The 288358-nt window shown below is 45.5% G+C and overlaps 1 protein-coding gene across 2 annotated transcripts; it reads left to right on the top strand.

The window, feature by feature from the left end:
* The first annotated feature begins 56784 nt into the window (after positions 1–56784).
* On the top strand, positions 56785–264931 carry USP34 (ubiquitin specific peptidase 34). Of its 2 annotated transcripts, XM_040429733.1 has the most exons (80): positions 56785–57146; positions 76943–77030; positions 79371–79803; positions 87838–87888; positions 92169–92318; positions 99512–99579; positions 104636–104828; positions 105638–105699; positions 110948–111029; positions 111769–111861; positions 111983–112108; positions 121808–121937; positions 123123–123253; positions 125872–126151; positions 126251–126488; positions 127478–127692; positions 128439–128554; positions 128635–128762; positions 132974–133063; positions 133501–133596; positions 136140–136222; positions 136924–137078; positions 137310–137423; positions 139114–139213; positions 139344–139503; positions 142348–142474; positions 142550–142697; positions 158500–158600; positions 159245–159454; positions 159689–159814; positions 159982–160104; positions 160698–160781; positions 161541–161627; positions 168664–168864; positions 170957–171039; positions 175368–175408; positions 176950–177074; positions 177962–178114; positions 179446–179550; positions 180533–180588; positions 180951–181071; positions 181433–181616; positions 188253–188416; positions 188807–188872; positions 194882–195028; positions 195124–195180; positions 196927–197004; positions 207343–207437; positions 209552–209724; positions 212153–212306; positions 218829–218907; positions 219424–219477; positions 220943–221038; positions 221241–221305; positions 221392–221467; positions 223928–223975; positions 226975–227040; positions 227123–227203; positions 228104–228189; positions 229383–229551; positions 229854–229928; positions 230033–230184; positions 232016–232064; positions 232252–232356; positions 234071–234115; positions 243020–243124; positions 243228–243375; positions 244874–245508; positions 250195–250352; positions 251307–251385; positions 253224–253350; positions 253443–253550; positions 253872–253976; positions 255846–255970; positions 256685–256808; positions 257998–258077; positions 259520–259660; positions 259779–259922; positions 262061–262220; positions 263656–264269. In XM_040429733.1, the coding sequence occupies exons 1-80, from the start codon at positions 57104–57106 to the stop codon at positions 264267–264269; spliced, it is 10533 nt and encodes a 3510-aa protein (XP_040285667.1). In that variant the 5' UTR covers positions 56785–57103. The 2 variants fall into 2 exon arrangements, with proteins under 2 accessions (XP_040285667.1, XP_040285665.1); XM_040429731.1 differs by having other exon boundaries at positions 125872–126488; positions 263656–264931.
* Positions 264932–288358: the final 23427 nt, after the last annotated feature.

Below are 288358 nucleotides of genomic sequence, written 5' to 3'. Positions count from 1 at the left end.
GAAACCTTATGTTCAACCTATTGTACCCTCGCCTTTGCCCTCCTCCTCCGATTATGGTTGATGAAATCTTGAATTTCAGGTCTCTAGGATTGGGATTCTCGGTCTTGTCCGCGGTCCCTCCCAGTACCTCGTTCTCATTGGGAGGGTTATGGTCCTGAGGAGAGGATGTGGGTCCCAGTGACGGACATTAAGGCCACTCGTCTCATCAGGGCTTTCCATAGGTCCCATCCTGAGAAGGTGGGCCCTGAGTGTCCGGAGTCCACTCGTAGAGGGAGGGGTATCTGACACAACTAGACAGCTGAGAAGCTCTGACAGGAGCTTTCCAGATCCTCCTCCTTGAGTTTCTTTGTTTTGGTTAAGTTCCTCATCTCGTTAGTCTATCTCAGCTGTCATGCAGTTGGACTGATTGCTTCCCTTTTAAGTTCCTCCCCATGATGCATTAGGTTGCGGCTTATACAACTTCCTGGAGTGTGTGTGCATGCTGTTTCTATTCCTCAGTCCTCTGCAAGATAAGTGCTGTTCCTTTATTTGTGATTTTCTGTCTGCTGGATTTTCAGGTGACCCTGACTCCCTTCCGTTTCTTGTGTAGGGAGCCGGTGGTCGTGTCCCCTCACTATTGTAGGGTCTTCAGGTATTAGATAGCCGAGGTACGTGGATATGCGCCCATCCACCTTTGGGGTGTTCGCATAGGCTGAGCAATTAGGGAGAGTGGCAGGTCTCATGTAGGGGTCTCCCTTTTGTTTCTTAGTTGTGGATCCAGTGAGTCATTAATTGTATTGCATTGTCTTGTTTCCTGTACACCATCCGTGACAATACCTGACTGGTGCAGAAGTGACCGTGATGACAGACAACAACCCGTTGGCACAACTGGAAAATGCCAAGCTCGGTGCACTCGAGCAAAGATGGTTGGCCCGCCTTTCTAAGTACCAATACCGCATCAAGTTCCGGTCCGGTAGGGAGAATGGCAATGCCAATGCACTCTCGAGTTCCAGTAGGACAGTCGACTCAGAGAGGCGATGAGGAGTTAGAGGACACTGAAACTCCTGACCTTGGTTGCTTACCTCTGTTCCCGGATGTGGCACATTCAAGTGGGGTGGCGTCTGGAATGACCCTGGTGCTGGGGAAAACGTTGGCTGATTGGGAGAGAGTCCAGAATGGCTGCCGGGATTTGTGGAAAGTGAAAGAATGGGTTCGGAGCAAGATCTGGCCTTGGCCAGAAGAACGAGCCCATCTGACCCCAGAGGGTCAGAAGTTGTTGAGGCAGTGGGACAAGCTGAGGGCCTCCTGTGCCGGACCATATACTTACAGTCAGAGCTGCAGTACCGGCAACAGATTGTCATTCCCATGTTGTTGGGACCGGAGGCCGCCAGGGAAGCTCATGAAAAGGGAGCTCATTTCGGGAGCGACAAAACATTCAAGTGGCTCCAACGGCTGGTATACTGTCCAGATCTGGCCAACATGGTGGCCGCGGCAAGTCTTAAGTGTCGATCCTGTGGCTGAGTAAGAGTACTGAACAGCGGGCTTCTGTACAAACCATCCGCACCTCAGCGTCCCTAGAAACTTCTGATGATCGATTATGTACAGATTGGATACTCTACCTCGGGACACATCGTACTGTCCAGTCATGACAGATCACTTCACCAAGTATGCGGTTGCTTGTGCCCACCAGGGACCAACCGCAGAGTCGGCTGACTAAGCTGTCTGTAAACACTTTATACAGGTGTTCGGGGTGTCCACGGAGGATACATTCTGACCAGGGAGCATGCTTTCAGGGTTACTCTAATGCAGCGGTTCCCAACCGCCGGGCCCTGGAACATAGTTTGCCGGCCGCAGAGGAGAGAGGAGTGCAGACGCCAGGTGCATGCGAGGCCGACGCGCACGATCAGGCCAGAGTCAATGGAGAAGGAAGGAGGGAATCCCCCCCTTCCATGATGCGGGCCGCCGCAGAGCCATAATACAATGAGCGGGCTCTGAGGCGCCGCACCACTGCCACCAATGAATGTGTGTCTAATATTAAAGTAGGAGGAGGAACGGGGGAGGGTTTACCGCTGCGCCATCTCAGCTAGTGTACTCGGTGAACGGCAGCAGTGCAGCCTCCTCCTCCTCCTGATTCTTGTGTTCTCCAGTCCCCAGGACATTAGTTCTCTGAAAAGCAGCCGACACAGGTACCCGTCCCACACACTGCAAGATTATTAGCATGCCTCAAAATAAAGGCAGGAAAAAAAACATGTATCAGGCAGCCAGCAAGATTTGGGGTTAATTGTGACTCATTAACCGCAATGTATGCCAGTAGCCATAATTTGAGACATGGGGGTCACCTTTATTAATGAGGTAGATGGTGCTATTACATTAGTACCCCCCATGTACCTCACAGTAAAAGTAAGTGGCCCCCAAGCACCTCATCAAATAATGGGGCCACATTGGGTTAACATTAATGTTAGGTAACACATTATGAGGTTACTTACTATTAATGTGAGACACATGCAGGTGCAAATTGATAAAACAATGTGCCTCATATTAACAGCAAGTTACTCCAGCATGTACCTGATGCCATTAACCCCATTGTTATATGGTGTTATATATTTTAATATGCACCTTGTGTTTTGTTATGCGCATGAATCAGTCAGTGCCGACCAGCACCCCCATAAGCCCCGCCCACCCCTAAGCCCCGCCCCAGAACCACCCCACCCTGTCCCTGGGAAAATTGTCTTGCATGAAACTGGTCCTTGATGCAAAAAGTACAGTACCACCGGATACTCTCCACATATGCTCATGTTTGGAAGAGCCGGACGGGAGATTGAAGACCTCCACATGCCCAACCCGATGGAGCCCCCACCGAGAAGTACCATCGCATGGGTGCAGGAGCACTGCCGCCGGCTGAGAGCGGTCCACAAGGTTGTGAGGGAGCGCCTGGAACAGGTGGTACCCCCTAACCCAAGACCAGTGCAGAAAGATGGATATGCCCCGGTTGATCGGGTGATGGTCAAAGCCAAACGGCCGTCTGGGAAGTTGGATGGACTGTGGGAGGCAGTTCCATACACGGTGAAGAGAAGGGTAGACCCCGCTATTCCGGTCTATGAGGTAGAGCCAGTACCCTCACAAAACTTGCACCGTAATATGTTGAGACGTTGCAATTTTGATGAGCCGGTGTGCGTGGAGGGGGTGCCTCTTCACGCTCAGAGTATGGAGGAAAGTCTCTCAGATGAGGAAGAGGAGGAATGGTGGGTTGTCCCTGCCCAGGTGTCCACAGAGGTTCCGGCCGTGGCAGGTTTGTGACCCAGGTGCAATGCTGAGCAGTCAACAGCTCCTCCCTTGTCAACTATGCCTGACGTCCCCAGTATTTCTGAGCCCCTCAATCTGAGAAGGTCAGCGAGGTCCAATGCAGGTGTGCCTACACAGTGCTATGCACAGGATGAGTTCATATGGGGAGAGTTGCTGAGGACGAAAACCTCTAGTGGGGTGGCATGTGAGATTGTGGAACAGCTCTTCCTGTAGAATGTTTCTGCATAATTGTATTGGAACTGTCATTTGGCATTTTGGGCACTAGAGGTTGCTGTTTCCCCACACAGCTAAAGTGACTGCTGGATTTGAATATGCAAAGGAGCTGATGACTTATGCTTATTACTCATGCAGGCTGTTTTCTGAGAAGAACAGGAAGGAGAGAGAGTCAGACATTTTGGGAGGATGGTGTGTGTGAGATAAGCCGGTCTCATCACGGTGTTGGAGTGTCCTGCAGTGATCAGGGTGATAGTAGAGAGGGACTGTCACCAGCAGAGCTGATTGGAGCTTTGAAAGAAAAGGACATCTACTCAGCAAGGCCGCAGGTGTGCTTACAGGCCTGGAACTATCCTGATGGGAGATATCCTCTGTTACTAGATGGTATCAGGTCAGTGAACCTGGGTTTTGTTGTGTTCATCGCACTGTTTTAGTGGTACCTGAAGAATCTGAGACTGAGCTTGTACCTACCATTAGTTAGATAGGTAGGATCTGTATTCGGCAGGCTGCCCGGGATTGTTTGCGGCACAGTATCGACTTTTCAGGCTCTGCTGTGCACGCCACCGAGTTAGGGTCAGCTAGCCGAACTAGGACAGGACTCAAGGGTGGGGAAATATTACCTTGTGAATTCCTACATCGTATATTGGTTGTCAATGTTTAGTAAAGTTTTATTGGTTACTAAAAGCTGAGTTTGTGTCGCTTTTCTCGTCTGTGACTTCACTGTATCCTGGGGAGCTCACCCCAGTACACGGCTTACTGGTGGATTACAGTACCCTGAAAGATTATTAAAATTAGGGTTATTCACTTTAGAAAAAAGATGACTGAGAGGAGATCTAATAACTATGTATAAATATATCAGGGGGGCAGTACAGAGATCTCTCCCATCATTGATTTATACCTAAGACTGTGACCATGACAAGTGAAAATCCTCTACGTTTAGAGGAAAGAAGGTGTCTTCATCAACATTAAAGGGGATTCTTTAATGTAAGAGCAGTGAGACTATGGAACTCTTTGCCAGAGGAGGTGGTGCGTTTGATAGAGGCAGACTACGTGCCTGCTATGGCACCTAAAGGGGTTATCTAGGATTTAGATATTGATGGCCTTTCCTCAGGATAGATCATAAATATCAGATTAGCAGCGGTCAAATCCCAGTGCCCTGCCGATCTGCTGTTTTCAGTGAGCACTGTGGCCTCCTTGCTGTTTATGAAGCACAGTGCTGTCCATTTGATTGCGGCTGTGCTTGGTATTCCATCTCAACGCTATTCACTTGAAAGGGACTGAGCTGCACCTAGGTCATGCACCCTGGCCTCTTTAAATAGTTGACTGGCAGTGGCACTAGGAGTCAGACCCCAACGATCAGATATTTATGACTCATCCTGAGGCCAGGCCAGAAAATCATGTCTGTTGGCAGATTTCTTTCACTATTAGTTTATGCTCAATACCTGAAACTATGCCCTTTACTGCCAAACAAACCTATTTCACTACTCACTTCTCACTGTCCAATAATCCTAAACGCCTCTCTGACACTTTCCACTCTCTCATCAGTCCTAAAGTGCCGGAAGACACAACATTGACAACATCCAGCAGGAAATAATCTCTTAATAGTCCCCGCCTAGCACCATCAATCTCCTTCCGGCCCATACCTCCCTATGATTACATAATTTGACCCTTTAACAGAGGAAGAGGTCTCCAGGCTTCTCTATTTCTCTTGCCCTACTACCTGCCTCAGTGACCCTATTCCTTTACACTTTCTTCATTACCCCTCCCCAGCCGTCACCACTCAACTGATCAAAATATTCAACGTCTCACTCTCTTCTGGTATCTTTCCCTCTTCTTTTAAACATGGAATCATAACCTCATTACAAAAAAGGCCATCTCTTGACCTGTCCTGCTATGCCAACTAAACTCCTGGAAGGTCTGGTCTAATCTGCTTCTCAATGCTAACTTTATCCTTGACCCACTCCAATGATCTCTCATGGCTAAATCTAATGGTAACTATTCTCTACTGATTCTCCTGGATATCTCTGCAGCATTTGACACAGTAGACCACCAACTCCTACTCAGTATGCTCCACTCTATCGGCCTCAGGGACACCGCTCTCTCCTGGTTTTCTTTCTACCTCTCTGACCGCTCTTTCAGTGTTTCATTTGCTGCCTCTACTACTTTTCCCCTTCCCCTTGCTGTTGGGTTTCCTCAGGCTTCAGGGTCCTCTTATGTTCTCTCTATACACTGCCCAAACTGGACCAACCATGAGCAGATTTGGCTGTCAATAATAGCTTTACGCTGATGATACCCAGTTATATTCCTCATCCCCTGACATAATACCTGTACTACTACAGAATACCAGCAATTGTCTGTCCTATGTCTCTAACATTTCGGAACCTAAATACTTCCTTTACTTCATGCCACATATCCAGTCCCTTGCACGATCCTACCATCTGCACCTCAAAAACATCTATAGAATCAGCCATTTTCTCACTATTGAGACAGTCAAAATATTGGCCTGATTCATTCTCATACGGACTACTGTGTCACGGTGGGGAGTGGGGGAAACCCCCCACCGTGAGGTGTAAAAGGGGATCAGCCTGGCCAAAAAGGAGTAATAAGGGAGCAGGTCACCTCCTACAACATCCCTAATCCTCTCCCTGACTCCTCACCGTATGAGTGGACCCCGATGGTAGGACGACCCATACTCAATATACCTAGAGACCCTAAGTCGCCCTGGTAATCCCTCACCAAGGAGCAGGGAAGAGACGACCTGTTCATCCCAGTAATGGAGGAACAGGAGTCTCTATCTGAGGCCAGGCTGCAAGGAGAGGGGAACACATACAGCATAAGGAGATGGCAGGTAAGCAAAACCAATAACACACTTACCTGCCACAGACACACTGACTGGAACCTGTGCACAAGTGCTGCTGTCCACACCAACGTTAAAGGACACAGCACACACCACAAACCACACAGGAACCCAGGACATCCATAGCTGCAATAACATGAGACAGGGGAATGTCTAGTAAACATGCTGGACACCAAACACCACCAGACATGTAACACCAAACTAGACATACAAACACCCTGAACATAACCCACTCCATACAAATAGGGACAGGAAGGGAAGGAGACACCGGGATAACATTGATGACCACAAGGGTGGCCCTCACTGGACAGATCGAACACCCTGGACTGGAGCAGAGCTCCAGCACCAACAACAGCTGAAGTACCACTAACTCCAGCCAGGAAACCACAGAGGATGAAAGCCAAGTGACCACACCCAGTCAGGGAGTTAAATCTTACAGCACCAGACAGAGGGAGGTTACAACTTAAAGGGGAAGTGCACACACAAGCATACCAAACACGTAACCACCGGGAACAGCATGCGTGGCAACCATGTCACCGCAATCACCTAAAAGGCCGAGACACTGCCACCTCATGCTCTCACAACAACACGTTGCCGCGGGCAACCACAAGTGTGGCAACAGTGTCACAGCGTACACCATAGGCCGTGACATACTGCAACTCACTACTGATTGGCCTCCCCCAAACTCTCCAATCTATCCTGAATGTAAATGCCATGCTAATCTTTCTATCAAACCATTTCACTGATGCCTCTGCCCTGTGGCAGTCGTTGCACTGGTTGTCCATTCTATATAGAATACAATTTGAACTGTTCATTCTCAGCCAAAAAGCTCTCCAAAGTGCTGCACCGCCCTATATCTCCTTGCTCATCTCTATCTACCATCCTATCTGTGCTACCTTTGCTCTGCCAATTATCCCAGACTGACATCTTCCATAATCCGAACTTCCCACTCCCATCTATAACTATTTACTTGTGCATCACAAGTTCTCTGGAATGCACTGCCCTAGACAATAAGATGGATTCCCAACATCCACAGTTTCAAGTATGCCCTAAAAACACATCTCTTTAGGCAGTCCTATTACATTCCCTTATGTAACTCTTTTCTGTACTCCTCATCCAAACATAGATGTGCTTCCTTGATCAGCGGCAGGAGCTCAGCTGTTACTGACAGCTGGTCTCCTGTTGTATCCGCCAGCATGTTCAAAAACACAGATGCTGCCGGAATAACCCCCAGGCTGGGTCTCAGACGCATTGTCAGTGTAAAACTGACAGTTCAGTGCAGTACAATACAGCATGTAGTGTACTGCATGGAAACAGGGATCAGACCCTGGAAATTGGAAGTCCCATAGTGGGACAAAAATATAAAGTAAAAAAATTTGTTCATCAAGCCATTCACAATTCCAAAAAATAAAAATAGACATATTAGGTATCGCCACATCCGTAACGACTGGCTCTATAAAATTACCACATTATCTACCCTGTTAGGTAGAAAAGACTGCTAGAAACAGTCTCCTTGTTTCACAAAAAACGTAATGTCAAGTGATCAAAAAGTACTATGTACCCCAAATTGGTACCAAGGAAGATGATTGCCAGAAAATTTTAAAAAAATATGGCTTTCATAAAAGGGCAACACAAACAAGATTTTTTCTTTTAAAAAATGCTTTTATTGTGTAAAACTTAACAAAAATAAAAAAGTAGACCTATTTGGTATTGCCATGTCGGTAACAACTTGCTTTTTAAAACATCAAATGATCTGCCCCATCAGGTGAACGCCATTGAAAAAAACCAAAAACCAGAACAGCCATATTATGTTCACTTCACTGCAAAAGTTTTTTTTGCGGACCGTATGCAAAACCATTCATTTCAATGGGTCCGCAAAAAAACGTAATGGACGTAATGTACTCCGTGAGCATTCCGTTTCCGTATGACCCTATTTCCATTCCACAACATTTTGAGTCTTGTCCTATTCTTGTCCGCAAATCACGTTCCGTGGCTCCATTCAAGTCAATGGTTCCAGAACAAAAACAGAATGCATACGGAACGCCTCCGTATGTCATCCGTTTTTTGGGGATACATGATTTTCTAATTATAGGCCAAACCCACTTTTGCCATGTGCTTTGTGTTTAGCAACATTGCCTTGGCACATGATCAGGCCTAAAAAGCCCCTGCTAAAAGAGCTGACTGACTACTAAAGAAGATGGATGTTAAGAGACTTCTCACCGTCATCCAGGAACAACCTGAAATATGGGACACCAGGAGTGATAGCTACCATGACTGGGTAGCAAAGGAGCGGGCCTGGGATGAGGTGGCACAAACGATGCTGCCACTACAATGGGAGAAAGCGAACCCCAAGAAGCGGACAGATTTAGGTAAGACCTCCCATGCCGAATATTTTAGTGTGTAAATAATTAAAACTTGTGTATAGTACAAACTCGCTAAGTTGCCCCTAGCAAACAATCCAAATGCAAACTTATTATTGGTCAGCTCATTTTGATCTTGAACGGTTTTAAATCGGATTGTTTGCTATGGTCAAGTAAGCCTGTTCTGGTGTAGACCATTTGAATTTAGTAGCACATATGTTTTAGTTAATGTCTTTTTACAGATTGTGCATTTATATATCTATAGTGGAATAATGGCCTACACATGTTGGTATTGATTAGCCAATTGTGTCAATGCCTCCACAATGGGTGTGTCCCTTTTATAGAAGATACTTCTGGTGTCCCCAGCACCCGTGTCACTCCTAATCCGGTGATGAAGGGTATTGTATGTTCCTGTTGTGGCTAAAACAACTTCCAGAGAGGGGAATGTACAGACATTATCAAACCACATGGCTGAAAATCAGCCTTTCATCAAGGCTGCTTGTCACTGAATTGCTGCGATAATGTCTGTACACCCCACTCTCTGGAAATTCTTTCAGCCACAACAGGGATATACAATGCCCTTCATCGCCAGATTAGGAGTGACACAGGTGCTGGGGACACCAGAAGCAGTGATGGCCAGTTCGCAGTGTTCGCCAGCGAACACATGCGGGCTGCCATCCTTACTCACAAGTCCAGCGATGCACAGGTAAGCCCTTACCTGTGCCTGTGCCGCGAGCTGGTCTGAAACAAATGCAGTCACCGGAAGCAGGCAGTTCCGAGAACAGCCGCCGGGGGCCCTCATCGGGCTGTTCTCGGAACTGCCTGCTCCCAGTGACCGCATTTGCAGGCTAGCTAGCATTGCAGGCTGGCGTGAAGGCCGAAATATTTTAGTTTTTCCGGGCACGGTTGTATGTCTTACATCAAGCCAGCGAGATTACAACCCGCGTCCCTCGACAAAATGGAGCCTGTCGTGAAGGCCCTCATGGAGGCTACCTGCAACAGCAGGAGGCCAATAAGCAACAGCAGGAAACAACCCAGCATATTCAACTATGTAAAGAACAAAGTATTTCAGAAGAATATTTAATTAACTCAGATCTAGGATGTGTTATTTTTGTGTTCCCTTTATTTTTTTGAGCAGTGTATATTTAGACAGTTAGAAGATACACGGCACATGCAGATTTAGAGGCTTCATTATATTTGTTATATGGACATGAATTCCACAGTGTGAGAATTGTCTAGATGTTCCTCAACATATACATTCATGTATCAAAGTTTGTCCCTCTAAGACAAGGCCTCCAGATGTCAGAGGTGTGTAGTATCAGGCATGTACGAGTTAACCCTTAATGGTATGATGCTTATAGCTTATACAACAGTGCCACCTAGATATGAGCAGTTAATACTACACCAGTAGCAAAAGTGAATTTTGGGTAGTATTATGACGTCACGTTCCTTATCAATGCACATGCCCATCCAACAATGATTGGAAAGTTCTAAACTAGGAAGGTGTGTTCATCTGATAAGTTTTGGGTTAAGAAACCAGATGCCAAAAAGAAAAAAAGAAAAAAAGACAGAAACAAAAAACAAAGAAAGAAAGAAAGGGAGATCTCTTGAGAAAGATTTGGATTATCGGAAAAACTCTTGAGAGCTGACTGCCCTAAGACTCTGCACATCACTTGACCCTTGGGTAATGTATATTTTTATTTATATGTAGTATTGATCTCAATTAATTGGCTTGATACTTAGCCAGATACCCGCTCATTTGCGGACGTGTAACGTTAGTTATGATGCATATAACTGAATAAAGGGGATAATATTGGAGAAACTCTCTGTCGGGAATCTTTATATTCCCTAGTTTGATATCAAGCCAATAATTTATTAGTTTTGTTGCAATACTACCCCATATCTGAGATTGGTCATCATTTTAGGCAGAGCAAGGGATCGTATCTGTCATTTTCTTGATTGAGTTTTTGCGCATAATACATTGATTTTATATCTCTCACAATTTTAAAGCCGTATTGCATAATATTCTTGTGTTGGTTGAGTACTGTTTTGTTGGCACCATATAGTGGCGAATTCTGGGTACTGTATATCATTGTATATTATAGAATTTTACGTTGATTAATTTTTGATTGTATTTTAAACTATTGTATAATAAACCATTTATATTTTTGCATAGATGCTTGTACCCTGTTTTGCTGATTGCACAAAACAATCAAGTTCTCGATTGAACTCTTTTTGAGATGTTTATGTCCATCTCGCGGATCAATATCATTTGCATCATTTTTCTTTTGATCTGTAATTTAAATAAAAAAAAAAATAAAATAAAAAATATATATATATATATATATATATAAAGCATTTGCTTTATATACCCGACAGGTCTATTGGACATAGCCAAAGAAGCGTGGGAACAACAACCCACACCACACAAAAGTGTTATTGAATACATCACCCAGATGCAAGGACGTGTTGAGGGAAGTGTTGGATTTAAATATATATGTATATATGCCCTTACATATATGCATGTATATTGGCCCTTTTGCATGGGCCGCTCCAGGTGGTATGGGTGTATACATGGAGATGTATGTATGCCCCCTTGTCAGCATACATCTCTATGTATAATATATCCATAGGCAGGTGGGCTTTTTACTGCCCATTTATGCCCCAGAATTATATTGTGTATATGTACATGCAGGTAGATGTGCCCCAAACATCTATATGGATGTATATACCTTATATGTGTCCCCTTATAGTTAGTATATATTTCCTGTATGGCCGTGTATATATTCCCTCTCATGTAGATATATATATATACAGTACAGACCAAAAGTTTGGACACACCTTCTCATTCAAAGAGTTTTCTTTATTTTCATGACTATGAAGGCATCAAAACTATGAATTAACACATGTGGAATTATATACATAACAATCAAGTGTGAAACAACTGAAAATATGTCATATTCTAGGTTCTTCAAAGTAGCCACCTTTTGCTTTGATTACTGCTTTGCACACTCTTGGCATTCTCTTGATGAGCTTCAAGAGGTAGTCCCCTGAAATGGTTTTCCAACAGTCTTGAAGGAGTTCCCAGAGATGCTTAGCACTTGTTGGCCCTTTTACCTTCACTCTGCGGTCCAGCTCACCCCAAACCATCTCGATTAGGTTCAGGTCCGGTGACTGTGGAGGCCAGGTCATCTGGCGCAGCACCCCATCACTCTCCTTCATGGTCAAATAGCCCTTACTTTCAAAGTTTTCCCAATTTTTCGGCTGACTGACTGACCTTCATTTCTTAAAGTAATGATGGCCACTCGTTTTTCTTTACTTAGCTGCTTTTTTCTTGCTATAATACAAATTCTAACAGTCTATTCAGTAGGACTATCAGCTGTGTATCCACCTGACTTCTCCTCAACGCAACTGATGGTCCCAACCCCATTTATAAGGCAAGAAATCCCACTTATTAAACCTGACAGGGCACACCTGTGAAGTGAAAACCATTTCAGGGGACTACCTCTTGAAGCTCATCAAGAGAATGCCAAGAGTGTACAAAGCAGTAATCAAAGCAAAAGGTGGCTACTTTGAAGAACCTAGAATATGACATATTTTCAGTTGTTTCACACTTGTTTGTTATGTATATAATTCCACATGTGTTAATTCATAGTTTTGATGCCTTCAGTGTAAATCTACACTTTTCATAGTCATGAAAATAAAGAAAACTCTTTGAATGAGAAGGTGTGTCCAAACTTTTGGTCTGTACTGTATATACAAACCGGATTCCAAAAAAGTTGGGACACTATACAAATCGTGAATAAAAACTGAATGCAATGATGTGGAGGTGCCAACTTCTAATATTTTATTCAGAATAGAACATAAATCACGGAACAAAAGTTTAAACTGAGAAAATGTACTATTTTAAGGGAAAAATATGTTGAATCAGAATTTCATGGTGTCAACAAATCCCCAAAAAGTTGGGACAAGGCCATTTTCACCACTGTGTGGCATCTCCCCTTCTTCTTACAACACTCAACAGACGTCTGGGGACCAAGGAGACCAGTTTCTCAAGTTTAGAAATAGGAATGCTCTTCCATTCTTGTCTAATACAGGCCTCTAACTGTTCAATCGTCTTGGGCCTTCTTTGTTGCACCTTCCTCTTTATGATGCGCCAAATGTTCTCTATAGGTGAAAGATCTGGACTGCAGACTGGCCATTTCAGTACCCGGATCCTTCTCCTACGCAGCCATGATGTTGTGATTGATGCAGAATGTGGTCTGGCATTATCTTGTTGAAAAATGCAGGGTCTTCCCTGAAAGAGATGACGTCTGGATGGGAGCATATGTTGTTCTAGAACCTGAATATATTTTTCTGCATTGATGGTGCCTTTCCAGACATGCAAGCTGCCCATGCCACACACACTCATGCAACCCCATACCATCAGAGATGCAGGCTTCTGAGCTGAGCGTTGATAACAACTTTGGTTGTCCTTGTCCTCTTTGGTCCGGATGACATGGCGTCCCAGATTTCCAAAAAGAACTTCGAATCGTGACTCGTCTGACCACAGAACAGTCTTCCATTTTGCCACACTCCATTTTAAATGATCCCCGGCCCAGTGAAAACGCCTGAGCTTGTGGATCTTGCTTAGAAATGGCTTCTTCTTTGCACTGTAGAGTTTCAGCTGGCAACGGCGGATGGCACGGTGGATTGTGTTCACTGACAATGGTTTCTGGAAGTATTCCTGAGCCCATTCTGTGATTTCCTTTACAGTAGCATTCCTGTTTGTGGTGCAGTGTCGTTTAAGGGCCCGGAGATCACGGGCATCCAGTATGGTTTTACGGCCTTGACCCTTACGCACAGAGATTGTTCCAGATTCTCAGAATCTTCGGATGATGTTATGCACAGTTGCTGATGATAGATGCAAAGTCTTTGCAATTTTTCGCTGGGTAACACCTTTCTGATATTGTTCCACTATCTTTCTGCGCAACATTGTGGGAATTGGTGATCCTCTACCCATCTTGGCTTCTGAGAGACACTGCCACTCTGAGAAGCTCTTTTTATACCCAATCATGTTGCCAATTGACCTAATTAGTGTTAATTGGCCTTCCAGCTCTTCGTTATGCTCAAATTTTCTTTTTCCAGCCTCTTATTGCTACTTGTCCCAACTTTTTGGGGATTTGTTGACACCGTGAAAATTGGAATCAACGTATTTTTCCTTTAAAATGATACATTTACTCGGATTAAACGTTTGATCTGTCATCTACGTTCTATTACAAATAAAATATTGACATTTGCCTTCTCCACATCATTGCATTCAGTTTTTATTCACAATTTGTTTAGTGTCCCAACTTTTTTGGAATCCGGTTTGTATATGGGGATGTGTGTAAACAGTGCATACATCTATATATGTGTATCTCCCCCAGGTATATATATATATATAAAAAAAAAAAAAAAAGAATAATCACACCGCAGCATATCCGTCTGGTGAAAAAGTGGTGGGATCCTTTATTCACCCAAGTAGCGACGTTTCGGTCCGCTTACTGGGACCATTTTCAAGCTTGAAAATGGTCCCAGTAAGCGGACCGAAACGTCGCTACTTGGGTGAATAAAGGATCCCACCACTTTTTCACCAGACGGATGTGCTGCGGTGTGATTATACTTTTGTCTATTTGACACTTTTGGACCTAGTGTCGACACCGCTGGCACCCAGCGTTTTCTACCAGGTGTGCTGCCCTGAATCTTCATCGCTATATATATATATATATATATATATATGGGCCTATAACTGCCCATGTATGCCCCAGGTTTATAATGAGTATATATGTGTATATAGATGCGCCCCAAGTATCTATATACATATATATACTTAAATGCCCCCCATAGGGACAGCGTTTTAGCCAGTTCCTGCAGTGGGGTGGATATTTCTCCAGGTCTAAGGGATTAAGGCCTTTTGTTGAGTTTATCAGCCTAGTTACTATGCTCTGCCCCACCTTGTGTTTGTGACATGGCTGGGCGTGTGGTGCTGCTAGCCTCAGGGGGCCAACTGGCTGTTCTGAGTGCAGGCATATGTCACAGTCACAATATGATGTCACATCCCTGAGGAGGGGGGAGGTGGGCTGTTTTTGAGGCTGATATATGAGCCCGAAGCCAGGAACAAGGGTCTTTTGGAATCTGGACTACAATCAGAGACACATGGGAACAGCTCCCTGAAGGAAGAGAGGCCACATGCCCTTGGAGATGGCTGAGTAACCCTTTCCCTCCAGACCCCTAATACTCCTGCCCTGATTTACCCCTGTTCCACCGACCATCCCCTTATCCCGGCTGCTGAACTCTTGCAGCATTAATCCCTGATGAGCTCCTGTACCCTGGCAGACCTCTGCAGCAGTCCTGGTCCTTGCTGCAGTCTGCTGCCCTAAAAACACCTGTCATACCAGGTGTTAACCCTTTTCTGGGTTACCCCTTCCCCTGCAGCTCATTTACCCTTACCCCCTGAACCCTTGGTAACCCTTACCTTCCCCTGCCCTGAGTCCCCCTTTACTCCTAATATCCTCTGTGTTCCCCCAGGATTGTAGATATCCTCTGTTACCCTGGTATTACCCCTGTGCTTCTACCCCTGATACCCCTTCACGGCTGCCCTGCTTACCCCAGCAGCAGCAGTGTCCGTAATAACCCCTTGTTATTCCCCGTAGGGATAGTATGACAGGATTGGGTGGGCTGCTGGTAAAGTGTATGTATGTGTATTATTGTAATTGTAGTTAGATTCTGGGGAGGACTTGGGACTGTGTTAGTGTAGTTAGAACCGTATTAGTGTGTTGTTATAGTGTGTACTTATATTGCTGTGTGCTGCTATAAATATATATATCTATTCCCTTGATATAGATATATATAGTTATAAGCAAATATTTTATACTGTGACGTATAGTGTGTTAATAAATACCTTTTATTTAAGCACAGCGTGTAGTCTTTTGTAGTATAAGGCGCCGCAGCAATAGCCGCAGGTAGTTCAGTGGAGTGTATAGGTAACAGAGGTAGTTAGCTAGTTAACATAGCTAAATAGGTTAACCTAGTTAGGTTATTTATATTATGATTTAGGCATAAATAGACAGAGTCATCACTAGATGACTCACGCCTATTTATGAATATTCATTATTGAGATTTGCATAAATATCAATAATTAATATCCCCTTTAACAGGACGGATGGAGACAGTGTTGCCTCTGGTCAGGGAGCATATGGAGGCAGCGCAGCGAGCCCAGAGTAGGGTCTATAATCAGCAGGCCCTGCTCCGGAACTTTAACCAGGGTGATCGGGTTCTGGTTCTGGTACCAACCATAAACAGTAAGTTCCTAGCTAGGTGGCAGGGGCCCTACGAGGTACTCGAGAAAGTGGGAGAGGTAAATTACAAGGTACTCCGGGGCGGCGAAAGCCAGAGCAGGTGTGCCATGTGAATTTACTAAAACCATGGCAAGATAGGGAGTCCTCTACTAAAGACAGCCCGTGGCCAGGTTTTGTAGGAGAAAAGGTTCAGGCTCCTCGGTCTGATGCAAGAGAAGCAGTTGCCACAGTAAAAATTGCTGACAGCCTCTCCTCTAAACAGGTTCAGAAAACCAGGGAGTTCATTAGTCGGAACATGGATGTGTTCTCGGACCTCCCTAGATGCACTTCCATAATCCGGCATGACATTGTCACTGAGCCCCAGGAAAAAGTCTGGTTAAAACCATACCGGGTACGCGAGGCTCGGCGACAAGCCATCGCGGAGGAAGTGCAGCTAATGCTGCAAATAGACGTCATTGAGGAGTCCAAAAGTGAATGGACCAGTCCGATAGTTTTAATACCCAAGCCAGATGGGACGTTACGGTTCTGTAACGAATTTCGCAAACTAAACAAAATCTCCAAGTTCGATGCGTATCCCATGCCCTGGGTAGATGAGCTTATCGAGAGGTTAGGACAAGTCAAATATTTTTCTGTTTTGGACCTCACGAAGGGCTACTGGCAGGTGCCCTTAACGGAGGCTGCCAAAGAGAAAACTACCTTGGTCACCCCTGAGGGGCTGTATGAGTATAAAGTGTTACCCTTTGGTCTGCATGGTGCCCCCGCCACGTTCCAATGACTCATGGACATTGTACTTCGTCCACATCGTCGGTACGTATAGGCTTACCTGGACGATATGGTCTTCCACAGTACCGACTGGAAAAGTCATCTACCCAAAGTGCAGGCTGTAGTGGACTCCCTAAGGAAGGCTGGACTGACTGCTAACCCAAAGAAATGCGTGATTGGGTTAGAGGAGACTAAGTACCTGGGGTGTGTCATTGGACGTGGAGTTATCAAACCCCAAGTGAATAAAATAGAGGCGATTTGGAATTGGCCCCAACCTGTCACCACTAGGCAAGTAAAGTCGTTCCTGGGAATGGTGGGTTCGTTTCCCATTTTTGCCACTTTAGTAGCTCCGTTGACAGGGCTCTTGAAGGTACGGAAGTCTGTGATGGTCCGCTGGAATGACCAGGCGCAAGAGGCTTTTTCCGCGTTGAGGTCGGTCCTGTGCAGGTCACCGGTTTTGGTGATGCCCGATTTAAAGAGGGAGTTTGTGGTACAAACCGATGCCTCTGAAGTAGGCCTCGGAACTGTACTCTCTCAGGAAATCAATGGGGAGGAACATCCTGTTGTTTCCTGAGCCGCAAACTCACCCCAGCTGAGACTAGGTACAGTATAGTGGAGAGAGAGTGCCTGGCCATCAAATGGGCACTCGAGTCTCTCCGCTATTATCTGTTGTGGAGAAAGTTCCGTCTGGTGACCGACCACTCCCCTCTCAAGTGGATGAGCCAGGCCAAAGAGAGGAATGCTCGGGTCACCAGATGGTTCTTGTCATTACAGAACTTCAAGTTTTCAGTGGAACACGGGGCAGGCCGCTTACAGGGAAATGCGGATGCCCTGTCCCGGGTACACTGTCTGGCAAATGTTCACCCCCTCAGGGTTGAACAAAGGGGGAGGTATGTAGGAAGGCATAAGGGTCCATCGTTGACGGAAGGTATGTGTCACTGAGGTTCCTGGCCTCGGTGAAGTAAGAGCCGGTATTTTCAGGTGTCAGCGGCAGCTAATGCTGATTGACATTTTACTATTTTAGTATGGCTGTATAGCTGATCCGGGACTGCTCTTACTGGGAGTAGCCAAAGTGATGGGTGGGTGATTACTCCCCACGTTCCAGGCCGGGTCATGACTGGCCTATAAAAAACCAAGCCAGCAGTGTCAGCTGTGAGTGGATTACTCCTCTCTGACAGTGGAGCTCTGTCAGTCTCTGTGTTGGGACTTGGGAGTTTGGGCCTGGATTAAGGCCTGCTACCTTGTTGGTGTGAAAGCTGGTAGATTCGGCTTTGTCCAAGGACTTCTTCTTGGCCGCATGGTGTGAACGAACACCAGAATCACAAGGTGACTGTTTTCCTTGAAGCAGACTTTTCATTTTGTCATTTACTTAATGTGTGAATAAACACTGAACTGTTTAATTCAAAGACTTTGTTGTTGCCTCTATACTGTATCCGCTAACCTGCCTACCAGAGCGAATCCCCACTCTATCTATATATATATATATATATATATATATATAGGTAGAAGGGTGTGGGCAGCACAGCTGTCTGGACGGTACGGTCGGTATATAATCCAAAAAGCAGGCAGCACTCCAAGGTAAAGGTGAAAAAATATGCAAGACTTTATTTACCCATGTGACAAGGCAACATTTCAGCTCAGTATGAGCCCTTCTCAATATGTATATAGTCGTCAGTCAATGTTAACTTATCCTCTCTTTACCAATAGTTGTTGATAGGGTTCTTATGATTCATGTACTTTTTATACAGTGGTGTTTTGTCTGACTCTTGGTTTGTTAGAAGGTAAATTCTTACTTCCTTCCCTACTAGCCAGATATAGCCAAGTACATTCTGTTTAAAGTTTTATTTACTTGTACTAATATGACTATTTCATAACTATGCCAGCCTTTGCAATGTGTGTAACTTTTGGCATAATGATAGCTAAATTTTCTTCTTCAAAAAATAAAATATGAACAATATTTAATGTTTTTATTTTTAACCACATACAGTATAACCATAGAGTAATAATTGGTTCAACTATACTAATCTGTATTAATAAAAGACAGTTTTGAATAGTCAATTTATTACATGGGTTTAATTATAATAAGCTCTCTCCTAGAACCATTGACAGCCTTGAAGAGCCAGGAGACCAGCCCCACTCATCTTCTGAAAGAGAAGCTGCCCCACATGGAGGATCCACTGTCACGGCCAGTGGTTTGTTTTGTGACACTTTCCTTCACTTGGTTGCCCGTGGCAATGTGTGGTGTTCTGTGCATGTGGTGGCAGTGTCTCAGCCCTATGGCTGATTCCCAGGACATGATTGCCACGCATGCCGTTACCCGCGGCAACATGTGAAGTGTGTTTGTTTATGTGTGTATTCCCCTTTAAGAGTCCGTCTTCCCTTGCCTGGTGTTGGAAGGGTTAAATCCCTTCTGTGTGTGTGAACACAGGGTGTGTCTATGTGGGTGTGGCTACTTGGGCCTATAAAGCCTCAGTGAATATCACTTGTCTGAGGGGTACTTCAGCCATGGTTAGCTGGAGCAGCCTCCTGTGTATTCCATCTGCCAGTGGGGGCCACCCTTGTGGTCATAGGTTTATGTATGGTGTTTAGAAGATGTTTGTTTGGTCTTTATTTATTGCAGAATATGGTTTCCTGGGTTCCCGTGTGATGTCTGTGTGTGCGGTGTCCTTTGTGTTGTTTGTGGACAGCAGCACTTGCACGTGGGTTCCAGGTTGTGTGTCTGTGGCAGGTAAGTGTGGTTCTAGTTGCACTTACCTGCCATTGCCATATGTCTGTTTATGTTCCCCTTTCTTTATAGCTTGGCCATTTTAGACTCCTGTTACTCCGTGTCCAGGAGGAACGGGCTGTCTACCCAGCTCCTAGTACAGGGATCGTCGGAGGGTCAGAAGGGATCCAAGGTTCCTGAGCATGAGCCCTCCTACCTTCAAGGGCGGCTCATGCAGCTAGGAGTCAGGGTCAGATTAGGGAAGCTCTAGGAGGTGACCTGCTCCCTAATTCTGTGTTACTGGCCAAGTAGCGACCTTACACCTCCTGATACCGCACGGCTGAGGGTTTTCCCCATCCTCAGCCGTGACATCCACACAGCCACTGTTGCCTGATGTTGGGGCAACAAGACAGGAGCCAGAGGAAACACAACCTTTTGGAGAAGAAGAGTCGGGCATGGAGGCAGCTGGGGGCCAACTAAGTAGCCCACAACCCCAAAGACGAGAGGCACGTCGGAGAAGGGGGACTAAAGACACTCCTGTCTCTGGCTCAGATCCTCGAGCAAAGCTAGATGCTGAAATTTTGCAATATCTGAGCCAGAGGAGGAGTGAAAGTGCAGAGGAGAGGATTTTGTGGGGCCTAGCTCCACTTATTCAAAATTGGCCAGTGCAAAAATTGCACCTGTATGTCAGCGCTATGGCCACTGTTGCTGCAATCATGGACTCTCCCCTGGACCAAATGGAATTACATAGGTTCCTAGACCACATGAACCACCTTGCAGTGGCCATGACAATGGATCCCCAGCCAGGCCCAAGTTTTCCACAACCACATCCCCGCCCAGCCCCTTCTTCACAGCCCCTGTATTCACAGGACCGTGAGCAAATGTTGACACATCAGTATTCCCGGCCACAGCCAGAATACCACCCACAAGGTCCTGTGGGTGGGCAACCAGGCACGGTGCTTGGCCCTCTCACCAGGGAATTGTTTGAGTTTTAATTGTTCAGTTCTGACTTTTATTATTTTATTTAAGTACTGAAAATGAAGCCATATAACTTATGGTTTGAATGTATTTTATTGATGTTCACATTTATCAAGTACACATAAGTTTCATTACAAGTTCATTCTTCGAACACAGTTATAGATGAAAACACTTTTTCACAAATTAGGTTAACAACATTTCATTAGAAGTTAGCCCATGTATTGAAAGCAAAGTGGATTTTTCAATCAGATTTGTATGTTAACTAATTCAAATATCAGGCCCATACACTTATGGTACCTTGGACAGTGCCTTCAAGTGTCAGTTCATAGCCAGTCTTTCCAGGATGGCCAACCGGCAGCACCACATCTGCTAACTACTCTATAAACAGGCCCTGGTGGAGAATAATAGCTGTAGGCTCTCAGGCCATGATGGGCTTTGTCTTTTGTCAACAGATTGAGGGGCGCAGTTTACGCATCCCTTGAGTATTGGCTAGCACAAATGAACTAAATTTAGCTACATTTACACATAACACACATCACAATACATGTTAATGTGGTTGATATTACAACCAAAAAGAGGTATTTGAGGATTACAGTAGGGCTAAATATGTAAGCGTAAACATTATGTATACTTGTACACATTTTAAAGTGCACTGGCAATCAAGATCACTTTTGCAAACATATTTTGTCCTGCTATCAATCCCAGCCCGCATGCCCACGTCAAGGGTCCTCTTTGTATTGTGAGTCCCTACACTATCTTTGAAAAATAAAATAAAAGCTGTCTACAAATAAAAATTAAAACAAAACTAGACAGAGTCCAGATGTAATTATTGTCTGCCCTGAACTGCATCCATCTGCAACGGTAATGCACCCTCAGGGCTAGAGAAGTACTTGGCATAGAGATCTCGAACTACAAGTCCTGCAGTTCCAGGCCGGCCATGATGAGTCAGGTCAAATCCTCCAGATGAGGAACAATATGTTCCTGATTCCTCCAAACTAGCATCTAAGGAAGCATCATTATCAATATACCACAAAAAGGAGTAGATTAAATTCCCATGAATTTAAAATGTAATATTTTTTCAAAAAACACAAATCAAAAAACAAAACATATTCATACCAAATACATAATAGTGGTCAACATATGTAGAGACATCCAATTGACAGTGCCACCTAACCTAAATTAATGAACGTTATTATATATGGCCAATAGAAAGATACTTAGTAAGGAGTGTGGTCTGTGTACACTAGATTAAATGCATAGGGAATATCCATCTGCTCTAAAAAGTATCAGTGAGCATAGACCCAAATACACTCTCAAATACCAAGACCATGAAGTTATAGAGTTACTAAAATAACTAATCTGGTAAAAAAAAAGGGTAATCATACCAGGGTGATAGCAGGGTACGTGGTCGCTGACTCCTCGACGCGCGTTTCACCGTCTGGCTACCTTAAAAGGGGTGGTTTTTTACGGGGCCGAATACCTGGTTTTTAAAGAGTGGTGTGTCCTATGGAGGGCCTATCTATGGGTCATGTGATGCGGCCTGTGATTAGTGGCTCCTTGCGGCGCATGACAAGCTGATACAGCTACGTCATGTCCGCTTCCGCCCTTCCCCTGAATCGCACGCCGGCGAGGACTGACGTCTCCGGCGCACGATCTCCATGGAGACCGAGGGAAGCATCCGGGCTGCCTGACCGTCATGCGCACTTGGCCACAATCACTGCGCAATATCAATACAGCAAAACGGTTTTGGGTAAGAGGACTAAAAGAAAGAGGAAGGAGACCTGGGCTATGAAAAAACAATGTGTCCGTTAGACAATCATCCTAACTGTTCCAGTGCAAGAAAAGTGCCTATCTGCCTATACATATCAATATTTAAAATATCAAATATAGCTATTAGCAGCAATAAACAATCTAAAGTGCATTATAAATATGAGATAAAGTGCTAAAGTGCCTAAATACTTCAATTTATATAACCATGAAAAAACATATAAATAAATAAACAATATCTCAATCACAGATCATCATAATATTACAATATATTATTATAAAGTGCTAATATCGTGCTAATAAAATATTAAATTATGAATACGGTAATTAATCCATACCCCCTGAGCAAAGGGTACCTCAAAATTGTGACTTTGGGGTTTCATAAGCTGTAAGCTATAATCATCCAAATTATAACAAATAAAGGCTTGACATATCTCGCTTTGCATGTAATGAGTCTATCACATATGTTAGTTTCACCTTTTAAGTTGCATTACTGAAATAAATGAACTTTGCACAATTTTCTAATTTTTCGAGTTTCACCTGTAAGTGACAAGTCGGTTTTTCTTACCTATCCTGGACAGGAAAGATATTGACACCCCCCTCAAATATGACCTGATCTTATGGGGGACATAATTGAGCCCAAAAAAGTTGCCCAGGGCCAGCTGGAATCATAACTCCTAAGTATTTCAGCACCACAGGTGGCCACTTAAAGGGAGTACTTGATTTCAAGGAAGCCAGAATATTTGGTGGCAGGTTAATGCCTAATGCCTCTGATTTATCCAGGTTGATCTTGAAGTTGGATATGAATCCGAATTCTTCAAAGATGGTAATAATATATGGGAAGGCTGAAGACGGATTAGATAAAATTAAGAGGAGATCATCTTCAAAAGCAGTTGTTTTATGAGTATGGGATCCTATGATGAGGCCCTTCACGTTCATGGACTGTCTAAAGCGAAGTAAGAGGGGTCCATAGATAGAATAGAAAGAGAGAGAGAGAAACAGGGCATCGCTGTCTAGTGCCGTATCTGAAAATGGTCTGAAATTAATCGTTAATTTGGATTTTAGCTGAGGGAGAAGTGTATAAGGTAGCAGTGGCAGATATGAAAGGGTCTGGAAAATTGAATTGATAGCGTTGCACACATATAATTCCAGCAGACCCTGTCAAATGCCTTCTCAGAATCAGTACTGTAGGAAGGAACAAGGGGTCGTCATTGATGGTCGGTACGTGTCACCGAGGTTCCTGGCCTCGGTGAGGTAAGAGACGGTTTTTGCAGATTGCAGTCTGACACTTCAGCTGTTTTAGTATTGGCTGCAAAGCTAACCTGGGACGGCTCTTATTGGGAGTAGTCAAAGTGATGTGTGGGTGGCTACTCCCCACGTTCCAGGCCGGGTCTTGGTTTGAGATATAAAACACAGCAGCACTGTCAGGTGGTGTGGATGACTCCTCTCTGACAGTGGAGCGCTGACAGTCTCTGTGTTGGCTGGCCTGAAGGCCAAAAAGTTTTAGTTTTTCTGGGCACGGGTGTATGTCTTATATCAAGCTGGCAAGGTTACGACCCGTGTCCCCTGACAAAATGGAGGTGGTCAGGAAAGCCCTCGTGGAAGCTAACTTCCAGCAGCGGGAGGCTAACAAGCAGCAGCAGGAAACCAACTAGCTGCTATTATAGCATGTGATGGTGTTACAAGCGGCAGGAGCATCCCAGAATGTCCACGATGTCTGGAAATCTGTCCGCGCGGAGATCCCTCAGATGACCCCCTCGGTTGACGTCGAGACCTATCTGGCGGTATTTGAAAAGGTGGCCGTGAGGGAGAAGTTACTCCGAGACCAATGGGCTGAGGTCGTCGCTCTGTTCCTGGTGTCTGGACCCCAGCAGGTGTTTTTCGACTATCCGACCGTAAAAGGTGAGATTCTGGCAAGACTGGGGGTGAATGTATTGGTCTGGGCCCAACGGGTGCGTCACTGGGAATTTAACCTGGCTTAACCCGCCAGACCGCAGTATTATGATGAAACCCGCTCAGGATATACTCCCTACAGACCCAGCTCCGATGGTCTGTTGGAGGTGTCAAGAGCCTGGTCACATAAGGGTCGACTGTCCCCATCGGGGGATACCCATGGACACTAACAATGGCTACCGCCCCTCAATGTATGCCAGGAGGTTGTGTGCAACAGGTACCCCAGAGACAATAGTCACCTGTGCCAGGTGCAAGTGGGAGAGGCCCTGGCGGTGGTGCTGCTGGACTCAGGGAGCATGGTGTCCCTGGTAAGAGCTGCCCTGGTGCGGCCCGCTGAGTATAATGGCCAAAAAGTCGGCGTTGTGTGCATCCAGGGAGACTTAAAGGATTATCCCACCACCCTGGTGTCTCTATCCACGGTGGCCGGCAGGTGGACTCATAAGGTTACCCACAAAGTTACATTATGAACTAAGAGAGTCACTAATACCCATGAGACTGGGATAACCCTAGCAGAGTGGCCCGGCTCAGGGGGGAGACCAGAACCCTGGGAAACTGAGACCGAAGGGCCAGCGGTAGGGGTGACCCCCACTTCGGTGGAAGAGGGGGAGACAACCCCGCTAAGTGTGATGGTGGGAGTCGTAGAGCACTTGTCGCCGGGTCCGGAGTTGGCAGACCTCGACGTCTCCGGAGACAGTTTTGGTACAGCACAGCACCAGGACCCGACTCTATCTCGAGCCTGGGAAAATGTGGTAGAAGTTGAGGGTGAGCCGCAACAACCGGGGGCCGAGTCTATGTTTCCCTGTTTTGTGGTTCAACAGGAGATGCAGTACCGGGTAAATCAACTACGGGGTGAGCATATTGAACAGTTGGTGGTGCCCAAGGCGTATTGCAAGCTTGTGTTGGAGTTTGCCCACCAACATGTTTTTGGGGGACACCTGGGCCAGCAGAAAATGCAGGAGTGTGTTCAGAGAGGTGGAAGAGTATTGAAAGTCTTGCCCAACCTGCCAGATAACCAGCCCCCAGCTATATTTCCGTAGTCCCCTGGTCCCTCTCCCGATTATTGAGGTTCCATTCCAGTGGATCGCTATGGATCTCGAAGTCCGCTAGAGGGCATCAACACATCTTGGTAGTCCTGGACTATGCCACTTGGTACCCGGAAGCGGTGCCGCTGCGACATACCTCCACCAAACTCATAGCCAAAGAGTTAATTGAGATGTTTTTTCTGAATGGGCCTACCTAAAGAGATCTTGACCGACCAGGGGAACCCTTTTATGTCAAAAGTCATGAGGGAACTCAGTAAACTGCTACAGATCAAACAGTTGCGAACGTCCGTCTATCACCTGCAAATGGACGGCCTGGTAGAAAGATATAATCAAACCTTGAAAAACATGTTAAAGCGGGTGGTTTCTAAAGATGGGATGGATTGGGATCTTCTACTGCCCTATCTTATGTTCGCAGTGCGAGAGGTGCCCCTCTACTGGGTTCTCACTCTTCGAACTGCTGTATGGCCGACATCCGTGTGGTTTGTTGGACATGGCCAAAGAGGCATAGGAACAACAACCCACACCACATAAAAGTGTGATTGAGTATGTCACTCAGATGCAAGAACGGATGGAAACGGTGCTGCCGCTGGTTAAGGAACATATGGAGGCAGCCCAGCGAGCCCAGAGTAGGGTCTATAATCGCCAGGCTCGGGTTCGGAATTTTAACCCGGGAAATCGGGTTTTGGTTCTGGTGCCGACGGTGGACAGTAAGTTCCTGGCTAGGTGGCAGGGTCCCTATGAAGTGCTCGAAAAAGTTGGGGAAGTGACCTACAGGGTACACCAGCCAGGGCGGAGAAAGCCGGAGCAGGTGTACCTTGTAAACTTTCTTAAAGAAGACCTTTCACCAGAATAAAGTATCTAAACTGACTATAGAGCGGCGCCCAGGGATCCCCCTGCACTTACTGTTATCCCCGGGCGCCGCTCCGTTCTCCGGTTATAGCCTCCGGTATGTTCATAGTTAGGCTCCACCCAGGGGAACCTGCCGCGGTCTCCTTCTCCTATGCTGTAGCGCTGGCCAATCGCAGCGCTCAGCTCATAGCCTGGCTATGAGCTGAGCGCTGCGATTGGCCAGCGCTACAGCATAGGAGAAAGAGACGCCGGCAGGTTCCCCTGGGTGGAGCCTAACTATGAACATACCGGAGGCTATAACCGGAGAACGGAGCGGCGCCCGGGGATAACAGTAAGTGCAGGGGGATCCCCGGGCGCCGCTCTACACATCTGTATAGTCAGTTTAGATACTTTATTCTGGTGAAAGGTCCTCTTTAAACCTTGGAAAGACAGGGAGACCAGTACGAACAACAGCCCCCAGCTGAGTTTTCTGGGGCTAGAGTTTCCAGTCCCAAAATCTGATATGAGGGAAGCAGTTGCCACAGTAAAGATTGCTGTGAACCTTTCCTCTAAACAGACTCAGAAGGCCAGGGAGTTCGTCAGCAGAAACACGGATGTGTTTTCGGACCGTCTATCATCCGACATGACATTGTCACTGAGCATCAGGCCAGAATCCGGTTGAAACCATACCGGGTACCTGAGTCGCGGCGACAAGCCATCTCAGAAGAAGTGCAGCAGATGTTACAGCTAGGTGTCGTCGAGGAGTCAAAAAGTGAATGGGCCAGGGGGGCGTGGCCTGAGCATGGAGCCGTGAACACGTATTTCTCAGAGCTCCCGGACCATGGGCCCTTTTATCTGCTATCAAAGGCAACGATCCAATTTCAGCAGTCCCGAAGAGGATGGTGAGACGTTCGGGCCGCCGCGGGTCCACATACATGGCCTCGGAACCTCACATTGCGAGGTACTTCTACATGCCGTCTCCCGAGCCAGAATCCTCCAAAATGGTGCAGATGGAGGAAGAAATAGCAGAGCCACCCGCTCCTCTAAGTCGCGCTCCGGTTTCCAACTTACCGGCTCTTGCACAGTCGGTCTCCCTGTCGCAGCTGACTCCGGCTGCTGGTCTGGCTGCAGTGGCCTCCGCAACCATAGGCCACACTCACCTTCCAGGCAAGAAGGAGCAAGTTCAGTCGGCCCTCCGGTCCAAGATAGCGCCCGAGGGAGCGCAAGAGACGACTTCTCCCGCCTCTCAGGACTATATTCAAGACCTTACCAGGCCGGCGCCTCTGCATATGGCCCATCTGCCTCTTACATCAGCCTCCAGAGATCCACACTCGCAACTCCTTGAGACCACACCTGGGTCCATGGAAACAGATGGGACCCGACACTTACCCCGGTGAGTGAAATGCCCTGTGGCGCCGCATCTGGGCCTCATACCAGCATCTTGTCGGCCTCGCCACACCTCTGCTGCCGGCCTGAGAAGTTGGCCCCACAGTCTGGTGGTATCCAGCATCCGCTAGTGGCTCAGCCATGTATACTTCAGCCGCAGGCCCAAGGCTACTTACCCGCCGTGAATAGAGACGATCGGCCCTCCCAAAACCTGCAAGTAGATCTCCCCTCTACCCCGGCTATTTTTCATTCTTTAGCTGTTTCTGATTCCTCAGAGACTCCATCCTCTGCCTCCTCTTCTCAGGATAGACGTTCCAAGTGTCCGAAACTAAGAGATTTATGGTCACTACTCGGTATGCTTCCTACTAAGACGGATCTGGAGGCAATCATACAAAGGGTCGAAGCTAAGCATGATCAGGCTATTGCAGAGGTCAAGGCTGACCTAACAGATATTTCTACTAAACTGGCTTCACAAGCTCAAGTTTCAACTGAGTTGGATGCCCGACTCACCAATGTGGAAACAATCATTGCCTCGCAACAGGCCTTAAACAGACATCTACTTTTACAGCTGGACGACCAAGAAAACAGGGGCCGACGTAATAATATCAAGCTACGTGAGATCCCTGAGGAGGTCTCCGCCACAGATTTACGCAAAGCTTTGTCCACTATATTCAACTCTCTTCTCTCTCGACCTGCGGAGTCTGAAATAGAACTGGATAGAGTACACAGGGTCTTAGGCCCTAGGCGTCCAGAGAACTTAGCTCCACGCAACGTTCTATGTAGAGTTCATTTCTTCAGAGAAAAAGATGAACTTTTACAAAGAGCCTGGAGACAGGGCCCTACTGGATCACAGATTCAAATCCTACCTGATGTGTCTAGGAGAACCTTGCTTATGAGGCGTTCTCTCAAACCTCTCCTGCAAGTTATTACTAATGCTGGGGCCACTTATTGCTGGGGCCACCCGTTCCACTTGATCGTCCGTAAGAATGGAACGACATTTGCCCTACACTGCCCGGACTAGGCGGGAGAGCTTGGACAGTTTTTGGACATCCCACCCATCTCACTGCTGGACTGGTTTGACGTTCCAGTCTTCTCAACTCCAGCAACTAGGCCCCCACCATGGCAGAGAAGTGGACCTCAACGAGACCACTCCCAAGACCCACAACCTTCAGGACAGGGGACTCTCTCAAAAATAGTTCCGGGTCCTATGGGATGAGAAGGGCCCCTGCTATTCGACCTGCAATACCTAGTATAGATCTAGATGGAGTGTAGATGCAGAGAACAGTGTGTGGTACCGACAGGCTCAACGTTTTTTACCGTTGGTGGCTTTTAAATCCTAGTTTCCTGCTGTTCTCTGTATCTCCTATCTCCAATCTCCTTTCGTTGTTTGAATATGTCCGAGCCGGGGAAAGGGACGCATCTTAGATAGATCTCCTTCACCCCTACTAGGACCGTGAGTCTTGGTTCGCTCAAATGGGGCTTGCCAAGAGTCGCATAGTGGATACCATCTTCCACAGTTTTGTTTAGTTTTGTCTTAGTTTATTCATTTTAAAAATATATATTTTTATTGTTTTATCTGATCCGGATTAGCCGGTTTGGGTAATTGACCTTATTTGTCTTCCTTTGATTTAAATTGTGTGTACTGTCCACCTACCCTCTTGTTTCTCTTTCCTTCCCCCCCTGTTGTCCTTCTATCCCCCTCTTGCTCTTTTACAGGCACTGACCATGTCCGATATTAAATTCACTGCAAAAAATGCACCAAAATGATACTCAACTGACAATACTAGCTAATTCCTCAGGCCGATGTTAAAAGCCAAGAACCTTGCCAATATCTTCCAGTCAGGAACATATCGGAGCCCCTCATGCACCACGTCACGGTGTCTCAGCACGCATGGGGTCCTACCACTAACCTGGCCGTGGTGTGTGAACAGGGTCTGAACAGTGCAATTAACTCACAGCCAGGCTCTCACATGCCTCCATAGTGGTATCACAAATGCATTGTAAGGTAAAATAAAGCTGTGAGCCGCACTCACAACAGACCATGTGACACAGAAGCTACCAGGTGCAAAAGAATGTTACCAACAAAATAAAGTGGCACATTCCATACACATAAGGACAAAAACTCACTGAAAAAAGTGGCCTAAACGGGTGAAAATGCTCCAAACCCAGCCACTGTAGCGTGTCTATAACCAGGTGAGCAATTCCTCCGCATGCGGTCCGCAGACAATGGAAATCCCCAGAAAAAAATGTGTACAATGGAGGATGCCGGCGCGGACCGCATGCACCACAAGAACATCTTACACAAAATGATACATTGTGCAGATAAAAATATATACATACACAATTTATTGCAAAAAATGCACCAAAATGATACGCAACTGACAATACTAGCTAATTCCTCAGGCCAATGTTAAAAGCCAAGAACCTTGCCAATATCTTCCAGTCAGGAACATATCGGAGCCCCTCATGCACTATGTCCGATACTACTTTGCGTTAATCAACCCCCAACGGACTGAATACACCTGAGAAACGCTCCTCCATTCTCCGGCTCCTGTGGTGTAAAAAGGTACAAGGTGCCTTCATTCAAGAGACTCATTTTCGCAAGGATGTGATGCCGATGTTTAGATCCCCCAGATACCCTGATGCTTACAATAGCTGTTACAACGTATCAAACTCGAGAGGTGTGAGTATCCTCATTGCTAGATCCACCCCCTGGGAATTGCTGGACACTAGCTCAGTTGACACTGGCAGGTTTATGTTTGTCAAAGGTCATATAGGAGGTCAGGTGTATACCTTGGCTAATATATACTTGCCCAATACTAAACAACTAAGGGCCTTAACTGGAATCCTATCTAAACTGGATAGTTTTGCAGAGGGCACACTTTTGGTCGGAGGAGATTTAAATGTCGCTTTGGACCCACTTGTAGATGTTTCCAAGGGAACTTCTCATCTAGCCTACTCCTATCTCCATCGCATTAAAAATCTCCTTCATACTCATCAGCTAGTAGATGTGTGGCGAGCAGTCAACCCAGACACTAGGGATTTCACTTACTACTCTGTGGCCAGGGATGTTTACTCCAGATTAGATTATTTTTTGCTGAGACACTCGGCAGTTCCTCTCATCGCCTTTTCCTCAATTGATCCTATAACATTCTCGGATCACGCCATGCTCCATGTCTCTTTGAAATCCCCTCTTCCGTCTCCCAGATCTTGGCAGTGGCGCCTGAACGAGTCGCTGTTACAGGATATGGAAGTATCTTAAGAGATCAGCTTGGCTCTATCTTGCTATTTCGAGGAAAATCAAGTTAACAATGCCTCTCCTTTTACGGTGTGGGCTGCACACAAATGTGTGATACGGGGGGAGTTCATCAAACATGGAGCTCGGCGCAAGAAAGAAAGGGCACTGGAAATTTCTCAGATTCTGAAGGAAATTGCTGACATAGAGCAGGTTCATAAACGTTCTCATGCGCTGACCGTTCGTTCAGCTCTTTTAATGGCCAGGGGTAAACTTAAAGACAAACTAGATACCCGCACGAAAACCATCCTTTCAAGGGGTCGAACACATTTCTTTGAATATGGTAATAAATGTGGTAGATTGTTGGCCAGATCATTACGTGAACAAAGAGTGAGGAATTATGTCCCCCAAATCGCTCCCCCACTAGGCCATGTTCTGAATAATCCTGATTCCATAACAGAGGCTTTCGCCCACTTCTACCAGAACCTATACAATCTCCCAGAGTCTAACCAAAATAGCTTATCCCTAGATTTATCTATGCGTACATACCTGACCAGATCGGGTCTACCCAAACTTCCGAGAGAGACCCTTGAGGGCTTAGGCGGACCGATCACTACTGAAGAACTTGGAGAGGCATTAAAGTCAATGCCGCCCAGTAAAGCGCTGGGCCCAGATGGCCTGCCAGCTTCATATTATAAGAGATATCTCCCCCTTCTCCAAACTCCTCTCACCAATTCCTTGAATAGAATCGATTCTGAAAACCCCCTCCCCAAAGATATGTCACATGCACACATTACTGTAATCCACAAGGAGGGTAAGTACCCGGCTGCCTGCGCTAGTTACCGCCCCATCTCATTACTTAATGTTGATCTTAAGTTATTTGCGAAGGTACTGGCCACACATTTAGCCCCTTTCCTGCCCGATCTTGTACACACTGATCAGGTGGGTTTCATTCCTTCGAGGGACGCGAGAGACAATACCACTAAAGTATTGAACTTGATTCATCATGCTAAGATACAACGCTCTTCCCTTTGTCTCCTATCCACCGATGCCGAAAAGGCGTTTGACAGAGTGGGATGGCCTTGGTTATTTGCAGTGCTGAATCATGTGGGCATTGAGGGTCCGTTGTTGTCATGGATCTGCTCTCTTTATTCCTCGCCCTCGGTGGCCACAAAGGTTAATGGTGTGCTCTCGCCCCCCTTTGATATCAGGAATGGAACCCGCCAAGGGTGCCATCTCTCATCCTTGATTTTCGTTCTTACCCTAGAACCCCTACTTAGGACGATCAGGAAAAACTCTGACATCTCGGTGTCACTACCAGAGCTTTGGGACGTTCTCACAGCTCTGTTTCTCCACCCCTGTGATGATGTCACTACTAGAGCTGGGAGGAGTTCTCACTACTCTGTTTACTTTTGGTTTCTTTCACCACAGCTGTCCTTCATGTGTTTGATTTTCCTCTCTTTATATCACCCCTCCTCCTATGATAGGATGTGGATTATAGTTCTCACTTCAGTTGTAGCTCTGGCTTTAGTTTCTTCACTTGTAGCTATCAGTTCACTGGACCTGTGTTCTGCTGCAGCTAGCACTCCGGATATTGCCAGCCTGTCCTTGGATCCATCTTCTCTGCGGCTGCAACACCGTCAGCTAAGTGTGCAGACATTGTTGTGTTCCTGTTTATTTTCTGACTGGATCTGAGGTGGCCACGGTTCCCTCCATATACTGAGTAGGGCACTGGTGGCCGTGCCCCTTCCACTATTGTAGGGGTTACAGTGGTCATTAGTCTTAGGCACGTGGGCATGCCTCTTTCCGCCATTTGGATCCGGGCATGTGCTTTAGCAGAATAGGGAGAGCGTTGAGGGTCGGACAGGGGTCACCCGTTATCCTCCCTAGTTCTGGGTCCAGTCAGTAGCTCTGTACTGTGTATTACTATTGTTGCCCACATACAGCCGTGACATTATAATCCACCAAAACCGTCCTTTTTTGACATGGATCCGCTTTCTGGCCTGGTTGACCGCATGCAGGGTCTTTCTTTGGAAGTAGCGGATCTCCGTCAAACTATGACTCAGCTTCAAGCATTGGGCCCTGCTCCGGCTCATGGAGTCTGTTGCGAGCCAAAGGTCTCACTTCCGGAGACGTTCTCCGGGGGCAGTGAGAATTTTGTTCGTTTCAGAGAGGCATGCAAACTCCATTTTTGCTTGTGTCCTCACTCTTCTGGTAATCAAGAGCAGAGGGTGAGGATTGTCATCTCCCTGCTCAGGGGTAATGCTCAGACTTGGGCTTTTTCGCTGCCATCAGGGGATCCCTCCCTTCGATCCGTGGAGGGATTTTTTGTGGCCCTGGGGCAGATTTATGATGACCCGGATCGTGTTGCTCTGGCCGAATCTAACCTACGTGTTTTATGCCAGAACAAACGGTCTGCGGAGCTTTATTGTTCTGAATTTCGGAGATGGGCAGCTGATTCGGGTTGGAATGATGCTGCACTCCGGAGTCAGTTCTGTCATGGTCTCTCGGAGAGATTAAAAGATGCGTTTGCTTTCCATGAGAGACCAACGTCCTTAGAGTCTGCCATGTCATTGGCGGTACGCCTTGACAGGCGTCTAAGAGAAAGAAACGAGACCTCTCTGTCCAGCCATTGTCAGTCTAGGGGAAGTGGTGCGGACTCATTCAGTGTGCAGGGGCCTCATCCTGTCTCGCTCCCCTCTGAGGAGGAACCCATGCAGCTAGCTCGACTTGCCCCTGATAAAAGAGGATTTAGTCCTCAGAGTATGGTCTGTTTTTGTTGTGGGGGCATAGGTCATTTGGCAAATGTTTGTCCATCTAGGAGATTCTTGAACCGTACTAAGAGCGATAATAAGAGAAAAATCTCAAAAGGTAAATCATCAAGTTCTGCTTCATCTGCTACTTTGGGCAAAGTTGATGTAGGATTTGATGCTTTTCCTCTGACCTGCAGTTCCCGTTTTCTCCTGTCTGCCAGGGTGGCGCTAGAGAGCAAAGTCATTTCTTGTGAGATTTTTGTCGATAGTGGAGCGGCCGTCAATCTTATTGACACTCAATTTGTAGCCATGCATGGTTTTCAGGTTTGCACATTAGATAAAGATATACCTGTTTTTGCTATTGACTCTGCTCCACTCTCACAGAGATCTCTGAAAGGCATTGTTCACAATATCCGGCTAGCTGTAGGTGACACTCATGTGGAGGATATATCTTGTTTTGTCCTTAACGGATTGCCGTCTCCTCTAGTTTTGGGGTTACCCTGGCTCACTAGACATAACCCCACTATTGATTGGCAAGGAAGGCAAATAAATGAGTGGAGTGACTTTTGTAGAGAGAATTGTCTCACAGCGACTTTTGCAGAGGTGTCTACTAAAACGGTGCCATCATTTCTCTCTGATTTCTCGGACGTGTTTTCCGAGAGCGGTGTTCAGGAGCTACCTCCTCACCGGGAGTTTGACTGTCCCATTAACCTCATTCCCGGCGCCAAGCTGCCAAAAGCACGCCTCTACAATCTCTCACAACCGGAAAGAATCGCTATGCGAACTTACATCTCCGAGAGTCTCGAAAAGGGGCATATTCGTCCCTCAAAGTCACCTGTGGCCGCGGGTTTTTTTTTGTTAAAAAGAAAGATGGCTCTCTGAGACCTTGCCTAGATTTTAGGGAGCTGAACCGTATCACGATTCGCGATCCCTATCCCCTTCCTCTGATCCCGGACCTCTTCAATCAAATTGTTGGGGCCAAGGTGTTTTCCAAATTGGATTTGAGAGGCGCGTACAACCTGGTCAGGGTCAGAGAGGGGGATGAATGGAAAACGGCCTTTAATACCCCTGACGGGCATTTCGAGAATCTCGTTATGCCTTTCGGCCTGATGAATGCTCCGGCCGTCTTTCAGCATTTTGTTAATAGTATTTTCTATCATTTAATGGGGAAATTTGTATTGGTGTATCTTGATGATATTTTGATTTTTTCCCCTGATGTTCAGACCCATCAGGATCATCTTTTTCAGGTTCTGCAGATTCTGCGGGAAAATAAATTGTACGCCAAGCTGGAGAAATGTCTTTTTATGGTATCGGAGATTCAATTTCTGGGTTTTCTCCTCTCTGCTTCTGGTTTTCGCATGGATCCCGAGAAGGTCCGTGCTGTACTTGAGTGGGAGCTTCCTGAGAATCAGAAGGCATTGATGCGCTTTCTGGGTTTTGCGAACTATTACAGAAAGTTCATTTTGAATTATTCCTCTGTTGTCAAACCCCTCACTGACATGACAAAAAAGGGGGCGGATTTTTCCTCTTGGTCGGAGGAGGCGCTTGCAGCCTTTTCTAAGATTAAAGAGAATTTTGCGTCTGCTCCCGTCTTGGTGCATCCCGATGTTTCCTTACCTTTTATTGTTGAGGTGGATGCTTCCGAGGTGGGTGTGGGTGCGGTTTTGTCCCAGGGCCCTTCCCCTGCCAAGTGGCGACCCTGTGCCTTTTTCTCTAAAAAACTCTCCCCGGCAGAGAGAAACTATGATGTGGGCGATAGGGAGTTGTTGGCCATCAAGTTGGCTTTCGAGGAATGGCGCCATTGGTTGGAGGGGGCCAGGCACCCTATCACCGTTTTTACCGACCATAAGAATCTGGCATACTTGGAGTCGGCCAGGCGTATGAATCCGAGACAGGCCAGATGGTCTCTGTTCTTCTCCAGATTCAATTTTGTTGTTACATTCCGACCTGGGATAAAAAATGTGAAGGCTGATGCTCTCTCTCGCTGTTTTCCGGGAGGAGGAAACTCCGAGGACCCGGGTCCCATTTTGGCGGAGGGGGTAGTTGTTTCTGCTCTATATTCCGATTTGGAGGCCGAGGTCCAGGCTGCCCAGACTGAGACACCTGCCCGTTGTCCTTCTGGGAAGTTGTTCGTGCCTCCTGAGCTACGTCACAAACTCTTTAAGGAGCATCATGATACGGTTCTTGCTGGTCACCCCGGGAGTAGAGCCACGGTGGATCTCATTGCTCGGAGATTTTGGTGGCCGGCTCTTCGTAAGTCGGTGGAGGGTTTTGTGGCTGCTTGTGAGACGTGCGCTCGCGCTAAGGTCCCTCGTTCACGGCCTTCAGGTTCCCTTCTCCCGTTACCCATTCCTTCCCGTCCTTGGACACACCTGTCCATGGACTTTATCACGGATCTTCCTCGTTCCTCGGGGAAGTCGGTGATCCTGGTGGTGGTGGACCGTTTTAGCAAGATGGCTCATTTCGTACCTTTCCCTGGTTTACCTAATGCTAAAACGTTGGCGCAAGCTTTTGTCGACCATATTGTTAAATTGCACGGCATTCCCTCTGATATTGTTTCCGATAGAGGCACGCAGTTTGTGTCCAGGTTCTGGAAGGCTTTCTGTTCTCGCCTGGGGGTTCGGCTGTCCTTCTCTTCTGCTTTTCATCCGCAGTCGAATGGTCAGACTGAGCGCCTCAATCAGAATCTGGAGACATATTTGCGCTGTTTTGTTTCAGAGAACCAGGAGGATTGGTGTTCATTTCTCCCTCTTGCTGAGTTTGCTCTGAACAACCGTCGTCAGGAATCTTCTGATAAGTCACCATTCTTTGGTGCATATGGGTTCCATCCACAGTTTGGGACATTCTCGGGAGGGGCTCTTTCTGGTTTACCTGAGGAGGAGAGATTTTCCTCGTCTTTGTCTACCATTTGGCAAAAGATTCAGGGTAATCTTAAAAAGATGAGTGAGAGGTATAAGCGTGTGGCTGATAAGAGACGTGTGCCTGGTCCGGACCTGAATGTGGGTGATCTGGTGTGGTTGTCTACTAGAAACATTAAGTTGAAGGTTCCCTCCTGGAAATTGGGTCCCAAGTTTATTGGGCCTTATAAAATCTTGTCAGTCATCAATCCTGTTGCCTTCCGTCTTGATCTTCCACGGGTTTGGAAGATACATAATGTATTTCACAGATCTCTCTTAAAACCATATGTCCAGCCCACGGTACCCTCCTCTTTGCCTCCTCCTCCGATTTTGGTTGATGGCAATCTGGAGTTTGAGGTTTCCAGAATTGTGGACTCTCGCATGGTCCGCGGTTCTCTTCAGTACCTCGTTCATTGGAAGGGTTATGGTCCTGAGGAGAGGATGTGGGTTCCGGTGTCGGACATTAAAGCCACTCGCCTCATCAGGGCATTTCATAGGGCTCATCCTGAGAAGGTGGGTCCTGGGTGTCCGGAGTCCACCCGTAGAGGGGGGGGTACTGTCACTACCAGAGCTTTGGGACGTTCTCACAGCTCTGTTTCTCCACCCCTGTGATGATGTCACTACTAGAGCTGGGAGGAGTTCTCACTACTCTGTTTACTTTTGGTTTCTTTCACCACAGCTGTCCTTCATGTGTTTGATTTTCCTCTCTTTATATCACCCCTCCTCCTATGATAGGATGTGGATTATAGTTCTCACTTCAGTTGTAGCTCTGGCTTTAGTTTCTTCACTTGTAGCTATCAGTTCACTGGACCTGTGTTCTGCTGCAGCTAGCACTCCGGATATTGCCAGCCTGTCCTTGGATCCATCTTCTCTGCGGCTGCAACACCGTCAGCTAAGTGTGCAGACATTGTTGTGTTCCTGTTTATTTTCTGACTGGATCTGAGGTGGCCACGGTTCCCTCCATATACTGAGTAGGGCACTGGTGGCCGTGCCCCTTCCACTATTGTAGGGGTTACAGTGGTCATTAGTCTTAGGCACGTGGGCATGCCTCTTTCCGCCATTTGGATCCGGGCATGTGCTTTAGCAGAATAGGGAGAGCGTTGAGGGTCGGACAGGGGTCACCCGTTATCCTCCCTAGTTCTGGGTCCAGTCAGTAGCTCTGTACTGTGTATTACTATTGTTGCCCACATACAGCCGTGACACTCGGGTCTGGTAGTAGGTGACCAGGAGTTCAAGATAGCGGCCTATGCGGATGATTTGATGTTCATGATTACAAAACCCCGGATCACCTTCCCTAACCTAATAGCTGAATTTAAGGCGTTCCATAACTTATAATAAATACTAGATGTGACGTACAGGACTCACTAAGACCAAACAGAGGTGCACTCAGAAAAAGAGGACTCACCCTATCCTCTTGAAAATGGAATGTAAAGCAAAAAGAATCTGGGCACTCTCTAGGTATTCGAACCACAAAGAGTTTATTGATACATAAATTAATTAAAATATCCACTTCCCATACTTAACTGACGTCCTATACACACTAATACAACAATCATACGTATCCTCTGAATAATAGCAGAATAAATAATGCCTAAAATTGGAGGTAATGGCACGGCCCCGTAGCAAAAATTAATATGAATGGCCCAACAAATAGTGTCAATGAGGTGAATGGGTACCAAATATTAAATAGTCCCAAATACAGCTGGTACTGTCGCAACATCCTGGAATAATGCCAATGAATACTTCTGGTGTTGTATCACAAAGAATGTCCTGTATGCCGAACCGAAACAATGTATATATGTGCGCACACAGAAGTAGCGGCGTCCCGCTATATAATTGCCAGGGCGTCCCACTGGAGAAACTTTCTTATAGTCCTTGTGAAAACCTGCCGAAGTAATTAGAACGGTCTTACCATATCGATGAATGTCCCACAACTGCTCAACTGAATGGTCCTTACTTGTCAGACCAGTGTTCACGAGCATTACTCGTCCCCTCTCTCCCGCGCTGGTAGTTTGTTTGACACGTGCAGCTAGACTTGTATTGCTGGTCTTGCGCTGTATAGTTCAAACTTCCATTCGCGCAGGGGACGTTATTTATATATATATATATATATATATATATAAATAACGTCTGCTGCGCGGATTTACCCCTGAGCTTACTCCGTCGGTCCTTTTTTTTTTTTTTAATCAGATCTTTTTTATTGAACATTTTACAATGTAAATACACATTTTAACATATCACGTTCAAAGATGACATAGAGACATATTATCCATAAGGCTGATAACAAATAGGATACCAAACCATGTGTAATAATCAAATTTCAACCCAACCCCCCAACCCCTCCCATCCCACCCCACCCTAACCTGCACAATACAAAGGCACACTGTTAGGCATTTCTATTCAGACGTCGAAACGACAGCCATGGTTCCCATAATTTTTAAAATTTTGCTGGGCATCCACGCTTCTGGTACACCATCCGCTCATAGCTCAACATTGTGTCAACGGTACTTAAGAATTCGCCTAGGGTTGGCGGCGCTGTCTGTATCCAATGTAGGGCGATTAACTTTCTAGCAACATATAACACTCTACCTATAGCTATTTTATATACCTGACCAGTGGCCAATTCAGAGACATATCCCAACACACACACTTTAGGGTCAGAAGGTATCCGTACCTTGTAAACGTCCTGTATTGTCTGAGATACCATCTCCCAGTATCTCCCTAGCCTCTCGCACGTCCACATCATATGCAACAAATCTGCAGAAACCATAGAGCACCTTGGACATTCATCTATACGAAACAAAAAAAACGGTGTCTTGTAGACCCTATGGACAATGAACAGCTGCGAGAGTTTACGTCCTTCACTCAAGGAAGAGAGAGGTATCGCCTCCAGTATGTCAGACCATTGGTCATCAGTTAGCTTGCCAACATCTTTCTCCCATTTACCTTTAGCCGCAAGCGGATGTGACATTACCGTCGGTCCTTTTTGCACCATTTGGCGTGGCCAGGGGAGGGGGGGGGGGGGGGGTGAGTTCCACCACCTTTTCTCTGAGAAAAAAAACCCTGCCTCTAACGGGTCTGGTCTGTATAACACTGGTACATCACATCTTCCCATTTTATGATAGGGTTCTGGTTTCTGTGAAGTTTTTCCATCTTAGGCTACTTTCACACTAGCGTTTTTTGCAGATCTGTCATGGATCTTCAAAAATGGTTCTGTTACAATAATACAACCGCATGCATCCCTCATGAACGGATCCGGTTGTATTATGTCTTATATAGCCATGACGGATCCGTCATGAACACCATTGAAAGTCAATGTGGGACGGATCCGATTTCTATTGTGTCAGAGAAAACGGATCCATCCCCATTGACTTACATTGTGTTTCAGGACGGATCCGTCTTGCTCTGTACCACATCGCGGACAGAAAAACGCTGCTGTCCGAGATGGGAGCACAACCAAATGGAACGGAATGCATTTTAGTACATTCCGTTTAGTTCAGAATGGGGACAAAACTGAAGCGTTTTCTTCCGCTATTGAGATCCTATGATGGATCTCAATAGTGGAATTAAAAACGCTGGTGTGAAAGTAGCCTTACTGTTTTTTATTGCTACAATCTCCGGCCTGGACGGACATGGAAGAGGTGATGCCTACTCCTAACAATAATTTTAATATCTGGATCCCTCTATCACCACAGACTGAGGAACCTGGGCTCTTTCCTCTCGGTATGCTATTCAAAAACCCTCTCTATTTCTGCCAGTGTAAAGGGTTCCATTAATGAAGAACAGTCCAAAAAAGAGGTGATAACCTTCGGTCCATGCCAAGGCATGGAATCAGTGTGTAAATCCTCAGAGGAGAGCTTGTACATCTTAGAATAAAGACTATAAAATTCCTTGGCAATTAAGAATATACTAGTCACCTTTGTCCCCCTCTCTAACTTAATAGAGGCTATAAAGGTTGTATCCCTATGTTGACATTAGCTTAGATCCCTTGTGTCACAGTGCTCTTGCGTACTGGATGCAGTTGACATTCCAGTGTATGCTGGTTGCTTGGGTGGTGTGTGCTGGTTTCGGCCTTAGTGTGTGAACTGTGTACTGTGAATATTGTGCTTCTTGTGTCTGTATCGGAGTGCGGTTCACTGTGACACTCGCTGCCATGTAGGCTGACTGCTTGCATACTGGCTGCGGTTGATGTTCCCGTGTATGCTGGTTGCTTGTGCAGTGCGTGCTGGCTGAGGTTTTCTATAGTGTGTAAACTGTGCTCTGTGAATTGTGCATTCCTTGTGGCTATTTAGGGTTAATGCTTCCCTGAACTTGTTTGAATATCAGGTGTTTAAGGTGCCTTAATCAACCTGCTATTTAGACACTGTGTGATATGCCTGGGAGTTCTGTCTCCAGGAATGCTGAGTGCAGGATGCTTGGTCTCCTGACCTGTGTCTTTGTTACTCGACCTTGACTTGTGTGGTCAGCTTGGTTATTCATCAATGTCTTCTGTCTTTGTCTATAAAAGCCATGCTCCCTGTTCCGCATGGGTTCTAGGCATGTTTGTCTGATTCTGTTAGGTGCTTGTTCGCCTGTAGACGCCATGCTTCAGGTTCCGCATGGGTTCCAGATATACGTGTGTCTGTCTGAGAAGGCCTTGCTCCCTGTTTCTCATGGATTCCAGCCCTGCTTGTATTTCTCTGATCATATTCTGATCTATCTATGTTTGCCATCCTGCATGTATCCTGATTTGCATGGGTTTCTGGCTATGTGGCTCTGTCTGTGATCCTGTATCCTGGTCTTTTGTCTGAACAGTATTTTATATTGTGTACCTGGATTGCACCAGCATCTCTGTTTCCTTGTAGGTCAGCTTCCAAGTGTACCGGGACTATCCCAGGAGGTAGCGTTTCCGGCGCTCCCATGCAGCGAAGACCAGATTCCTGTATAGGGGTTAAAGGGTGAAAACCTGGGGAGCACCGGAATAAGGGGGTTAGGGTTTGGCCCAAAGTCAAAATGGTCACATGGCACAGTGCCACTTCTGCCACTGATCCGTATAGCTTGCTCAGCTATGAAGCCCGCTGTCCATCTTAGTTGCGGTTCCTCCCTGGCCTGATTTATTCAGATTTTTTATGTCTGGTACTTTTGTTTAATGAAACATTCATTTTGTATTCTGAGATGACAACAAGTTATAGTCAAGCCAATGATATTTATTGTGTACCAGTGAGTAAAATGAGTAATCTTAACTCTCAGGGCTTTGCAGAAGTAGTATCAGTCTCAGGGTCCATTATTATGTTGTCCCCCCCTACTAGTAGAAGTCCCTCCGCAAACTCACAAATCTGAGAGAGCGCTTTGTGTAACCAATTAAATTGCCCAGCATTGGGGGCATAGACATTAATTATAGTGAGTTGGCATTCTTGTGAATAAACCCTTCAAGCATAAGAATACAGCCATCAGGGTCCATGCAGAGAAAACCCAATCTGAACGGGACATTCTTGTGAAAAGCTACTGACGCCTCCCTTGCTGCTGAAGTATACAGTTAGGTCCATATATATATTTGGACACTGACACAATTTTCTTTTTATTACCTGTTTACTAAAGCATATTCAAGTTATAGTTATATAATGGACATGGACATAAAGTCCAGACTTTTAGCTTTCATTTGAGGGTATCCACATTAAAATTGGATGAAGGGTTTAGGAGTTTCATTGGCACCCTGTTTTTAAAGGGACCAAAAGTAGTTGGACAATTGACTCAAAGGCTGTTTCATGGGCAGGTGTGGGCAATTCCTTTATTATTTCATTCTCAATTAAGCACATCAAAGGCCTGGAGTTGATTTAAGGTGCGGTGCTTGCATTTTAAAGATTTTTCTGAGAAGTAAACATGCGGTCAAAGGAGTTCTCCGTGCAGGTGAAACAAGCCATTCTTTATCTGCGAAAACAGAAATAAAAACCCATCCAAGAAATTTCTACACTATTAGAAGTGACAAAATCTACAGTTTGGTACATCCTGAGAAAGAAAGAAAGCACTGTTGACCGCAACAATGCAAAAAGACCTGGACGCCTACAGAAGTGGTGGATGATCACAGAATAATTACCATAGTGAAGAGAAACCCCTTCACAACAGCCAACTAAGTGAACAACACTCTGCAGGATATAGGCGCATCAATATCCAAATCTACCATAAAGAGAAGACTGCATGAAAGTAAATACAGAGGGTTCACTGCACGGTGCAAGCCACTCATAAGCCTCAAGAATAAGAAGGCTAGATTGCACTTTGCTAAAAAAAAAACATCTAAAAAAACCAGCACACTTCTGGAAGAACATTCTTTGAACAGATGAAACCAAGATCAATGATGGAAAGAAAAAAGTATGGCGAAGGCATGGTACAGCTCATGATCCAAAACATTCCACATCATCTGTAAAACACGGCGGAGGCAGTGTGATGGCTTGGGCATGCATGGCTGCCAGTGGCACTGGGTCCCTAGTGTTTATTGATGATGTGGCACAAGACAGAAGCAGCCGGATGAATTCTGGGGTTTTCAGAGACATACTGTGTGCTCAAATCCAGCCAAATGCAGCCAAACTGGTCGGCGTTTCATAATGCAGATGGACAATGACCCAAAACATAAAGCCAAAGCAACACAGGAGTTTATTAACCGCCTCCGGACCGCCTAAAGCAGGATCGCGTTCCGGAGGCGGCAGCCCTGCGCAGAGTCACGCATATATGCGTCATCTCGCGAGACGCGAGATTTCCTGTGAATGCGCGCGCGTTCACAGGATCGGAAGGTAAGCGAGTGGATCTCCAGCCTGCCAGCGGCGATCGATTTTTTTAACCCCTAACAGGTATATTAGACGCTGTTTTGATAACAGCGTCTAATTTACCTGCTACCTGGTCCTCTGGTGGTCCCTTTTGTTTGGATCGACCACCAGAGGACACAGGACGCTCTGTAATATGTAGCACCAAACACCACTACACTACACCCCCCCGTCACTTATTAACCCCTTATTAACCCCTGATCACCCCTGATCAGCCCATATAGACTCCCTGATCACCCCCCTGTCATTGATAACCCCCTGTCATTGATCAACCCCTTGTAAGGCTCCATTCAGACGTCCGTATGATTTTTACGGATCCACTGATACATGGATCGGATCCGCAAAACACATACGGACGTCTGAATGGAGCCTTACAGGGGGGTGATCAATGACAGGGGGTGATCACCCCATATAGACTCCCTGATCACCCCCCTGTCATTGATCACCCCCCTGTAAGGCTGCATTCAGATGTCCGTATGTTTTTTACGGATCCACGGATACATGGATCGGATCCGCAAAACACATACGGACATCTGAATGGAGCCTTACAGGGGGGTGATCAATGACAGGGGGGTGATCACCCCATATAGACTCCCTGATCACCCCCCTGTCATTGATCACCCCCCTGTCATTGATCACCCCCCTGTAAGGCTGCATTCAGATGTCCATATGTTTTTTACGGATCCACGGATACATGGATCGGATCCGCAAAACACATACGGACGTCTGAATGGAGCCTTATAGGGGGGTGATCAATGACAGGGGGGTGATCACCCCATATAGACTCCCTGATCACCCCCCTGTCATTGATCACCCCCCTGTCATTGATCACCCCCCTGTAAGGCTGCATTCAGATGTCCGTATGTTTTTTATGGATCCACGGATACATGGATCGGATCCGCAAAACACATACGGACATCTGAATGGAGCCTTATAGGGGGGTGATCAATGACAGGGGGGTGATCACCCCATATAGACTCCATGATCACCCCCCTGTCATTGATCACCCCCCTGTAAGGCTCCATTCAGATGTCCGTATGTTTTTTACGGATCCACGGATACATGGATCGGATCCGCAAAACACATACGGACATCTGAATGGAGCCTTATAGGGGGGTGATCACCCCATATAGACTCCCTGATCACCCCCCTGTCATTGATCACCCCCTTGTAAGGCTCCATTCAGACATTTTTTTGGCCCAAGTTAGCGGAAATTATTTTTTTTTCTTACAAAGTCTCATATTCCACTAACTTGTGTCAAAAAATAAAATCTCACATGAACTCACCATACCCCTCACGGAATCCAAATGCGTAAAAATTTTTAGACATTTATATTCCAGACTTCTTCTCACGCTTTAGGGTCCCTAGAATGCCAGGGCAGTATAAATACCCCACATGTGACCCCATTTCGGAAAGAAGACACCCCAAGGTATTCCGTGAGGGGCATATTGAGTCCATGAAAAATTGAAATTTTTGTCCCAAGTTAGCGGAAAGGGAGACTTTGTGAGAAAAAAAAGTAAAATAAAATATTTACGCTAACTTGTGCCAAAAAAAAAAAAATTCAATGAACTCGCCATGCCCCTCATTGAATACCTTGGGGTGTCTTCTTTCCAAAATGGGGTCACAAATATCTTGGCAAAAGACAACTTTTCCCATTTTTTTATCCAAAGTTGGCATTTGACCGAGATATTTATCTCACCCAGCATGGGTATATGTAAAATGACACCCCAAAACACATTGCCCAACTTCTCCTGAGTACGGCAATACCAGATGTGTGACACTTTTTTACAGCCTAGGTGGGCAAAGGGGCCCACATTCCAAAGAGCACCTTTCGGATTTCACCGGCCATTTTTTACAGATTTTGATTTCAAACTACTTCTCACGCATTCGGGCCCCTAAAATGCCAGGGCAGTATAACTACTCCACAAGTGACCCTATTTTGGAAAGAAGACACCCCCAGGTATTTCGTGATGGGCATAGTGAATTCATGGAAGTTTTTATTTTTTGTCACAAGTTAGTGGAATATGAGACTTTGTAAGAAAAAAATAAAATAAAAAATCAATCATCATTTTCCGCTAACTTGTGACAAAAAATAAAAAATTGTAGGAACTCGCCATGCCCCTCACGGAATACCTTGGGGTGTCTTCTTTCCAAAATGGGGTCACTTGTGGGGTAGTTATACTACCCTGGCATTCTAGGGGCACTAATGTGTGGTAAGTAGTTTGAAATCAAAATGTGTAAAAAATGACCTGTGAAATCCTAAAGGTGCTCTTTGGAATGTGGGCCCCTTTGCCCACCTAGGCTGCACAAAAGTGTCACACATGTGGTATTGCCGTACTCAGGAGAAGTTGGGCAATGTGTTTTGGGGTGTCATTTTACATATACCCATGCTGGGTGAGATAAATATCTTGGTCAAATGCCAACTTTGTAAAAAAAAAAGGGGAAAAGTTGTCTTTTGCCAAGATATTTCTCTCACCCAGCATGGGTATATGTAAAATGACACCCCAAAAAACATTGCCCAACTTCTCCTAAGTATGGCAATACCACATGTGTGACACTTTTTTGCAGCCTAGGTGGGCAAAGGGGCCCACATTCCAAAGAGCACCTTTCGGATTTCACCGGCCATTTTTTACAGATTTTGATTTCAAACTACTTTGCACGCATTTGGGCCCCTAAAATGCCAGGGCAGTATAACTATCCCACAAGTGACCCCATTTTGGAAATAAGACACCCCAAGGTATTTCGTGATGGGCATAGTGAGTTTATGGAAGTTTTTATTTTTTGTCACAAGTTAGTGGAATATGAGACTTTGAAAGAAAAAAAAGAAAAAGAAAAAATCATCATTTTCCGGTAACTTGTGGCAAAAAATAAAAAGTTCTATGAACTCACTATGCCCATCAGCGAATACCTTAGGGTGTCTACTTTCCGAAATGGGGTCATTTGTGGGGTTTTTCTACTGTCTGGGCATTGTAGAACCTCAGGAAACATGACAGGTGCTCAGAAAGTCAGAGCTGCTTCAAAAAGCGGAAATTCACATTTTTGTACCATAGTTTGTAAACGCTATAACTTTTACCCAAACAATTTTTTTTTTTACTCAAACATTTTTTTTTTTATCAAAGACATGTAGAACAATAAATTTTGAGAAAAATTTATATATGGATGTCGTTTTTTTTGCAAAATTTTACAACTGAAAGTGAAAAATGTCATTTCTTTGCAAAAAAATCGTTAAATTTCGATTAATAACAAAAAAAGTAAAAATGTCAGCAGCAATGAAATACCACCAAATGAAAGCTCTTTTAGTGAGAAGAAAAGGAGGTAAAATTCATTTGGGTGGTAAGTTGCATGAGCGAGCAATAAACGGTGAAAGTAGTGTAGTGCAGAAGTGTAAAAAGTGGCCTGGTCTTTAAGGGTGTTTAAGCTATGGGGGCTGAAGTGGTTAAAGCAAAGAAGTGGAATATTGTTGAATGGCCAAGTCAGTCCTCTGATCTGAACCCAGTAGAGCATTTCACTTGTTAAAGACTAAACTTCAGACAGAAAGGCCCACAAACAAACAGCAACTGAAAACAGCTGCAGTAAAGGCCTGGCCGAGCATTAAAAAGGAGGAAACACAGAGTCTGGTGATGTCCATGAGTGCAAGACTTCAGGCAGCTACTGCCAACAATAGGGTTTCGACCAAGTATTAGAAATTAAAGGGAACCTGTCACCTCCAAAAACCATCCCAAGCCGCCAGCAGTACCTCACAGTAGCCAGCAGCATGTTTCCGACGATAATTTTCTTCCTGAAGGCAGATGCGGTTAAAGCTCAGAAAACGTTCTTTAATCCCCTGCTGGCGCACTTCTCTAGACATGCTTGAAGTCAAGGGGGTAGTGGCCTCACCTCCTTGCTTCAAGTCAAGATAACCACGCCCCCTTCCCTGCCCCTTCGCTGTGACTGACAGCCGGCAGTTCAGCTGGCTTTGCGGAACTCTCTGCATAAGCGCTGTCAGTCACAGCAAAGGGGCAGAGAAGGGGGCATGGTTATCTTGACTTGAAGCAAGAAGGCCGCTGCCCCCTTGACTTCAAGCATGACTAGAGAAGCGCATCGGCAGGGGATAAAAGAACGTTTTCTGAGCTTTAGACACATTGGCCTTCAGCAAGAAAATTATCGTTGGAAACACGCTGCTGGCTATTGTCAGGTACTGCTGGCGGCTTGGGATGGTTTTTGAAGGCGTCAGGTTCCCTTTAAAAAATGTATTTACAATTATTTAATTTGTCCAATTACTTTTGAGCCCCTGAAATGAAGGGATTGAGTTAAAAAAATGCTTCAGTTCCTCACATTGTTATGCAATAATTTTTTTCAACCCACTGAATTAAAGCTGAAAGTCTGAACTTCAACTGCATCTGAATTGTTTTGTTCAAAACACCTGTCCAAATATATATGGACCTAACTATGTGCTGTGGTACCATGTAGTATACTGGTATTTAGTAAGTGAGGGGATATGTGTGTGTTTGAAATAGGTTTCTTGTAATAGAAGAATGTCTGCAGGATCTTTTTTCAAAATACATAAAAGGTGACTCCGTTTGATATGTATTAATGCCCATTACATCAAGGGGTTGTCTGGGTTCAGAGCTGAACCCGGACAAAACCTCATCTTCACTCATTTAGCATGTCTGAGTGGAGCATTGGAGCATTTCTTGCTCCAATGCTCCCCCTTGCCCTATGCTGCATTGTGCAGGGACAAGGATCTTTTCTTTACTACCAGTGACGTACCAGACTTCACATGAGTATGCTAGGCAGAGACTTCTGCCTAGCAGGAAGCCCAATCACGTCACTGGTACAAATGGGTGGTCTTATAGCGCTGCACTAGGCTGTTTTAGAGCTGTTGTAGACTGTATTGTCACTGTTAGACGGAAGCCTCCGCCTAGAATAGTAAGGAAGTAAACAAAACAGACCTTGCCCTGCGTGATGCAGCCCAGGGCACGGGGGAGTATCGGAGCAAGAAATGCTCCACACAGACATGCTAAATGAGTAAAGAAGAGGTTATGTCCGGGTTATGCTCTGAACCTGTCACGAGGGTATCGAGGACCACGCCTGACTCCGTTATACCCGGGGTCAGGAAGTCGCAGCGGTTGGCTGCACGCTCTATTTAAGATAGGGCTGTTTTCCTTATGGTAGCTTTCTGGGTTTGCTTAGCAAACCCTTTTGGCTCACTCAGGGATCCGTAGCTCCTTCTCCTCAGCTGTTCCTTGTCCAGCACTCCCAGACCTCCTTATATTTCTCTCTCACACTTCTCTGGTTGCCAGAGATAGAGCTTCCTGCCTGGACATCTATTCTGACCTTCTGGAGCTGTGTTGCTGCGTTCGCTGGTAGTTGGTCCAGTACGCTACCCTCCAGATCCCTGTTGGACCTTTTTGGTTTATTGTGGTCGCCCACCTGGGTGTATGTGTTTGTATGTTTTGTCTGTCCTCTCCCTGGTGTTTCCCTCTTAGTGATAGTGGTGTGGACTAGCGATCCCACCGGCCTGTTCACTATCCAGGGCTCATATTAGGGAAAGCCAGGGTTTAGGCACGCGATCGCCGCACAGGTGAGGAACCCGTCTAGGGACGTCAGGGCAGTCAGGTGCCAGCCGCAAGGTGAGTTAGGGGTCACCACCTTTCCCTCTCCCTTGGGCAGGGCTTTCCCTGTTTTCCTCTCTGTGCGTGTCGTCGGTCATTACAGAACCCAGACAACCTCTTTAAATGAAGTGAACTGTTAATCAGCCATATTGTCCCATTACTGTTGCCAGTATGCAAATTATTAAGACATGCCTACGCATGTATAAAACAATAAATACGTAAACAACAAAACAACATAAACTAGTTGTTATAAGCAAATATATGATGACGTACTGACTAGGGCCTATAAAGAGACTCCATGAGCAGAGGGAGTGCACTAAATATCTCTCTGTAACTGCCATATGGAGAGCGCTTTAGGAGTTTCTCCTCAATAGTATGGGGTAGGGGTCAAAGGAGTGTATACCACAACCAGTCCTGGGTTGTCCCACAGTCACTTGCAAAGAAAAACAGTAGGAAAATTACAATTCAGGCATAAGGTAACATTGCAAACTAGGGGGACCATGAAGAATCAGATATCTTATGGAACCCTAAGGTGGAAAAAGAGAATGGAATCATTGTAGATCATGCTTTCAAGTGCCATCAACTTCGGCGGTGGAATTACTGTTCCTAGAGGTTCTCTTCTTCGTTGCTTGCCAGGTAGATCAGGTAAGCAACAATCTCCAGATGCCGAGAGCCAGGAGGGAATCTCCATCAGTGGAATATACAATTTAGCTGTCACGAGGGTGTCAAGAGCCACGTCTGACTCCGTTATACCCGGGGTCAGGAAGTCGCAGCGGGTGGCTGCGCGCTCTATGTATAAAGATAGTGCTGTTTCTTAATGGTAGCTTTCTGGGTTTGCCTTGCAACCCTTTTTGGCTCACTGAGGGATCCGTAGCTTCTTCTCCTCAGCTGTTTCTTGTCCAGCACTCCCAACCTCCTTATATTCCCCTCTCCCACTTCTATACTGACCCACTGGAGCTGAGTAGCTGTGATCCCTGGTTGTTGTTCCAGAGCGTTACCCTCCGGATCCCTGTTGGGCTTTTGTTGTCCGCTGTTGTCGCCCACCTGGGATTATATGTTTTGTCTCTATTGTCTGTCCTCTCCTTGGTGTTTTCCTTTAGTGTCAGTGGTGCGGACTAGTGATCCCACCGCCCTGTTCACTACGTAGGGCTCATCTTAGGGAAAGCCAGGGTTTAGGCACGTGATCGGCGTACGGGTGAGGAACCCGTCTAGGGACGTCAGGGCAGTCAGGTGCCAGCCTCAAGGTGAGTCAGGGGTCACCACCTTTCCCTCTCCCTTGGACAGGGCCTTCCCATTTCCCTCCCTTTGCGTGACGCCGGTCATGACATTAGCCCAGGCTTTGGAAAGATCCTCTGGTGATTGAATCACAATCGGGTGGCCATCTTTTGCTGCAGCCAGCCTGAAACAGAAAGAGCCAGCGGGTAGGGAGTGTTATGACGCGTGAGGTTTCCGTTAGGGGCTTTAGAATGCGATGTTTGGCAAGTGTACTCTCTGCCAGGTCTTGAAAAAGTTAGATCTTAGCTTCTCTTGCAGCTCTGAGTAATGCTTTGGTGTCCAGGAAGCTCAGTAGGCCACATATAACATTTCTGGGTGGCTCGCTTGCCAATGGCTTGGGCCTCAGGGTATGATGTGCAACAATGTGGTTAGCTCTATCATTCCCCAGCAAGGAGGCAAAGACCTGTCTCACTGCACTTAGTAGCACATCAGGAGTAACCGACTCTGGCAAGCCTCTCTGGCACACATTTTTGTGCCTACTACAGTCCTGATCAAAAGTTTAAGACCACTTGAAAAATGGCAAAAAAAATCATATTTAGCATGGCTGGATCTTAGGCTACTTTCACACTAGCGTTCGGGGCTCCGCTTGTGAGCTCCGTTTGAAGGCTCTCATAAGCGGCCCCGAACGGATCCGTCCAGCCCTAATGCATTCTGAGTGGATACGGATCCGCTCAGAATGCATCAGTCTGGCACCGTTTGTCCTCCGCTCCGCTCAGCAGGCGGACACCTGAACGCAGCTTGCAGCGTTCGGGTGTCCGCCTGGCCGTGCGGAGGCAAACGGATCCGTCCAGACTTACAATGTAAGTCAATGGGGACGGATCCATTTGAAGTTGACACAGTATGGCTCAATTTTCAAACGGATCCGTCCTCCATTGACTTTCAATGTAAAGTCAAAACGGATCAGTTTGCATTATCATGAACATTATCATTTTTTTTTTGTTCATGGTAATGCAAACGGATCCGTTCTGAACGGATCTAAGCGTTTGCATTATAGGTGAGGATCCGTCTGTGCAGATACCAGACGGATCCGCACCTAACGCAGGTGTGAAAGTAGCCTTAACAAGGTTCCAAGTAGAGCTTCAACATGCAACAAGAAGAAATGGGAGTGAGACAAAACATTTTTTGAGCATTCAATTTAATGAAAACAACGAATAAACTGAAACAGGCTGTTTTTCAGCTGATCAAACGTTTAGGACCACACCTCCAAAAAAAAACTAAACCCCCCCCAAAGCAGAAATCCAACTTCCAAACATGAACTCAGTAATGAGTAGCTCCGCCGTTATTGTTGATCACTTCAAATATTCGTTTCGGCATGCTTGATGCAAGCGTTTCCATGAGGTGAGAGGGAACATTTCTCCAAGTGGTGAAGACGGCCGCACGAAGGCCATCTACTGTCTGGAACTATTGTCCATTTTTGTAAACTTCCCTTGCCATCCATCCCCAAAGGTTCTCAATTGGATTTAGATCCAGGGAACACGCAGGATGGGCCAAAAGAGTGATGTTATTCTCCTGGAAGAAGTCCCTCGTCCTGCGGGCATTGTGTACTGTAGCGTTGTCCTGTTGAAAAACCCAGTCGTTACCACACAGACGAGGGCCCTCAGTCATGAGGAATGCTCTCTGCAACATCTGGACATAGCCAGCGGCCGTTTGACGCCCCTGCACTTTCTGAAGCTCCATTGTTCCACTGAAGCAAAAAGCACCCCAGACCATTATGGCGCCCCCTCCACTGTGGCGCGTAGAAAACATCTCAGGTGGGATCTGCTTGTCATGCCAGTAACGTTGGAAACCATCAGGACCATCAAGGTTAAATTTTTTCTCATCAGAGAATAAAACTTTCTTCCACCTTTGAATGTCCCATGTTTGGTGCTCTCTTGCAAAGTCCAAACGAGCAGTTCTGGGGCGTTCAAGGAGACGAGGTCTTTGAAGACGTTTTTTGTTTTTGAAGCCCTTCAGTCTCAGATGCCGTCTGTTGGTTATGGGGCTGCAGTCAGCACCAGTAAGGGCCTTAATTTGGGTCAAGGATCGTCCAGTGTCTTGACGGACAGCCAATTGGATCCTCCAGCTCAGTGCTTGTGAATTTTTTTTGGGTCTTCCACTTGACTTTTTTGTTCCATAACCCTCAGGATCATTTAAGAAATTCCAAATGACTATCTTACTGCGTCCCACCTCAGCAGCGATGGCGCGCTGTGAGAGACCCTGTTTTATGCAGTTCAACAACCCGACCACGTTCAAAAAGGGAGTTTCTTTGCCTTTGCCATCACAACGTGTGACTACCTGACAGAAAATGACAATGAATCCACATCTTTGTACAGATTTGGCCTTTTAAAGGCATGTGGTCCTAAACTTTTGATCAGCTGAAAAACTGCCTGTTTCAGTTTAATCGTTATTTTCAATTAATTGAATGCTCAAAAAATGTTTTGTCTCACTCTCATTTCTTCTTGTTGCATGTTGAAGCTCGACTTGAAACCCTGTTAAGATCCAACAATGTAAAATATGATTTTCTGCCATTTTCCAAGTGGTCTTAAACTTTTGATCAGGACTGTATGATTCTCATGGTCTTCAGCTTGTAAATGTGTAGAATAATGGCGGGGAGTCCTCCAGGTCAGCCACTCTAGCCCCAATTTGTTTCATCTCAGCTTTGAAATCTGCTAGTTCCTTCATAACTGGAGATACAGCCTGTAGTAAAGATTTTATCAAATAGTCTCTAGTAATGGAGGTAGAGTGAACCTCAGAGTTGGTCTCTGAATGGGAACTGGAGCTTTTATCTCCGAAGTCTACTGTGCCATAGCGGGGAGTAGGGTTATCCAGCACCATCTTGCCTTTCCCAGCCGGGGAGGTGAGCTTCTTCTTGAGGTATTTTTTCATTTCTGGCTGGATTCTTTGTTGCTTGGGAATAGGTACCGGGTCCTTGAGCTTATCTTTAGCCATTTTAAATATTCTGGTCATGGTTCAAGCCTGAGACAGTTTTTCTATGGTATACATGGTAGCTGATGAAACTATGCAGCCATCTCACAGCGGTGCTGTCACACTTCGGTGTAGGAGGGAATCACACCACACCGAGCATAGGAGGGGAAACAGGGAATCAGGCCTGAGAACTATGGAAGGAAGATGGACACATAGTGAAAACCCTAACCAAAATCCTGACTGACTACCAGTATGTAATATTTATCAAAAGTCTTTATTGATAGTAAAAATATTAAACAAGGTGAAAACATAAGGGAGGTAGTGGCCGTAAGACCCCCTCACCCCAAAACCCCTGGTAGTAGAGACCAGACTGGAGCCACTCAGGTTGTCAGCCCGATAGAATAATGGTATAAATACACACGGATAGTACATGTGCATGTAGCCAAAGTAATACAAATTTAGAACATGATGGAACAATTGTTATATATAAAAACAAGAATGTGCTGCATACATACGATGTATGAGGGCCATGTAACCCCAGAACAAAGTCCGGTCACCAATAACATGCGTGATGGTGGGTCCGCTACTGCCCCAACGTGCGTTTCGCCAACCCTCTGGCTTTGTCAGGAGGCTTTAGCAAAATATCAACAAGTCAGTTCATCACAAGGTCTATCAGTCCTGGCGCGACAAACAAAGCAGTAGAGGTGGCTTATATGCTTCGTAATAGTGAGATCACAGATGTCCATGCAAGCACCATGCGATGCGGATTACACAAGTCTACAATGGTGGCCCAAAAAAAGGTGAAGAATCCTTGACTTCAATATCGTCATAAGAAGCGTTGGCTCGAGTTTACAAAAAAGTACTAACAGTGGACAGTAGAAGATTAGAAACAGGCGATATACCGATATACCGATAATGTGTATAAAGCGAATACTAGTCTTCCATTATGGAAGCGCGCACTAGTATGCATCGGGTGCCGGGAGCGGGGAAGAAGCGCAGCAAGCGCTTCCGATACTCACCCTTCCTGGTCTTCTTTGATGGGGCCCATGCTGCAATGTCCTGACCCCGTACTATGATCTGACGCTGCACGCTGTCAGGTGACAGTGCGGCGCGTGCCGGAGAACACAGGGGAGCGAGACGCCGGACCCAGAGATGAAGAGGAGCCGCGGAGCAGGAGAGGTGAGGAGTTTTTTTTATTTTATTCATCTGAGGTCTGATAGAAGTTAATAAAGGTCTGATCTAAGGTCTGATAGGGGTTAATAAAGGTCTGATCTGAGGTCTGACAGGGGTTAATAATGGTCTGATCTGAGGTCTGATAGGGGTTAATAAAGGTCTGATCTGAGGTCTGATAGGGGTTAATAAAGGGCTGATAGGGGTTAATAAAGGGCTGATCTGAGGTCTGATAGGTTAATAAAGTCAGTGAGGAGGGGGGATGGTGTGGAAATTGGCATTTGGCACTGGTATATTATAAATTGACTACCAACTAAGGGCTTTATAAATGTATAATTTACATTTATAATATACTAGTGCCAAATGCAAATTTCCACCACCTCAGTGACTACCTACCTAATATAATATATATTATGAGATATAAAATATCGGTTTAAATTATTGGTCTGAAAGTTCACAGATTATTGGTATTGGCTTCTAAAAAAATCTATATCCCAGAAGGATTCAGGCAGTGTTGAAAGCCAAAGGTGGATTTAAAAAATGCTAACAAAATATTAAAATTTTGAATTTTAGGAGCAAAACAGTAACAATGCAGTTACATGACAACAATCTGCATAACTAATCATATGCTAAAGAGTTGCAAGTCCAATTTATGTCTGAGATAGCCAAGGTGATTGTCTATAAAATGATGGTAGTCTCATGTTGGAAGCTGTAGTGGACGGGGAGATATAAAGCCCGAAAGTCAGAAGTTCAAAACATTGTTACCCTTTTGCTCAACATTATTGCAGGCCGTCAGTATCAACATCCCGGCTAACCCCTTTAAAGGGCTTCTGTCACCCCCAAAACTCATTTTTGGGCATATTAAAATCCTTATTGGACGACTATTCCCTATATAGGGCTCTTACCTTGTTCTGTGGCTTAGTTTCATAAAAAATCGAGCTTTTAAAATATGCAAATGACTTCACTACCAGCAAGTAGGGCGTCTACTTGCTGGTAGCCGCTGCAAAAAACCGCCCCCTCCTCCAGTTGATTGACAGGGCCAACGAGTGCTCTCCTCCTCCGGCTGGCCCTGTCTGCAATTCAAATCCCGCGCCTGCGCCTTACGTGTCTTCATTCGGCGCAGGCACTCTGAGAGAAGGACGCTCGCTTCCTCAGCACTTCCTCAGTGCGCCTGCGCCGATGACGTCTTCTCTTTCGGGTTTAGAGGTGACGTCATCGGCGCAGGTGCACTGAGGAAGTGCTGAGGAAGCGAGCGTCCTTCTCTCAGAGTGCCTGCGCCGAATGAAGAGACGTAAGGCGCAGGCGCGGGATTTGAAATGCTGACAGGGCCAGCCGGAGGAGGAGAGCGCTCGCTGGCCCTGTCAATCAACTGGAGGAGGGGGCGGTTTTTTGCAGCGGCTACCAGCAAGTAGACGCCCTACTTGCTGGTAGTGAAGTCATTAGCATATTTTAAAAGCTCGATTTTTAATGAAACGAAGCCACAGAACAAGGTAAGAGCCCTATATAGGGAATAGTCGTCCAATAAGGATTTTAATATGCCCAAAAATGAAAAATGAGTTTTGGGGGGTGACAGAAGCCCTTTAACTCCTTCTGTTCTTAACATAATAATACCATATTTCATACAGCCACCAGTAGGGAGAGATCAGTGCAAATATTCTTACAGCTTCAACAGTCAATGGTTACTGTTAGAGATGAGCGAATTTCATCTTTTGAAATTCGTTCACGCTTCGTTTACTGGTAAAAGGCAGAATTGCGTTATGGATTCCGTTACCACGGACCATAACGCAATTCTATGACGGAATGCATAACGGAATTCCTCATTCCATTATTCATTCCGTCATAATAGAAGTCTATGGGCTGCAAAACGGATCCGTCCCTTTTCCGTTTTGCCGGAAAGGACTCGGGATCAGGAGAGGACTCCAACATAACAGAAACAGGACAGATCTGTTTTGCAGCCCGTGGACTTCTATTATGACGTCATAGAATTGCGTTATGGTAACGGTATCCATAACGCAATTAACCTTTTACCAGTAAACGAAACGTGAACGGATTTCATAACCCGACATTCGCTCATCTCTAGTAACTGTATAAATCCCTATGCCCTGAGCTCCTCCTAGTGGTGGCTGCAGGCAGTTTTATAAGACAAGCCCCAGACATAGAACTCTGTGGGGGGGGGGGGGGGGGGGGTTATCAAAGTCTCCAGTAACTACATGGAGGGGGGGGGGGGTTATCAAAACAGGCATAAAGGAAAGCTGACATAGTTGCCCATAGCAACCAATCAGATTCCAACTTTTTTTTGCAAAGAAGCTCCGATTGGTTGCTATGGGAAACTAAGCCAGTTTTCCTTTACATTAATTTTGATAAATCTACCCCCAAATGTTGTGTAGAATTTTGTGTATTTATGACAGAAAGTGGGTGAGAACTGGTGGCTGGTGCCTTTTTTTTTAAATGTATTCCAAATTAGTCATTAAGCTGGGGGTGGCAGCGCTTTGCCTTGGAGTGGCCCTTAGGGCCCTGATAGCTAGGTCTGCTGCCTGTTGTTTGGTGACACGACTCCCAGCATGCTCTGGGAGCAGGATATGCTGGGAGTTGCAGTCCCAAGCAGCAGCAGGCCGCAGTCACCACTGCTGAGCCCCTCCCCTTTGTCGGCCCGGTCATGTGACTTGACAGCTCGGCTACTGGGAGGGATCACGAAAAGCCGAACGGCCGATTCACTTCCGGAAACAGCCGAGCTGAACTGAGCATCCCCAACCAAAATGGCGGCGGCTGTGCTGAGAATGGTTCGGTGAGGCAGTGAGGGATCCCGCTCGTCGCCGCCTCGGTCACATTTGGGGGAAGTAAACTCCCTGCTATTCCTCTCCCTGCGCCCCCCTCTTCCTGCATCCTCCGGCTCAGACGTCCAGTCCCAGCGCGCTCCTCACTCCTGCTCGTCCCCGGGCCTTGCAGCCAGGAGCGGCGCCGCATCCACCGGCTGACGGGGCCGCGGGCAGCGCCAGATCCATGCTCGGGACGCGGCTCCTTCATGAACGATGTGTGAAATCTGCGCAGACCTGGTGGAGGTGTTAAATGAGAGTAAGTGACGGCGGCGGGGAGGGGGAGGGACCGGCTGGAGCGGAGGCCTCTGCTCGTCATGGGAACGGACCGTCATTGGATGGAGAAGTCACCCAGGGCCTAGGAAGCCGCAGGCCTCGGGCTGCTGTCAGCTGTCATGGGGGCCTGCAGTGACCTGCCACCATGACAGCCCCGCTCCGGGCCAGGGGCCCTGCTGTGAGGGGCTGGCGCTTTACGGCCCTGGTGGAACCTTTGTAGTAGATGGATGATGCTATTAACCCCTTGGGGTCAGTGGGCACTGTGGAAAGGTGGCAGGACCCCTTTGTTCAGCATGGAGTCCAAAGTCATCTCCCCCGCCATGTGCCACAACCACCTGCAGACAATAGCATTAGATAGGGAGGGCAGTGGCCCCTCTGCTGATCAGGGGCCCCGCTCTGGATTCAAGGGGCTTTCCACCTGTCTGATGTGTCAGGAGATGACAGCCATGGCTTGTCTGTGTGTACATGGGCAGTCCGATGCTTACCGAGAGGTCACGTGTGGTGGGCGCCCGCTCCTGCCTGTCCTCAGGGGTGTAACCTGCTAATCGGTGCGATTGGTCCTGTTTGTATGTTTGGAAAAGGCTCTGGCTGAGCCGAAACGCGTCACCTGTGTGTATTGATCGTGAGAAGGAGCGGTAAAACGACTACAGTGAGTGGCGGTCTGTTCTCTTCGGAGGTGGTAGGATTGTGCAGAGAGTAGCCTTTTGAGACCCTATGACGGGTATATTCGCATGTGGCCGTAGAAAATCCATGAAAAATAAACAGCATTTTCTATCGCCTATATCTGCTGCGTGTGACTATAACCTTATTACTGAACTCCCGACGCAGCGTCCCTTTAAGAAAACCAATGGGCTGAAAGATAGAGCAGGTCTCCATCATGTCAAAAGGTTTAAAGGGAACCTGTCACCGGGATTTTGTGTATAGAGCTGAGGACATGGGTTGCTAGATGGCCACTAGCACATCCGCAATACCCAGTCCCCATAGCTCTGTGTGCTTTTATTGTGTATAAAAACAATTTGATACATATGCAAATTAACCTGAGAGGAGTCCTGTATGTGAGATGAGTCAGGGACAGGACTCATCTCAGGTTAATTTGCATATGTATCAAATTAGTTTTTTTTTACACAATAAAAGCACACAGAGCTATGGGGACTGGGTATTGTGGATGTGCTAGCAGCCATCTAGCAACCCATGTCCTCAGCTCTATACACAAAATCCCGGTGACAGGTTCCCTTTAAGGGGGTTGTTTACAAGTGATGGCCTCTGCTCAGGATACACTGTCGCTATCTGATCGGCAGGGGGTCAACACCTAACACCCCCGCTGATCGGCTGTTCTGCAGTTGGCCTCGTCCAGTGGATGGAGCTGGTCCTGAACAGGTGCAGTAACCAACTCTGCTCAATGGAGGGAGCTGTCTGCATCCTGCACAACACGGTGATCGGCTATTGGTGACCTGTCCTAAAGAAAGGAGTGGAAATCCCCTTTAAGGGTACAGTGATGTCAGTGCTTTGTGTTCATCCAGTGCTTCGCACGAAGTATTGCCTTTTTGGCATTTTCTCAATACATTTGCATTAGAGGACACGCTCTTAGGGAACATGGAGCGTTGCATGCAGTCGGCGCCGGTTCTTAAATATGTAAATCTATCAGGATATTTCTAGAATTGGAATCTATGGAGCTGGTAATGATTCATTCTGCAGTAGCCTCCCTCCAGGTCGTGTGGGGTTCATACTGCTTCACACCTGGGCTGCAGGTGACAGGCCAGGGGGACACGTCCTGAGAACAGGTTTGTGTCTGGGTGCTTATGGATCTGGATCTCATGTTAGCGACAGCATCGGCAGTATTTCCAGCTTTAGGGCTAATTCACATTAGTATCCTCGATGAAAACGATCTCCGTTATTTATCCTACTCACTTATATAGCGCTGACATATTCCGCAGTGCTCTACAGACATGATCATCGCCCGCTGTCTCCTGAGGAGCTCACAATCTATCAGTTTGACATTGGAGAACCCGGAGGAGACCCGCACAAACACGGGGAGAACATACAAACTCCATGCAGATGTTGTCCTTGGACCCCCGCGCTGCAAGGCACCAGTGCTAACCACTGAGCCGCCATGCTGACCACTTGAAGGTTTTTCTGCACAGACGCACGTAGATGCCGTCAAAATAAACACGTAGCCTTCATCGCGCTGATTTGGAGCGGAGAATTCTCCAGTGACATCAAAAGAGACCCTAAGGGCCCCTTGCAGACGAGTGTGTCCGGATGCGTTGCGTCTGCGATCAGGGAAATTGTGCGAGTAGATATGCGATTGCAGTCCATTTTGACTGCGACTGCATTCCGATGTTCAGTTTTTATCGCGTGGGTGCAATGCGTTTTTCATGCGCGTGATAAAAAACTGTGGAACCCAGACTTCTTCACTGAAGTTCAGGTTTGGGTTAGATATTCTGTAGATTTTATTATTTTCCCTTATAACATGGTTATAAGGGAAAATTAATATCATTCTTCATACAGAATGCTTACTAAAATGTGGCATTAGGGGTTAATAAAAAAAAATAATTAACTCGCCTGATCCGCTTGTTCGCGCAGCCGGCATCGTCTTTCTTCTTCTTTCAGGACCTGTAAAAGGACCTTTGATTACGTAATTGGTGACGTCAGCGCAGGTCCTGCTGAATGAAGATAGAACATTGTACTGTGCATTCTGTATTAAGAATGCTATTACTGTATTTTCCCTTATAACCATGTTAGAAGGGATAATAATGCAGTAAATTGACTTTTATCAATTTACTAACATCATCTCCTAGCAACCATGCGTGAAAATCGCACCGCATCCGCACTTGCTTGCGGATGCTTGCGATTTTTACGCTGACCCATTCACTTCTATGGGGCCTGCGTTGCGTGAAAAACACAGAATATAGAACATGATGCGATTTTCACGCAACGCACAAGTGATGCGTGAAAGTCACTGCTCATCTGAATAGCCCCATTAAAGTGAATAGGTCCGTATTCAGTGCGGGTACAATGCGTTCACCTCACGCATTGCACCTGCCCGGAATTCTCGCCCGTGTGAAAGGGGCCTAAATAATTGCTTTCTTTGTACAGATCTGGAAAACCATCGAATTGGGATATTTTTGGGCCTCGAGGATTCTTTGGCCAAGCAGCTTCTCCTTTCTGTTTACCTGCTCGCCATCGCCACTGCAGCGGTGAGCAGTGGAATTACAACTATGGCGTCACCATTCATTTGTATGGGACGGCTCTCGTCGGTTCAAGTAAATAGGATAGGTTATCTATAGAAAAAAGCGGACAACCCCTTTAAGGCCTGTTTCACACTTGTTTTGTTGTTTTCCGGTATTGAGATCCGGCCATTTTGTCCCCATTCATTCTGAATGGAAAAAGATCGATGTCTTCCGTTCCAGCTGCATTGCAAAAAAAAATTATACACATCTGCTACTGAAAACGATGTAAGTCAATGTAGACGGATCCGGTTTTTGAGCAGCCTAAAAAAACCTGATCAATCACCTTTTGAATTTCAGTGTATTTACTGACGGATCTGTTGCCGGATCTAAATACCGGAATTACAATCGCAAGTGTGAAAGTAGCCTAAGACCTTTTTACATGGGCCAAATACCCGAACAAATGAATGCTCGCTCCTGATAATTGACCTGTGAAATGTGCTGCTGACCATCTTTAGACAAGCAAAGGGTTGTGGGTCTTATGAACACGTCTTTCATGTTGCACCAAAAATCCAAATTTTCTGGCTGCAGATCGGCTTTTGTAAATGGGGATTGACGTGCTGGCGACGGACGATTGTACTGTTTGTTCATCCCCGTACAGCAGTGATCATTGGCGCATGTGAATGCGGCTCGTAATGGTTCTTTTACATGGACCGATTATCGGAGATTAGGGTTTGTATAAACGCTTGTTCCCCATAATCTGACCGTGTAGAAGGTGTCGGCAATCACCCGCCGAACGAGCAAATGCTTGTTCATCAGGTGATCGTGTCGTGTGGAAAATCATTGTTACTTTCGCAGCAGATTGCGGTGTATAGACGGCGAACAGTGATCGGGAGCATCTGCTTTGTCAGAAAATCCGTCCAAGTAAAAGGACCCCAAGTGGGCAGTGATAAGGATGAAGAACATTCATTCCCAATCACTGCTCGCCCTATTGGTCCCTAAGGTGCAGTTACACCAACAGATAGTTGGTGTGTATAACAAAAGATCTGTGTGTGTAACCGGCCATCTGACCAATGATTAGTCAGAAAATCTGTCAGATAATCTGCTGTAAATGCACCCTTAGTCTACATTCACAGGACCGTATGTGTTTTGTGGTCCGCAAAACACGGATCCACAAAAAATACGGATGGCATCCGTATTGCATCCGTTTTTTTTTTTTGCCCATCCATTGTCACTATGCCTATCCTTGTCCACAAAACGAGACATAATAGGACATGTTCTATTTATTTTAGTTTTTTGCGGGGCTATGGAATGGACATACGGATCGTGTGCTGTCCGCACTTTTTGCAGACCCATTGAAATGAATGGGTCCACATTAGGGTTGTTGCGGGTATCAAAATTTCGATACCCAATCGATACTTTTGTCCCAGTAGCAATACGATACCGGGATTTCAATTTTTTTCGATACTGGGCTGCGCTGCTGCGCAGTCTAGTATCACAGAGCATGAGCGCACTGCTGTCAGCACGCACATGTTCCCGCAGCAGCACAGGGGAGAAGGCAGCAGTCTCTCCCTCCCCCCTGTACCGTGCTGCCAATAAAGAGAGAGGGGCGGAGGAGGGGCGGGCGCACTGTGCCACCAATGATAGGAGGACCTTTCATGGGTCCGGACCTTGTTAAGTAGCAGGCTACATAGAGCGGCGCCCAGGGACCCCCCTGCACTTACTATTATTCCTGGGCGCCGCTCCGTTCGCCCGCTGTGGCCGAGTTACCGTCTCTAATTACTACTATCGGAGCAATGGGCAGGAGACATCAGCTTCTCTCCTCTGCGTTACTTCTCTCTGGCTGTGACCTTCTGTGCTGCGATTAGACAGCACTACAGCCAAGGAGAAGTAACGCCCAGGAGAGAAGCTGGCGAACGGAGCGGCGCCCAGGAATAATAAGTGCAGGGAGATCCCTGGGCGCCGCTCTATGTAGCCTGCTACTTAACAAGGTCCAGACCCATGAAAGGTCGTCTTTAACTTTTAATACAGGAGGCAGGTGACGGCAGCAGAATCGCATAGCCGGCACCCTGCCTCTGACAGGGAGCTGCGATCAGCGGCAGTTAACCCCTCAGGTGCGGCACCTGAGGGGTTAACTGCCGCTGGTCTGCTGCCGGCACCCGTCTCCTGTATTAAAGGCTAATTATCATTGGTGGCGCAGTGCACCCGCCCCCTCAACCCCCCCAGTATTAAAATCATTGGTGCCAGTGGCCACAGGGTCCCCTCTCCTTTTCATTGGTGGCAGCTTCTGATCAGGGCCCCAGCAGTGTAATCCTGGGGCTCCGATCGGTTACCATGGCAGCCAGGACGCTACTGAAGCCCTGGCTGCCATAGTCGGCTCCCTGCTGCTGTGTGCACAAAGCACAGGGCAGCAGGGAGAGTGTGAAGTGCTATTCACCCTAATAGAGCTCCATTAGTGTGGATAGGACAAGGGATGAAAAGATCCCAGGTTCTAGCCCCTAAGGGGGGAAATGGTTATTAAATAAAAACACCAAAATATTAAGTATAAATCACCCCCTTTCCCAATTTTACATATAAAATATATAAACAATAAATAAATAAACATATCCCATATCGCCACGTCCAAAAAGTCCAGACTATTAAAATATTTTAAAAAATCTATGCGGTGAACACCGGAACAGAAAAAAAAATTAATAAAAACTGCGCGATTCACCATTTTTTAAAATGCGGAATGCACGTGGCTTTTTTGGTATCTTATATTTTTTTTCACTTGGTATCGAGTATCACAATACGTCTTTATGGTATCGAAATCGAATAAAAAATTTGGTATCGCAGCAACTCTAGTCGACATCCTATCCGCAAATAGAATGGAACAGACACAGAAACAAAATATGTTTGTGTGCATGAGGCTTACTCTCCAGTTGTCTTAGTGCGGTGATGATAGGGGGTCTTGTGGCTGACAGACTAAGTATATGCTTCACTTAGTGTTCATCCATCTGGGATCTATGTAGTTACAATATTTGTTTTATTTTTTAAAAATTAATAGTGCTGTTGTGTGTTTGGAAGATTAAAGGGGTTTTCAAAACCTTTTTTTTTTTTTTTAATTGACAGTCAAATTTAAGGTGACTTAAAGTAAAAAAAAAAAAAAATTTAACATTTTTAAAATCGAAAAAATTCAGATCACCCCCTTTTTCCAATTTTAACATAAAAATAAACAATCGATAAAATAGGCATTGCTGCATCCAAAAATGCCTGTACTATTTAAAGAAAATTCATCACATACAACGCTTCATCTCCAAAAAAATAAAAAGTAATAAAAAATTCATACACACACCAAAATAATTTCAATAAACTACAGACTGCTCTACAAAAAATGAGCCCTCACACAGCTCCATAGACATAACTTTATAAAAAGTTTAGGGGTCAGAATATGGCAATGGAAATATTTTTTTTTTCCGATTAAAACACTGAATATAGTATCTTTGAAATCGTACTGACTCAGAGAATGAAGGGCATGGGCTAGTTTTCCCCCATAGGAGACACCGTAAAAACGAAACTTGTAAAATTGTGGCCTAAATTGAGTTTTTTTTTTTTTTTTTTTTAGAAGGTACAACTTGTTCTGCAGGAAATAAGCCTTCATACGCGTATGTCACTGGTAAAGTAGAAGAGTTACTGCTCTGGAAAAGCACAGAGTGAAAAACGAAAAGGAGAAAAAACTCCTGGGGCTCAAGGGGTTAATGTGATTTAAGGGTGCTATGTGTTTTCCATTGCTGGAAGAAAACAGGCCTTAGGGTACTTTCACACTAGCGTTTTTTTTTTTTCCGGCACTGAGTTCCGTCCTAGGGGCTCAAATCCGGAAAAGAACTGATCAGTTTTATCCTAATGCATTCTGAATGGAGAGTTCAGTCTTTTTGACTGATCAGGCTTTTCAGAAAACCGTAGCATGCTGTATTTTTACCTCCGGCCAAAAATCCTGAACACTTTGATTGAACGCCGGATCCGGTCTTTTTCCCATTGACTTGCATTAACGCCGTATGCGGCGCCGTGTGTTCCGTCAAACCGGATCCAGCTTTTGCATGTTAAAAAAAAGTTAAAGTCCATAAATGGCGGATCCGTTTTTCCCAATGCATTTTTTTCATTGTGATCAAAATCCTGATCAGGATTCAAATGTAATCCGTTTTCACACGTTTTTCCGGATCCGGCGGGCAGTACCGGTGTCGGAATTGAACGCCGGATTTAAACAACGCTAGTGTGAAAGTAGCCTTAAACAGCGGTAAGTTGTTTAAAAAACCACGTGTTCTTTTTATGCATTTTTTTTGCCGCCCCTAAAAAGCAGGACTGCCGCGAAGTGTGCCGGCATCCTTGGACCAGTCTCGGCTGAGCGAGCTCACGTGTAGGAGTATGATATTCCGGCTTGAACTCTGCTCCTGTGCTCCTTAATGCTGTGCGTCCCTGCCTGACTGGCTGTAATGAATTGTACTATTGATGGCATGTCAGTACTGTTCAGTACAGCCGATGTTGGGCAGGGACCCACAGCATTGTTAGGCTACTTTCACACTGCCGTTTCTGGGTCCGCTTGTGAGATTCGTTTTCAGGGCTCTCACAAGCGGCCCAAAACGGATCAGTTCAGCCCCAATGCATTCTCAACGGATAAGGATCTGTTCAGAATGCATCAATTTGGTTGCGTTTGGTCTCCGTTGTGTTTTTTGAGGCAGTCACTAAAACGCAGCTTGCAGCGTTTTGATGTCCGCCTGACGATGCGGAGCCAAACGGATTCGTCCTGACTTGTAAGTCAATGGGGACAGATCAGTTTTTCAATGACACAATATGGTGTAATTGAAAACGGATCCGTCCCTCATTGACTTTCAATGTAAGTCAAGACGGATCCGGATCCTTTTTTTTGAATGAATAATGCAAACGCATCAGTTATGAACGGATACAAGCGTTTGCATTATCGTTGTGGATCCGTCTGTGCAGATACAAGACGGATCCGCACCGAACGCCAGTGTGAAAGTAGCCTAAGTCAGTCTGCTACTTTCACACTAATGTTCGGGGCTCCGCTTGTGAGTTCCGTTTGAAGGCTCTCACAAGCGGCCCCGAACGGATCCGTACTGCCCCAATGCATTCTGAGTGGATGCGGATCCACTCAGAATGCATCAGTCTGGCACCGTTTGGCCTCCGCTCAGCAGGCGGACACCCGAACGCAGCTTGCAGGCAATGCGCCGCACAGACCTTTCACTTACCAGTAGGAGGAGCTCCCGGCCGGACACAGACATCGCAGCTCTTCAGGTAAGTATAATGATTCTATTTGTTGCTAAGTAACCATGGCAGCCAAGACTGCAATAGCGTCTTGGCTGCCATGGTAACCGATCGGAGCCCCAGCGATTTAAACTGGGACTCCGATCGGTACTCTCCGCTGCCACCAATGATGGGGAGGGGGGGGGGGGGGAGAGAGGAGAGGCCGCACTGATCATAGTTAATACTGGGGAGGGAGGGAGGGAGGGGGAGACCGCACTGCTCATATTTAATACTGGGGAGGGAGGGAGGGAGGGGGAGACCGCACTGCTCATATTTAATACTGGGGAGGGAGGAAGGGGGAGACCGCACTGGTCATATTTAATATCCGCACTGGCCACCGATGAATATAGAGGGAGGGGGGCCGCACTGGTTACAATTAATACTGGGGAGGGAGGGGGGGGCCGCACTGGCCACCAATAAGTTAAATACAGGAGGGGGGGGTCTGCCCCCTGCTGCCTGGCAGCATCTGCCAGGCAGCAGGGGGCAGTCATGTACACAGTTCTCAGTATATTCTAACTTGAAGCGTCCCCATCACCATGGGAACGCTTCTGTGTTTAGAATATACTGTCGGATCTGAGTTTTCCGAAGTGAAAAATCAGATCTGAAATAAACTGTTATGCAAACGGATCCGTTCTGAACGGATGCAAGCGTTTGCATTATAGGAGCGGATCCGTCTGATGAAACATCAGACGGACCCGCTCCGAACGCTAGTGTGAAAGTAGCCTTAGGCCTCTTCCTTTTTTTTTTTTTTTTCGTTTATGGGCTGTTTTTTGCGTTCCGTATATGGAACCATTCATTTCAATGGTTCCGCAAAAAAAACGGAATGTACTCCGTATGCATTCTGTTTCCGTTTTTCCGTTCCGTTGAAAGATAGAACATGTCCTATTATTGCCTGCAAATCACGTTCCATGACTCCATTCAAGTCAATGGGTCCGCAAAAAAAAGGAACACATACGGAAATGCGTCCGTATGTCTTCCGTATACGTTCCGTTTTTGCGGAACCATGTATTCAAAATTTTATGCCCAGCCCTATTTTTTCTATGTAATTACTGTATACTGTATATGCCATACGGAAAAACGGAACAGAAATGGAAACGCAATGGAAACAAAAAATGGAACAATGGATCCGTGAAAAACGGACTGCAAAACACTAAAAAAGCCATATGGGCGTGTGAAAGAGGCCTAATGCAGTGAGGTCCTGTCACAGGAGCAGAGTTCAGGCTGGGAAATCTCGCTCCCACAGTAAAGTCGCTCGTCTGAGACTGACCTTACGGTAAATTTTACACCCTGGATCTTGATGTAGATGTTCTGCAAAATCTGCAGGTGGTTTTCACCCCTGCAGATTTTTGCAACATGGCATGTACGTGCTTGCTTTTCTAATGTTTTCCTGCTACCTATAGATGGCTTTTCCAAAATCCCATCCATATGTACTGTACGGCAATTTACTGCAATTTTGCAGTGCTCCTGTGTTTTGTTCCCAGCGATTGGACCCCACGAAACTGGTGATAGGCCATTACTGGCTGAATGGGGATAACCCCTTGTTAAAGTGCATTGTGGAGATCTTGTAGAGGCTCCTGTCTTATATCCTCCTGCAGTGCGTTGTTTCATTCTCTTTGTATGCAAAATGGATGTACTTACAGCGGGTGACCTGAAATCTTCCACTTTGGAGTAATAATCCATATGTGACGCTGTACGTTTCGGTCCAATGGGAGGCTGGATCTGTGGTGAATCTGGTTAAAGCCTATTCTTACTTGACTGGCCAAGCAAATTGTGATTCTTGAAAACAGTGTTTTTCAGGTGCATGTTGTCCTATGTACATGGAAGAGCAATGTAAGGCCTCTTTCACACGGGCGTTGCGGGAACACCCGCGATTTTTCCGCGCGAGTGCAAAACATTGTAATGCATTTTGCACTCGCGTGAGAAAAATCGCGCATGTTTGGTGTTCTGTAGATGTTATTATTTTCCCTTATAACATGGTTATAAGGGAAAATAATAGCATTCTGAATACAGAATGCATAGTAAAATAGGGCTGGAGGGGTTAAAAAAATAAATAAAATAATTAACTCACCTTCTCCTCTTGTTCGCGTAGTTCCCGGTCTCTTCTTTACTTCTTTAATGATGAGCTGTGGGCTAAAGGACCTTTGGTGACGTCAGATCACATGCTCCAATCACATGGTCCATCACCACGGTGATGGACCATGTGATTGGAGCATGTGATCTGACGTCACCACAGGTCCTAGCCGGTAGTTCATCATTAAAGAAGTAAAGAAGAGACCGGGAACTACGCGAACAAGAGGAGAAGGTGAGTTAATTTTTTTTTATTTTTTTTAACCCTCAATTAATCACCTACTAAGCATTCTGTATTCAGAATGCTATTATTTTCCCTTATAACCATGTTATAAGGGAAAATAATACAGTGAATAGACTGTCGCCTAGCAACCATGCGTGAAAATCGCACCGCATCCGCACTTGCTTGCGGATGCTTGCGATTTTCACGCAACCCCATTCACTTCTATGGGGCCTGCGTTGCGTGAAAAACGCAGAATATAGAGCATGCTGCGATTTTCACGCAACGCATAAGTGATGCGTGAAAATCACTGCTCATCTGAACAGCCCCATAGAAATGAATGGGTCGGTATTCAGTGCGGGTGCAATGCATTCACCTCACGCATCGCACCAGCGCGGAATACTCGCCCGTGTGAAAGGGGCCTAAGACGTTATGGAGCACAGTGCTTCTCCACCTAAAGAGACATCTAGATCAGGGATCAGTTTTTTTTTTTTTTTTCGTTTACGTTCCGTTTTTTGCTTTCCGTATACGGAACCATTCATTTCAATGGATCCGCAAAAAGAAACCGAAGGTACTCCGTATGCCTTCCGTTTCCGTATTTCCGTTCCGTTCAAAGATAGAACAAGTCCTATTATTGTCCGCATAACAGACAAGGATAACACTGTTCTATCAGGGGCCAGCTTTTCTATTCTAAAAAAACGGAATGCACATGGACGTCATCCGGATTTTTTGCGGATCCGTTTTTTGCGGACCGCAAAATACTGAAAAAGCCATACGGTTGTGTGCAAGAGGCCTTACAAGAATAGCACCTTTAGCAATAAGGCACCTTTCACACAAGCGAGTTTTCCACGCGGGTGTGATGCGTGACGTGAACGCATGGCACCCGCACTTAATCCTGACCCATTCATTTCAGTGGGTCTGTGTACATGAGCGTTTATTTTTGGTTGGAATTGGGGAAAAACCACAATTCTGACAGAGGTTTTTTATTATTTTAAAGAAAGGTGGGTGATTTGAACTTTTTTTTAACTGGCAATCATTAGATTGCCCATTGTGTTCATTGATAGCAATATAACAATACAGTGGATTGTATTGGTATGTTCCTCTAATAACCGCTGAAGCCTGGGAACGCTGTTACAGGAGTGGGAGCGCATGGCTCCTGCTTCTGGACTGCTCAGATACCGTGGTCGCATACATGTGCCGCGGGTCTCTGCTGTTTTAAACAGCAGAAACCTGACGGCTATGGCGCCCACTGTACGTGAGAGCTGGTGCCATGTTTAAAGACACAAATTCCGCTGTACATGTACAGCGGAGGTCGTGAAGGGGTTAAAACGTATATAAAAATACACATATTGGGTATCGCCGCATCTGTAATGACAGACTATCATATGACCTACCCTGTCAGATGAACGCTGTAAATTTTTTTAAAAAAACTACGCCATAGTAACCACTGAAAGATATGGCTCTCAGAAAATGGCAACACAAGTGTCAAAGTGGCAAATGTTCAAAAAAGCTATATAAAATTGGTACCCTTGTAATCGTACTGAGCAGAATAAAGATACACTGTGTTCTCTGCAATAACAAAACCCCAAAAGCAATGGCGGAGTTGCTGTATTTCTTTATCCTGTTTCCCAAAAAACAAAATAAAAAGCGTTCAAAAAGTTGTATGTACCCCAAAAGAAAACCAATGATAAAGCAGCTCTGTTGAGAGAAAAAGAAATAAAATCTATGGTTGTCAGAAAATGGCTGTACTGGTCTCCAGAGGCTGATCAATAGCAACATGGCGCCTGTAAATCATTCTACCAAAATCTGCCCTCCAAAAACCATATGACGCTCCTTCTCTTCTGATCCCTGCCATGTGCCCAAACAGCAGTTTACGACCACATAAAGGTTGTTGCCGTCTTCAGGAGAAAAGGAGGTGCTTTTTCTCCTGTTACCCCTTCTGAAAATGAAAAATGGGGAGCTTATTCATGATTTTATTGGAAGAAATTAAAATTTTCATTTTCACAGCCAATTCTGTGAAATGCCTGTTGGTCAGTATGACCCTCAAAAATTCCTTGAGGGGTGTAGTTTCCAAAATGTGGTAATTTTTGGGGGGTTTCTACTGTAGGTGTACCTTAGTGTGCCTTCAAATGGGATGTAGTACCCAAAAACCATTCCAGCAAAATCTGCCCTCCAAAAACAATATGGCACTCCTTCAGAATCATAGTAATGGATATTGAGGTTTAGTGTTTGCTGTAAACGCTTGCTGCATTACAGGGAAAAAAATTATCAAAATAGAAATTTTGCCTCCATTTTCCTTTAATTCTTGTGAAACATGTAAAGGGTTAACAGAGTTTGTAAAATCGGTTTTGAATAACATTTATACCGTATTTTTCGCCCTATAAGATGCACCGGCCCAAAAGACGCACCTAGTTTTTAGAGGGGGGACAATAATAAAAAAAAAAAAAATTAGAACTCAGGTCAGACCTCAGATCTGACCCCCAATCAGACCTCAGATAAGAGCCTCATGCCTCTCATCAGCCCCCAGCAGTCTCATTTCAGCCCCCAGCAGTCCCCATTGCCTCATATCAGCCCCCATTGCCTCTCATATTAGCCCCCAGCAGCCCCATATTGCCTCAGCATCTTCATATTGCCCCCAGCATCTCTATATTGCCCCTATCTCAGCCTCCAGCATGTCCATATTGCCCCCAGCGCCTCATGTTTTATAAAATAAAAAAACACTTACCTTTCCTCCTCCGCTCCTCACCACCCGCTTCTAAAATTCGAAGCCTTCTAACGTCCTAAAAAAAAGAGAATGACCTTTACAAAATGATGCCAACATAAAGTATACAGATGGTGAATGTTAATAAGTATTTTATGAGGTATCACTATTCATCATAAAAGCACAAATTCAGATTTAGAAAATAGTGAATATTTTTTTTAATAATATGGTGAATTCCGGGAGTCTGTTCCTCTGCCGGAATTGAAAGCGCAAATGTGAACGCGACCTTAGTCTGATGTCTTCCAGAAAGTGATGATTCGTATGTATTAATAAAAGGATCCTTGTCAGGCATGTGAGTGGGGCATGCTGGGTAAATGTTTACTCTTGAAGGCCGCATTAGTGGCCAAGGTTAACCTTGGAGAGAATGAACAGTCAGCACTGATGATAATGAAGCCCAACCAAGACTTCAAAAGTTAATGTTTAAATACAAACTCTAATTTTACATTTCCTGGCGGTTTTGCACCAGTTTGCAGTGTAGATAGGGGGGTAAAATAAACGTAAGCCGTCCAGACGTAACAGACACCGACTTGTAGGTCATCCAGTCATGTTTTAGAATTAACAGCGCTGCTCCTGCCCTCTTCAGCTGGAGCTGAGCAGTAATGCCAGATACAGTCCATGGACAGGTGGGATGCTGTTTTTGGAAGAAAGCGGTCGGGTTTCTCTGTACAGTGCCTTTAACACTATGGTGATACTGCAACAATTCCTTGTAGAGGGAAATAAAGGATTTTTACTTGGCCTTTTGCCTTCCATACAGTGCAGACACGTGATGTAACATTTGCTTGAGATAAATTACCCTGCTTAACATTCTTTGATCAATGTAATTCTCAGCATCCATTACTGCTTGGGGGGTCAGGCCTTGGTAATTGGTCATATACTGTACCGTACAGAACAAGTCTGAATGGTATTTCCATCTCACACGGGTAAGCCTCTCCTGAGATGGGAGAACCCCTGACATGTCTATTTTAGGAAGTACTCCATTAAAGAACAATTCTCAATAATCTTTTCTTATACATAGCTATGTGTTGTGCTGTTAATTTACCATTGCCCTTGTCCAAAGGGTCTGTTCCTTCACTTCTGTCAGCATGGATTACACAGTGTATAGGGAAACACCTTAATCTAGTTGTCGATTTATTCATAATGATTAGTATGAATAACAGAGGAATGGCACAAGTAGAATTAAAGTGGACCTGTCACCACTCCTGACATGCCTGTTTAAATAGCTTCATGCATTCCCCATGTAATAATTTTGGAACATCTATTCTTATGGCTCTATGTTGTGCCATTTCTTTATTATTTCTGCTAGCAGTTGTGAATGAATTGCTAGCAGTCTGCAGTAAGGGTACAGAGGGGAGGTAACCATTTGGGGGTCGGTACCTGCACAGTCTAATGGCAGCACTGATTGGATAATGTCAGACTGTGCAGGTACACCCCCCCCCCCCCACCAGTTACCACCCCTCTGTACCCTTACTGCAGACTGCTAGCAATTCATTCACAACTGCTAGCAGAAATAATAAAGAAATGGCACAACATAGAGCCATAAGAATAGATGTCCCAGAATTGTTATTACATAGGGAATGTATAAAGCTAGTAAAACAGGCGTGTCAAGAGAGGTGACCGTCCTCTTTAATGCCTTAAGGACCCAGGACGAGAATGCTCATCCTAAAGGGCCGGTACTTTGCGCCCCAGGACGAGTATTCTCGTCCTGCGGTCCTTCTCTTCCCCCCACGTGCGGTGCCACGGTCAGCGGCAGGAATCTGTCTGTTACTGACAGCCGGATCCCTGCTGTGTCCACCAGCATCGGTGATGCCGCCGATGCCGGTGGATTAACCTCTCATATGCTTCGGTCAGCGCTGACCGCGGCATATGAGAGGTTTGCGCTCCATCACCTTAGCCATCAGGTCCCCATGCTGCGGTGGCGGGGACCCGATGGTTGCCATGGCAGCCCCAAACCATTCCAAGGCCTTGGGGCTCGGCATCCCCAGGCTGGGTCTCATAGGCAAACTATCAGTGTATTACACTGTGTAATACACTGATAATCAATGCAGCACAATACAGATGTATTGTGCTGCATTGAAACAGGGATCAGACCCCGTAATGTTGAAATAAAGAAAAATTAGTTTCAATAAAAAAAAGCCCCTTTCCCATAAAAATTTGTAAAAAATAGAAAAAAAACTGACATATTAGGTATCACCGCGTGCGTAACAACCTGCTCTATAAAAATATCACATGATCCACCCCGTCTGGTTACCGTAAAAAAATAATAATAAAAATTGTTCTAAAAAGCAATTTTTTTGGCCACTTTACATCACAAAAAGTGTAATACCGAGCGATCAAGAAGTCATTTGCACCCCAAAATCATACCAATCAAACCGCCATCTCATCTCGCAAAAAATGAGACCCTACCTAGGACAATTGCCCAAAAAAAAAAAAACGATGGCTCTCAGAATATGGAGACACCAAAACATGATTATTATTTTTTTAAATAGAAAAAAAGAAAACCAGACATATTGGGTATCATCGTGTGCGTAACAACCTTCTGTAAAAAATATCAAATGATCCACCCCGTCTGGTCAACACCATAAAAAAAAAAAAAAAACTGTGCTACAAAAAGCCATTTTTTGTCACCTTACATAACAAAAAATGGGATATCAAGCAATCAAAAAGTCATATGCACTCTAAAATAGTACCAATACTATTTTGTGGACCACCTAAAGGGTTAACAAAGTTTGTAAAATCCAGTTTTGAATACCTTGAGAGGGGTAGTTTCTAAAATGTGGTCATTTTTGGGTGGTTTCTATTATGTAAGCCTCACAAAGTGAGTTCAGACCTTAAGTGGTCCTTACAAATTAGGTTTTGGAAATTTTTCTTAAAAATTTCAAGATTTGCTTCTAAACTTATAAGCCTTCTAACGTCCCAAAAAAAGAAAATGTCATTTACGAAATGATCCAAACATGAATTAGACCAGGAATTTGGTCCTGGCGCTTGGGTATTTGTCAGCCCGTTTTCAAAGATCCGCTCTCGGCACGCACCATGGTTTCCTGAGCCATAATTTTAAGCATGTGCGATATATATCGCGATATATTGTTTTCTATATTTGGGGGGGTGTTTAAACTTTTTTTTTTTTTACTTTTTATTTATTAACTATTAGCCTCCTTAAGGGCTAGAACCCTTGTCATATTCACCCTAATAGAGCTCTATTAGGGTGAATAGGACTTTACACTCTCCCTGCTGCCCTGTGCTTTGTGCAGCCAGCCTCTCATGTGCCACCCAGCCTCTGATCAGCCCCTTCAGCCTCCCCTCTGATCAGCCCCTCCCTCCCCAGTATTAATCATTGGTGGCAGTGGCCACAGGGTCCTCCCCCCCCCCCCATCATTGATGGCAGTGGGCAGTTCCGATCGGAGTCCCAGCAGTGTAATGCTGGGGCTCCGATCGGTTACCATGGCAGCCAGGACGCTACTGAAGTCCTGGCTGCGATGGTATGTTAGTGAGCAGCATTATACTCGCGTGCGCCATGATCGCCGGGAGCTCCTTCTTCTCATAGGTCTGTGCGGCGCATTGCTAATGCTATAAGCATTAGCAATGAGCTGCACAGACAGAAGGAGCGCCCGGCGGCCACGGCGCACGTGAGTATAATGCTGCTCACTAACATACCATCGCAGCCAGGACTTCAGTAGCGTGACTCCTGGCTGCCATGGTAACCGATTGGAGCCCCAGCATTACACTGCTGGGACTCCGATCGGAACTGCCCACTGCCCCCAATGCAGACAAACATTCCCGGCACCCGACCTCTGACAGGACGCTGTGATCCGCGCGATTAACTGAGGGGTTAATCGCGCGGATCACAGCGTGCAGTCATAGGGGCCGGGATATAGCCGGCACATTGGTATTTAGGCATTCATTGGTGGCGCAGTGACCACAGTCCCTCCCCTCCTCCTCCTACTCTGTTCTCATTGGTGGTCAGCGGCAGCTGCACACAGTGGGGAGGGAGGGACTCCTCTCCTTCTCCGATGTGCCGGCTCAGGAAACCATGGTGCGCGCCGAGAGCGCATCTTTGAAAACGGGCTGACAAATACCCAAGCGCCAGGACCAAATTTCTGGTCGCCATGTCAACCTGGCGCCTGGGATTTGTCGAGCCCTGCTGTATACTGCAGGATCCATCACTGCTCCAGCCTGTGGAAGAGGACAGATTGGCGATCTGTTTGGCACATACTTGACTCAAACAGAACCGACTGACTGTTAGGGTTCCGTTCAGTTCCCGTTTGAGTGTCCAGAACTGAAGCAGAAAAAAAGTAATTTTTTTCTTCTCTATTTTAAAACTTACCGTATCTGTGACTGAGGTCCCAGAACAGAGCCTCCGATGCAGATACAAACTCAGCTGTACTTGCATCCTTGCAGGTTAGATGTATCGCTCAGACAGTCTTTTTAAGGAATTCTGCTCCACAATTATGTCAAGTGGACGGGTCCGGGAGGTCCTGTATCTGTTGTTCATATACCGTACTAGGGTTGAAACGATTACTCGATTGAATCAAGTAATTCGACATAAAAAAATCCACAATGCAAATTTGTTTGTGTCATGTGACCACGGAGTGGGAGTGAAGCGCTTGCTATTACTCATCACTCTGTGGTCATCCGCAGGCCCGTATTGGGCTGCACTTTCAGCCCTGACACACGTAAGTGCGCATTAGGACCTGACACTGTGTGACGTCAGGACGACAGTGCAACGCGTGGAGAAAAGATGGAGGAGCTGTGGAACGGCGCTCCTACAGGAGAGGTAAGTATTTTATTTCACTGGCTCTGGGGACATGGATAAGAGGAGGAGCTGGTGGCACCTGGGGAGGGGGGGGAGCCTGATGGCACGGGTGGGGGGGCTGATGAGTTTTTATAAAGAAAAACTTTCTTTTAATTAGTTTTTTGTTGTTAGAGTACTCAATTAATCGTTGGATTAATCAATAGAATACTTGATTACCAAAATTGTCGATAGCTGCAGCCCTATTCACCATACTAAATGAGTAATAGATATGATTTATCAGTCTGTTGGGCCTGTAAGGAAATATACAACACAGCTGAAAAACGGCGAACCTGAGCATGATATTACATTGGGCCAATACAGTGAGAAGCATATGAAGCCTGCCACGTTATAGACACCACCCCTTTTCATTCTTCGTGGAAGCGCATCCTCCGCGGCAGCTGCAGACCCCCTCCTAAATCAGTGGGAATCAGTGACTGGTCTCCTGGCATGTAATGGAGCTCTGCATGCCTCCAGAAGATAATGGTGGATTTACACGGCCCAATTATTGAGTACGAACGTTCCTGCAAATGCTCTTTCTGGATAATCGGCCTGTGTAAATGTGCCTTTTTATGAATGCCTTGCTTTTCTTGGTTATGCAACGTCTGGGGCTGGCAAAAATCACTGTGTAACCCTAGCCTTGGGCGACACGTACACGGAAATGTATTTTATCTGGATTTTCTGCACAGACTTGTGTACAAATTTAATTGTGTTTCCACGACTAATCTGTGGCAAAATATACAGGTGTTGCACGCGGATATTGACGATTCTGCACTGAAAAAACGCATGCTGCAGATCTCAATATTCCCACTGCAGGTCAATTTACACATGGAAAATGTATGCGCCTTGTACATGGGATTTTGAAAATCTGCTTAATCTACTTATCTACTAATGTATGATGCTGTGGATGTGATGCACAAAAATCTGCACGCGATTCAGACAGTTTTGCAAGTGTCCTTCAGGTAGAACTGTAATTGTAGAGGGGGGGGTCTGTTACTTCAGTACCCCATTACTAGCCTGAGCAGAAAATTGCTGCCATGAGCAGCTCCTGCTCTGATGGACTCCATGATGTTACCTGGTCGGCCAAACATCATGTAATAATACTGGGAAGCGTGCTGGGAAAACTGACTGGGCCGTGAGAATAGAACCATAGACTGCAATGGTTCTGAAAATGCCTGTGGGATGTCCGTTTTTTACTCTCATGTGAATATACCTTAGGTATGTTTCTCTCCACAGGTCCCGCTGAGGATGGGATTAAAAAATAAAATAAAATCCTTGATTACTCCTTTTAAAGTTAATTTTTCAATTTTGTGGCAGAAATATGTGACTGGTGACTCTGTGTACAATGCTGTGGTATGTGTTGGCTCTGTTTGCGTGTGAAATAAATAATAAACCAGTTGCTCCAGTGTTTAGTCTTACGCTAGTTTTTATATTTCACCACGATGCAATATAACTTTTATGTTTCTTTTTATTATTGCAGTATCAGACTCGGACGGCAGTGATGAGCTACAGCTCCGAAAAGAACATGCTCTCAAGATATTCGCTTACATTAATTCCTGGACACAAAGGTAAGACATGTGCAAGAGACTGCGGATACAAGTTAACTCTCAAATGTGTTATTAGTTCATTGTAATCTGCCATGCCTGTATACAGTATATTCCATTTGTCTCCACTTAGTCTTAAAGGGATTATTCCATGATTATTGTAAAACATGAAAATCATATAGTACATGAGTCTCTTTCTATTAAAGCCAGAACCAGCCTGTACCTCACATGGATCCAGAGATCTCCCCATTTATTGCTCTGCTAGGTTTATATCAAGCTGAAAGCTCAGGCTGGGTTCACACCTGAGCGTATTGGGTGTGCGCATTTTACAGGCGTTTTTGAGGCGTATTTTGGGGCGTTTTTGTATTTAGGAAATGCTCGTAATACGTATGTGTGTGATTGACAACAGAGGCATCCAATGAAAAACTGTGGAGGACAGTGTTAGGCTAGGTTCACACCTGAGCGTTTTACAGCGCGTTCCTACGCGCTGTAAAATGCTCAGCAGGCAGAAACCAATGTTTCCCTATGGGCATGGTTCTCACCTGAGCGTTTTACAGCGCGTACGAACGCGCTGTAAAATGCCCTAAAAACGCCTGTAAACAGCGCATATCGAATACGCTCAGGTCTGAACCCAGCCTTATGGGGGATCTGTGGATGGCACTGTTATAGGGGATGTGTGCTATGACACATGGGGCCAGCATAAGACACACATATAGCATCTTATGCTGGTCCCCCTCATGGCCCTATGTGTCCCCAACTGCGCACCTAACTGGCTTTGTGTGTAAAGTATTTTACTACTGTCTGAAACAATTTCTCTCCTATTGATAAAATGGCCAGCCTCTGTACTCACTTTCACTATGAATGCACTGCAGCGAGCGGTCCGGTCGGCGCGTGACAGAAGTCACTTAGTAACGCTCCTCCCACTTAATTCAGGAAGCAGGAGCGTTACTAAGTGACGTCAGTCACGCGCCGGCCCGCTCGCTGCAGTGCATTCATAATGAAAGTGAGTACAGAGGCTGGCCATTTTATCAATAGGAGAGAGCTTGTTTCAGACAGTAGTAAAATACTTTACACACAAAGCCAGTTATGTGCGCGGGGCCCCCTTCATATATAATCGCGCGTACGTACGTGCGTTTTTAAATGAGCAAACAAGAAATGCCCATTGTCGTGCGTTCCCGCTGAAGTCTATGGGTGGGAATGCGCAACAATATGCCCCAAAGAAGCTCCTGTACTTCTTGGGGCGCAGGGCGTTTTACAGCGCGTTCGTACACGCTGTAAAACGCTCAGGTGAGAACCATGCCCATAGGGAATCATTGGTTCTTGCCTGTTGAGCGTTTTACAGCGCGTTGGAACGCGCTGTAAAACGCTCAGGTGTGAACCCAGCCTCAAGGGGAGGGTCCATTCTGCTGCAGCTCTGGGGGCGTGTCCATTCAGCTGCAGCTTTCTCCCTATCACAGCTCAGGCGGCAGTTGAAGGATGAAACTGAGCATGTGCAGCCTTCTCAGTGAGAAAGACAAAGGAATAATAAGAACAAACAGCAGTTGGCGCCATACAGATACATTATATTGAATAACTCTGGCTATACAAATTTTCAATTATATGCAATTACAAAAGTATTCAGATCCAGGTGCTGGTTTGAAAACTACAATATTTTTCGTGGGACAGCCACTTTAACCATTTTCCAGAAATGTTTGTTGGTTACCAGTTTTGAATTGGGAGATGAATTTTGAAGCTTTTGTCTTTTTTTTATTTAGCATTTCTATAAATAGAGCATATTCATTTTATGGATTTAATGCTTTTAAATGGTCAGAGCTACATGGCGTCCATGAGTGGTGTGAATTGCACATGGTCAGGTGGACAAGAGCCTTTTCTTTATGCAGTGATTTAAAATAAGTTGTCCAATTTTATTTATTTTTTTAAGTGCCAGAGGGCAGCGGGCCATATGAAATAAAGAAAAACAAAAATCCCAATGTCCAATCACTGCCGTACTGCGCCTCGAATCCCTGCTGCGGAGATCTCCACTGTTCATGTGCAGTTTCTGTGACCACTGCAGCCCATCATTGGCTTCAGCGGTCATATGAATGGCATGTGACCATCACAGGCCCAGTAAGGACCGGAACTGCGTTGCACTAGCAACGGGACATTTTAAAGGCGAGTGCAGGTTTATTCTTAATTTTGTACAGCCTCCTGCTCTTGGCACTTTTTAAAAACCTCTTTAACATCTCTTTTAAGATTTGTTTAACAAAATAAAAACTCTTTCAGTTTTAAACCCTATAGCTTATGAAGTAGTGTGAATTATAGCGATATGATGATTTCTTAATGCATGCTGAATTTTTTATTTTTTTTAATATTTTTCATTTTCAGACAGTGTCTGTGCTGCTTTAAGGAGTATAAGCATTTGGAGATCTTCAACCAAGTGGTATGTGCCCTTATTAACTTGGTGATTAGCCAAGTCCAAGCCCTGCGGGACCAGCTTTTGAAAATTTGCACTACTAGCCCTGATAGAAACTGGCAGGATGAGAGTAACCCATCTGAGGAGCTGCTGAATGTGGAGAAGGAGCCTCAGGAGGAGGAGGGGGAGGAGGGGCCGTCAGAACCATGTAAAGCCCCCGAGAAGCAGTTAGAAGCTGCAAGGACTTCTAACCTGACAGAAGAGGACTCCTTGAAAAGCACTGACCCGTTTAGTTTATGGAGTACTGACGAAAAAGAAAAACTTTTATTGTGTGTGGCAAAAATCTTTCAGATACAATTTCCCCTCTATACAGCTTACAAGCATAACACCCATCCCACAATAGAGGTATGTTTCATGATTACTGTTTTATGTGAATACTGCCTGTTTTTGATCTCTAGCGTCCAGTAAAAGAAAACTTACAGGGGTTGTCCAGCTTTTACCCCAGTTTTAAATGTAGCCAGGATAGCACTGTATATAACGGAAAAAAAAACTCACTTGCTTCCTGCCGCTTTGATCCAGCGATGATTGTCTGATCCTGTTTGTTTTGGTTCCTAGCATGTAAATGTGTGGACAGGGTCATGTGCGCTGCTGCAGCCATTTGTTGGCTTCAGCGCTGACTTGCCCCAAAGTGGTACATCACTGCTTTGTCCAATGCTCCTTGGGGACATGTCACCACTGAGGCTGCAGCTGCGCACATGTCTCTGTCTGAAACACGCAAGGGACTCAAAGGTGCCTCACGGGGCCCTCTGCTGCTGGAACAGGATGCCGGAGAGCAGATGAGTGTGTTGTTGTTAAATTAGTGAGACCACACTGTTTAGTCGGTCTGCGTTGTGAAAGGCTGCACAGTAGGTGCTGCATGGCCATTAACAATGCAGACTGACTAAACAGTGACCTCTCATTAACAAGAGTCCTCTGCGGCCCGTACAGCCGCGTGATACTCGACTGCAGCACCGCCGTGTTACATGTGACTAAACTGTGGTCGTACCCGAATGTTTCAAAAAATAAAGCTTACTAGTGCTGAAACTGATAATATGCAGGCTCTAAAAGTTCAGTCCCCTAGTTGAGACCCCAGGGTCCATGCGGGTGTGATTGTGTACGTAAGTAAAGCTGTCACATTCCTGAGAACTCATAAGTACTTATAAGTACTCCTCCAAGCGATGCACTTATCAACTTAATAAGAACTCCGCTTAAAGCAAGTACAATGCAGTAGGATAAAAAATGCATTCAAAGGTGTCCATAGCCATAATCCATCCCATTTTGACTTGAGGCAGGGCATATTTTGAAGCAGCGCAGTTCTGCATGTCCTATGCCATGATTTATGTAAAAAATGAAAGTCCAACATCCTATTGTACATGACAATACCTTTTTAGCAACGCTAGAACCAGCCCTGTACCTCACATGGATCCAGGGATCTCCACATTCATTGATCCAATTGCTCTGCTAGATTCTCTTTAGCCTGGCAGCTCAGGGGATGTGTCCTTTCTGCTGCCGCTTCTTCCCTGCCTGGCAGTTGAAGGTTTAAACTGAGCATGTGCGACCAGCTCAGTGAGACGGACAAAATTATATGTAAAAGAACAAACAGCAGGTGCCGCTATACAGATATATTTTATTGAAGAGCTCGCTGGCTATACTACATTTTAAATTATATACAAGAACAGAAATATTCAGATCCAGGTGCTGGTGTGAAAATGTAGAATATGTTTCGTGACACCACCCCTTTAAGCCAATGGATCAGAGGTGGCAGTGTAAGGCGATGTACACACAGGTTAGATGGACAGTGTCTTTTTCTTGCGTAAAGAACATTGTTAGTTTCATAATGGCTTCTTTCAGCTAGGAGGGCATACACACTTGCTGTGAATTTTTCCTTTCCCATAAGGCCTTAATCCCCTCCCGTTTTCTGGGTCATTGGGGTCCCAGTGATTGCTCTCCAGTCAGTATTTTTGTATAACATAGGCTGAGTTCACCCTTTAACTTTCCGTTTTTCTGATCCGTCATGCAGGACTTTGAACGGTGATGTGAACTCTCCTTTAAGGGCCCTTTACACGGGCTGAGAATCGCACAGATTATCGCTGACGAGTGTTCATAGTAACGCTCGTTACCGATGATCTGGTTGGTGTAAATGTACCGCCAATTACCCGTTGATTATCGGGTAATCTGATCGTTTGTGCGCATGCAAAAGTGATTGTTTACCGGCAGCAGAAGATACTGTATAAACACAATCTCTTGCCGGCAAACAATGAGTCCTTATGGAGAAGAGCGATTGCTCCTCCCCATACTGTAAAGGAGATCGGTGCATGTAATTGCAGCAGTCTCCGCTAGCGATCAGCAGATTGTCTGCTGTAATATCTTCCCATGTAAAGGGACCTTTATACTGTCACTGGGTCGTAAAGCATAATGGTGGGAACCTTTGAAGACCTCTGTTAATGTATGCTTTCAGCTTGTATATTGTTGTCTCCGCTTTTGGGAAATCTGGGTTATTTTGACCGTAACCTCCGTTACACCGATCACTTATGTCATAGTAGAGGATGCAGCATTTCAGAAGTAGAAAGATTTTGGAAAGCTGGATGACCATACGGTGTGTTACCTGGCAGATATAAGGAACCGCTCAGTAACAGATCTTTGTCGCGGTGAGAGAAGAGGAGAAATCCTTTTACGAGCAGAGATTGGGAAACTGCTGTTTCTTTTGGCAGGGTGGTTAAGGATCTCTTCATATTGCGTGTAAACTAGTATTGCTTTGGGACACCTTTCAACTTCTTTGTAGTAAGGAGGTGTTATAATGTGATTAACACGCGTTGTATGATTTAAGTGATGACCTAACCTGACCAAATGTAGAGATACTGCTGTATTCAAGGGGTTGTTCAGCCCCTCTCTCCAGCACGGTCTGAGATGATACTGCATGCCGAGGCCACTGTCCGATGCCCAGCAAGTATCGTGCATGTGTCTTATTATTTAGGAAAGCACCTGTGCACAATACCTTCTGTCTGATGGTGCAGATGTAATATGGAACAAGCCGCATGTATGTGGATGTGTGACTGGTGGGCAGCTCAGGAGTGGGGCAGGAAACACCAGGCTTAACTTATGCCCTAATATTGGCTCTATGCCCTAAATGTCTTCATCTGCAGGGCCGGAAAATTGGTTTGTTGGTTCATCAGCTTGGATTCCAACCCTCTCCAAAAATATTTGTACCGGAATCTGCTGCTATTGTTAGAGGTGGTCCTGCTGTTTATATTGATGACCTATCGTCAGGATAGGTCATCGATATCTGATCGATGGCGGTCCGACACCCTCATGATCGGCTGTTTTAAGAGGAGGTAGTGTTCCATGCGAGCACCGCTTCCTGTCGTCTCCTGCGGAGCAGCGTAGTTACAAGTACTCGCTCCAGTCAAGTGAATGGAGCGAGTACTTGACATTACACTGCACTTTCAAGATGAAGTGCGGTGTAATGAACAAGGAGCGCTGCCTCCTCCTCGGACCCCTGCTGATCTGATACTGATGACCTTATCCTGACGATAAGTCATCAATATAAACGGCTGGCGTATAATTTCTTTCAGCATGTCCTAGTTTTCTGCTTTTTTGCTTCCAATTACGCCCATTATAGTCTATGGGAGTGCATGAGAAATGCAGGAAGGAAGGAATAGACATGTAAATCTGGATGAATTACTGAAGCAGCATTGATGGGTTTATCATCCAGAATCCGTGTGTGTTCTGGAGCTGGAATACGGATTGATTTCAATTTGCTCATGTAAAAGAGGCCAATAGGAATGAACCCTCTACAGCAGGGGTGCACAACCTGCGGCCCCCAACCATCTGGTAACAGACATGTACGTCTATATCTTATGGCTGCTGACATATAATTTTCATGTTTTCTCCCTTAGATGGGAAACTATAACTAGACATTAATGGTATACTGTATGTTCAATATGCCGTAAATACAGTATTTCAGTTAATACCCCTTTAAATTTTATTTTCATCCCTTAAAGTTGGTTGAGTCGGACAATGTGGCCCCCAACCAGAAAACGTTGTGCACCCCTGGTATATATCCCGTCAAACACTGGAAATTAGTGACCAAGCTCATCTTCTACTTCACTACTGGAATCTATAGAGCGATTGAGGATTACCACTGTTATGACGTCAGATTATATCAAAGAATTTTTATTTATTTATATTCTCTTAGTGTTATCTGAGGTCACAAAATAGAGAATGAAATTCATAACAATCGTTCTTTACTCCTACCCAACCAGTACCCTAGAAGAAATGGCCAAAGGCATAAGATGGGTGGAGATCTGTGATCTAGTAATATGTTTTCCAGGAGCGCCAATATTTATTATAAATTTTCTTTTGTAGCTCTTTCTCTGAATTTGGTAACCTGCTCACAAGCCCTACCCAAGCTTTAATTAAAGGGGTTTTGCAGTTTTTTTTTTTTAACTGATGATCTATACTCTGGATAGATCATCAGCATCTGATCGGCGTAGGTCCGACACCCGGGACCCCCTGCCAATCAGCTGTTTGAGAAGGCAGCGGCGCTGGCAGTAGTGCTGCGGCCTTCTCGCTGTTTACCTCAGGCCCAGTGATGTAGGGGTGGGCGATATAGGCGATATGCAATATGGATTTTGTGCATATCGCCTATATCGCCGGACTGCAATATGACCACGGAGCGGTAGTGAATGATCACGCTCTCGGCGCGTACCATGTTCTCCTGTGCCGGCACGGTGGAGGAGGGAGTCCCTCCCTCCCCACTGTGCGCGGCTGCCGCTGGCCACTAATAAGAACAGAGTAGGAGGAGGAGGGGAGGGACTGTGGCCACTGCGCCACCAATGAATGCCTGAATACCAACATGTGCCAGCCATATCCCGGCCCGTATGACTGCACGCTGCGATCCGCCGCAATTAACTCCTCAGTTGGGTTAATCGCGCGGATCACAGTGTCCTGTCAGAGGTCGGGTGCCGGGAATGTTCTTCAGTTACTGCATTGGTGGTAGTGGGCAGTTCCGATCGGAGTATAATGCTGCTCACTAACATACCATGGCAGCCAGGACTTCAGTAGCGTCCTGGCTGCCATGGTAACCGATCGGAGCCCCAGCATTACACTGCTGGGACTCCGATCGGAACTGCCCACTGCCACCAATGATGGGGGGGAGGAGGGGGACCCTGTGGCCACTGCCACCAATGATTAATACTGGGGAGGGGGGGTGGGTTTGAGTTACCAGAGGGGGCTGATAAGAGGGAGAGGCTGGGGGGGGCGGATCAGAGGCTGGGGGGCACATGAGAGGCTGGCTGCCATGGTCAGCTCCCTGCTGTTGTGTGCACAAAGCACAGGGCAGCAGGGAGAGTGTAAAGTCCTATTCACCCTAATAGAGCTCTATTAGGGTGAATATGACAAGGGTTCTAGCCCTTAAGGAGGCTAATAGTTATTAAATAAAAAGTAAAAAAAAAAAAGTTTAAACCCCCCCCCCCAATATAGAAAACAATATATCGCGATATATATCGCACATACTTAAAATTATATCGCAATATAGATTTTAGGCCATATCGCCCACCCCTACAGTGACGTTACAACTAGTATAATTCAAGTGAATGGAGCTTATCCCCGCCCAGGCCATTGATACTAGTCGTGACGTCACTGGGCTTGCGGTAAACAGCAAGAAGGCCGTGGCGCTACTGCCAGTGCCGCTGCCTTCTCAAACCGCTGATCGGCAGGGGTCCCAGGTGTCGGACCTCCGCTGATCAGATGCTGATGATCTATCCAGAGGATAGATCATCAGTTTAAAAAAACTACAGAACCCCTTTAAGAAGACAGGGGGGCACAGACTACCATTTCAAAGCAATCTGGGCATCAAGAATCCTTTTTTAAATATTTATTTTTTCAATGTCGGATGACCCCTTTAAAAAGAGGACCGGACACTGTGTCAGTACTAATTAGATAGTTCCAGACAGTGCATGGACCGCCCCCGAATGGTAACATCCATCTGGACCTTCATTATTTATTTTAAAGCGCCATTAATTCTCAGGCGCTGTATATTTAAAAGGGCGTATACATAATATGGAGCAAAACAAATACAATAGGCATGACCTTACTAACAGACTGGTACGGAGGGGAAGAGGACACTGCCTATGAGGCCTTACAGTCTTGCAGACTGCTGACCATTCATAAACGTCTGGTAGTAATAATAGAGGAATGGCACAACATAGTCATAAGAATAGATGCTCCAGAATAGTTTTTACACATGGGGGATGCAAGTAGTTACTAAAATAGACAAGTTAGGTGAGCTGATGGGTCCTCTTTAATAAGGAGAACCAATCACCCCCAACATCAGATCCTAATATACGAATTCATTATTCATGTATTGTTCATAGTACTTGGTATAATACTAGCCCACTATGCGAGATGTGTGATGGGAAATGCACTAAGCTTTTTATTTTTTTTACATTTTTGGTAAATGGTCTAAAATGAAAGAAAAAAAAAAAGTTTTCCTCCCCCCTTTTCTCCAGTGCTGCCGGTCCAGTTCTCCTTGCCCCCGCTTGTTTACACACTGCAGCAGTGACATGTCAGTGTATGGCACATGACCACTGCAGCCAATCACTGATTGGCTACCGCAGTACTTGCCAAGTTGCCATCAAGGAAGATTAATCCGATATTGCTTTTTGCCTGCGGTCCGATAATGAATAGTCCAGAGGTGTGGGGGTCAGGGGCAGCTATCCTCATCGGACTCGTGTCAGTACTCTGAAAGTATTTACTGCGGTCAGAGAAGTGACCGACCGCTGAGGTCAGTGGGACTATTGCTACACTATGCGGCAGCATTTAAAACCTAACTGAACCAATAATACCGTAAAGATCATTTACTATAAGAAATACACCTATATTAAGTGCAGATTGCGGCGCAAAAGGTTATTTGCACCGCAATCTGCGTTTTTAAAATAAAAAATTAAAAAATTTCCCCCCCCGCTCATGCCTATGGTTGGGCAATAACAAAAATATTTCCACGATAACGATATTAAGAAATTTATCGCAATAACAATATACATTGCGATAAATACCTATTTATCCCGTAATACTGGGGCCACACAGAAACATTACTGTATAGGGGGAAGAAAAAAGACATTAAACTGTATGGGGCAGCCACAGGGATACATTATACTCTATGGGGGCTACAAGTTGTAGCCCCTATACAGTGTGTCTCCTTGTTGCCCCTATGGTAATTTTACAGTGGGCACTAGAGCACATGCTGGTGATGTACAGTGTATCACAGTGGCCTCTGGAACACTTCCTGGTAATGTACAGTATCACAGTGGCCACTATAACACTTCCTGGTAATATTGCAGTGGGCACTAGAGCACATGCTGGTGATGTACAGCTTCTAAATACTTTAGTTGACATACCCTGATCCCCTGGTACCAGGGGCGGACTGAGAACCCTCAGGGCCCCCGGGCAAAATAAATCAAGGGTCCTCTTACAGGCCCCACCCATGTTCTGCTGCAAGCCCCACCCTTGTCCCCCCTCCAGCCACACCCTACACAATCTTTAATAAGATTTCAAAGTTAAAGCGACACAAAAGGCACCCAGACCCCTTTAGCTCATTGAAGTGGTCTGGGTACAGTGTCCCTTTTGCAAATCGAGCTGCAATGTTCTAGAGAAACTGCATTGTTTACGTTCCAGCAATAAGTCAGCCTCTAGTCGCTGGCAGCCACCTGAGGGCTTCCTGGAGTAAAACAGACCTTTGGTCCGGTATCTGACGCTGGACGTCCTCACACTCTGCATGATGACCTCCAGGGTCAGATTTTTCCCCATAGGAAAGCATTGATTCAATGCTTTCGTATGGGGTGATCTAATCTCGGCGTCCATTAGTAGGCCTCTGTTAGAAACAGTCCCCTCCACCTTGTACTTGTTCCACTGATCTGCTACTTGCGGGCTACGTGGGCATGAGTTCAGTCACTTCGGCGCGTGATCCCGTGACCTTCAGCGGCGGGTCTCGCGGGATCACGCGCTGCAGGACGGGATTGCGCACCGAAGTGACTGAACTCATGCCCGCCCAGCCCACAAGCAGCGGAACAATTACAAGAGGGGTGGGGAATAGCCAAATTAAAAAATATTTTGAAACTGTGGTGGGGGCTCTGTGGATGGCACTGACTCCTAGTGTTTCAGTTGCATATTAGCCAGTTAGTTTTTGTTTCGTACATGAACCCTATGAATTTGTGAAGCGCTGTGGAATATGGTGGTGCTATATAAATACATTTTATTTATTATTATTATTATTATTATTATTATTATAATCACATGTGGTCTCAATCTGTGTCTGCTGAAGCTATGATCACAGTGACAAATCAGCGCAATTCAACGTTCACATTTCTCTGTTTGAATCTGGCATATGCTTTGTTCTTTCAGGATATCTCCGCTCAAGAAAGCAATCTCCTAGGGGCCTTCTGTGACATGAATGTAAGTGTAAAATATTTATTTATTCTTCTTAATTTTTTTTGTGGTGATCTGTGGGAGGGTCAATCAACTGTGGTGAGTGTTGTGGCCTCCTCACATCAAACCAAACCCAGCGCCGTGCATTGTATAGTGACTGTGCTTGGTATTGCGGTGAAGTTAATAGATGTATAAAATAGCCTTTAGTACGTTGCCTTCAGTGCGTTGCAGGTCCCAATCGTGAACTGGGTACAGTTCACATTTAAAGGTGCTTTTTTTAGTCGGACCGCGCTGCTCTACGGAACAGAAAATTCTCACTCAAGAATCCTTCAGATGTTGGTGGATATAGGAAAGCATTCAGGCCACAGAAAGCCACCTTCTCCTCCCATTTACAAGCTTCTGTCAAAGACCAAAAGTTGCAACAATAGTGAAGCACCGTCACATAAGTTTAAATGGAAAGGGTTTATTATACTCAGAAGGTTAAAACGATAATAAGCAGTGTATAAGGGATCAAACACCCGACCCGGGTTTCGCTCTGAAAAGCTTTGTCAGGGGCATCTATTCCGCCCATTCCGGGGAGATCTTTTTAAACCCGCAGGTAGGTATACACCCCACCTCTATAAAACGTCATATTACAATCATTACAAAATATATTCTTAAAACCAGAACATATTACTAAAGCAAACACAAATATAAATACATAGTAATCAAACTGCCTCTCCTCAAATAAATTAGACAGTACACGCTCTATTTACTTAAAAACCTCCGTGGTTACTCCTCATTCATGTTTACACATCACTAACGTGACCTAACTCAAGACGTCTTATAAACCAATCATAGTTCACAAATCCTAAGGCCTACCCTCTTTCATTCAGAAAAATTCGACCCACGTCACACCCCACATGACCCCCTCCAGCCAACCCTAGCCTTTTAACCTTACTACCAAAGGTCCCAGATCATTGATGCTAACTGCAGCCAGTACGGACATTCTTAGGTGAGGCATGGTTTTAGATCGAACTCCACATTCATCCCTCTTGGTTGTAATGATCCTATCTTATAGATCCACTCCACCTCCCGTCTGTTAATCTGCATTGTGGTGTTACATCCACGCAAATGTTGTTTTACCTGTTCAACCCCCATAAAAAACAGACCACTTGGGTCCTTCTGATGTGCCGTGAGTCTCAAGCCCCTTTTTTATATTTCTAACGTGCTCCTGCACTCTCACTTTGAGTTTTCTCATTGTTCGGCCTACATCTTGGAGGCCACACGGGCACTCCAACATATAGACGACTCCTACGCTATCACAGGAGATTTGCCCTTTAATCTTAAAATCTAGTATTTTTTTTATTAGAATGTACACTGCGTATCCCTCTTCCTATTATCCTTTTTTCTGTTCCTCCACGGCAGGTAGAATCCACACCAGGTAAATTTACTACCTTTTTTTCCGCTATCATTGTGAATTGAACTGTGGACTAATTTTGTACGGAGACTTGGAGCTTTTTTAAAAATCACCTCTGGTTGTTCTGGGATATCTTTACCCAACACCGGATCATTTTTCAGTATTGCCCAGTTTTTCTTTATTGCATTCTTTATCATACCGACGTGTACATTAAATTGGGTGAGGAAAGAAAAAAGAAAATCTCCTGCGGCCAATGGGGATGTCAGTAGTTGCATCGCTGATGAGGCTTTTAGTATTCATGCTGAAACTCTTATTTTGGCCACCAAGTGGCAGGCCAACATAAGAAATGAGCAATTGACAGTCATAAATTCATTTTGAAAATCCCTGATTGTATAAAGTGAAAAATAAAAAAATATATAAAAAAAATTGAAATCAAGTTTAAATCACCACCCTTTCCGTATAATAAAAAACCCCCACCTAAATAACAATAAATATAAACATCATGGGTATCACCGTAACAAAAAACGCCCGAACTTTTAAATTATATTTTAAATATAAAAAACATTTTCCAATACGGCAAATTGCGTAACGGAAAAAAGGGTCAAAATGGACTATTTGCCATTTTTTCATTGCTTCTCTTACCCAAAAGGTCACACACTCCAAAATGGTATCAATAAAAACTACAGATTGGTCCGCAATAACTGAGCCCCTATACAGTTCAGTAGACATAAGTAAAAAAAAGTTATGGGGGTCAGAATATGGTTATGTGTAAAAAATGATTATAATTTCCCCCCCCCCCCCCCCAAAGTTTCTTTATTTTTACACTATTTAGACATACAAAACCTATACATATGGGGTATAGTTGTAATTGTACTGACCCAGAGAATGGAGGGCATGGCGTTTTGTTTGTGGCAAAACTGACCCGTGTGAACAAAACCCGTAAAATGGTGGAGGAATTGCGGTTTTTTCCACCTCATTTTGGATTTTTTTTTTTTTTTTTACTGCTTCCCACTACATTGTATGCCATAATTAATGGTGACATTAGAAAGTACAACTTGTCCTGCAAAAAATAAGCCCTCGTACAGCTATTTGAATAGGAAGATAGGAAAGAAAAATGAACACGAAAAAAACCTCCGGTAGTCAAAGCGTTAATTGTGCCCTCCCTCTTTGTAACCGTTAAGATGCCATGGTCTCTTACTGCAGCATCTGAGGGGTTAAAGGGGTTGTCTGGGTTCAGAGCTGAACCTGGACATATCCACATCTACACCCCCCTGACATTAGCATTGGAACATTTCGTGCTGGATCGCGCAGGACAAGGGTTTCTTGTGTTTCCAATAGCACACTCCTAGGCAGAGGCTCGGTGTTCCCAGTGACGTCCCTGGCTCTGATGGGCAGAGTTTACAAGAAGCCTCCGCCTAGCAAACCCTTGGCTGTATAACACAGCCAGCGCCGCAATGTACACGCATAGCCTCCTCCATAAGTCCTGGCATACATCCACCATACATGTGTGGTAGATCTCACTAAGGGGTTAACACCCCAATTAATTCTTTGCTTAGGTGGTAGCAAAAAGACAGTACAGTTTTTTTTTTTTTTTTTTAGAGACCAGAAAGCTGCCACTTCATGTATTTATTAAAAATGACAGAAGAACTGGTTCCTATGTTTCTTGCAAAACCCTCAACAACATGAATTCATCTTCTTTCGCCACGCTCCCTTCTTCTGCTGTGTTTCCCCTTCACCTTATCTCATGGATAAATGTCTTAAAGGGGCTATGCAATGATTGAAGGAAAACACACACAATACAATCTGACATCATACAGTGCATGACAGTCTTTCCAACCAGCCCTGTACCTCACGTATCCTTTCTGCTGTCCCTGTCCCCGTGCCTTAAGGGGGCGTGACATTTCTGATGCAGCTCTCTTCCTGTAACTGTCACAGCTTCTAATAGAGTTAAAGGATGCAACTGAGCATGTGTGACCTGCTTATTAGGTGGACATGCACACTACTATTTACTGAATACCAGTGGCAACATTCTAACGAAGTAAAGAGAATATCTCACAACTGGAGCATTTTTGTCACAGAATATAAATTACAAAAGTAGCTAGTTTTTCATGCCGAGTTATATCATAACGTCATCTTGGCACAATCCCTTTTACACATAACAGTGTTCTGAGTGTGGAGAGGTAGGTAAGCTGCTTCCCGATCCATTTTTAACCAACAATGTCACCTGAACATCGAATACTCGTTAGTCGGCCAGTGACCCCATTATTGGCTGGTTCAGACCTTTGTCTCAAGTGTATGGCCACCTGTAGTCCATGTCGTCTTGTCTTCTGCATCCCTGCTGCTTAAAGGGAACCTGTCCCCGGGATTTTGTGTATAGAGCCGAGGACATGGGTTGCTAAATCGCCGCTAGCACATCCGCAATACCCAGTCCCCATAGCTCTGTGTGCTTTTTTTGTGTAAAAAAAAACAAAAAAACCGATTTGATACATATGCAAATTAACCTGAGATGAGTCCTGTCCCTGACTCATCTCACGTACAGGACTCATCTCAGGTTAATTTGCATATGGATCAAATCAGTTTTTTTTACACAATAAAAGCACACAGAGCTATGGGGACTGGGTATTGCGGATGTGCTAGCGGCCATCTAGCAACCCATGTCCTCGGCTCTATACACAAAATCCCGGTGACAGGTTCCCTTTAAGCAGTTGTATGACCACTTAAATTACAAATAAAAAAAGCACTTAGAATGGTGTCAAAAGATAAAACAGTAATACTCGCTAATTCCCCTGCTGCTCAAGTTCCCTGCCAGTCTCTGTACTTATCCCTCTCTACACAGCCAGTCACTGGTTATGGCGATCCCATGATTGTCTGTGTATGATTAACTCTTTGTTTCCTGCTTTTCTTTCAGGATGTTGAAGTCCCTCTGCACCTCCTCCGTTATGTTTGTCTGTTCTGTGGGAAGAATGGACTTTCTCTTATGAAGGATTGCTTTGAATATGGATCTCCGGACACGCTCCCCTTTTTAATTGCTCACGCGTTCATCACTGTCGTGTCCAATGTAAGTTAACAGTCATGTTAGGCTTTTGTCTTGGCATTCAGTAGTACTGGCCAATAAGTATAATGTCAGTAATATGTTTAGAGAGATGCTTTACAGCAGCCACATGGGACATAGACACGGTAGACTGGAGGGGACTCCATGACCTATATGGGAGCGATTTCCAGACATGCTGGGCTGTGTAGAAGTCATTGTGAAGGGAAGGAGTAGATAAATTGTGACCACCTATTGTAAATTGTGGGTTTTTGTTATCTATACAAAGGTGATATCTTTCAACTGCAGTTCTGCCCGTGATAATGAGATGACTGCTGAAAAAAAGAACAGGAAGTTTTTGACATATTAGGCTTGGGCTACTTTCACACTCGCGGTTTGTGCGATTCACTCATGGACGGATCCGTTCAGATAATACAACCGCCTGCATCCGTCATGAACGGATCCGTTTGTATTATCTTTAACATAGCTAAGACGGATCCGTCTTGAACACCATTGAAAGTCAATGGAGGACGGATCTGTTTTCTATTGTGTCCGTGAAAACTGATCCGTCCCCATTGACTTACATTGTGTGCCGGGACGGATCCATTTGGCTCAGTTTTATCAGATGAACACCCAAACGCTGCAAGCAGCGTTTTGGTGTCCGTCTCCAAAGCGGAATGGAGGCGAAACTGATGTCTTCTGAGCGGATCCTTTTCCATTCAGAATGCATTAGAATGCAAACTGATCCGTTTTGGACAGGATCTCACAAACGGAAAGCCAAAACGCCAGTGTGAAAAAAGACTTGGGCACCAGTGTGAAAATCCTAAAGAATTAAAATAAGACATGATTTAAATTGGTTGTTTCCTGGTGACACATTTCCTTAGAGGATTTCCAGATGTATTTCTCTAAAGGAAGGTTACGATGTATTATACTTTATAAGCATACAGTGCCATAGATTGCAAATAGGCTTCCGTAGTTAAAAAAAAGAAAAAGAAAAAAAAGTACTGTACAGTATTTTTTTATTTATAGAATAGCGTAGGCCCAGCCGACAGTGCTATACAATAACAAAATTCTGACGCATATTCTGTGCACTACTTTTATTGAGCACCAAAAGCACTTTTCGCACCTCATTAGACACCAGAAAAATGGACGTGACTTTGTAAATTCTTTAAATACGACAGATTTATTAAAGGCATTATCCATATTACCATGCAATGAATAGGCCATTTCTAATGAAGTATTATTGCAATATACATGCAGTGAAAATATTGTAAGTTTTTATGTACATTACATTTTCCTCTCTGGTAGCGCCCTCTTATTTTTCTGTCCACCTTCTCCTGTATTCAGAGGTGGACGGACATGCTCAGTAGCTTCCCTGCCCCTTTCTCCCCTCAGTGCTGGAATAGTGATCTCATAGAGAAGCAGGAGAACTGGTCCATCCCACCTTCTAAAATAATAGAACTATATAGCTGTATCTCTAGATTGAAATTGTTGGGCCATTACATATCATTTGTTTCTCCAGTCTGGGGCCTTATGTGAGGGACTGTTTTCTATGCAGGGGAGGAAGGGGTTAACAAGCTAATCTTGTCCTGGGTGATGCAGGTGCTTGATGAGTTCCTGCCCACCAACTGACAGGGAAGCAAGTCCTCCAAATAGGTAACAAACAGTTTTAAATGAACCCCTTCAAGCGACAGCCAGTTTGGACCAAATGCCAGAGCCCCATTTTTCAAATCTGACATATGTCACTTTATGTGGTGATAACTTTAAAACGCTTTTACTTATTCTGGCCATTCTGAGACAGTTTTTTTTTTGTCGTCACACATTGTACTTCATGTTAGTGGTGATTTTGAGTTGATACGTTTTACCTTTTATGCAAAAAATAAATAAAAAATTGCAGAAATCTTAGAAAAATTCGCTATTTTCAAAATTAGAATTTCTTTGCTTTTAAGACTGATAGTGATACTTCATAAAACAGTTATCACTTTACATTCCCCATATGTATGCTGGCATTTTGTAAATGTCATTTTATTTTTTTAGGAAGTTAGAAGACTTAGAAGTTTAGAAGCACATTTTTGAATTTTAAAGAAAATTTCCAAAACCCACTTTAAGGACCATTTTAGTTATGAAGTCACTTTTTGGGGCTTACACAGTAGAAACAACCCATAAATGACCACATTTTAGAAATTACACCCCTCAAGTTATTCAAAACTGATTTTACAAACGTTATTAACCCTTTAGGTGTTCCACAAGAATTAAAGCAAAATGGAGGGGAAATGTAAATCTTTTTTTTTATTTTTTTGGGCTGATTATCCATTTAAATCTAATTTTCCTGTAACGCAGCACGGGTTAACAGCCAAAGAAACTTCAATATTTATTACCCTGATTCTGCAATTTACAGAAACCCCCATATGTGGTCATAAACTGCTTTATGGGCACTCGGCAGGGTGCAGAGGGAAAGGAGCACCATATTGTTAACGGAGGGTAGATTTTGCTGGAATGGTTTCCAGGTGCTATGTCACATTTGAAGAGCCGCTGAGGTACCCCTAGAAAGAAAACCCCAAAAAGTGACCCCATTTTGGAAACTACCCCCCTCAGGGAATAAATCTAGTGATGAAGTGAATGCTTTGACCCAACAAGCGTTTCATAGAATTTAGAAACTCATGCCTGTGAATATGAAAAATTAACTTTTATTTCCAATATAAAGTTGCTTTAGCCCCAAATTTTTCATTTTCACAAGGGGTAACAGGAGAAAATTCACCCCAAAATTTGTTATCTTTTTTTCCTGAATACAACAACACCTCATACGTGGTCCTAAACCACTGTTTGGGGGCACGGCAGCATTCAGAAGGGTAAAAGCAGCAGGGTAATTTTCAGAAGGGTAATTTTCTGAAATTAGTTTAGGGCCCATAACACTTGTATTTTTCACCAATGTAGCTCTATGCAGACTTGTTTTTTTGTGGGACGGGCTGTAGTTTTTTTATTGGTATCATTTTGGGGTATATATGTCTTTTTTTGATCACTTTTTATACCATTTTTTTGTGAAGGTGAAGTGGGCAAGAATGGCAATTTTGTCAGTGCTTTTTATTTTTTATGGGGTTTCTCTTGTGGTAAATATAATATTATTATTTTATTCTGTGGGTTGATACGGCTATGGCGATACCAAATTTATGTAGTTTTTTTTATGTTTTACTACTTTTTCAGCAATAATCACTTTTGTGTTAAAAATTAATTATATTTTGCATCGCCATATACTAAAGTCCATAACATTTATATTTTTCCTATGTAGCTGTGTAGGGACTTTTTTTTTGCCTGATGGTCTGTAGTAGGGTTGTCCCGATACTAGTATCGGTATCGGGACCGATTCCGAGTTTTCTCGGCGGTACTCAGCCGCCGATACCCCGCCCCGATACATAAATAGAATACTTTTTTTTTTCCCCGCAATGAATATTTTTGCGGCCCGGCAAAGATGCAGCATCGGGAGAGAGGAGGGGCTGGAGTCCGTAACTATGGGCGGGGCCCGGTGCAGTCACTGTACTCTTACACCGGGCCCCGCCGCTCACCAAAGTATTTATAAACGTGAATCCTTATCCTGTTATTAAGTTGAACTAACGCTGCCCTCTCCCATGTTCCCCTGTATCCCCACAGCACTTACTTAAGCTTCCATAGCAGGCAGAGCGGACGGCACCAGTAACGTCACTCACTGACGTAGAGCGCCTGCTCCGCCCACTTTATGAATGAAGCAGGCGGAGCAGACGCGCGACGTCAGTGAGTGACGTTACTGGTGCCGTCCGCTCTGCCTGCTATGGAAGCTTAAGTAAGTGCTGTGGGGATACAGGGGAACATGGGAGAGGGCAGCGTTAGTTCAACTTAATAACAGGATAAGGATTCACGTTTATAAATACTTCGGTGAGCGGCGGGGCCCGGTGTATTGGGGGACACTGTTATGAGGGGGATCTGTGGATGACATATAGCAGTGTCATCCACAGATCCTCCCCATAACAGTTCCATCCACAGATCCCCTATAACAGCACCATCCACAGGTCCCCCACCAAATAACAATGCCATCCTCAGATCCCCCCACCCCATAACAATGCCATCCACAGATATCCCACCCCATAGCAGTACCATCCACAGATCCCCATAACAGTGCCATCCACAAATCCCCATAACAGTGCCATCCACAGATCCCCCATAACAGTGCCATCCACAGATCCCCCATAACAGTGCCATCCACAGATCCCCCATAACAGTGCCATCCACAGATCCCCCATAACAGTGCCATCCACAGATCCCCATAACAGTGCCATCCACAGATCCCCCATAACAGTGCCATCCACAGATCCCCCATAACAGTGCCATCCACAGATCCCCCATAACAGTGCCATCCACAGATCCCCCATAACAGTGCCATCCACAGATCCCCCATAACAGTGCCATCCACAGATCCCCCATAACAGTGCCATCCACAGATCCCCCATAACAGTGCCATCCACAGATCCCCCATAACAGCGCCATCCACAGATCCCCCATAACAGCGCCATCCACAGGTCCCCCATAACAGCGCCATCCACAGGTCCCCCATAACAGCGCCATCCACAGGTCCCCCATAACAGTGCCATCCACAGGTCCCCCATAACAGTGCCATCCACAGATCCCCCACATGACAGTGCGTCATCCACAGATCCCCCAAAACGGTCACATGACATTTAAAAAAAGTATCGGTATTCGTTATCGGTGACTACTTGAAAAAAAGTATCGGTACTTGTACTCGGTCCTAAAAAAGTGGTATCGGGACAACCCTAGTCTGTAGTTTTTATTGGTATCATTTTAGGGTACATATGTCTTCTTGATCACTTTTTTGTGGACGTGACAAAAACAGCAATTCCATAATTTTTTTCTACATTATTTTTTACGGCGTTCACCACACGGGATTAGTATTATGATACTTTGATAGATCAGGTCGTTACGGACGTGGCAATACCAATTGTGTATTTTTATTTTTTTTTTAAATTTTTAATGACCTAAATGAACGGCTATGAGAAGACAATTTTTATTTTTCTTAAAATGTAAAAAAAAAATTTTTTTTTTTTTTTTTTTTACCACTTTATTTTATTTATCAAGACCCATCTGGATTTTAAAGATCCAGTGGGCCTGGTGGCTATTCAGTGCATTGCAATAGTCAATTCGGCCGTAGCAGCAGAGTGTCAGCTGTAAGTTACAGCAGTGGTTGCATGTGGGGGGCACTTACATTCACGGTGGCAGTCATGCCTGATTTCCGGCTGTGATCTCGAGCGTGGAGATCACAGCCTGAAACTGGCATTTTTCTCAATGAAGCTCTACGATTGGTTAGCCTCCAGACTGGTGTCTGGACTGGTCTCTTGCTGGCTTCCCCGGTGTGTCTGCTCTCCGGAAGAGCGGAGACTCCGGGGCTGTGACACTTTTTATAGTGTCACAGCCCCGGTAAGCAAATTGGACGTGACTGTACGTCCAAATGTAAAAAGTCACTTGCAATTTGGACGTACAGTTACGTCCAAATGCGTTAAAGGCTTAATGGGATAGCCCCTTTAAGGCTAATTTCACACTCGCATTTTGGGCGGATCTGTCATGGATCTGCAAAAACGGATCCGTTACAATAATACAACCACATGCATCCGTCATGAACGGATCGGTTTGTTTTATCTGTAACATAGCCAAGACTGATCCGTCATGAACTCAATTGAAAGTCAATGGGAGACGGATCCGTTTTCTATTGTGTCAGAGAAAACTGATCCGTCCCCATTGACTTACATTGTGTGCCAGGACAGATCCATTTGGCTCAGTTTCGTCAAGCGGACACCAAAACGCTGCAGGCAGCATTTTGGTGTCTGCCTCCAGAGCGGAATGGTGACTGATCGGAGGCAAACTGATGCATTCTGAGCGGATCCTTTTCCATTCAGAATGCATTAGGGCAAAACTGATCCATTTTTGACCGCTTGTGAGAGCCCATGTTAGATCTCACAAACGGAAAGCCAAAACGCGAGTGTGAAAGTAGCCTAAAGCTGTTGTCAGAGGTATAAAAAAAAACATTGCACTGTAACTCTGTTGGTCAATAATATAGAACGAAGCTAAGCAAGTTTTAGGCAAAAAAAACTATTTCCTAATTTCCCCGGTTTTCTTCTGGCCTTTGTTTACCTTAGGAATATTTGTGCCCCTCCTCCTGCTCGGCAAAGGGAGTGAATACAAGAAGTGCTGCCCTGAGTGCAATGTCTGTCAGCTGGGATACTCTGCAGCATTATATATATATATATATAATGTAGGACTACAAGTCCCAGCTGTACAATGACACTGCTCACACAGGATCTTTCTCCTACCTGTTCTAGTGCAGTGCTCTGCAGAACTCCGTCAGTCTGTCAGCTTCTGTGCCCAGGATTTGTCTCTTCACTGCCTGTAGCTGCTCTGCAAAGCCTCCAGCCCTGAGTGCTGAGAAGGGGTTAAAGTTTCCTGAAGAATCCATTGGGAGGGGGACACAGGGCAGACTGCAGTGGATGGGGGCGTGCCCAGCACAGTGATGTTTTGTGCACACACAGAGACCTGCTCCTCAGGCTTGTGCACAAAACATCATCAGAGTAGGGAGAGAAGCTGACCTCAAAGGTCATGTGACCCTCAGTGAAATCTCAGAAAGGAGCCAATGCAGAATGAAGTAAGCGAATTGTAAACCCCTTACATTTGATTAGTTAGAAACATAAAAAGACCAAAAAATAACTCTGACAACCCTGTTAATGGTAAGCCAGGCTTGAGCTGGCATAAGGAGGAAAAATGATCTAACGTCTAGTAAGGTGTGCCAATCTACTACAGCGTGTGCCACTGTGATAAATTTGGCACATCTGTTGCCTGGCAAGTTTATACTCTCTAAATAATAGACCGTATTAGTAAGGATGCCTCAATTTTCTCTTTGCCGCTCATGCATAATTGGCAGGATGATTATCAACAGGCCACGTGTCGGCAGTCACTTGCAATTAGTTTGTCTGCCAGGACATAACAATAAGTGCTAGCACACGTTACTTGAAAGTGGGAGCCACTTGGCAATAAACCTCTAATACTTTTATTAGGCATATAACCTAATTTCATATATATGTATTTATGGTCTGTGGTTTACAGCATGCACGCCTATCCAATGTTTTTTTTAAATTCATTTACGGTTGATTTACGGTTTACAAATATATGGTTGTGCTTTTTCCTTATAGATCAGAATATGGCTTCACATCCCAGCTGTTATGCAGCATATTATACCGTTCAGGACCTATGTTATAAGGTGCGTGCACATTGATTACGAATACTGGGGTTATGAATAAGCAGACAATTCACCTTAAAGAAGCACCCCAGCAGTTTTTTATTTTCCCTAGTGCAGGATAAATACAGGTGAAACTCAAAAAATTAGAATATCGTGCAAAGTTCATTTATTTCAATAAGGCCTCATGCACACGACCGTTGTGTGCACCCGTGGCCGTTGTGCTGTTTTCCGTTTTTTTTTTCGCGGACCCATTGACTTTCAATGGGTCCGTGGAAAAATCGGAAAATGCACCGTTTTGCAGCCGCATCCGTGATCCGTGTTTCCTGGCCGTGAAAAAAATATGACCTGTCCTATTTTTTTTCACTGCCAACGGTTCACGGACCCATTCAAGTCAATGGGTCCGTGAAAGAACACGGATGCACACAAGATTGGCATCCGTGTCCGTGATCCGTGGCCGTAGGTTAGTTTTTATACAGACGGATCCGAAGATCCGTCTGCATAAAAGCTTTTTCATAGCTGAGTTTTCACTTACCAGTCATGTCACTTACCAGTAGGAGGAGCTCCCGGCCGGACCTGTCACTTACCAGTAGGAGGAGCTCCCGACCGGACGCAGACCATCGCAGCTCGCAGGTAAGTATAATGGTTCTACAAATTGCTAAGTAACCATGGCAACCGGAACTGCAGTAGCGTCCTGGTTGCCATGGTTACCGATCGGAGCCCCAGCGATTAAACTGGGACTCCGATCGGTACACTCCGCTGCCACCAATGATAGGGGGGAGATTTTAATTAGGAGGGGGAGGGAGGGGGAGGGAGGGGGGGGCCCACTGGCCACCAACAAGTTAACTACAGGGGAGGGAGGGGGGCCGGCCACACTGGCCACCAATGAGTTAACTACAGGGGAGGGAGGGGGGCCGGCCACACTGGCCACCAATAAGTTAACTACAGGGGAGGGCGGCCCACTGGCCACCAATGAGTTAACTACAGGGGAGGGGGGCCCACTGGCCACCAATGAGTTAACTACAGGGGAGGGGGGGGGGCCCACTGGCCACCAATGAGTTAACTACAGGGGAGGGGGAGGGGGGGGGGGCCCACTGGCCACCAATGAGTTAACTACAGGGGAGGGGGGCCCACTGGCCACCAATGAGTTAACTACAGGGGAGGGGGGGGGGGCCCACTGGCCACCAATGAGTTAACTACAGGGGAGGGGGGGGGGGGCCCACTGGCCACCAATGAGTTAACTACAGGGGAGGGGGCACCTGCCGCCTGGCAGCACCTGCCCCCTGCTGCCTGGCAGCACCTGCCAGGCAGCAGGGGGCAGTCATGTACACAGTTCTTTTAGTATATTCTAACCTGAAGCGTCCCCATCATCATGGGAACGCCTCTGTTAGAATATACTGTCGGATTTGAGTTTCACGATGTAACTCAAATCCGACGGTATATTCTAACATAGAGGCGTTCCCATGGTGATGGGGACGCTTCAAGTTAAAATATACCATCGGATTGGAGAAAACTCCGATCTGATGGTATAATCCTGACTTTTCATTGAAAGTCAATGGGGGACGGATCCGTTTGAAATTGCACCATATTGTGTCAACGTCAAACGGATCCGTCCCCATTGACTTGCATTGTAATTCAGGACGGATCCGTTTGGCTCTGGCACGGCCAGGCGGACACCAAAACGACTTTTTTTTCATGTCCGTGGATCCTCCAAAAATCAAGGAAGACCCACGGACAAAAAAACGGTCACTGATCACGGAAAAACGGAACCCCGTTTTGCGGACCGCAAAAAAATACGGTCGTGTGCATGAGGCCTAATGCAACTTAAAAGGTGAAACTAATATGAGATAGACTCATTACATGAAAAGCAAGATATATCAAGCCTTTATTTGTTATAATTTGGATGATTATGGCTTATAGCTTATGAAACCCCAAAGTCACAATTTTAAAGGTACCCTTTGCTCAGGGGGTATCGATTAATTAGCTGACTAGAGTGACACTTTGAACCTAGAATATTGAACCTTATCACAAAATTCTAATTTAAGCTGCATTAATGCAATTCCTTTTAATTTGCATTACTGAAATTGATTTTTGCACGATATTCTAATTTTTCGAGTTTCACCTGTATTGTAGAGGATCTTGTGTGTTTTGTGTGTGTTTTGTGTGTGTTTTTTTTTTTTTTTTTCCTTTTCTCGTTATTGTGCCAATGGGACCGAGTCTTAACACACTGCACTTGGTTTGCTGTAACTCCTATCTAAAGGTCGCCATACAAATTAGTTGACGAAAATTGACAAATTCAGCCAAAACGATAGTACTTTAGTTGAAATTTAACAACAAACGCTCTTTTTAGGCGACCAATGACAGACCATTATATCCTGAAAAGAGGTCGACTGTGTTTAATTAGTCCAATAGTCAGATAAAAGATCTTGCTTTGAAAGATCTTTCGTCGATCGCCTGCTTTCATTGAACATGTACTGTATGGGCAACTTGAACAACTGTAACTGCCAATGTGGACTAAAATATATATGGCTGTGTCTGCATAAGCAACGTTCACCAGATCTTTGTTTGTCTAACCATCAACCAACTCCTGTCTAACGTGTGTGTGTGTGGCCACCTTAAGAGCAGCAGGTGACAGAGTACTGACATAGAACTGCTAACTGACATTGCAGTGTCTCAGTGTATACCTAAGCAATGCAGCTACACAAAGTTTTCCCCTGCCTCGGCTCCTACTGGTCAAAGTTTTCTCCCAGTCAGCTCTTGCAAGCAGGTGGAAGGGGACAGCAGTGTGAACCTGTATCTCGTAGAAATACACTGAACGTTCTGTACACAGTACACATGGATAGTATAGACAGGCAGCATGAATCAGAGTTTTATAAATCTGCGGCTGCACACATCTTTCCCCTACCTCCAGCTTGTGATCTATTTCTCACTGTCAGCCCTTACAGGCAGGTGCGAGGCGTGAAACTTATGAAACTGTATCTCATAGAAATACACTGGAGATTCTGCACACATAGATAGTATGGACAGGCAGTGTGAGTAAGACGTTTATAACTCTGCAGCTAATCATTGTAGGAATTCGCTACTATGTCACTGCTCCCCTGGTCTCTTAGATGGTGCAGAAATGATATCCTCTGCAGCACTCTGTATACGGGAAATAGAGGGACTGAGTGGGTGGGGCTTCTTGGGGAGGGGAGGTGTCAGAGAGCTGCTAGGAGGAGTTTATTAGGTGCTGATGTAATCCTGTAGTTCTCAGGAAGTCGTGCACACAGTAGACAGCAGTGCCTGCTGTCACATGACAAGGCTGCCATAATGAAATGGCTCAAAATGTATGGATGCATCTGAGATTAAACAAATCGCACTGCTAGAATATTGCAGGTGAGTGGGCATTGTAAGTTTTAAAACATTTCCTGGAGTGCTTCTTTAATGGTAAAAGTATTCAAACCACTCACTGTGTGGCAGCTACTTTAGGTTAGTTACACACTAGCGTTTGAGATCCTGTAGGCTATTCCGGCAGGGAACTGCTTGCTGGACCTCTGCGCAATCCGGCAATGTCGGAGGTTTGTAAGTCTCTGTCTGGCCCCATTGCTGGTACAGCTTGCCAGATCTCTTAAACGCTTGTGTGCAACTTGCCTTGGATATGTCAGGCCACCTTTTCTCTCCAGTGGCAGTAGTAGGAGGTAGTTGTTGTCTAAGCATGCCCTGAAGACTGTAAAAGATCTTGTAGATCTATGTAGATGGAGGGGGTGGGCACAGTTGGTAATGCCCCTCGCCACCACCTGTCTGTTCACTCCAAGTAACTGGACAGTTGCTTTCTTCTGTGTTCTTTGTTTTTTCATGGCATTTTACCCCTATAGTAAAGGTGTTGGCAAAATACCTGGAAAAAATGGCAAGAGCTACAGCAGACGAAGACAGAGTACCACCTAAGTAAGGCTACTTTCACACTGGCGTTTCTGGGTCTGCTTGTGAGATCCATTCAGGGCTCTCACAAGCGGTCCAAAACGGATTAGTTTAGCCCTAATGCATTCTGAAAGGATAAGGATCCGTTCAGAATGCATCAGTTTACCTCCGTTCAGCCTCCATTCCGCTCTGGCGGCGGACTCCAAAACGCTGACTTTCAGTAGTAGTCAAAACGGATCCGTTTGCATTATCATGAACATAAAAATTTTTTTTTTTTGTTCATGGTAATGCAAACGGATCCGTTCTGAACGGACACAATCGTTTTCATTATAGGTGCGGATCTGTCTGTGCAGATACCAGACGGATCCGCACCGAACGCAGGTGTGAAAGTAGCCTAAGGTGGTGGTCACACCGTTATTTGGTCAGTTATTTCCATCAGTGAGACAAATCTAGGCACAGGTCAAAAACACAGAACAGGTGCAAATCTGTCCATTATACCTTATCTCTGAGTAGGCTTCACTACTGGTTTTGGCTCACAATAACTGATCAAATAACTGAAGTGTGAACTGGACCTAACTAAAATGCCAGTAGTGCAAAAAAAAAAATGCTTGTGTGCATATTTGCCATAGATCTTTAAGTCCCTATTTATGCAATAATCACAAAAATGCAGGCGGAAAAATGACATTAAAAGAACAAAAGTACAGAAAAGCGCCAGCAAAAACCTTTGTGTGAAAGTAGCCTTAAACCAGGCACAATGTCTTGTAGGGCTAGCTGATCTGAATGTAGTGATGCCTTTCACATAGTGATCTGTTGCTTCATTCTGGAGAAAAAGTATCTGCAGGTTCCTGTATAGTCCTCTCTCCTGGCCCTGACCAGAAAGAGAGGGAGCGAGGGGCTGGCAGAGGAAGCAGGAGGAGCAAGGGTGCACAGAGTAGCAGGACCCGCCTTCAGTGCACTTAACTGCTCATTTGCTATGGATTAAAAGTTATTTTTCTCCAGATTAAAGTAACAGAGCGCTAAGTAAAAAGTATAATTACATTCAGTTGCGATAATCCTACAAGACGTTGTGTCTGATTTAACAGTAAATTTCCTTCTGACAGATCCCCTATAACTCTTAAAATGTAAAAGTCTAAATTTCTGAACTTGACTTAATGAGATATTCTTTTCATGACTTTTCCTCCAGGTACTTGTGTAAACTGTCTGACCAGGAACTACGGCAAAGTGCAGCTCGCAACATGGCTGACCTAATGTGGAGCACTGTGAAGGAGCCCCTGGACACTGCTTTGTGCTTTGACAAAGAGAGCCTTGACTTGGCGTTCAAGTATTTTATGTCACCTACACTAACCATGAGGCTTGCTGGGCTGAGTCAGATAACTGTGAGTGCCCAGATCATCTTCTTGGAAACCGTTATCATTGGGAATTATTGCTGCTTAGCAGTTTTTCATGAATTGCGCCCCCCCCCCCCCCCCCCCCCCCATAAAACAGTTTTTAAATTTGTAGGCAAGAAATATTTAATGTTGTGTTTCAATAAAAGTATTTACCGCCCTTTTCTGTTCAAGTCTTTTTAGGATGTAATATTTGTTGAATTTAAAGGGAACCTGTCACCTCCAAAAACCATCTGAAGCCGCCAGCAGTACCTGAGAATAGCCAGAAGAGTGTTTCTGACGATAACTATGTTCCTGAAGCTCTGAAAACGTTCCTTTATCCCCTGCCGGCGCGCTTCTCTAGACATGCTTGAAGTCAAGGGGGCAGCGGCCTTCTTGCTTCAAGTCAAGATAACCATGCCCCCTTCCCTGCCCCTTCACTGTGACTGACAGCGCCTATGCAGAGAGTTCCGCAAAGCCAGCCGAACTGCCGGCTGTCAGTTACAGCGAAGGGGCAGGGAAGGGGGCGTGGTTATCTTGACTTGAAGCAAGGAGGCAGCTGCCCCCTTGACTTCAAGCATGTCTAGAGAAGCGCGCCAGCAGGGGATAAAGGAACGTTTTCTGAGCTTTTGCAGCATCTGCCTTCAGGAAGAAAACAATCGTCAGAAACACTGCTGGCTGCTTCAGATGGTTTTTGGAGGTGACAGGTTCCCTTTAAAGGGATTGTCCAGATGTCACTTCTGCATGTTCTTTGATTCACTGAGGTTTAAGTTTCTATGCCTGGTTGGTTGACTTTGCCTGTTTACTCTTCTGTTACATAGAATCAGCTACATACATTTAATGACGTCTGCAATAACGAGTCCCTGGTTTCTGACACAGAGACGTAAGTGCATTGGTTTGTGAATTATTTCATTTTTGTTTTCTACATACCCACACCTAATTTAAGCCTGAACATTCAGTGCAATTTGCAGGCAGCATGTTACAGATCGGGAAGAGCTGAGCAGATTGACATATACAGTATTTTTGCTTTATAAGTCGCACCTCATGATAAGACAAACCTAGGTTTTAGAGGAAAATCAAACCTCAGAACAGACCCCACAATCTTCATTAGATCCCCCAGTCTTCATCAGACCCCCTATATCAGACCTCAGATCAACCCCCCCCCCCCCATCTTCATCAGACTTATCAGACCCCCAGATAAAATTAATAAATTAACCTACCTCTCCTTCTCCACCGCCACTCTGCAGATCCAGTGGTCTCTATTGTACTCGCCGATCTGTGGTCTGTGGTCTTCGCTCTTGCACTGCATTGTGACACGACTGCGTACAACATCAGGTCATAGTGTGTCCACAACGTAAAAAACGCGGATAGCACACAATGTGCTGTCTGCATCAGTATGTCCGTTCCGTTGCGCCGCAAAAATAAATGGTGCATGTCCTATTTTTTTCTAGTTTGCGGACAAGGATAGGCATTATTACAATGGATCCTCAAAAAAAAAAACGGATCCGCAAAAAAATGGATGCCATACGGAATGTAGTCAGTTTTTTTTGCGGATCCGCAATTTGCAGACCACAAAACACATACGGTCGTGTGCATGTAGCCTAATAAAATGGAAAATATGGTTATGTTTCTCCTCTAATCCAATACATAGTTTATTTGGGCATGAATCAGGGGTTATCAGGAATAAGGTGGTCGGCCATGCGTGGTTTGATGTTTGAGACTAAGGCCCCTTTCACACGGGCGTGTATTCCGCGCGGATGCGATGCGTGATTTGAACGCATTGCACCCGCACTGAATCCCGACCCATTCATTTCTATGGGGCTGTTCACATGAGCGGTGATTTTCACGCATCACTTGTGCGTTGCTTGAAAATCGCAGCATGCTCTATTTTGTGTGTTTTTCACGTAACGCAGGCCCCATAGAAATGAATGGGGTTGCGTGAAAATCACAAGCATCCGCAAGCAAGTGCGGATGCGGTGCGATTTTCACGCACGGTTGCTACGAGAGGATCGGGATGGAGACCCGATCATTATTATTTTCCCTTATAACATGGTTATAAGGGAAAATAATAGCATTCTGAATACAGAATGCGTAGTAAAATAGCACTGGAGGGGTTAAAAAAATAAAATAAATATTAACTCACCTTAATCCACTTGATCGCACAGTCGGCATCTCTTCTGTCTTCTTTCTTTGCTGTGTGCAGGAACAGGACTTGTGGTGACGTCACTCCGGTCATCACATGGTCCATCACATGATCTTTTACCATGGTGATGGACCATGTGATGAGTGACGTCACCACAGGTCCTTTTCCTGCACACAGCTAAGATGAAGACAGAAGAGATGCCCGGCTGCGCGAGCAAGTGGATTAAGGGGAGTTAAAAAAAAAAAACCAAAAAAAACATGTTATAAGGGAAAATAATCCAATCTACAGAACACCGATCCCAAGCCCGAACTTCTGTGAAGAAGTTCCGGTTTGGGTACCAAACATGCACGATTTTTCTCACGCGCGTGCAAAACACATTACAATGTTTTGCACTCGCGCGGAAAAATCGTGCATGTTCCTGCAACGTACCCGCACCTTTTCCCGCAACGCCCATCTGAAAGAGGCCTAATGCAGCTATGCTAATAGACTATAGGAAGTTCTTGATTTTTGTAAAGGGGGATTCCAACTTGCTTGCAATTAAGATACTTCCCTAGTAAATTGATTTGTATGGTCTCTTGTGCCCATGATGCTGCCTGCATTGTGTTTGTGGAAGAAAAAAAATCCAGCTTGTCTCTAGGGTGCATTCACACCGTGGTCGCAGTGTATGCTGGACGTATACAGCAACAGGGATTTTCCGACGTATTTAATACACAGATGCCACTGTACGCAGTGTCATACATCGCACACAGGCTTCCACTTAAAAAAATGTATAATGCACAGAATACGCTTTTTACTTCATGTTTTTGTATGGAATAGTTCTGGCAAATCTGTTATTCTGTACAGCAAATGAATGCTGTACTGATGTATACCACCCTGTGGTCACAGGGACTTTGTCTCCTTCAGGTGACTGCAGGGCTAAGGATCTGTTTCACTTTCAGCTTTCCTAATACCCAGTGTGAATGCACCATTAGCGCAGTCGAGTTGTTTAAGGCTACTTTCACACTCGCGTTTTGGTCGGAGGCGTCATGGATCTGCAAAAACGGATCGGTTACAATAATAAAACTGCATGCATCCGTCATGAATGGTTCCGTTTGTATTATCTGTAACATAACCAAGACGGATCCGTCATGAACTCCATTGAAAGTCAAAGAACACGGATCTGTCCCCATTGACTTACAATGTGTGCCAGGATGGATCCGTTTGGCTCTGCTTCGTCAGGCGGACACCAAAACGCTGCAGGCAGCCTCCAGAGCGGAATGGTAACTGAACGGAGGCAAACTGATGCCTTCTGAGCGGATCCTTTTCCATTCAGAATGCATTAGGGCAAAACTGATCCATTTTGGACCGCTTGTGAGAGCCCTGAACGGATCTCAGAAACTGAAATCCAAAACGCGAGTGTGAAAGTAGCCTAATATATACAGTGTTCAATCAAAATGTGTTCTCTCCATTTGGAATGTTCTATGGGAAGTAACCTTTGTGCTGGCTGCTGGTACAGAGACCAGGTATTTTCAAGTCTCTGTAGATTTCATTTAGCAGAACTGGAGATCACCTCCCTGCAAATACTTCTGTGTTTCAAAAGCAATATAGCCTATTGTATTATGAGACTAATTGTATAAAGATATATATTTAAAATGAAATAGAAGTGTGTTGGAAGTTTCACATTTAGTCATTTCAGTTTTTTTGACTTCACTAAATTGTAGTCATACTAACTTTGAGCTACACGGTGATTGTAACTCAACGTTAAAGTCATAGCCTACAATCAGCTAGTATTCTTTTTATTTTACAGGGTGGGCCATTTATATGGATACACCTTAATAAAATGGGAATGGTTGGTGATATTAACTTCCTATTTGTGGCACATTAGTATATGTGAGGGGGGAAACTTTTCAAGATGGGTGGTGATTGGCGGCCATTTTGAAGTCGGACATTTTGAATCCAACTTTTGTTTTTTCAATAGGAAGAGGGCCATGTGACACATCAAACTTGGTGTGCTTGGTTTTAACGTAACTTTATTCTTTCATGAGTTATTTACAAGTTTCTGACCACTTATAAAATGTGTTCAATGTGCTGCCCATTGTGTTGGATTGTCAATGCAACCCTCTTCTCCCACTCTTCATACACTGATAGCAACACCGCAGGAGAAATGCTAGCACAGGCTTCCAGTATCCGTAGTTTCAGGTGCTGCACATCTCGTATATTCACAGCATAGACAATTGCCTTCAGATGACCCCAAAGATAAAAGTCTAAGGGGGTAAGATTGGGAGACCTTGGGGGCCATTCAACTGGCCCACGACGACCAATCCACTTTCCAGGAAACTGTTCATCTAGGAATGCTCGGACCTGACACCCATAATATGGTGGTGCACCATCTTGCTGGAAAAACTCAGGGAACGTGCCAGCTTCAGTGCATAAAGAGGGAAACACATCATCATGTAGCAATTTCGCATATCCAGTGGCCTTGAGGTTTCCATTGATAAAGAATGGCCCCACTATCTTTGTACCCCATATACCACACCATACCATCATTTTTTTTGTTCCAACAGTCTTGGAGGGATCTATCCAATGTGGATTAGTGTCAGACCAATAGCGGTGGTTTTGTTTGTTAACTTCACCATTCACATAAAAGTTTGCCTCATCACTGAACAAAATCTTCTGCGTAAACTGAGGGTCCTGTTCCAATTTTTGTTTTGCCCATTCTGCAAATTCAGTGCGCCGATCTGGGTCATCCTCGTTGAGATGCTGCAGTAGCTGGAGTTTGTAAGGGTGCCATTTGTGAGTAGCTAATATCCACCGAAGGGATGTTCGACTAATGCCACTCTCCAGTGACATGCGGCGAGTGCTACGCTGTGGGTTCTTGCTGAATGAAGCTAGGACAGCCACTGATGTTTCTTCATTAGAGGCAAATCCAAAACTGAACCAGTTTCACGAAACTTAGCAAGCAGTTTGCTAACTGTAGCATGGGAGATGGGTGGTCTCGTAGGGTGTCTTGCATTGAAATCTGCTGCAATGACCCGGTTACTATGTTCACCAGACATCAACACAGTTTCTATCCGCTCCTCACGTGTTAACCTCGGCGACATGTCAATGGCTGTAAACAAAGGGAAACTTGTAAATAACTCATGAAAGAATAACGTTACGTTAAAACCAAGCACACCATTGTTTTTTGTGTGAAATTCCCAATAAGTTTGTGTCACATGACCCTCTTCTTATTGAACAAACAAAAGTTGGATTCAAAATGGCCGACTTCAAAATGGCCGCCATGGTCACCACCCATCTTGAAAAGTTTCCCCCCCTCACATATACTAATGTGCCACAAACAGGAAGTTAATATCACCAACCATTCCCATTTTATTAAGGTGTATCCATATAAATGGCCCACCCTGTATATATCACTAGCTGCACACTACAGGCTATAGCGTTAGTTAACATGGCCACATGTGCACTTTGCGCTGTATCTTTCTTCACATCACATTTTAGCTTTCTGCTGAGTTTTACCCGAAAACAATATTCCAACATATCCCTCAGCGGATTTATTCATTTCAGTAAAGCAAATGGAGTCCAAAAGATTAAACTTTGGACTCTTACCTTTTTTTTTTTTTTGTATGCATTTTTTCCCCCATGACACAATAGTGTATACAAAAAAAAAATAATGGGAATGGATGAAAAGCAGATGAAACTGAGTCCAATGTTTAATCTTTTGAGCTCCATTTACCTTTATTGAAGTGAATGGATCCTCTGAGTTATAGATTTGAATACTGTTTTCGGGTATTCAGATGTATATTCCCCCCTAGTCCCTTGTGGGAAAGCTTGGTAGACAGCTGAAATGTGATGTGAACTACTTATTACATAAAAAAAAAATTAAATCATATAATGTGTTGACAGAAAACCTGCTGAGGCTTATGTCTTTTTAGTGTGTATGTACTCTAGAACAGGGCGCAGCAAAAAAACGTGACGTGAACCTATTCTAATTTGGAACGTGTTGTTTCAGGTCTATAGCCAAGGAGCTTGCAGATTGGCTCATCAGCAATAATGTGGTAGAACATATATTTGGACCAAATCTACACATTGAGGTTGGTGTTGGGACTTGCTTTGTATTCCTTTCTCTTAATAGTTTTGTATATTTGTGCTGTTTTTTTTAATATAGTGTTGTATTCTTTAAAGAGGTTGTCTGTTTTATTTATATTGATGACCTATCCTCAGGGTAGATCATCGATATCAGATCGGCGGGGGGGTCTGACTCACGGTACCCCACCTATCGGCTGGTTGAAGAGAAGGCCTCTCTTCACTGTTTACTTGCTCGCTGATGACATCATGGCTGTGAGCAGGTGTAATTACATTCTCATGCACTTCTATGAGACGGCTCTTTTGTATTCATGTGAATAGAAAGGAGCCGTCCTGTAGAAGTGAAGGGGAAGGTGTAGGTGTAATTACACCTGCTCACAGCTACGATGTTGATGGTGAGCAAGTCAACAATGAAGAGGGGCCCTATCTCCAAACAGCTGATCAGCGGGGTGCCGGGAGTGAGGCCCCCGCAGATCTGATATTGATCCTATCTTAGGTCATCAATTTAAATAAAGCGTACAGCCCCTTTTAAACAAAGCATAAATAGCACCTAGAGGCACCTTTTTAGAGGCAATTCATCATTTTGTGTCAAATGCTAGTTTTATCTGCCCGATTGTCCTGTTTAATTCCCATACTGGAAACTATACAAATGATCGAAATTATAATCACAAATAATACTGCAAAAGTTCTTCTAGGCCATATGATTTCATAGAAATTGTATTGAACATGTGTTTCTGCATTTTCCAGATCATCAAGCAGTGCCAAGTTATTCTAAATTTTTTAGCCGCAGAAGGTCGTTTGAGCACACAGCACATAGACTGTATATGGGCAGCAGCACAGGTATGTGTCCCATTCTGAGACCGTGGCTAAAGACATGTGTACTTTGACTGTATTGACTATGTGGGTGACATATAAATCAGTCCGCTTATGATGATTTTTGCAACATTTTTGTCTTTTGCAGTTGAAACATTGTAGTCGTTATATCCATGATTTATTTCCTTCGTTAATCAAAAACTTGGATCCTGTACCTCTAAGACATCTTCTGAATCTTGTATCTGGCCTTCACCCGAGTGCACATACAGAGCAGGTAATTGGAGTTGTGCCCCAGCACTATTAAAATACCTGGTGATAAACTGTCCATGTCCATTCGGTAACCCACTCTTTGGGTTGTTAAAGATGTTTAAGCAGGTGTACTCTCCCGCCTGATCTCATCAGTATTTGTAAGCCAAAATCACGAGTGGTTGCAAAGAAGAGGAGGAGTGTAGATGTTTCCATCAAGATGGTTTCAGATGAGCACAAGGACGTGCAGTTGTGGTACTTTGCCCTTGTGATGAGCGCATTTCCCGGACTGACCCCGTCGGACATCGAACTCACAGCATTATTTGAGTACGATACAGTTGGGATGGAACTCGCAGCATCTTAGATCACTATGCAGTGAGTTTAGGTCAGCCTAGCCCCGGTCGATCCAGGATATGTGGCCATCACATGGACCAAGTTTAACGGACAGTATACATTCATCTGACTCCGGCCTGGTACTTATTTTCTGTGTAAGTTCCAGTCCTTGATTTGGCTTAAAAAATACAGAGCACATCTGCAATGTGTGAAAAGCCTTGAGGTGATATCTGGTGCTGTGGATGTACTGTGAATGTGATGCAGATTTCATATGCAGACTCGCAGTAATTTGTTGTGGATGGGATTTTCTTGAAACCCCCACCCAGTTTTTGAGATAAAACAAGCATACTGTGAGTTTTGTGTGCGTAGGTTGCATAAATGCTGCACGTTTTCTCTGTGGATTTCATCTCGGTTGGGCGGTGCGGTCACTGTACTATAGCCCCGCCCCACCGCTCCGGTATACTAATATAAAATGTATTATTGAATTAAAAGTTATAAAACTTGCCCCCCTCACTCCTAATAGTACCGTATATCCTAATTTCTTCTGTATAATGCCGGCAGGATGGGCGGGCGGCAGCGTAACTCCCTGATGTCACGTGCCTGCGCCGCCTCCTTTATGAATGAAGCAGGCGGCGCAGACAAGTGACGTCACTGAGGGACGCGCCGGCCACCCGAAGAAAGAAATTAGGATATACAGTACTATTAGGAGTGAGGGGGGCATGTTTAATAACTTTTAATTCAATAATACATTTTATATTTTTATGCGTCGCACACGGAATCTGTGGATTGTACAGTTAAGGGGTGGTGGTCTGGGGGGGGCACTGTTATGGGCTGGGGGGGGCACTGTGGATGGCACTGTTATGGGGTGGGGGGTCTGTGGATGGCACATATATAACAGTTCCATCCACAGATCCCCCCCCTGTAACAGTGCCATCCACAGATCCCCCCCCCCTGTAACAGTGCCATCCACAGATCTCCCCCCCCCCCCTGTAACAGTGCCATCCACAGATCCCCCCCCCCCCCCCGTTACAGTGCCGTCCACAGATCCCCCCCCCTGTAACAGTGCCAGCCACAGATCCCCCCCCCCTGTAACAGTGCCAGCCACAGACCCCCCCCCCCCTGTAACAGTGTCCGTCATCCACAGATCCCCCCTGTAACAGTGTCCGTCATCCACAGATCCCCCCCCTGTAACAGTGTCCGTCATCCACAGATCCCCCCCCCTGTAACAGTGTCCGTCATCCACAGATCCCCCCCCTGTAACAGTGTCCGTCATCCACAGATCCCCCCCCTGTAACAGTGTCCGTCATCCACAGATCCCCCCCCATAAGTGTCCGTCATCCACAGATCCCCCCATAAGTGTCCGTCATCCACAGATCCCCTCCCCATAACAGTGTCCGTCATCCACAGATCCCCCCATAACAGTGTCCGTCATCCACAGACCACCATTAGTTCCAAACCCACCAAAAGCACACCTTTTGGTTAAAAAAAAATTTCTTCTTATTTTCCTCCCCAAAAACCTAGGTGCGTCTTATGGGCCGGTGCGTCTTAATAGGGCGAAAAATACGGTACATTCCTATGGAAAAAAAATGCCGGATCCGGCATTCAGCCAAGTCTTCAGTTTTTTTGGCCGGAGATAAAACCGTAGCATGCTGCGGTTTTTATCTTTTGCCTGATCAGTCACAAAGCCTAAACTGAAGACATCCTGATGCATCCTGAACGGATTACTCTTCATTCAGAATGCATGGGGATATAACTGATCAGTTCTTTTCCGGCATTGAGCCCTTATGACGAAACTCAGTGCCGGAAAAGAAAAACGCAAGTGTGAAAGTAATCTTAGCTGTGGGGGGCTGGAGTAGTTTTCCCTAGTAGTCCCTGTCAAGGCTATTATACCCTAGATGACCACCTAAACCGGTAACCTCACCCTGACAAGAGGTGACCCGTTCAGAACCTGTCCCTAGCCTTGACCGAGCCCACTAGAAAAAGTTACCCCAGTTCCTGCCTACTAATGGTTTCAGTGCCAGACCAGCACCTTCACAAGTACCCAGTAGGGACTTCTGACATTTTCTTCTCACTGGTAAGACTGTTGTATATCTGTACAGGGTGAGTTAACAGTCTCGGGACACCCTTTTATTTTGATTGCTGCAAAATTTGCCGTTGATCCATCCAATATGGAGCTTTCAAGATGGCGACCGTATTCTGGACATAGCCTAAAAGATTGGCCCCCTCACCCATTACTTGCTGGGGAATTCAGATATTTAATTTCTCGCTCATATTCATTGGGGGACACAGGAACCGTGGGTATAGCTATGTCTTCTAGGAGGCGTTGACACTAGTAAAAGCTGTTAGCTCCTTCCCTGGCAGCTATACCCCCTCCAGCCTGGAGAGAGAGCTTCAGTTTTTTCTAGTGTCAATAGGAGGCAAGACCCCCCTGCTCTGCAGGGATCTCCTGAAGATTTTTTTATTTTAGTTTATTTTTTTCTCTTCTTTTAGGTGGGAGACAGTGGTCGCCTCGCCTCCCTGTTCTCCCGGGGGGAGCACGCCAGCGTTAGTTCGCCATGCTGCCTCCTCCCCCCACAAGAAGACAAGGTGGACCAGGGCAGCCTCGCTCCCCTGCTCCCGCCAGCCAAAGGGTCACCTAGGTCCGCCAAAGAGAAGACCCTCCCGCCATACCAGACTCCTGCCACTCCGGTGCCAGCTGCTGAGGAGGTGACCCTGCTGGAGAAGGTCACCTTATAGGCCCACTTAGGGAGGGTGAAGAGAAGAGGAGGAAGATAAGGTGAGTACACGGGATTAGGTGAGTATGTTAACCCTCTCCTCCCCCCTCCCTCCCTCTTGATGTTAAAAGAGGAAGCTCCACTCAGCAGTCATGTGGATAAGCCCTAATTTGGTATTAGTCTGTGGGACATGCGATCAGAAGATCGGAGGTTCTGGGACCCTAAGGGTGGCTAGAAGTTTTTCTAGGGTTAACAGGGTGGTAATGCGCCTTGAATATAGTTCAAGTCCCAGGAGACAATTGTTTTATCACAGGGCTTTATTTATTGTAGCCCAGGACCCCCTCTCACTCCCCCTCTACAGCGGAGTTGCTATCAGCTACGGGCAGTTAGGGGGTTAATAACCAGACAGAGCGGGAGGCCGGGCGCGCCGCTGCAGACTGGGACCATGCACCGGTCGGACAGGCAGGGAAGGAGCGGAGGAAGCTCCACTATATGTAATGCGCAGGTGAGGGAGCGTGCTGCCCTCTCGAGCACCGTTGTGTCCCCGGCCAGTCCCGCAGCTACCTCCGCCGCTCCGGAAGGGTTAACGCCCGGACGATGGCCGGGCACTGCAAGAGATCCGTCCCCCGCTCTTCCCAGCCCGTGGGGTGAACACCCCTGGCCGGTGAGTACAAGCGGGCGCTTCCGTCTGACTATGCAGGTCCCTCTGCGCCCCGGCCGCCCGAAAGGCTCCCGGTCAGCCGGCGCATAAACTTAGGCCCCGGCTTCACTGCTTACTAGGCCGCAGCTATTTCCACAGGTATGGGGGTGGGGTTGCAATCCGGCGCAAATATTTCCCGCCTCACTCACTCCCACAGAAGCCGCTGGGCCCCGCCCCCGGTCCTCTAAAAGACAGCTTAACCCTTTCTGGCCAGCATCTTCTCTAGGTCTGCAACAGACATTCTGGGGGTTCTATCTTCAGTGCAATGTGCCTTAGTTGAAGCAGTTAACCCCTTCCTGTCTCTCTGCCCATTTGACGCTGGGCATCCTAGTTTTCAATAAAAACAAATCCGCGTTATACAGGCTCCCCTCCTCAGCCCTCATGACCGCAGGACCACCCTGTCTATGTGGTACCAGGCTGGGCCCGTGTCCTACACCGGACTAGGGAGGACCTCTCATAGTTCCCAATCCGCCTCCAGGATCGTTGGTTGATTATCCTCCACCTGCGCAGATTCATGGAGTACAGCTGAAGTATTCCAATCCTCCCTCCGGGTCGTGTGGTTGATAGTTCTCTAGCGCTCTTCACAAGGACCTCTAGATCCCAATCCGTCCTCCGGGGCCGTTTGGTTGACAATTCTCCACCTACGCGATCCAGTGCAGAACCTCTGGAAGTTCCCAATCCATCCTCTGGGGTCGTTTGGTTGACATAGCTCAGTCTACGCAATCCGGTGGATGGACCTCTAGTTCCCACTCCACCCTCTGGGTAGTTTGGTTGACAATTCTCCACCTGCGCGATTCAGTGGAGAACCTCTGGAAGTTCCCAATCCACCCTCCGGGGTCGTTTCTTTGATACAGCTCCGGCTACGCAATCCAGTGGATGGACCTCTAGTTCCCGCTACACCCTCTGGGTAGTTTGGTTGATATATCCCCATCGGCGTAGCCTGCAACTGCCATGGGCAAGTTTCATAGAGGTAGAACTGCGTGCAAGCGGGCCAGAGCAGAACATATTTCTCCTCGGTCACTCTAGAGCGCTGTTTTCAGTGTCACCCATAGGCGTTCCCCCTTCCATAGGTGACGGAATCGCATTCCCACTGGGTACAGTATGTACCGTATGCATTAGCCTCTTCCATAGGTGGCTTATGGCATTATCACCGGTCACAGTGTTTACCGTAGGCATTACCCCCTTCCTTAAGCGGAGTAATTGCACCCTCACGGTGTACTGGATTCGCCATATGCATTACTCCCTTCCATAGATGGCGTAATCTCTCTACCATTGCATTCAGTTCCTGCTGTATGCATTGCCACTTCCGCTAGCAGTACTTGTTGTATGAATTACCGCTTCCATAGACTGAGTAATTACACTACTACGGGATACAGTCCTTGCCTTATATATTGTCCCTTGTGTAGGTGGACTTAGTACAGTTACACTGGTTTTTAGTGCTGGACGTATGCATTCCCCCTTTGGTAGGTGGCGGCATTGCATCTCCACTGGGTTCTGTACCTGCCATATGCATTAGCCTTCTCCATCACCGTGTTTCCTGTTGAATTCCCCCTTTCACAAGTTATCCGCTACAGGGGAATACCTAAGCATTTTGGGTTGCTGCAGTTCACCTAGGCCACGGCTCTGGATGCCTTAGCTTCTTTCACACTGGGGCGTGGCAACAGTCGATATCACGGGTGCCGGTGCTCTGCATCTAGTGGCGTATGGGTGCCGCCAATGGATACGGTAGCGGTTTCCACATTGTATCCTTATCGTTCGGTGCTGGTTTAGAGCATGGTTGTGACATCCTCTGTCCTCCCAGAGGGATTGCCTGCAACACTTGTGTCCTAGACACCACCCATCTCCATGGGCCCCCTCGTTTCCAGTCGGTCATCATATTGTTTTCATCAATACGCCATTGCGCATATTGGGGATCGACCGATATTGATTTTTTAGGACCGATACCGATAATTTGTGAACTTTCAGGCCGATAGCCGATAATTTATACCGATATTCTGGGAATTTTCATTTTTGAGAAAAAAAAATAATTCATACACAAATCTGCTGAAAATTAATATGTTTATTGTTAATGTGTGGTTTTTTTTTTTTTTAAATCTTTTTCATTTATACTTAATATTTTTTTTTTTTTTTTTTTACTAACTTTTAGCCCCCTTAGGGACTAGAACCCTTGTCCTATTCACCCTGAAAGAGCTCTATCAGGCTGAATAGGAGCTCACACTGTCACTGCTGCTCTGTGCACACAGCAGCATGGGGCTTACCATGGCAGCCAGGGCTTTAATAGCGTCCTGGCTGCCATGGTAACCGATCGGAGCCCCAGGATTACACAGCTGGGGCTCCGATCGGAGGAGCAGGGGAGAGGGGATCCTGTGGCCACTGCCACCAATGAGTAATACTGGGTGGGGGGGGCGCACTGCGCCACCAATGTTTTTACTATTGGGATTGGGGTGGGGGGCGCACTGCGCCACCAATGATTAATACTGGGGGGCTTGGGGGGGGGGGGGGGCGCACTGCACCACCAATGAAGATAAGTCTCTCAATCATTCATGTACAGGAGGCGGGAGCTGGCTGCAGAATCACATAGCCTGCTCTCGACCTCTATGAGCGGTAGCTGCGATCCGCGGCACCTGAGGAGTTAACTACCGCGGACCGCAGCTGCCGTTCATAGAGGTCGGGAGCCGGCTACGTGATTCTGCAGCCAGCTCCCGCCTCCTGTATATGAATTAATGAGAGACTTATCTTCATTGGTGGCGCAGTGGCCACAGCCCCTCCCCTCCTCTTATGTTCTCTCCTCTCATTGGCGGCAGCAGCACAGGGGGGAGGGAGACACTGCTTCCTTCTCCCCTGTGCTGCGGAGGGAACACAGAGAGCGCTGAGAGCAGCGCGATCTGTGTTCCCCATACGTTATCGGTATATCGGCAAAATAGATGCCGATACCAGTAACGTTCAAAATCCTCAATATCGGCCGATAATATCGGCCAAACCGATAATCGGTCGATCCCTAGCGCATATGATGGGGAGTACGTTCCAGCGAGTTAAGTGTTCACTGACTCTAATCCCCCCTCAGCTGGAGGTTCTACCCTGACGCTAGCTTGCTGTTGCTCCTGTTCAGAGCCCTTCCAAGGTACAGTGTTGAGGCTAGCTCTACTTAAATGGGGCAGTATGGTGCCATGGCTTAGCGATACTGTTGTGGCTCACAGCCACTAAATCCCTGGTTGCATCTGCATTTGCATGGGGTATTCTTTTTGTGGACTTCTATTTCCAGAGTTCCGTACCCGGCTGTTGTGTGGTGGCGCACTCCGCATCTCTTCTTCTACAGGTGAATTCTTCCCATTGGTGGGTGTGCTACCTGTATCTACATTCCCTCTCTGACTAATGTCTCTGGTCACGTCAGCTTTCTGGTGATCTTCCTTTCCAACGGCCACGCTGATAGACGTTCCGTTCATGGAACAGAACACCCTTCTATTCTTCTTCCTCCTTGAACAGAATGGACTGGCCTCCCCCTTCTGTATTGCCGGACTGCAAAAGGTGTTTGAGGCGGCCTGTCTGCGTTGGAGTCGCCCGGGTGGACTTGAAGGCCTCGAGACTCGCTCAGAAGCTTCCACCTTTCTCTCCCGAGCAGGAGATCCGGAAGCTTGCGGCGTGGACGCCCTGATATCCCCTTGGCAGGGGTTCTCCCTCCTTTACGTTCCCCCCCCTTTACGTTTTCCCCCTTCCCCCTCCTACCCAAAGTTCAACGGAAATTCAGGATGGAGGGTATTCCGACTATCCAAGTCGCCCCGGGGATTGGCCGTTGTACATGGACCTCGTGCTCCTTCTCAGAGACGTCCTTAGTCTGCCACTCAGAGATGACCTTTTCAGTCCGGTCGTCCTTCAGTTTTTAAGGTCTCTTCGTTTGCCGGCGTGGCTATTAAAACCGCCATTTTGCCGCGAAGAGGTTTTTCGGCGGATGTCATCCGCATGCCTACCTCGTTCGGGATCTCTTACGGGTCCTGGGGGTCCTTCCAGGTTTTCTGTGAAAGACGAAATTTTCCGCCACTTCGTTATTTTCTCTCTCCACGGTCCTGTTCCTCTCTACAATCAGGGTTGGACCTTGGTCTGGCCCTTAGCTCTTTCAAGGGTCAGGTTTCGGAGCTTCTTCCCTTTCCAGCGCCCTCTGGCCCCGAGGGGCTTGTAAGGTCTTTTTCTTCAGGGAGGGGCACATACAGTTCTTCCGTATCGTTGTCCTTACCGCCTTGGGATCTGAATGTAGTCCTCTCTACGCTCCAGGCTTCCCCTTGGAGCCCTTGCGGGAGATTTCTCTCTGACTCCTGTCCTGCAAAGTAGTTTTTCTGGTCGCTATCACTTCCATCAGACGGGTGTCTGAGTTGGCGGCGCTCTCTTGCAGGGAACTCTTCCTGGTTATTCATAGGGACAAGGTGGTTCCCCGGCCTGTCCCTTCTTTCCTTCTTTTTTTCCGAAGGTGGTCTCTGACTTCCATATTAACGAGGAAATTGTTTTCCCTCACTGTGTCCTTCTCCTTCACACCCTACGGGAGAGGAGTTACACCATTTGGATGTTGTCAGAGCTCTGAAGATCTATTTAGCAGCCTCCGGTCCCTTCCGCTGTAATGGCCCCTTTTTGTCATTCGGAAGGTTCCTTGAAGGGATTGGCGGCTTCCATGGTGGCGGTCGTCGCTAGATCCGGTCTGCAATTGCTGAAGCATACCGCGCCCAAAGCAGAGTTCCGCCCTTAGGTGTCATGGCTCACTCCACTGAGCGGTGGGCGCTTCTTGGGCTCTGAGGAATCGCACTTGGGCTGCACAGTCGTGTAAGGTGGCTACTGGTCCTCCTTACACACATTCACAAACATTTACCAGGTGCATACTTTTGCATCGGCGGACGCGGCCTTAGGCCACATGGTCTTGCAGGCGGCAGTTTCTTAGATGACTGCAGGGACGCGTGCTTCCATAAGTCTGTGGTTTTTTTCCCTCCCTGTGGACTGCTTTTGGACGTCCCACGGTTCCTGTGTCCCCCAATAAATATGAGCGAGAAAAGGAGATTTTGTATAACTTGCCAGTAAAATCTCTTTCTCGCTCTTCACTGGGGGACACAGCACCCACCCAGTATTGTTGTCCGGCCACAGCTGTAGCTGTTGCTGGTTAGAACCCCGTTGGGTCCTTTCGGCATGATTGGTGTTCCATGGTTTTTCTTGGTTGGCTTGCTTCTCCTACTGCTTGTACACAAACTGAAGCTCTCTCTCCAGGCTGGAGGGGGTATAGCTGCCAGGGGAGGAGCTAACAGCTTTTACTAGTGTCAACGCCTCCTAGAGGACATAGCTATACCCACCGTCTCTGTGTCCCCCAATGAAGAGCGAGAAAGAGATTTTACTGGTAAGTTATACAAAATCTCCTTTTTCCCTTTCGTTTCTGAAATAAAAAGGTGTCCTGACTACTGACTCAGCCTTAAACTGTTTATGTGGATTCTCTCTGTTGTGTGCTTAAGATTTAAAGGGGTTTGTCTCACTTCAGCAGATAGCATTTATCATGTAGATAATACAAAGCACTTAGTAATGTATTGTGATTGTCCTCCTTTGCTGGCTTGATCCATTTTTCCATCGCATTATATGCTGCTCGTATACAGGGGTCTTGACCACCCTACAGTTCAGCAGCGGTGGCCGTGCTTGCCCAGTATAGGAAAAGGCACCGGCCTGGGGGATTGCACGTAGGCCGATGCTGTTCTCATTAGTGGCCAATATAATATATGTTGTTGAAGCACTATCTATTGCAAAATCCGATGTAACTCATGCAGAATTTTCAGTAGAATAACCTCGGGTCTACGTCTAGTGTTTTTTTCCGCCATGTGTACCTGAGTTTCGAGAGGTTTTCCTTGTTAAATCATGTTTAAATTTTTCACCTATATAAGCATGGCTGTGTTGTAATATTCTTTATTATTTTACATCAATTTCTTAGCTAACTTTTTTCTTCTACTTTGTCATATTATAGACCTTGTATTTGGCATCCATGCTGATTAAAGCTCTCTGGAACAATGCCCTTGCTGCTAAAGCCCAACTCTCTAAACAGAGCTCATTTGCTTCATTACTAAATAACAATCTACCAATGGGTAATAAAAAAGGTAAGTCCTTACAGTCAAACACATGAGAGGTTACAAAAATAAAAAAGTAGAAGCTTTTCTATGATTCTTTTGTTTCCTCTTGGATTCACCCCTTATGGATTGCATGTGTAAATCTAGCCTAATGGAGCTGAGGGAAACTGTCACATTGTAAATGCAGCCCAGTCTGCAGGCAGCATGCTATACAGCAGAAGTAGCCTTGCAGATTGATATATAGTTTTATTAGAAAAGATTCCATGTAACTTGTCATTTGTTCATTTAAGTCTCCGTTTAGGAGTCAAGTGGGCGGTCCTACTTGGTGATTGACAGCTACCTCTGTATGCACATAGGTAAGGCTGTCAGTCACTAATACGACCGCCCACTGGACTTCCAAACCCAGAGATTTAGACCTCATGGCCATATTAGGGTGCGCAAACAGCGGGTCTGCAATACACAGGCACCTGCCGCGTGCGTCACCGATGCGGACACCCTTGAATGGGTCCGTAATCCGGAAGGTCGGTGCGGAACAGAGGCACTGAACCATACGGAAGCACTACGGAGTGCTTCCATAGGGTTTCTGTCCGTTCCTCCGCATTGCAAAAAAGTACTGCATGCACTACTTTTTTTTTCCCCGTGCGGACCCCATTCAAGTGAATGAATCCACGTCCGCATGCGGCGGCCCTACAGTCGGTGCCCGTGCATTGTGGTGCGCAATTTGCAGTCCGCAGCACAGGCCTGGCCGGCACACTGTTATATGCATAAGGCATTAAATGAATAACTGGGAAGATATACGGAATCTTTTCCCACAAAACTAGAGTATTTGTTAATCTCCTCTATTCCTTCGGCTCCATAACATCCAGAAAATAAGGCTGTATTTTGTGGTCACTTTAATTCATGTGCCATTAAAATTCAGTTTCTTTTTGCGTATTTTATATGGTTGATTTTACACTGTACACCAAAGGGTTTGTACATTCCTTTTTTGGTTTGTCCTCTACCAGAAGTGATGGGGAAAATATTTCTCCGGTTTTAGATCTGTTGCTTGTCTAAGTGACAGACTCTGCAAGGTTTTTAGATACTTTGACACTGTTGGCGTCTGTAGAACTCAGTCAGGAATCTGCTCTTTTTAGTACTAGTTGACCTCCTACAGTTTTATGGGGATAATATAGCTGAGCTCTATTAAAGTTTGGAATCACCCCTTTATGTTTTTAGGATCGCCGGCAGCCAGCCCACAGAGCAGCGACAACAGCGACACTCACCACAGTGGAGGAAGTGACATAGAAATGGATGAGCAAATCATGAACCGGTCCAAGCATGTACAACAGCGCCTGTCTGATACTGAGGTACTCTGCTTCTTGTTTGGTAGTTTTTCTTTCTATACTTCTGTAATTCTGTACTTGAGTAATTTCTATACTTTTAAAATTCTGCAATTATTTTCTTATGTACGCTGACTGAACATTGTTACTTGTGGTCTCGCCCTAAGGCCGCAGCGTTTAAATGCTCACAATAGGCTACATGTAAGATTGCAGCACAAACTTGCCTGCTATCTGCTATAGAGAACACCCGAATTGCGTTCTCAACTGTAAGGCCTCACAAACCACTGCGGTGTTTAGGTAACTTATAACAATTGCGCAGTGTGGCCCTACCCTTAGTAGTAAGAAGGGGACTTGTATACAGGTGGTTAAGAGATTATTGAACCAAATGCGCTTGCTAAGAGCTTATTTGCATACCTAGGCCTATAAGATGCCATTTAGGCACGCTCCATAAAGAAAACTAGTACCCCCTGAATCTTGTATAAATTAGGCCTGATAAATGGCCAATGGGCTCTGGCCGAAGCATGTTATATAATGGTGCAGCTGGATGCATGTGCCTAAGCCTCCCTCACCTGCAGCGGCCAGTGGCCGCATGATATTACCCCACAATCCCGTAACCATAAGTTCCCACCAGTGGGCACGGCTTGGCTGCACCGTTGGGCCATACCCCAATAGTATTTGAGCCTGTGTATCAAATGGAACACAGCTTGGGAAAATACAGAAGTATATGTGTATACGTACAAACAAAGGGACATGTCAACACAAAAGACAGTGCTATTTGCAAGCAGTATGGGGAGGAGTGATCGCTAATGCCATCGCATGTTCCCATATAGAATCGTTATTTGCCGGAAGCAGATTGTGATTAGACAGCACGATGTGCTGCTGGCAAGCAGTGATTTTTTTAAAACCTGTTAAAGATTGAGATTGCCCGATGAACAAGCGTTTGCTCGTTCATCGGGTAATCAGCGGCAGTATTACACTGCCAGACCATTGCTAACTAGTGTTCCTACAAACGCTTGTCAGCGATGATCTGCCCGTCAATCACCTGGTGTAATACAGCCTTAGAGTCGTGGATCTGGAGCCGGAGACCCCAGGCAACCAGTTGATTTTTCTGGGGGAAGATTCAACCCAGTAATCAGGCTGCTGCAGGGGAAATGTAGTATTTCATGGCAGCCATACAGATTGGTGCCTGTCCTTGTGTAATAGCGTGGATGGCATTGTTGGGCATAAGGGTAGTGGTTGTCTAAGGCTACTTTCACACTAGCGTCGGGGTTCCGCTTGTGAGCTCCGTTTGAAGAGTCTCACAAGCGGCCCCGAACGCATCCGTCCAGCTACCAATGCATTCTGAGTGGATGCGGATCCGCTCAGAATGCATCAGTCTGCCAGCGTTCAGCCTCCGCTCAGCAAGCGGACACCTGAACGATGCTTGCAGCGTTCGGGTGTCCGCCTGGCCGTGCGGAGGCAAACGGATCCGTCCAGACTTACAATGTAAGTCAATGGGGGACGGATCCGTTTGAAGTTGACACAATATGGCTCAATTTTCAAACGGATCCGTCCCCCATTGACTTTCAATGTAAAGTCTGGACGGATCCGTCTGAAGCTACTTTCACACTTAGAATTTTTTCTACAATATAATGCAGACTGATCCGTTCTGAACGGATCCCAAGTCTGCATTATATGAGCGGATCCGTCTGGGCAGACCCCAGACGGATCCGCTCTGAACACAAGTGTTAAAGTAGCCTAAGGGCTCTTTCACACCTGCGTTCTTTTCTTCCGGCATAGAGTTCCGTCGTCGGGGCTCTATGCCGGAAGAATCCTGATCAGTTTTATCCTAATGCATTCTGAATGGAGAGAAAACTTTTTTGGGCCGGAGAAAATACCGCAGCATGCTGCTGCGGACTGTAAGTATACTGCTCCCCCGCTCCCCACTCCTACTATGGCAACCAGGACTTTAATAGCGTCCTGGGTGCCATAGTAACACTGAAAGCATTTTGAAGACTGCTCCGTCTTCAAATGCTTTCAGTACACTTGCGTTTTTCCGGATCCGGCGGGCACCTCCGGCAACGGAAGTGCACGCCGGATCCCAACAACGCAAGTGTGAAAGAGGCCTAAGACAGACAACCTTTTGTATATGTGATCCACTTATTGGGTCCTGTAGAATTGTTTTTAATTATAAATGGGGATGAGCGAAATCGACTGCGGATGAAACATCCGAAGTCGATTCGCATAATACTTCGTTTGAATACTGTACGGAGCGAGCTCTCCGTACAGTATTAGAATGTATTGGCTCCTCTGAGCTGAAGTTATTACTTCGCCAAAGTCTCGTGAGATTTTTGCATAATAACTTCATAAATCAATTTCTACTGTAAAGAATAAAATTCCCGAACTCTGGTTCGGTTCCATCCGCAGTCGATTTGCTCATCCTTAATTATTAAACATAATTTTGCTTCCATCACTCAAAGAGAAATGGCAAGGTTGGTTAGAGGTTTAATCTTGTTTAACCATTTTTACTTGTAGTTGCATTTCATTTTACGTTCTTATCTACATGTAGATCATGTGTTGTTTCCTTACTAATATTACCGTATTTATCTATACTGCTCTCCCGTGATTGAATTGTCGCGGCCTTATCTCCTTTGTTGTGTTACCAGGAATCCATGCAGGGGAGCTCAGATGAGACGGCAAACAGTGGTGAGGATGCAAGCAGTGGACCTGGGAGTAGCAGTGGGCACAGTGATGGGTCAAGCAATGAGGTAAATTCCAGTCATGCCAGTCAGTCTGCGGGAAGCCCAGGCAGTGAGGTCCACTCAGAGGATATAGCAGATATGGAAGCCTTAAAAGAAGAGGAGGAGGAAGAAGAGCATTCCCACAACCCACCAAAAAATGGCAGGGTAGTTGACCTGCAGAAGAGAAAATTGGAATCTCAAGCGGGTATTTGTTTGGGGGAGCCCCAGGGGGCAACGGACATGGGTACAGCAAGTAATGGGACATGCAAGGACCTGGTTTTTAATTCAGAGTCTGTTCAACCAGGTGATAGTCGCATTCGCATCTTGGATGCCTGCTCCCACGCCGAAGAGCCTGAACATGATATGACAGGAGAGATGAGCGGTGGCCACATACAAGGCTCTCACGATACCTGCATCACACGAACCGGAGAGTTCCTTGGAGAGACCATTGGGAATGAGCTGTTTAACTGCAGACGGTTTATTGGCCCCCAGCATCATCATCACCACCACCACCACCATCATCACCATCACCACCACGAGGGGTAGGTTTCCATGCAAAGAAGTTTTAATAGAAGGTATTTTGTGATCACTAACATAATTTCAGAAATAGAACTTTGCACATTACAGGTTGGTGTTAAGCATTGGAATAGCGACATTGTAATGTAGGAAACCTGACAAGTCTAGGGTTAATACACTACATGTAAAAATCATATTGCTTGGTTGTTTCTGTAACTCTCATACTTTTCTCGATCTCCCGTAGACGATGGAGAGATTTTGTGGGTGTTAGAAATGTCTATTTGTTTAAAGTGGTTTTCTTATCATAGACGTTAAAGTCGTATCCACATTTTTTGTTTCTTAATTAGCCCATTGTCTGAAAACCTACTAAAAACAGGCCCTAGGCCTTCCATCCGTGTCCCAAAAAATCACATGAAATCTTACATAACGAAACTTCCACCAAAAAGTAGCGGATCTGTTGCCCCTCCTGACATGTTTGTTTAGTAACTGCTTTCATTCCACTGGTTGTAGCAATTCTGGAGCATTTATTCATACGACTCTGTGATATGCCGTTCCTTTATTATTCCTGCTAGAAGCTATGAATAAATATCTTGCAGTTTGTAATGAAGGTCCATGTGGGTGTTACCAGTTGGGGGGGGTGTCCCCTTCACAGTTGGATTGGATAATGTCCGACTGCAGTCACACTCTCCAAACGGCTATTAATTCATTTTTCTAGCTGGAATAATATAGGAAAGTCATAAGAATAGATGCTTCAGAATTGTTATTACACGGGGATTGCTAGTAGCTACTGATTCCTGACAGGCCTGTCAGCAGAAGTGACGCCTTCTCTTTAAGAATGGAGAAGCTGAAAAAGTTGCACAGTTACGGTGTTTGTACGTTAGTCTAGTATATTATAGGATGGAAAAATGTAAAAGTAGAAATTTCAGATCTTTGCAGGGGGGTGAGTCTTCAGTTCATAAATGGCATACTAAATATTGTACATGTTGAAGAAAAGCTTATTTTTGTTAATTTGTAGGCACATGGTAGACGACATGTTGAGTGCAGATGACGTTAGTTGTAGCAGTTCACAAGTAAGTGCAAAGTCTGAAAAGAACATGGCTGACTTTGATGGAGAAGAGTCTGGCTGTGAAGAAGAGCTCGTACAGATCAATTCACACGCCGAGCTGACCTCTCACCTGCAGCAGCACCTTCCCAACCTGGCTTCTATGTACCACGAGCACCTCAGTCAAGGCAAGTTTACTACCTAACTACCATCTTTATATAGGGCCATGCTGTTCATTTTCTGATGTTGGTAATTCTGACTATAAAAGAGGCAATTATAGAAAGTTACTGTCGGTGTATTATAGCATTCAATATACTTTATCATTTTCTGTCATTCTGCTCCGTTATAATAGACGAAGAATGGAAATAACAGATTCAGCACATAACTGACATCAACAAAAACTAACAGATCCCATTGACTGTAATGGGATCTGTTTGGTTTCTTTTCTGGAGAACATTTTTTTTTTAGTGGAGAAAAAAAGTCCTGCATGCAGGACTTCTCTCTCTCTATTTTTGACAAACTGCTTTTTTTGCAGATTGGATGCGGACCTATTCATTTCAGTGGGGGGGGGGGGGTGTAGAAAGATGCAACATGGACGTCACACGGAAGCCTTCTGTATTTTTTGCGGATCTGCGTTTTGCGTTGCAAAAAATTATTTCCGACCTACCAAAAACGGGCATGCTCGTGTCAGCTGAGTTTTCAGATGACTTATCTCACAATATGCAGTATGCCTGATCCTACCTTCTACCAACGTCAGCCACCGAGTGAGAGAGTTGGGAGGCTTCCATACTGAATAGGTGGTCCTGCAGTTTCAGCCAACATTTTGTCTAATTTGTATGGCCATCATAAGAGCCATTCAGAATGTATGTGCTGTTTTTGCTGAATAGAATTCAGATTTCTTTGTGATTCCTTACTAATTTTTGTTTCTGTGCAGGTCCTTCAGTTCATAAACACCAGTACAACAGCAACGCAGTGGTGGATATCAATCTAGATAATGTATGTAAGAAGGGCAACACGCTGCTGTGGGACCTGGTTCAGGATGAGGATGCGGTGAGTGCAGATTTAGAGGTTATTATACTATTGTGCTGGAGTTTTCTCTCTAACTGTCTGCACATATTGCTGTGTTGCAGGTTCACCTCTCTGAAGGCTTAATAAATGAAGCAGAAAAACTTCTTTGCTCCTTAGTTTGCTGGTTCACAGACCGACAGATTAGAATGCGTTTCATTGAGGGCTGCCTAGAAAACCTTGCTAACAACAGGTAAATGATAGCAGAAGAGTTATTATGTGATCTGCAGAATCATGTTTATGACACTTCCATAGAATTCCCATGTATAATTTTTAGGGGGTATCACTGCCTAAATGTACGGTTAAAAGGAAATCTTTATTAGGAAATGTTATTAAAATCACTAGGCTCATGTGCCCTTACTAGGACTAGGCAGAAAAGGACAAGCACCAAAATGGAGCTGTGTGAGAAGATGCCCACAGTCCCACTGGCACTACAAACGGTCAGAGCAGTAGGTATGCTGATAGTCGGTCGTGATACCTATGTACCTTGCGGTACTGCTGTATCTCTGCCCTGAACCACTTCCCAAAGGAGAATTAGTGGTAATTTATAAACTCACTGGACCTTTTGTGCGTCCACACCTAATAAGGTCAGTGTCAGACGCTCCTTGTATATCCTGGGTAAAATCACCAGGTCCCACAACAAGATAGACAGGTTGAGGCTATGAATAGATATTGGCCCCCCTGGCCTGACTAGAGATGTGCCAGGAGCGTCAGGGAGAAAGGTGAGACAGTAAGTATCACAACCAGGCATCTGTTGAAGACTGAGCGCTATTATGCTTGGCTAATGGACTGTCACTCCCTGCACCTCTTAGCAGCCGCAACATCCAGTGTCAGATTCAAATGCCCTACATGCGCTTTAGGCGTTTCTGTGCCCCTATCAGCGGGACACTTCATCAGGAGCACCAGGCAAGACGAGAGGAGTCATTTTATGACAGCCACTGAATTTTCATGGAGTCGGCGGTGAACGCTGCACGTGTACATCACAGCGTTAGCGGCGCTATGATGGCCAGGAGCGCGCCGCTGACTCCAGCTCTTTTTGTAAGGAAGCGCTTGTGAAGAGGAGGGTGGGCGCTGTACGGAGCAGCCAATCAGAGGAGGGCGTGACAGAAATTCACTCCCACGGCCAAGCTCCCGATCGCGCTGCTAAGTTCTATGTGATGCGACCAGTCTCCCATAAAGTTAGTATGGGGGATCTATAGGCGACTTTTAAACCCCCTCAGAGTGACAAAGGACATCAAGAGTGGCAGACATACTAAAGAGGCCCTGACAGCAGTCCAGACAGGACCAATGCCAGCAGTGTGTTAGCAAGATACAAAACCCAAAGTGTTATGGCTAATGATGTTAGGAAACATGTAGCCACGTGGGTTTTGTATCTTGCTAACACACTGCTGACATTGGTCCTGTCTGGACTGCTGTCAGGGCCTCTTTAGTATGTCTGCCACTCTTGATATCCTTTGTCACTCTGAGGGGGTTTAAAAGTCGCCTATCTTTGCATTAAAGGAAGCTGTCACCGGGATTTTGGGTATAGAGCTGAGGACATGGGTTGCTAGATGGCCGCTAGCACATCCTCAATACCCAGTCCCCATAGCTCTGTGTGCTTTTATTGTGTATAAAAACCGATTTGATACATATGCAAATTAACCTGAGATGAGTCACAGCTTGAAAATATGACTCTTCTCTGGTCACACAAGTAAGATATGACTCTTTTATGTTAATTTGCATATGTATCAAATCGTTTATTTTTTTTAACACAATAAAAGCACACAGAGCTATGGAGACTGGATATTGCGGAGGTGCTAGCGGCCATCTAGCAACCCATGTTCTCAGCTCTATACACAAAATCCTGGTGACAGGTTCCCTTTAAGCGGTTAAGCATAGCTAAAACCATGTACTTTTGTTATCACTGTACTCAAAATTGCCCCTAAAAATAAAGTTAATTGGTCATTTTTACCACACAGTGAACATTGTACAGACATGTAATTTTGTTGTAACTTGGAGATTACAAATTATGTTGGACTTTCAGTGCATTTTCAGCTCCAACCAATCGCAATAGAACGCGCCCCGGGGTTGGCGCCATCCTGGAGGGAGTTTTTTCAGTATTATAGCCAGTATCTGCAGTTACAATATATAGTATTCCCCACGTGTGGTCCTCTCCAGTGATGTCGCCATTTTACCTGCACTGTTGTTTTTAAACCTCTAATTATCTTTATGAATTGTTTAATAAAGTATTTTTGATGATAATAATGCGGACTGGCAATTTCTTTACGTTTAGCTATATGGTTTGTTGCCAAAGGCATTTCCCTGTCATTTTTACACGGTCATATTGCTTTCCCGTTGGTGAAAATAGTGACACTGTCCTTCAGTGGTTTTCTGACTTGGTGTATTTGCAAATCAATATATATAATTGTTGGCGTTTTTTTCCCTAGCAATAGAACATATAGCTATGAAGGGTAGAAGTAACATACAGACCTGGGAAATTGGTATGCCAGCAGGTATGGCTGGGCTGTGTGACAGGGCAGATAAAACCCATGGTAAATCACCCATGGTAAATCGTACTTGCTAGTGGACGTAGAACCATGAATGGTTAGTTTAACTAACTCTTCAGCAGCACACTTTGGAAGTAGGGGAATCTGCTAATTAGGTAAAAATATCCCATATTTATTATGATCTGGATTGCTGGCTCCTGACTTGCTTTCATATATAACAACCAGACTGCAGAATGAGGTGCACAGAACACCTGGAATATCACAAGATAAAATGTTGAGTACTACCATGCCAGATTTTGACATGTCACCCAAGAAAAAGCCTTAGGGTCCATTCACACATCCGTAATTTGGGTCCGCATTCGTTCCGCAATTTTCAGACCCATTCACTTTCAATGGGGCTGGAACGGATGCTAATCCGCATTTCCGGGATCCGCATCAGTTTTTTCGGGATTTGTTTTTTCGGGACCCGCAATTCCGTTCCTAAAAAAAAATAGAACACGTCCTATTCTTGTCCGCAGTTGCGGACCAGAAAAGGCATTTTCTATTATAGTGTCTGTGATTTGCGGTTCGCACATTGCAGGTGTCCGTGTTTTGCGGATCTGCAATTTACGTATCTGCAAAACACGGACGTGTGAATGGACACGAAGTGTGACGTAGTTCCACCCTCAGCCGTGTCTGCGCACGCTGCTGATCAGAGTGGCTTATTTAAACCTGGGCTCGTGCTCCCGCCTGCATCCTGGGCTGGGGTCTTGCATTATAGCTCTGCTGAACATCTGTCTGCACTGGAGAGTTTTATTCATGTCTATACAGTGACAGTGGTTATTAACAGTGTATATAGGGTATTAGTTTGTATGTTTTGTGCAACTATTGCCCCTGATAAACCCCACTTTGTCAGTGTGGGAAACGTGTTGGGCTAAGAGACATCAGAGTAAGGCCGAATGCACGTGGCCGTGAACGGTCCGTGGTATCCCGGCCTGGATTCCTGCTGACAGCAGGAGCGCACGGCGTCATTGGTTGCTATGACGCTGTGCACTTCATGCCGCTTCTGCACTACAGTAATACACTCGTATGATCTATAAGAGTGTATTACTGTAGTACAGCGGCGGCATGAAGCGCACGGCGTCATGGTAACCAATGACGCTGTGCGCTCCTGCTGTCAGCAGGAATCCAGGCCGGGATACCACGGACCGTTCACGGCCGTATAACACGGCCGTGTACATTCGGCCTAAAGATTAGGCTGGGGGATTGAGGGGCTTCACATACTAGCTTTTCAACCCTCTTTTCCCTTGATATATTTGACTCCACACCTCACTGAACCAGTGGGAGAGTTCAGGGCTTCCTAGGGTCAGATTCGGATACAGTCACCCTTATCAGGAGGACAGTACTGCTTTAGGTAAAAAACAGGATGGGGGTCCTACCATTGGATTTTTTTCTTCTGTATGTGCCTTTTATGTTCTTTTATTTTATTTTTTCTTCATGCTTGCACTTATTTCCTAATAGTAGAGAATCCTCATTGTAGGTTTTTTCTTTCCCTTGGCATATTGTGACCTCTTGTTTGCCGGCCTACCAGATACTGTGGCTTACAATATAGAGCTGGTCCTTCCTATACTGTTAGTGGTTCATCTGCATTTTGCCGTTGAAAATGCCACATGTAGTTTCTAAATAAGCCATACACATTTATTTTACCACATCCATAGAAATAATGTTTTTTGAAAGAGAATGAGGACAATATTGCTGTAAGAAAACGGCACCCATACATTCCACTTAATTTTCCACTTCTGCTCCGTATTTGCCAGCTTTTAGAAGTTTGCTCCATACTACAGTATATACAAGTCTTGTATTTCCTCCGCTAATTTTGCACCGTTCACGATTATTTAATGAATATTTGTTAACGGTTGTTACTGTCTTGTGTCTTCAGGTCTGTTGTTGTCTCTCTTCGACTGCTGCCTAAGTTGTTTGGGACCTTTCAGCAATTTGGAAGTAGTTATGATACCCACTGGATAACAATGTAGGTGAAATTCTGTTTTTCATGTTTTTCATTGACTTGGCAAGCGGAACACACTTGAAATTTTTTCCTAATGAAAGTGTTGCGCGGCTTGTACACACACACATCACATGGTACATTGAAAAAAAAAAAAAAAAAAGCTCCAAAAGCTGCTACAGGCTTCTTGTGAGATTACTAATAATTGACTCATCTATTTCACTTGTCAGCAAATGCAGACCACTATATCACTGTGATAAGTGTACCTGTATGAACCAGGCATTACATTGTGGTATGGCTGTGTACATAGGTCCTCAGTAGCTTGGTCCTTACTGCTCAGTGCATAGACCTTGCAGTGAAAACACCCACATGTCAGTGCATCCCATCCCTTCCCTTCCCTGTTATAATAAAATTGTGAGATTTGCCTATAAGACCTTTTAGTCTGACCAATGTTTTTTTTGCAGGTGGGCAGAGAAGGAATTAAACATGATGAAGCTGTTCTTCGACAACTTAGTGCACTACATCCAATCTATTCGAGATGGGAGGCACAAGCATGTTCTGTAAGTTTGTGTGGTTCAACTCTGTGTAATATATTTCTCCTTAATTGGGGGACACAGCAACGTGGAGATAGGTCCTGACACTATGAGGCTGACACGAAAAATATAAAAAAAAAAAAGAAAATGTTCGCTCTGCCCAGATGGGCTATCCCCTCTCCACAGACACTAAGCTGATCAGTTTTAGCAGGACGCAGACAACCTGTTTTCTAATCCGTTTTAGCTTAGTGTCAGTAGGAGGCAGACACAACCCAATTGTTCACGTCTGCTGCTTTAAGGATGTATTAGACTGTCCAATTCTCGGCCAGTTCACAGGAACGTTTGTTAATGATGATCCGGCAGTCTAATACTGCCGCCAATTGTCCAATGAACGAGCAAACGCTCGTTCATCGGGCAATTGTGATTTTTAGGCACGCTTAAAAATCGTTTGCCGGCGGCAGATCATGCTGTGTAATCACGATCTGCTGCCGACAAGCAACTATACAGTATGGAGACAAGCAGTGACATAAAGATCGCTCCTTCCCATGCTGTGGAGGAGATCGCTGCATGTACTAGCAACGGTCTCCTCTGCTAGTGAGCAGGCCATTGCTGGGAAGGAACGCTTCCCTCCCCACAATCTGCAGAATCGGACTGTTTTTAATACAGCCTTTAGTTTCTTCACGATTGCAGTTATCTTTTGGTAGTTGGGGATCCTCATTGTGGGCTGCTATTTTTAATTATGGCCCAGTCACTCAGTCCCCCTTTACTGCCTCCGTCCACATCTTTACTACATTCTATCAGCTTCAGTCCTCTGCCGATGCCAGTTTGAATCATAATGTTCTGCAAGCAGCTGTGTGCTAGGTGGTTCGTATAACTGCTCTCCTCCCACCCTCAGGGACTGATTTAGGATGTTCCATAATGCAGTGTCTGCCTATGACATTAAACAGGTTGTCTGCTTTTTTTTATATTGACCTATCCTCAGGATCAATATCAGATCAGCGGGGGTCGACACCCCGCACTGTCATTCACAACAGTGAGCAGGTGTAATTACACCTAAGCCGTCCCATTCACATCAATGGGACAGCTCCTTTCTATACACTTGAATAGGAAGGAGCTGTCCTATGGAAATGAGTAGGATGGCTTAGTTGTAATTACACCTACCCACCGCTGCTGTTGCAACGGTGAGCCGGTAAACAATGAAGGGTAGGCGGTGCTCGCAGGAGGATAGGTCATCAATATAAATAAAGTAGACAATCCCTTTACCGAGAAAAAATCCCTTTCTAATAAACTATTTGAGGGACACAGATTCCCCCCATCTCCCACTGTTCTAAGGGCTCTTTCACACCTGCGTTATTGTCTTCCGGCATAGAGTTCCGTCGTCGGGGCTCTATGCCGGAAGAATCCTGATCAGGATTATCCTAATGCATTCTGAATGGAGAGTAATCCGTTCAGGATGCATCAGGATGTCTTCAGTTCCGGTACGGAACGTTTGTTGGCCGGAGAAAATACCGCAGCATGCTGCGCTTTTTGCTCCGGCCAAAAATCCGGAACACTTGCCGCAAGGCCGGATCCGGAATTAATGCCCATTGGAAGGCATTGATCCGGATCCGGCCTTAAGCTAAACGTCGTTTCGGCGCATTGCCGGAGCCGACATTTAGCTTTTTCTGAATGGTTACCATGGCTGCCGGGACGCTAAAGTCCTGACAGCCATGGTAAGTGTAGCGGGGAGCGGGGGAGCAGTGTACTTACCGTCCGTGCGGCTCCCCGGGCGCTCCAGAGTGACGTCAGGGCGCCCCAAGCGCATGGATCACGTGATCGCATGGATCACGTCATCCATGCGCATGGGGCGCTCTGACGTCATTCTGGAGCGCCCCGGGAGCCGCACGGACTGTAAGTATACTGCTCCCCCGCTCCCCACTACTACTATGGCAACCAGGACTTTAATAGCGTCCTGGGTGCCATAGTAACACTGAAAGCATTTGGAAGACGGTTCCGTCTTCAAATGCTTTCAGTACACTTGCGTTTTTCCGGATCCGGAGTGTAATTCCGGCAAGTGGAGTACACGCCGGATCCGGACAACGCAAGTGTGAAAGAGGCCTTAATCTTTTTTATGTTCCTTCATTTTTCTTATGAAAGTGTTTTTTTATTGTTTTGCTTCTACTGCTGTCTGTACCAACTGATTAGACTAGTGTCTGTGGAGAACAGATGGCCCACCTGCATGGAGCCAACACTTTATTTTTATTTTTTATTTATTTATTCTTAATGGCGGCCTCATAGTGGCAGGGCCTATACCTGTGGTGCTGAGTCCACCAATAAATTCAAAGAGACTTTACAGAGTGCAAAAATCCAATTAGTTGAGAGAATTTTTGCAGAATTGATTCTTAATTATGAATATTTGTATTGTCACGCCATGCGATTGGGGAGTCATGTAAAACAGGAGGAGCTAGTTGCATGTGCAGTAAGGTGACTGTTTAATCTATAAAGAAGTATATTTTATATGGTACTTTTGAGTATGGGTCAAATGTTAGACAGTAGAAATGGTAGCTTAAATTGCTATTTTTAATGTACAGGTACAGCCACAGTGCAGAAGTCCAGGTTCGTCTTCAATTTTTAACCTGTGTGTTCTCAACATTGGGATCACCAGATCATTTCAGTAAGTACCGTATTTAACTTATTTCTTTATGCTAGTTACTGCTCTGTACGTCTTCAGTTGAGTTTTTTATTTTATTTATTCTGTTTGCGAAATATGTAGCATTATTTAAACATATAGGCCATGATATATTGTAGACCAGCGTCATACGCTCGTCTATGCTAACCCCACGCACTACCAAAGGCTGCACCTACTTTATGACGAGGCAGTCCGTGCACCTGGCTGTCGAGTAGCAGCAGAAGTGCAGAGGCTCTGTTGTGCTGCTACCTGAGCAGAACACTTGCAGTGCTACACTGCCAGCATCTGCGCCACTCGGGTAGCAACAGCAGAGCCTACTCAAAGCAACTGCCCAGGCGCGAGACTGACCGGGCTGGGTGAGATGTCTGGCCCTGTTAATTAAGATGGGGGTGTCTCTTGAGCAGCGGGGTCAGCCCCTCACTTATTTTTTTACACATTTGATTCATTAGTTCATCTCTAATTACAAGTGGTGCAGTCATTTATGGAACTGTTTTACGTTCTATGGTGATAGTTCAGCTAATGTCTCATCTGCAATTAAATCTAACAATATATATTTTTATTTTGTGTTGTTACACATATGTGATTGTACTTGACAGTATTTTACCAAAAAGTTATCCAGTTTGGGTTAATAATGATGATTTGCTTATTTAGTAAGTTTTTTAAAAAGTATTTCCCAATATTGACAGGGCTTAGTTTAGAGCAAGTGGACATCCTGTGGCACTGCTTGGTAGAAGATGTGGAGTGCTATGACGATGCTTTACACTGGTTCCTAAATCAAGTGCGCAGCAAAGATCAGCATGCCATGGGAATGGAAACTTACAAGCACCTCTTTTTAGAAAAGGTAATTGAATTCCTTATACTTTCTAATTAATATGCACAAAACCATGCACGGTTTCTAGTTAGTTTCACGTTTCCTATAGACTTTCTGCTTTCCACATCTGGTTTGTGTTTTGTTTCCTCCAAAAAGTGCAAAGACAATGCAAAAATGTTTTCAGCCTGTGACAACAGCCCCAGGAATTAAACAATATATTCAGCTAGATATTTCTATACACATTATATATTTTATATGTAGATGCCACAACTGAAACCTGAAACCATTAGCATGACTGGCCTTAACCTCTTCCAACATCTGTGCAATCTTGCTCGATTAGCAACTAGTGCCTATGATGGCGGGTCAAATTCAGAGGTAAGTAACAATTATACTACCCTTTGTAATCCAATTTTGTTACAGTTCCTGTTCCTAATTTTACAGTACTAGCAGTACAGGGGAAAACAGCGCTAAGACTGCTGGACACTGCCACTGTCTATAGGATTTTTCAGACTATAACCATAAGATCTGTATGTGCTTAATTGACATTCATTCACCACCAAGAGTATTAGGGTTTAGTCATATGCAACAGATCTGTTGTTGCAAACTAATTTGTGAATATCCTGTTAAGTGATGATGGATAATGACTCCTGATGGTAGTGAAACAGTGCCAATCAATGACTTACACAAGAACTAAACACGCATTTAGAGCTCATGCACACGAACGTATTTTCTTTCCGTGTCCGTTCCGTTTTTTTTGTTTTTTTTGCGGACCATATGCGGGGCCATTCATTTCAATGGGTCCGCAAAAAAACAAACAAACTGAAGTTACTCCGTGTGCATTTTGTTTCCGTATGTCTGTATTTCTGTTCCGCCAAAAAAATAGAACATGTCCTATTATTGTCCGCATTACGGACAAGGATAATACTGTTCTATTAGGGGCCACCCGTTCCGTTCCGAAAAAAACTAAATGCACATGGACGTCATCCATATTTTTTGCGGATCCGTTTTTTGCGGACTGAAAAATACTGAAAAATCCATACGGTTGTGTGCAAGGGGCCTTACAAGAATAGCAGATTAAGGCCCCTTTCACACGAGCGAGTTTTCCACGTGGGTGTGATGCATGACGTGAACACGTTCCGGACCGCAAAGTACATACGGTCATGTGCATGAGCCCTTACACTGTGCTGATGAGCAGACAATTGTCAGGAAGGAAGCATTCCTTCTCATCAATTGCCTGATTGATAGAGAAGGTGAAGCACTGCATTTACATGCAGCAATCAGTTCCACAGTATGAGGAGATAGGGCTACTGCTATCCATTATCCTCATACAGCTGCTTTATTTCTGGACAGCAGATCGCTGTTTACGCAGCACGATCTGCTGCCCAGAAACTAAGATTGAGATGTCCGCACCAGCAGTAATTTCAATTGATAAATAAGCATTTCGCTCGTTCACCGGCTGATCTGCAGCACCTTTAGATGGGCATTCGTAGGAATACCCTTTCCAGATAATGTGCTCAAAAGTTGGGCTGTGTAAATCCAGATTTAGTCATGAAGCCTCCAAAGAACAGTTCTTGACCTAATATGCCTTTCAGAATCTATTTAGAAATTAGTAGTAATTATAACCAATTATAGTCTTGCTCTGTGAGCTTGCTTTGCCTGTGAAAACAGAGATCTTAAAGCTCCTGGGCACTTCTCGCACAAAATTACAACACTTACAGCTGGTGAGCACCTATATCAGGGAAGAATACTGAGGATAATGGGGTTGTTCCAGATGAACATTTCTGACATATCCTCTGGTTATGCCATTCATGTCCAGATAGGAAAACCTCTTTAAAGTTTAACTGTACTAAGATGAAAGTCACTGAGCTCTTTGTATTTCAGCCCATTCTACTAATGATCAGCCATGCATGTTGTATGACTTTGCTTGCTCTATGTTTTCAATATATGTGGCTGATACGTCCTAATCAACTGCTTAGAAAAGGGGTGTCCACGTTCTTCTGGCCACGTAGAGCACGTTCTCTTATGACTTGTTTAATAAATCCGTTTTTATTTGATCGTTCTCTAGTTATGTGGAATGGACCAGTTTTGGGGCATTGCTTTAAGAGCACACTCTGGAGACGTCAGCCGTGCTGCAATACAATACATTAATTCATACTATATTAATGGTAAGAATAACTTTTGATAATGAAGATAACCTAGTTTTTAGTTGTAGATAAAAATGAAATATACTCTTAGTTCCCAGATGTGTAAAATAAAACGTGTTAATTTTTCTCTGCGTCCATTGCTTTGTTTTAGGTAAAACGGTGCTAGAGAAAGAACACGAGTTTATTAGTAAATGTATGGAGAGCCTAATGATTGCCTCCAGTAATCTGGAGCAGGATGCACATTCTAGCCTCACCATCATTGAACGAGGGCTATTGATGCTGAAAACACACCTTGAAGCTTTCAGGAGGCGGTAAGCAGCTATGATAAATACATGGTACTTTTAGGATATGGCCTCATGCGTAAAATCTATTAAATTTATGGCACCAGCTAAGTGGAGGAGATTTGCAGAAATCTCATCCACACTCTACGCATAAAATCCATCTGATCTGCGCTTCAGGTTTTCAATTTGCAGCATGTTAGTTTATGCTGCAGGTTTGATCTGTGGCTTTCAACTTTTACACTGGAAAGGTGGAAAGCAGGAGAAGATCAGTTGTGATTCCAAAAGCATTGCTGCCTCATAAAAAAAAATCAATTTAGAGTTTTTTTTTGCAGCATTAGATTTCAGGTGAAACCTGCTATTCAATTTCCGTGATGGGAATTCAGCAGCTGGATTGTCTTGTGTGATCATCCCCCTTAACACCTAAACCTCTTGATGTTCTAGAGGGATGCAGCAGTATGCGTATGGGGCCCCACATTAAGAGGATGATTGTCATTGCCACATTCTCAATAGAATAATCAGTGTTTATTCAGTATATTTTAAAGGGAGTCTGTCACCTAATCTGAGCCTTTTAGACCGCCCAGATCAGGTTATAGACTCCTGTGCCCTCATTACGCAGCAGCGTCTTTCCTCTAGCAGGCGGGAGATTTGTGAGGGAGAGGAGGAGGTAATAATGGGAAAGGAGGACGGGCCAGAGGGGTGAAATAGGTGTGGTTTTCTGGGCACATCGCCGAGGGGCCTGGGCACTTGCTGCAGTAACGCCGAACTTCATTAGCAGAAGTTTTAAAAGTCTTTTTTGGACGATTTTGGCGAGGGACAGCACAAATAAAGGTACCTTTGTAATGTGGGCAAAGGAGTCTATAACCTGATCTGAGCGGTCTAAAAGGCTCAGATTAGGTGACAGATTCCCTTTAAACTAAACTTTTTTCACTGTATATTTATTTATTTTTTTACTCGCTAGAATTGTATGGCAGCATGCATTTATTCACCATCTGCGTTTCATTATCTGCCACCTTGGTAAATCCCCCTGAACTGTTGTAATGTCTGGAGAGAGCTCAAACAGATTTAGAATATGTAATTTTTGTATACGCTGGTCACTTTTATTCTGCTGCCTGCAAAGGGTCCAAGTACTGCAGGACTTTGGAGTTTAGGAGTCCTAGGTTTGAGTTTGCATACACCACAAGGTCCCTTTCTACAGGGGAATGCAAGTGAAGCAAGCAAATATAATTAAGGACGTTAAAACACAAAACAAAAAAAGTTTAATGATACTCCATATAAAAAATACAAGGGGGTGTATAACCTCCAATCGTGATAGATGGATAAAAACCAGTGGTACAGACAGGTTTCAAGTGAAACACCTAGGGCAGTCTGTGGCGTATAATCTATGTATTGCCACAATAACACGCCTCCCTACAACGTGATTCACCTCGGGCAAACTGTAGTGTGTGGTGTATTATCTCATTTATAGGGCTTGTCCAGGTTCAGAGCTGAACCCGGACATACCCTTATTTTCACCCAGGCAGCCCCCCTGATGGCTACATCGCGCAGGGCAAAGGCTCTTTTGATTACAATAACACACTGCCGGGCGGAAGCTTCCGCCCGGCAGTGTGTTCGGTGATGTCGCTGGCTCAGATGGGCGTGCTTTACTGAAGTCACTGGGCTTCCTGGTAGCCCTATGGAGAGCCCGGTACGTCACCGGCACTCTTAAAAAGCAGGGCAAAGGAGAGCATCAGAACTGCTCTGATGCTCAAGTCAGAGGGGCTGCCTGGGTGAAAATGGAGGTTACAGTATGTCCAGGTTCAGCTCTGAACCCGGACAACCCCTTTAACCCACAAGCCCAGCACATGGACCAATTAATGTAATTGATCCTCAATACCAAAGGCTGTCAACCACGTGATATCGGGGTCAAACTGGGCCATATGTAACATACAGTATGTGTTGTTCCCTGGGAACATAAGCACAGACCTCTGGACATAGACAAGGAACCCAGTGCTAGGCACAATAAGCGTACCAATCTCGCCACTAGAAAATAATCGTCACCCAGGAGATGGCCGTGCACTGGGGACAGAAAAATGGTGCTACACTCCCGCTAGTCAGTGCAACAGCCGATATGGCTCATGCACAGCCACCTATCAGCCAGGACTGGCGGGGGTGATGACAATGGAAGGCTCGACGTGTTTCTGTGCGCCTGATCAGCGCGCTTCCTCAGGAGCATAGAGCACCAAAAACAAAAAGCCTGCCTAAGGCGTACTAATGTGGCTTGATATGAGCCACGCACTGGGATGGCAATACATAGATTATACGCCACAGACTGCCCTAGGTGTTTCACTTGACACCTGGCCTGTACCTCTGTTTTTTATCCATCTATCACGATTGGAGGTTATACACCCCCTTGTATTTTTAATATTGAGTAACATTAAACTTTTTTTGTTTTGAGTTTTAACGTCCTTAATTATAATATATAATATATAACTTTTTCACCATACCGTTTGTTTATAGGAATGTAAGTGAGCAGAAAAAAAAATCAACATATTCTTAATGTATCATTTGAGCTGTCCATGGTGACCGTTTTCCTTTTAAAGGGGATCTGTCACCACTTTTATGTTGTCCTCACTAAGAGCAGCATAAACCAGTGACGGTTACAAAACTTTGGGTCACTATTTTTAATTGACCTAACTGTTTTTCTAAAATATTGTAGCTCCAGTACATGGCGATGAGTTCTTGGCCCTTTTTTTTTTTTTTTTTTTTCTTTTTTCTTTACTTTAATCGCAATTTCATCTTTAACTCTGTATGTACATTAGAAATGCTAATGATCTGTGTTGTAGGGTACATTCCTAAATGCATTCTTTTAGCTTTACTGTTTTGTTTCTCTGCTAGGTTTGCCTATCATCTAAGGCAATGGCAGATTGAAGGCACTGGTATTAGTAGTCACTTAAAGGCGCTGAATGATAAGCAGTCGTTACCTCTACGAATTGTGTGCCAGCCAGCAGGACTTCCAGACAAGGTCAGGGTGCTACTATACATTCTTTGCATAGGCTTGTATCAGCTCATTGCTAACAAGGACTTTCTTGTACCTTAGATGACTATAGAAATGTATCCAAGTGACCAAGTAGCTGACTTGCGGGCCGAAGTAACCCATTGGTATGAAAACTTACAGAAAGATCAAATGAACCAGCAGCCCCAACTTCAAGAATTTGGGCAGAGTAGCCGGAAAGGGGATTTTCCTGGTAAGCAGTTTACTAATTAAATTAAATTAGGTTTACGGTCACCTCTGTTTCTAGAAACTATGTGCATCCCACTTGTAATAACAATTCTGGAGCATCTGTTCTTATGACTCTGTTGTGTCAGTCCTTTATTCATCCTGCTAGAAGCTACAAAAAAACCTCCCAGGCTGTGAGCTGTGCGCTGCGATTGGCCAGCGCTGCAGCCTAGGAGAAGGAGACGCCCACAGGACAAGGGAAGACCCGCCTACTATAACTTAAGGAGCAAAGGTACTGGAGGGCATAACGGGAGAACGGAGCGGCGCCCGGGGATAATAGTAAGTGCAGTGAGATCCCCGGGCGCCGCTCTACATGGCAGCATACTCAGTTCACATAGTTTATACAAGTGAAAGGTCCTCTTTAAGTAGTTTTTATTAACAAATTTTGAATTTTACATACAGAAAACCCCAACGTCCTCTTTCCCTCCCCCACATAATATCCCGATGATGCTCTCTATCCGCCACACCCCTCACCTCCCAACCGCACCAACATTTCAGCGTACTAAATACATTGGGATGTTGGGTACGCCACAAATATATCAGTCACCTCCTCCAACAATCTACCAAAGGCTGATACAGGACCCTCGGCATCTGCCCGTGCCCCCCATATCTGTCTCAGTAGGGGTGAAATGTATTGTTAAAAATCTCCCACCATAATAACAGGTATATTAGGGTTACCATTAATAAATGTCAAGGCACCTCTTAACACCGCACTGCTATAAGGTGGAGGTATATATTGTGATACCAGTATATATTCCTGAGTGAAGATAGTACAGCGTATGCAAATAAAACGACCTTCAGGGTCGATACGGGACGACTGGACCTGGAAGGGAATTGATTTATGGACCAGGACACTCACCCCTCGGGAATGGCTAGTTAATGCTGAATGGAAAGTATGACTCATCCATGACCTATGGAATGCATGTGCCCCCTCCTTCGTAAAATGGGTTTCTTGCAAACATACAATAGGGGGGAAATACGGGCGCAGATAATCCATCACGGAAAATCGCTTTGATGGGTCACCCAAGCCACGCACATTCCAGCTCACAATATTAAATACATTAGCCATACTTAGACGTCAGAAATGACCCAGCTGATAACATAACAGGACCATTATTTACCAAAAAACAGAAACACACATATATGATAATACATTTTATTAGATGACATCATAAAAGACAACATATAAATAAATGATTTGTATGGATATTAAATAGCAGTAATGCAGTTAGCGCCGCGAATCAGCAGCTCACCAGTAGGTACACAAGGTGACAATACCCCCTAAAGCCCACTCCGTATGGCTTAGCAGCAACATGCATGAGGAGACACAAAACCTTCCTCAGCAAGCCAAAGGAGGGAGTATGTTACAATGATCCAGGTAAATAAATGCAGGCAAAAACCACTGAAGTTACAGCAACCGAAAAAGGGTAACACAAATAATAGCATGGAAAACCACTCTCATGAAGGGACCCATATGGAGCCTAATTGACAAATCAATACCTGATTAAGTATAGTAGGGGACAACACCTTGGACCTCTGGACAGCACACCCCGACGCGCGTTTCGCTCGGCTTTTTCAAGGTGCCCCTTCTGTACCTACTGGTGAGCTGCTGATTCGCAGCGCTAACTGCATTACTGCTATTTAATATCCATACAAATCATTTATTTATATGTTGTCTTTTATGATGTCATCCAATAAAATGTATTATCATGTATGTGTGTTTCTGTTTTTTGGTAAATATTGAGTATATTCTCACACATAGCCTTTCATCTTTTTTGATGATTGTTTCGGTTATAATAGGAGCATTGTAGATGGAAGCAATACAATGGCGGTGCGGTACCAATAAGCAGGCATGATATCACAGATACAGAGCATCAATACGAACATGCTATAAAAAGTCCCCAGAAATAGAGAGCAACAAAAACCGTAACCAGAAAATCGGGCCTGCGTTACATCATCCAACAGGCTGAGGCACAAGTCCTCCTTGAAACCAGACATATAAGCAACGTTTCAAACTTTCTACTACTGCTGAGCGAGATTTTTCCCCGCCATAAAAGGATACCCGTGCTCCGTGGGCAGTTCAGTAGTAGAACAGTAGTGGTTACCCCTCCTAACAGGTCGCTCAGTGATGACCGAGGGTACAAACTTGAAATAAACGGACGTCCATCATCTCTCGGTCAATCAACGAGGCCGCATGCTGGTCAATCAACGAGGCCGCATCTTTCGGTGTACTGAAGAAATGAACAGATCCCAGAGCAGCCACCCGCCAACGTTCCGGGTACATCATAGAATAGGACACTTGCAAGGAACGAAGTCGTCGCTTGACATCCAACAACTGGCTCCGCTTTTTTTTTTTGGACCTCTGAGGAAAAGTCCTGAAAGAATGCAATTGTTTTCCCATTAATGGTGATGTAAGGGCGATTTCTTCAGTGAAGTAACTTAATCAGAACGGGTCGTAAAAGCGATCCTGGGAGCAGCAGTCTGGTTGGGACTCACCGCATATAGTGGGGAAAGCACCTCGGTACCGAGAATTTCTTTAAGCCAGCTTTCAAAGTAGGACGTAGGATCTTGTCCCTCAACTTTTTCAGGGATCCCCAGAAGTCGTACATTATTGTGTCTAAGGCGGTTCTCTAGATCGTCAGTTTTGGCGATTAATGCTGAGATCTGCTGTTCATGAGTGCTGGATGCCCTGGTTAGAGGGGGCAACTTATCTTCCACCTCACTGACATGGCCCTCCACCTCTACAATTCTTTTATTAACTTTCTGCAAGTCATGCCAAATAAAGGAGAACTCTTGCTTCAGGGAGCCCATTTGCTGCTGTAACGCTGTCAGGGCCACTCCACACTGGGTAACTGCCCTGAATACATCTTTTAATGTCTGCTCTGCACTCTGGGGGATATGGACCCCTCCTCCTCTGCCACAACTGCCTCCTCAGCCCCTGCTGCACCAACCTCCATATTGTCATACTGGGCTCCTCCTGCTGTAGTCTTCTCCTCAATGTGAATTGCCTCCACCTCCAAATCCTCTGCCATATAAGGCCCCTTCAGCTCTGGCATCTTCTGTGGTGCCCTGGAGCTCACCATACTTCGCGCCGCTGCCGGCACACCACCTGCTCTTTACTGTGAGGAGCTTGCCGGCGCCATCTTGCGCACCACGCTCGGCACCTCCCATCGTCTCCCTGCTCTTTTTGGCGGCACCTCTGGCCATGGGACCCTCCAAAGGGGCAATGGGCTATGAATGCCGAAATGGGGACGCTGTGGTCAGTCCCAGGAAGGTGCAGGTAAGCCCACGGAGCAGGCTTTTGTAATAAGGTGGCAGGAGCTAACTTGCGCTGCTGCTGCTCGCATTCCCGGTCAGGCCACGCCCCTTTTAGGATAATTACTTATTTTGCTTATCTCATCGTTATAGGGTGGGTCATCAATTTCAGATAGGTCGAAGTCCAGCTCTCAGCACCCCCGCTGATCAGCTGTAGGAAGGGCCTGCGATGCTCCTGCTGCGTTCTCTTCATTGTTTACTTGCACTCTGCTTACTGTGCAGTGTGATTCCAACTGTTCCTGGGAGAGGAAGCTGCAATTACCCTGCACCACTGTGACCGTGTAGACGGAGTGCAGGTAAACCTTGAAGAGAATGCAACACGAGCTTCGCGGCCCCTTCAAACTGATCAAAGGAGGTTCTGAGAGTCAGACCCCCACGAAACTAGAAAACCTCTTTAAAGTGTGTTAGTTTCCAGTTGTTCCCTTTGTGAGTTAAATGTTATTCCTATAAGATTATAATTCTGTTTCTTCCTGTCATTTTCCTTTAAACGGGATGTCTCACTTCAGCAAATAGCATTTATCATTTTGGAAAAGTTAATACTTGCACTTACTATGTGTTTTGGTTGCCTATATTGCCTCCTTTGCTGGCTTGATTCATTTTGTAATTGCATTATGCACTTGTAATCCAGTAGTGCTTTCTGTAACCCTTGGATAAAAATTTATCCAGCCAGCAAAGGAGGCAATATGGACCATCACAATACATCAGTAAGTGCCTTGTATTAACTTTGTCTACATGAAAACATCCGGTGGCGGGGGGCAGCCAATGGCAGGCGGCAACGGGGATCAGCTTGCCTAGAATCGTGGGTGACGCTAGGGAGGCTCGCCCCCCCCCCCCCCCCCCCCACCCCTGAAACACGGGAGGTTTTTGTCCAGGCACGGGGAGTAGCAGCAGCTTTTGTGTGGGGACCGGGAGCTGCATAAGTATATTCAGTGTGGGGGGCCCTGCATATGGGTGGGCTTTTTTAAGGATTGGATAACCCCTTTAATTTCATATGGTACAGATAACTTTGATGAAAAACACATGAGACTCTAACACTGGGAAAAAGTATTTAAAGTGGTATTGGGCAACTAAGTGCCCTAGAGCACCAGAAAGTATTGTAGTTGAGCAGCTGAAAATTATTACATATTTGTTTTTTTTTGTTATGGAAAGTTTTACTCAAATGTAGAAAACCTGACATCATAGGGTATTGTCTGTAAGATCTGGCACTGTTCTCATAGATGGATTACTTTCTGTATAATATCAGAGACCACCTCATAGATGGACTACTTTCTGTATGTGACCTGGGCCTGCCCCAAATTCTCATGCTTGTTCCTCAGCTTTTCCATGTTCACACCATGGGATTGTGTGTGTTGAACATTTCTAGTGTTTCTTGTTCTTTACCATGTGTATTCCCCACATTTGTTCTGAAACTCCAGACTGACTATTGACTACAAAAAGTATTTTGCCAAATTGGGAGGTGATGGTCTCAAGGCAACCTTGCGACTATTGCAGAATTTCGCTAACAGTTGAAGAGTTGCCTGGGAGTAGACGGGATTCTTTACTGTAAGGCCTCCTGCACACGAGTGGGGGTGAACACATATATGATCTGCACAAATTTACATGCGCATTTTTGTGCATTGCTGCAGCATTTCCGCACCAAAATCCACAATTTCTAACAGCGATTTTTGGTGCAGATTTTATGGGGTTTTGCCGGAGATCTCATCCTTTCATTAAAAATGGTGAGATCCGTAGCTAAAACTGCAAACCTAATTGACATGCTGCAAATTTTACTATCCGCAATGCAGGTCAATTTCCATACTGAAAAAATCAGCAAGGTGTACATAAGATTTCTCGCCCATATTCCTTGGGGGACACAGGAAACCATGGGTATAGCTCTGCTCCCTAGGAGGCGTGACACTAAGTGAAAGCTGTAAGCCCCTCCTCCATCAGCTATACCCTTCAGCCTGGAGAAGAGACTGCCAGTTTTTGCTTAGTGTCCAAGGAGGCAAGACACCCCCTGCTTATGCAGGGTTGTTTTCCTATAATTTTTTATTTTTGCGTTTTTTGTTGTTTTAATTCGATTTTTTTCTACTTACACGGACAACAGAGGCGCATTAGACCCCTCTGTTTCTCCCGGGGTTGAGTTGCGCCAGTGCCGGTAATTCCGCACTGCCGCCTCCCCCACAGAAGACAAGGTGGACCAGGGCAGCCTCGCTCCCCTGCGTCCTGCCAGCTCAAGGGTCGCCCGCACGCCAAGTCCCTCCCCCGGCTTCCTGCCACTGCGGTGCCAGTAGCTGAAGGGGCGACCCTGCTGGATGGATTGAGGGCGAAGACAGCGTATGGTGAGAGTGGCTGCTCCAGCCTCCCCTTCCTTCCTCCCACCGCTGCTACATCCCCCCCCCCCTCTCCCCCCCCCCCCCCCCCCCCATGGGCATATCGGACCGGCAACCTTACCGGGTATCATTTGGGGGGGACTTTGTCTGGGCAAGTCCTTTATTTAGCGGCAGGGCACGGACTCTGCCTTCAGGGGACGGCTGTAGGCAGGAGGCCGTCTGCCACATCCAGGCCCGGCGGGGGCCGCTTACTTGGCGCGAACGGCGCCATTTCATCTTGGCCGGCACTTCATCCACCTCGGGGGTTAAAATCATTTTGCCGCTCGCGCGCGGCTCTGCTTCTCCTTCAGCGCGGCAGGGGGGGGCGGACTTCCTCAGTCGCACCACCGTCGACCCCGGCGAGTGGTCTCTTCACCCGGAGGTGTTCGAGGCCATTTGCCTTCGTTGGGGCATACCGGGCGTGGACCTCATGGCCTCCAAATTCAATCACAAGGTCCCCGCCTATCTGTCCAGGGCCAGGGATCCGGGAGCCTGCGGAGCCGACGCCCTCGTTCTTTCTTGGCGAGGCTTCGCGCGTCCATACATATTCCCTCCCATCCCACTCCTGCCCAAGGTCCTTCGGAAGATCGCGGCGGAAGGCGTCTCGGTGATTCTGGTCGCTCCGGACTGGCCCCGCCGGTCTTGGTATGCCGACCTCATGCTGCTCCTGGCAGACGCGCCCTGGCCGCTGCCCGCCAGGGAAGATCTTCTCTCTCAGGGACCGATCTTCCACCCGCGTTTAAGGTCCCTACGTTTGACGGCGTGGTTGTTGAGACCACCGTCCTGACACGTAGGGGTTTTTCTGCGGACGTCGTCCGCACCATGATCCGCGCCCGTAAGCCGTCCTCTTCTAGGATCTATTATAGGACCTGGAGGACCTATTTGGGGTTCGGTGCCGATCTGGGGATTCCTCCGCTCCGCTTTTCTCTCCCCACCGTTTTGTCCTTCCTGCAGAGCGGACTTGCCCAGGGTCTGGGCCTTAGTTCTTTGAAGGGTCAGGTGTCTGCGCTGTCCATTTTGTTTCAGCGCCCACTGGCCCCCCTTGGTCCTGTCAAGACCTTCCTTCAGGGCGTGGCTCACGCGGTTCCCCCGTACCGCCCTCCGGTACCGCCCTGGGACCTGAACCTGGTTCTCTCAGCGCTCCAGGCTTCTCCTTTCGAGCCTCTGCGGACGGTTTCCTTGCGACTTCTGTCCTGCAAGGTTATTTTCCTTGTAGCCGTCACCTCTCTTCGGAGGGTGTCCGAATTGGCTGCACTCTCCTATCTGGAACCTTTCCTAGTGTTCCACCAGGACAAGGTGGTTCTTCGTCCGGTCCCTTCCTTCCTTCCTAAGGTGGTCTCCGCCTTTCATCTGAACGAGGACATCGTTCTCCCCTCTTTGTGTCCTTCCCCTTCCCACCCGCGGGAGAGGAAGCTTCATCGCCTGGACGTTGTCAGGGCGCTCAAGGTTTACCTGGAGGTAACCAGCTCTTTCAGGCGTACTGACTCGCTCTTTGTGGTTCTGGAGGGGTCGCGCAGAGGGATGGCGGCATCCAAAGTTGCTATCGCCCGTTTTGTCAAGATGGCTGTTACTGAGGCTTATCTCGCCAAGGGCAAGGTTCCGCCCCTCGGTGTTACCGCTCACTCCACTAGAGCGGTCGGGGCTTCCTGGGCTCAGAGGAATCGGGCTTCTACGGAGCAGATTTGCAAGGCGGCCACTTGGTCCTCCTTGCACACCTTCACCAAGTTCTACAGGGTGCATACTCATGCGTCGGCTGACGCTGCTTTAGGCCGTCTGGTGTTGCAGGCGGCAGTTGATTGATGCCTCTGGTGTTGGTCTAGTTTGTTCTGGTCCCTCCCTTCTGGGACTGCTCTGGAACGTCCCATGGTTTCCTGTGTCCCCCAAGGAATATGGGCGAGAAAAGGAGACTTTTGTATTACTTACCAGTAAAGTCTCTTTCTCGCTCTTCCTTGGGGGACACAGCACCCGCCCTTCATTTGGGTTACAGTTGTGGTTCCGGCTTGGTTGCCCCCGTTGGGGCTCGACAGTTCTTTTTTCCGGTTGGTGGTTATCTTTCACTACTTGGACACGCAACTGGCAGTCTCTTCTCCAGGCTGAAGGGTATAGCTGATGGAGGAGGGGCTTACAGCTTTCACTTAGTGTCACGCCTCCTAGGGAGCAGAGCTATACCCATGGTTTCCTGTGTCCCCCAAGGAAGAGCGAGAAAGAGACTTTACTGGTAAGTAATACAAAAGTCTCCTTTTGTGTAATCTCATACACTTTGCCGGTACTGTAATCTGCTGCGATTTGTCTGCATGGGAATCCGCACAGATAAACCGCACATATTGTGCAGGTGGCAGTGAGATCATGAACTCTCTGCCAAAGGAGGTTGTGATAGTTGATTCATTGAGCATGTTCATGAGGGGTATGGGTGCCTTTCTTGAACAATATAGTATCACAAGTTATAGGCACTGGATTTCTGGAGATGGAGTCTCAATCCAGCTACGGTGCCTTTAAAAAGTATTCATATCCCTTAAACTTTTCCACATTTTCACGTTACACCCACTAACTTAAATTGATTTTATTGAGATTTTATTTGATATACACATATTTAGCAAGTATGTGTGAAATGAAAATAAAATGATACATGGTTTTCGTAATTTTTTATAAATATCTGGGAAGTGTGCATTTGTATTCAGCGTCCCTGAGTTAATACTCTGTTGGACCATGTTTTGCTGCAATTACAGCCTAAAGTCTTTTGAGGGGAAGTCTCTACCAGCTTTTCACATCTTGAGGTTGAAATTTTTGCCCATTCATCTTTGCAAAATAGCTCAAGCTCAGTTGCATGGGATGGAGAGCGTCTACGAACAGCAATTTTCAAGTTTTGCCCACAGATTCTCAATGGAATTTAGGTCTGGACTTTGAGTGGGCCATTCTAACACATAAATATGCTTTGATGTAAACCATTCCATTGTAGCTCTGGCTGTATGTTTAGGGTCGTTGTCCTGCTGGAAGGTGAACCCTCCCCTCCAGTCTCTACCAGGTTGTCCTCCAGGACTGCCCTCCATCCATCTTCCCCTCAACTCTGATCAGCTTCCCTTTCCCTGCTGAAGAAAAGCATCCCCACAGCATGATGCTGCCACCATGTTGCACAGTAGGGATGATGTGTTCAGGGTGATGTTCAGTGTTAGTTTCTCGCCCATTTCCTTGGGGGACACAGGAAACCTTGGGTATAGCTCAACTCCCTAGGAGGCGTGACATTAAGTGAAAACTGTTAAGCCCTTCCTCCAGCAGCTATACCCTCAGCCTGGAGAGAGAGACTACCAGTTTTTGCTTAGTGTCTAAGTAGGCAAGACACTCTCTGCTTCGCAGGGCTGTTTTTCTCCTTAATTTTTATTAAAAATTTTATTTTTAATTTTACTGTTCACAGGGACAACAGAGATGCCTGGACCTCTCTGTTTCTCCCGGGGTCGAGCTGCGCCAGTGCCGGTCATCCGCACTGCTGCTGCCTCCCCCACAGAAGACAAGGAGGACCAGGGCAGCCCAGCTCCCCTGCATCCCGCCAGTGTAAGGGTCGCCCACACGTCAAGCCCCTCTCCAGCTTCCTGCCACTGCGGTGCCAGTAGCTTAAGGGCCGACCCTGCTGGAATGGACAGAGGGTAAAGACTTCAGGATGGTGAGAGTGGCTGTTCCAGATCCCCCCCTCCCTCTCCTCCCGGACTCTGCTCTGGCCACCTGCTCACCCCTCCAAGGCCTCCTCACCTGTCCAGGTCGGACTCTGGGACATCATCAGGCGTCCTACTACAGGCTAAGTGCCTTCCTTCAGGGCATCCAGGCTAGGATCGCAGGCAGGCGCCTGCCACAGCAGCAAGCAGCCGGCACACTCCTTCACTGCCGGCCGGCATCGTGACGTCCGCACGCAGGTGAATCGCGGCGATCGCTCTATCCTGGGCTCTCCCTTACTCTGCGGCGGCCATACACTGATTGTGGGTGGGAGGCTCGGCATTCACTGTGCGCTATGGAGTAGTGGCCTCTCATTTACAGCGCCGCAGATCGCCCCTCCGCGCCTTCTCTAAATTTGCATTTCGCGCACGAACAAAGCATCGGTGGGGGGGCGGGGCTTCCCGCTCCCCTCTCATTCCTCCCGCCTTCCAATTCACCGCAAGAGCCTGGCCACCACTGCTGTCTCTTCTCCCTGCTGCCGTGACGTTGTTGGATCTCTCCTGCCACTGCTGCTGCTCCTGCTGCTGCCTCACTGCCCTGAGGTCTGGTAGGACTGTTAACCCCTTCCTAGCACCAGCAGCCCTAGGCCTGGACAGCCCTCCCCCTTTTTTCTGCCTAATCTTATCATCACCAACATGTATGACCCCTCAGGGGCCTCTAGACCCTTGTATCACGCCTGCACCGCCTGTGAAGCACCCTTTCCATGGGGGCAATCAGACCCGCATTGCTTTGCATGCCAGGCCCTAATACAGGGTCCGCCACTTGCTGTGCCGCCCCCTGTTTCCTTGGATCCACCTGATTGGGCAAGATCCCTGTCCCAGGTCGTGGAAAGCCTCACTCATGTTGTGGGCCGCCTTGTAGACACAGTCTGCTACACCCCCTGTTGTACCCTCCGGGTCCGCTACTTCTGCCGACCCGTCTGGGTCCCTCGCTCCCAGTGATGCTTTCAGGGCCCGGCACCTCCAGAAGCGCTCCAGGGCGGAGTGCGCGTCTTCCTCGGATGCGTCCCTATCTCCTCCGCGGGTGCGGACTGTCGGGTCCCTCCTCCTCACAGGACATGCCCTCTGAGGGAGAATTGGTGGATTCGGATTGGGACATGGACTCGGCATTGCCGTCCAAGCTAGCCTCTGCTGTGGGTCATCTCATCACCAATATTCGCGACACCTTTAAAATTCACGATGACCCTCCCAGCACTGACAAGGCCGGTGTGCCCTTTTCCGCCCCAAAAAGGCGTCCACGGTTTTCCCCCTCCATGCCGACTTCTCTTCGGTGGTCTCTAAGACTTGGACTCACCCCGATGCCCGTTTTACCCCCCCCCCTCCCCCCTCCAGTTGGAATATCTGTTATCCCTTCCCAGCGGATTGCATCTCCACTTGGGCGTCTCCACCTAAGGTCGACCCTCCCGTGGCCCGCCTGTCTAAAAGCATGGCCATTCCTGTGGTAGACGGCTCCTCTCTTCAGTCCACTGAATACCGTTGCATGGAATCCCTTACAAAAGCCATATTTGCCGCCTCCGGTTCAGCCCTCAGACCGGTCTTTGCTTCTGCCTGGGCCGGGAAGGCGGTCTCGGAATGGGCTTCCCAGCTCGACCAGGAACTTGATTCGGACGTCTCCCTTCAGGACCTCCGTTCTTTAGCCCATCTCGTTGTTCAGGCAGGGAAATTCATTTGTGAGGCCTCACTTGATGCGGGTGCCCTCATTGCCAGTTCCTCTGCTCTGGCTGTCTCAGTCAGGAGAGAACTTTGGCTAAAAGTTTGGATGGCGGATGCCGCTTCAAAACGGTCTCTTGCTGGACTTCCCTTCGCGGGTTCCCGTTTATTCGGGACCCGCTTGGACGAGATCATTTCTGAAGCCACGGGGGGAAAGAGCACCCATCTTCTCCAGCCCAGGACCAAGGGCACCACTCGAGGCTGTCCTGGTTTCTCTCGTTTTATGTCCTCCCGCAAGTCCTCCGGCCCTCGACCGGTCCCTCCTCTAATTCCCCCCAGGATAAGCGTAAAAAGCCCTTTTTTCGGACTCAACCCTCCTGGTGTAAGTCCCATCCTGCTCGCCCCTCCTCGGCCAAGCAGACCTCAGGGTCATCTGGCAGGCACACGTCTCCGACGCCTGGGCACTCGAGATTGTGTCACCCGGATACAAAATCTAATTCGCGCCCCTCCCTCCGAATCGTTTCTTTCGGCCCCGTGCCCCGAGGGACCCCCAGTGTGCGGCCGCCTTCTCCGAAGCCATTCACACCCTTCTGGACAAGGGAGTGATTACTTCCGTTCCTCCAAAGGACAGATTCAAGGGGTTCTACTCTAACCTTTTTGTGGTCCCCAAAAAGGAAGGCTCGGTGAGACCGATCTTGGACCTCAAATGGTTAAACCGGTTTCTCTGTCTTCGCCGGTTCAGGATGGAGTCCCTCCGATCCATGATGGCTTCTCTGGAGAAAGGGGAGTTTGTCGTCTATCGACATCCAGGATGCTTACCTCCACTTCCCGATCGCTCGGTGTCATCAGCGTTTCCTTCGCTTTGCGGTGGGGAACGACCACTATCAATTTTTCGCCCTCCCCTTCGGCCTGGTGACTGCTCCTCGGGTGTTCACCAAGATCCTAGCCCCTGTCCTGGCCTTGCTCCGCTCCAGGGGTGTTTTTTTTTCTGCTTCCCTACTTGGACGACCTGCTCATCAAGGCGCCCTCCTTTTCCCAGGCGTCCACCAGCGTGGACCTCACGCTGCAAACCCTGGAGCGGTTCGGTTGGATTATCAACCTTCCCAAGTTTTCGCTTACCCCCTCCAGACAACTCGTCTTCCTGGGGATGCTGCTGGATACAGAAGCGGCGGAGGTTCGTCTTCCACCGGAAAAGCGTCTGACCCTTCACCGTTCGGTTCGCACCCTTCTTCTCCACCGCCGTCCGTCTTTCCGGTCCAGCATGCGGGTATTGGGACAGATGGTGTCCTGCATCGAAGCGATTCTGTTCGCGCAATATCACTCCCGCATCTTCCAGACCGCGATCCTGTCTGCTTGGGACAAGTCCCCGGAGAGTCTGGACCGGCCCTTTCGCCGACCTCCCTCCTCTGATGGTTACGGACCCCTCTCCAAGGAAAATCCTTTCTGCCGATAACCTGGTTAGTGGTCACCACCGACGCCAGTCTGCAGGGTTGGGGAGGAGTGTTTCCGTCCAGGGCACTTGGTCCCCATCGGAGTCCAAGCTGCCGATAAACATCCTGGAGCTGAGGGCGATTCTCCTATCGCTCCGGCACTGGACTCCCCTGCTTCGGGGCCATCCCGTCCGTGTCCAATCGGACAACGCCACGGCCGTGGCGTACATAAATCATCCAGGGGGCACTCGCAGTGCAGCGGCTATGCGGGAAGTGTCTCGCATCCTCCGCTGGGCGGAAATTCATGTTCCGGCCTTGTCGGCAATTTACATCCCGGGGGTGGAAAACTGGGCGGCGGACTTCCTCAGCCGGACCACGATCGACCCGGGCGAGTGGTCTCTACACCCCGACGTGTTTGAGTCCATTTGCCTCCGTTGGGGTCGTCCTGATGTGGATCTCATGGCCTCCAGGTTCAACTACAAGCTCCCCACCTTCCTGTCCAGGTCCAAAGACCCGAGGGCGTACGGCACCGACGCTCTCGTTCTTCCGTGGATGGAATTTTCCCTCCTGTATGTGTTTCCACCCCTCCCCCTTCTGCCTCGGGTTTTCCGGAAAATCGCGACAGAGGGCATGCCTACGATCCTGATAGCCCCAGATTGGCCTCGCCGGCCTTGGTACGCCGACCTAATGCTGCTCCTGGGAGACGCGCCTTGGCCGCTGCCTCTAAGAAAAGACCTTCTCGCTCAAGGGCCGATCTTCCACCAGCATTTAGGGTTGCTACGTTTAACCGCGTGGCTGTTGAGACCGCAGTTTTGACGCAACAGGGTTTTTCGGCGGATGTAGTTCGCACCATGATCCGCGCACGGAAGTCGGCCTCGTCCAGGATTTATTACTGGACTTGGCGGTCTTACCTAGGTTTCTGCGTGAATCTGGATGTTCATCCTCTTCGTTTTTCCCTCCCCATGGTCCTGTCCTTTTTACAGTCTGGCCTGGACCTGGGTCTGGGTCTCAGCTCGTTAAAGGGTCAGGTCTTGGTGCTTTCCATCCTTTTCCAGCGTCCTTTGGCCCCTCTCGGACCTGTCAAAACCTTCATCCAGGGAGTCGCTCACTCTGTTCCTCCGTATCGCTCTCCCATTCCGCCCTGGGACCTTAATGTTGTGTTCTCGGCGCTCCAATCCTTCCCCTTCGAGCCGTTACGGAAGGTCTCTCTTCGCCTTTTGTCCTGTAAAGTCATGTTTCTTGTGGCCATCACGTCTCTACGACGGGTGTCTGAATTGGCGGCGCTTTCTTGTACTGAGCCCCTTTTAGTCTTCCACCAGGATAAGGCTGTTCTCCATCCGGTCCCTTCCTTCCTCCCGAAGGTGGTCTCCGCCTTTCATCTCAATGAGGACATATTCCTCCCTTCCCTTTGTCCGTCTCCTTCTCACCCTCGAGAACGGGAGCTTCACCGCCTGGATGTCGTTAGGGCCCTGAAGATTTACCTGTAGGTCACCGGACCTTTTCGGCGCACGGACTCTTTTTGTGGTTCCGGAAGGTCCGCGCAAGGGGTTGACGGCGTCCAGGGTGTCTATTGCCCGCTTCATCAAGATGGCTATTGCCGAGGCTTACCGCGCCAAGGGCAAGAAGACGCCTTTTGGTGTTACCGCTCATTCTACCAAAGCGGTCGGTGCCTCTTGGGCTCAGAGGCATCGGGCTTCGGCTGAACAACTGTGCAAGGCGGCCACCTGGTCTTCCTTGCACACATTCACCAAGTTCTACAGGGTGAACACCTATGCATCGGCGGATGCTGCTTTGGGCCGCGTGGTCTTGCAGGCGGCGGTTTCTTGATACCTCCGGTGGTTTCGCCTTGGCTGTAGTCCCTCCCCTCTTGGACTGCTCTCGAACGTCCCAAGGTTTCCTGTGTCCCCCAAGGAAATGGGTGAGAAAACGAGATTTTTGTATAACTTACCAGTAAAATTTTTCTCGCTCTTCCTTGGGGGACACAGCACCCACCCATTGTTCTGGTTTACTGTTACGGTTTAGTTGCCCCCTGTCGGGTAGTTGACTTGTTTGGTTTCACATGGTTGGTCATTGCCTTTTTTCACTATTTGGACACGCAACTGGTAGTCTATCTCTCCAGGCTGAGGGTATAGCTGCTGGAGGAGGGGCTTAACAGTTTTCACTTAGTGTCACGCCTCCTAGGGAGTTGAGCTATACCCAAGGTTTCCTGTGTCCCCCAAGGAAGAGTGAGAAAGAGATTTTACTGGTAAGTTATATAAAAATCTCTTTTTCTGCCACACATAACGTTTTGGATTTAGGCCAGAAAGTTCAACTTTGGTCTCATCTGACCAGAGCACCTGTTTGCTATGTCCCCTACATGGATTGTGGCAAACTGTAAACTGGATTTCTTATGGCTTGCTTTCAAAAATGTCTTTCTACTTGCTTTTCTTCCATAAAGGCCAGATTTGTGGAGTACACGACTAATAGTTGTCCTCTGGACAGATTCTCCCACATGAGCTGTGGATCACTGCAGCTTCTCCAGCGTGACCATGGGCCTCTTGACTGCATCTCTAATTAGTGCATTCTTTGCCTGTGCCATCAGGTTAGGTGGACGGTTACCTCTTGGTAGGTTTGCAGTTGTGCCTGCCATACTCCCATTTTCAGATGATGGATTGAACAGTGCTCAGTGAGCTGTTCAGAGCCTGGGATATTTTTTTGTATAACCTAACCTCGCTATACACTTCTCCACAACTTTATCCCTGACCTGTCGGGTGTGTTCCTTGGTTTTCATGATGCTGTTTGATCACTAATAAACCTCTGAGGCCTTCACAGAACAACTGTAGTTATACTGATAATAAATTACACACAGGTGGACTCTGTTTACTAATTAGGTGACTTCTGAAGGCAATCACATGGATTTTATTTAGGGGTCTCATACTACAGGGAGCTAAATACAAATGCACGCCACACTTTTCAGATTTTTTTAATTTTTTAAAACCATGTATCATTTTTTTTTACTTCACACATACTGTCCAATTTGTTTTAGTCTATCACATAAAATACCAATAAAATCCATTTAAGTTAGTGGGTGTAATGTGAGATAAAGTGAAAAGGTTCACTGGATGTGAATACCTTTTCAAGGCACTGTATTTATTATTATTGCCATATTTAGCCTGGAAGTATTTATTTATTTTTTTTCTCTAATATCAACCAATTTGCATCTGCCTCGTTTGTTTTTTGTTTTTTTGCCTTCGTCTGGATTAGCACAGTTGAATTATAGGATTTGATGTGTCATTTTTGTTATAACATAATATAAGGCTGTTTTTCAATGTTTTTTTGAATAGGTGGCTTAATGGGTCCAGTTCGCATGATTTCATCAGGTCATGAACTAACAACAGATTATGATGAGAAGACCCTTCATGAGCTGGGATTTAAGGATATGCAGGTATTTCCAAGTGGCGAATTTTACCCAATTTTTTTTTTTTAATAAAGCAACACACCTGCCACTTTGTCCATCTTAGGGGTCCCTGCGGGGTACAGAGCCCCTCCTTTCTCATGATTCGTGAGACCCCCACTGATCTAATTCTCTTGATGTAACCAGAATAACCTTTTAATGTTTTAATCATTGTTTAGCAAATAGCAGTGACCTTCAGCCTCCAGGATCTTTAGTGGTTGCAGGGATATAACTCCCAGCATTGTCACTGTCTGCTGAGGGGTGTAATTCTGCAACAGAAGAACCACAAGTTGGAGATTTGCTTCTATATGGTTTGGTTTATTTATTGACCTGTTTCCAGAGGTTCTGGTGGCACTTGCTTTTAGCATTTCTCCTGAGAGAATTGCTGCCACTACTCCTATTTTTTTATAGGAATGCGTATTGATCAATTAGATAGGGAATTTGGACTGCTGCATAAACTGTTCTTGTACTCTTCCCCATCTCCGTGGACCTTTAAATGACCCTACGTGTGCTTTGATGCTTTTTTTTTTTCTGTATTATTGAAAATATGTACATTTGTACTAATAAAAATCTACAGTTTAAACAAAAAAACAAACAAACACTGTAATATGTGTAATAATCTTTTCCTTCATCAGATGGTATTTGTGTCTTTGGGTGCACCACGTCGGGAAAGAAAAGGAGAAGGTGTGCAGCTTCCTGCTTCATGTCTGCCTCCACCACAGAAGGAAAATATCCCCATGCTTCTCCTACTACAAGAACCTCATCTCACCACGTTATTTGATTTGTTGGAAATGTTGGCTTCTTTCAAACCTCCTTCTGGGGAGATGGATTTATTGGACATTGAAGTAAGTAAGACACACATGTATTTATTTTATGATGTGGATTTTATATTCTACTATTTCATTTTTTTTTTTCTTATCTTATTCTTTCTTATCCTTACTGTTATGTATTTATGTTGGGAAAGGTTTATATTAAATGATCACTGTTGATTACTCCAAGCTATATTATGTGAGGGAACTTGAACTAATTAGGCACAAAATGTTATTCTATCTTCTAATGTTACATATTTTTCATTGCAGAGTGCAAGGTGTGAAGAACTGCACCTTCATGCTGAAAACCTTTCCAGACGTGTCTGGGAGCTCCTAATGCTACTGCCTACGTGTCCCAATATGCTGCAGGCATTTCAGAATGTGTCTGAGGAGCAGGTGAGCAGAGGATAGTGCTGAGGATTATGTTGGTTAGCTATACACTCTATGCAACATTGCACTGTGATGAGAGATAAGGACATAACTATCAGTTTATAGTTCTCCTTTTCACAATTCTATGCATCAGCAGTATTTAATATATTTTTTTTAATTTTTTTTATATAAAGGGAAATGATGGACCGTGCTGGAAAGATTTGCTTAGGATAAAAAGTGCACACAAGCTTTTATATGCTCTTGAAATTATTGAAGCGCTAGGAAAGCCAAACAGGAGGATAAGAAGAGAATCTACGGTAATTGTCCAAAACGGATTTTTTTTTAATCACTGAATAACGGATAAGTACATTTGCTTGTTTTGTACACATTCAAACGGGTTTCTATGTCATAAAGTGATAGCATGCCTCTAGGTTATGCCATCACTTAGTGATCGGTGTGAGTCCAACCTCAGGGACCCTCCATGATCATGAAAATGAATGGGATGCATTGCTGGTGTGGCACTGCATCCCAATACTTGTTTTTCCCCTGCAATTGTTTTTTAGTTTAATGGGGCTAGCTGCAATTTTCTGTGTAGCCGGGTGACAAGGGGCATTGATGAGGGAAATATTAGAAAGGATGCAGTGCTTAACCAGCAATGTATCCCTTTCTTTCTCGGTATCAAGGGGTTCCCATCGATCAGACCCATACACATTAGTTGATTGGTTGGTCCCACCGAAATCTGCGGGTTAGCCGCCAGTGTTTGCCTAAGAGACTAGAAGTTTTAGTAGGGGGGCCAAATTTGAGCATGTTTATCTGCAAAACCACTCTCAATACTTGTGTGTAGTGGTTTATAGTGTATTAGCTGAACCTTCACAATTTCTATGTAATATACATTACTTTTATATTACAGGGAAGTTATAGTGATTTGTATCCAGACTCTGATGACTCCAGTGAAGATCAGATTGAAAACAGTAAAAACACTTGGAGCTGCAAGGTACAGTTTTGCTTATGATACTTCTAATATGCTGTGGTATACACAGTACATAACAATATTTTTTGGTCTTTTTGATGTCATTACTAGTAAAGCAATTTAAAGGGGTTGTCTCATGATTAATGTAAAAATGAAAATAGACATCATATAGTACATGACAATCTCTTTCTAACAAAGCTAGAACCAGCCCTGTACCTCACATGGGTCCAGAGATCTCCATATTCATTGCTACAATTGCGCTGCTAGATTTATTTCAAGCTGACAGTTCAGGGGCTGTGTCCCATTTGCTGCAGCCAACTCCCTGTCACAGCTCAGGAGGCAGTTGTAGGATGGAACTAAGCATGTGTGTCCACCGCAGTGAGGTGGACAGAGAAATGAGGAAAAGAACAAACAGGTGGTGCTGTAGAGATGCATGTTATTTAATAACTCAGTGGCTATACAACATTTTTAATTACTTGCAATTATAAAAATATTTAGATCCAGGTGCTGGTTGAAAACAGAATATTTTTTGTGGGACAGCCCCTTTAACAGTTAGCTGGTTGTTATCCGGCACAGACTGCTTGTGGGTCTGTAGGTCAGTTTTAGATAGTGTTTTTTTTTTTGTTTGTTTTTTTATACATCCACCATCCTAATAAATAATGCTCAAAACAACTGGTAATTTAATTTGTGTGAATATTTTAATATGTGTTGGTGGAGAAAGCGAAAACTGTCAGATGTTTAAGCATTGAACCAATAAGTGTTTGACTCCCTACGTATTCTTAGTTTGTTGCTGCAGGGGGTCTGCAACAGCTGATAGAAATATTTAATTCTGGAATTCTGGAGCCCAAGGATCAAGAGTCTTGGACTGTGGTAAGTTTTTCCTATGTCAGAATTATGTCATGTTAGGCCTTATCCACAGACACAGATGTATTCAGGATCTGTATCACAGAGTTCCTGAATACGCCACCCTGTATTTCAAATGGGGATGTGGATATCACTGTACTTGGGGTAGTTTGCATGAAAAATCAATTTCACCATGCTGTAAATCAAATGGTTTCTCTTTGAACACCATTTACATAGGGACTTATGTCAAATGGCTTTATATAAAAGAAAGGATCAAAGGAAAAATTTCAATGGGTATTGATCCTCGAGGTGGACATATTAAAACACCTCAAAAAGAGATTGTTGTTAATTTAATTATGTTGTGCAATCAGTAAATCATGGCACAAGTGTCTATGCAAAAATATAAATGATTGTTTATACAATAACTTAAATACAATCAAAGCTTAAAGGGGTTATCCGACTTAAATAAATCTATTCTAATTGCATTTATTGTAGACCAGTGAAAGATTCTTAAAATCACTTTCATCACCTATCTATCACTGTTTGGCCAGTTCAGTTCAGGGTCATGTTACACCTGACGTCAGTAAGCCTGCTCTGCTGGTGACGTCTCGTTTACAAGCTTTTCCCTGCTTGAGGGAGTGTCCAGGCTGTGTAAATGAGAAGTCAGAGCCTCTGGTGCCCTCCCGCTCTCCTCACACTGCCGGCTCTGCTCTGCTGCTGATGTCTCGTTTACAAGCTTCTCTCTGCTTGAGGGAGTGTCCAGGCTGTGTAAACGAGACGTCAGAGCCTCTGGTGCCCTCCCCCCTCCAGCTCTTGTCACTGCCTCGGCTCTGCTATGCGATCGCTCATGTGCAGTACAAACCAGAGCCGAGGCGATCTCTTCTCCAGCAGCACAGGGTATGTTTGTCCCTCCTGCATTCACTGGGGCTAGAGGTGGCAGTTTGTAAACGTTCCCCTCTGCATCTGGGGATCATTATTACAGCCCCCCCCCCACACACTAGTACACATTCAACACCCCCTGGGAAATATAAATAAATTATTGGCCATCATTATTATGATCATCATCATCATTATTCAGCTATATAAAATCCTTATCTGCCACCAATATATGGATTTATCTAAGCAATATCCATATTGAATATAAAGGCAAAACGGTGGTTTATTAGACCCAAAGTCAAACAAGCGACGTTTCGACAGCTTATTGCTGTCTTTGTCAAGCAAAGTGCACATGTGACTCAAACGTAGTATAAATAGGGGTGTCAATCCAAAACATATTAGCATCAATCATATGTATCATGATATAGATAAACATCTTACAATCTGAGGGTGATTACAAACTATACATGTGTTTAAAATGCCAATGTCTGGCAAACATAGTGCATATATAATAATAAAGTACAAATATAATGTGTCCTGTATAATGTGGAGGGAAGCATAATTAGTGCAGGTGACAGTGTTAATTAAGTGAATTAAAAACCTCACTGTCCGGTGGGGAACTGCATGTTGCATGGATCGTACGCAGTGGCGTCCCGGTTCTCACACTGCGCATGCGCGAGAGCGGTAAATCTCGCGATAACCGCGGTGGTCAGAGGCCGGGAAACAGCCTATACCAAAATGGCCAGAGCGGTCTCCCATACAATGTGCGCATGTCTAGTACGTAATTGGTGCCGCCCAGGTGAATGCTGGGTGCCGCCCAGCAATCACTATGTTGTCGTAGTCATAGAGATGAATAATGAGCACTCGCACCAGGTAAATAATAAAAACTAGCAGCAGATAATGCGATCCGAGAAAAGAATCGGCGATACTGTCCACGGATCCACCAGATAAACTTAGTGAGGTCACCGGGCAGACGCCGATCCATACTGTGATCGCAAATAAAAGAGATAGTGTGTCATCCAATAGTGACGGATCATAATGAGAGCCATCAGTATAGGAGGGAGAGATGAGCGTCACCGGGAAATACCCACGGACTGTCATCTATCCCTCCTCAGGGGGCGCCACAATCTCTCAAAAAAGGAAAAATTATAATAAATATCCAAATTTTGTGAAAAATGTAAATATATTAACTAGCTGGGTGGACATCCAATACTCAATAGACAACAATATGCATAAGCACTATATAGAAAATAAATTGCATTATATATAACAAAAATAGGCGGAACCGGAATAATCCACTGCAATGACGATATATGACGTGTCATACAGAACCCCAATCACGGCAGTGAAGTTGAAAAAAACCTAAAAACAAAAGAGAATATTTTAGTATATACCTCATGGAAAATTACTTGATTAGACATATATGTATATGTACATGTGCAATAAACCCACAGCAGGAAATAGGATTACAGCCGTCACAAGAAAGAGACATTAATTGTGAACAGTAAAAAAAAACGTCACACCTTAAAGTCCACATTAAGCCCATTGGGTCTCAACGTATTTGGACAGTATCGCCGATTCTTTTCTCGGATCGCATTATCTGCTGCTAGTTTTTATTATTTACCTGGTGCGAGTGCTCATTATTCATCTCTATGACTACGACAACATAGTGATTGCTGGGCGGCACCCAGCATTCACCTGGGCGGCACCAATTACGTACTAGACATGCGCACATTGTATGGGAGACCGCTGTGGCCATTTTGGTATAGGCTGTTTCCCGGCCTCTGACCACCGCGGTTATCGCGAGATTTACCGCTCTCGCGCATGCGCAGTGTGAGAATCGGGACGCCACTGCGTACGATCCATGCAACATACAGTTCCCCACCGGACAGTGAGGTTTTTAATTCACTTAATTAACACTGTCACCTGCACTAATTATGCTTCCCTCCACATTATACAGGACACATTATATTTGTACTTTATTATTATATATGCACTATGTTTGCCAGACATTGGCATTTTAACACATGTATAGTTTGTAATCACCCTCAGATTGTAAGATGTTTATCTATATCATGATACATATGATTGATGCTAATATGTTTTGGATTGACACCCCTATTTATACTACATTTGAGTCACATGTGCACTTTGCTTGACAAAGACAGCAATAAGCTGTCGAAACGTCGCTTGTTTGACTTTGGGTCTAATAAACCACCGTTTTGCCTTTATCTCCTGGAGTGCTGCTGGCTATTCTTTACCTCTAGCTTATTGGACCTAGGTGCAGGTTCACATTTGCCGGACGTGCACCCCTCGTTTACACAGTGTGCTGCCTCCTCATTTTTTCAATCATATTGAATATATATATTTGAATAATATAGATATTGCTTAGATACAGATAATGCTAATGATATTTTCACACTAGCGGCAGGACGTATCCGACAGGCTGTTCACCCTGTCGGATCCGCCCTGCCGCTATTTGCCCGTGCCGCTGGACGAATCCGTTATTGCAATGCATTTCTAGATGGATCCGCACCTGGATCCGTCTACAAATGCTGTCAGTTGTCACACTGATTGGCGGATCCGGCGGGCAGCTCCGACGATGGAACTGCCTGCCGGATCACACTAACACTAGTGTTGAAAGTACCATAAAAAGTCGAAAATCCAGGACTTTTAGTCAAGTGGCCGCTCGCTGTGCACTGCCGTGCTGCGCCATAGCTCCACCACCGTCTCCTTTATAGTCAATGGGGACAGAGCGGCAGTCCAGCGGCACGGCAAAATAGCGGCTGGCCGGATCCGACAGGGTGAACAGCCTGTTGGATCGATCCTGCCTCTAGTGTGAAAGTAGCCTTAGGCTCCATTCACACATCCGCAAATGGGTCCACATTTGTTCTGCAATTTTGCGGAACGGGTGCGGACCCATTCATTTTCTATGGTGACGGAATTTTGAATTAGTGCAAATACGTCCTCCTTGATATACTGTAATAACAGAAAATTTTTAGACTAGAAATAAAACCAAACATGAAAGAAATGTATGTAAAATAACATAACTTACACTGTGCAGCTGCAATGTGACAGGAAGATCTTCTGCCCTGTGTGTGTATTTATTTATTTTTATGCAAAGTGCAGAGCAGGGTGAGGGAAAGGTCAGGTTGTTCACGCCCAGAAATATTCATGAGGCAGAGCTCAGGCTTTGTTGTTACACGCCCCCTCACCTTGTACTTGAGCATGTAAACAAAGCAATGACAGGACCATGAAAAGGTGCAAATATGGGTTTTAACTTGATGAAATCAAGCTTCACCAAATTATATGTATATCCTGATGGATTTTAAGTGTTTTTTTTTTTTTTTTTAAATTAACTCGGATAACCCCTTTTAATCCGTGTAAAGTTCAATAATATGCAATAACACACAGTGATAGGCAGTACCCAAAACTCGTCACTAGATGGCACTAATACAAAGACCAACGTATATACGGTACCTCTCAAACATAAGATGTAATACGATCTGTCTCGACCACAATCATCAGATATAACACTCAATAATGTTAATGAGAAATACGAACCCTTGCTCTGCACAAAACTATGACAAATCTCAGATAATTGGGTAGGATTGTCACACAACTTATAAATGATCAAGCCTGGTATTGACTATAGAATGAAATTATTCCAATCAGAGAATTTCCTTTGAAATCCATATTTAGATCTTTTATGCAATAATATGCATCTTTACTGAATAGTGACAATATTGATGTAGCACTTTTAAGAACTATACATCCGCCATACAACAGGGAGTTTTCTAAATATCAGGCTAGTTAATTTCTATCAACACTACACGGAATAAAGTTATACGTTACCCGAGAATGCAGATGATGTGCAGAGACTAAGGGAAGTCTGCTCCAAAGTCTGTTCTGGTCATTGGGATCTTTCTCTTTGGGCTTTCTTTGTTTCTTTGTGTTTTCCTTGTTCCCCCTGTCTTTCTTCCTGTTGCTCTTCTTTTTTTTTTTCTTTTCCCCCCTCGTGTGTGTGTGTGTGTGTGTGTGTGGTTTTTGATCACAAACTTATTAGTTAGACACACCTTCCTAACTTGGAGTTTTCCAATCATTGTCGGCAAGGCGTGTACATATCATAATGACGGTGATGTCATTGTATTACCCAAAATGCATTTCTGCTGTTGGTGTAATGTTACTTATTTACCCCTAGGTGACACTATTACCTAAGCTATTAGTATCATCCTAGTAAGGGTTAAATATCCAAGTATGACTTTATCTCACATTCTATACACATGACATATGGAACCTTAATCCAGAGCTGAGGGATTAATTTTGCCACAAAAACTAACTAAAACACAGACTTTTGGGTACCATTTAGACTTTAGACCCATACTCTCAGATTTATGTACCGATAATATAATGAACCTTGTTCTCTCACAGACATCTGTGCCTCCTCTGCTACTCCAACGGGTGATTGATGGTTAGTTAAAATAACACATCTTTCCCTAGACAGAGACTCATTAGCAAGGTTTATACCTAAACTGTTTTTATCATACTCTAGGAATATATGCGTTCCTATTGAGAAATATATATAACGGATACATAAACGTCCTTCATAATATTCAATATAAAACAATACATAGGTCCTATTTATTTTCTTATTCAAAAACTAAGGTTGATTATACGTGTATATAGATATTACAGATTTTCTGCTTCATTAATAGATACCAAACTGTAGAGGTAATTAGCACCAGCTGCGTCTAGAAAATATCCTAATCTTAGTAATAAATCTATAAGGAGACAAGAATGCCTCTTCTCAGACTGGTACATTCATGAGAAGAAATCTTATGAACAGTGTCCTTTCCATGAACTTCTCTCAGCCATCTTTAAAATACATTATATATATATATATATATATATATAACAATATGGCCTCTTATAGGTCTAATCAAATCCACTATAATTAGGATATTTAGATATAGATATTATATACTTATGGAAAAGCACAACACTTACTAGCTTTACTTCGCAGCTAGATTTTATTTAGTTGCAGACATCAGGGGAACTTGAACTACCTGCTCTGCATAAAAACTATTAAGATCTTTTCTTTACAGTGGGGGTGGAGGGGGGGGGGGCGGGTGGGGGAGTTTTCCAACCTGTGTTAGCCTGATAGAGACCAAAAATACCCGATTTTCTCCTCCTTTGACTGCAAACAGCGTAAGCGCCCGAAGCTTTACTAGTACATGTGCAGAATGTACACATTTTGAACAGAGCCTTAGAATGAAATGGTTCCAATGCCCTCATTACTAATGTGATAAAATATTGGTTTAAATATTAGACATGCTGGAAATTAAGACTGGAAGTATATGAATGGCCGCCTTCTGCAGACGTCTGCCCTAATAATCTTCTGTTAGGGTACTTGATTGTAATACTGTCTGGGGCAGGATAGCTTGATCTGGCGTCTCCCTTCTCCCAACTGTACTGCCATATATTAGAAAATTATACTCCTGTTCTATGAGTCGCCAGTTTTATTATAACAGAATTAAAGGGGTTGTCTGACTTCAGCAAACAGCATTTATGTAGAGGTAGTTAATACAAGCCACTTACTAATGTATTGTTATTATCCATTTTGCTTCCTTTGCTTGCTGGATTAATTTTTCCATCACATTATACATTGTTCTTTTCCATGGTTACGATCACAATGGAATCCATCAGTGGTGGTCGTGCTTACACTGTATCGGAAAAAGCACTAGCCTATGTGCGCTACCAAGGTCCAACCACCAAATAGGCCGGCGGTTTTTCCTATACTGTGCAAGCACGGCCACCACTAATGGATTGCAGGGTGGTCGTAACCATGGAAACAAGCAGTGTATAAAGTGATGGAAAAATTTATCCAGCCAGCAAAGGAAGCAATATGGGTAATAATACATTAGTAAGTGCCTTGTATTAACTTCCTTTACATAATAAGTGCTATTTGCTGAAGTGAGACAACCCCTTTCAGTCATTTTTTTTTGTTTTAAAGATGTAAAACCATAAAAAGAATTATCTGTAATGTTATAATCTGCAGTCATAACTTATATAATGTGATTTATGTGTTATTTTGTAAGATATGTTCACTTGCTCATTCTTGGATAGAAATAACATTGAGCATTAAATTGTGCTTCATTTAGTGTTCATTCTGTCTGTGTCTCTACAGTGGCAGCTGGACTGTTTAGCGTGTTTGCTGAAGTTGATATGTCAGTTTGCTGTGGACCCGACAGATCTGGATCTGGCATATCATGATGTATTTGCCTGGTCCGGGATAGCAGAGAGCCACAGAAAAAGAGCGTGGCCTGGCAAGTCACGAAAATCATCTGCAGATCACTCAAAGGGCCTTCATATCCCACGTTTAACAGAGGTACACCTTCCCCACTAATCCGTCTCTTCTAAAGTTTGTTTGGTGCATTTTTTTAAATTTTATAATGTTTAATCCATCTTTTGTCTATTGTACAGTAAAGTCTCAGAAAGGCAGCTATCAGTCTCCGGGTTTCCTGTAGTAGATTTAAATGCTGCTCCCATTGGCATTAAATTGGATTTCCAGTACTTTAATATTGACGGCCTATCTTTGGGATCGTAAGGAGTCCCACACCCACACCGGTCAGCTGTTCTGCAGCAGCTCAAGTGCTGGAATCTCACAGCTCTGTCCATTTCTGTGGTGGATGGTGCTGGTTACTGCAGCAAGGCTCCCATTCAGAGAGTGTGTGTGCAGTTTTGACCATACAGGACTGCTGATGGCACCAAGTAGGGGCTGGGGAGACCATTACAAACTTTGTTGTAGCATCCAGCAAGGAGTCCACTACAGCTTTCATGCAGATGGTAGGGGCTGCAAAGTAGCTCAGTGCAAGAGCAGAATCTGACAAATAAGTTCTTGTTCACAATGCCCATGGAGTTTAGTAGGAGTTGGATCAATCCGTTTCCAGTTATCTCATCCTAGTGGTGGCTGCAGGCAGCTGGAGCTTTCTGTCCATTCTGTGTGACAGAGGACAGAAGAAAATTTTATGTTTTAAAAGGTATTTATTAGAGTATTGAACAGTATATCACACAATACAGCAAAATAAAAAGATAAATGAAAATAAATATAAGTGTACGTGCATGGGTACATAGGAAAATATTGGGGTTTCATAGTCCCATATATTACTGGTCATTAAGTAATAATATAGCACTTCACACCCTGAATAAGTTTTCTATAAAGTAATACAATAGTGAAAATCTGTGGAATAGGAAGAGGACAACCAGGGCTCCCAGGCGGAAGATGTATCTGTGCGGATGGCATTAAGTCTTTCATATAAGAGTATCCTATTGGTTCTATCTAGAACCGCTTGGAAACTGAGCTGTATGAATTCGAGCAGCCAAGAGTATGCACCAGAAGAAGATTTTAAGCTGAATCAGGAAAGCAGTCTCTACTGTATATAGATGCACATTATGGAATTAACACACAACTGATAATTTACTTTGGAACTATTTACATTAAATAAATAAATAAATACAAATTTCCACATGTACTTTATACCATTGTCTTATCCCACTGAAATCAGCGGGTTCAGGCAGTATTTATGTATGGGCCTGTGTCCAGATTCAGTCAAGAAAACAACTAGCGTCTTACCACTTGAAATACATTTGCATGTAGAATGGGAGAAGGTGTGGCAGCCTGCTTTCACTTGTACAAGAAGCAGGTGCTGCTTAAAGTTTGGGGGAATGCCCTTATAAATCCTTTAATAGCAAAATATGCCTTTCATTTGATTTCAGGGGAGTTAAAGTTCTGATATCCATTTGGCAGTATTTTAATAACATTGGCAGTAAAATTATTATTATTATTAGACTTTTATTAACTAAATAATCATTAATAATAATTGCTTATCCTGTATCTTAGTCTACTTTCACACTTGCGTTGCTTTCCGGTATTGAGATCCGGCAGAGGATCTCAAAACCGGAAAAAAAGTCTTCATTTAGTCCTCATGCATTCCGAATGGAAAGAGATCCGTTCAGGATGCATCAGGAGGTCTTTCGTTCCGGCAGCATTCTGTTTTGTGACCGGACCCAAAACCGCTGAGAGCTGCGGTTTTGTGTCCAGTCGTAAAAATGGACAAAAACCAGATCAGGCACTGAAAACAATTTTTAAGTCAACGGTGATGGATCAGTTTTTTAGGAGCCCAAAAAAAATTCTAACGGAACGGATGCATCCTAATGTACAAAATCAAAACGGATCAGTTTAATTCCGTTATCGAAATTTTCTGCCGGATCTCCATACCGGAATTAACGACGCAAGTGTGAAACAGGCCTTAAATCGCTTTCAATTTGTTTGCAATGTTTTTATTTAAAAATGTTGGGTGATGTAGACCCACACCGTTCCCATTAATCCAGCTGTTCTAGAGCTTTGGTGTACTTTGTTTAATATGCACTTAAACCATTGTTTTTTAAAGCTTTGGCTTCTACATTTTGTCTCCCTGAAGGTTTTTCTTGTTCTTGTCCAAGGAACCTGTTTGATTCAGCGCTTAATTTCCGTGGCTTACACCTACGATAATTTAGCCCAACGGTAAGCATAGTGGTTTTATAGATCACACCTACGTCTGTGCTGGTTTTGAATATTTCTTTGGTCACTAGATAACATAATATTTCTCGCCCATATTCATTGGGGGGACACAGGAACCGTGGGTATAGCTATGTCCTCTAGGAGGCATTGACACTAGTAAAAGCTGTTAGCTCCTCCCCTGGCAGCTATACCCCCTCCAGCCTGGAGAGAGAGCTTCAGTTTTTTCTAGTGTCAATAGGAGGCGAGACCTCCCTGCTCTGCAGGGATATCCTGAAGATTTTTTATTTTATTTTTATTTTTTTCCTTCTTTTTCAGATGGGACAACAGTGGACGCCTCGCCTCCCTGTTCTCCCGGGGTCGAGTTGCGCCAGTGCCGGTCATCCGCACTGCTGCTTCCCCCACAGAAGACAAGGTGGACCAGGGCAGCCTCGCTCCCCTGCATCCCGCCAGCCAAGGGGTCACCCATCCAAGCCCCCCTTTTCCAGCATCCTGCCATTACGGTGCCAGTAGCTGAAGGGGTGACCCTGCTGGACCAGAGGAGGGGTGAAGATGGCGGCAAGTCAGAAGATGAGGTGAGTACACGGGACTAGGTAAGTATGTCCATTCTGACATGGGTTAACCCTCCTGGGTCGTCTGGTCTTCTCCCTCTTGGTGGCAATAGATTCTACAGGTACAAGGTTTTTAGCAAGCCCAGCACCTCACTCCCCCTCTGGTTCTAACCCCTGGCACAGATGCTCATTGTTGTCCTCCAGGCGGGACAACTGCACTCTGGCGCAAATTCTTCCTGCCCTGCTCCCCCTCCCCCAGAAGCATGCTGAGCCCGCCCCGGTCCTAAAAATGGCCTTAACCATTTCATGCACAGCCACCTCTTTAGGCTGGCATATCTGGGGATCCACCCCTGTGCACGCTGGTAATGCAGAGGATTTTAACCCTTTCCTGCCTCTTGTGCGCTTGAGGCCGGCATCGTATTTAAAAAAATAAAAATAAATAAATTAATGTGCGCCATACTGGTCCCCCTCCTCAGCCCTCACTACCGCGGGACCAACCTGTCTGTGTGGTACCACACTGGGCCATGTCCTATCTTGGATAGGGAGGACCTCTCATATTCCCAATCCGCCCTCCAGGGCCATTTGGTTGATAATTCTCCACCTTCGTAAATCCCGTGGAGGACAGTTGAAGTATTCCCAATGCATCCTCCAGGTCGTTTGGTTTATATTTCTCCACCTGTGCAATCCAGTGAAGGATCACTGATTCAGACCCTGACATGAATCTGAAGCAATCTCCTAAGATTGCGTCTACAGTGGCCAGCAGCACTTGTCGTAGGCATTACCCTCTTCCTTAGGCGGAGTAATTGCACTACTTTGGGATACAGTACTGACCTTATACATTGTCCCCTGTCATAGGTAGACTAAGTACAATAACACTCGTTCGGTGCCGGACGTATACATTCCCCCTTCTGTAGGTGGTGGAATTGCATCTCCACTGGGTTCGGTACCTGCCGTATTCAATAGCTCCTTCCACAGGTGACAGGATGACATTATCACTGGTTACAAGGTGTGCTATATGCATTACCCCCTTAGGTGCTAATTGCACTCCCACAGGGTACAGGACTCGCCATATGCACTAGTTCTCGCTGTGGGCATTAACCCTCCTTTATAGGTGGGATATTTTCCCTACCACTGGCTTAAGTACTCCGTACGCATTCCATCTTCCATAGGTAGGGTAATTGCACCACCTTTGGATACGGTCCGACTGTTGCGCTATCCTCCCATAGCCGGAGTGTTACACATCACTGTGCTTCCTGCCTGCCTTGCTCCCTTTCGCAAGTGATCCACTAGCGGGGGAATAACTGAATATCTTCAGATACGGCAATTCAACAGTCAGTACTCAACGGTGCCCGGTACTCTTACTCTAGTGCTATATGAGTGCCACCAGTGGATACGGTGGCTATGCTCATTGTGTTCTTTTTGGTACTGGTTTTGGCCATGATTATAACTCCTCTGTCTTCTCAGGGGGTTTACTAGCATCACTTGTGTCCTAGAGACTCCCATCTCCATGGGTCTTCATTGTTCCAGTCGGTCATGATATTGTCCGCATCAGTGGTAGTGCGTACACCATTGCACATATATGGTGAGTACGTTCCAACGAGTCGAGTGCTTCACTGACCGTATTCTCTATCCACCACTCCTCCTCCTCTGGGAAAGTGGTTATGCTGGCACTCTGGTAGCAGCTACAGCGTGTTTTCCTCCACAGGTGCAGCCTTTCTCTAATGCTTGAGTTCGTGGTCGCTGCAGTGAGACATCCCCTCAGGTAGGGGCCCTACTCTGGCGCCAGATTGGCCTATCAGCGCCTATCCAGGTAGAGTTCTTAAGGTTGCTCTACTTAAACTGGGGCAGTATGGTACGTGGCTTCTACGGATAGTCTCAGGCCTCCCTCTCAGTTTTTTGCGCTGACGGGGCGAGCATTGGCTATTACTGTGGGAGCGGTATTGCATACCATTACATACTTGGGGTCTGTCTGTTTAGTTTTTTCGTCAGGTCATGGACTCTTCTACAACTGAATTCCTTGGCTACTTCTGTATAGCGCCAGTCTCTACAGGAAATGGGCTTGAACCTAGCCTATTCTTTCCCTGTCCCTTGCCTCCTCTGGATCATGATTCATAGACACCCCGCATGCCTTGCTAGTTCCTATGTTACTACCTTCCCTCATCTGCATATGCACGGGGTATTCTTTTAGTGGCCTTCCATTCCAGGAACTCTACGGTCCCAACTGGTGGGCTGTGGCGCCCTCCACCTCCCTCCACCTCCCTCCTTCTATAGGGACTCCTTCCATTGGTCTGGGTGTGCTAACGGTATACTACATGAAAGCTTCCCACCTTCTCTCCTGAGCAGGAGTTCCGGAAACATACGACATGGATGCCCTGACATCTTCTTGGCGGGAGTTTCTTCTCTCCTACCCAGGGTTCTACGGAGGATCAGATGGAGGGCATTCCGAAAAATCCTAGTCGCTCCTTATTGGCCCCGTCGCGCGTGGTACGCCGATCTCGTTCTCCTTCTAGGAGATGTCTCTTGTCACTGCCACTCTGACGACCTTCCTTTAGGGTCCGGTCTTACATCGGCATTTAGGGTCTTGGTTGACGGCGTGGCCTCCCCTGGTGCCCATGGAAACCTTCTTTCAGGGAGTGGCACATACGGTTCCTCCGTACCGTCCTTTACCGCCTTGGGATCTGAATATAGTTCTCTCAGAGTTCCAGTCTTATCCCTTTGAGCCCTTGGGGAGACATCTCTCTCCGGCTCCTGTCCTAGAAGGTAGTTTTTTTTTTTCTTGTGGCTCTCATCCATCAGACCGGTGTTTCGAGTTGGGAGGGCTCTCTTGCAGAGAACCCTTCCTGGGTCTTCACAAGGATAAGGCAGTTCCCTGGGTCATTCCTTTTTTCTCCCGAAGGTGGTCTCTGTCTTCCACTTCAATGTAGGAATTGTCCTTCCTTCACTGTCCCTCTCCTTCACGCCCTAAGGCAGGGAGCTACGTCATTGGCAGCCTCCAGTCCCTTCTGGCGTACGGAACCCCCTTTTTTTGTCATCCGGAGGTTCCACGGAAAGGATTGGCGGCCTCCGAGGGGCAATTGCACGATGGATTCGGTCTGCAATTGCCTTACCGTTCTGTCCTTAAGTGTCACGGCTCGCTCCCCTGAACGGTGGACGCTTCTTGGGCTCTGAGGCATTGCGCCTCGGCTGCGCAGTTGTGTAATGCGGCTTCCGTTCCTCCTTACACACATTCAAAGATTTTTCCAGGTGCATTCTTATGCATCTGTGGCCGCTGCTTAGCCCGCAAGGTCTTGCACGCGGCAGTTTCTTAGCTACCAGCAGGGACGCTTGCTTCCATGGGTTTGTGGTTTTTCCCTCCCCGTGGACTGCTCTTGAACGTCCCACGGTTCCTGTGTCCCCCAATAAATATGGGCGAGAAAAGGAGATTTTTGTATAACTTACCAGTAAAATCTCTCTCGCTCTTCATTGGGGGACACAGCACCCACCCAGTATTGTTGTTCGTCCACAGTTGTGGCTGTTGCTGGTTAGAATCTAGTTCGGTTCTTGGCATTGATGCTGTTACGTTATTTAGTTGGTTTACTTGCTTCTCCTACTGCTTCTCACAAACTGAAGCTCTCTCTCCAGGCTGGAGGGGGTATAGCTGCCAGGGGAGGAGCTAACAGCTTTTACTAGTGTCAACGCCTCCTAGAGGACATAGCTATACCACGGTTCCTGTGTCCCCCAATGAAGAGCGAGAAAGAGATTTTACTGGTAAGTTATACAAAAATCTCTTTTTTTTTCTTGCAGGGTTTTGAAGGCACAGTCTGACCATCGTTCAAGGCATGAAGGTATTTAGTCAATTGATGGTATTTACTGTCATCTGTCTATATTTAGGTGCATTGTTATATCCTACTGATGCCGATGAGCAGAGTGAAGTGGCCGCAGTCTTCAAACAGATGCCACATGTCCTGCATATTTACACAGGCGCACACATTCTGGCAGATCCTTTATCTACAGCGCCACTTCATTCCAGTGAATCTCTTAAAGGGGTTGTCCGAGTTATGAAAAAAATAAATATAGCACTGAAAATCTGATGGGCAGCAATATATAACTAAGCTAAGCAAGTTTTATGCAAAAAATATATATATATATTTCTGCATTTTCCCTGGTTCTCTTCTGGCCCTTTGTTTACATGCAATAAAAACAATCTCTACCCTGCTCTGCTAAGGGAGTGGATACAAGAGCTGCCCTGAGTGACATGTCTGCCTGCTGGGAGACTCCTCAGCATGTTGTATGTGTAGGACTACAAGTCCCACATGTATAATGACACTGCTAATACACACAGGATTTTCCCCCTACCTTCTTGTGCAATGCTCTCTCTAGTCCTTCAGCTCTTGTGCCCAGAATTGTCACTGCGTCAGATACCCAGTGTGTGCAGCTGAAGGGGTTAAGAATCCTAGGGAAGAGAGCAGTCTGCAGTGAAGGGGGGCGTGGCCAGCACAGTGACGTCTCGTTTACAGGCAAACAAAGTTTATCAGAGCAGGGAGAGAAGCTGACATCACAGGTCATGTGACCCTCACTGAAATCTGAGAAACCAGCCACTGGAGATGAAGTGAGTTAATTGGAAAGCTGTTATATTTGCCCAGTTAGGAACATAGAACAAAAAAATAACTTGGACAACCCCTTTAAGAACAGGCTCTCAAGTCTCGTAAAACCCCTTTAATAATATTGCTACCCTATTTTGAAAAGATTCTTGCTTCCCTGATGACAACCATAGACATTTGTCATTAGGTTCCTTTATAAATATTTGCATCGTGTTTGACAAAAATGTCAATTAATAGCTCATCTGTGTGCTATTATATCGAGGGGCTTATATTTAAAGGCCCCTTTACACAGGCTGAAAAATGGCAGTTATTGGGGCAGAGCGCTCCTGATAATTGCCATGTGTGAAGGTGCTGCTGATGAGCAAGCAAAAGCTTGTTCATCAGTTGAGAGAATTGTTGGTGCGGACACCAAGCTCGTTGTTTCTGGTCTGCGGACCCTCCTGTGTAAACTGAAATCTGCTGCCCAGAAACAATTAATCTTTATGGCCACTTTAGTGATGGCTCCTTCCCATACAGTGGAGGTGATTGCATAGAAGTGAATCTCTCACTCTAATGAGCAAGCAATTATTGGGTCCGACCGGTTTGTTCCTGATAATTGCCTGCATGGTCAGTCCATGTAAATGGGCCTTTACTTATGGGAAGTATTTGAAAGCTTTTGTAATTATTGCAACTGTTTGTAATTCAGAGACAGTCATGGGCTGGTTTATAGCATTGCTGTGCATTGGGTCTGAGGACAGGCATTCTGCTGGGCCATTAATACATTTCTTGTGTTTTACTTCCAACAGTTACACATTATTCCATGTGGCTAATGGTCAGCTGGGCTCATTGTTGTTCTGCTGTGAAATCCAGTCTGGCAGACAGCGACAATTTACAGGATTGGCTTAAAAAATTAACTCTTCTTATTCCTGAGGTAAGACATTAGAGTTTAAAAACTCTTTACTGATACTTTACTAAGGATAGATGTTTAAAGGGGTTGTCTCACTGCAGCAAATGGCCTATATCATGTATACAAAGTAAATACAAGGCACTTATGTATTGGGATTGTCCATATTGCCTCCATTTGCTGGCTTCATTCATTTTTCCATCACATCATACACTGCACTTTTCCATGGTTACGACCACCCTGAAACCCAGCAGCAGTGGCCGTGCTTGCATATTGTAGGAAAAAGTGCCAGCCTCTCTGGTGGCCGGGACCATGTAAATGCGCACAGGATGGCGCTTTTTCCTATAATGGGCAAGCACGGCCACCGCTGATGGATTGCAGGGTGGTCTGTAATCATGGAAACAAGCAATTTATAATGTGATGGAAAAATGAATCCAGCCAGCAAAGGAGGGAATATCAACAATCACAATACATTAGTAAGTGCCTTGTATTAACTTTGTCTACATGATAGATGCCATTTGCTGAAGTGAGACAACCCCTTTAATATTTAAATCCTGCAGAGCTCTTATAATTTTATTTCCATTTCAAAATCTGTTAACACACTGCCTTAAGCTAGCTATGCACATTGTGTGTATATCGACAGAATCTGCCGGTTTTGGCAGGTGTACCTGACCATCTTTTTTGTATAGTGGTCTTCTAACTCTTCCCCGATAGCTAATGTCAGGGGAGAGAAGGATTGGGCAAATTAGACTCAATTGCCCAATGATTTTGTTAGCTTGAACCTAAAAAATGCATTTTATCATTAATATAAATTTTTTGTTGAATGCAGGACTTTGAAGTCCTTAAAATTTAAACCTTAAAAATGTATTTATTTTAATTTTTTTTCCCCATTTTTTTATCCTTTTTTTTATTAGACTGCAGTACGTCATGAATCATGCAATGGTCTGTACAAACTGTCCCTTTCTGGTCTGGATGGTGGTGATTCAATAAACAGATCCTTTTTGCTTCTGGCTGCATCAACGTTGTTAAAATTTCTTCCTGATGCTCAAGCACTAAAGCCTATTCAGGTAAGTCACGGTAGTAATGATTATATTCATGTAAATGTAATGCAGACCTTAATATTACTTGACATGATTCACTTCACTGGATACATTAAAACCATCTGCAAAATTGTTTCCGGTTTAAAGTGTCCTGCCATTAAAATCCTTTTTTACATAAATCAGTAGTGCAATCATTTGTCTGTAACATATCTTATGGGAAATCTGCTTCTCCTTCCAGCAGCCTGTGTAGTTTCCTTGCTGCAGGATTTCTGCAAATCTTCAGAGACATCCTTAGGTACCAGAGCATTCGTGTAGAGTAAAACAGTAAACCGGCAGGGAGGGGGGAGATGCAGCTGCAGTTTGTCAGTGAAGCAGCATGGGCAGCAGGAAGGGAAATCTAATATGCTCAGAGCATACAGCATTACTCGAACATCACCCTAATTTTACCCCTTCAGCACAATTGAATAATTTATTTTTGTTTTGTTTTTTATGGCCACGTGTTTTTTTTTGTTTCCCATGGACCATTAGCTAACCACTGCTGTTTTTGCAGCAAAAAAGCGCCTAATACTGCCGGTGAAAAAAACAATACCTTAAAAGCAAAAGTGCTGAAAAACCTTAATGAGGGTACATTCAGACAACTAAGTATTTTTCGGTTCGCAAATTGCAGATCCGCAAAACACGGATTCTGCATTTTGCGGAACGTACAGGGCCAGACCTATATAGAAATGCCTATACTTGTCCGCAATTGTGGACAAGAATATGACATGCTCTATATTTTATATTTTTGAAATGTCCAACAAATACGGCCGTCTGAATGAGCCCTGAATGAGCTTTATGTGACTGATCCTGTAGCAATAAGGTCAAGCAGAGGTACATAGCATTATAAATCATGATAATGCCCTGCGCTCCAGAAAGGAAGACCACGCTCTCACACGGAATGCAATGGACTTACTCGTGTGAACCAGCCCTAAAGGAGTTGTCTCCCCACAGACATCCCCCTTTATATGAGAGCTATGTCATTGATTGACTGATCACCACAGATCTGTCTCCCAAATGTTCCTTTTGCAGTAGCCACTGCAAGGAAAACTATGAAATCTTCCAGATGAATAAGCTGTCCATGTTATACATAGATGGGGCCTTGTGACTACATGCGCTTTAAATCAGAACTTTACTGGATATTGCTTTTGAAGCAGAAGTTTGGATTTAGCAGTTTCTGCTTTGTTTGCATCCACTGGTCAGAATACTGTAGTATGGACCGCATGTCCGAGAACTGTACTGTTGTCTGTGGAAGTATATAGCTATGAGCCTGTTTTTGGTTTATTTATTTTTTTAACTAAATTTTGTTTTTATGTTTGTAGATTGAAGACTATGAGGAGGAAACGATTTTACGACCTGGATGTAAAGAATATTTTTGGTTACTGTGTAAACTGATTGATAACATCCATGTCAAAGATGCCAGCCAGGTATCATTAGTTTTTTTTGCGTTTGAATACAGGTGGTTCACAGTGTACAAATATACAGCAATGTCTTCATGCTTTAGACAGTTATTAGTGTACATGTTTGGATTCATATTATGGTTATTGTGTAGAGAACCAGCTTTTATTGTCACCTAATTTTGAAGCAACGTTAGAATCTTTCCGTAATTCCCAGATATTCAGAAGGAAAGAGGTCTCTCAGATTTGGCAAATGGTGGGAAGTTGGGACTTTTACCTATCATGTGGATATACCATAAATTTGTTATGTAAGACTTGTTTATAGCCATTTTTACACCTTTTCTTCTTGCTACCCCTAAGGGTGTTTTCACACTAGCGTTAAAGTTTTCCGGTATTGAGTTCCATCATAGGGGCTCAATACCTGAAATAAACGCATCAGTTTTATCCCAATGCATTCTGAATGGAAAGCAATCCGTTCAGTATGCATCAGGATGTCTTCAGTTCAGTCCCTTTTACGGCATTTAACCGGAGTAAATACCGCAGCATGCTGCGGTATTTTCTCCGGCCAAAATTTAGGAGCACTTGCCTGATTGCTGGATCCGGGATTAATTTCCCAAAGTGTTCCGGAAAAACTGATTCGGTTTCCAGTTCTGCGCATGCGCAGACATTTAAATCTGTGAAAAAGAAAATACCGGATCCGTTTTTCCGGATGACACCGGAGAGACGGTATTTCAATGCATTTGTCAGATGGATCCGGAAACAAATGATAGACATTTACATACGGATTTCCGGATCCGGCAGGCAGTTCCGACAATGGAACTGCCTGCCAGATTCTTCTAACGCTAGTGTGAAAGTACCCTAATATAGACATGGCTTTACTAGGCCAGATTTTAACTTATTCGATTGACTTGATCTGTTGTAACTATGTTTGGACTATTACTATACAAAACTACACCCTTCTGGTGTTTTCATAAATGTAATGCATTGACATTTTTTGCCATTTCTATCCTAGACAACATTGCTTGATTTAGATGCACTAGCACGACATCTGGCTGACTGCATTCGCAGGTAGGTTTTTTTTAATTTTTTTTATCACTACTTCGTGTCCTTAAAGGATATTCCTTTTTTACCCAATAAAGCTTAGTTGTGCAATTTTTTCTAATGCACTTTGTGCATCAATTCTTCAGCTTCCATGCTCTTTGCTTGCAGTCCTTGAATGGAAGCATTCATTGTTTCCTTCCAGAAGATGAAACTCTCTCTTGGTGCATGTCTTCTTACATTTCATAACGCTATGCACCTGTAAACTTGAAGGTTCCTATTCAGTGACCACAAGCAGAGTTCTTGAAACCCATGAGGAATTTAAAAACCCGTGTTTTACCCTGTTGTAGGAGCCCTTTCACTAAACATACTTATTTTATTTCCCTTCATAGCAGAGAAATCCTGGATTACCAGGATGGCAATGTAGAAGATGATGGAATGACAGGACTCCTGAGGTTGGCAACCAGTGTCATCAAGCATAAACCGCCTTTCAAATTTTCAAGAGAAGGACAGGTGGGGTAAATTAATTACAGCGGTTGTCTGGGAAATAAGTATTGATGGCCTATTCCTCGCCAGTCAGCTATTTGAAGGGGCTGTGAGCTGCAGCCTCTTCACAGTATACCAAGCACAGCACCAAGCATTGTATAGCTGCTGTGCTTGGTTTTGCAGGCCACATGACTGATAGTCGTGACGTCACAAACTGCTGAACAGCAGGGGAGCTGAGTTTCGGACCCCTACAAATCTGAGAAAAGCTCACTTAAATTTAAGTCCTAGACAACCCTTTTAATGCTGCCAATTATAAAAAATGAATTTGCAAATGTGTCCAAGATGTTACAGTTTGGTTTTTATCTTTTATTTTATTTTTTTATTTCAGGAGTTCCTCAGAGATGTTTTTAACCTCCTGTTCATGTTACCAAGTTTAAAGGACAAATTGCAGCCCAAATGTAAATCTCATTCTTCCCGAGCAGCAGCATACGACCTCTTAGTGGAAATGGTGAAGGGCTCGGTGGAGAACTACAGGCTGTTACACAATTGGGTGATGGCACAGCACATGCAGTGTAAGAGCAGAGTATTTCATATACTATACTTTCATGTCTACCCTCTCTTGCTCTCTTACCCCATTCATGGCCAGAGGTTTTCTCCCCTCTGTATATAGCATTCATTTTTTGGAATCCTGAACATTTTATTTTTTTAAACTGCAGATAATGTTAAAATTATGTGTCAAGAAGCTAATTTTACAAGCTCATTGTTCCTCCTAGATTACTTTAAATTTATTTATTTTCTGTAACTTGAGACATACAGAAACAATGTAGATCTCTGAGCTATGCAGTTTCCGTAACTCCTTTTCTTGCTCGTATCATTGGGGGACACATGACCGTGGGTATAGCTGCTTGCTTGCCACTAGGAGGCGACACTAGGCTGAAAAGTGATAACTCCTCCCCTGCCGGCTATACCCCCTCCAGCCTGGAGAGAGCATATCAGTTTTTAGCTTGGTGTTGTAGAAAGCAGACCTCCCTGCTTTTGCAGGGCGGCTTCCCTTTCTTATTTTTTCTTTTTTGTTTTATCTTTTCCACATTTAGGTAGAGGAAACAGAGGCGCTTGCCCCTCTGTCTACCCCGGGAGCTAGGCCGGTGTCGGATTCCCTCACCGCTCGCCATCCCCAAGAAGCAAAAGTGGACCAGGGCAGCCCAGCTCCCCTGCTTCCCGCCAGCCAAAGGGTCACCTGAATCCGGCGAGACCCTCCGCCATTCCAGTCTCCTGCCACTTCGGGTGCCAGCTGCTGAAGAGGTGACCCTGCTGGTACTCTGAGAAGGGGTGAAGAGAAGAGGATGAAGATGGGGTGTGTAGTCCGGATTGGGTAAGTATTCTCAGCTCTCCCCCCGGGTTCCCCTATCTAGTTATTTAAGTCCGGTGGCTTGCGCCTATTCTTCCCGGTCTGTGGGGTCTGTGTCTGCTATCTAACAGGGCGCATTTCTAGCATTTCGGGGGCCTCACGTTATCCGGCCTGTGGGGTGAGCACCTGCGGCTGGTATGCAACCAGGGCATTTGAGAGCGCCGCTCCGGACACTCTGCTTCCCGGCCGCCTACCGGTACTCGGCCTGCGCTGTTTCTTGCGGCCACGGGGTGGGTTCCCGCGGCAGGTGGACGCAAGCGGGCACGTCCTGGTTGGCCGTGCGCCGCAACTTTCATTCCAGTTATGGAGGGGGCGGTTTCGTCCCTCAGGCGCGAATTCTCCCCGACTAGCTGTCCCCCTCCCCCAGGTGCCCTCTGAGTTCCGCCTCCGGTCCTCTAAGCTGGGTTAACCCTTCATGGTGCCGCCTCTTTGCAGCCGGCACTGGATTATCCGGTGTTCCGTCTCTGCAGGCCAAATACCTTAAGTTTAAGGATTTTCACCCCTTCCTGCCTCTTGTCCATTTGGCGGGGGCATCACAGGTAGTCCTGCCCTCGTCAGCCCACATAACCGCAGGACCACCCTGACGGGGCCGTTTGGATGATAATACTCCACCTGCGCAAATCCAGGGGAGCACATCTGAAGGATTCCCAATCCACCCTCCTGGGTCGTTTGGTTGATAATTCTCCACCTGCGCAATCCAATGGAGGACCTCTGGAAGTTCCCAATCCACCCTCCTGGGTCGTTGGTTGATTAAGTACCGCCCACACAATCCAGTGAGTGGTCCTGTAGAGGTTCCGATTCCACCTCCTGGGTGGTTTGATTGTTATATCTCCACCGGCACAGCCTGCAACTGCCATGGCTAGATGCTGAGAGGTAGAACTGTGCACGAGCGGGCCAGAGCAGGTCATAATTCCTCCTCGGTCTCCTCCGCACCTCCACCCTTCCCTTCCTGCAGGGGTTAGTTCTGAGGGACGGGGGGAGGTCAGTTCTTCGGACTCTGATATGAATCCAGTTCAATCTTCTAAGATTGCATCCATACCAGCCAGCAGTACTGATTGTATGCATTACCCCCTTCCTTAGGCGGCATTTGCATTACTACTGGATACATTACTTAACTTATGTATTCCGTCCTTCCACAGGTGGACTAACTGCACTAGCACTGGTCTCAGTGCCAGCCATTGGCGTCCCCCCTTTCCGTAGTTGACGGAATTGCTGTTCCACTGGGTACAGTACTGGCAGTATGCATTAGCCTCTCTCATAGGAGGCGTTATGGCGTTATCACTGGTGGCAGTGTCTACCGTAAGCATTACCCCCTTACATAGGTGGAGGAATTTATCTTCCCACCGGGTACAGGACTAATCATATGCATTACCCCCTTCCATAGGGGCGTAATTCTCTACCATTGGATTCAGTTCCTGCTGGGTGCATTACTCCCTGCCATAGGTGAGGTACTTGCGCTACCTCAGGATACAGTACTTCCTGTATATTTTTCTCCCCTTCATAGGTGGAGTAATTACACTTCCACTGAGTGCAGTGCTTACCGTAGATATTCACTACGGGGAAATCACTAAGCATCTTTGCATGCTTTAATTCAACTACGCCACGACACTAGATACCTTGGCTTCCTTCACAGGTGGGCCGTGGCAACAGTCGTTATCGTTGGTGTCTTGTACTCTTCATCTAGTGGTAAATGATACTACCACTGGATACTGTGGCTACTCCCATACTGTATCCTCCCTTTTCTTCCGGTGCTGGTTGGGGGCGCAGATATGTCGACCTTTGTTCTCTCAGGGGGTTCACCCTGCAACACTTAGGTGCCCTAGAGACCCCCATCCCCATGGGCCTTCACAGTTCAGGTCGGTCATGAATTGGTCCTCTGCAACGTGTGGTGTGCATGCCATTGCACACAATATTGTGATTACGATCCAGCGAGTCCAAGGTTGCACTGACTCTGTATTCTTTGCCACCACTGTTTTGCTGGCAATCTGCAATGGCTACTTCAGCGTGTCCTTCTAAGCAGGGGAACTTTTCATACTAGGGCCGGAGTTCGTAGTCGCTGCAGTGGGACAGCCCCCTCAGGTAGGGGGTTCTACCCTGGCACTCCTTCGGCGGTTGCTCCTGTTCAGCCCCCTTTTTAGACGGAGTGCCTCAGGATGGCTCTACTTAACTGAGACAGCATGGTACCGTGCTACTTCTGGGTAACCTTAGGCCTCTCCCTCAGTTTTACGCTGGCGGAGCATGCTGTAGCTCCTACTGTACAAGGGGTATTTGCACCTCCACTACATACATATGACGGTTTCTTCTGACTCTGGAATCGGTATCCTCTACGGTGTGGCCTCCTCCTCAGCTGGAGTATGGCGTTAGCATTACTCTTGTGGCTTCCATTGTATGGCCTCCTCCTCAGGCGGTGTATTGCATTACCAATAGATTCTGTAGAGTGCCAGTCTCTGATGGCAATGGGCTTTAACCCTGGCCTCTTAATGGTCTACACTACTGTTAATTGACAATTGCTCTGACAACTGTTGTCCTTGTGTCGTCAACTTGGGCTTTGCAATGGCGTAAATGCCATAGCTTTCACCACCTTCCTTTGGGTGCGCTCTACTGGGTAGCTTAGTCCCTGCGGCACTCGTCTACCACTACAGTGATGCCTTTCTTCAGATATGATTACTGTCTGTCACCTCAAGCCGAAGTTGGCCATTCCTTTCACTGCTCATTCCGGAGGTGGACTACGGGTCTCCCCACGCCGGGCAGAGCGGGTGTCTGTCACGCCTTGCCACCACTGGTAGGGGTTTTGTTCCTGGAACGGAACACCCTTTTTTTTCTTGTCCTTCCTCTAGCTGGATGGTTGACCATCTTCCCCTTCGGTCTACTCGACCAGTAGCAATGGGTTGTACGTCTATGGAATTCGAAATCTATTTTTTTCCACGTGACCAGGGTTCCCCGGATACGGTGAGAGCGTTGGACGTAGTAATCACATTTCACCAGGCAAGAGTATTCTCTCATCCTGGTCATCTGCCCTTCCAGGCAGTGTTTGCGCATGGTCAATATATGTCACTTACGGGGCTTCCCATCACTGGTGATGCTCACATCGGTTTTTGCTTCTACCTTTATCCGAGGTATTGGTTCTTTGGCCTGCAGTTGGGCATGCCTGGCTCAGGAATTTTTTTCTCAGTAGTTTCTCAAGCAGCTTCTCTCGCTAGAAGTCTCTCCACAAGCCCCGAAGGCTCTAGGGGCATTAATCTACCAATTTACCGCTTTCTAAGGGGTGTTCTCTTAACCAGAGGAGGATCCTGCGGACCTGGATTTTGGTTCTGCTTCCACAGTTGTGGCCAGCCGGCTTCATCCCTAAGACCTGTGGATCGTTGGAGGCATTTCAGTGAGAAACAAGTCCTCCCTCTGGGACTTCTTCTTCTCCTTTTTTTTTTTTTCCTGGGAAAGCGGCATTCCGGGTGGTGGGATCTTCCACCCGGCGGCTTTCCGAGTTGATAGCGCCTTCTTGTACGTACATTTTTCTTTTGTCATTTGCATAAGGCAGTGCTCCGCTCAGTATCTTCTTTCTTTGCAGAAGGTAGTTGCCGCTTTCCAAGTCATCTCAGACATGGTATTCTCTTCTTTCTCCCTCGCATTTTAAAGAGCGGGCTCTCCATCAGCCATCTAATTTGGCCTCTGAGGTTTGCTGGTCCATAACTAGTGCTTTACGCTGTATGGACTTTTACCAGTTTTTTTTCCTGGAGGTCCTTGTCATAGCTGACGACCTCCAAAGGTATGTTTTTCCAGGTATGTGGACACTCCGCTCCTAGGACGAGGCACTGGCCAGCGGAGTTATGGCCTACCCGGCCAGCGGTCGGCACTTCTCGAGTTCATCTACTCCAGGCATTGCTTCTAGTGGTAGAAGGCAGCGTCTTGGTCTTCCGGCACGTTCACCAAGTTTTACCGGGTGCTTTCCTAGGCATCGACGGATGCTGCTCCGGGCAGCAAGGTCTTGCAGGCGGCAGCGGATTACGCATCCTTGAGGGCGTTTTTCTCCATGGGCGTGTGGTTTGTTTCCCTCCCTGTGGACTGCTTTAGGACGTCCCACGGTCCTGTGTCCCCCAATGATACGAGCGAGAAAACAAGATTTTTGTGAACTCGCCTGTAAAATCTCTTTCTCGCTTAGTTCATTGGGGGACACAGCTCCCACCCAGTGTTCTGTTTGCCGCAAATGATGGCGGTTGGTGGGCCAGTATAGTCGATCCGACTGACATTTGTCAGTTATTTGGTTGTTTACCGTATGTATGTTTGTTTGTTTTTTTCTCCTCCTATTGCTTGGGCACAAACTGATATGCTCTCTCCAGGCTGTAGGGGGTATACTGTAGCCTGCAGGGGCGGAGTTATCACATTTCAGCCTAGTGTCGCCTCCTAGTGGCAGCAAGCAGCTATACCCACGGTCCTGTGTCCCCCAATGAACTAAGTGAGAGAGATTTTACAGGTGAGTTCACAAAAATCTCGTTATTCACCCTCTCAACCCACTTGGCTGTTAGACTTTCACATGACAGATTTTACAGTGGAAGTTTGGGGCAGACCGCCATGCCAAAATTCCTCTGAAAACCCATTGATGGCCACATCCTTTCTGCCTCCTACACATCTCAATGGAAGGCAACACTGAGGATCATGGAGCAGCGACTTATAGCTGCAGCCGCTCCAAGAAGGGGCATATCCGTTCTCGCCACAGCCAAAGCTTTAAAGGAAACATGTCACCGGGATTTTGTGTATAGAGCTGAGGACATGGGTTGCTAGATGGCTGCTAGCACATCCGCAATACCCAGTCCCCATAGCTCTGTGTGCTTTTATTGTGTGGGAAAAAAAACGATTTGATACATATGCAAATTAACTTGAGATGAGTCCTGTCCCTGACTGATCTCACGTACAGGACTCATCTCAGATTAATTTGCATATGTATCAAATTGTTATTTTTACACAATAAAAGCACACAGAGCTTTGGGGACTGGGTATTTTTGATGTGCTAGCGGCTATCTAGAAACCCATGTCCTCAGCTCTATACACAGAATCCCGGTGACAGGTTCCCTTTAAGCCGCTGCTCTGCTATCCTCAGCGATGCCTCCTATTGAAATGAATTGAAGGCAGAAAGGACACATCTGCCAGTGGCTTTTCTGTGAAATTTTGGCACTGACAAAATTCTGTAAAATCTGTTTTGTGAATGTCCCCTAGCGTAGTTAATCTGGTCATTGGTAAAAATGTCCATTGAAATCAATGAACTGCCTGTGTAACATATGAGTAATGCCACGTTCTATTGAGCAAGAAATGTTCTTTGTAGCCTCTATTTTCATGCTAAGGCCTCTTGCACAGAACCGTCGGTGTTTTATGGTCTGCAAATCCCGGATGTGTGCATGCCACCATTTTTTTTCCCATGTCCTAACTTTGTCCACAAAACGGACAAAAATAGGACATCTTGTTTGTGGGCCTGCAGAATGGGCATATGAATGCTGTCTGCATTTTGTTGCTGCCCCATTGAAATGAATGCAGTTATGTGCATGGGGCCTATTAGATGGATGGTATGAATGAGGGGGCATGCTCTATTGAATTCACTAAGAGTTTTATTTTTGTCAATGCATTTTCTAAATAACAAACCATGTAACAGCAATATATGCTTTCAATTCAGAAGTAAATAACTGTGGTTGGAACTCTGAGTTCTCTCATTATAATATACGTTTTTTATATGTTTTTTGTCATACTTTTTGGCCTTTTTTTTTGTTTTTTGTTTTTTTTGTTCATGCTGTAAAATCAATTTTTTTCACCACAGCGTCCCATGCACCTTACAAGTGGGACTACTGGCCCCATGATGATGTCCGGGCTGAGTGCAGGTTTGTTGGACTCACAAACCTCGGAGCAACATGTTATTTGGCGTCTACCATTCAGCAACTGTACATGATACCCGAGGCAAGGCAAGCCATCTTTACTGCTAAGGTATTTTAATGGTATATCCTATATTCTTTATACAGTTTGAGGTTTAGCCACAAAGCCACATACAAATAGTCTGCTCTTAATAAAGTGAAGATGTAAATAGATACTTTATTTTTATATGCTGCTTATCAAGGGTAAAATAGATAATTTGAAGCAGTTTTCTTGGTATAAAACTTTAAAGTCCTGGAGCATGTGTGACATAACAATAGGATATCCCATGAACGTCCCATAAGTTCAGGTCCCACCTTTGAGACCTGCTGTTATTTCAAGAATGGGACCGTGTTGCAAATGGAGAGCATAAAGTGCATGTGCTTCATCCTCTCCATTCACTGCTATGGGGCTTTTGAAAATAGCCAAATTACATGACATGCTTTTTCTCTTATTCCTTTACAGTATTCAGATGATATTAAACATAAGACTACCTTACTGGAACTTCAAAAAATGTTTACATATTTAATGGTAAGTGGCTTGTCAGTTTAGCAATATATATTTTTTTTACAATTGTTGGTCTTTGTTGTTTGCTGTGAGTAGGACCTAAATGTTTTTCTATTGGCCTTGTAGCTTTTATATTTGAATGTGTAAGTATTATAAATAAACAAAAGAACCAACAGTTAGCATTTTTCTCCCCTGTTGCTTCCATCATCGCTCTCTGGTCCTCCCCACCACCATTTGTTTTCCTGGCTGCATCAGAGACATTCAGCACACACCACTGCATCCAGTCACTGGCCTCAGCGGTCACGTGCCATATACTGCAGAGGCCAGTGATTAGCTGCAAGATGAGCTGTTTTATATGGGACCTCACCACTTCAGCCAGGAAAATGACATAAGGGCTGCAATGGAAAATATGCATTTCTAATTTGCCACAGATTTCACCCTATGCGTTGTGCCGTGGCATAATATTGATGACCTGTCCTAAGGATAGGTCATCAATATCTGATCGGCGGGGGTCTGACTCTCCGCATACCTACCAATTTGTTCAGTAGTATCTTTGGCACCAGAAGTGCACAGCTCCATTCATTGTTACACTGTTTTTATGGCCCGCACTGCACTGTGACATGATGTCGCACAGCATCAGGTCATAGTGTGCATCTATGTGCACTACGTCCTGACACTGTGCGCAGGCAGGAAACAGTACAGAGCGGGGCCCGGAAGAAGATCAGGGAGGGTGAGTGCAGCCACGCAGCTCTTCCCTCACCGCTTCCTGTACCTCCCACATGCTTATGACTTCTTCCATAATGGAAGCGGTTATTTGCATTCAGACTATAAGGATACTTTCACACTTGCGTTTTTCTTTTCCGGCATAGAGTTCCGTCACAGGCTATATACTGGAAAAGAACTGATCGGGCATATCCCCATGCATTCTGAATGGAGAGTAATCCGTTCAGTTTGCATCAGGATGTCTTCAGTTCAGTCGTTTTGACTGATCAGGCAAAATAGAAAACCGTAGCATGCTATGGTTTTATCTCCAGCGAAAAAAACAGAAGATTTGCCTGAATGCCGGATCCGGCATTTTTTCCCAAAGGAATGTATTAGTGCCAGATCCGGCATTCCGAATGCCGGATCAGTGTCACCCTCCCGCGCTGTACTGTGACCAGACACCATACACAGTCAGGTGACAGTGCAGCATGGGCGAGAGAAGACTAGGGAGTGCGACTGCAGCAGAGATCGCTGGACTTGGAGCGTAGTGGCGGAGCAGTGTAGGTAAGGCTACTTTCACACTTGCGTTCGGGGTTCCGCTTGTGAGCTCCGTTTAACCTCTTAAGGACACATGACGTACCGGTACGTCATGTGTTGTTCCGATCACTGCCGCCCGGCCGGCAGTGATCGGAACCCGGTGCCTGCTCAAATCATCGAGCAGGCACCTAGGCTAAATGCGCGGGGGGGGTCCCGTGACCCCCCCCATGTCGGCGATCGCGGCAAACCGCAGGTCAATTCAGACCTGCGGTTTGCTGCGATTTCTGCAGTTTCTGATCCGCGGGGATCAGAAACTTTAGTATTCCTAAAATAGATCTGTATCCCTCCCCCTTCACCCCCCGAGTGATTTTAGCCCGGTGGGAGGTGCAGGGGGAGGGTTGCGGGCGGTGCGGGAGGCGGGCGGTGTGGCAGGCGGGATCGCGATCCCCCGCCCGCCTCCCCTTGTATAATCGTTGGTTTCTAGTGGGTATACCAGGGTGCCAGCACATTGCTGGCACCCTGGTATAAACGGCTGACATCTGCGATGCGATGTCAGCCGTTAACCCTTTCCATACAGCGGTCCGTACGGACCGCTGTATGGAAAAGGTTAACAGCGCAGGGAGCTCCCTCCCTCTCCCATCAGGGGGCTGCTGTGCCTTTGTAGCCCCCCGATGGGAGAAGGAGAGAGCCCCCCTCAGCTCTGTGCTTACCCTTCCCCGTCTGCGCAGTTCTGAGCAGACGGGGAAGGTTCCCATGGCAACAGGACGCCTCTCAGGCGTCCTGCTGTCCATGGTGCTGAACAGATCTATGCTAAAAGCATAGATCTGTTCAGTGTAAGTAAAATACAGTTCAGTACAATATATATTCTGTACTGTATTATACAGACATCAGACCCACTGGATCTTCAAGAACCAAGTGGGTCTAGGTCAAAAAAAAGTGAAAAAAAAGTAAAAATCAAAAAACACATTTATCACTGATTAAAAATGAAAAAAATAAAATTCCCTACACATGTTTGGTATCGCCGCGTCCGTAACAACCTGATCTATAAAACGGTTATGTTACTTTAGCCGAACGGTGAACGCCATAAAAATAAAAAATAAAAAACTATGATGAAATTGAAATTTTGCCCACCTTACTTCCCAAAAAAGGTAATAAAAGTGATCAAAAAAGTCGCATGTACGCAAAAATAGTACCAATCAAACCGTCATCTCATCCCGCAAAAATCATACCCTACCCAAGATAATCGCCCAAAAACTGAAAAAACTATGGCTCTTAGACTATGGAAACACTAAAACATGATTTTTTTTTGTTTCAAAAATGAAATCATTGTGTAAAACTTACATAAATAAAAAAAAAAGTATACATATTAGGTATCGCCGCGTCCGTATCGACCGGCTCTATAAAAATATCACATGATCTAACCCCTCAGATGACCACCATAAAAAAATAAAAACGGTGTAAAAAAAGCCATTTTTTGTCATCTTATGTCACAAAAAGTGTAATAGCAAGCGATCAAAAAGTCATATGCACCCCAAAATAGATGCCAATCAAACCGTCATTTCATCCCGCAAAAAATGAGACCCTACTTAAGATAATCGCCCAAAAACTGAAAAAAACTATGGCTCTTAGACTATGGAGACACTAAAACATTTTTTTTGTTTTAAAAATGAAATCATTGTGTAAAACTTACATAAATAAAAAAAATTGTATACATATTAGGTATCGCCGCGTCCGTGACAACCTGCTCTATAAAATTACCACATGATCTAACCTGTCAGATGAATGTTGTAAATAACAAAAAATAAAAACGTGCCAAAAAATCTATTTCTTGTTACCTTGCCGCACAAAAAGTGTAATATAGAGCAACCAAAAATCATATGTACCCTAAACTAGTACCAACAAAACTGCCACCCTATCCCGTAGTTTCTAAAATGGGGTCACTTTTTTGGAGTTTCTACTCTAGGGGTCCATCAGGGGGGCTTCAAATGGGACATGGTGTCAAAAAAAACTGTCCAGCAAAATCTGCCTTCCAAAAACCGTATGGCGTTCCTTTCCTTCTGCGCCCTGCCGTGTGCCCGTACAGCAGTTTACGACCACATATGGGGTGTTTCTGTAAACTACAGAATCAGGGCCATAAATAATGAGTTTTGTTTGGCTGTTAACCCTTGCTTTGTAACTGGAAAAAAAATATTAAAATGGAAAATCTGCCAAAAAAGTGAAATTTTGAAATTGTATCTCTATTTTCCATAAAATCTTGTGCAACACCTAAAGGGTTAACAAAGTTTGTAAAATCAGTTTTGAATACCTTGAGGGGTGTAGTTTCTTAGATGGGGTCACTTTTATGGAGTTTCTACTCTAGGGGTGCATCAGGGGGGCTTCAAATGGGACATGGTGCCAAAAAAACAGTCCAGCAAAATCAGCCCTCCAAAAACCAAACGGCGCACCTTTCACTCTACGCCCCGCCGTGTGGCCGTACAGTAGTTTACGGCCACATATGGGGTGTTTCTGTAAACGGCAGAGTCAGGGCAATAAAGATACAGTCTTGTTTGGCTGTTAACCCTTGATTTGTTAGTGGAAAAAAATGGGTTAAAATGAAAAATTAGACAAAAAAATGAAATTCTCAAATTTCCTCCCCATTTGCCAATAACTCTTGTGCAACACCTAAAGGGTTAACAACGTATGCAAAATCAGTTTTGAATACCTTGAGGGGTGTAGTTTCTTAGATGGGGTCATTTTTGGGTGGTTTCTATTATGTAAGCCTCGCAAAGTGACTTGAGACCTGAACTGGTCCCTAAAAATTTAGTTTTTGTAAATTTCTGAAAAATTTCAAGATTTGCTTCTAAACTTCTAAGCCTTATAACATCCCCAAAAAATAAAATATCATTCCCAAAACAATTCAAACATGAAGTAGACATATGGGGAATGTAAAGTCATCACAATTTTTGGGGGTATTACTATGTATTACAGAAGTAGAGAAACTGAAACTTTGAAATTTGCAAATTTTTCCAAATTTTTGTTAAAATTGGTATTTTTTGGTGCAAAAAAAATAATTTTTTTTGACTTCATTTTACCAGTGTCATGAAGTACAATATGTGACGAAAAAACAATCTCAGAACGGCCTGGATAAGTCAAAGCGTTTTAAAGTTATCAGCACTTAAAGGGACTCTGGTCAGATTTGCAAAAAATGGCCTGGTCCTAAGGTGTAAAAAGGCTGTGTCCTTAAGGGGTTAAAGGCTCTCACAAGCGGCCTCGAACGGATCCGTACAGCCCCAATGCATTCTGAGTGGATAAGGATCCGCTCAGAATGTATCAGTCTGGCTCAGTTTCGCCTCCGTTCCGCTCAGCAGGCGGACACCCGAACGCAGCTTGCATCGTTCGGGTGTCCGCCTGGCCGTGCGGAGCCAAACGGATCCGTCCAGACTTATAATGTAAGTCAATGGGGACGGATCCGTTTGAAGTTGACACAATATGGTGCAATTTCAAACGGATCTGTCCCCCATTGACTTTCAATGCAAAGTCAGGACGGATCCGTCTGACTAACTTTTAGACTTAGATTTTTTTCTGCAATATAATGCAGACGGATCCGTTCTGAATGGATACCATCGTTTGCATTATAGGAGCGGATCCGTCTGTGCAGACACCAGACGGATCCGCTCCGAACGCAAGTGTGAAAGTAGCCTAAGTGAATTAATTTATTTTAAGGTTTGATATGGGCTTTGACATGGAAGTCTGAGTTCCCGATTTAAGGGGGGGTCTGATCGGAGTTCCTGACATGGGGGTCTGATGTTAGGCTCTGATATAGGGGGTCTGATCTAAAGATATGATATGAGGTCTGACGAAAAATGTATATATATTTTTCTTATTTTCCGCCTGTGGTGCGTCTTATAAAGCGAAAAATACGGTAATTGTTTGTTTTTAGGTTAAATTCTGTGCTGATATATAAGATTCCCTGCAAACTATTGAGTTAAGTAGTAAAATTCTACCACATCGAGGTAAATAGTATGTAATAAACTTCTCCCTAGTGACATCCTCACTTGTGACATGTCTCGTTTAGTAAATAATTTTATTCCCTCAAAAATAACAATTCTGAAGCTTCTTGTCTTATAATTCTGTGTTGTGCCATTCCTCTGTTATTCCTCATCGGAATGTATGAATAAATGACAACTGGACATTACCATTATCTTTGTCTAACAGCTGTTTCCCTACACAGTTTGAAACTGACACTTATTGTAAATGTCTTGAAGGAATAACAATAGAATGGTACAATGTAGAAAAGATGCTACAGAATTATTTTTTGAGGAATTCAAGTTTTTTACTAAAGCAGGCATGTCGGGAGAGCTGGCAGGTTCTCCTTCACTGTGTAGTTCTGCACAGGTTTGTAGCATACTACAGAACTACACAAAACAGACTCGTAGAAAGTGGTGACAAAGGATGCAAATCATTCTCGGTCATGTGATGATCACACTGTTCCGCAGCTCCTTAGTGTACGGCCTTAAGTTCAGTTTTTTTTTGTTTTTGTTTTTTTTGCAGTTTTGGAAGCCTGACTGATCTGTTCTTCCGGTCGGCACATGCGCACACCTTTAAATCTGTAAAAAATAAATAAATACTGGATCCGTTTTTCCGGATGTCACTGGAGAGACGGATCCAGTATTTCAATGCATTTGTCAGACTGATCCGCACCTGGGGACGGGACTGCCTGCCGGAATACTCTGACACAAGTTTGAAAGTAGCCTGAAATATGGCAACAATACTTTTTATATATGTAAGGCGGTGTAATGTTTTTATTTATTACAGGAGAGTGAATGTAAAGCTTATAATCCCAGACCCTTCTGCAAGACTTATACCATGGACAAACAGCCTCTGAACACAGGAGAGCAGAAAGACATGACCGAGTTCTTTACTGACCTAATTACTAAGATCGAAGAAATGTCTCCTGAACTGGTCAGTTCTGTTAAACTCTTTTCCTTTTTGTATGATTTACTATTCATCTCTCATGTTAACATTTTTGTTTTTTCTTTTTATCAAATAATCAACAGAAAAACACAGTCAAAACTTTATTTGGAGGTGTTATTACTAATAACGTTGTGTCTTTGGTAAGTCCTCTTGAATTATGTGTCGGATGATTAGTTTGTGTGTGTTTTGTGGGGTATGTAACAGGTTTTCTTGAGGGGAAAAAAAAGTCCACGGGTATATATGCATGATTTTGGTTTGAGGCTGTAAAAAAATTTTGCGTTTTTGCTGCAGTTACAAAAGTTGCTGAAAAACAATCCACAACAAAACTGAATAAAAACAAATTTTATATAGAAACACCCAAAGAAAATGCAGCAGTTTGACACAGTGATACAAATTCTGCTAAATTTTTACCTAGACACGGCAGATACTCCCATGCAGATTTCACCCAGTGCTTTGAAAAGGATGAAATTCCTCACTGGAACTCCAGAGCTCCTGTGGGTGGCAAGGCCTCTTCATTATTTTGCCAAACACAGTGCCGTACATTGTATAGCAGCCATGCTTTCTGTTCCATTGACGTCTCATTCACTTGAATGCAAAGTGAGCTGCACCTAGGTCGTGTGACCAGTGTACTGACCTAGGAAGAGGCATAAGCACTGACAGAGCGCAGCGGTCTCTTCATACAGCTGATTGGCAGAGCTCCAAGGTATCGGATCCTCCCCAATCTAATATTGATGACCTATCCAGAGGATAGAACATCAGTATCAAATACTGTAAATAGTATCATTTGTCTATAAAATTGTTATAAGTACACCTCTGCATAACACTGTATCCTTATTAACGTATAAGAGAATAAAAAAAGAAAGAAATGTGGATCGGACACACACATATGGGGGGATCTGTGGATGACGGACACTTATGGGGGGATCTGTGGATGACGGACACTTATGGGGGGATCTGTGGATGACGGACACTTATGGGGGGATCTGTGGATGACGGACACTTATGGGGGGCATCTGTGGCTGACACTGTTATATATGTGCCATCCACAGTGCCCCCCCCCAGGCCATAACAGTGCCATCCACAGACCCCCACCCCTTGACTGTGCCATCCACAGATTCCGTGTGCCCGCCGCCGCCGTTTAAAGTTATTAAACATGCCCCCCTCACTCCTAATAGTACCGTATATCCGAATTTCTTCTGTATAATGCCGGCCGGGCGGCCGGCGCGTCCCTCAGTGACGTCACTTGTCTGCGCCGCCTGCTTCATTCATAAAGCAGGCGGCGCAGGCACGTGACATCACTGAGGGACGCGCCGGCCGCCCGGCCTGCCTGCCGGCATTATACAGAAGAAATTCGGATATACGGTACTATTAGGAGTGAGGGGGGCATGTTTAATAACTTTTAATTCAATAATACATTTTATATTAGTATACCGGAGGGAGCGGTGGGGCGGGGCTATAGTACAGTGACCGCACCGCCCCACCGTTATTGCTGGCCCACAGCTCCTCCTCCCAGTCCCTCCCCCAGCCCCCGCTCCGTCCAGCGCCTGCGCCGGCCTCTGATCAGACGGGAGATGATCGCTTCCACAATGGAAGCGCTCATCTCCCTGCCGCATATTACACTGCGAGCTGTCGGCCGCCCGGCACCCCTGTTGCTATGGCGCCCTGTGCGGCCGCACAGCCCGCACACCCCAAAGGCCGGCCCTGAACGAGCCCCCCCTTTACGGAGCCTGGCGCCCCCCACTATTTGAGAAGCACTGCATTAGACTCTTTGGACATTGTATAGCTGCTATTTGCCATGTATATTGGTGCACAGCTACATTTATTTGGTTTCTAGCATGTTAGTATGTGTAGTTCTTCATATTGTTTGTTTTACCCATTTACTTTAGGATTGTGAACACGTAAGTCAGACAGCTGAAGAATTCTACACAGTCAGATGCCAGGTGGCAGATATGAAGAACATCTATGTGAGTAGGAGTGCATTCCATATACCAACCTTGTTCTTTAATATGTACAAGTAACAGATGCAGAGTGACAAAAACAACGTAGAACTCTGCTTTATCTCTGCCTTGGACACACAGAGTATGTGGAACATGGAAGGGTTTGTCCAGCAAGGAATAGGTATTGGGGAAGACCTCAAAGTGGGTTAAAAACACAGGATAGGTTTTCCACATCACATCGGCCACAGCCTTCCCCTCCCAGCAGTCATCTGAAGGTGTGACAGCTCGTTTACCTGACCACTGTCTCATTTTGTAGCGGTGGTGCAGTGAGATTATACTTAAAGGGGTTATCCCACGAATAATGTAAAAAATGAAAACCAGACATCATATAGTACATGACAATCTCTTTCTAACAAAGCTAGAACCAGCCCTGTACCTCACATGGATCCAGAGATCTCCCCATTCATTGCTCTTCTAGATTTATATCAAGCTGACAGCTCAAGGGGAGTGTCTTTTCTGCTGCAGCTCAGGAGGCGTGTCCATGCTCTCCCCATCACAGCTCAGGAGGCGTGTCCATGGTCTCCCTATCGCAGCTCAGGAGGCAGTTGAAGGATGAAACTGAGCACGTGCAGCCATCTCAGTGACCAGGTCAAAGAAATAAAAAATTAAGTGCCACGATACATATACGTTTTGGTGAATAACTCAGTCGCTAGAATACATTTTGAATTACATGCAATTACAAAAGTATTCAGATCCAGGTGCTGGTTTGAAAATTGTAAAATATTTTTCGTAGGACAACCCCTTTAGCTGCTTGTCCCTTTCACTTGAATAGGATGGAGCAGTTGTAATTACACTGCACCTCTGCTGCAAAGGAGACAATGTGCATAAACATAAACTTTGAAGAAGAAGCAACACTCGCATGAGCGCCATCACCCCTTCAAATAGCTAATTGGCAGGGTGTGGTGGGAGTCGGACCCCCACTGATCTAATAGGATAGATCAATTTTACTCCCCTGCACAGCTCCTATGGCCACCAAGTTTTTTATTTTTCTTTTTTTTTCTTCCTAAATGCAAAATTGCGCAGACCAGTGCTGTTTCTCTGCTCTTTTCTCTTCCCTTAAGGCCCTTTTACATGGATCTATGGTCAGGTTAATTCAGCTGTATTTTTGCCATAGGTAAACATAAGCAACATCAGCCAACAAGCGTCATTAAAACAAACTAGGATTCATTTTTGCATTTAAATTGCACTTAACGAACACTGATTGGCAAGCTATTATCCTAAACCGATGCCTTTTAATGGACAGAAAATGTGCCTGTGTAAAAGGACCCTTCATGTTGGAGTTGACAGGAGGAGGTTGTACATGTACAGTACAGACCAAAAGTTTGGACACACCTTCTCATTCAAAGAGTTTTCTTTATTTTCATGACTATGAAGGCATCAAAACTATGAATTAACACATGTGGAATTATATACATAAACAAGTGTGAAACAACTGAAAATATGTCATATTCTAGGTTCTTCAAAGTAGCCACCTTTTGCTTTGATTACTGCTTTGCACACTCTTGGCGAGCTTCAAGAGGTAGTCCCCTGAAATGGTCTTCCAACAGTCTTGAAGGAGTTCCCAGAGATGCTTAGCACTTGTTGGCCTTCTTGCCTTCACTCTGCGGTCCAGCTCACCCCAAACCATCTCGATTGGGTTCAGGTCCGGTGACTGTGGAGGCCAGGTCATCTGGCACAGCACCCTATCACTCTCCTTCATGGTCAAATAGCCCTTACTTTCAAAGTTTTCCCAATTTTTCGGCTGTCTGACTGACCTTCATTTCTTAAAGTAATGATGGCCACTCGTTTTTCTTTACTTAGCTGCTTTTTTCTTGCCATAATACAAATTCTAACAGTCTATTTAGTAGGACTATCAGCTGTGTATCCACCTGACTTCTCCTCAACGCAACTGATGGTCCCAACCCCATTTATAAGGCAAGAAATCCCACTTATTAAACCTGACAGGGCACACCTGTGAAGTGAAAACCATTTCAGGGGACTACCTCTTGAAGCTCATCAAGAGAATGCCAAGAGTGTGCAAAGCAGTAATCAAAGCAAAAGGTGGCTACTTTGAAGAACCTAGAATATGACATATTTTCAGTTGTTTCACACTTGTTTGTTATGTATATAATTCCACATGTGTTAATTCATAGTTTTGTTATAGTTATGTATAACGCAGGTGTCAGGGCACTAGGGGGTTAATAACAGGCGCAATTTTTTTCCCGCCACTCACCCCCCCCCCCCCCTGAAGCGCTTGGCCCCGCCCACTTCCTCAGGGCAGCTTAACTCCTTCTGGCCAGCCACCTCCTGCGGCCAGCTCCAGATATTCTGAGGTTTCTCAGTACAAGGTGCCTGCAAGTTAACACTGTTAACCCCTTCCTGCCTCTTGCCTAGTTGTCTAAACAAAAAACAAAAGAGGACGAGGTAGATGTGCGTTCATAACGGCCCTCCTACAGGCAGCCTCCTCACCGCAGGCCCCCCCCTTCCTCCTCCCTGTCTGTGTGGTACCAAGCTGGGCCCGTGTCCTATACGGACACAGGAGGACCTCTCATAGTTCCCAATCCGCCATCCAGGGTCGTTGGTTGATAATCCTCCACCTGCGCAGATCCAGGGAGGACAGCTGAAGTATTCCAATTCACCCTCTGGGTCGTGTGGTTGATAGTTCTCTAGCGCACTTCACAAGGACCTCTGGATTCCCAATCCGTCCTCCGGGGGTTTGATAATTCTCCACCAGCGCGATCTGGTGCAGAACCTCTGGAAGTTCCCATTCCATCCTCTGGGGTCATCTGGTTGATAAGGCTCCGCCTACGCACTCCAGTGGATGGACCTCAAGCTCCCACTCCACCCTCTGGATAGTTTGGTTGATGTACTCCCACCGACGTGGCCTACAACTGCCACGGACAAGCTTCTAACGGCAGAACTGCACGCAAGAGGACCAGAGCAGAACATTCTTCTCGGCCACCTCCGCACCCCCACCTTCCTACCTAGGGTCTCGCTCAGACACACCCCTCCATTCCTGGAGAGGTTCGGTCCGAGGGGGGGGGGGGGGGGGGAATGTTGTGATTCGAGCTCTCACTCGAATCCGTTGCAGTCTTCAAGATTGCGTCCACGGTAGACAGCAGTCCTTGTTGTCTGCATTACCCCCTCCTTCAGGCGGGGTATTTGCGACTGCTGCATACCCTTATCGTAGGCATTATAGGTGAACTAAATGCTACAGCACTGTTCAGTGACACCAGTAGGCGTTCCCCTTTCTTAGGGGACGGTATTGCATTCCACTGGGTACAGTACGTACCGTATGCATAACCCCCTTTATACGTGGCGTTCTGGCATTATCACCGGTTACAGTGTTTACTGTAGGCATTACCCCTTCCTTGGTGGGGTACTTGCTCTCACAGGGTACTGGATTCGCCATATGCATTGCCTTCTATAAACGCGTAATCTTCTACCGTTGCATTCTGTTCCTGCTGTAAGCATGACCACTTCCGCTGGCAGCACTTGTCGTAGGCATCACCCCCTTCTTAGGTGGAGTAATTGCACTACTACAGATACAGTACAGTACTTGCCTCATGTTCTGCCCCCTGCGGTAGGTGGACTAAGTACAGTTAGACTGGTTTTAGTGCCGGACGTATGCATCCCCCCTTCGGTAGGGGACGGCATTGCATCCCCACTGGATTCTGTACCTGCCGTAAGCATTAGCCTTTCTCCGCTTACAGGGGAATACCTGAGCATCTTAGTTTACTACAGTTCAACTACGCCACGGCGCTAGATGCCTTAGCTTCTTATCTGGGGCGTGGCAACAATCGATACCCGCGGATGCCGGTGCTCTGCATCTGCGGTGTATGGGTGCCGCCTGTGGATACAGACCCTTTTTGCACTTGGTATCCTTCTTATCTTCGGTACTGGTTTGGGGCATGGTTGTGCCATCCTCTGTCTCTGAGGTGTTGCCTAGCAACATTTATGGGTCCTACAGACCACCCTTCACCCTGTGTCTCCTCGGTTCCAGTCGGTCAGGACATTGTCCTCATCACTGCGTAGTGCATGTTCTGGGGAGTACGTTTAAGCTAGCAGAGCGTTCTTGACTCTGCAGTCCCCCTCAGCTGGGGGTTCTACCCTTACGCTAGCTTCCTGTTGCTCCTGTTCAGAGCCTTTCAGGTACAGTGTTAAGCTAGCTCTTCTCAACTGGGGAAGTATGGGGCCATGGCTCCTACGGATGGCCTCACGGCTTCCCTTTAGTTTGCGCCGACGGGGCGAGAGAGTGGTATTTGTGTTACCACTACATACTATGGTTCTTACTGCACAGATCCTTCGTCAGGTGGCGGATTCTTCTAGATCTGGATTGGTGGCCTCTGCGGTATGGCCCCTCCTCCGCTGGAGTATGGGCTTGCGATGCAGTTGTGGTTCCCCTTACTTGGCTCCTCCTCAGGCAGAGTTTTTTGGTACAGCCACTCAATCCCTGGCTACATCTACATTGCACAGGATATTCTTTAGTGGCCTTCTATTCCAGTGTTCCGGACCCGGCTGGTAGGATGTGGCACCCTCCACATCTCCCTTTCTGCAGGTGAATCCTTCACATTGGTCCAGGGTGAGTTACCTGTATAATACACTGCTCAAAAAAATAAAGGGAACACTTAAACAACACAATGTAACTCCAAGTCAATCACACTTCTGTGAAATCGAACTGTCCCCTCAGGAAGCAACACTGAGTGACAATCAATTTCACATGCTGTTGTGCAAATGGGATAGACAACAGGTGGAAATTATAGGCAATTAGCAAGACACCCCCAATAAAGGAGTGGTTCTGCAGGTGGTAACCACAGACCACTTCTCAGTTCCTATGCTTCCTGGCTGATGTTTTGGTCACTTTTGAATGCTGGCGGTGCTTTCACTCTAGTGGTAGCATGAGATGGAGTCTACAACCCACACAAGTGGCTCAGGTAGTGCAGCTTATCCAGGATGGCACATCAATGCGAGCTGTGGCAAGAAGGTTTGCTGTGTCTGTCAGCGTAGTGTCCAGAGCATGAAGGCGCTACCAGGAGACAGGCCAGTACATCAGGAGACGTGGAGGAGGCCGTAGGAGGGCAACAACCCAGCAGCAGGACCGCTACCTCCGCCTTTGTGCAAGGAGGAACAGGAGGAGCACTGCCAGAGTCCTGCAAAATGACCTCCAGCAGGCCACAAATGTGCATGTGTCTGCTCAAACGGTCAGAAACAGACTCCATGAGGGTGATATGAGGGCCCGACGTCCACAGGTGGGGGTTGTGCTTACAGCCCAACACCGTGCAGGACGTTTGGCATTTGCCAGAGAACACCAAGATTGGCAAATTCGCCACTGGCGCTCTGGAGACGCTATGGAGAACGTTCTGCTGCCTGCAACATCCTCCAGCATGACCGGTTTGGCATTGGGTCAGTAATGGTGTGGGGTGGCATTTCTTTAGAGGGCCGCACAGCCCTCCATGTGCTCGCCAGAGGTAGCCTGACTGCCATTAGGTACCGAGATGAGATCCTCAGACCCCTTGTGAGACCATATGCTTGTGCGGTTGGCCCTGGGTTCCTCCTAATGCAAGACAAAAACCTCATGTGGCTGGAGTGTGTCAGCTGTTCCTGCAAGATGAAGGCATTGATGCTATGGACTGGCCCGCCCGTTCCCCAGACCTGAATCTAATTGAGCACATCTGGGACATCATGTCTCGCTCTATCCACCAACGTCACGTTGCACCACAGACTGTCCAGGAGTTGGCAGATGCTTTAGTCCAGGTCTGGGAGGAGATCCCTCAGGAGACCGTCCGCCACCTCATCAGGAGCATGCACAGGCGTTGTAGGGAGGTCATACAGGCACGTGGAGGCCACACACACTACTGAACCTCATTTTGACTTGTTTTAAGGACATTACATCAAAGTTGGATCAGCCTGTAGTGTGTTTTTCCACTTTTAATTTTGAGTGTGACTCCAAATCCAGACCATCACACAAAATTTTAACTATGTAAAGAACAAAGTATTTCAGAAGAATATTTAATTAATTCAGATTTAGGACGAGTTATTTTTGTGTTCCCTTTATTTTTTTGAGCAGTGTATATTCCTCTCTTAAGACATCTCTAATGTCTAGGTCACGTCAGCCCTCTGGTGATCTTACTTCTCACCGCCCATTCCGGGGGTAGACTGAGAGACTCCCTACACCAGACGGAGCGGGGTTGCTGTCACGTCTTGCCGTGATGATACACGTTCCATTCCTGGTACGGAACACCCTTCTATTTCTTCTTCCCCCTCGAACAAACGGCTGCAGGCCTCTCCCTTTTGTATTCCTGGACTGCGGAAGGTGTTCGAGGCTGCATTGGAGTCTCCCGGTGGGGACTTGATGGCTTCTAGACTGTATCGGAAGCTTCCCACCGTTCTCTCCCGAGCAGTGATCCGGAAGCTTGCGACGTGGACGCCCTGATTCCCTGGTAAAGGTTCTCCCTCCTTTGTGTTTTTTCCCCCTTCCTACCCGAAGTTCTACGGAAGATCAGGATGGAGGGTATTCCGACTGGCCTAGTCGCCCTGGGGATTAGCCGTCGCACGTAGTACGCCGACCTTGTCTCCTTCTAGGGGACGTCCTGCTCACTGCCACTCAGAGATGTCCTTCCTTAGAGTCCGGTCTTCCATTAGTATTTTAGGTTTCTTCGTTTGCCGGAGTGGCTATTAGACCGCCATTCTATGCGAAGAGATTTTTTCGGCGGATGTAATCCGCGAGCTTGCATCGTCCAGGATCTATTCCGGACCCTAATCAGGGTTGGACCTTGGTCTGGTCTTAGTTCTTGCAGAGTCAGGCGTCGTCGCCTTCTATCCTTTCCAGTGCTCTCAGGTTCCTGGGGCCTGTGAGGGCCTTCTTTAGGGAGTAGCTCATACGGTTCCTCTGTACCGTCCTCCTTTACAGCCTTGGGATCTGAGTTTAGTCCTCTCAGTGCTCCAGGTCTTCCCTGGAGCCCGTGTGGGAGAGTTTCTTCATCTCCCGTCCTGGAAGGTAGTTTTCTGGTCGCTATCACATCCATCTGTCGGGTGTCTGGGTTGGCGGCGTTCTCTGCAGAGAACTCTTTCTGGTTCTTCATAGGGTCAAGGTGGTTCGCTGGCCTGGCCCTTCTTTTCTTCCGAAAAGAGGTCTCTGACTTCCATATTATCGAGGAAATTGTCCTTCCCTCACTGTGCCCCTCTCCTTTCACCCTAAGGAAACGGAGTTACACCATTGGACGTTGTCAGAGCTCTGAAGATCTATTTAGCAGCCTCCGGTCCCTTCCACTGTGCAGATCCCCCTTATTGTCATTCCGAAGGGTCCTCGAAGGGTATTGGCGGCTTCCAAGATGGCCATTGCACGCCGAATTCGATCTACAATTGCTGAAGCATACCGCGCCCGAGGCAGAGTTCTGACCTTCGGTGTCATGACTTCTACACCAAAGCGTTGGGCGCGGAGGAATCGCGCTTCGGCTGCTCAGTTGTGTAAGGCGGCTACTTTTCCCTCCTTACACACATTCACAAATTTTGCCAGGTGCATACTTATGCATCGGCGGGCGCTGCCTTAGGCCGCTTGGTCTTGCAGATGGCAGTTTCTAGATGCCTGCTGGGACGCTTGCTTCCATGGTTCTGTGGTTTTTCCCTCCCTGTGGACTGCTTTTGGACGTCCCACCGTTCCTGTGTCCCCCAATGAATATGAGCGAGAAAAGGAGATTTTTGTATAACTTACCAGTAAAATCTTTTTCTCGCCCATATTCCTTGGGGGACACAGGAAACCATGGGTATAGCTCTGCTCCCTAGGAGGCGTGACACTAAGTGAAAGCTGTAAGCCCCTCCTCCATCAGCTATACCCTTCAGCCTGGAGAAGAGACTGCCAGTTTTTGCTTAGTGTCCAAGGAGGCAAGACACCCCCTGCTTATGCAGGGTTGTTTTCCTATGATTTTTATTTTTGCGTTATTTGTTGTTTTTAATTCGATTTTTTTCTACCTACAGGGACAACAGAGGCGCATTAGACCCCTCTGTTTCTCCCGGGGTTGAGTTGCGCCAGTGCCGGTAATTCCGCACTGCCGCCTCCCCCACAGAAGACAAGGTGGACCAGGGCAGCCTCGCTCCCCTGCGTCCCGCCAGCTCAGGGTCGCCCGCACGCCAAGTCCCTCCCCCGGTTTCCTGCCACTGCGGTGCCAGGAGCTGAAGGGGCGACCCTGCTGGACGGATTGAGGGTGAAGACAGCGGATGGTGAGAGTGGCTGCTCCAGCCTCCCCTTCCCTCCCTCCCACCGCTGCTACGTCCCCCATGGCCATGGCCACTGCTACATGCCACACTGCTACAGCCATTCCTTCAGGGCGTGGCTCACGCGGTTCCCCCGTACCGCCCTCCGGTACCGCCCTGGGACCTGAACCTGGTTCTCTCAGCGCTCCAGGCTTCTCCCTTCGAGCCTCTGCGGACGGTTTCCTTGCGACTTCTGTCCTCCAAGGTTATTTTCCTTGTAGCCGTCACCTCTCTTCGGAGGGTGTCCGAATTGGCGGCACTTTCCTGTCTGGAACCTTTCCTAGTGTTCCACCAGGACAAGGTGGTTCTTCGTCCGGTCCCTTCCTTTCTTCCTAAGGTGGTCTCCGCCTTTCATCTGAACGAGGACATCGTTCTCCCCTCTTTGTGTCCTTCCCCTTCCCACCCGCGGGAGAGGAAGCTTCATCGCCTGGACGTTGTCAGGGCGCTCAAGGTTTACCTGGAGGTAACCAGCTCTTTCAGGCGTACTGACTCGCTCTTTGTGGTTCCGGAGGGGTCGCGCAGAGGGATGGCGGCATCCAAAGTTGCTATCGCCCGTTTTGTCAAGATGGCTGTTACTGAGGCTTATCTCGCCAAGGGCAAGGTTCCGCCCCTTGGTGTTACCGCTCACTCCACTAGAGCGGTCGGGGCTTCCTGGGCTCAGAGGAATCGGGCTTCTACGGAGCAGATTTGCAAGGCGGCCACTTGGTCCTCCTTGCACACCTTCACCAAGTTCTACAGGGTGCATACTCATGCGTCGGCTGACGCCGCTTTAGGCCGTCTGGTGTTGCAGGCGGCAGTTGATTGATGCCTCTGGTGTTGGTCTAGTTTGTTCTGGTCCCTCCCTTCTGGGACTGCTCTGGAACGTCCCATGGTTTCCTGTGTCCCCCAAGGAATATGGGCGAGAAAAGGAGACTTTTGTATTACTTACCAGTAAAGTCTCTTTCTCGCTCTTCCTTGGGGGACACAGCACCCGCCCTTCATTTGGGTTACAGTTGTGGTTCCGGCTTGGTTGCCCCCGTTGGGGCTAGACAGTTCTTTTTTCCGGTTGGTGGTTATTTTTCACTACTTGGACACGCAACTGGCAGTCTCTTCTCCAGGCTGAAGGGTATAGCTGATGGAGGAGGGGCTTACAGCTTTCACTTAGTGTCACGCCTCCTAGGGAGCAGAGCTATACCCATGGTTTCCTGTGTCCCCCAAGGAAGAGCGAGAAAGAGACTTTACTGGTAAGTAATACAAAAGTCTCCTTTTCTCGCTCTTCATTGGGGGACACAGCACCCACCCAGTTTTGTTGTCGACCACAGTTCAGCAGTTGCTGGTTTGAACCCCGTTAGGTCCTCTTGGCATGGTTGGTGTTCCATGTTTTTTCTTTGGTTGGCTTGCTTCTCTTACTGCTTGTACACAAACTGAAGCTCTTTCTCCAGGCTGGAGGGGGTATAGCTGCCAGGGGATGAGCTAACAGATTTTACTAGTGTCAACGCCTCCTAGAGGACATAGCTATACCACGGTTTCTGTGTCCCCCACAGCGAGAAAGAGATTTTACTGGTAAGTTATACAAAAATCTCCTTTTCAATGTGAAATGTGTCCTTTAGCCTTTAATACTATGATCACATAGTGGAAAAATCTGATTTATATTTGTTAAGGAATCCACAGCAGAAATCTAAGATTGGCCTTCTGATTTCTAAATCAATTTTACAGTTTGCCTACCACAGATCCACCTGTGGATTTGGCTTCATACAGTGCAGCTTATCCACACGAGAATTGCAGTAAGAAGACGTATTTTCCCCCATCACTTTTTTGTGATTTTTGAGACTGCACACTTAGGTTGTGAACATAACCTAGCATGACAATTGTAAAGATCCCAGCCTCTGAACTGAAATTTTTTTCCCTTACGAACTACAGGCAGAGGTCTAGAAATTTAGTAGAATAAAATAGTTTAATGTTTCGTGTCCAGTGAATAGGATGGAAAATGTTTCTGCATCTTATCAATCAATGCTTCTATCCACACTATATATGTAGTTATGTACATGTGTTGTGTATGACCTGTTTTGGTGATTAACCGTCATGTCTGTCCTTTAGGAGTCACTTGATGAAGTTACTATCAAGGATACATTGGAAGGTGACAACATGTACACCTGTTCTCACTGTGGAAAGAAGGTCCGAGCAGAGAAAAGGTTAGTCCTTCCTTGGTGCTTAATTATTATGATTGTGTTGTCAATAAAGAGGTACATCTAAGTGATTGCTTAAAGGGGTTTTCTTAGAACCAAAGTTAATATAGCCCAAAATAAAAAAAATACTACTAAAAGGGGTTGAATATTGATGACCTATCCTAGGTTGTCCCATTCACTTCAATGGGACGGCTCCTTCCTATTCAAGTGAATAGAAAGGAGCAATCCCGTTGAAGTGAATGGGACAGCTTAGTTGTAATCACACCTGATCACCACTGCAGTTGTGACGGCAAGTAGCTAAAACAGTGAAGGCAGTGCTCGTACGAGTTCTGCTTTCTCTTCAAGCAGCTCATCAGGATAGGTCATCAGTAGTGTTGAGTGAACCGAGCTTCGGATCAGAGATCCAAAGTCAATTGGTTCAAACACTTTGGTTTTAATGGTGTCTGCGTTTCCAGCATTATAATGTATTGCCTCCGCGTAGGCAACATTTTCTCACCCAAAGTCGTGTGAGACTTCAGTGAATTCATGCAGTAATCGCATCTGTGTCTTCAAAAACATTTTAAATGGCAATCCAGAGTCGGGTTTGGTACCGAGGTACCAGCCGGTACCAAGCTCTACTTCGGATTGCTATTTTTTTAAGTTTTTTTAAGTTTTTAAAGGCGCACATGCGAATTAATTCACCAAAGTCTTGCGTGACTTCGGGTGAGACGAATTTTTCCTACACGGAGGCAGTACATTTTAATGCTGTACTTGGAGACACCGTGAAAAACAAAGTGTTTGAATGAATAGACTTTGGATCTCTGATCCGAAACTTAAAGGGCTTCTGTCAGCCCACTAAACCGTTTTTTTTTTTTTTTGCTTAATAATAACCCCTACACTGCGATTTATCCATACATAAGTAAAATAAGAATTTTGGTTCAGTAGAATTTGCTAAAACCCTATTTTTATAATATGTAAATTACCTTGCTACCAGCAAGTAGGGCGGCACATCTACACCCGGCGCAGGCGCATTGAGGATGAAGCGGCCGCCTCTCAGTGCGCCTGCGCCGATTGAAGATAGGTACGGCCGCGGCGCAGGCGCCAGATATTGAATGAAAACAGGCAGGGCCAGCGGAGAAAGATCCCGTCCGCTGGCCCTGTCAATCAACAAGCAGAGGGGGCGTCATTACCATCGGAGGATGCGGCTGCTACCAGCAAGTAGCCGCCCTACTTGCTGGTAGCAAGGTAATTTACATAATATAAAAATAGGGTTTTAGCAAATTCTTCTGAACCAAAATTCTTATTTTACTTATGTATGGATAAATCGCAGTGTAGGGGTTATTATTAAGCAAAAAAAAAAAAAAAAAACAGTTTAGTGGGCTGACAGAAGCCCTTTAATTCGCTCAACACTAGCCATCAGTGTTTAAAAAAAAAAACACAAAAAGAAAACGGACAACCCCTTTAATGGATAACTAAACCTTTAGAAGAAAAAATACACAGGGGCTCTGCCCCTTTGTCTTTCTTCGACCCTGCATGGCTTTTTGAGAGTGTGAAGTATATAAAAGTACTCCACATACTTAAAATACTGAGCTACGCCAAAAGGGGAGCATACTCTGAGTAGCTCTTCATAATTCTTTATCATTCTACCCCTGCCTCATCTTTGTATACACTTCTGCACAATACATCCTCTACGGGGACACTATGTCATGTGATCAGGCCAGACGTATCTACCAGTGATACTAACATACAGTATGTGGTATATTAAGACATTTATTATTTTTGATTTTCTCCCTCGTTTGTCCCTGGAAAACTCTTTTTATTGAAAAATCAATGATCCCTGATGGATCCTACTTGAAATGGGCCGGTCAGTTTTTTTTTTTCTTTTTTTCTTCTTCTTCTTCTTCTTCTTTACAAGTATAACACACGTATAATAATGCAAAAAGCACACCTGATGCAGTGGAGACCAGCTTTAATGTGAGTGCCTTAAGAGTTAGAGAGCCTTATTATGTCACTAGTTTTTCTAATTTGCCATTCACGGGCCCTCCTCTAACCCACTGGTTCCTAGTTTCATATCTTCCTATGTTTGTATGTAATCATGTCAGAGGCATATGAGCTTATTTGTTGCCTGCTGTTCATTTCAGGGCTTGTTTTAAGAAGTTGCCACGGATATTAAGCTTTAATACAATGCGGTACACCTTTAACATGGTCACTATGATGAAAGAAAAGGTCAACACCCATTTCTCTTTCCCTCTGCGGCTTGATATGACACCCTACACAGAAGATTATTTAATGGGAAAAAATGATCGAATAGAAGGTAATTTATGACAAAATGTAATGCACTTAATACACGAGTAGCACTACAGATGAGGCTACTTTCACACTGGCGTTTCTGGGTCCGCTTGTGAGATCCGTTTCAGGGCTCTCACAAGCGGCCCAAAACGGATCAGTTTAGCCCCAATGCATTCTGAATGGATAAGGATCCGTTCATAATGCATCAGTTTGGCTCCGTTCTGTCTCCATTCTGCTCTGGATGCGGACACCAAAACGCTGCTTGCAGCGTTTTGATGTCTGCCTGACGATGCGGAGCCAAATGGATCCGTCCTGACTTACAATGTAAGGCAATGGGGACAGATCCGTTTTCACTGACACAATATGGTGCAATTGAAAACGGATCCGCCTCCCATTGACTTTCAGTGTAAGTCAAAACGGATCCGTTTGCAGTATCATGAACAAAAAAAATGAATATATATATTTTTTTCATGGTAATGCAAACGGATCCGTTCTGAACGGATACAAGCGTTTGCATTATAGGTGCGGATCCGTCTGTGCAGATACCAGACGGATCCGCACCTAACGCAGGTGTGAAAGTAGCCTAAGGAGTCCAGATTCCCATCTTTTATTTTTCTACTGGCCCCTGTTTCACAACGATCAGCACTCAAAGCTGTGCTGAAAAACACAATCTGGACTGTTGCTCCATGCCAACATAATGCAGAGAACTCCTGTGCGCATGCGCTGTACTCTCTGTAGCTCCCATAGAAATTAATAGAGCTGCTGTGGGGACCCTAGCGCTGTGTCCCACACCAATCTAATAGTTAACCTCTACCGTGTGGCTAGGGGATAACTGAATATAACCAGTAGACTCCTTTAATACTGCTCATAGCTGAGGGTGCTGATGTATTTAGTTTAGGCTTTATTTACACTAAGTTACATATATATAGGTCATCCATATTACTCCACTGCATAGAGCTGCTGTGGGGATCCTAGCGCTGTGTCCCACACCAATCTAATAGTTAACCTCTACCGTGTGGCTAGGGGATAACTCAGGTCATCCATATTACTCCACTGCACAACCTTTTTGTTCAGCAACATTTATGTGCCCAAATGTTAATTATTTTTAAATGCAACAATAAAAAAAAAAATTGCTGCGTCTTTAAAGGGATATTTCAGGATATTGTTATTGATGGCATATCCTCATGCTCCAGCTCCCTTCAGCCTTCTTACAGTCCCTTTGCTATAAACTTCTTGGCGGACTGCATTACGTGCATTGCTGCAGTCAGTGACTGTCCCCAAGCAGCTTGACACTTTACGGCAGAGGCCAGTCATTGACTGCAGAGGTGCACATGACCCCTTCCATCTAGAGATTTACAGAATGTGAAACGGCAGACTGCTGAAGGGAGCTGGAATGGGGCAGCGAGAAGCAGATGAGTTTTTCAACAGGTACAACATGGTGCAGGGTCTGTTAAACAATGTTCATAAAGCTGGATAACACCTTTAATGGAATTTCTGGAACTTTGATGGCCTATCATCAGGATGCCTGCCGCCCCGCCTATCAGCTGTTTAATTGTAGCACTGGAAATCAAGGCAAAGACACACTGCTCCATGCATTGTGTAGTGGATGGAACTGGTAACTGCAGCACTGCTACTATTTATTGATTAACAGGGGTGTGAAATGTTGGACCCCCGCTGATCTGTTATTAATGGCCTATCCCGAGAACAATCCTGGACAACCCCATTAAGGCCAAAATAGATTGCTTCCTTTAAAAGAGGCCTTCCACTTTTTAGAAATGAATGTGCCTTTCTCTGGTCCGACACCCCCAGTCAGTTTTTTTTAAAGGCAGCTGGCACTGCTGGAAACATAACAGTAGGCAGAAACACAACCAAAAGACCCCTCTGAGCTGCAGTGTATCAGCACAGCCACTACACAGTCAATGGAGTTATGTTTTCTGCTGTTGCTGCAAACAGCTGGTTGGTAGGAATGGTGCAAGCCAGACTCCCACAGGTCTGATGACCTATCTGGCCTACGGGTCGTCATTATCTAAGAGGTAAAACACCTCTTTAAAGCTAGGGCTACACGGCCACTTGTCGTGCGACAAGAAGAGCACAGCTACACTGTGATGTGTCACGCAGTATTCGTGACGCGCCACATTTTTTAGTAATGACAGTCAATGGTGTCGCACTATAATGTGACAGTCGCACAAAAATCCAACTTGGATGGATTTTTTGCGACACTCGTGTTGCAGTCGCAGTGCAACACCTCTGACTGTCATTGTAAAAAATGTTGCGCAACTTATCTGCGACACATGTTGCCGCATTGCCCTAGCCTAAGGCATTAACATTTCCGTACCTTTCTATTCTACACACTGCAGTTGCTGTCATTCTTATAGATATGTGGCCAGTGTACAACTGTTTAAATATCTATGCAGGATATCCTAATACGTTTGTTGCATTGGTTAATATATTAGGTTTAAAAGAAGATGGAGATGAACTAAAGGAGACTGAGAGCTACGAGTATGATTTGATTGGTGTCACGGTTCATACTGGTACGGCCGATGGAGGTCATTACTACAGCTTCATTAGAGATATTGTGAACCCTCATGCTTATAAAAATAATAAGTGGTAAGTTGTGAAACTCTTCCTGTATAGACCTTGTTCACATGGTGAATAACGAAACCCAGGACTGGAGAAATCTAGGCACCAGCTTGAAATATAGGAGCCAGAAAAAAAAAAAGTCTATGGGTAGTGAAATATTATATAAGAACCTTTAAACTTGTTCTCATGTGTGATTAGGACAGGTTTTGTCTGTACTAATAGGACGGTGGCCTGTTTATTTCCTCTAATGATAGATCCCTAGATAATAGAGCCATTATAACAAATGAAAGGAATTTGGGAATATGTTTATAATAAAGTAATATTTAAAGGGACACTGACAGGCCTTCTGAGCATAATTAGCTCTTTATATGCCCCCCTAGGTCTTATAATAAGTTCCCAATTCATATAAGTATTATCCCTGTGCGCATTATAAAACATTAAAAATAATCTTTATAATCACCTCTCCTTTCTGCCCAAGGGGCGTTCTTTGTGGCGCATTTGTGCCCAGCCGCGTCCCAACTGCCGGATCCTTATACACGCCCATCTCATTAGTATTCACTTGGCGCAATGTGATCCCGGCGAGCGAGGGTACCGGGCGCATGCGCATGATCTCCGAATGTCGGGGACTGGAAAATACCGCCCAGCGAAGTGAATACTAATGAGATGGGCGTGTCTAAGGATCCGGCAGTTGGGACGCGGCTGGGCACAAATGCGGCACAAAGAACGCCCCTTGGGCAGAAACGAGAGGTGATTATAAAGATTATTTTTAACGTTTTATAATGCGCACAGGGATAATACTATATGAATTGGGAACTTATTATAAGACCTAGGGGGGCATATAAAGAGCTAATTATGCTCAGAAGGCCTGTCAGTGTCTCTTTAAGTATTCTAGTTCTCTTAATTCCCAGAGAACCCCTTTAAAGGGACACTGACAGGCCCTATAAACATATTTGGCTATTCCTATGCTGTCATAGGTCTTATAATGTATATATGCCAGTCATATAATTGTACCCCCTGTCCGCATTTCAGACCATGTAAAATCAACTTTATAATCAGATGTCAATCACCTGCATTTGTGCCCAAGGGGCGGTTTTTCTAGTGCATTTGTGCCCAGCCGCGCCCAAACTGCCTTTTCCTAGCGCCACCCAGCTCATTATTATTCACTGCGCTGGGCGGCTTTTCCAGTCCCTCGATGCAGTTAGATCCCGCGCATGCCCGATAGAAATGTATGGGCATCAGCCTCAATCGGACCTTCTGCGCGTGCGACGGGTAACTTACCCCGCACCATTATTAGCCGGAATTGTAGAGCGCCTGTGTCCCTTATTCTTCAAAGCGGCTGCTCTCTGTGTCTCCTGCTGCGCCTGGATACGAGTGCCTGGGAGGAGAGAGCCGGCGCAGGCGCTGCAGGAGACACAGAGAGCAGCCGCTTTGATGAATAAGGGACGCAGGCACACTACAATTCCGGCTAGTAATGGTGCCGGGTAAGTTATCCATCGCACGCGCAGAAGGTCCGATTGAGGCCGATGCCCATACATTTCTACGTGGCATGCGCGGGATCTAACTGCATCAAGGGACTGGAAAAGCCGCCCAGCGCAGTGAATAATAATGAGTTGGGCGGCGCTAGGAAAAGGCAGTTTGGGCGCGGCTGGGCACAAATGCACGAGGAAAACCGCCCCTTGGGCACAAAGGCAAGTGATTGACATCTGATTATAAAGTTGATTTTACATGATCTGAAATGCGGACAGGGGGTACAATTATATGACTGGCATACACATTATAAGACCTATGACAGCATAGGAATAGCTAAATATGTTTATAGGGCCTGTCAGTGTCCCTTTAAAGTATAGTAAATGCAGCAGTAATGCAATAGAAAAGTAATATTCATCTTTACATATATTTTGGCACCTGCTTCTTTGGGTTTGTTAGCTTTGCATTTCAGTCGCAGCAGATTTGCGCTTCTCCGTGTATTTCATTGTGAGGAGGTGCTGACTATGTTCTACAGCTATAAAGAGGGGAGCATCATGCCTTTTCCATTAGGGCTTTTGGACCTTTTATGGGTACAGCTGGAGGTGGTCATTAATACAGCTTCACTAGAAATGATACAAACCCGCAAAAATCAATAACTGCTACATTCTCACAGTCTATGGATCAAATAGAGGGAATATATTTGCGAAATTTTTCTTTCTTGTTAATGTCATTGGGGGACACGGCACCATAGGTATATGCCCAGCTACTACTATGAGGCAACACTAGATATGGAAAAGGTTTGCCCCGCCCATGTGGGCTATACCCTCTCCACAGACACTAGGACTAGGCTAATCCGTTTTAGTCTAGTGTCCGTAGGAGGTAGACACGACCTGCTCTTCTCCTGCAGGTCTTGCTGCTACCTTTTTGCTTTTTACTTTATTTTTATTTTTTTTCTCTTCACTTTACAGGTGCAGGTTTTATCCTGCAGCAGGGGGTCTTCACCGTGGAAGTCCACTTTAGTAGCACACCCTGCAGTCACGTACCTCTGTACCTCGCCGGTCACCCAGTCCCCCATTACTGCATCCGCAGTGGAGTATTGGTAATCGCACTCTTGTGCGAGTTTACCGAAGGGGTGACCCTGACGCGCCCGAAGACGCCAGATGGTGAGTATGCTCCCTATCCTAGTTAGGTACTTCTTCCCTCCCATCCATCCATACTCCATCGGGGTCCCATCCCCCCTGGCCGTCCTTCCCTTCCTTGGCCTCCTAATTACTTGTGCCTGTACTAGGCAGCGCCAGTTCCCGCCTTTTTCCTGGCATCCAGGATCTTTGTGTGGCTCATTTTTCTCTCTATATGGGAGCCGCTATGAGCCCCCCTTCCCTCCCCCCTCAGAGCAACTCTTCCTCCCCTCCCCAGGTCCCGCGGTGTCCGCCCGCTTAGGGTGCTCCATTTTCGGCTGGGACATCTACTTTAGTCCCCAGCTCCAGCTGTGACAAGGCCGCATCTGTTTTCCGATATTTCCCTGCCATTCAGGGGTTTTATTGGGTCATTTTCTCACGAATGGGGGTCGCTTTGACCCCCTTTCCGTGCCTACCGCATTTTGTAGCTTTTTTCCGCTTCCCAGCACCGTGCAGCATCAGTCCGCCGGGGGTGCCTCATTTTCGGCTACACTATCTACTCTAGCCCCCTGCTTCTGCCGGGAGTAGGCCAAACTCTTTCCTGCCATTTTTTCTGGCTTCCTGTTTTTATTCTAGGGGTGTTGCCTCCCTCATGGCCTTCTAGAGGTCTCTGCATGGAATTTCTGTTGGGAGGACAATATGTCCTTTTTCCCAGAGGGTGCTTTCCCCGTCTTCAGTGCCCCCCGCCCGCATGTAGCGTCATTGTTGGGACGTATTATCTTGGGCCCCTGTTTGGTGGTTCATGATGTGGCAGGTCCCCTTGCCCTCTATCCCTCCCCCTGGGTTGCATCTGCTCCTGTGGGGGTTGCTGTGCTATTGGCCTGCATGGGGTGACTGGATCCTGGGCTCAGTCGGGTTACCCTAAACTATGTTCAGGTTTAATCTTCTCCCCACGTGGGTCCCTCACCTCCACTGTAGCCTGCGCCCATTTTCAGCTATGATATTATGGCGCTCTTCCCTGCATTCATGCGACAGCATTGGCCCCCCTGGGTGTCATTTGCTTCTTGCCTCGGTCCATATCAGGGGGCATAGTCCAGTAGCAGCCTAGGGTCTCCCCTCATAGGTCCCGCTCATCCCCTGCATCCTGGTTTCCTCCCAGGACGGGACTAGCACTGAGGGAAACGCCTCAGGTTTCTTCTGCCTCATCGGGGGGGACTCCTCTGCACAGATTCTGACTCGGAACAGAGCATCAGACGGTCTTCCACCATACAGAATCTCTCTGTGTTGTTAAAGACAAATGTCAAATAAACCTCTCCTCTCCAGGGTTGGTATCCCCTTTAGTGGGTTTTCAGATGGCACTCCCCTGGTTGCACAGGTAATTATCCACACAGCTTGCCGCCTCTCCAGTAGGTGGTGCTTTACCCGCCACCGTGTTTAGCACTATTTCCAGAGGCTATATTCAACACACCCTCCTAATCCGAGAGTGTTCCAGGCCACCGTATTACTTTTCCAGACGCTGTAGCCACCAATACACCAGCCTGGTGCTAGTGTGCACCACGCAACCATATTACTCCCTTATTATGCTAGTCACTACACTTAGGATGGTTGATTAACCATGGCTGATGTTTTTTTCCCTATGGTTGCTACATTTAATTTTTCCTTTGATAATCTGGCTATTATTGTCCTCATGTGGTCCAGTTCTGTGGACCCTACTTGAGCCTCTGACTGGGTCTCTGCCCCAATGATTCTTAGACTATCTAGCTGGCCGTTTCCCTCTGGGGAAGCTACTCATGGCATCTTCGACCGCACATGCTCTGTATGACAGCTGCTTCTTTGGGCCCGGTTTGGTTCTTTCCCTCCTGGGTCCCCATAGGCTTGTTTCCCTCGAGATTCTAACCTCTCTTCCCGTCTCTCCAGGTTCAGGTCCGAGTTTGTTGCTGTGGTTTGCAATTTACATTCATATTGGCTACTTCTCAAATTGAGGGAAAGCTCCATCCCAGAACTGTTTCTCCTTAGGCTGTTTGGAGTCCTTCTACTCCAATATCTCTCAGACGAGTATGTCCACACTTGTATTACCAGGGCCTGTGACTGGTTCCTTTTTTTCCTGCGACTTCATGTGGCCAGGGATTTCTCTGGTCTTACATTTCACAGTGCTATTTTGTTACAGTTTTTTTGAGGCTCGATTCTCGCCTTCTTTGTGTGGGAACCATGTCTTTACATTCCCTTCTCTTGGCCATTACCAAGGACCCCCTTCTCCCCCAGAGGTTGGCTGCTTTCTCTGGCAGGATGGGGTTTCCACCTTCTCATAGGGTGTTTCTCTTTTCCTTCCTGCCTTGCAGTGGAAGAAGGCTTGCTTCCCTTCCCGTCTATTCTTTCTCTCAATTGTTCAGCCTCCAGTGTTTCCTTGTTTCCTCTCTACCCTGGCCTTCACATGGCGTTTGCCACAGACAGCCCATGTTTTTGGTCTGAGACAATTTAGAGTTGTCCTTGGGATCCTGGCAGTCTCCCACAATTTTTTTCTTTGGACTCTTCCTGGTCCTGGAGTCTCTCGGCTCACTTCCTTAGTTTTCTATCTACCATTTCATGCTATGGCCTCTCCTGGTCCTGTTGGGTCACATGGTTCTCCTGCTCCTGTGCGCCCAACTTTTTGCATGAGATTTCCTTCCCACCCTCGTGGACTGCTTTGGGGCGTCCCATGGTGCTGTGTCCCCCAATGACATTAACTAGAAAATTGGATTTTTATACTTGCCATAAAATCTGTTTCTCGTTCAATTCATTGGGGGCACAGATCCCACCCTCTGTTTTTATTTCTCTTTCTGTCACCGGGCTGCTGTTCTTCCTTCCCCGGTCCAGGACATGTTGGTTCTTTGCTTTTGTTTCTCCTACTACTATTGGTACAAACTGATTAGCCTAGTTTTTGTGGAGAGGGTACAGCCCACATGGGTGGAGCCAACCTTTTTCATATCTAGTGTCGCCTCCTAGTGGTAGCTGGGCGTATACCCATGGTGCTGTGTCCCACAATGAACTGAATGAGAAACAGATTTTATGGTAAGTACAAAAATCCAATTTTAAACTTTGTAGTGTTGAGACAGCGAGGTTACATCTTAGCCAATGTTAAGGCCTTATTAGACTACCCAGTATTCAGACAGGACAAGCACCAATGGACAGTAAATATGTGTATCGGCACTCGTTTGCATCGACCTATTACACAGGCCATGTAAATGTGCGATGGATGTGTTCCCCTCAAGCTGCAGCAGGGGCGTAGCTATAGGGGGTGCAGAGGTAGCAGTCGCTACCGGGCCGAGGGGGCCCAAAAAGAAGACGCCAGTATTATAGAAAGTGCATGCTGGTCAAGTTACACCTCTGGCTGGAGGGAAGAGGTTAGGTCAAGAATTTGGGGGGGGGGTGGCATTTCAATTTTTGCCTCAGGAAGCACAAAGCCTATGTGCTTCCCTGGCCACAAAGCACTGAGGAAAGGGGGGCCCAAGCTGAACTCTTGCACCAGGGCCCGTGAACCTTTAGCTACGCCCCTGAGCTGGCAGCATGTTATAGAGCAGAAGGATCAGCGCAGATTGATATATAATTTATGGAAAAAGATTCAGTACAACAATTTATTCATTTAAATTCCTGCTCATTCTGGGCTTTGGAGTCCAGAAGACGGTCCTATCTGTGATTGACAGCCGTCCCCCTATGACGGTGTATACAGAGATAGCTGTCAATCACTGATAGGACCGCCTCCTTGACATCAGCAAGTCATCCAGAGCAAGACTCTTCTTAGTGACCCTCTAAAAGAAAGCGGGTACTGGGTGGACAATAACTTTAACTTTAAAGCTATAGTACCCCATCCCTGCAATTGAATTTATTCAGTTGACACTTTAATTCAACTAAAGTGCATGACTTTCCACTTTAAAAAAAAATAAAAACTTATAAATGAGATCAAATTTTTCTCTTTTCTTCATCTCAGGTATCTTTTTAATGATGCTGAAGTGAAGCCGTTTGATTCAGCTCAGCTTGCTTCAGAATGCTTTGGTGGGGAGATGACGGTAAGTTAATTTGTTGACCATTCTTCTAAGTGGCCCCAAGTTTCAGGGACTGAAGCCCGGGAGTGACTGAACACCAGGCTCTGGGATTATTGTTATCTAGTTCAGACGTGAGCCACAGTGCAGGCACCGTTAGACAGGGCTAACCATGTCAATCAAAGGTGAGGGGGGAGTGCACAGAGCACCGAGGGGCATACTAGTGCTCCAAGAGCTATGCTGGCACTTCGGTTTCCGAATTGCCAAATTTGCATAAATCTAAAAGTCCACACATCTCCACAGCGGTACAAGCTGAAAAGAAAGGTACAGTATTTATTTAATTAGCACGATCAACCCTACCCAGCAATATTCCTGGTTTAATAGGGTTGATCATGCTGACAGGGGCTCTTTAAAGATCAAGCAGTAGCGTTACAATAGGTCTCCATTTCAGCCCACAAAGGCATCTCCATTTTAACATGGTAGCAAATGCTGTATTTTAGTAAAACAAAACTATTTATTTCTTGCTTTTTCTTTTTGTTCTAGACAAAGACCTATGACTCTGTAACAGATAAATTTATGGACTTCTCCTTTGAAAAGGTATGTAAATAATGGTTTACTATCAGCATTGTCTACTATGGAATTTGAATGATGCTGAACATTTATTAAAGGAAACTCCAGACAAAGCTGATATACTGTTTTGTCTAGTGCAGGTAGAGCTGATTTAACAATGGCCAAAGAGAGGTAGTGTCCTGCACTGGACTTGGGGGGCCGTTCACACAACGTATTTTTTTCCGAGTGGAGTTTTTGGTCGGATACTTTTCTTTCTTCTGTTGTTTTTAATGGGAGGCAGCGCAGAAAATTGTGGCCCGGCCATGACTGCGCTGTGAAAAGGGACATGTCCCTTCTCGGTGCAGTCGCGGCTTCAAACCACAGCTCTGCGATCTTCATCGCTGCCTCCCATTGAAGAGAATGAAAGGCACGCTTACTGTCATAATTTCGGCACAGTGTCTACACCAAAATTCCAATGGAAAAAAATGCTGTGTAAAGGGACCCTAAAAGAGGACCTGTCACCACAAAATCCAACGCAGGCAGCAGATGATAGAGCAGGAGGAGCAGAGCAGATTGATATATGGTTTTATGGGAAAAGATTGGGTAAAACTTGTAATTTATACATTTAAAGAGGTATTTGGTAAAGTAACTACATTTTTGAAAAACTTAATTAAGCTGTGACCCAACCAGAACCCAGGGTTTCAATTTAGCTTACAATCCACTGAAATTTACATTATATTAGGTAATTATTGATGATCATTTAGCCTAAAACGTAAGTTATATTTATGGTAACTGGAATAGCCCTTTAATTCAGTTTTTTTCCTGACCAGTTGTACACGGGGGGGAGGTGTTATCAGCGATTGATAGCATTCTCTGTGTAATTGTGTATTCATAGATAGCTTTCACTCACTGATAGTTGTACACAGGGGAGGTGTTATCAGTGATTGATAGTATTCTCTGTGTAAGTGTGTATACAGAGATAGCTGTCAGTCACCGATTACAAGTTTTAGTGAATCTTTATAACATGCTGACTGCATTTTTTGGTGACGGGTCCTCCTCAAAACAGTTTATCCATTTTCCCAGGACTATTGCTTTAAACGGGTTATCCCACACTTTTTGAGCAGGGTAGCAGACTCCTTTTGTACTTATGAAGAATGAAAAGAATACCACAAAAGCATAAAATGTAAAAGTAAAAACACACATTGCTCACCAGTTAAACCCTCTCCACACCACTGCCAATGCTCACTGGTCTCTGCTGGCAGAGTTCGTTTAGCCCCTTTAGTGTTCTAATAAGTAAAGGAGAAATTTAGGGTACATTGAGGTCATTATAAAAATCACTATGTCATGGACTATGACCAGTGGTGAAGACCACTCTTCACCATATTCTGGCTGGTGAGGCCTCTGTAGGAAAAGTTTGGGAAGCCCTGCTCTATAAACATAGACTTCAAAAAAACAAAAGTAGAAGGAGCTAATGCATTTTTTTTTTTAAATGATTCTTTTAAATCCTCTCTAGACTCATAGTGCATACATGCTGTTCTATAAACGCGTTGAAACAGAGGAGGAAACCAGCAAAGAAGTCAAGTTTGATGTCTCCTCAGATCTTCTCGAGGTAAGTAAACTAACTTTAGAATTCTGAAAATTGCCTCACAATGAGATATTTTATTATTCTGGAGCAAACTGGACCATTTTATTGTATGTGTATAGTTATCAAGAACAGAGCTTGGGAAATGTGTTTGTCATCTGTTATTGGCTTAATATTATGAAGCATGTTACACAAGCAAAATTAGAATTTATGAAAATTTCTTTTTCAGTGGATTTGGCACGACAACATGCAATTTTTACAGGACAAGAATATTTTTGAGCATACTTACTTTGGGTAAGCATCCTAAGCATGCCATCACTTTCTGTTAATTTACTCCTACATACAAGGAACTCAACCTTTATTCCTTTTATGTCCCCTAGGTTTATGTGGCAGTTGTGCAGCAGTATCCCAAGCACACTACCAGATCCCAAAGCTGTTTCACTGATGACTGCCAAGGTAATGCTCATGTCGGCACAAGCAATATACATACATGTCTGTCTTTGTACTATTAAATTAGAAATTATAAAAAAAAAAATACATTCTGCAACCATGCAGACCATACATACATTCCTTGCAACCAGGTGGTTTAAGGGAAAAATACCTGAAAAAAAAGACATGCCTAGATCATGCTGAATTTTGTAAAAAAGAAAAAAAAACAACAACTCTAAGGCCTCTTTCAGACGGGCATTGCGGGAAAAGGTGCGGGTTGTGTAGATTGTATTATTTTCCCTTATAACATGGTTAGAATGCTATTATTTTCCCTTATAAATACAGAATGCATAGTAAAATAGCGCTGGAGGGGTTAAAAAAAAAATAAAAAAAAAGTTACCTCACCTTAGTCCAGTTGATCACGCAGCCGGCATCTCCTTCTGTCTCATTTGCTGAACAGGACCTGTGGTGAGCATTCATTACAGGAACAGGACCTGTGGTGACGTCACTCCGGTCATCACATGATCCATCACCATGGTAAAAGATCATGTGATGGATCATGTGATGACCGGCGTGACGTCACCACAGGTCCTGTTGCTGCACAGAGCTCAGATGAAGACAGAAGGAGATGCCGGCTACGCGATCAACTGGACTAAGGTGAGTTAAATTATTATTATTATTTTTAACCCCTCCAGCGCTATTTTACTATGCATTCTGTATTCAGAATGCTATTATTTTCCCTTATAACCGTGTTATAAGGGAAAATAATAATGATCGGGTCTCCATCCCAATCGTCTCCTAGCAACCGTGCGTGAAAATCGCACCGCATCTGCACTTGCTTGTGGATGCTTGCGATTTTCACGCAACCCCATTCACTTCTATGGGGCCTGCGTTGCGTGAAAAACGCAGAATATAGAGCATGCTGCGATTTTCACGCAACGCACAAGTGATGCGTGAAAATCACCGCCCATGTGAACAGCCCCATAGAAATGAATAGGTCAGTATTCAGTGCGGGTGCAATGCGTTCAACTCACGCATTGCATCCGCGCGGAATACTCGCCCGTGTGAAAGGGCCTTAAGGCTACTTTCACACTCGCGTTTGGTGCGGATTCGTCATGGATCAGCACAAACGCATCCCCTTTCAGATAATACAACCGCATGCATCCGTTCAGAATGGATCAGTTTGTATTATCTTTAACATAGCCAAGACGGATCTGTCTTGAACACCATTGAAAGTCAATGGGGGACGGATCCGTTTTCTATTGTGTCAGGGAAAATGGATCCATACGCATTGACTTACATTGTGTGTCAGGACGGATCCGTTTGTCTCAGTTTTGTCAGACGGACACCAAAACGCTGCAAGCAGTGTTTTGGTGTCCGCCTCCAAAGCGGAATGGAGACTGAACAGAGCCAAACTGATGCCTTCTGAGCGGATCCTTATCCATTCAGAATGCATTAGGGCAAAACTGATCCGTTTTCGACTGCTTGAGAGAGCCCTGAACGGATCTCACAAACGGGAACCAAAACGCCAGTGTGAAAGTAGCCTAATGCTTATCTTGCCAATCTCCTGCACCTTTTGTGTCAGCGCTTCCTTGGTCGCCCACCAGTCTGTTTGCCCAGCAATGTCTTGACGTGTGAGTATTGCAGTCAGTCACTGGCTGCATATGTGAGCTCGGTGGTGTCAGTGCTTTACTGCTGCTGTAACAGAGCTTCCAGTGCTTCCAGAACTATGCCGCCATAACAGAGCTTCCATAAGAGTGCTACAGCCAGTGATCTGCTGCAGAAAAGTCTCATGTTGACATGCCACGTCATTATTGGAACCCCTGGCAGGAGACCAAAGAAGTGTCAGGACATGAGTTGCATGGGATTGGTCAGGTGCGTACTACTTGTTTTGTTACTTTATACCTTTGTTAGCTTTTTGCAAAAGATTTGATGGGACTGGAAAACCCCTGTAAAAGAAATGTCACCAATTTTATTTTTACCAGTTAAAACCATATAGCAACACATATGATTTTTTCCTAATCTCTTTTTTAATTTCTGATTGCAGACATTTTAATAATTTTTTTTCTGAACGTGATTGAGGCGGCCATCTTTCCTGAGCTGTGCTTAACGGCATTTAGAAAGCATTAAGAAAATTGCTTTCCGGCAGCCACATTATTATTAGGCTTATTGGCCAGTGGTTTTTGTTTAAATATAGACCGTGACATGGAAAATGTAAAAATAACTTCACCAAAAAGTCTTTTAAAAATATGTCAACTAAAAATGTGATTTTAAACAATGGGTCATTTTCTAATGACACATTCCTTTTAAGAGAAGGCAAAAGGAGTGTTGTCAGCATATGGCTTCTTATATTCTCTGAGTTTCCATTCACATAGCTGGGAGAGTAGATGTGAAGAATTCACGTTTCCATCTGATTCTCTCATTATTCTCCCAGAATTTGTATTATTTAGTAGAGCTGTTTTTAAATTAGGCATTTTTCTCTTGCAGTTGAGTACATCGTTTGTTTTGGAGACCTTCATTCACTCCAAAGAGAAGGTATTTTTCATACTGCCAGTTTTGTCCTTTTTTTTACATTATAAAAGCCAAATGTTAAATGCTATATAAAGTTTTGTTTTAGAGGGGAATATGCAAATTTAACGTTGTATTCATAATGCTTTATGCATATTGGGCCATCCCAGTAATTTTGTATGTAGTAAATGACCGTTACAATTAGGGATGAGTTAATCGACTTTGGATGAAACATCCGAAGTCGATTTGCATAAAACTTAGTTCTAATACTGTACGGAGCAGGGGCTTTCCCTTCCTCCCTAGTGGTCCCCACCAGCTTGTAGGATTCTAGCAGTCTTTGTTGCTCTGTTGGTGCTGACAGTCAACAAAGAAGAATCAGGATTGGAGAATACTGGGGAGGAAGGTAAGACGCAGAGTAGTCATGGCCATGCTTAGTTGAGACCTTTGATATTACGGGATTATCCACTTCTTTTTATATTGATGACTTATCGTCAGGATAGTAATAAAGTGTAGAAGCAGCACCAGTCGGTCCTTGTTGATGTATCCAAATAGATGCAACAGCCTCACCGATGGCCTTGGATCCAACGGCCAGAATATATAGAAAAGTGCAGACGGTATCAGCAGGATCTCACATCATCCATTTTATTCAGACTTCAAAGCAATAATACAAATGGCAAAGTTTCGGCTGATACACAGCCTTTGTCAAGCCTACTCACATTGTGTCACATACATCAATTTATAGTAAAAACAAGTGCGCCACCCTAATCCGGATTATCCAATTGCGGGCAATGGCACAGCCTGACCAATGAGAATGCGTATTTATTTAACCTAATACACCTATATGCCTCACCTGAGTATCCAACAATCCTCCTAAAGGTTAACCCCATCATCGCTTAACGTCTGTAATTGCTAAGTCTCAAATATAAAGCAAAACAACACTTGCCATGTCCTGCGTTTCTTACTGCTCAGTGCGCATGTATACCCAGCTGTCTAATCATTCACATCATCATCAATGGTCCACGTAATGCGTCCATGGGTCCGCCCCTAAGCGTCACGTTACTCCGTCATCTACTGCTGACGTCATCCGGTCGCGACAAGCGCTCCCAATTACATCACCCTGGCGTTGACGCGCAACTTACTGACCTCCCAGAGGGCGTCCCAATGTTACCACAGCAACACTGAAGGTATCCAGAGGTCCATAGAAGTCCCATGACTGTAAACAGTGATCAATCACATGCATAAGGGAAACTGGATGAACAATGATCCCAATCCACACTACAAGGTATGGATTGTGGGGTAATGACCCCAGACTGTCCGGATAATCAATCCGCATATTACAATAAAGTCAGACATGCATGTGATCAGGGCAACCCATATGTGATCTAATCCGCAGAGGCATAATCCATATCCTGATGTCACTATACACACTCCTCAACAACTCAAGCGGGCATCAACATCTCCTGCTCCGCCATTGTCAAAAGACAGAATTGCCATATACACTCCCTCAGACAATCACGGATTGGATAATCCGGATGGGGGTGGCGCACTTGTTTTTACTATAAATTGATGTATGTGACACAATGTGAGTAGGCTTGACAAAGGCTGTGTATCAGCCGAAACGTTGCCATTTGTATTATTGCTTTGAAGTCCGAATAAAGTCGATGATGTGAGATCCTGCTCATACCGTCTGCACTTTTAATATCAAATCGGTGGGGGTCTGACTCCAGGCACCCCCACCGATCAGCTGCTTGAGACCTCAGTGCTCGTACAAGCAATGCCTGCTCTTTACTGTTTACCTCGCTCGCCGTCACAATGAGCAGGTGTTAATTACATCAGCGCCGTCCCATTCACTTCAGTAGGACAGCTCCTTCCTTTTCACACTAGCCCACGTGATTTATGTCCAGAGCAAGCATGATAAAAGGTCCTGTTGGGCTGAAACGTCAGTAGCTAATTGTTACTTCTGAACATATACCTATACTCATGTTTTTTAATTGGATGACGCTTACGATTGAAGAAATATTGTGTGGTTCCACTATTTAACTGTCATCCTTAGGACAGGCCGTCAATATCTGATCTGCAGGGGCCCAAACACCCCACTGATCAGCTCTTTCTAAGTAGCTTCTGCACTGGACCTACGCAGCTCTGTCCATTGTGTAGTGGACGTAGCTGGTCACGGCTGCACTGCACCCATTGAAGGAGAGGTGTCGTTGTCAGACCTCTGCTGATCAGATCCTGAGGATAGGTCCCCAACAATAAAATCCAGGAAAACTCCTTAAGCATTTAAAACGGGCCAGGAGGTGGAAGTATGGACCTTGTGTCAGCAGAAGTGAGAATATGGTACAAGGAAACCTCTCTCTATAGTGGAATAGACAGATGAATGCGGATATTTGTCTAGTGTCTGAAAGCATCAGAATGGACGAACAGGAGAGCTGCAAATAGAAACCAGTTCGACTTAAATTTTGTAACTGAAATTGATTCATAAGAGCATGTTTGTAATTTGCCCTATTTCAAAAATTTTCCACCAAGATGGCCAGACATGGAAACAAGTAAATTGGGTCAGTCACAAAGACTGGGGACAAAAATCTCAAGATTTTCTGGAAGGATTCTGTATCTGTGTGCTATATAAGTGGAAGATTATGTGTGTCACCTACACTTTATTTCTTTTAAGGGCTCATGCACACAACCGTATGTATTTTGCGGTCCGCAAAAACGGATCTGCAAAAATTACATCCGTGTGTATTCCATATTTTGCGGAACGGAACAGCTGGCCCTTCATAGAACAGTATTATCCTTGTCTGTAATGCAGACAATAATAGGACATGTTCTATTTTTTTTGGCGGAATGGAAATACGGACATATGGAAACGAAATGCACACTGAGTAACTTCTGGTTGTTTTATTTTTTTGCTGACCCATTGAAGTGAATGGTTCCGCATACGGTCTGCAAAAAACCCCGGAATGGACACTGAAAGAAAATCCGTTTGTGTGCATGAGCCCTAAATGTCATGTTTTATTTCCTCTATTTAGCCCACAATGCTTCAGTGGATTGAGCTACTGACAAAGCAGTTTAACAACAGCCAGGCAGCTTGTGAGGTAAGATGTATAGAATTACCTAGTGAACCACAACGTGGCCTCTGAAGCCGTGCCGAGTTCCTGATCTTTGCTTTTCTCTCAGTGGTTCCTGGACCGCATGGCTGATGATGACTGGTGGCCAATGCAGATACTGATCAAATGCCCAAATCAGATAGTGAGACAGGTGGGTGAGAACTTGATGATACCTTTTTCCCTTTTTTATGTTTTATTTCTTAACCTGCATGAATATGTGTAAAATTAATAACTTGTCTTATTCCCTGTAATTAAATCTCTAGCTAGCCTCTACATACATGCCAAGCAAGGCCTCACTCCGAGGACTGGATTGCGGTTCCCTCTGGAAACTATAGATTTAGCTCAGGTCATACATGTCCTTCTCACACGGCTACAACTTACAAGTCACACCCCAGTCTCAGTCTTGCCACCTCTTTAGGCCTCGTGCTTACAACCATATTTTTCTTCAGTGTGCTGTCCATTTTTCAAATGCATAGCACACTTGACTCAATGGGTGTCGCGACACTTCTTTTTATTTTTTTCCACGTATCCGTGTTCCCGATCAAAGAATCTCAGGGTATCCTCTATTCCAGGTATGCTCAACCTGCGGCCCCCCAGCTGTTGTAAAACTACAACTCACACAATGCCCTGCTGATGGCTGTAGGCTGTTCGGGCATGCTGGGAGTTGTAGTTTTGCAACAGCTGGAGGGCCGCAGTTTGAGCATGCCTGCTCTATTCTTTTCTGTTTTACCAATAAAAGTAGCCATTTCTATTAATGGGAGTGAGAAAAAACACAATGCACACAGTCATTATCTGTTACTCCCTGGTCCATTTTTGGCAGACCAAAAGTCGGATCCCGCAGTGTGCATGAGGCCAGAGGCAGAATTTTAAAGTGTGAAACTTACCAGTCTCAATAATGTTGTATCTGATTGGTAATTATGGTGAAGTCATCTTCAAAGGTACTCAGGGTACTCTCATTTGGTTAACTTGCAACCTATTGATAAATGGAACCATAACTAGTATTAGAAATTTCCATTTTGAAGTTTTAATTTGAATTTAATTTTTGCGATAGATGTTCCAGCGTCTCTGCATCCATGTTATTCAGAGGCTGCGATCAGCACATGCTCATTTGTACCTGCAGCCTGGCATAGAAGATGGGTAAGTATATTGGGTGATCCTCTCTATCTCTCATCCTTTTCTAGTAACATATGAAGTTTAACTTATGTAGTAGCTAATGCATTTCTAGATGTGCAGAACCTCTACCACTGCCAGATATATTCATGTCGTTTCTGTTGTGAGAAGGCTGGCTTATAACATTGTCTTGGCTAAAAGCCATCTTTCAGAGTGTTCCTCAACCCCAGTCCTCAGGGCCCACCTGCCGGTCATGTTTTCAGGATTTCCTTAGTATTGAGCAGGTGATATAATTAGTGTCAGTGCATCAGGCCTTACCTCAGGTATTCATTCTGTGGGATATTCTCAAATCATGACTGGCAGGTGGGCCTTGAGAACTGGAGTTGAGGAACACTGATCTATCAGATCCTTTTCATGTCCGAAGCAAAGCTTTTAAATTATAGGCACCAAACCTTGTACAAATGTTTGTAAATTGATTAAACACGACCTGCAACTAATTGTAGCCGCGTCCATATAACATAATAATGTTTTTACATTCGACAATCATGCTGCCATTTTAAGAACTTCTGTCATCAGAAACGTGGACCTAAAACCATCTCACCTGAGACATGAGCCTCGGCAGCTGAAGATCATGGTCTTTGTCCCATTAGCCATCATTCCCGAGAAAATTACACTTATGTAATATGCAAATCCGCAACAAGGGTGGTGCTATTGCATCTTGGTGCTCCGCTCGCTCCTCTTCATGCCGCTCCCCCACCATAAAGAGTGACAGGCGAGGCGGTGAAAATATATTCATGCCTGGCTCTGAAGTCTCACAGGAGCAATAAAGGGATGGAGACCGCCGGGCAGATGGGAAATCTTCCTCCCTTTATTATTTGTGTGCCGATCGCGCTCCCGCTAGACTTTAGGGCCAGGCATGAATATTTTTTCACTGTCTGGCCTGTCAGTCTCAGCGGCCGGAGTAATGCTATTACAAAAGTGCCATTTTCTCAGGAAAGCAGCAACGGAGACTGGTGGGGCAGAGATCATGATCTTGAGCTGTCAAAGGCTCATGTCTCAGGTAAGATGGTTTTAGGTCTATGTTTCTGATGACTGAACTCCTTTAACTCGAGAACTTACCACTTATTTCCGTATAATATTAATGGGGAAGATAAGTGATTGCATTTGACTTATTTGTGTTATTAGATATTTAATACATATCCCCTTGGCCCATTGTATAGTTCTGATGACATGGATGGGCCTGTAGAAGATATTGGAAGCCGCTCCTGTGTTACTCGCTTTGTGAAAACATTGCTGTCAATAATGGAGCATGGCGTTAAACCTCACAGCAAGCACCTGACTGAGTACTTTGCCTTTCTGTATGAGTTTGTCAAAATGGGAGAAGAAGAGGTAATTTCATATGTTTTATGTCTTTCTCTAGAGATATCTGTGTATGTTTGTATAATTATGTGTTAATGCATGGGCATAGCTAGATGAGAGCTGGCATGGTCCAAAAGGGGGGGATGCCGCATCATCAGCAGAAAGCTTGGTATAGAATTGTAATATTGTATACTATTTCGGTGCACACTTTACATGGCCGCCAGATTTGTCCCTGTTATATCTATGTCAGGCTCTTTTTCTTGTTTTTACTTTAGCCAGGTTTGTGCACATCTACAGATCTTTTGCAGGTTTATCATTGGTTTCTCTTTCAGAGCCAATTTCTACTGTCTCTACAAGCCATATCAACCATGGTGCATTTTTACATGGGAACCAAAGGTCCAGAAAACGTGAGTGGATAAAGCACAGCCCAGTTACTGCCAATACCAGATAGTGAACTAGGTTATTCAATGCATGTGGAATCCTCTTCTAACTGTGTATCTGCCGTTTTTAGCCACAGGTTGAAGTATTGTCTGAGGAAGAAGAAGGAGAAGAAGAGGAAGAAGAAGATATTCTTTCACTTGCTGAAGAAAAGTACAGGCCCGCTGCTTTAGAAAAGATGATTGCTCTTATAGCTTTCCTGGTGGAACAGTCTCGTTCAGAAAGGTAGGTTGTAACTGAATACCTGTAGAGTTCTGGGCAATTAACTTCTTGCTCGTTCCCATCTAGCATCTGGATCTGACACGGGCAGGAATAACCTCCACCAAGCTGTAATTCTTGCTAATATTGGATGAAATCCTATAGCAGAAAGTGCAGAATGTATTTTGTGATGACTGTAGGATGCTGCAATCTTTTGTATTAGAAAGATCCATGTATACAGTTAGTAGACAACCTGGTCCCCAATAGTTATTGCAAACCGGGCAAAATCTAATTTCTCATGAATGCATTAGGGGACACCAGGACCATAGGTATATACCCAGCTACCTCTAGGAGGCTGATCATTGTCCGGTAAATATGGTAATACATTTGCATGCAGTCGTGTATTTCACTGTGTTTTTCATGTGACTGTATACAAGTAAAATTTTGAACAGGAAATAGTGGTACAATAAACGGAGCATAATGCTTAATAACACGGACGGCAGAACTGCTTTATAGATCCTAGTCTGCATTGCTAAGGACATGTGCCTTAGGCTACTTTCACACTAGCGTTCAGAGCGTGTCCGTCTGATGTCTGCTCAGGACGGATCCGTCTGCATTATAGTTTAAAAAAAATTCTAAGTGTGAAAGTAGCCTGAACGGATCCGTCCAGACTTTACATTGAAAGTCAATGGGGGACGGATCCGTTTGAAGATTGAGCCATATTGTGTGATCTTCAAACGGATCCGTCCCCATTGACTTACATTGTAAGTCTGGACGGATCCGCTTGCCTCCGCACGGCCAGGCGGACACCCGAACGCTGCAAGCAGCGTTCAGGTGTCCGCTTGCTGAGCGGAGGCTGAACGCTGCCAGACTGATGCATTCTGAGCAGATCCGCGTCCACTCAGAATGCATTAGGGCAGTACGGATGCGTTCGGGGCCGCTTGTGAGCCCCTTCAAACGGAGCTCTCAAGCGGACACCCGAACACTAGTGTGAAAGTAGCATAACACGGACTGCAGAACTGCTTTATAGATCCTAGTCTGCATTGCTAAGGACATGTGCCTTAGGGATTGCCAAATCACCCGTGTATTTATTCTAGAGTGTACAGTTTCTTTGAACGCTTGTTATTATTTCAGCCTTAGAAAAATGCATGTGTAAGGCTGTGTTCGCAGATTCAGTCACACTTGGAAAAAAATACCACAACGTGCAGAATTCTGGGACTCTACTATAGGTCTGTGGGCTACGAGGAGTGCTGTCATAGTTAAATGTTGGATCTAAGATCCTAAATTGATGGAAAACGGGGGAAAAAGCTAAAGTTTTCTAAAATTATGAAAAATAGCTTAAAAGAGGACTTTTCATCTATTATGACACTGTGAACTAACTATACAGACATGTAGAGCGGCGCCCGGGGATCTCACTGCACTTACTATTATCCCCGGGCGCCGCTCCGTTCTCCCGATATGCCCTCCGGTATCTTCGCTCAGTAAGTTATAGTAGGCAGAGATTTCAGTCACTAAGTTATGGTAGGCGGAGTCTGCCCTTGTTCTTCTGTATCGCTGGCCAGTCGCATTGCAGAGCTCACAGCCTGGGAGAAAATAACCTCCCACGCTGTGAGCTCTGCGCTGCGATTGGCCAGAACAAGGGCAAACTCCGCCTACCATAACTTAGTGACTGAAATCTCCGCCTACTATAACTTAGTGAGCGGAGATACCGGAGGGGAGAACGGAGCGGCGCCCAGGGGTAATAGTAAGTGCAGTGAGATCCCCGGGCGCCGCTCTACATGTCTGTATAGTTAGTTCACATTGTCATAATAGATGAAAGGTCCTCTTTAAACTGAAATTATGTTCTCCTTCTTAACAGGCATCTCACTCTGTCACAGAACGACATGGCAGCGTTAACAGGTGGAAAGGTAACAACTGTCTGTCTCTGTGTTCCTCCAGTTTGTCCAGATGAACTTCAGCCCCTTGTTCAACTTCACGTAGATGGAAGTTGATTATCTTCCTTTTAAATCCCTTATTTTTATTTTAAGGTGTTATGCCAAACCATGTAGGTTGTCAGTCTGTAATCTGATGATACCTCTAATTTTTGTTTTCTAGGGCTTTCCCTTTCTTTTCCAACATATACGGGATGGGATTAATATCCGACAAACCTGTAATCTTATTTTCAGCCTTTGTCGATACAACAACCGTCTAGCAGAGCATGTGAGTTTAACAGTGTCAAGCACATCGTAGCATGCAGTGTCCTAGTTAAAATAGTGTAAGAATCTGCTACATAAATCAGTATGGTCAGATTGAAGGGGTTTTCTATCCTTAGGATATATCATGGCTCATCTCTCTATTTACACTGGTGTCAGTGCAGCTAAGTCCTTTTCACTCACCACTTCATTCTGCAGATGTGTGCAGATCTATATAGTTCAAAGTTTCATGGTTTTCCTCACTCACTTGAGCGAGCCATAACTTTGTTCTCCAATGGACTAGGGCTGAAACGATTACTCAAATGAATCGAGTAATTCAGCACAAAAAAATCTTCAATGCAAATTTTTTGCATCGAGGATTCGTTTGTGTCATGTGACCTCTGGAGTGAAGTGCTTGCTATTACTTACTGCTCCGTGGTCACCCGCCGGCCTGCACCGCGCTGCACTTTCTTCCTGACACATTGTCAGGTCATAGTGCACGTGGCACTGGGGGGGAAGCTGGTGGCACTAGGGTATAGTGGAGCTGATGGCACTGGGGGGGAACTGATGCACTTGGGCTGATGAGTTTTTATAAAGGTAAACTGTCTATTAATTCATTTTTTTCTTATTAGAGTACTCGATTAATCGTAAAAAATTATCGATAGAATACTCTATTTCTAAAATAATCGTTTACTGCAGCCCGACAATGGACATAACCATATGAGGACATTTTTTTATCATGCCATTTAATGTGCAATATAATGTATTGTGAAACTGTAAAAAAAAAGTTTTGAAGTTTGTAGGGTGGAATAAAAAAATAAATTCCACAATTCTTTTTTTAGATTTCTTTTTTTGTGACATTCAGTATGTGATAAGTGACATGACAAGCTTATTACACGAGTCAGTATGAGTATGGAGATACCAAATTTGAATTGTAGCTGGAGAGGATCAGAGGACAAAGGCAGCCCAATCTAACTTCGCAGCTAACATATCGCAGTCACTAATGACCCAACATCCGAGGAGTTAAATGGACAAGTTATCTCTGATCCTGGCAACTCCCGGGGGATGTCAGGGTTGTAAAAACACAGTCCGAGTCCACCCTGTATGGCACAAGCACTGATTGGGTGCAGTGGCCATGGGCAGTTTATAGGTACATCACCTCTGCACCTTGGCCATGCACGGAAGCTTTTAAGAGGCATTCCGTCATAATAGAAGTCCATGGGCAACAGGACTCCTGCTTAACAGAAACCAGATGGATCCTTTATGCTGCCCATAGACTTCTGTTATGACGAAATGCCTCTTAAAGGCTTTCGTGGTGCATTCAGTCATAAAATTCAGTTATATTCCGTGATAACGGAATTCCCACCGAACCTGAACTCAAAAACGTTGAGTTCACTCATTCCTACTCATAGGCTAATGGGATATAGGCACAGTTTTTAGCAGTAGTGGTAGCACCACTTCTATAAACATTCTTGCCTCCTGTCTCACAGCTCAGAGCACCATTGCTTGTGTGACCACTTGTATACCACAAAATTAGCTCTTAACTTTGACATATTCTAGATAGTAGTGGGCGGATTTATGAAAACTGGCTAAAGTCAAAACTGTCTTTTGCTGCAACCAATGACAACAAATCTTTCTTTTTTCAAGACTGTAAGAAATGAAAGGTGTGCTGTGACTAGTTGTTTTGGGCACAAAAACGGTTTACAATCTGTTCTTATACATGTTTTCTTATTTTTTCTTAGATCGCATCCATGCTTTTCACATCCATAGCAAAGCTAACCCCAGAGGTAAGCCTCATTTCATTAAAACATGATGCATGCTTACCCATTTGCTGCCAGAAAGATTTTCGCAAAGAAAAAATCATATTGTACCCCCATACCCACATATTTTTCAATATATGGTCTTAAAAGAAGAAACCTGGAACATTGTGAAAATATAGAAAATAGACTTTTTCCAGGGTGCAGGTGCCCACAAAGAGGTCTCAGAGTGCCGCCTCCGGCACCCGTGCCATAGGTTCGCTACCACTGTCCTAGTGATACTTGCCGCTTGCTCTACCTTCTCCATGGCCCCTCTTTTGGAGATAGGAGCGTGTCCCAGAGGTGGGAGCTGCACTTTTCTGACATTGATGGCACATCCTAGCGATATGCCTCTATATTCTACATGGGAATACCCCTTTAATCCTGTGTTAACATGTACATATCTTCATACACGTATATTCATCAGAACAAAACAGAGCAATAATTGTCATGATACTGATGCCAGTAAACTTTTACACACAGCCATAAAAACAGATTTAATATTTTTTAGCTGTTCCTCAACTCCAAAATAATCATTTGTACCAAATATTTAGTCATTTGGTGCCACGTACCCTTACAGTCAGGTCCATAAATATTGGGACATCAACACAATTGTAAAATTTTTGGCTCTATACCCCACCACAATGTATTTGAAATGAAACGAACAAGATGTGCTTTAACTGCAGACTGTCAGCTGTAATTTGAGGGTATTGACATCCAAATCAGGTGAACGGTGTAGGAATTACAACAGTTTGCATATGTGCCTCCCACTTGTTAACCCCTTAAGGACTCGGCCCTATTTCACCTTAAGGACTTGGCCATTTTTTGCAAATCTGACCACTGTCACTTTAAGTGCTGATAACTTTAAAACGCTTTGACTTACCCAGGCCGTTCTGAGATTGTTTTTTCGTCACATATTGTACTTCATGACACTGCTAAAATTGGGTCAAAAAAGTTAATTTTTTTGCATAAAAAAATACAATTTTTACCAAAAATTTTGAAAAATTAGCAAATTTCAAACTTTCAGTTTCTCTACTTCTGTAATACATAGTAATACCCCCAAAAATTGTGATGATTTTACATTCCCCATATGTCTACTTCATGTTTGTAGCATTTTGGGAATGATATTTTATTTTTTGGGGATGTTACAAGGCTTAGAAGTTTAGAAGCAAATTTTGAAATTTTCTGAAATCTTCAAAATCCCACTTTTTATGGACCAGTTCAGGTTTGAAGTCATATTGTGAGGCTTAGGGCTCTTTCACACTTGCGTTCTTGTCTTCCGGCATAGAGTTCCGTCGTCGGGGCTCTATGCCGGAAGAATCCTGATCAGGATTATCCTAATGCATTCTGAATGGAGAGAAATCCGTTCAGGATGCATCAGGATGTCTTCAGTTCCGGAACGGAACGTTTTTTGGCCGGAGAAAATACCGCAGCATGCTGCGCTTTTTGCTCCGGCCAAAAATCCGGAACACTTGCCGCAAGGCCGGATCCGGAATTAATGCCCATTGAAAGGCATTGATCCGGATCCGGCCTTAAGCTAAACGTCGTTTCGGCGCATTGCCGGAGCCGACATTTAGCTTTTTCAGAGTGGTTACCATGGCTGCCGGGACGCTAAAGTCCTGGCAGCCATGGTAAAGTGTAGTGGGGAGCAGGGGAGCAGCATACTTACCGTCTGTGCGGCTCCCGGGGCGCTTCAGAGTGACGTCAGGGCGCCCCAAGCGCATGGATCATGTGATCACATGGATCACGTCATCCATGCGCATGGGGTGCTCTGACGTCACTCTGGAGCGCCCCGGGAGCCGCACGGACTGTAAGTATACTGCTCCCCTGCTCCCCGCTCCTACTATGGCAACCAGGACTTTAATAGCGTCCTGGGTGCCATAGTAACACTGAACGCATTTGGAAGACGGTTCCGTCTTCAAATGCTTTCAGTACACTTGCGTTTTTCCGGATCCGGCGTGTAATTCCGGCAAGTGGAGTACACGCCGGATCCGGACAACGCAAGTGTGAAAGAGGCCTTAGATAATAGAAACCTCCCAAAAATGACCCCATTCTAGAAACTACACCCCTCTAGGTATTCAAAACTGTTTTTTCAAACTTTATTAACCCTTTAGGTCTTCCACAAGAGTTAATGGCAGATGGAGAAACAATTTTGAAATTTATATTTTTTGGAAAATTTTCCAATATAATCAATTTTTTCCAGTAGTAAAACAAGGGTTAACTGCCTAACAAAACTCAAAATGGGTTGCCCCGATTCTGTAGTTTGCAGAAACACCCCATATGTGGTCGTAAACTACTGTTTGGCCGAACGGGAGCACATAGAAGGAGGGGAACACCATATGGGTTTTGGAAGGCAGATTTTGCAGGACTGGTTTTGTTTATACCATGTCCCATTTGAAGCCCCCTGTTGCACCCCTAGAATAGAAATTTCAAAAAAGTGACTCCATCTAAGAAAGTACACCCCTCAAGGTATTCAAAACTGGGTTTACAAACTTTGTTAACCCTTTAGGTGTTCCACAAGAGTTGATGGCAGATGGAGAAACAATTTTGAAATTTCTATTTTTTGGAAAATTTTCCAATATAATCAATTTTTTCCAGGAGTAAAACAAGGGTTAACTGCCAAACAAAACTCAAAATGGGTTGCCCCGATTCTGTAGTTTGCAGAAACACCCCATATGTGGTCGTAAACTACTGTTTGGCCGAACGGGAGCACATAGAAGGAGGGGAACACCATATGGGTTTTGGAAGGCAGATTTTGCAGGACTGGTTTTGTTTATACCATGTCCCATTTGAAGCCCCCTGTTGCACCCCTAGAATAGAAATTTCAAAAAAGTGACTCCATCTAAGAAAGTACACCCCTCAAGGTATTCAAAACTGGGTTTACAAACTTTGTTAACCCTTTAGGTGTTCCACAAGAGTTGATGGCAGATGGAGAAACAATTTTGAAATTTCTATTTTTTGGAAAATTTTCCAAAATAATCAATTTTTTCCAGGAGTAAAACAAGGGTTAACTGCCAAACAAAACTCAAAATGGGTTGCCCCGATTCTGTAGTTTGCAGAAACACCCCATATGTGGTCGTAAACTACTATTTGGCTAAACGGCAGGACATAGAAGAAGGGGACACCATATGGTTTTTGGAAGGCAGATTTTGCTGGACTGGTTTATTTACACCATGTACCCTTTCAAGCCCCCTGATGCACCCCTAGAGTAGAAACTCCACAAAAGTGACCCCATCTAGGAAACTACGGGATAAGGTGGTTGTTGTTTTGGGACTATTTTAGGGGTAAATATGATTTTTGGTTGCTCTATATTACTCTTTTTTGAGGCAATGTAACAAAAAAAAAATTCTAAAATTGTTTCTACATTCGCTATTTAGTTTTGTGGAACACCTAAAGGGTTAACATAGTTTGTAAAGTAACTTTTGAATACCTTGAGGGGTGTAGTTTCTTAGATGGGGTCACTTTTTTGGAGTTTCTAGTCTAGGCTACATCAGGGGGGGCTTCTAATGGGACATGGTGTCAAAAAAAAAACTGTCCATCAAAATCTGCCTTCTAGAAACCATATGGAGTTCCCTTCGTTCTATGCCCTGCCGTGCGGCTATATAGCCATTTACGACCACATATGGGGTGTTTCTGCAAACTACAGAATCAGGGCCATAAATATTGAGTTTTGTTTGGCGGTTAACCCTTGCTTTATTACCGGCAAAAAGGATTCAAATGGAAATTTTGCCCAAAAATGAGTGTTTTGGCACCGTTTTTATTTTATATTTTTAACACCGTTCATCCGAGGCGTTTGGGCAAAAGTTATTTTTATAGCGACGACTTTTACGCACGCGACGATGCCCAATATGTATGGTTCTCAGACTTTGGAGACACTAAGCAGGCATCCTAAAAACTGCGGCCCTCCAGATGTTGTAAAACTACAATTCCCACCATGCCCTGCTGATGGCTGTAGGTTGTCTGGGCATGCTGGGAGTTATAGTTTTACAACATCTGGAGGGCCGCAGTTTGAGGATGCCTTCACTAAAACTAATATTTTTTTGGGAAAAAAAAAATGTTTCCGTGTCTCCAAAGTCTGAGAGCCATAGTTTTTTATGTTCTCTAGTGGACTGTTGGGGATTATAAAAATTTAGTACTCCATGGAAGTGTGATACTCCCTGAAGCAATCGATAACGCAGAGGCCCGGATGATCGGGGCAAGTGTCGCACTGAGTGGTGGTGTCCTTCCGTATCCCCCTCCTGCGACACACTCTGCACTTTTTTGGGGTTCGTCCCTTCTTTCCAGTATGGGGGACCACACCTGGAAAGTGTTGGCCAGGGACGATCCGGGCGCCTCCAATTCCCGAGGTACTCCGGCCTGCTCTTTCCCGGTCCGAAAAGATCAGGTCCTTGAGGACTGCCTCATAGAATTGGAGGAATGTCCCTGTGCTGCCAGCGCTTCGGGATAGTACAAAAGAGTTGTACATGGCAACCTGCACCAAGTAGACCGCAACTTTTTTGTACCATGCCCGGGTTTTGCGCATGGCGTTATATGGCTTGAGGACTTGATCCGAGAGATCAACTCCTCCCATATACCGATTGTAGGCGACGATACAATCGGGCTTGAGGACCGTTGCCGCGGTACCTCGCACAGGGACTGGGGTGATGCCGTTACCGTGGATTGTGGACAGCATAAGGACATCCCTCTTGTCCTTATACCTGACCAGCAACAGGTTTCCACTGGTAAGTGCACGGGTCTCACCCCTGGGGATAGGTACCTGGAGGGGGTAGGCAGGGAGGCCGCGTTGATTTTTCCGCACGGTCCCACAAGCGAACGTGGATCTGGCGGCAAGGGACCTGAACAAGGGAATGCTGGTATAAAAGTTGTCCACGTACAAGTGGTAACCCTTATCCAGCAGTGGGTACATAAGGTCCCACACGAGTTTCCCGGTAACACCCAGAGTGGGGGGACATTCTGGGGGTTGAATCCGGGAATCTCGCCCCTCGTACACACGAAATTTGTAAGTGTACCCTGAGGTACTCTCACAAATTTTGTATAGCTTCACGCCATACCTCGCCCGCTTTGTGGGAATATATTGGCGGAAACTGAGTCTCCCCTTGAACGCAACGAGAGACTCATCAACCGCGACCTCCCTTCCAGGTACGTAGGCCTGCTGAAATGTGGCCCCAAAGTGATCGATGACCGGCCGTATCTTGTACAGCCGGTCATAGGCAGGATCACTTCGGGGGGGACATGCTGCATTATCGGAATAATGCAGACATTTCCGGATCGCCTCAAACCGGGGACGTGTCATGACCATACTGTACAGTGGGGTCTGGTATAGGACGTCCCCACTCCAGTATTGCCTGACACTGGGTTTTTGGACTAGACCCATATGCAGCACGAGGCCCCAAAATGTCCTCATCTCGGCTGCACTGACCGGCGTCCAGCCACCGGGTCTAGCCAAAAATGAGCCTGGGTTTTGAGCGACGAACTGTTGGGCGTACAGATTCGTCTGCTCCACCATCAGATTCACCAGTGGGTTACTGAAAAAAAAAACTAAAATAGTCTATTTCAGTAAACCCCACTGTGGGAATCTGGATTCCAGGATTGCCAGCAAAATCCGGAATCTCAGGCTCAAAGTCCACTGGGGGACACCAGCTAAGTTCATCGGCAGGGGGCTCCGGTGGACTTATTTGGTGGGCCGGGAAACCAGTACGAACCCCAGGGCGGCTCGTACTAGGGTGGGCCACAGGATCCCTAGCATGTGGGGCCCCTGGCTCCGCCTGGCGGCGTCTCCGCCGCCTTGGTGGCTCATCGTCATCAGATGATGATGAGGAGGATGCGGATGATAAAAGGAACGTGGGGTCATCCTCATCCTCACTGGGGCTCTCAGAGTCTGAGGCAATCTGGGCGTATGCCTCCTCGGCCGAGAACATCCGGCGGGCCATGGGTGTGTGTGCGTGTATGTGTGCGTGTGTGGAAACCTTTATTATATGTGCGTGTGTGTGGGGGCAACGGGTGTTCGCGTACTAAAAAAGGCAAAAAAAGAAAGGGCAAGTGTTAGGAAAAAAAAAGTTCAAACTTGCTGATCAGCGGTACAACGCTGATCAGCGGTCGGTGGGGTGGTGGGGCGGGCGATGCGCTAACACTGGACGGACGCTAAAAAGTGCCGGCCAGTCAGCGCACGCAGAAAAAAAGTGGTGGTAAGGGGGCTGGTGGTCAGGGGAGGGGAGGGGGGGGGGCTGGTGGTGGGGAAGGGGGGTGGGGTGGGGGTCTGGTGGTCGGGGGGTCTGGTGGGGGGGGGGCAAGTGGCAGGGGGGGGCAAGTGGCAGGGGGGGATCTGGGGTCTGATGGATGGATCAAAGAAAGTTTGGAAATAAAAGTTGTTTTTTTTTCTAACTAACTTTTCCCTTCTTTCCCTGCCTAACGGTGCCTCTCCCTCACTGACCCTAACCTACCTGGGTGGCGATGGGTGCAGGAGGGTGATGGATGCCGATTGTGGGGACACAGGAGCTCGTTCTGGACGGTGCTGCACGGTCAGGGTGCTGGACAGGAAGAGGAGGGGAGAGAGGAGCGCAGGAAGTTTGAATCTCGCGCCTCTCTCCCCTGCTCCAATCAGCACCCTGGACAGCGGCGTTCAGCACCAGGGCCAGCACCGCCTCTCCAAATCCTCGGACTGCGATAGGTGGTGTAAAATTACGCCACCGATCGCAGTCTTTTTCCGGTTCATCGGGTCACAGGACACCCGAATGGACCGGAAACGCAGAAAACCGCAGGTCTGAATTGACCTGCGGTTTTCTGCGATCGTCGATGCGGGGGGGTCAAATGACCCCCCCCTGCATTGTTACGGGATGCCGGCTGAATGATTTCAGCCGAAATCCCGTTCCGATTAACCCCTGGGGCGCCGGAATGCCGATTTCAAGTTAGGACGTACCGGTACGCCCTGAGTCCTTAAGGACTCGGGAAATAGGGCGTACCGATACGCCCTGCGTCCTTAAGGGGTTAAGGGACCAAAAGTAATGGGACAAATCGCTTCTCAGCTGTTCCATGGCCAGGTGTGTGTTATTCCCTCATGATCCCAATTACAATGAGCAGATAAAAGGTCCAGAGTTCATTTCAAGTGTGCTATTTGCATTTGGAATCTGTTGCTGTCAACTCTCAAGATGAGATCCAAAGAGCTGTCACTATCAGTGAAGCAAGGCATCATTAGGCTGAAAAAACAAAACAAACCCATCAGAGATATAGCAAAAACATTAGGCGTGGCCAAAACAACTGTTTGGAACATTCTTAAAAAGAAGGAACGCACCGGTGAGCTCAGCAACACCAAAAGACCCAGAAGACCACGGAAAACAACTGTGGTGGATGACCGAAGAATTCTTTCCTGGTGAAGAAAACACCCTTCACAACAGTTGGCCAGATCAAGAACACTCTCCAGGAGGTAGGTGTATGTGTGTCAAAGTCAACAATCAAGAGAAGACTTCACCAGAGTGAATACAGAGGGTTCACCACAAGATGTAAACCATTGGTGAGCCTCAAAAACAGGAAGGCCAGATTAGAGTTTGCCAAACGACATCTAAAAAAGCCTTCACAGTTCTGGAACAACATCCTATGGACAGATGAGACCAAGATCAACTTTTACCAGAGTGATGGGAAGAGAAGAGTATGGAGAAGGAAAGTAACTGCTTATGATCCTAAGCATACCACCTCATCAGTGAAGCATGGTGGTGGTAGTGTCATGGCGTGGGCATGTATGGCTGCCAATGGAACTGCTTCTCTTGTATTTATTGATGATGTGAAGGATGAATTCTGAAGTGTTTCGGGCAATATCATCTGCTCATATTCAGCCAAATGCTTCAGAACTCATTGGACGGCGCTTCACAGTGCAGATGGGCAATGACCCAAAGCATACTGCAAAAGCAACCAAAGAGTTTTTTTAAGGGAAAGAAGTGGAATGTTATGCAATGGCCAAGTCAATCACCTGACCTGAATCCGATTGAGCCTGCATTTCACTTGCTGAAGACCAAACTGAAGGGAAAATGCCCCAAGAACAAGCAGCAACTGAAGACAGTTGCAGTAGACGCCTGGCAGAGCATCACCAGGGATGAAACCCAGCGTCTGGTGATGTCTATGCGTTTCAGACTTCAGGCTGTAATTGGCTGCAAAGAATTTGCAACCAAGTATTAAAAAGTGAAAGTTAGGTTTATGATGATTATTCTGTCCCATTACTTTTGGTTCCTTAACAAGTGGGAGGCACATATGCAAACTGTTGTAATTCCTACACCGTTCACCTGATTTGGAAGTATATACCCTCAAATTAAAGCTGACAGTCTGCAGTTAAAGCACATCTTGTTCATTTCATTTCAAATCCATTGTGGTGGTGTATAGAGCCAAAATTGTTAGAATTGTGTCGATGTCCCAATATTTATGGACCTGACTGTATGTTGTAGCTGTGGCAAGCATTGAAAGTCCTGATGCATATTACTTAGAGAGTTATCCAGGGAATGATAATAAATGCCTATCCGCAGAATAAACCATCATTATCACATCGCCTTGGGTGCCGGGACTCACCAGCTTTTTTTAACAGCTGATCAGCAGGGGTCCTGAGGATACGTCATCAATATTAATTACTGGTTAACCCCTTTAATGCCCTAGCAGTGAAAGAGTTATAGGGCATAATGTACCTTTTTAAGAATCTGTAAATATAGGTAATTGAGTCATTGAGATTTCTATTTATCGGGTTCTTCCCTCTCTGTTTCAGTACTGCACCTATTTGGATTGTCCCTCATCTTTTACATAGCCTGATGAGCCTCAGCATTGTATACACAGAGATTGGTCTCTTACTGAAAAAGTTTGAGGCCTCATGCATTAGAGAGGCTGTCCAAACTATTAATGTCGAACTCCTTTCTATTTTAGGCCGCTAATCCTTTCTTCAAACTGCTTACGATGATAATGGAGTTTGCTGGTGGACCACCAGGAATGCCACCTTTCGCCTCCTACATTTTACAAAGAATATGGGAGGTAAAAAAAAACATTTTAAAATCTAAGACTTACGAAAGCGCTGGACTTTTTCAGGAACTCTTCCGTTATACCTAGATTTTTTATTTTTTTTCCCTTCATCCAGGTTATCGAGTACAACCCATCTCAGTGCTTGGATTGGCTGGCAGTGCAAACGCCACGAAACAAGCTGGCACATAGCTGGGTGTTACAGAACATGGAAAACTGGGTAGAACGTTTCTTGCTAGCCCACAACTATCCAAGAGTGCGAACCTGTAAGTACCTCATAAAGACCATCATGCGGAGCATTTTGTTATTCAAGCCTTCTATAGCCTGTCTCATGGCTTTTCTTGTACACAATTTCACAATACACTTGCGTGACACAATTAAGTTGTTTAGGCAGGATACTGGCTGTCCTTACTGAAACCAGCCCTGTGTGGAGATTCGCTGGAAGTACTCCATGGTATGGAGACTAATTGGCAATTCTCCATGGGAAAACAATATACAAATATTAGGCAAACAGAACCATCCCGCTAGCACCACCTTGTGAAGTAGCCGGGAATCTACTCCATACTCATGAGGGGCGAGCTGAAACAGCTGTCTACAAATGGATATTTGGCTTGGCTGTATTCCCTTGTCATATCCCAAGGCCTGATTAAAAATTTTGATTTTCACTCATTGGGAGCCACTTCCACAAAGTGGCACTAGCGAGATGGTTCACTTTCCTTAGGAGAAACCTCTGCACACAATTAAGTTGGATAACTTATTATGCTGGACCACTCAGAGTCCATACAGGTCATAGAAAGAAGCATATATTCACACAATTTTACATGTAGAACTAATCTATATGAAAAGTTTAGTACCTTTCCAGTTGGCATTGCATTACTTATCTTGCCTATATTATAATGCAGAGCAGCAAATAGTTCTGTAGCCTTCAGAGCTGAAATCGCCTACTATATTTTGCTTGCTGGATTTCTGCAACGTCTAGAAGACTGTTCTATTCTGCGTAGTGTAGTGTTTGCAGGGGGCATCGTATAGTAATTTCCCATGTAAAAAATTTTTTCCCGTGGCATAATAGATGCTCAGCTGGTAGAGGGGTGTCTTTGACAAGTTTGAAAACGTTTGCATTAGCAAACAGCAGAACTGTGAGCGTGGCTCTGGGTTAGGGGTGGGCGATATAAATGATATAAATTTGGCCAACAATAGATTTTGTTTATATCGCCAGATCGCAGTAGAACATGGCATGCGCCGCTCTCTGCACGCACCATGTTCTCCTGAGCCGGCACAGTGGAGAAGGAGGGAGTCCCTCCCTCCCCACTATGTGCGGCTGCTGCTGACCACCAATGAGAACAGACTAGGAGGAGGGGAGGGACTGTGGCCACTGCGCCACCAATGAGAACAGAGAGGAGGAGGAGGAGGGGAGGGACTGTGGCCACTGCGCCACCAATGAATATAGTTAATATGCCTGAATACAAACGTAGCCTGCATGTGCCGGCCATATCCCATACCTGGCCTCTATTACTGCGTGCCGGGATCCATCGCGATTAACACCCCCCACCCCCACCCAAATCTAGAATACATAGCGTTATATATCGCATATCGCACATGCTTAAAATTATATCGCAATATAGATTTTAGGCCATATTGCCCACCCCTACTCTGTGTTTTACTATTCTGGAGCCGGTGATATAGTTTGTATGTTTGGCTTCTTGCTTGAGTAGTTTGAATCTTAATTAAAATGCTTGTCTGTCTCTTCTTTGTCTTTATTTGCAGCTGCAGCCTACCTGCTAGTGTCCCTAATCCCAAGCAACTCCTTTCGTCAGATGTTCAGATCGACACGCTCTCTTCACATTCCTACACGAGACCTGCCCCTTAGTCCAGACACAACCGTTGTGCTTCATCAGGTGTACAATGTCCTTCTCGGTCTCCTTTCTAGAGCGAAGCTCTATGTTGATGCTGCTGTGCATGGTACCACAAAGCTGGTGCCATATTTTAGTTTCATGACTTATTGTTTAATTTCCAAAACTGAAAAACTCATGTTCTCCACATATTTTATGGATTTGTGGAACCTCTTCCAACCCAAGCTGTCAGAACCAGCTATAGCCACGAACCACAATAAACAAGCATTGCTTTCTTTCTGGTACAACGTATGTGTTGACTGTCCTGAGAATGTACGCCTTATTGTACAGAACCCTGTTGTCACCAAGAACATTGCCTTTAACTATATTTTGGCTGACCATGATGACCAAGATGTGGTGCTCTTCAATCGTGGCATGCTGCCCGCCTACTACGGTATTCTTCGCATGTGTTGTGAGCAGTCTCCTGCCTTCACTCGTCAACTTGCCTCACACCAGAACATTCAGTGGGCCTTCAAAAACCTCACACCGCATGCCAGCCAGTACCCTGCGGTAAGCAATAAAGCGCATATATTTATTATGCATTTACTTGTTCTTCTGTGAGCTGTTTTTTACCGTCTAAAGAGACAAAGCAGGTCTACAACTGCAATATTAGAGAGATTTCTGGGTCTTCTGTTTTAAAGGGTGTCTGTCAGCAGATTTGTAACTATGAAACTGTCTGGCCTGTTACATGTGCACTTGGCAGCTGAAGGCATCTGTATTGGTCCTATGTTCATATGTGCCTGCATTGCTGAGAAAAATGAAGTTTTAATATATGCAAATGAGCCTCTAGGAGCAACAGAGGCGTTGCCGTTACACCTAGAGGCTCAGCTGTCTCTGCAACTGCTGCACCCTCTCTACTTTGATTTGAAGTGAAGTCCGGGCCAGGCGTGGTGATGTTTACACTGCCTGATCCTGTCAATCAAAGTGCAGAGGGCGTGGCAGTTACTGAGAGCAGAGTAGTGCTGAAACGATTACTCGATTGAATCGAGTAACTCAACACAAAAAAATATCCTCATCGAGGATTCATTTGTGTCATATGACCACGGAGTGTGAGTGAAGTGCTGCTATTACTCAAGCTCCGTGGTCTTCCGCCGGCCCGCACCGCGCTGCACTGTATCCTGACTCATCGTCAGGACATAGTGCAGGTAAGCACGCACTATGACCTGACGCTGTGTGACGTCAGGTCCCAGTGCAGCGCGTGGAGAAGAAGATGGGCGAGCTGTGGAGCGGCGCCCCTACTGGAGAGGTAAGTGTTTTATATCACTGGCGCTGGGGACATGGCTAGGAGGAGAGATGGTGGCACCGGAGTGGGGGAGGAGGGGGTGGAGGGGGCAGCAGCTGATGGGGAGAACCTGATTGGCACTGTGGGCGGGGAAGCTGATGGCACAGGGGGGCTGATGAGTGTTTATAAAGAAAAATGTTCTTTTAATTAGTTTTTTGTTATTAGAGTACTCAATTGATCGTTAATAGTCGATAGCTGCAGCCCTAGAGCAGAGTCACTAGGAATATAGCCGCCGTTGCACCTAGAGGCTTATTTGCATATATTAAAACATTATTTTTCTCAGCAATGCGGCCACATATGAACATGGGACCAACACAGATGCCTTCAGCTGCCAAGCGCGCATGCAACAGGTCAGCCAGTTTCACAGGTAGAAATCTGCTGACAAATTCCCTTTAATGACCTATCCTCAGGATAGGTTGTCAGTATCTGATTGACAGGGGTCTGACACCCATGCCGATTAGCTGTTGAAGAGGCCGCAGTACTCACCGGAGCTTACCTCGTCCAGCCTCCTCACAGTTTACCAATCACAGCGCCATAAATTGTATAGTAGCTGTGCTTGGTTTTGCAGCTCAACCACATTCACCTTAAAGGGACTGAGCTGCACCTAGGACATGTGACCGATAAATGTGACGTCACAGGCCTAGGAAGAGGCCAGAGCGCCCAGACTCTTCAAACAGCCAATAAGAAGGGGTGCCAGGAGTCAGACCCCTGCCAATCTGATATTGGTGACCTATTGATGGTCATCAAAATCTCGAGAAACCCCCTTTCATTCAAACTATGAGTAATGCACAGTCTGGAGCCACTTTAAAAGAAGTTCTCATCTATGACGCCCCCATTAAGACTGCAGGTGCTTCCAGAACCTTACAGCAGGGAAGATGTGGTATGTATGGTGGCTATTTAGATAAAGTGGGGCCACCCTCTAAAATCTCCAAATGCCTTAAAAGAGTAGGACAAGAATTGTTTATATGAGAGCCCCTTTTATGCTTTTATTTTGCTTCATTAGGTTTTTCCAGTGCAGTGAGTTGAGCACTACTGTAGATAGGATTAAGCTCATATTACCTCTGCAGGACTATTGGATTCCACAAAGCAGTCGGCAGAACACAGGCACCTTTGTGGCAGTTAGTAGCTAGTCAATGTGGTGCATACACAGGCTTTAGTCGTGTAATGATGAACATTTACTTGAATGGGAGCTGAGCTACAGTATTCCGGCACAGCCATTTCACAATGGTCGTTTCTGTGCATCCAGCATCACCCCTTGTGTTATGGTTGACATCGGCAACTGCTGAGAACATCTGATTGGTGGGAGTACATCTGATTGGTGGGAGTGTCAGACCCCCCCATTGATCTAATATTTGATGACCTAACCTAAGGATAGATAATCAATATGTGGAAACCTGGGTTGAAAACCAGATCTACAGTCGTGGCCCAAAGTTTTGAGAATTACAGAAATATTGGAAAAGTTGCTGGTTAAGTTTTTATAATAGCAATTTGCATATACTCCAGAATGTTATGAAGAGTGATCAGATGAATTGCAGAGTCCTTCTTTGCCATGAAAATTAACTTAATCCCAAAAAAACCTTTCCACTGCATTTCATTGCTGTCATTAAAGGACCTGCTGAGATCATTTCAGTAATCGTCTTGTTAACTCAGGTGAGAATGTTGACGAGCACAAGGCTGGAGATCATTATGTCAGGCTTATTGGGTTAAAATGGCAGACTTGACATGTTAAAAGGAGGGTGATGCTTGAAATCATTGTTCTTCCATTATTAACCAAGGTGACCTGCAAAGAAACGTATGCAGCCATCATTGCGTTGCATAAAAATGGCTTCACAGGCAAGGATATTGTGGCTACTAAAATTGCACCTCAATCAACAATTTATAGGATCATCAAGAGCTTCAAGGAAAGAGGTTCAATTCTTGTTAAGAAGGCTTCAGGGCGTCCAAGAAAGTCCAGCAACTGCCAGGATCGTCTCCTAAAGAGGATTCAGCTGCGGGATCGGAGTGCCACCAGTGCAGAGCTTGCTCAGGAATGGCAGCAGGCAGGTGTGAGCGCATCTGCACGCACAGTGAGGCGAAGACTTTTGGAAGATGGCCTGGTGTCAAGAAGGGCAGCAAAGAAGCCACTTCTCTCCAAAAAAAACATCAGGGACAGATTGATCTTCTGCAGAAAGTTTGGTGAATGGACTGCTGAGGACTGGGGCAAAGTCATATTCTCCGATGAAGCCTCTTTCCGATTGTTTGGGGCATCTGGAAAAAGGCTTGTCCGGAGAAGAAAAGGTGAGCGCTACCATCAGTCCTGTGTCATGCCAACAGTAAAGCATCCTGAGACCATTCATGTGTGGGGTTGCTTCTCATCCAAGGGAGTGGGCTCACTCACAATTTTGCCCCAAAACATAGCCATGAATAAAGAATGGTACCAAAACACCCTCCAACAGCAACTTCTTCCAACAATCCAACAACAGTTTGGTGAAGAACAATGCATTTTCCAGCATGATGGAGCACCGTGCCATAAGGCAAAAGTGATAACTAAGTGGCTCGGGGACCAAAACGTTGACATTTTGGATCCATGGCCTGGAAACTCCCCAGATCCTAATCCCATTGAGAACTTGTGGTCAATCCTCAAGAGGCGGGTGGACAAACAAAAACCCACAAATTCTGACAAACTCCAAGAAGTGATTATGAAAGAATTGGTTGCTATCAGTCAGGAATTGGCCCAGAAGTTGATTGAGAGCATGCCCAGTCGAATTGCAGTGGTCCTGAAAAAGAAGGGCCAACACTGCAAATACTGACTCTTTGCATAAATGTCATGTAATTGTCGATAAAAGCCTTTGAAACGTATGAAGTGCGTATAATTATATTTCACTACATCACAGAAACAACTGAAACAAAGATCTAAAAGCAGTTTAGCAGCAAACTTTGTGAAGACTAATATTTGTGTCATTCTCAAAACTTTTGGCCACGACTGTACATCTCTGGAGACACCTGAATAGGATTTCTGTTTAAAGAGGACCTTTTCCCACTCCTTACATGGCTGTTTTAATAGCTTCATACTTTCCCCATGTAGTAACAATTCTGGAGAATCTATTCTTGTGGCTCTATGTTGTGCCATTCCTTTATTATCAACTAGAAGTTACAAATAAATAGCTGTCAGTCTGCAGTAAGGGTACAGATGGGTGGTAACCAGTTCGGGGTGTGTACTTGCACAGACTCTATCCAGACTCTATCCAATCAGTGCTGCCATTTTTAGACTGTGCAGGGACACACCTCCAACTGGTTACCTCCCCTCTGTACCCTTACTGCAGACTGCTAGCAATTTATTCACAACTGCTAGCAGAAATAACAAAGGAAGGACACAACATAGAGCCATAAGAATAGATGTTCCAGAACGGTTAATACATAGGGAATGCATGAAGCTATTAAAACAGACATGTCAGGAGTGGTGAAAGGTCCTCTTTAAAGGCTAAGTACACCTTTGGGGAATTTTTTTATTTTATTATTGCATTACTCATTTTGAGCTAAAAATCATTTTGTAAATGGTCCTGTAAAAATGATTCCATATTTGTAATAAAGACCAGTGTTTCTCTATAATAGAGGGATCAGCCAGCTAATCTGACGGGCTCCTTATCTCAAAGTCCCTAATCTAATTAGCGAGAGGGCTGGTAGTCAGACCTCCACCAATCTAATTTTAATAGGCCATCAATATTAAAATCCCAGAAAACCCTTTACTTGGATTGCTGCTTTCGATGCAGAGCCAAGGAACCCATTGACAAATAAAGGAGTTTACGGTTTTACTTACCTGACCTTAAGTATGTTGACAGCGCCTGAAATGCAGTTCTTCTTGCTTTTTATCTTTTCTTCTAAACTCTAAAATGCATATTACATTGTGAGCACGTTTTTCTTTTTCTTCTTTCTAGGCCGTGGAAGAATTGTTTAACCTCATGCAGCTATTTGTAGCTCAGAGACCAGACATGAGAGAAGAGGAGCTTGAGGATATCAAGCAGTTTAAGAAAACTACAATAAGCTGCTATTTACGTTGCTTAGATGGTCGCTCCTGTTGGACTACTTTAATAAGGTATCTACTAAACGTTCATTCAGGTCAAGCGATGTTCGTGTCCATGTGCTGTCTGAGCATAGAACGGACAGAACCCGAACTGAACACTGACCCATTATGCTGGAAGGGCCAATTCATTCCATAGCATGCACTATTTTGGTCCGATTTTCACATAAGACGTGGCCATTCAAGTCAAGGGGTGCATGATAGAAATGGACAAAACACAGGCGCAGGCACCGTTACATTTTCATTTTTCAATTGTATTATACATTCAACGTTTCCATTGTTGCGACAATCTCTGCAGCACATATACGAGGTGGCCAGGGCAGTGCCTACGTGCACTCCCACAGACCCAGCCAACAAAGAGGCTGGTGCTTTTTCCTATAGAGTGCAAGCGTGACCACCGCGGCTGGATTGAACAGTGATCGTAACCCATGGAAAAGAGGAGTGTATAATGCGATTGTGGACAAGAATAGGACATGTTTTCTATATATTTTTTTTTTTTGCGGAGCCGCGGCCCGGAAGTTCGGGCCCGCGCTCTGGAAATGCGGATGCGGAGAGCACATAGTGTGCTCTCCGCATCCATTCCTGCCCTATTGAGAATGAATGGGTCCGCACCCGTTCCCGATATTGCTGAACGGATGCGGACCCATTTGCAGACATGTGAATGGACCCTAAAAGGAAGATGGACATTGATACAGGGATTTGTTCTGATTGCCACATCTGGAGTCTTCCCCTGGATCAATACAGCAGGATTACAGGTTGGACTTTTGTCTTTTCCCAACCTTAACTACTATGTAACTGTTTTCCCCAAATCTATATATCAATCTGCTCAGCTCCTCCTGATCTTTAACATGGTCCTTTCAGATTGCATTACATTTTGTGGGGACAGGTCCTCTTTAAATGCACATTCATATACATTGTTCTCAATGTGTGATTTACGGTAGTAACCGACTTTACTTGTGTATCTTTCAGTGCCTTCAGAATATTATTAGAGTCTGATGAAGACAGGCTGCTTGTTGTATTTAACAGAGGCTTAATTTTAATGACTGAGGTAAGCCATACAATACTCACGGATGTGGTAGGGTGCAGTGTGGAGGAAAACCATGTATCTTTTTGAAAATGAATTATAAGATATAGTGTTGGAAAGTTTTACATTCTTGAAGTTGCTGGGCATATAGTCCGGTTTCCCCCACCTTCATCAAAATTACGGATAACTAGTTGAGACATACTGGGGGTGATTTATCAGTTTTTTAACACCACTTTTGCAGCAATAAAAAGTTGCAGATTATGGCGCATGCCATATTTGTGACATTTTGCATTTTCTCACCGCCTTTTTTAAAGCGACAAAGAAAGGGCGGTGCCTTTCACTGCCCATTGGATTTACTGTAATTTACAACAGATACTGGCGTCAGTTAAAGCTCAAGGGCCAGAGTTTCACCTAAGTTATTATGTTATCTTTCAGGAATATATTTAAAAAGTTAGAATGAGGTAAGGTGGCCATAGATATTAGATAAATAATGTGCTCACCCACCAACTTCCCAGAGACCAATTGACCATCTTAGGCGTGTGGAGGTGTTCCAATTTCCCCCAATTGAATTTCAACATGGCTGATTATTTGGTCTCTCTGAATATAAGCAGCCACCATGTCTGGCAGTGGCTTAAAGGGGTTTTCCAGTTCTAACAATTTTCAAGCAAGTGCCTGCTGAAACAGAAGATTCACTTACCTGCTTCCTTCCGCTCCGGTCCACTGCTGTCTCCAGAGCAGTGTGGGACAGGTAAGTATGAATCTCCTGTTTCGGCAGGCAGGTTGGCTGCAGGCACTTGCTTAAAGAGGACCTTTCACCGATTATTACACTATGAACTAACTATACAGACATGTGGAGCGGCGCCCGGGGATCTCACTGCACTTACTGTTATCCCTGGGCGCCGCTCCGTTCTCCTGCTATGCCCTCCGGTATCTCCGTTCACTAAGTTATGGTAGGCGGAGTCTGCCCTTGTTCTTCTGTAGCGCTGGCCAATCGCATTGCAGAGCTCACAGCCTGGGAGAAAATAACCTCCCAGGCTGTGAGCTCTGCGCTGCGATTGGCCGGCGCTAGAGCAGAACAAGGGCAGACTCCGCCTACCATAACTTAGTGACTGGAATCTCCGCCTACTATAACTTAGTGAGCGGAGATACCGGAGGGCATAACGGGAGAACGGATCTACATGTCTGTATACTTAGTTCATAGTGTAATAATCGGTGAAGAAAGGTCCTCTTTAAAGATCATTATAACCGTAAAACCTTTTTAAGCTACACTTCCAATAGCTGCTGGCAACAACTGTTGCTCCTGACCCACGTTTGGGGAGACTCCTGCAGTGGTTTGATTCCCATGTGAACAAAGGATTAGGTATGTTGAAATCCGACATGGCAAACTTTTCTTTCTTGACATCTGCTGTTGGGGGACAGTCGGTGCATTAGATGGCTAGCTGTTCCTGCTTAAATCCACTGGTTTGGGTTTGTGTATGGCAGCCTTACTCCCTTCTGCCCATGATCAGGAGGACCATAATCTGAATGGCCTTCTATAGAACTTAAAGTGTAGCTTTATGACATTTTTACCAGTTTGCTAGCATAATAATCCTAGCAAAAATCTGTCTTGGTTTAATACATATTTCCTGAGAACCAAAGAGCAGGGAGTTACCTGGTAATTCAGTCCATTGTATACGGGGGGTTGTCTACTACGTGTAGTCTTTATCCTACATTATGAGAAGCATTATATTGATTACACCATTTCTTCTGGTCACATTCAGTTACTGGGCTTTATGAAGCTTCTTTTATATTATAGTATACTATAGTGGTTGATTATTTATTATTTTTTATTTTTTTTCCTCCTGTGAAACATTTTGTTGCAGTCCTTTAACACATTGCATATGATGTACCATGAAGCTACAGCGTGCCATGTGACTGGGGACTTGGTGGAGCTTTTGTCCATATTCCTGTCTGTCCTTAAGTCCACACGTCCTTATCTTCAGAGAAAAGGTAGGAGTGACATGCAGTACTTGTACCGTAATACATGGAATGTAAATGTGAATACATGATGATGAAGTGTTCATTTCTTTACATATTCACAGATGTGAAGCAGGCTCTCATCCAGTGGCAGGAAAGAATTGAATTTGCTCACAAACTCCTAACCCTGTTAAATTCTTATAGTCCACCAGAACTTAGAAATGCTTGCATAGGTAATTTAATTTATTTTGTTCATTAAATTATTTCATTTTCCTCTATTTTACTGTGGGAAGAAGGAAATGATAGGATTACAAGGGACCATCTTGGTTTGATATCTGTTTACAGTAGACACTTGAAAGTTCAAAATGTACTCTCCCTTTAAATATATAATTTTTTAACTTGGGTAACTAATTCTGAATTGTTCTTCATGCAGCTGACATTACTAATGATGTGAGCATGATGACTTGTTCTACTATACTGGGATTGCAGGGAATGGACCTAATTTCAAATGTTTAAGACGTTATTAGTAATTACAGATTTGCTTCTCATTCTAGATGTCCTGAAGGAACTTGTGCTCTTGAGCCCCCATGATTTCTTGCACACATTGGTTCCTTTTCTACAGCACAACCATTGTACATACCACCACAGCAATATCCCAAGTAAGTGTTTATTATTGACTGTTACTAGGGCTGCACGATATGGGAATTTTCTGCGATTGCGATTAGGGCCCTAAAAATTGCGATAACGATATGCGATGCAATATTTTAAGGGAATTGTGCTAGAGGTCTATTTGCTTGGATTTTTCCATATGAGCCGCTGACGCGGCTGGGTATGACATAGTTATGGGGGATCTGTGGATGATGCACTGTTGTGGGGGATCTGTGGATGGCGCTGTTGTGGGGGATCTGTGGATGGCGCTGTTGTGGGGGATCTGTGGATGGCGCTGTTATGTGGGGGATCTGTGGATGGCGCTGTTATGTGGGGGATTTGTGGAGGACGCTGTTATGTGGGGGATCTGTGGAGGACGCTGTTATGTGGGGGATCTGTGGATGGCGCTGTTATGTGGGGGATTTGTGGAGGACGCTGTTATGTGGGGGATTTGTGGAGGACGCTGTTATGTGGGGGATCTGTGGAGGACGCTGTTATGTGGGGGATCTGTGGAGGACGCTGTTATGTGGGGGATCTGTGGAGGACACTTATGTGGGGGATCTGTGGAGGACACTGTTATGTGGGGGATCTGTGGAGGACACTGTTATGTGGGGGATCTGTGGAGGACACTGTTATGTGGGGGATCTGTGGAGGACACTGTTATGTGGGGGATCTGTGGAGGACACTGTTATGTGGGGGATCTGTGGAGGGCACTGTTATGTGGGGGATCTGTGGAGGGCACTGTTATGTGGGGGATCTGTGGAGGACACTGTTATGTGGGGGATCTGTGGATGACACTGTTATGTGGGGGATCTGTGGAGGGCACTGTTATGTGGGGGATCTGTGGAGGGCACTGTTATGTGGGGGATCTGTGGAGGGCACTGTTATGTGGGGGATCTGTGGAGGACACTGTTATGTGGGGGATGTGTGCTATGACACATAGGGCCATGAGGGGGGCCAGCATAAGACACACATATAGCATCTTATGCTGGTCCCCCTCATGGCCCTATGTGTCCCCTCATGTGTCCTAAACTGCGCACATAACTGGCTTTGTGTGTAAAGTATTTTACTACTGTCTGAAACAAGCTCTCTCCTATTGATAAAATGGCCAGCCTCTGTACTCACTTTCATTATGAATGCACGGTAGCGGGACGGCCAGCCGGCGCGTGACTGACGTCACTTAGTCTCGCTCCTCCCACTTAATTCAGCAAGCAGGAGCGTGACTAAGTGACGTCAGTCGGCCTGCTCGCTGCAGTGCATTCATAGTGAAAGTGAGTACAGAGGCTGGCCATTTTATTAATAGGAGAGAGATTGTTTCAGACAGTAGTAAAATACTTTACGCGCAAAGCCAGTTATGTGCACGGGGCCCCTTCATATATAATCGCGGCATTTTTCGATATGTCGTGCAGCCCTAACTGTTACTTTCCATTTGTTAAGGGACATTTCGATTGTAGCATGTTATCCTCTATCTACAGGATAGGGGATAACTATTAGATCAGTGGCTGTTCGACTGAGGGGGCCATCTGAACCGAGTGAAACAGCAGGTCAGACATGCACACTTTGTCTGGTTCACCTTAATGGGACTGCTTGAGACGACCAAGTACAAGTGCTTGACTATTTCTGGCAGTCCTGTAGAGATGAATGGAGCAGCATTGTGCGTGCCGACACCCACCAATCTAATAGTTATCCCCTATTCTGTAGATGGGGGATAACTTGTTTAAACCTGAATATCCCTTTATCCACTTGTAAACCATGTAAAAAGATAATGGCAAGACTTATCAGGATAAGGAAATTTCAGGCCTTTTGTTTTCAAGGTAAACTGAATCATTAGCTCTCTTCTTAGAGAACAAATATTCCTAATTTCATTGTGTTTTGTTCAGTGTCCCTCGGGCCCTACTTCCCATGTCGTGAAAATATGAAACTTATAGGAGGAAAAAGCAATATCCGTCCTCCCCGCCCAGAACTCAATATGTGCCTCTTGCCCACAATGGTTGAATCCAGCAAGGTTGGTATTCATACTTTTATTTTATTTTTTTATGTATCATCGTCTGATTGTGCTGAATATTTAGACAGTTTATTTTTATTTTCTTCAGATTTAAAGGGAACCTGTCATCAACTTTATGCTGAGCTCAGTGAGTGACAGAAATGCTGATTTCAGCAGTGTCACTCATCAGCTAAAAGTAAGTGGTTGCTGAGAATCAGCATCATAATCATTGCAGTCCAGGCCTTGAAAAGAGTCAAATCTACTTGAAGAGTCCTGCACTCTCACCCATCTGCTGCTGATTGGCAGTTCTCTTCTAGAGAGATGGAAAACTAGGTAGAAGCCTGTCAGTCATCGGCAGGGAGAGCAGGAATTTATGAATAACCATGACTCTTCCCGGGTGGCCGTGACTTTTCCAGGCCCAGTCTGCAATTATTGTGATGTTGGTTCTCGGAAACCACTTGCTTTTAAATGGCAGACCGCTGAAATAATTTCACCTGTCTGAGATGAGCAGCATGACGTTGATGACGGGTTCCCTTTAAATGATACTGGATATGCAACTTCCTAATATACCATGTGTTTCACCTCTTCTCCATTTTCAAGATCTCTACTTGCAGTCAGTAAATGGTATGAGGCTAAAAACCTGCCTTGATCATTCAGGGGGTATGGGTGCATGGCACCTATGAGAGAGAACTCTTATTTTGGTCGCTTGTGATTGTTTTAATATTTTTGTTTTAGGGTAAAGATGAAGTATACGACCGCATGCTGCTGGACTACTTGTCTTCATATCACCAGTTTATCCATCTCCTTTGCCGTGTGGCAATCAATTGTGAAAAGTTTACTGAAGCTTTGATCAAGCTGAGTAAGTTCTTGTATTGAAGGGGCTGAATAAAATTAGAGAAATGGGTCGGCCATTTTTTCTAGGAAAAGTGGCACTTTTGTCAATGGGCTGTGTCTGGTGTTGCAGGACATCCACCTTCAAGTGAATGGAGTTGAGGTGTGATGCAAGCTGTGCAGAAGAGTGGTGCTGTTTTAGGGGGAAAATAAGGCAGATTGTTTTTCCAATCTCATCTAAAACATTTACATTTTTAAAGTGAGTTGAATTTGAGACTTAGAATGATATAATCTGCAGGGTACAATTAAGAAATGCTATACACCCAGATTAAATTGGTTTTTAGCTTCATTTAGAGTTTTCCATGATTGCTTTACCCCCTAATCTGGCCTTTTTATCCTGTTACTGAGATCACTGGTGGCCTCTTGTTCTTCCAGGCTCTCCAAGTAAGGTCACGTCAGTGAATCAGACACGTGCTGTTTGTGGTTTCCACAGACAGCACACGTACCCGTTGATTTTAATTTGTTTATTCACACATCAGTGGAAAAACCACCGAGGTGTGCACTACTTTGGTCCTGGATGCGGATCAAACTCGTCCATTGAAGTCCTATGGGTCCATGAAAACCACTGACCAAACACGGATGGCATCCATGCTCCATCCAGGTCAGTGATTTTGACGGACCAGTGGTAGGAGATGCTCTGGAAAACCATTTTCAGCCTGCCAGTGAACACAAATGACACACTAAGGGGAAAAAAATGGACGCATGGAGCTTTCACGGACATCTTCAAGGATGAGCCACTGACCGTCTTGTCAATACGGACATGTAAAAGAGGCCTAACTCTCCTCTTGACATTAAGTGACTAGAAATGCAGCTGTCAAGTCTGTTAGTGCTCAAATGCTGTTTGGAAAGAGCCATGCTTTAAACCAAGACAGCTGAAATGTATCATTCCACTTGGGCCTTTTCGCTAAATGTATTCCATGTTCATTGTCTTACACAATGATGCTTTTTTTCAACACCCCCAGCGTAAACCTCCCTAGCATGTTCAGTATGCCTCTCCTGTATTTGGGGATCATTTAACGTCTATCCCTGTAACTATTACACCTTGTTGGCCTGTGATTAATGAAAATTTTATATAAAAAAACAACATTTTGAATACATCTGCTTTGTATTATTTGCATATCAGCTTGTGTTGATATTCATACAGATTTATTTTGCAGGTGTCTTGATTGCATATGAAGGGCTCTCTTTGCACCTTGCATTGTTTCCAAAGTTGTGGACTGAGTTATGTCAAACACAGGTATTTCAGAACTATGGCAAAGGTCCAAAATGACTCTTCTTTTTTTTTTCTTCTTCTTTCTTTCTCTTTCTTTCTTTCTCTCTCTTTCTCTCTTTTTTTCTTTCTTTTTTTCTCTCTCTTTCTCTCTTTCTCTTTCTCTTTCTTTCTCTTTTTCTTTCTTTCTCTTTCTTTCTCTTTTTCTTTCTTTCTCTTTTTCTTTCTTTCTTTCTCTTTTTCTTTCTTTCTCTTTTTCTTTCTTTCTCTTTTTCTTTCTTTCTCTTTTTCTTTCTTTCTTTCTCTTTTTCTTTCTTTCTCTTTTTCTTTCTTTCTTTCTCTTTTTCTTTCTTTCTCTCTCTCTCTCTCTCTCTCTCTCTCTCTCTCTCTCTCTCTCTCTCTCTCTTTTTCTCTCTTTCTTTCTCTCTCTCTCTCTCTCTCTCTCTCTCTCTCTCTCTCTCTCTCTTTCCTTCCTTCCTTTTCAAAAATTTTACATTGTTTGCCTTCCTCAGCTGGCACGTATATACACTGCTCAGCCAGCTGCAGAAAGCCATTCTGTAACAAATCTGTCAGACTGTCTGATGGCCCAGTCTCCAGCACCTCTCTGACATCTTGTGAGTGATCTGTTAAAGAGGACCTTTCACCGATTCTTACCCTATGAACTAACTATACAGACATGTGGAGCGGCGCCCGGGGATCTCACTGCACTTACTATTATCCCCGGCCGCCGCTCCGTTCTGCCGCTATGCCTTCCGGTATCTCCGCTCACTAAGTTATAGTAGGCGGAGATACCAGTCCCTAAGTTATGGTAGGCGGAGTCTGCCCTAGCGCTGGCCAATCGCAGCGCAGAGCTCACAGCCTGGGAGGTTATTTTCTCCCAGGCTGTGAGCTCTGCAATGCGATTGGCCAGCGCTAGGGCAGACTCCGCCTACCATAACTTAGGGAACGGAGATACCGGAGGGCATAGCAGGAGAACGGAGCGGCGCCCGGGGATAATAGTAAGTGCAGAGAGATCCCCGGGCGCCGCTCCACATGTCTGTATACTTAGTTCATAGGGTAAGAATCGGTGAAAGGTCCTCTTTAAGGTGATTATTACCAAATCAAAGTTGAACTGCAGATCCGACTTCTGTATCTCCTGGTAATTAGCTATTATTGCCAGGGAAAGCCACCCCAGCCATATGATAGCATAAGCGTCTTTGGTCCACCAGAGCAGGAGCCATTTTTAGAAAGTGACTTTTTCTGGCTCATGGAAGGCAGTCTCAAGAAGGGAACCTTTCTCTGATGTCCTTTTGCTATTGTAAGGCATAACTGGTGATGTCTTCTTTAAAGACAATGGTAATAATGAATATTAGACTGATAAAAATAAGTAGATATGATTATAAAAGAATGAGAGGCGATTCTCTTCACAATGAATCTGTTTTTTACTTTATTCATTAAATAAAAAATATTCTTTACTCTTTGAAATCTAGTCTCCACTGGCAAAAAACTGCATCAAGCTGCTGTGTGAGGATCCAGTTTTCACTGAATATATTAAAAGTATTTTAATGGATGAGCGTGTGTTCCTCAATAATAATGTGGTCTACACATTCCTGACCCACTTTCTAGTAAAGGTAAGTACGGTGCCTTTCTTAGTTTTTTTTTTTTCCTGGGGGGAAAGGCATTGAGTTGGTAAGAAGGTGATTGACCATTTAAATTTATTTCTTTATTTTTTCTGGTTTGCTTCCACAGGTTCAAAGTCAGGTCTTTTCTGAAACAAATTGTGCAAGTCTCGTTAACACAATAATTACGCATCTCCTCAATCAGTATCAAAATGTGGAGTCTGATTTTATCAGCAGAATTGAAATTTCCAAAGCAAGCAGCACTTTAAATGGAGTAAGAGAATATCAAACTGTGTTCACTCTTTAATATGCTTGTTGAAAATGATATTGTTTGCTTCATTGGATTCTTGATCTGCATTGTCCTTTCCATAAAATTTGTTAGATCCTATTAACTTAACCCATTCCTCTTTGTTATGTTAACTCTCCTTCCTATATATGTTACATATTCTATAGTAGCCTGGACTTAAAGGGGTTGTCCGGATTCAGAGATGAACCCGGACATACCTCCATTTTCACCGCGTCAGCCCCCCTGACATGAGCATCGGAGCAATTCATGCTCCGATGCTCTCCTTTGCCCTATGCTAAATCTCGCAGGGCAAAGGCATTTTTAGGAGTTCCGGTGATGTACTGGGGCTCTCCATGTTGCTGCCAGGAAGCCCGGTGACATCACCGGCACTGATGGGCCGGCTTTAGCGCTGCCCTAGACAGTAAAATGGCTAGGGCAGCGCTAAAGCCCGCCCATCAAAGCCAGTGACATCACTGAACACATTGCCGGGCGGAAGCTTCCACCTGGCAGTGTTTTATGATAAACAAAAGAGCCCGTTGCGCAGGGCAAGGGAGCGCATCGGAGCATGAAATGCTCCGATCCTAGCCTCAGGGGGTCATCCTGGGTGAAAATAATTGAGTTAGTCCTATTTGTTATGAGAGGAATTAAATGATTGTTATAACCTTATAATATGATGGCATATCTAGGTCAGACACCATCAATCCTGAGAATGGAGGGGCTGTAGCACTGATTCAGCATCCTTTCAAATCCTAGCCATTGTTTTATAAGTTTGGAAGCTTTCATCAGATTTCCACTGGTCCTGATGTTGAATCCTAAAGCTGTGACTGACCCCACATTTACCCTGCGGGGCTGTTGTATTATACAGCACCCATTCAGTTGATTGGGTGATCCTTTAATACATACAGTTGCATGGAATCTACTTTAGCTCTCTGCTTTGGTTAGTGGATTTTGGGTGTCTGGGTAGAAGACCCCCTCTTCATGCTTTTTTAAGGAGTCTATCACCAGGAAATTCATTGTTAAACCAGGCACAGTGCCTTGTAGGGCTAACTCAGCTGAATGTAATGATTCCTTTCAGTTAGTGATCTGTTGCTTCATTTTGGAGAATATGTACTTTTAATCAGTATGCAAATGAGCAGTTAAGTGCACCGTGGGTGGACCGAAGCCACTCTGTGCACCCTTGCTTCTACTGCTCTGCCAGGCTCTACTACTCCTTGATTGATAGGACCATGTTCCTGCATAGTCCTCTCATTCTAAGAGGTGTAACTTAACACTTTTATTTAATCATTTTAGTACATATGACTTTTTCATCACTTTTTTATCTCCAATTGCGGTCATTACAGCCATGTTCCAGCTGCATACACCTGCATGTAAAAGTTAAAGGGAACCTGTCACCAGTTTTATGGTGTCCTAACTAAGGGCAACATAAATAAGTGACTGATTCTCTTAGCAAAATGCTGGGTCACTTTCTTTAATTGACCCAGTCAATCTGCCAACATCTTGTATTGAAAAGCTCCAGCTGATAATGATGAGTCCTGAATATTTATGAGCTCCTGACTCTCCCCGCCTACCGGCTGCTGATTGACATTTTTTTTCCATATGAATCAGCAGCAGGTGGGCAGGGGAGTGGCTATAGCTCTGAATTAAAAAACGCTGGATTCAATGACATCACGCTGGACTCAAATCGGCTCATTAGCATGCGGCATGTGGCATCTTTGTGTGTATATTATGAGGTAACCATCTGTCACACCAGTAAGTGAATACATCTAAGGCACTTTTTAGTAGTTAATGATTGTATATAATTAGTTAGATTATAATCAAATATCCACGTGACAGGTTCCCTTTAAGGTTGGGTTTCCACGTTCGTTTTTTCTGGCTCTGTTTCTGGAGCCAAAACCAGGAGTGGATTGAAATGATGCGCAGTATTGTTTGTCCTTTCTACTTACTGTTTTTATGATCCACACCTGGTTTTGGCTTCAAAAACTGTATCCGAAAACTTGAACCAGGAGACCCAGCATTAATGAAACATGCAAATCATCTTTTTTGTTTTTCAGTCCAATCAATATTTGAATGGAAGTCATTGTATGGATACATAGCAGTAGATATTAATAGTTTACTTTATTTTTTAGGATCTTAGAGCACTGATTCTACTCCTGTCAGTTCACACTCCGAAACAGATGAACACAGCCTTAATACCAACTTTACAGGATCTCCTGAGCAAATGCAGAGCGTGTCAGCAGCAAAGAAATTCAATGCAAGAGCAAGAATCCAAAGATGGTAAAGCTAAAGGTGAGCATTGAAGGGATCTATTCCTAATGTTGACTTGCACACACCCACCCCTTTTTGCTGTGGATGTCCACAGCAAGCTACAGTACAGTTTATGTGAATGCAGAAATGCCTTTTGCATTGTAGAAAAATCTGTGTGGATTTATTCCATGCAGCGGAATTTGAAATCTACATCATGATTTATGCTACTGCATAAAGTTGGTAGATTTTGTCTTTGCTATTAAATGGGGTATAATCTGCATAAAGATTTACATAAGTATGGATTTACTGCAGATTTCTCAGCAGTAATTCTGCCATATGTGCACGTAAAGTCTATAAAGACCTATACCTCAAGTGATGTGGTCATAGGGTATGTCCTAAATACCCTTACCCTGTGATCACCTGCCGCTTCCGCTTCAGCAAGGCTTTCCACGTTTTTGTAAATCTTTGGGACCTAAGAAAAAATAGTGATGTTTGCTAAACTCTTTCCATAACTCCCACAGACTATCCAATAAAATTGATGACACTCGCCCCATCACCTATCAGGCGGAAATTGGCATGAGAATAGAATTTTCAAGTTCTAAACCATTATAACCATATACGCCAATATAACCTTTAATGGCTCTTTAATATTTTAGCAGATGTACTTCCAATAATAGTTATTACTTAAAAGGGTTTTCTGATTGGTTAATACTGATGACCTATTCTCAGGATAGTTCATCAACATCAGATCGGAGGAGGTATGACACCTCTTTGAAGAGACCGCAGCTCTCTGGTGAGCACCGAAGCCTTCTTGCAGCTTATCCAACACAGCACCATCTATTGGACTGCAGCTGTGCTTGGTATTGCAGCTCAGCCCCATTCACTTAAATGGGACTGAACTGCACTTAGGTCATATGACCGATGAACATGACATCACTGGCCTGGGAAGAGACAGAGGCACTCACCGGAACACCATCGCCTCTTCATTTGGACAACCCCAAGTGAAGCTGGTTTGACACTTCCTTTCATTAAAACACATATCCTGCACTTTACCAATCCTAAACATGCTGGTAATTCCAGGTGAATATGGTGTAATTGTCAGGAATTGACTGTAGCCCAGTGGGGCTTTTAGAAATATAATCTTCATATAAACACTTATAGGTCATCAGTATCTGGTGGGAGTCCTACACCTAGCATCTTTGCTGTTCATGTCCTGCAGCCTCTTCCGCGGACCGTGACCTTACAACTATCTGTCACATGGCCTTTGTGCAGTGAATGGAACTGAGCTTCTGTAATACCATGCAAAGATGCTATACAATGTGTGGTGTTTGGTATAGTATGAGGATGCTGCAACCCTTGTCTGAGTGCTACAGCCCCTTCAAACAGCTGATTAGTGGGCGAATTACGTTGCCATCAGTAATTAACTCCTGTAAAACCCCTTTAATTCTGCTACATCTGATGTTTTTTTTCTATTTAGATGATGAAGGTGTTACACCGGTTAAACGAAGAAGGGTTAGCAGCGATGAGGATCACATGGTAGACAGCTGTATAAGCGATCTGAAAAATGAACGTGAGGCATCCACGCCAACAAGCACATCTGACAATGAGACAAGAGATTCTTCCATCATTGATCCAGGAACGGAACAAGACCCTCCATCTCCCTCTCCTCTGTCTGCTAAGGAATACAGAATAGAAGTGTCCTCTTCATTTACCGAAGATATACTGCTACCTGCACGGTCACAACCAACAGATGATCAGCCCGGCAACAGCGTTAAATACGAAGATGGGAAAGAAATGAAAGAACTCCAAAGTCCTAAGGAGACTAATGTAATGGAGGAAGAAAGTGTTCTCCCTTCCACTTCCATTTCTGCTGTGTTGGCTGACTTGGCAGACTTACGGGGCTGTGATGGTCAGCCGTCACCCATCCAGGACAGTCAGGAGCTCAGCCTATCACTAAATTGTGAGCATTCCAGGGGACTTTTTAGTCATATACAACAAAATGACATTTTAGATACCCTGTGCAGGACCATTGAGTCCACAATTCTTGTGGTCTCAAGGATATCAGGAAAAGAAAACAAAGCTGCTTCTTGACATTAGTTGTAGCATGTCTGCTTTTAAGTCTTTATTTTTTTTAAAAGCTGTTTGTATACATTTTTGCAGGTTTTTTTCCTGCAGATTTTTCCTTTTTTTGTGCTTCGGTTTGTCAAGTGCTTTCTGCTTGGATGGCAAGATTTCTATGCTTTATTCTTGGTCAGGCAGAAGTCTAGAAACAAAAGTTGCATCTGCAGTACACTTTGTAAAAGCCAATCATTATGGTTATGTTTTATGTAATTCAGGTTCGCTGTAGTGGCTTTCATTAAATGGCCGCTTTAAATAATAGGGGGGCCCCTAACCCAATATGATGTAATTTAAACTTGTCATTTTTACCGTGTATAATATGGTGTCCTCTGTGCCAGTTTTGTACCTTATAATAGAGGCAGTTGCCTCAAATCTCTGTGGTTCTTATTATCAAAATTAAGTTTACTTGTACTAAACCACAAGAAATTTGATTCTGTAAAGAATCCTCTCTAGCTGTGGCCTGGCAGTATATATGGTGCTTTATTTAACAGAATACCTGTGGAGGAAATGAAGCACATGTGATGTAAAGAAAAAAAAAAAAAAGAAGACAAAAAACTAAAATAATTGTTTTATTTTATTGATATGATTGATCGCTATTCTGTGCACTTCATTAAACTAATTGTGACGACTTTTCATTTTTGTGTATATTGGCCTCTTTTAGAATCCAAGTGTATACATTGCGCCACGTTAGGCAGACTTTTCTTCCGCAAAGCTGTTAAATTAAGGTGTTTGCGCATGTCTGTATTTCAGAAAATGTTTGCTGGATTGAAGGCAGAAATAGACCATGGCGGAGTTCAGCAGCTATGAGTTTAAGAAGGAAAATAGAACTGTTTTAAGATATAATTTGTAAAAGAGATTTAAAAAGTTTAGAGAGCGATGTTACGGAGCTACCTATTTTATCACTGTTCTACCATGGTTCGTCCTGCAGATTATAAGTATGTTATTAATAATAAAAAAAAATCTTATTTCAGAGACACAATCATTGAGTCCACAAAGTACAGATTCTTATGTCTCGTAATTGTTCCATGCGGCTTACACCATGAAGGTTGTGGATTTATTTTTGAACATGGTTTAGTAATTTGAGGATTTCTATTAGATTAGAAAAATGTAGTTGCATTATTCTAGAAGCAGCATTAGGGCTGGACTGGGACTAAAAATGAGCCTTGGTACACAAACTCCTCTAGCCCTTGTACAATATCACACTCCCCTGCCCTTTACTTAGTTTCCGATCATTACCCTGTGGATCATTCCTTTTTAAAGGATTGCTCACTCCTGGGGACCTCTCAGGCAGACCGCCCAGCATGGTCCAATGCAAATACAGTACGAGTGTCATCTGGTCTCCAATAGCTCATCATGGAAAATCCCCCCACTCTTGTCCTGGGGCTTCCTTCATAAATTATTTTTTATAATTTTTATTTAGGGGCTTGTAGAAAACTCCTTGAAATTTGTGCATTTATTTCCTTTTTTTTTTCTTTACATTTCTATAAAAAAAAAGTCTATTGGAAAGTAACTGAAAAAATGCCCTACCTAACGGATGGTGTGGTTTGGAAAAAAGGCTAAAAAAAAAAGCTTGTGCTTTGTCATGATTGTAAGATTTTCATAGCTGTTAAGAGGGCTGTTCCACAAACAACTTTTCACTCTAAAAGTTAAAACATTTATATTTTTCAAATGTACCTCATTTGCAGTTTTCTCTCATCTCCCATGCTTGAATCCTACATCTTGGTTTGTCATGTATCTGCCATCCCATCATGCCTTTGGGCAGTGAGATGTCCTGACATCAGCAGATCATGTGACACCACGCCCCTTGTTCTTGCTAACGGCGCTTCCTGTGTCCTATATAACAAGGCTGCAATGCAGGACGGAACCTACAGCGACTGACTATCAAAACAGATTTCTAGCTCGTATGATTGGGGGACAAAGGACCGTGGGTATAGCTGCTTGCTGCCACTAGGAGGCGACACTAGGCTGAAAAAGACTTAGCTCCTCCCTTGCAGGCTATACCCCCTCCAGCCTGGAGAGAGCATGTCAGTTTAAGCTTAGTGTCTGTAGGAGGCAGACCTCCCTGCTTAATTCAGGGTGACTTACTTTATTATTTTTTCTTTTTCCTTTTTAGGTTTTGGGAAACAGAGTCGCCTAGTCATTCTGTCTACCCGGGAGCAAGGCCGTGTCGGAATCCCTCACCGCCCGACTTCCCCAAGAAGAAAAGGTGGACCAGGGCGGCCCAGCTCCCCTGCCAGTCAAGGGGTCACCTGAATCCGGCAAGACCCCCTGCTATTCCAATCTCCTGCCACTTCAGGTGCCAGCTGCTAAAGAGGTGACCCTGCTGGTAAGCTGAGGAGGGGGTGAAGAGAAGAGGATGAAGATGGGGTGAGTAGTCCGGATTAGGTGAGTATTCTCGGCACGATCCCCTCCCACACCCCTACCCTCCTCTCCACTAAGGTTCTGGGGCCTCTGCGAGACTGTCTGGAGGGAGCAAACTCAGGGCCTGGTCCCCCCCCTGCCTCCCCTATCGTAAAGTCCACTTGCTCCTTAGACCCTCAGCCTGCCCCGATTCTCCCGGCCTGCGGGGTGGCTCCCGCGGCTGGTAACTGCAAGTGGGCGCCTGCCGACCGGGTGTGCTCCCCAGTCAGCAGGGCGCCGAACTTTATTTGGCCCGTGGGGTGGGCTTCCGCAGCCGGTATGCACACCCGGGCGCCGGCCAGCGCCGCTCTGGGTCCCGCCATTCCCCGGCCGGCTGAACGGAATTCTGGTCAGCCGGGTGCCGGAAAATTTACCCCCTGGCTTCTCTTGGGCCTACCTGTCTCTCTGGCCCGCGCTCAAGCAGACGCATTCCGTGCACCAGTTCAGGTTCCATTGTGCTCTAGCCGACCGGCAATGCTTCCCGGTCGGCCGTGCGCCAAAAAACTTTAGGCCCCGGTCGCAACTTCTTTCCGGGAGGGGGGGGGGGCTGCTGTTCCCCTATCCCAGGACCCTGCTTAGCTCTGCTCCCGGTCCTCATGGCAGTCTTAACCCTTCATGGCCAGGACCAGATTATCCGGAGTTGCTGTCTGCAGGCAATGTGCCTTATTATTGAATAATTCAAACCCTTCCTGCCTCTTGTCCAGAGACTGGGGCATCACAGTTTCTTTAAAAAAAAAAAAAAAAGAAATGTGCACCATACAGGTCCCGCCCCCCTCACCCCACATCGCAGGACCACCGTGACTGTGTGGTACTAGACTGGGCCCGCGCCCTATCCCAGACAGTGGAGGATCTCTCTCTGTTTCCCAATCCACCCTCTGGGGCCGTTTGGTTGATAATGATCCAACTGGTCAAATCCAGTGGAGGACATCTGAAGGATTCCCAATCCCCCCTCCTGGGTCGTTTGGTTGATATTTCTCCATCTGCGCAATCCAATGGAGGGCCTCTGGAAGTTCCCAGTCCACCCTCCTGGGTCGTTTGCGCAGGCGTTGATTTATCAACCAATCTGGTGGGTGGACCTTTAGAAGTTCCTTTTTCCACCTCCTGGGTAGTTTGGTGGTCAAATCCCCACCGGCGCAACCTGCAACTGCCATGGGCAAGATTCAGAGAGGTAGACCTGCGCACAATCGGGCCAGGGTTATATTCCTCCTCGGTCACCTCCACCGCTTCTCCCTAGGGTCACGCTCAGTCGCACCCTCCCTCCCTGGAGTGGTTCGGTCCGAGCGGGGGGGGGGGATCACCGATTCGGACTCTGACATGAATCCGGTGCAATCTTCCAAGATTGCGTCCACAGTAGCCAGCAGTATTTGCACTACTACTGGATACAGTACTTACTTTATGTATTACCTCCTCCCATAGGTGAACTAACTGCACTAGTACTGTTTCCGAGGCAGCACGTAGGCATTCCCCTTCCGTAGGTGGCGGAATTGCATTTCCACTGGGCACAGTATTTTCCGTATGCATTAGCCTCTTCCATAGGTGGCGTTATAGCCTTTATCACTGGTTTCAGTGTTTACCGTATGCATTACCCTCTTACTTAGGTGGAGTAATTGCACGCCCACTGGGTACAAAACTAGCCATATGTATTACCCCCTTCCATAAACGGCGTAATTTCCCTGCCATGGGATTCGTATCCTGCCGTATGCATTACCCCCTTCCATAGGTGGCGTACTTGCACTACCTCGTGATACAGTTATTGCCGTATGCGTGACCTCTCTTCCTAGGTGTAATAATTGCACTGCCACTAAGTGCAGTGCTTGCCGTAGGCGTTACCTCCTTCCATAGGTGGGGTAATTACACTACCGTTGTATACGGTTATGACTGTCTAGCTACCCCCTTCCTTAAGCGGAGTGTTACTCTATATCAGTAGCATGCTTCCTGTTGCATTAACCCCTTCCACAAGTGATCTGCTAACGGGGGAATAACCAAGCATCTTTGGATGCAACAATTCAACTATGCCACGGCACTAGAAGCCTTGGCTTCCCTCACAGTCGGGGCGTGGCAAGGGTCGATACCCGCTGGTGCCTCGTAGTCTTCATCTAGTGGCATATGGGTACCGCCACTGGATACTGTGGCTACTTCCATATTGTATCCTCCTTTTTTTTTCTTCCGGTACTGGTTGGGGGTGCAAAGATGTCGGCCTCTGTCCGTTCAGGGGGGTTACACAGCAACACTTATCTGTCCTAGAATACCCCCTATCCTCATGGGTCTCCACCGTTCAGGTCGGTCATGCGATTGGTTCTCGATAACATGTTGCGTGTACGCCATTGCACAGTATTTCGGGATTACAATCCAGTGAGCCGAGTTTTGCACGGACTCTGTCCGCCACCCCACCTTATCTAGGTGACGTGGTTATGCTGGCACTCTAGATTAGCTGCTACAGCGTCTTTTCCTCCGCAGGTGCAGTGGTCACGCTAGTGCTAGAGATCGTAGTCGCTGCAGTGGGGCAGCCCCCCTTAGGGGCTCTGCCATGGCGCTGTCTTCGGCGTTTACTTCTATTCAGCTCCCTTACCTGGTGTAGTGCTTAACCACCTCCGGACCGCCTAACGCAGATTCGCGTTCCGGAGGTGGCAGCGCTGCGCACAATCACGCATATACGCGTCATCTCGCGATGGCCGGGATTTCCTGTGAACGCGCGCACACAGGCGCGCGCGCGCTCACAGGAACGGAAGGTAAGAGAGTTGATCTCCAGCCTGCCAGCGGCGATCGTTCGCTGGCAGGCTGGAGATGTGTTTTTTTTAACCCCTAACAGGTATATTAGACGCTGTTTTGATAACAGCGTCTAATATACCTGGTCCTCTGGTGGTCCCCTTTGTTTGGATCGACCACCAGAGGACACAGGTAGCTCAGTAATATGTTGCACCAAACACCACTACACTACACTACACCCCCCTGTCACTTATTAACCCCTTATTCACCCTTGATCACCCCTGATCACCCCATATAGACTCCCTGATCACCTCCCTGTCATTGATTACCCCCCTGTCATTGATCAACCCCCTGTAAAGCTCCATTCAGATGTCCGCATGATTTTTACGGATCCACTGATAGATGGATCGGATCCGCAAAACGCACAGGGACGTCTGAGTGGAGCCTTACAGGGGCGTGATCAATGACTGTGGTGATCACCCCATATAGACTCCCTGATCACCCCCTGTCATTGATTACCCCCCTGTCATTGATCAACCCCCTGTAAAGCTCCATTCAGATGTCCGCATGATTTTTACGGATCCACTGATAGATGGATCGGATCCGCAAAACGCACACGGACGTCTGAGTGGAGCCCTACAGGGGCATGATCAATGACTGTGGTGATCACCCCATATAGACTCCTTGATTACCCCCCTGTCATTGATCAACCCCCTGTAAAGCTCCATTCAGATGACCGCATGATTTTTACGGATCCACTGATAGATGGATCAAATCCGCAAAACGCACACGGACGTCTGAATGGAGCCTTACAGGGGCGTGATCAATGACTGTGGTGATCACCCCATATAGACTCCCTGATCACCCCCCCTGTCATTGATTACACCCCTGTCATTGATCACCCCCCTGTAAAGCTCCATTCAGATGTCCACATGATTTTTACGGATCCACTGATAGATGGATCGGATCCGCAAAACACATACAGGCGTCTCCCTGGAGCCTTCCAGGGGGGGGTGATCACCCCATATAGACTCCCTGATCACCCCCCCCCTGTCATTGATCACCCCCCCCCCCCCCCCTGTCATTGATCACCCCCCCTGTCAGGCTGCATTCAGATGTCCGTATGATTTTTACGGATCCACGGATACATGGATCGGATCCGCAAAACACATACGGACATCTGAATCGAGCCTTACAGAGGGGTGATCAATGACAGGGGGGGTGATCACCCCATATAGACTCTCTGATCACCCCCCTGTCATTGATCACCCCTCTGTAAGGCTCCATTCAGACATTTTTTTTGGCCCAAGTTAGCGGAATTATTATTTTTTTTTATTACAAAGTCTCATATTCCACTAACTTGTGTCAAAAAATTAAATCTCACATGAACTCACCATACCCCTCACGGAATCCAAATGCGTAAATTTTTTTAGACATTTATATTCCAGACTTCTTCTCACGCTTTAGGGCCCCTAGAATGCCAGGGCAGTATAAATACCCCACATGTGACCCCATTTCGGAAAGAAGACACCCCCAGGTATTCCGTGAGGGGCATATTGAGTCCATGAAAGATTGAAATTTTTGTCCCAAGTTAGCGGAAAGGGAGACTTTGTGAGAAAAAAATAAAAAATATCAATTTCCGCTAACTTGTGCCAAAAAAAAAAAATTTCTATGAACTCGCCATGCCCCTCATTAAATACCTTGGGGTGTCTTCTTTCCAAAATGGGGTCACATGTGGGGTATTTATACTGCCCTGGCATTCTAGGGGCCCCAAAGCGTGAGAAGAAGTCTGGTATCCAAAGGTCTAAAAATGCCCTCCTAAAAGGAATTTGGGCACCTTTGCGCATCTAGGCTGCAAAAAAGTGTCACACATCTGGTATCGCCGTACTCAGGAGAAGTTGGGGAATGTGTTTTGGGGTGTCATTTTACATATACCCATGCTGGGTGAGAGAAATATCTTGGTCAAATGCCAACTTTGTATAAAAAAATGGGAAAAGTTGTCTTTTGCCAAGATATTTCTCTCACCCAGCATGGGTATATGTAAAATGACACCCCAAAACACATTCCCCAACTCCTCCTGAATACGGCGATACCAGATGTGTGACACTTTTTTGCAGCCTAGGTGGGCAAAGGGGCCCATATTCCAAAGAGCACCTTTAGGATTTCACAGGTCATTTACCTACTTACCACACATTAGGGCCCCTGGAAAATGCCAGGGCAGTATAACTACCCCACAAGTGACCCCATTTTGGAAAGAAGACACCCCAAGGTATTCCGTGAGGGGCATGGCGAGTTCCTAGAATTTTTTATTTTTTGTCACAAGTTAGTGGAAAATGATGATTTTTAATTTTTTTTTCATACAAAGTCTCATATTCCACTAACTTGTGACAAAAAATAAAACTTCCATGAACTCACTATGCCCATCAGCGAATACCTTGGGGTGTCTTCTTTCCAAAATGGGGTCACTTGTGGGGTAGTTATACTGCCCTGGCATTCTAGGGGCCCAAATGTGTGGTAAGAAGTTTGAAATCAAATTCTGTAAAAACTGACCAGTGAAATCCTAAAGGTGCTCTTTGGAATATGGGCCCCTTTGCCCACCTAGGCTGCAAAAAAGTGTCACACATCTGGTATCTCTGTATTCAGGAGAAGTTGAGGAATGTGTTTTGGGGTGTCTTTTTACATATACCCATGCTGGGTGAGATAAATATCTTGGTCAAATGCCAACTTTGTATAAAAAAAATGGGAAAAGTTGTCTTTTGCCAAGATATTTCTCTCACCCAGCATGGGTATATGTAAAATGACACCCCAAAACACATTCCCCAACATCTCCTGAGTACGGAGATACCAGATGTGTGACACTTTTTTGCAGCCTAGGTGGGCAAAGGGGCCCATATTCCAAAGAGCACCTTTCGGATTTCACTGGTCAGTTTTTACAGAATTTGATTTCAAACTCCTTACCACACATTTGGGCCCCTAGTATGCCAGGGCAGTATAACTACCCCACAAGTGACCCCATTTTGGAAAGAAGAGAACCCAAGGTGTTCGCTGATGGGCATAGTGAGCGGAAATTCACATTTTTGTACCATAGTTTGTAAACGCTATAACTTTTACCCAAACATTTTTTTTTTATCAAAGACATGTAGAACAATAAATTTAGAGCAAAATTTATATATGGATCTCGTTTTTTTTGCAAAATTTTACAAATGAAAGTGAAAAATGTCATTTTTTTGCAAAAAAATCGTTAAATTTCGATTAATAACAAAAAAAGAAAAAATGTCAGCAGCAATGAAATACCACCAAATGAAAGCTCTATTAGTGAGAAGAAAAGGAGGTAAAATTCATTTGGGTGGTAAGTTGCATGACCGAGCAATAAACGGTGAAAGTAGTGTAGGTCAGAAGTGTAAAAAGTGGCCTGGTCTTTCAGGGTGTTTAAGCACTGGGGGCTGAGGTGGTTAAGGTTAGCTCTACTTAACTGGGTAATTACCATGGCTCCTACGGGATGTCCTCAGGCCTCCCCCATCAGCTTGCGCTGGCGGGGCATGCTGTAGCTACTACTGTATAAAGGGGTATTCGCGTTACCACTACTTACAGCTCCTTCGTCAGGTGTCGGATTCTTCTAGCTCTGGAATCGGTGGCCTCCTCCTCAGCTGTAGTATGGCGTTAGAATAAAATTTGTGGCTCTCCTTGTATGGCCTCCTCATCAGGCGGAGTATTGAACGATCACAGGATTCTGTGGCTACTTCTGTATAGCGCCAGTCTCAGATGGGAATAGGCTTTACCCTAACCTCTTCCTCATTTACACTACTGATAATTGCTGTTGTTCTGACAACTGTTGTCCTCTCGTCACACAGGGGTTTGCGATTGCATAATTGCTATAGCTGATCAGCACCTGGCTTGGGGTGCGCTCTACTGGGTAGCTTAGTCCCTACGGCACTCGTCTATCACTTGGATGCCGTTATAAGCGGGACTTGGGTGCTATAGTTGATGCTGTGACGCCATCAGTGCTACCTCTCTTCAGACAGGAGTAATGACTACGTCGTGTCGGCCCGATGGTGGTCATACCCTTCACTGCTCCTTCCGTGGGTGGACTACGAGTCTCCCCGCGCCAGGCAGAGCGGGTGGCTATCACACCTTGCCACCGCTGGTAGGGGTTTCATTCCTACATGGAACACCCTCTCTATTCTTCTCCCTCTTCGAGCTGTATTGTTGTCCGTCTCCCCCTTCTGTCTACCTGACCAATAGCCATGTGTGGTATGGCTCGGGAATCCCAGCTCTATTTTTTTTCCTGCGTGACCAGAGTTTCTCGGATATGGTGGGGGCGTTGGTTGTCGTCACCGCACTCCACTCGGCAGGAGTATTTCTCTCATCTTGGTCCTGCTCATTTATCCCTCCAAGCAGAGTCGCCTCACTGTCAAGATATGGTTGCTAACCAGGCTTCTCATCGCCGGTGATTCTCACATCGGCTTTACTTCTACCTTTCTCCAGGGTATTGGTTCCTTGGCCTGTAGTTGGGCATGCCTGATTCAGGCGTTTGTTTTTTCTCTGTGGTTTATCAAGCAGCTTCTTTCGCTAGAAGTCTCACCACAAGTCCCTACGGCTCTGGGGGCATCGGTCTACCTATTTACCGCTACTAGGGAGCGTTTCTCTCTACCATAGGAGTATCCTGCGGCCCTAGATTTTTGGTTCTGCTTCCAGAATTGCGGCCGGGTATCCGGTTTTATCCAAACAACCTGTGGGTCGTTTGGCGAATCTCGGAGTTGGTAGTGCCTTCTTGTACGTACATTTTATCTTCTCATGCACCCACATAAGGCGGTGCTCCGACCAATACTTTCTTTTTTGCCGAAGGTAGTCGCCGCCTTCCACGTCATCACTGACACTGTTTTCCTTCCTTCTCCCTCACATTCTAGAGAGTGGGCTCTCCATCAGCCATGAGATTGGACTCTGAGGTTTGCTAGTCCATGTCTAGCTTTTTCCGCTGTACAGACTCTTACATGATTTTTCCTGAAGGTCCTTGTAAAGGCTTGGTGGCCTCCAAGGGGACGTTCCAGGTGAATCTGTTTGATAGTTGCTGGGACAGCCCAGCCCAGCGGAGTTGAGGCCCTCCCGACTACCGGTCGGTGCTTCTGGGGTTCATCTCCACCACGTATTCGTTTTACAGTGTCTTGGTCTTCACCAAGATTGACCAGGTACTTTCCTAGGCATCAGTGGAGGCTGCTCCAGGCCGCAAGGTCTTGCAGGTGGCAGTGGATTACGCATCCTCAAGGGTGTTTTTTCCATGGGCGTGTGATTGGTTTTCCCTCCCTGGGGACTGCTTTAGGGCGTCCCACGGTCCTGTGTCCCCCAATGATACGAGCGAGAAAACAAGATTTTTGTGAACTCACTCGTAAAATCTCTTTCTTGCTTAGTTCATTGGGGGACACAGCACCCACCCAGTATTTATCATTGGTGGTGGTGGTTGGTTGTCGATCGGGTATTTAGCTCAGGTTCGCTCCTGCCAGCATTTGTTGCGTTCTCTTTTGCTTCGCACATGTTTCTACTGCTCCTACTGCTTGAGCACAAACTGGCATGCTCTCTCCAGGCTGGAGGGGGTATAGCCTGCAGGGGAGGAGCTAAGTCTTTTTCAGTCTAGTGGCAGCAAGCAGCTATACCCACGGTCCTGTGTCCCCCAATGAACTAAGCGAGAAAGAGATTTTACAGGTGAGTTCACAAAAATCTCGTTTTATCACAGGGTGCAATGGTAGGCTAATAACTTTAGTTTTGATCAATGGTTGTATTTGGAAAAAGTGATATAACAGTAATATCTGTTGGGTGGGATATATTTATATTAGTAACATAGTACATAAGGCCGAAAAAAGACATTTGTCCATCCAGTTCGGCCTGTCATCCTACAAGTTGATCCAGAGGAAGGCAAAAAAACCCTGCGAGGTAGAAGCCAATTTTCCTCACTTTAGGGGAATAAAAAATTCCTTCCCGACTCCAATCAGGCAATCAGAATAACTCCCTGGATCAACGACCCCTCTCTAGTAGCTATAGCCTGTAATATTATTACACTCCAGAAATACATCCAGGCCCCTCTTGAATTCCTTTATTGTACTCACCATCACCACCTCCTCAGGCAGAGAGTTCCATAGTCTCACTGCTCTTACCGTAAAGAACCCTTTTCTATGTTTGTGTACAAACCTTCTTTCCTCCAAACGCAGAGGATGTCCCCTCGTCACAGTCACAGTCCTGGGGATAAATAGATGATGGGATAGATCTCTGTACTGCCCCCTGATATATTTATACATAGTAATTAGATCTCCCCTCAGTCGTCTTTTTTCTAACGTGAATAACCCTAATTTTGATAATCTTTCAGGGTACTGTAGTTGCCCCATTCCAGTTATTACTTTAGTTGCCCTCCTCTGGACCCTCTCCTGCTCTGCTATGTCTGCCTTGTTTACAGGAGCCCAGAACTGTACACAGTACTCCATGTGTGGTCTGACCAGTGATTTGTAAAGTAGTAGGAATATGTTCTCATCACAGGCATCTATGCCCCTTTTGATGCAACCCATTATCTTATTGGCCTTGGCAGCCGCTGCCTGACACTGGTTTTTGCAGCTTAGTTTGCTGTTTATTAAAATTCCTAGATCCTTTTCCATGTCAGTGTTACCGAGTGTTTTACCATTTAGTATGTATGGGTGACTTGCATTATTCCTTCCCATGTGCATAACTTTACATTTCTCAGTGTTAAACCTCATCTGCCACTTATCTGCCCAAGCCTCCAATCTATCCAGATCCCTCTGTAGTAGTATACTGTCCTCTTCAGTGTTAATTACTTTACACAGTTTAGTGTCATCTGCGAAAATTGATATTTTACTATGCAAGCCTTCTACAAGATCATTAATAAATATATTGAAGAGAATAGGGCCCAATACTGACCCCTGAGGTACTCCACTAGTGACAGTGACCCAATCTGAGTATGTACCGTTAATAACCACCCTCTGTTTTCTATCATTGAGCCAGTTACTTACCCACTTACAGACGTTTTCTCCGAGTCCGAGCATTCTCATTGTATATACTAACCTTTTATGAGGTACAGTGTCAAATGCTTTGGAGAAGTCCAGATACACGACATCTATTGATTCGCCGCTGTCAAGTCTAGTACTTACCTCCTCATAGAAACTGATTAAATTAGTTTGACATGACCGATCCCTCACGAAGCCATGCTGATATGGCGTTATTTGCTTATTTCCCATAAGATGCTCTAACATAGCATCTCTCAGAAAACCTTCAAACAGTTTACCCACAACAGATGTTAAACTTACCGGCCTATAGTTTCCAGGCTCTGTTTTTGGACCCTTTTTGAATATTGGCACCACATTTGCCATGCGCCAATCCTGTGGGACATTCCCTGTCAGTACAGAGTCCGCAAATATCAGAAATAAGGGTCTGGCTATGACATTACTTAATTCCCTTAGGATACGGGGGTGTATGCCATCCGGTCCTGGCGATTTGTCTATTTTGATTTTTTTAAGTCGCTGTTGTACTTCTTCCTGGGTCAGACAGGACACTTTTAATGGCGAATTTATTTCAGCATTCAGCATTTCATCTGACAGTTTATTTTCCTCAGTAAATACATTGGAGAAAAAAATATTTAACAGCTTTGCTTTCTCCTCGTCGCTCTCTGCGACTCCCCCCTCATTACTCTTTAAAGGGCCGACACCTTCAGATTTATACTTTTTAACATTTATATAATTGAAGAACATTTTAGGGTTAGTTTTACTCTGTTTGGCAATTAATCTCTCGGTCTCTAGTTTGGCCGCTTTTATTTGTTTTTTACATGTTCTGTTTTTTTCCTTATAGTTTTTCAGTGCTTCCGTGCTACCCTCCTGTTTTAGGGTTTTATATGCTTTCTTTTTGTCATTTATTGCTTTCTTTACAGTTCTGTTTATCCACATTGGTTTCTTTTTGTTCCTTAACCTTTTATTCCCATACGGTATGTACCTCTCACAATGAGATTTTCGGATGTTTTTAACGATATCCCATTTTTTGGCTGTATTTTTATTTTTGAGGACTTTGTCCCAGTTAGTTAGGCCTATGGCCTCTCTTAGTTGGCTAAATTTAGCTTTTTTGAAGTTTGGTATTTTTGTTTCTCCCTGTAGAAACGCTCTTTTGAATGATAATTGGAAGGTTATTACTTTATGGTCACTATTTCCCAGGTGTCCCCCAACCTGCACGTCTGTTGTTCTGTCAGGTCTATTGGTTAATATTAAGTCCAGTATGGCCTACCCTCTAGTCGGGTCCTGAACCAGTTGGGAGAGATAATTGTCTTTGGTTATTGCCAAGAATCTGTTTCCTTTATGAGATATACAAGTTTCAGTTTCCCAGTCTATATCTGGGTAGTTGAAGTCCCCCATAATAACCACCTCATTATGATTTGCCGCCTTGTCTATCTCGTTTAGTAGTAGATTTTCTGTGGACTCTGGTATATTAGGTGGTTTATAGTAGACTCCTATTAGTAATTTATTGTTGTTTTTAGCTCCATGTATCTCTACCCATAGTGACTCCACATGTTCATGTCCCTCACTTATATCTTCACGGAGTGTGGGCTTTAGACAAGACTTTACATAAAGGCAGACCCCTCCACCTCTCCGGTTTTGACGATCCTTTCTGAACAGACTGTAACCTTGTACATTAACTGCCCAGTCATAGCTATCATCCAGCCATGTCTCAGTTATTCCCACTATGTCATAGTCCTCCTCACACATCACCAATTCCAGTTCACCAGTTTTATTAGTCAGGCTTCTGGCATTAGTATACATACATATGAGAGGTTTATGTATATTTTTTACCCTACACCTTTCCTTCTGAACTGTTCTTGTCCCTCCTTCCATTTCTCCCCCAGTCCCACTACCTTGCCCCCGGTCTCTATCTGCACTATCTTCCCCTTCTATAGTGTAATTACCCTCCCCCCCAGTCCCTAGTTTAAACACTCCTCCAACCTTCTAGCCATCTTCTTCCCCAACACAGCTGCTCCTTCCCCATTGAGGTGCAGCCCGTCCCTACGATAGAGGCTGTAGCCGACAGAGAAGTCGGCCCAGTTCTCCAGGAACCCAAACCCCTCTACTATATTAGTGGCACAAACCATGAAAGATGACCCTCCTCCAACCACGTAGGGACAGGAAGAATAAATTAGACTCTCCTTCGGCTTCTCCTCATTGTCTTCCTGTCCCTCACAGCTTTTGTCCCTGAAGGTGATACAACCCGGTCCCTCAAGATCAATGGGAGAAAGGGTGACTATTCCACGGTTTTCCTGGTTTAAAAAATAAATTTTATTTTTCAAATAGCAGTATTTATAAAAGGGACCTTGCACCATTTCTATTTTCAGGTCCTCCCCTTTGGGATCACTTCTGCACCGAGAGTTTTTACAAAAGTCATGTTGGAAGTAGTGGCTTATTAGAGAAGGCTGAACATTATTGTGATTCCCTACCTAGATGACCTGTTAGTAGTGGGAAGTTCAGCGCCAACCCTGGAGAGTTGTGTATTTCCAGACTTGCCAGCTTCTTTATCAGTTGGGGTGGATGCTACACTGGGAGAAATCAAACCCCTTGTCATCCCCCAAAAATAACTAAAAGAAATAGTTGTTAGTGCTCAGGTGCAGGATCTCGGCCGGACCGAAGGATGACGCAAGGGAATAGGAGGGCGGGCTTGGGCGGGGAAACAATGAAAAAAGGCAGAGCAGCCTGGGCTCCTCCACACTGAACGCCGCCCCTGGGCACTTGCGAATGCTCATTTGCATATGAATTAAACTTTGTTTTCTCGTTAATGGCATTGGGGGACACAGTACCATGGGTATATGCCCAGCTACCACTAGGAGGCACTAGATATAAAAAAAAAAAGGTAGTCTCTTTCCAGTTGGGCAATACCCTCTCCAAAGCACTAGGCTATTCAGTTTTAGTCTAGTGTCTGTAGGAGGCAGACATGACCTGCTCTTTTTTTTTCGCAGGTCTTGTTGCTTTTTATTTTATTTTTATTCTTTTTCCTTTCTTCTGCAGGTCTTGACCTGCCGCCGGATGGGGCTCCATCGTGGATTGCCACTTTAGTTGCACCCCCTGTCGGCGCGTACTCGGGTACCTCGCCGGTCACCCAGTCACCATTGACTGCATTCTCAGTGGCATGCCGGCATTCCCACGGTCCGTGTTGAGTCTGCCAATGGGGTGACCCTGCGGCGCCCGAAGACATTGGACGGTGAGTATTTCCCCTGCGTCCCTGTCCCAGAGTTAGTGGGGGTTCCGGTTGAGGTCCCCTGTTGTGGCCAGGGGGTGGGATCTATCCTTTTTGGGGGTCCCTCAGGCGGGGAGGAATTTCTCTCTCTGGGAAAGGGGGGGGACGGGACCCTTTCTCTCTTCCTCCTCCCTCCTTTCTCAACCCACTCCCACGGCTCCCATTCTCTTCTCCCTGGCCATTCCGCTTCCTTTGCGGCCTCCCCCCGTCCACTCCCTGGCCTCCCATCTACTTTAGTCCACAGCTTTTGCTGGGCCCCTGGTGCTCCATTTAGTCCGAGCCGCCCCTTTCCGGGCGTCGATTCCCCCCTCTACCCTCCTCACCCAATTTCTTCTCCTGGGTGGCCCTCCGGTCTCCCGTGGTCCGCCCCGCTGACAGCGCTGCATTCCTCGCACCTCATAAATCGAGGCCCCGGCTTTTGAGCCTGCTAGGCCGCGCTTGTTCCGCCCCTCTTGGTTTCCCGGACTTCTTCCATAGCCCGGGAGGGGCCATCTTCTCCATCCTTTCATGGATTAGCGCGGGCCTTTAGCCTGGGGGGTGGGTGACCTTCTCTCTCCTGGGAGAAGAAGCCTTCATCTTGCCGGCATCTCTCCTGCAGCCTCTCATCTTGCTGGCATCTCTCCTGGTCACCTCTGCAGCTGCTGCAGCACCTCTTCGGGACACAGCACCTGGGGTCTGGTAGGACAGCCTATGGCTGGCGTTTTTTTTTTTTCTTTTTCCAGTCTCTCCCTCAGCCCTCTGCCTTACCCCTGGGGTTGCCACTTGATTACGTGTGCCCGTTGCCAGGGCCGTCTTTAATATTGATTGGACCCTGGGCAAAAATTTACTTGGGCCCCCTGGATCCCGCCTTCCCACACCTTAGGCAATCACACCCTCCACCACAACACACACAAAAAAAATCCACACATCTGGTAGAGTACAGTGAATGACTGTAAATACTTCCAGTTCTGAAGACTCCAGCGGGTCAGGATCAGTGCTCGGGGCAGCTGGGCTCAGGCTGGAAGTGGGCACCGCTCTGCAGGAAGGAGACGGCTCACCCTAGTGTTACAGTGCACCCCAGCACCCCACAGTATGCAGTATAGCACCCTATAGTATACAGCAACCCACAGTATACAGTATAGCACCCTATAGTATACAGCAACCCACAGTATGCAGTATAGCACCCTATAGTATACAGCACCACACAGTATGCAGTTTAGCACCCCACACTATACAGTACCCCACAGTATATAGTAGAGCAGTATAGCACCCCACACTATACAGTACCCCACAGTATATAGTAGAGCAGTATAGCACCCCACACTATACAGTACCCCACAGTATATAGTAGAGCAGTATAGCAGCCCACAGTATACAGCACCTCACAGTATACAACACCTCACTGTATACAGCACCCCAAACTATACACGATACAGCCCCCCACACTATACAGTACAGCAGTATAGCACTCCACACTATACCGCACCCACAGTACACTGCGTGCAGAATTATTAGGCAAATGAGTATTTTGACCACATCATCCTCTTTATGCATGTTGTCTTACTCCAAGCTGTATAGGCTCGAAAGCCTACTACAAATTAAGCATATTAGGTGATGTGCATCTCTGTAATGAGAAGGGGTGTGGTCTAATGACATCAACACCCTATATTAGGTGTGCATAATTATTAGGCAACTTCCTTTCCTTTGGCAAAATGGGTCAAAAGAAGGACTTGACAGGCTCAGAAAAGTCAAAAATAGTGAGATATCTTGCAGAGGGATGCAGCACTCTTAAAATTGCAAAGCTTCTGAAGCGTGATCATCGAACAATCAAGCGTTTCATTCAAAATAGTCAACAGGGTCACGAGAAGCGTGTGGCAAAACCAAGGCGCAAAATAACTGCCCATGAACTGAGAAAAGTCAAGCGTGCAGCTGCCAAGATGCCACTTGCCACCAGTTTGGCCATATTTTAGAGCTGCAACATAACTGGAGTGCCCAAAAGCACAAGGTGTGCAATACTCAGAGACATGGCCAAGGTAAGAAAGGCTGAAAGACGACCACCACTGAACAAGACACACAAGCTGAAACGTCAAGACTGGGCCAAGAAATATCTCAAGACTGATTTTTCTAAGGTTTTATGGACTGATGAAATGAGAGTGAGTCTTGATGGGCCAGATGGATGGGCCCGTGGCTGGATTGGTAAAGGGCAGAGAGCTCCAGTCCGACTCAGACGCCAGCAAGGTGGAGGTGGAGTACTGGTTTGGGCTGGTATCATCAAAGATGAGCTTGTGGGGCCTTTTCGGGTTGAGGATGGAGTCAAGCTCAACTCCCAGTCCTACTGCCAGTTTCTGGAAGACACCTTCTTCAAGCAGTGGTACAGGAAGAAGTCTGCATCCTTCAAGAAAAACATGATTTTCATGCAGGACAATGCTCCATCACACGCGTCCAAGTACTCCACAGCGTGGCTGGCAAGAAAGGGTATAAAAGAAGAAAATCTAATGACATGGCCTCCTTGTTCACCTGATCTGAACCCCATTGAGAACCTGTGGTCCATCATCAAATGTGAGATTTACAAGGAGGGAAAACAGTACACCTCTCTGAACAGTGTCTGGGAGGCTGTGGTTGCTGCTGCACGCAATGTTGATGGTGAACAGATCAAAACACTGACAGAATCCATGGATGGCAGGCTTTTGAGTGTCCTTGCAAAGAAAGGTGGCTATATTGGTCACTGATTTGTTTTTGTTTTGTTTTTGAATGTCAGAAATGTATATTTGTGAATGTTGAGATGTTATATTGGTTTCACTGGTAAAAATAAATAATTGAAATGGGTATATATTTGTTTTTTGTTAAGTTGCCTAATAATTATGCACAGTAATAGTCACCTGCACACACAGATATCCCCCTAAAATAGCTAAAACTAAAAACAAACTAAAAACTACTTCCAAAAATATTCAGCTTTGATATTAATGAGTTTTTTGGGTTCATTGAGAACATGCTTGTTGTTCAATAATAAAATTAATCCTCAAAAGTACAACTTGCCTAATAATTCTGCACTCCCTGTATTCAGTCCCCCACAGTATACAGTACAGCAGTATAGCCCCCCCCCACTATACAGGCCCCCCCACACTATACAGGCCCCCACACAGTATACAACCCCCCCCCCACAGTATACAGCCCCCCACACAGTATACAACCCCCCCCCCACAGTATACAGCCCACCACACAGTATACAGCCTACCACACAGTATACAGCCTACCACACAGTATACAGCCTACCACACAGTATACAGCCCCCCCCCACAGTATACAGCCCCCCCCCCCCACAGTATACAGCCCACCACACAGTATACAGCCCACCACACAGTATACAGCCCACCACACAGTATACAGCCCACCACACAGTATACAGCCCACCACACAGTATACAGCCCCCCCCCCACAGTATACAGCCCCCCCCCACAGTATACAGCCCCCCCCACAGTATACAGCCCCCCCCCCACAGTATACAGCCCCCCCCCCACAGTATACAGCCCCCCCCCCACAGTATACAGGCCCCCCCACAGTATACAGGCCCCCCCCACAGTATACAGCCCACCACACAGTATACAGCCCGCCCGCACACAGTATACAGCCTACCACACAGTATACAGCCTACCACACAGTATACAGCCTACCACACAGTATACAGCCCCCCCCCCACAGTATACAGCCCCCCCCCACAGTATACAGCCCACCACACAGTATACAGCCCACCACACAGTATACAGCCCACCACACAGTATACAGCCCACCACACAGTATACAGCCCCCCCCCCACAGTATACAGCCCCCCCCCCACAGTATACAGCCCCCCCCCCACAGTATACAGCCCCCCCCCCACAGTATACAGCCCCCCCCCACAGTATACAGCCCCCCCCCACAGTATACAGCCCCCCCCCACAGTATACAGCCCCCCCCCCACAGTATACAGGCCCCCCCCACAGTATACAGCCCACCACACAGTATACAGGCCCCCACACAGTATACAGCCCAGCACACAGTATACAGCCCAGCACACAGTATACAGCCCAGCACACAGTATACAGCCCCCCCCACAGTATACAGCCCACCACACAATATACAGCCCCCCCCCCCCACAGTATACAGCCCCCCCCCACAGTATACAGGCCCCCACACAGTATACAGCCCACCACACAGTATACAGCCCACCACAGTATACAGGCCCCCACACAGTATACAGCCCAGCACACAGTATACAGCCCCCCCCCCCCCCCAGTATACAGGCCCCCCCCCCCCAGTATACAGAGCCCCCCCCCACAGTATACAGAGCCCCCCCCCCCCACATTATACAGAGCCCCCCACACAGTATACAGAGCCCCCCACACAGTATACAGAGCCCCCCACACGGTATACAGGCCCCCCCACAATATACAGGCCCCCCACAGTATACAGGCCCCCACACAGTATACAGCCCACCACTATACAGTAGTTTACAGTCTATTAACATAACAGCCCCTGTCACCTTTTTCTGATGTAATGTTCACACAAAAAAAAGCTCCACAGCAACACTCCTGGTAGGACCTGTGATGACCTCATAGCTATGTGACCAGTAATTGCTAGGTTACTGGTCACATGGTGATGATGTCATTAAGGTCCTGAAGTGATCACACACAACTTTAACACAGTACGATCATGATGCCTGGACTCAGTGCAGGCAGGCACAGCAGCACCCCTGTGTAGCTGACAGCTTGACACCCGGGGCAGTGGCTAGCAGGGCTCAAGAGGCAGCTGCCTTGGGCCCCCCAGGAGCAACTGGGCCCGGGGCAGCTGCCCCTTTTGCCCCTTGGTAAAGACGGCCCTGCCCGTTGCGCTAAAGGGTTGCCACAGGTGAGCCTGTCCTGTTTGTGGGCAGTAGCTCCCAAGCCCTCTCATGACGCCCTGACCTACTTCTTGTTGGTCTCTCCTGACTGGGCTTCTTCCCTATCCCAAGCCATAGGGAATCCTGTCCAACTCTCCCAATCTATGGCAGAGTCGTTGCTCTTACTGCCTGCCCAAAATTGCGGCAACCTCTGCCCTCCCAGGGACCCTTCTATGGATGGGGCACACTCTGCTAGGTCCCGCAGACAACCTCTGGTGATCACAACCATGTCCCGCTCCTCCTCGGCATCCTCGGGTCTTTCCCAGGACAGGCTTGAGGCTGATGACAAGTCCTTCCCTGCCATTCCCTCCGCTGCCTCGGGGGACACCTCTGCTCTGATTCTCTCTCGGAAACGGAGCATTAGGCGATCTTCCACCATACAGATTCTCTCTGGGTGGTTAAAGACAAATGTCCGCTGAGGAACCTCTCCTCTCCAGCGTTGGTATTCCCTCTAGTGGACTTTCGGATGGCGCTCCCCTGACTGCACACCGGTAAGTCAGCCCGCCACGTTGTTAGCATGCTGGCACACCTACGTGGTGTCCAGGTACGTACGCCTTCCCCTTAACAGGGTGGTACTTGTACCACTGCCAAACGCTGTACCCAGGGCTGCAGCTATTTCACTGTACCAGGGGCGATATTCAACACACCCTCCTAGTCGGGGAGAGTGTTCCCGCCAGGCACTGTAGCCAAAACAGACATTCTGGTGCTAGCGTGCGTCACACAACCATATATAGAAAGGGAGCCCTGGTTCACCAGAGTGAGTGCCTGTAGCCATTACAGTACACTATGCATCTGTATCTGAGCAGCTACATTGCTCCCTTCATAGGTAGATTACCTGTACCATCTCCAGATGCTGTGGTTATTTCACCTGTCTGGTTCTATGGTGCTCTATCTCCAGGGGTTGTTACCATTACATTTGTTCTAATGTGTACCAAGCAGCCACATTGCTCCCTTCATAGGTAGAGTACCTGTAGCATATTCAGATGCTGTAGTCATTACACCTGTCTGGTGCTCCATCTCCAGAGGCTGTGGATTTCTTATGCCTGGTTCTAGTGTGCACCAAGCTGCCACATTGCTCCCTTCATAGGTAGAGTACCTGTACCATATTCAGATGCTGTAGTCATTACACCTGGCTGGTGCTCCATCTCCAGAGGCTGTGGATTTCTTATGCCTGGTTCTAGTGTGCACCAAGCTGCCACATTGCTCCCTTTAGAGGTAGAGTACCTGTACCATCTCCAGATTTGCTGTAGCCATTACACCTCTCTGGTTCTATTATGCACCATGCAGCCCTATTTCCACTTCACCACCATGACGGCCCAGAGAGATTAACCCCTGACCTCTGTAGGGGCAGGAACAGAGATAGGTTAAAAGGACCCCTCCCACCACCATTCACCAGTGTGTTCCTGCCCATATAGTGACCAGGACAGAGAAAAGTTCCTCTCTGGCTTTCAGGGAGGTGAAGTGGATAAAGGACCTTTTTTTTTTTTTTTTTTCCTGTAACTGGGTGACTGCATCGGCGGAAAATTTTGCTTCCCTTGCAGGCTTCTCATCCAGGACTGCGTCCCCTGCTCTCCGGCGGACTCTGTTCCAAAGCTGACAGGGAGACGCCGGGGTCACACTCCCTGTTGTGCGGGAGCCTGCCCTGAGCTGCCGCGGGGTCGCCTACCTCCCTGAGTAGGTAGCTGGCCGGGAGGACTGCTCACATGCACTTTCCTGCTGCGCTCTCTGCATTGCCAGGCGAGATGTCGGACCAGGAGAAGGAGCCGCAGCAGAAGGAGCAGACTGCTCCAGAGCGCCCCTGCATGATTAGCCCACCTAGGCATGCCGGCAGCTTGACATATGCTGATCTGGGGTCAGTGGGGAGGGTGCCTCAGTATTACTGTTCAGGTAACCACTGGGTATGAGCCCCCCTCCCCTAAGGTCTTCTGGTATACTGCATCTAAAGATTATGCACCTATACTGGATCTGCACAAAATTGATGGGCTGCTCTCTCACTTTAGGCCAAACTTGCTTTGAAAAAGCCTAGGAAGACCGCCAGATGCATCCAGTGCGCCGTCAGGCTTCCCGATGATTATCCTAAGAAACTTTGCAAAGATTGTATTGCCAAGTTGGTGAGAGAAGAACAACCCTCAATTATGCAGGAATTTAGAACTATGATTCAGGAGGAAGTTAAATCTTCTCTAGCCTCCCTCCGTGAGGACACCCTGGGGGCTCGCCCACCCAAGCGTCCCAGAATGGCGGACATCTCCTCCGCAGACTCCGAGGATTTGGAGGGCGAGGCCTCATCTTCCAAAAAAGAGGACGACGAGTACCCCCTATCAGAGGGCAAAATAAAGAGGAATCTAGAAAATTCTTCTTCACTCCTAGCGAGATGAGTGACCTTCTAAAAGCGGTCAGGGATAAAATGGGGGTGGAAGACATCCAGCGACCCCACTCAGTTCAGGAAGAGATGTTTGGGGGATTGAAGGTCAAACGTTCCCGTGTATTCCCCATAACTGAAAAATATTAAAGAGATGGTGATGGACGAATGGGCCCATCCAGAAAAGAAACTAGGTATTTCCAAGGAATTCAGGAACCGCCTTGTATTTGACCCGTCAGACTCTATGATCTTTGACGAGGTTCCGAGAATTGACGTCCAGGTGGCCAAAGTTAATTTAAAAAAACTCGCTACCATTCGAGGACTCCTGTCAGTTAAAGGACTCCATGGAGAGGAAGGCGGACAGTCTATTAAAAAAATCCTGGGAGGCAGCTATGTTCAGTGTTAAGACCAACATACCCGCTACTTCAGTCGCCAGGTCTATGTACCTGTGGCTGAATGAGTTAGAGAATCATCTAATCAACAAGACGTCCAGGGAACAAATATTAGACTCTATTCCCTTGTTAAAATCCGCCACGGGGTTCTTAGCGGATGCCTCCGCCGAGACAATTAGATTCTTGGCCAAGGACGCGGCCCTGTCCAATGCTGCCCGGAGGGCACTTTGGATGAAATCTTGGTCAGGCGACATCACTTCACCTCGGGCGAATATGTGTTCGGTCCTGTATTGGACAAGATCCTCGAGAAGGCTACTGATAAAAAGCAAGGGTTCCCTGAAGAGAATACCCCTAAAAAGAAACCCTCCTTTTGTAACCAATACTCCCAAAATAGCTCCTTTCGTGGTAAAGGTAAATCCGGAAGTTGGAGTTACCCAATAGGGGGGAAAGGTAGAGGGTACCTCCTTAATCCCCAGAACAAGGGCGGTGAGAAACAGTGACGCCAGGATAGGGGGAAGACTATCCCAATTTTTTGCCCAGTGGCATCAGACTTCTCCCAACCCCTGGGCGTAAAATCTTATCAAAAACGGCTACAGGATAGTTATCTCCCCCCCCCCTCTGAATGTATTTCTGGTATCTCACCACTCTTCTTCATTCCAGCAGAACCAAATTTGAAAGGAGGTCCAGAATCTTCTGGACTTTGGAGTAGTGGTTACTGTTCCCGACCTTCAACGGGGGCAGGGATTCTACTCCAACCTTTTCTTAGTAAAAAAGCCAGGGGGTTCCTTTCACATGATTATAAACCTCAAAAGGTTAAACAGATTCGTAGTTTACAAACAATTCAAGATGGAATCCCTAAACTTTACTATTCCTTTAATTTGCACAATCGACCTGAAGGACGCCTGCGTTTTGCATTGAAGGATCACAGAGGCTCTGTTCACCATTTCCAGTTCGTGGCTCTCCCCTTCGGGCTGGCCTCAGCCCCAAGGATTTTCACGAAACTATTGGTAGAGATGGTCGCCTCCCTGAGATCTCGGGGGGTGACTGT

The sequence above is a fragment of the Bufo bufo genome, chromosome 4 (assembly GCF_905171765.1).
Source record: "Bufo bufo chromosome 4, aBufBuf1.1, whole genome shotgun sequence".
Classification (NCBI taxonomy): Eukaryota; Metazoa; Chordata; class Amphibia; order Anura; family Bufonidae; genus Bufo; species Bufo bufo.
The sequence above is the reverse complement of the archived record's forward strand: the minus strand, read 5'-3'. Positions and strand labels throughout refer to the sequence as shown.

Coding starts and splice junctions, on each gene's coding strand:
- USP34 (XM_040429731.1), top strand. CDS start 57,104: ATGTGTGAAATCTGCGCAGACCTGGTGGAGGTGTTAAATGAGA. Junction 123,254..125,871: donor AGCGCCTGTCTGATACTGAG/GTACTCTGCTTC, acceptor TTGTGTTACCAG/GAATCCATGCAGGGGAGCTC. Junction 243,125..243,227: donor TTTTACAAAGAATATGGGAG/GTAAAAAAAAAC, acceptor CCCTTCATCCAG/GTTATCGAGTACAACCCATC.